Genomic DNA, 288358 nt, shown 5'->3' on the forward strand with positions numbered 1-288358 from the left:
TGGCTGCCATGCATTACCTTCTTTAAGGAGCTAGTTGTCGTCAACAATAGGGGAGGGTGGTGGTGCCAAGGTCCTCCAGGTTCTTCCTCAGCCTTTTCTGGCTACTCAGCACCATCCCCATCTCTGCCTCCAGCAAGATCAACCGATCCTCATGCTCCACACTGACTCCTCCACCTTTTGGATCACCAGGCCCTGAGCCTCCTCCCTCTGCTCCACCCGCTTAATTGCCACCCTAAGTGGCTCCACCACCAAAAGAGAAGAGTTCTGGAGTTTACTCCAGAAGAGTTCTGAGTAAATAAAGGATGGGGGGGTGGGTTGTGGGGATATTTTTATAACAATTGCAAAAATTTGTTCAACCATTTTGTGTGTTAGAACTGAAAATTTTCTGAATAAAAATATTTTTAAAAAAGATACAGATCAACTATGACATAATTGAACTTCTGGTAGCAGCCAGGGAGTGAACGGTCACACATTTGATGGCTCCCGCTCGAGGTGGATTTTTTCAGTCCTTCCCCACCTGAATTGTGTGGTGTTTGAGGGCAAAAGGTGCATGAGTGCCCCAGGAATGTAATACTCCTCTGATCGGGCTGGTGTATGGCTATTCGGACGAGGAATGCCACGAGGAAGAGAAAGCAGCTGGAGCAAGAAGGTTTTTGTGGTGCGACACAGAAGATGGCACAGAGCAAGGGGGCAGCACTGCTCTCCCAGTGATCGACAGAGCAGCTGGTGGAATTCCTCAATGGAAAATTTCATCAGTAGAGGAAAGCCTCTGAGGATTTGGCGGTGGAGCCACTTAGGGCGGCAATTAAGCGGGTGGAGCAGAGGGAGGAGGCTCAGGGCCTGGTGATCCAAAAGGTGGAGGAGTCAGTGTGGAGCATGAGGATCGGTTGATCTTGCTGGAGGCAAAGATGGGGATAGTGCTAAGTAGCCTAAAAAGGCTGAGGAAGAACCTGGAGGACCTTGGCAGCCGCTTTAGGAGGCAGAATCTGCAGATTGTGGGGATGCCCAAAGGCTTGGAAGGTGCGCAGGCCGCCAAGTATGTGGCGAGCATGTTGGAGAAGCTGATGGGGGAGGGGATCTTTGACCGACCCCTCCAGGTGGACCGAGTGCACATGGCACTGAGGAGGAAGACGCAAGTGGGGGAGCTGCATCGGTTCTTGGACAAGCAGGAGATCCTGAGGTGGATGAGGCAGACCAAGAAGATTACCTGGGAGGGGAGTGAACGTCAGATTTACCAGAACCTGGGTGCCAACCTGGCCAAGCGGAGGACCGGGTATAATCGGATAAAGGCCGCCCTCTGGGGCAGCACGGTAGCACAAGTGGACAGCACTGTGGCTTCACAATGCCAGGGTCCCAGGTTTGATTTCCTGTTGGGTCACTGTCTTTGCGGAGTCGGCAAGTTCTCCCCCTGTCTGCGTGGGTTTCCTCCGGGTGCTCCGGTTTCCTCCCACAGTTAGGTGGATTGGCCATGATAAATTGCCCTTAGTATCCAAAAAGGTTAGGAGGGATTATTGGGTTACGGGGATAGGGTGAAAGTGAGGGCTTAAGTGGGTTGGTGCAGACTCAATGGGCTGAATGGCCTCCTTCTGCACTGTGTATTCTATGTCCCTACAAAAAGGGGGTGAAGTTTGGGGTTTTGTACCCTGCCCGCTTATGGGTGATACATCAAAAGCAAGAATTTTATTTTGACTTGCTAGAGGGGGCGATGGACTTTATGAGAGACCATGGACTGGGAGGAGTGCGAGGACATTAAACTTTGGAGAGGAGTTCTATGTAAAGTGTGGGCCACATTGGATTGGGGCAGGGTACGACGGGGGAGCGGTGATGGTGAGTGTAGCTTTTGTTTTTCTTTAGAGGTGTGGGCCGGGATGCGGAAAGAGGCTCTGCAGAGGGTGAGCGGGTCCTTGTCGCGTGTGAGGTTAAACCTCATCTAGTTTTAGGTGGTGCATAGGGTCCACATGACGATTGCGAGGATGAGCCGGTTCTTTGCAAGGGTGGAGGACAGGTGTGGGCAGTGTGTGGGGGTGGGGGAAGGGGTGCACGATTCATGTCCACATGTTCTGGGCGTGTCTGAGGTTGAGTGGGTACTGGCGGGGGTTCTTGGACGTGATGTCCTGAGTTCGGAGGTGGTGATATTCAGTGTGTTGAAAGATCCGGGAGTCCAGGAGGGGAGAGAGGCCGATGTATTTGGCCTTTGTTTGCCTGATAGCCCGGAGATGGATCTTGTTGTGCTGGCGGGACTCGGAGCCGCTGAAGGCAGGGAGATGGGTGAGTGACCTGGTAGAATTTCTGCATTTAGAGAAGGTTGTTTGCCTTACGGGGGGTCGGAGGAGGGGTTCACCTGGAGGTGGAAACCATTCATTGATTTCTTCAAGGGGAATTGAGCAGTCAGCGGAGTGTGGGGGGGGGGGGGGGGGAATAAAGAGGAAAAATTAGGAAGGCGGGGTGTGTTGGTAGTGGGGGATGTTGGGGGCCTGTGGTTTCTGTTCATGATGATGTTTGGTCTTCTGATATTTTTATGTATTTATGTAAAATGTCTTTAATAAAAATATTTTAAAAACCTATGACCTAATTGAATAGGGGAATAGGCTCAAGTAGCTGAATAATCAACGTCTGTTTCTTATCAGTCTGGTCTAGAGTAGCTTTAGAGTTGGTAGTAGGATGCAATTGACCTGCAGAGAAACAAATCCCAAAAAGCTGGAGACCGGGCAGCATGCAAAATTCAGCATTGAGTCTGGGCACATTAGCAGACAGCCAAAGAAGTGACCTGCTGAAACAGGGCAATATCAAAAGTAGTTAATAAATTGTATATGACACAAAGAACATTATTAGGGGAGCCCACCATGGAGAAAGGACACACTGGCAAGGAAGGGGAGCAGCACGTCCCAAACAATCAATTTCTTAAACTAATTTACTTAATGAAAAGTTAAAATATTTATTTTTAAAACCAAAATTTAAATTAAAACATTGAAATCAAGCCTTTTGGAACTATGTATACAAAAAGCTGGAGCCCAAGGAATACTTCTTAAAACATCCTTCAGTGCTATCCAATTTTGGAAATCGACATATTCAAGGGGCAGCACGGTAGCATTGTGGATAGCACAATTACTTCACAGCTCCAGGGTCCCAGGTTCGATTCCGGCTTGGGTTACTGTCTGTGCGGAGTCTGCACATCCTCCCCGTGTGTGCGTGGGTTTCCTCCGGGTGCTCCGGTTTCCTCCCACAGTCCAAAGATGTGCAGGTTAGGTGGATTGGCCACGATAAATTGCCCTTAATGTCCAAAATTGCCCTTAGTGTTGGGTGGGGTTACTGAGTTATGGGGATAGGGTGGAGGTGTTGGGTAGGGTGCTCTTTCCAAGAGCCGGTGCAGACTCGATGGGCCGAATGGCCTCCTTCTGCACTGTAAATTCTATGATAGTCTATGATAGTCAAACTCCATTAGAAATATGGACACAGGAAATTATAGTTTCCCACATCCATATTTATAATTGGAAAAAGTTCATACCGATGAGAAACTAAAATATGAGACATTGGAGTCAAGTGACTTCAAAATCAAATACATCCATACATTTTTAAAGTATAATATACTATAGGTTTAGGGATTGCTCACATTTTGTAGTCAGTGGTGAAGCAATGGTGCTTCACAGATCAGGGATCTTGTAAAAAGTTGCCCACAAAAACCAAGTGATCTGTGTAGTGTGGATTTCCCCCTTCCTAGTCAGTTTGAATCTGGTGTCAAGTCAAAGGGCTCTTGACACACACTGTTGCTGGACACTTGATATTATCAAGCAGAATAAGCACATTAACGCATTCTAACAGCAAACCAGAAAGTTACATGCACTGAATTAGTCATTATTAAAAACTATGGGATTTCCTGAAATAAATGATTGGGACATACACCAGATTAATATAGTAGCTGAAATATAAAACTTAAAATGTTTACCATCATAAAGGATTTGACATTCAGCAAATTAATTCGTTTTTCAGGGAGAGAGAGGCTGCCCGACCATACCATGAACTTAGTATGCTATTAAAAACCCAGCTACAACTCGTGTAAAAGGACCAGTTATAATGATAATAATCTTTATTAGGGTCACAAGTAGGCTTACATTAACACTGCAATGAAGTTACTATGTAAATCCCCTAGTCGCCACACTCCAACGTCTGTTCGGGTATACGGAGGGAGAATTCAGAATGCCCAATTCAGCTAACAAGCAATCTTTCGGGACTTGTGTGAGGAACCAGAGCACCCGGAGGAAACCCACGCAGACACGGGGAGAACATGCAGACTCCGCAGACTGACTCAAGCCAAGAATCGAACCAGGGTCCATGGCGCTCTCATCAGTTCAGTGGTTTGTACTTGATTTCAGTCTGAGGGGTGGACTTCAACAGTGCAGTTTGTGGGAAGGGTATGTATAATTGTTGGAATTTCCGGATTTTTGCATTACTGCTCATGCGCAGATCCCAGAAGTTCCTGTCAGTTTCAGGGCAGTAAGACAGTCAATGCCGACAGTTTGCATGTCAATACCACAACAAAATCTGGGCCATTACCTTAGGTCACTGTCATCAATCATTCAATAGTACATTTTCTGTTTTTTGAATGCAAGAAAATTTGTGTCTATACTCGCATACATCTATGTGTGGGGCATTGTCTTGTTTACATTGCCAATTAGTCTGCATTTTGCTTAATACACCCTCTGGTTGATAGCTCGACATATTTTCTGCATAAAGTTTGCATGCTGAAAATACCCAACACAAAGAATAAATGCCATGCTGGTCAATATAATTTGTCAGAATGACAGTACAGGTAACATTTACAAGCTGCCCAACTTCAGAATCACCATTGTCGCAAGTCAAAGTGATTTCATCTTTCTTTAGCAAGTTCTCCTATATTAACCATATAGAGTTTAATGTTTAACTAGTAAGATAGCGATTAAATAAAACATTTTCTTCTGTCAGTTTTCACATGTTTATTTTAAATAAAACTTCACAGATGCAAGTTTTTTCGCACACTAGTGTCATGGGCACAGTATCAGAGAGGTGGTGCAATATTTGATGTCATAGGCATATTTTAGTGGTTTCTGATGAAAAGCAGCTGGAACCAAGTTAATTTGATCTTAGTCACATCATAAAAGCATCATTTATTCCTCATGTTTATAGCAAACTATAATAAATAAAACCCCTTAAAAGCACTATTAAACTTCACACTCCAGACTTCTTCAATCCACCAAATATGTTTTTCTGTGTTTAAAAGCCAGCAATTTGCATAAAACTGTAGACACCATCTTCTGTGTCACGTCACGATCTACTAAAATCTCCAGGTTCTTTCAGATGTTAGAAAATGACCTAAGTATATCCAAGCTGTTTCAATTTAAAAAGAAACCCAAACTACATGCTGCATATAACACAAAGGCAATTAACTTGCATCATCGTGGATTTCCGATTACTTTCAAACCAAAGTGCAAGTTATTCATTTAAGAAAAATATACAAATTAAATATATTTTATAATACAATCTGCCAGCAATAGTGATGAAGATGACAGCTTTAGCAATCTGTGATACAGAATGCACAGAATTATTGTGATTGTGCAGTGGCTGTACAAACTCAATTCAAAATAATGTTAGTAAACAGCCCGGTGGAGTTCTCAATCACAGAGTGAAGACAGATAGGGAGAGAATGTGTAACAATTACATAGGCTCAGTATTCATCCTGGTCATCTTCTGGATGATTTATAATGTCATCATCTTCTGGAGGAGCAAACCCTTCCTGTAAAATGAAAACACAAACAGAGTGTATTGAATCAGTAGCACTGGATCGACTCAACAACATACATTTATATCGCATTTTTAACATGATAAAATGCACCAAGCTGCTTCAAAGCATTATCAAACAAAATGTGACTCAGCAATAACAGTGAAGAAATTCAATAAAATTGAGACTGCTGCCAATGGGATTCAGTAACTCTTTTAGTGTCCCGACATCTGAATTGCATGCTTTGTGAATAGTTAATCATAAGATATCACAGCTGAAGCTATCAGGCTTAAGAAATATTCATTAACCAGGCGCCCCGCAAGGCTGCGTACTTAGCCCCCTACTCTACTCCCTGTACACACACGACTGCGTGGCAAAACTTGGTTCCAACTCTATCTACAAGTTTGCTGACGATATCACCATAGTGGGCCGGATCTCGAATAACGATGAGTCCGAATACAGGAGGGAGATAGAGAACCTAGTGGAGTGGTGCAGCGATAACAATCTCTCCCTCAATGCCAGCAAAACTAAAGAGCTGGTAATTGACTTCAGGAAGCAAAGTACTGTACACACCCCTGTCAGCATCAACGGGGCCGAGGTGGAGATGGGTTAGCAGTTTCAAATTCCTAGGGGTGCACATCTCCAAAAATCTGTCCTGGTCCACCCACGTCGACGCTACCACCAAGAAAGCACAACAGCGCCTATACTTCCTCAGGAAACTAAGGAAATTCGGCATGTCCACATTGACCCTTACCAACTTTTACAGATGCACCATAGAAAGCATCACAGCCTGGTATGGCAACTGCTCGGCCCAGGACCGCAAGAAACTTCAGAGAGTCGTGAACACCGCCCAGTCCATCACACGAACCTGCCTCCCATCCATTGACTCCATCTACACCTCCTGCTGCCTGGGGAAAGCGGGCAGTATAATCAAAGATCCCCCCCACCCGGCTTACTCACTCTTCCAACTTCTTCCATCGGGCAGGAGATACAGAAGTCTGAAAACACGCACGAACAGACTCAAAAACAGTTTCTTCCCACTGTCACCAGACTCCTAAATGACCCTCTTATGGACTGACCTCATTAACACTACACCCTGTATGCTTCATCCGATGCCAGTGCTTGTGTAGCTACATTGTATATGTTGTGTTGCCCTATTATGTATTTTCTTTTATTCCCTTTTCTTCTCATGTACTTAATGATCTGTTGAGCTGCTCGCAGAAAAATACTTTTCACTGTACCTCGGTACACGTGACAATAAACAAATCCAATCCAATCCAAAGTAAACTAATCTCCAAAGCAATAATTATCAATACAAAATGCTAATTTGGCTTGCCTGGGCCCCAATTAATGCAATGCATGAACTACCGTACCACATCAGATATTCTGGGTGATATGCCCTCTAACTTTCCTCCAATTTGTTCCTGCATGTTTTTGACAAATGACAAAACTTTGTACTTGGATTAAAAGTATTTTTCATGGTATTGTTGAAATGTGTAGCATGGACTTCCGGTTGCGGCGATGCACTGCTAAGTCGCACGTTTCGGCAGCTCCCGTTCTAACGGCCTTTTGGGCTCTTTTCGGGAGCCCCAACAGAAATGTTTTCAGACCAAAAAGTGTGGGGTGACGAAGGAAGGTGTCCCCCCGGGTGTGTATGGGAAGGACCAGTGGCAGTGGCCAGATTGCGAAGGATCCTCTGGAGCAGCGGCAGAGAAGAGAAGGAAGAAGCAAGATGGCGGCGGATGGAGCCCAGACGACATGGGGCCCGGACCAGCAGGAATTCCTCCGACGGTGTGTGGAGGAACTAAAGAAGGAGGTGCTGGCGCCGATGTTATTGGCAATCGATGGGCTGAAAGAAACTCAAAAGGCCCAGGCGATAGAGCTCCGTGAGGTGAAGGCAAAGGCAGCCGAAAACGAGGATGAGATACAGGGCCTTGTGGTAAAAATGGAGACGCATGAGGCGCTACATAAGAGGTGTAGCGAAAGGCTCGAAGCCCTGGAGAACAGCTCGAGGAGGAAAAACCTCCGGATTCTAGGTCTCCCCGAAGGAATGGAGGGAGCTGACATTGGGGCTTATGTGAGCACGATGCTCCATACGCTAATGGGAGCTGAGGCCCCCTCGGGCCCCCTGGAGGTGGAAGGGGCTCACCGGGTCCTTGTGAGAAGACCAAAGGCTGGAGAACTACCAAGGGCGATAGTGGTGAGATTTCACCGCTTCACGGACAGAGAGGCTGTCTTGAGCTGGGCCAAGAAGGTACGGAGTAGCAGATGGGAGAATGCGGTGATACGAGTGTATCAGGACTGGAGTGCGGAGGTGGCGAGAGCTTTAATCGGGCCAAGGCGGTGCTTCACAGGAAGAAAATAAAATTTGGGATGCTGCAGCCGGCGTGATTGTGGGTCTCGCACCAGGGCAAGCACTACTACTTCGAAACGGCGGATGAGACATGGACCTTCATCCAAGAAGAGAAACTGGACTAGAACTGAGGGACTGATGTTGGGGGGAGACAACGAGGTTGATGCACAGAAGTGTAATTTGGGGAAGGGGAGGGTTATAGTATCGAAACGATAGATGGGGAATTTTTCTCCTCTTGATGGGGGGACACGGAGAAATGTGGGCGCCGGTGGAAAAAGGGACTGAGAGGGGGGATGGGGAATGGGGGAGCTGTGCCATAGGGGGCGGGGCCGATAGGAAAGCGCGGGGTTTTTCCCGCGCTATGGAGATGAGGGCGGGAAGATAGGCGCAGGAAGGGAGTTACACGCACGGGGGGTCAAGGAGAGAACGGCGGAAGCCGGGGTCAGTTAGAATTAGCTGACTGACGGAAGCATCATGGGGGGAGTAACCATGCTAGATGGGGATCTAGCGGGTGGGGGGGGGATCGATCAACTGGGTTGCTGCTGCTGAGAGCAAGGGGGAGCTGGCAAGAGAAGAGGTGGTCGGGACGGGAAGGCGCCGCCTGGGGGATGGGTAGGTGCGCGGGACCCGGACGGGGGGCTGGCCTAGAACAGGGGATGGCTAGTCGGCGGGGTGGGTGGCCCCCCCCAATCCGGCTGATCACGTGGAATGTGAGAGGCCTGAATGGGCCGATTAAGAGGGCCCGAGTGTTCGCGCACTTAAAAAGACTGAAGGCGGATGTAGTCATGCTTCAGGAGACGCATCTGAAGGTGGCGGATCAGGTTAGGTTCAGGAAAGGATGGGTGGGACAGGTGTTTCACTCAGGGTTGGACGTGAAAAATAGGGGGGGTGGCGATATTGGTGGGGAAGCGGGTGTCGTTCGAGGCTAGGAATATAGCGGTGGATAACGGGGGTAGATACGTGATGGTGAGTGGTAGATTGCAGGGAAAGGAGGTCGTGCTGGTAAATGTATATGCCCCGAACTGGGATGACGCGGGATTTATGAAGCAGATGCTGGGACGTATCCCGGACCTGGAGGTGGGAAGCCTGGTAATGGGGGGGGGGGGGGGATTTCAACACTGTGCTGGATTCAGGGCTAGACCGGTCTAGATCCTGGACCGGAAGAAGGCCGGCAGCGGCCAAGGTGCCTAGGGGGTTTATGGGCAAATGGGGGGAGTGGATCCGTGGAGATTTGCTAGGCTGTTGGCCAAAGAGTTCTCCTTTTTCTCCCATGTCCACAAGGTATACTCCCGAATAGATTTATTTGTTTTGAGCAGGGCACTAATCTCGAAGGTGGCAGGAACGGAGTACTCGGCCATAGCCGTTTCAGACCATGCCCCGTACTGGGTGGATCTGGAATTAGGAGAGGAGGGGGAGCAGCGCCCACTCTGGCGACTGGATGTGGGACTATTGGCGGAGGTGGGGGTCTGTGGAAGGGTGCGGGGATGTATTGAGAGGTACCTGGAGGCCAATGATGATGGTGAGGTCCAGGTGGGGGTAGTATGGGAAGCGCTGAAGGCGGTGGTTAGGGGAGAGTTGATCTCCATTAGAGCTTACAAGGAGAAACAAGAGGGCAAAGAAAGGGAGAGATTAGTGGGGGGGATTTTGAGGGTGGATAAAAGATATGCGGAGGCCCCGGACGAAGGACTATATAGAGAGAGGCAAAGACTTCAGACGGAGTTTGACCTGCTGACCACAGGAAAGGCAGAGGCACAGTGGAGGAAGGCACAGGGGATGAGATACGAGTATGGGGAAAAGGCGAGCCAGCTGCTGGCCCACCAACTTCACAAGAGGATAGCGGCGAGTGAGATTGGGGGAGTCAGGGATGAAACGGGAACTACGGAGCGGAGGGCAGGGAAGGTAAATGAGGTGTTTAAGACCTTTTATGAGAGGCTATATAAGTCCCAACCCCTGGAGGGAAAAGAGGGAATGCAACGGTTTCTGGACCAACTAAGGTTCCCGAGGGTGGAGGAGCAGGAGGTGGCAGGTCTGGGGGCGCCAATTGAGGTGGATGAGGTGACTAAAGGGCTGGGGAATATGCAGGCAGGGAAGGCCCCGGGACCAGACGGGTTCCCGGTGGAATTTTACAGGAAATATGTGGACTTGTTGGCCCTGCTGCTGGCGAGAACCTTTAACGAGGCCAGAGAAGGGGGGACTCTACCCCCGACAATGTCGGAGGCGACGATATCACTGATCCTGAAGCGGGATAAAGATCCGCTGCAATGCGGGTCATATAGGCCTATCTCACTCCTAAATGTAGACTCCAAGCTGCTGGCAAAAGAGCTGGCGACGAGGATTGTATCCCGGGGGTGGTGCATGAAGACCAGACAGGGTTTGTAAAGGGGAGACAACTGAATGTCAACGTGCGATGGCTGTTGGGGGTGATAATGATGACCCCAGCAGAGGGGGAGGCAGAGATAATGGTGGCGATGGATGCAGAGAAGGCATTCGATAGGGTAGAGTGGGAGTATCTATGGGAGGTGTTGAGGAGGTTTGGGTTCGGGGAGGGGTTTGTCAGTTGGGTCAGACTCCTATATTGGGCCCCAGTGGCAAGTGTAGTCACAAACCGGCAAAGATCGGAGTATTTTCGGTTATATAGGGGAACAAGGCAGGGATGCCCCCTGTCCCCATTACTGTTCACGTTGGCAATTGAATCACTGGCCATAGCGTTGAGAGACTCTAAGAAATGGAAGGGGGTGGTTAGAGGGGGAGAGGAACATCGAGTGTCACTCTACGCAGATGACCTACTTCTATATGTGGCGGATCCTGTAGAGGGGATGACAGAGGTTATGCAGATATTGAGGGAGTTTGGAGATTTTTCGGGATACAGGCTAAATATGGGGAAGAGTGAGCTTTTCGTAATACACCTTGGGGACCAGGGAAGAGGAATAGACACCCTGCCGTTAAGGAGCGTGGAAAGGAGCTTCCGATATTTGGTGATTCAGGTAGCTAGGAGCCGGGGAACTCGACACAAACTTAATCTGACGCGGCTGGTGGAGCAGATGGAGGAGGATTTCAAGAGGTGGGATATGCTGCCGCTCTCACTGGCGGGCAGAGTGCAGGCGGTAAAAATGATGGTTCTCCCAAGGTTTCTTTTCGTGTTTCAATGTCTCCCCATTCTGATCACGAAGGCCTCTTTCAAGAAAATAGAAAGGAGCGTTATGAGTTTTGTGTGGGCAGGGAAGACCCCGAGGGTAAGGAGGGGGTTCCTGCAGCGTAGCAGGGACAGAGGGGGACTGGCGTTGCCGAACCTGGACGACTACTACTGGGCCGCCAATGTGGCGATGGTTTGTAAGTGGATGAGGGAGGGAGAGGGGGGCGGCGTGGAAGAGGCTGGAGATGGCGTCCTGTAAGTGAACGAGCCTAAAGGCGCTGGTGACGGCGCCGCTGCCGTTCTCCCCGAAAAGGTGTACCACAAACCCAGTGGTGGTGGCAACCTTAAGGATCTGGGGCCAGTGGAGGCGACACAGGGGGGTGACGGGTGCCTCGGTGTGGTCCCCGATCAGGAACAACCAGAGGTTTGTCCCAGGAAAGATGGACGGAGGGTTCCAGAGCTGGCAACGGGCAGGAATTTGGAGATTGAGAGATTTGTTTATCGATGGGACGTTTGCGAGCCTGGGAGCACTGGAGGAAAAGTATAAGTTGCCCCCGGGGAATAAATTTAGATACATGCAAGTGAGGGCGTTTACGAGGCAACAGGTGAGGGAATTTCCGCTGCTCCCGACACAGGGGATCCAAGATAGAGTGATTTCCGGGGTATGGGTCGGGGAGGGCAAAGTGTCCGAAATATATCAGGAGATGAGAGACGAGGGGGAGGCGCTGGTAGAGGAGCTGAAGGGAAAATGGGAAGAAGAGCTGGGGGAGGAGATTGAGGAGGGGCTGTGGGCTGATGCCCTAAGTAGGGTAAATTCCTCGTCTTCGTGTGCCAGGCTTAGCCTGATACAATTCAAGGTTCTACACAGAGCACACATGACGGGAGCAAGACTGAGCAGGTTCTTCGGAGTGGAGGACAGGTGTGGGAGGTGCTTGGGAAGGCCGGCGAACCACACACACACATGTTCTGGTCGTGTCTGGCACTGGATGAGTACTGGAGGGGGGTGGCAAAGGTGATCTCAAAGTGGTGAAGGTCCGGGTCAAGCCAGGCTGGGGGTTAGCTATATTTGGGGTAGCGGAAGAGCCGGGAGTGTAGGAGGTGAAAGAGGCCGATATTCTGGCCTTTGCGTCCCTGATAGCCCGGCGAAGGATCTTACTCATGTGGAAGGAAGCGAAACCCCCAGGCGTGGAGGCCTGGATAAACGATATGGCAGGGTTCATAAAACTAGAACAAATGAAGTTTGCGCTGAGAGGATCGGCTCAGGGGTTCTCCAGGCGGTGGCAACCGTTCATTGACTATCTCGCGGAACGTTAAAGGAAAATAGATCGTCAGCAGCCCGGGGGGGGGGGGGGGGCGGGGGGGGGGGGGCAGGGAAGCACTATTTTTTGTTACTTTGTTAGTTCCCTATTTAATTTAAATAATGTTATTTATCAGTTATTGTGCTATTTTTATGTTGATTTGAAAGTGGAAAAATTCTGTTTGAAAACTTTAATAAAATATATTTTAAAAAAAAGAAATGTGCAGCATGGGAGGGGACTATTCAGACAGTCTGTCTGTGCTGGCTCTTTGAAAGATCAGTGTTGCTTCGTCCCACATCCCTGCCGTTTTGTACACAATCCTGTAAGTTCTCCATCCTCAAGCACCAACATCCTTTCAAACTAGTTAATGGAATCAGCCTCCATCTTTTCAGGTGGGACGTTCCAGCTCCCAACAACTCTGAGTGAAAACATTATTTATCGCCCCTCTCGATCGTTTTCCAATTATTTTAAATCTATAAATCTGGTTACTCATCAACTTGCCAGGCGAATTAGGTTTTAATCATCTTGAAAAGCTCTATTAAATCTCTGTTCAAAGGAGAACAGTCCTAACGCTCCCAATCTCTCTTTATTAATGAAGCTCCTCAACTGGGTTGCTGCTGCATTGGCCAAAGGGGAGCTGGAGCCTGAAGAGAGAGTCGGGGCGGGGGTCTGCCACTGGGGGGAATGGAGTGTGTTCGCGCACCTGGACTGAAGGCAGAGGTGGTCATGCTCCAGGAGACGCATTTGAGGGTGGCAGAACAGGTTAGGCTGGGAAAGGGATGGGTGGGGCAGGTTTTCCATTCGGAGTTGGACGCAAAGTATCGAGGGGTGGCGATTTTGGTGGGGAAGCGGGTGTCGTTTGAGGCGCTGAGCATCGTGGCAGACAATGGAGGTAGGTACGTGATGGTGAGTGGTAAGCTGCAGGGGGTGCGGGTGGTCTTGGTGAATGTGTATGCCCCGAATTGGGACGAGGCCAGATTTATGCGGCGCATGTTGGGCCGTATTCCGGACCTGGAGAGAGGGAGCTTGATGATGGGGGGGGGGGGGTGCTTTAATAGGGTATTGGATCCAGCATTGGACCGCTCTAGGTCCAGGACGGGTAAGAGGCTGGCGGCGGCCAAGGTGTTGAGGGGTTCATAGACCAGATGGGAGGAGTGGACTCATGGAGGTTTGTTAGGCCGGGGGCCAGGGCATTCTCTTTCTTTTCCCACATCCATAAAGCCTACTCCCGGATTGACTTCTTCGTTTTGAGCAGGGCGCTGATCCTGAGGGTATTCGGCCATAGCCATCTCAGACCATGCCCCGCACTGGATGGAGCTCGAGCTAGGGGAGGAGAGGGACCAGCACCCGCTGTGGCACCTGGAGGTGGGTTTGCTGGCGGATGAGGTGGTGAGCGGGCGGATCCGGGGGTGCATTGAAAGATACCTAGAGGTTAACGATAATGGGAAGGTGCAGGTAGGAGTGATCTGGGAGGCGCTGATTAGGGGAGAGCTAATCTCCACTAGGGCCCACAAGGAGGGGAAGGAGAGGAGAGAGAGGGAGAGGTTGGTGGGGGAGATTTTAAGGGTAGATAGGAGGTATGCAGAGGTCCCCGAGGAGGGACAAATCAAGGAGCGATGAAGCCTCCAGGCCGAGTTCGACCTGTTGACTACCAAGAAGGCGGAGGTGCAGTGGAGCAAGGCGCAAGGGGCGGTGTATGAATACGGGGAGAAGGCTAGCCGGATGCTGGCACACAAGCTTCGGAAGCGGGAGGCAGCGAGGGAGATTGGGGGAGTTAGCGATAAAGGGGGGAACACGGTGCGGAGTGCGGTGGGAATAAATGGGCTATTTAGAGACTTCTATGAGGGGCTGTATAGGTCTGAGCCCGCGACGGAGGAGAAGGGAATGGGTCGTTTTTTGGACCGGCTGAGGTTCCCAAGGGTAGAGGAGAGGCAGGTGGCGGGGCTTGGGGCACCGGTAGGGCTGAAGGAGCTGAATAAGGGGCTGGGGAGTATGCAGGCGGGGAAGGCACCGGGGCCAGATGGGTTCCCGGTGGAATTTGACAGGAAGTATATGGACCTGTTGGGCCCACTACTAGTGAGGACTTTCAGTGAGGCAAGGGAGGGGGTGGGTTCCTACCTCCGATGATGTCCAGGGCGCTGATCTCGCTGATCTTGAAGTGGGACAAGGACCCTTTACAGTGTGGGTCGTATAGGCCAATCTCGCTCCTCAACGTGGATGCGAAGCTGTTAGCAAAGGTGTTGGCTACCAGAATTGAGGACTGTGTCCCGGGGCTGATTCACGATGACCAGACGGGTTTCATGAAGGGAAGGAAGCTAAACACCAATGTGCAGAGGCTCCTAAATGTAATCATGATGCCTGCAGTGGAGGGGGAAGCGGAGATAGTGGCGGCTATGGATGCAGAGAAGGCCTTCGATAGGGTGGAGTGGGGGTACCTGTGGGAAGTGTTGAGGAGGTTCGGGTTCGGGGAGGGGTTCATTAGTTGGGTTAGATTACTGTACGAAGCCCCGGTGGCGAGTGTGGCCACAAATCGGAGGAGGTCGGAATACTTTCGGCTGTACCGGGGGACAAGGCAGGGGTGCCACTATCCCCCCTGCTATTTGCGTTGGCAATTGAGCCTTTGGCGATGGCTCTGAGAGAGTCCGGGAAATGGAGGGGGCTGGTGCGAGGGGGAGGAACACCGGGTATCGTTGTATGCCGATGAACTGTTACTGTATGTGGCAGACCCAGTGGGGGGGATGCCGGAGGTGATGCGGATCCTCAGGGAGTTTGGGGACTTTTCGGGGTATAAGCTCAACATTGGGAAGAGTGAGCTATTCGTGATACACCCAGGGGACCAGGGAAGGGGGATAGACGAGCTTCCACTGAAGAGGGCGGAAGGGAGTTTTCGGTACCTAGGGATCCAGGTGGCCAGGAGCTGGGGGGGCCCTGCACAAGCTCAACTTGACGAGGCTGGTGGAGCAGGTGGAGGAGTTTAAAAGGTGGGATTATGCTGCCACTCTCCCTGGCGGGTAGGGTACAGTCGGTGAAGATGACGGTGCTCCCGAGGTTCCTTTTTGTATTCCAGTGCCTCCCCATCCTGATCCCTAAGGCCTTTTTTAAGCAGGTCAGCAGGAGCATCATGGGGTTTGTATGGGCGAAAAAGACCCCGAAGGTGAGAAGGGTGTTTCTGGAACGGAGCAGCGACAGAGGAGGGCCAGCGTTGCATAATCTGTGTGGGTACTACTGGGCTGCCAATGTGGCGATGATATGCAGGTGGGTAATGGAGGGGGAGGGTTGGCGTGGAAGAGGCTGGAGATGGCGTCCTGTGTGGGCACGAGCCTGAGAGCGCTGGTGACAGCACCGCTGCCACCGACAAGGTACACCACGAGTCCAGTGGTGGCGGCGACCCTCAAAATTTGGGGGCAGTGGAGACGCCACAGGGGGGAGGCAGAGGCTTCGGTTTCGTCCCGATCTGAGAGAACCATCGGTTTGTCCCGGGAGAATGGATGGGGGTTCCTGAGCTGGCACAGGGCAGGTATTAGAAGGATGGGGAACCTGTTTATAGGTGGGACATTTGCGAGCCTTGGGGCGTTGGAGGAAAAATCCGGGCTCCCCCCTGGAAATGCCTTCAGGTACATGCAGGTAAGGGCGTTTGTAAGACGGCAGGTGAGGGAATTCCCGCTGCTGCCAGCATGTAGGATCCAGGATAGGGTGCTCTCGGAGCTGTGGGTTGGAGAAGGCAAGGTCTCGGCGATCTACCAGGAGATGCAGGAGGAAGAGGAGGCCTCGGTGGAGGAGCTGAAAGGTAAATGGGAGGAGCTGGGGGAGGAAACAGACGAGGTTAAATGGGCGGAAACCCTGGGTAGGGTAAATTCTTCCTCCTCTTGCGCCAGGCTTAGCCTGATACAATTTAAGGTTCTGCACAGGGCGCACATGACTGGGGCAAGGCTGAGTCATTTTTTTGGAGTAGAGGACAGGTGTGTGAGGTGTTCGGGGAGCCCAGCAAATCACGCCCACATGTTCTGGGCGTGCCCAGCGCTGGATGGGTTCTGGAGGGGCGTTGCAAGGACGGTGTCTAAGGTGGTAAACACCCGGGTTAAGCCGAGTTGGGGGTTGGCACTATTTGGGGTAACGGACGAGCCGGGAATGCAGGAGGCGAAAGAGGCCAGTATTCTGGCCTTTGCGTCCCTGGTAGCCCGGCGGAGGATTCTGCTACAGTGGAAGGAGGTGAGGCCCCCAAGCTTGGAAGCCTGGATCAGCGACATGGCAGGGTTCAATAAACTGGAGAGGGTAAAATTTGCCTTAAGAGGATCTGTGCAAGGGTTCTTCAGGCGGTGGCAACCGTTCCTAGACTTTCTAGAGGAGCGTTAGGAGGCGGGACGAAACCGAAGCCTCTGCCTCCCCCCTGTGGCGTCTCCACTGCCCCCAAATTTTGAGGGTCGCCGCCATCACCGGACTCGTGGTGTACCTTGTCGGCGGGAGCGACAGCGGTGCCGTCACCAGCATTCTCAGGCTCGTGCCCACACAGGACGCCATCTCCAACCTCTTCCACGCCACCCCTCTCCCTCCATTACCCACCTGCGTATCATCGCCACATTGGCAGCAACCCGGGGGGGTGGGGTTGTACTTTGTGTTTGCTACTGTGTTTATTATCGTTCAATGTATATTGGGGGAATACGTGACATAGCTATTAGATGTTTATTTATGTGTTCTTTGTTTCTCTTTTTTCTGTAAGTGGGGGGGGGGTTTGTTGAAAAAATGTAAAAATTTGAATTAAAATATTTTTACAAAAATAAAAAATAAATGAAGCTCCTCAGCCCCAGACAACATACTGTTAAACACCCTCTTATATGTTTTCCAAGGCCGTTACATTTTTCCTGAAGTGTGATGCCCAGGATTATCCACAAAACTCCAGTTGAGACATGACTAGTAATTTATAATGTTTTAGCACAGTCTCTTTGCTTTTATATTCCCTGTCTCTTTATAAACAGAACTATCACTTTTTAAAAAAAATTTAGAGTACCCAATTCATTTTTTACAATTAAGGGTCAATTTAGCGTGGTCAATCCCACCTACCCTTCACATCTTTGGGTTGCGGGGACGAAACCCATGCAAACACGGGGAGAATGTGCAAACTCCACACGGATAGTGACCCAAAGCCGGGATCGATCCTGGGACCGCGACGCCGTGAGGCAGAACTATTCCTTTTTGACAACATGAACATCCCCTGCCATCTTTAAAGATATGTGCATTGTTACATCAAGATCTCTGCTCATCCAGACATGTAACAATAGGTTCATTTGTCATGTACTGTCTTTCCACATTAATCCTCAAGTGCATCACTACACACTTTTCCACATTGAACTCCCTCTGCCATGTTTCTGCCCTTTTAACCATTCTGTCTATAAAAATAGTAATGTAGTAGTACAGAACTTGAGAATTGCTGAAAAAAAAGAGACATGCTGTCAAAACTTTATTTTGTTCTGACTTCCGGTTGTGGCTATGCCTAGGTAGGTCGCACGTTCGGCAGCCCCCACCGGGAATGGACTTTTGGGCTCTCTAGATGGGCCCCTACTGCAATTGTTCGATGGCTTCCAGTGTGGGAAGGTGACAGCAAGGTCCCCCCGACATTATATGGATTGGACCAGGAGTGGAGCGGTGAAAAAAGTGATCTTGGTGCAGCGAAAAGTGAGAGGGAGAAATAACAAGATGGTGGCGGGTGGAGACCAAGCAGCGTGGGTGCAGTGGTCACAGGAGCAGCAGGGGTTTCTTAAACATTGCTTTGAGGAGCTGAAAACCGAAATGCTGGCGCCAATGAAGGCGGCGATTGAGAAGCTAGTGGAGACCCAGAAGGCCCAAGGATCCGGGAGGTGCGGCAAAAAGCCTCAGAGAACGAGGACGAGATCTTGGGCCTGGCAGTGAAGGTGGAGGCGCACGAGGCGCTGCACAAGAGGTGGGCGGAAAGATTTGAGGACCTGGAGAATAGGTCGAGGAGGAAGAATCTTTGGATTCTGGGTCTCCCCGAAGGAGTGGAGGGGCCCGTGCTGGGGCAGATGTGAGCACGATGTTCAATTCGCTGATGGGCGCGGGAGCCTTCCCGAGGCCTCTGGAGCTAGATGGGGCTCACCGGGTCCTAGCAAGGAGAACCAAGGCCAACGAGCCGCCAAGGGATGTAGTGGTGAGGTTTTACCGCTTTACCTCTCAGTGTCCTGAGATGGGCCAAGAAAGAGCGGAGCAGCAGGTGGGAGAACACGGAGATCCGAATCTACCAGGACTGGAGTGCAGAGGTGGCTAAGAAGAGAGCTGGTTTCAATCGGGCTAAGGCAGTGCTCCATCGAAAGGGGGTGAAGTTCGGTATGCTGCAGCCAGCGCGATTGTGGGTCACGTTCCAGGATCGGCACCACTATTTCGAAACGCCGGATGAGGCATGGAGCTTTATACGGACTGAAAATTTGGACTCAAATTGAGGGTTTGTTGTGGGGGGATGTTTACTGTGTATATGGTGTTTATTACGTTTAGGGAATGTTCCTTTGGTTTGGGTGCTGGATGAGGATGGGTGAAGGGATTTGATGGGGAGACTGTGGGAGAGTGTGGGCGTCGGTGTTGGAGGGGCAGACCCCACGAAGGAAGAGGGGGAGTGGAGGAATTGGGGTAAGGCCGCAAAAGGAGCTGCGCCAGAGGGTGTGGGGCCGGTTCAGAAAAGCGTGGGCTTTTTCCCGCGCTAGGGAAGGACAGGGGTGGAGGCCGGGGGGATGGGCGGTGCTGGAGAGGAGTGCACACTGACTGCCAGGGAGGGGGAAGGGGGATTCTCACACTGGGGAGGGGGGGTCGATGGAATGGCGGGAGAGGCCGGGGTCAGCAGGAGTCAGCTGACCTACGGGAGTGTTATGGGGGGAGCAAAAGGGCTAGATGTGGATCTAGCAGGGGGAGGGGGTGGGGGATATAGGGTTGCTGCTGCATTGGCCAAAGGGGAGCTGGAAGTAGGAGAGATGGTCGGGGGGGGGGTCCGCCGTCTGGGGGACTGGAGGGTGCGGGAGGCGCGGGCACGTGGCTGGCCTAGAAAAGGAGATGGCTAGTCGGCAGGGGTGGGATGGGGGGGTGGTGAGCAGCCCCACAAACTAGCTGATAACGTGGAATGTGAGGGGCCTGAACGGGCCGGTCAAGAGGGCCCGGGCGCACTTAAAAGGGACTGAAGGCAGACGTGGTTATGCTCCAGGAGACACATTTGAAGGTGGCAGATCAGGTTAGGCTGAGAAAGGGATGGGTAGGACAGGTATTCCATTCAGGGCTGGATGCGAAGAACAGAGGGGTTGCAATACTGGTGGGGAAGTGGGTGTCGTTTGAGGCAATGAATATTGTAGTGGATAACGGAGGTCGATATGTGATGGTGAGCGGTAGGTTGCAGGGGGTGCGGGTGGTACTGGTAAACGTATATGCCCCGAACTGGGATGATGCCGGATTTATGAAACGCATGCTGGGACGGATTCCAGACCTGGAGGTAGGAAGCTTGATAATGGGGGGGGGGAGAATTTCAACACGGTGCTGGACCCAGCACTGGATCGCTCTAGGTCCAGGACAGGTAAGAGGCCGGCTGCGGCCAAGGTGCTGAGGGGGTTTATGGACCAGAGGGGGGGGGAGTGGATCCATGGAGGTTTGTCAGGCCCCTGGCCAGGGAATTTTCATTCTTTTCCCACGTCCATAGAGCCTACTCCCGGATAGATTTTGTTATTTCGAGTAGGGCGCTAATCCCGAAAGTGGAGGGAACGGAGTATTCGGCCATAGCCATCTCAGACCACGCCCCGCACTGGGTGGAGCTGGAGTTAGGAGAGGAGAGGGACCAGCGCCCGCTGTGGCGTCTTGATGTGGGATTATTGGCGGATGAGGAGGTGTGCGGGCAGGTGCGGGGGTGCATTGAAAGATATTTGGAGGCCAATGACAACGGGGAGGTGCAGGTGGGGGTAGTCTGGGAGGCGCTGAAGGCGGTGGTCAGGGGAGAGTTAATCTCCATCAGGGCCCACAGGGAGAAGAGAGAGGGCAGGGAGAGGGAGAGGTTGGTGGGGGAGATCTTAAGGGTGGACAGGAGATATGTAGAGGCCCCCGAGGAGGGACTACTCAGGGAGCGGCGGAAACTCCAGACAGAGTTCGACTTGTTGACCACAGAGAAAGCAGAGGCACAGTGGAGGAAAGCGCAGGGGGCGACGTATGAGTATGGGGAGAAGGCGGGTTGGATGCTGGCACACCAGCTTCGTAAGAGTGAGGCAGCGAGGGAGATAGGTGGAGTTAAGGATTGCGGGGAGAATTCGGTGCGGAGTGCGGTGAGAATATACGAGGTATTGAGGGATTTTTATGGGGATCTGTACAGATCTGAGCCCCCAGCGGGGGAAGAGGGGATGCGACGATTTTTGGATCAGCTGAGGTTCCTGAGGGTGGAGGAGCAGGTGGTGGCTGGTTTAGGGGCGCCAATTGGGCTGGAGGAGCTGGTTAAAGGATTGGGGAGCATGCAGGCGGGGAAGGCCCCGGGGCCAGATGGGTTCCCGGTCGAGTTTTACAGGAAATACGTGGACCTGCTAGGCCCGTTGCTAGTGAGGACTTTCAATAAAGCAAGGGAGGGGGGACCTTGCCCCCGACAATGTCCGGGGCGCTGATCTCTCTGATCCTGAAGCGGGACAAGGACCCACTCAATGTGGATGCTAAGTTGCTGGCAAAAGTGCTGGCTACGAGAATTGAGGACTGTGTCCCGGGGGTGATTCATGAAGACCAGACGGGATTTGTAAAGGGCAGGCAGCTAAACACTAATGTGCGGAGGCTCCTCAATGTGATCCTGATGCCCTCGGTGGAGGGAGAAGCGGAGGTAGTGGCAGCTATGGACGCGGAGAAGGCCTTCGACTGGGTGGAGTGGGAGTATCTTTGGGAAGTGCTGCGGAGGTTTGGGTTCGGGGAGGGGTTCATCAGCTGGGTCAGGTTGCTATATAGAGCCCCGGTGGCGAGTGTGGCTACGAATCGGCGGAGGTAATGGTACTTTCGGCTATACCGAGGGACGAGGCAGGGGTGCCCCCTGTCCCCCTTGTTGTTTGCATTGGCAATTGAGCCTCTGGCCATGGCACTATGGGAGTCCAGGAAATGGAGGGGACTGGTCCGAGGAACATCGGGTGTCGCTGTATGCGGACGACCTATTGCTGGATGTGGCAGATCCAGTGGAGGGGATGGCGGAGGTCATGCGGATCCTAAGGGAGTTTGGGGGCTTCTCAGGGTATAAGGTCAATGTAGGGAAAAGTGAGCTCTTTGTGGTGCATCCAGGGGACCAGGGAAAGGGGATAGACGACCTGCCGTTGAAGAGGGCGGAAAGGAGCTTTCGGTACTTAGGGATCCAGGTGGCTGGGAGTTGGAGGGGCCCTGCACAAGCTCAATTTGACGCGGTTGGTGGAGCAGATGGAGGAGGATTTCAAAAGATGGGATGTGCTGCCACTCTCGCGAGCGGGCAGGGTGCAGTCGGTTAAAATGATGGTCCTCCCGAGGTTTCTCTTTGTGTTCCAGTGCCTTCCCATTATGATTCCCAAGGCCTTTTTCAAACGGGTAGGTAGGAGTATCATGGGTTTCGTGTGGGCAAATAAGACCCTGAGGGTATTTCTGGAGCGTAGTAGAGACGGGGAGGGCTGGCTCTGCCGAATTTGTGCGGCTATTATTGGGCTGCCAATGTGGCGATGATCCGTAAGTGGGTAATGGAGGGAGAGGGGGCGGCGTGGAAGAGATTGGAGATGGCGCCCTGTGTGGGCACGAGCGACGGCACCGCTGCCGCTCTCGCCGACAAGGTACACCACGAGTCCGGTGGTGGCGGCGACGTTGAAGATCTGCGGGCAGTGGAGACGACACAGGGGCGAGGTGGGAGACTCGGTTTGGTCTCCGATTCGGGAGAATCATCGGTTTGTCCCGGGAAGGATGGATGGGGAGTTTCGGAGCTGGCATCGGGCAGGGATTAGAAGAATGGGGGACCTGTTTATAGATGGGACGTTTGCGAGCCTAGGGGCGCTGGAGAAGTTTGGGTTGCCCCGGGAAATGCTTTCAGGTATATGCAAGTGAGGGCGTTTGTGAGGCGGCAGGTGTGGGAATTCCTGCTGCTCCCGGCAAAGGGGACTCAGGACAGGGTGATGGGTTGCAGAAGGCAGGGTTTTGGCGATCTACCAGGAGCTGAAAGAAGAGGAGACCTCGGTAGAGGAGTTAAAGGGTAAGTGGGAGGAGGAGCTTGGGGAGGAGATAGATGAGGGTCTGTGGGCTGATGCCCTGAGTAGGGTTAATTCTTCCTCCTCTTGCACCAGGCTCAGCCTAATGCAATTCAAGGTTACTCACAGAGCGCATATGACAGGGGCGAGATTGAGTAGGTTCTTTGGGGTGGAGGACAGATGTGGGAGGTGCTCGGGAAGCCCGGCGAATCACGTCCACATGTTCTGGTCGTCCCCGGCACTGGAGGGGTTTTGGAGGGGTTTCGCGAGGACTATGTCCAAGGTGCTGAAAGTCCAGGTCAAGCCGAGTTGGGGGTTGGCACTATTTGGGGTAACGGACGAGCCGGGAGTGCAGGAGGCGAAAGAGGCCGGTATCCTGGCCTTTGCGTCCCTGGTAGCCCGGCGAAGGATCTTGCTATTATGGAAGGACGCGATGCCCCCCAGTGTGGAAGCCTGGATAAATGACATAGCAGGGTTCATTAAGCTGGAGAGGATAAAATCTGCCTTACGAGGGTCTGTGCAGGGGTTCTTCAGGCGGTGGCAACCGTTCCTTGACTATCTCGTGGAGTGTTAGGAGGAGGTCAGCATCAGCAGCAACCCAAGGGTGGGGGGGGGGGTCTCTTTTGTGGGGGGGGGAGAATTCGGGTGGGTAGGGGGGGGCTTCCCTACGGGTACCTTTGAATGTCATATGGGGGGGTTACTGTATATGGGGAAACCCAATGTATAAGTTTTGTATAATCTTTGACTGTTGTGTTTGTGTTTTTTTCTTTCTGTTGTTGGGAGGGGGGGTTGGTTAAAAATTTTGTTGGAAAATTTGAATAAACATATTTTTTTAAAAAACAAAAAAAAACTTTATTTTGTTTTGTTTGTTTATTGTCACGTATACCAAGGTACAGTGAAAAGTATGTTTCTGCGAGCAGCTCAACAGATCATTAAGTACATGAAAAGAAAAGGAAATAAAAGAAAATACATAATAGGGCAACACAAGGTGCACAACGTAACTAGATAACATCGGCATCGGGTGAAGCATACAGGGGTGTAGTGTTAATGAGGCCAGTCCATAAGAGGGTCATTTAAGAGTTTGGTAACAGTGGGGAAGAAGCTGTTTTTAAGTCTGTTCGTGCGTGTTCTCAGACTTTTGTATCTCCTGCCCAACAGAAGAAGTTGGAAGAGTGAATAAGCCAGGTGAGAGGGGTCTTTGATTCTGCTGCCCGCTTTCCCCAGGCAGCGGGAGGTGCAGATGGAGTCAATGGATGGGAGGCAGGTTTGTGTGATGGACTGGGCGGTGTTCACGACTCTCTGAAGTTTCTTGCGGTCCTGGGCCGTGCAGTTGCCATGCCAGGCTGTGATGCAGCCAGATAGGATGCTTTCTATGATGCGTCTGTAAAAGTTGGTAAGAGTTAACGTGGACATGCCGAATTTCCTTAGTTTCCTGAGGAAGTATAGGCGTTGTTGTACTTTCTTGGTGGTAGCGTCGACGTGGATGGACTAGGACATATTTTTGGAGATGTGTACACCATGGAATTTGAAACTGCTAACCATCTCCACCTCGGCCCCGTTGATGCTGACAGGGGGGTGTACAGTGCTTTGCTTTCTGAAGTCTTTTCATCTTGTGCACATCAGAACAGATTTGTAGGACTTCCGGTTGCGGCGATGCGGAGCTAAGCCGCACATTTCGGCAGCTCCCACTAGAACGGACTTTTGGGCTCTCCGGAGGAGTCCCAACGGAACTTTTTTAATCGAATCCCGTGTGGGAAGGTGAAGTAAGGACCCCCTTCCATCGTGTATGGGGCGGACTAGAAGTGGAGGGACAAAAAAAGCTTTGGAGCAGCGGCAGAAACGAGGGGGAGAAAACAAGATGGCGGAGGGCGGAGATCGAGCAGCATGGGGGCCGGAGCAGCAGGGGTTTCTCAGGCGCTGCGTGGAGGAGCTTAAAAAGGTGTTGGCGCCAATGCTGTTGGCGATCGAGGGGCTGAAGGCGACCCAGAAGGCCCAGGCGGTAGAGCTCCGAGAGGTGAAGGAAAAAAACAATGAGAAGAGGACGAGATCTTGGGCCTGGCGGTGAAGATGGAGGCGCACGAGGCGCTGCACAAGCAGTGGGCCGAGAGATTCGAAGTCCTGGAGAACAGGTCGCGGAGGAAGAACCTCTGGATTCTAGGTCTCCCCGAAGGAGTGGAGGGGGCTGATGCTGGGGCGTATGTGAGCACGATGCTCCATTCGCTGATGGGTGCGGAGGCCTCTCCGAGCCCCCTGGAGCTGGAAGGGGCTCACCGGGCCCTGGCGAGGAGACCAAAGGCTGGTGAGCCGACAAGGGCGATAGTGGCGAGGTTCCATCGTTTCGCGGAAGAGAGAGTGTCCTGAGATGGGCCAAGAAAGAGCGGAGCAGTAGATGGGAGAATGCGGTGATCCGAGTTTATCAGGACTGGAGCGCGGAGGTGGCAAAAAGGAGAGCTGGCTTCAATCTGGCCAAGGCAGTGCTGCATACAAAAAGGGTGAGATCCGGAATGCTGCAGCCTGCGCAACTGTGGGTCACGTACCAGGACCGACACCACTATTTCGAAACGGCAGAAGAGGCTTGGGGGGGGTGGGGGGGTAGCCCCCCAATCCGGCTGATCACGTGGAGTGTGAGGCGCCCAAATGGGCCGATTAAGAGGGCCCGAGTGTTCGCGCACTTAAACGGACTGAAGGCAGGCGTGGTCATGCTTCAGGAGACACATCCGAAGGTGGCAGATCAGGTCAGGTTAAGAAAGGGATGGGTAGGACAGGTGTTCCATTCAGGGCTGGATGCGAAGACTAGAGGGGTGGCAATACTGGTGGGGAAGCGGGTGTCGTTTGAGGCCAAGAACATAGTGGTGGATAACGGAGGCCGGTACGTGATGGTGAGTGGTAGGTTGCAGGGGACGGGGGGTGGTATTGGCGAATGTGTATGCCCCGAACTGGGACGACGCTGGATTCATGTTGTATTCCAATGCCTCCCAATTGTGATTACCAAGGCCTTCTTTAAGAGGGTAAGCAGGAGCATTATGGGATTTGTGTGGGCGAGTAAGACCCCGAGGGTAAGGAGGGGGTTCCTGGAGCGTAGCAGAGATAGAGGAGGGCTGGCGTTGCCGAATCTGAGTGGCTACTATTGGGCAGCCAATGTGGCGATGATCCGTAAGTGGGTGATGGAGGGAGAGGGGACGGCATGGAAGAGACTGGAGATGGCGTCCTGCAAAGGAACGAGCCTGGGGGCGCTGGTGACGGCACCGCTGCCGCTCTCGCCGACAAGGTACACCACGAGTCCGGTGGTGGCGGCAACGCTAAAGATCTGGGGGCAGTGGAGACGACACAGGGGTGCGATGGGAGCCTCGGTGTGGTCCCCGATCAGAGATAACCACCGGTTTGTCCCAGGAAGGATGGACGGGGGGTTTCAGAGCTGGCATCGGGCAGGGATTAGAAGAATGGGGGACTTGTTCATCGATGGGGCGTTTGCGAGCTTAGGGGCGCTGGAGGAGAAATTTAGACTACCCCCGGGAATTGCCTTCAAGTACATGCAAGTGAGGGAGTTTGTGAGGCGGCAGGTGAGGGAATTCCCGCTGCTCCCGGCACAGGGGATTCAAGACAGGGTGATTTTGGGCGTATGGGTCGGAGAGGGCAAGGTGTCGGCGGTATACCAGGAGATGAAAGAAGAGGGGGAGGCTCTGGTAGAGGAGCTGAAGGGTCAATGGGAAGAGGAGCTGGGGGAGGAGATTGAGGAGGGTCTATGGGCTGATGCCCTAAGTAGGGTTAATTCCTCTTCCTCGTGTGCCAGGCTTAACCTGATACAATTTAAGGTTGCTCACAGAGCGCATATGACGGGGGCGAGGCTGAGTAGATTCTTTGGGGTGGAGGACAGATGTGGGAGGTGCTCAGGAAGCCCGGCGAACCATGTCCATATGTTTTGGTCATGCCCGGCACTGGATGGGTTCTGGAGGGGAGTGGCGAGAACAGTATCTAAGGTAGTGAAAGTCCAGGTTAAGCCAAGTTGGGGGCTAGAACTATTTGGAGTAGCGGACGAGCCGGGTGTGCAGGAGGCGAAAGAGGCCGGCATTCTGGCCTTTGCGCCACTGTTAGCCCGGCGAAGGATCTTGTTAGTGTGGAAGGATGCGAAGCCTCCCAGTGTGGAAGCCTGGATAAATGGTATGGCAGGGTTTCTTAAGTTGGAAAGGATAAAGTTTGCCTTGAGAGGGTCTGTGCAGGGGTTCTCCAGGCGGTGGCAACCGTTCCTAGACCATCTCGCGGAGCGTTAGACGGAGTTCGGTCGACAGCAGCAGCAACCCGGGGGTGGGGGAGGGAGGTTCTTTCTGAGCAAGAAAATACACAGACGATCCGGAAAAATGATGTGTATGGGAGGAATCCAATGTACAAAGTTCTGTATCATATTGATTTGCCATGTTTATGTCTTGCTATGCGAGTTTTTTCTTATTTTTTGTTACGGGGGGAGGGTTTGTTTATATGGTTGAAAATTCTGTTAAAAATTTTTAATAAACATATTTAAAAAAAAACAGATTTGTAAGAATAACAGATCTCAAAGGGAACAACAATTGATACTGTATGAGAAGATGATGCTGATGGTTGGCAAGTGGACTCTGACTGGTAGAGATACTGCCATGGAGAATGCACCAGGGAAAAGTTAGCTGCCAAGGTTTTGTTTCAATTTAAACCAGGCAGGTCAACTTTGACTGGTCAAGGCATTACCATGGGGAATGTACCAGGGAATGGCTATCCCCCAAGTTTTAATTTAGTCGAAAAAGACATAATGCGATGAAATGTTAATTCTGTTTGCAAAGGACAAGGCCCTGTGTGTGAATATATGTAGCTTCTAGTATGCATAAGGGAGCCAAACTGTGAGCCCAATTTATAATCTTAAATTGGTTGTCAGTGTAATTCTTAGCACAATCAGGTTTGTTTAGCAAATGTTGTCAAATTGCAGAATCACATTTAATTTTGGATGTTCTGAGTTTTGCAAGCACAGGCTGCTCGAGTCATTAAGGTATCTATTTGTCAGAAATATGCAAGGGGTAGGCACTTTAGGGTTATTTCATTGAAGATGCGTTTCTTGTGGAAACTGACAAATATGTTTGCAAGAGCTGGGCTGAAAGCATCCCATAGCAACACCATCTATTTGCTCATACATGGTGTCATTAAAACTAAACTCAACTGCGGGCACGAGTTGCTGAGTTCATAAGTTCAATGAATACAGATTTGCAAGTCCTGTATGGTCCTCACAAAAGAACAAATCTTTCACCATACATGTGGGAAAATTTGCTCAGAAGCTGGTTGTAGAAAACCGCTCAATCATTTGACCAGTTTATGCTTAGTATAAGATAGGGCACAAAGGGAGATGACTTTTGTATGTCTTGGGGAGCCCCAAACATACGTGGATGCAGTGAGCTCTGAGGGCGAACCCCATCATATATACCACCCAGCAGCTCATTGCTCTTAAGCTCAGCACATATTTTTGAAACTTGCTCTCGAGCAGGGTTATGTGCTCATGCTTAGCAACAGGTCTAAAGGATACAAATTTGGGCCGGCCATTAAGAAAGGCATGCGTTTTATTGATAGAGTCACACTTTTTAAAGCTTCTGGTCCCTTTGTTGGGATTATTGATATGTATGTCTGCATGGGCCTTGAGGTCTCGCAATGCTACCAGACATTCACATTGCAAATGAAAATCAGCCAAGATGTTGAGTATCTTGCAATATTTGTGTGCTCGATCAGCTAGGTGTGTTTTCAAGGACTCAGCATCTTCTTTTCTAAAAAAAATAATTTTTATTAAAGGGTTTTCATAAAATATCAATAACAAAATGAAAAAGAAAACCCAACAGGGTTAAGTACAAAACACAGTCCAGAAAAACCCTCCATACCCCCCTCCCCCCCCTGTACATAAATAATAAATTACCATTAACATCCCAACTTAATACAACAAGTATATACAACCCCTCAGACCCTCCAGTATAAATAACAAAAACAAAAAAGTAAAGTGACCCCCCCCCCCCCCCCCGCCCCGCGAGTTGCTGCTGCCATTGACCAATGTCTACCGCTTTGCCAGGAAGTCTAAGAACGGTTGCCACCGCCTAAAGAACCCTTGTACCGACCCCCTCAAGGCAAACTTCACCCTCTCCAATTTAATGAACCCGGCCATATCGCTGATCCAGGATTCCACGCTTAGGGGCCTTGCATATTTCCACTGAAGGAGAATCCTTCGCCGGGCTACCAGGAACGCAAAGGCCAGATTTCCGGCCTCTTTCGTCTCCTGCACTCCCGGCTCCTCTGCCACCCCAAATATTGTGAACCCCCAGCCCGGTCTGACCCTGGATCCTACCATCCTCGACACGGTCCTCGCTACGCCCTTCCAAAATTCCTCCAGCGCTGGGCATGCCCAGAACATATGGGTTTGATTTGCTGGGCTCCCTGAGCACCTAACACACCTGTCCTCACCCCCAAAGAACCGGCTCATCCTTGTCCCGGTCATGTGTGCCTTGTGCAGCACCTTAAACTGTATGAGGCTGAGCCTCGCGCACGAAGAGGAAGAATTCACCCTCCCTAGGGCATCTGCCCACGTCCCCTCTTCGATCTCCTCTCCCAACTCCTCCTCCCACTTACCTTTCAACTCCACCACCGAGGCCTCCTCCTCCTCCTGCATCACCTGGTAAGTTTCCGAGATCTTCCCCACTCCCACCCACCCCCCCCCCCCCCCGAGAGCACCCTGTCCTGTACTGTGTGTGGCCGTAGCCGCGGGAATTCCGCCACCTGCCGTCTGGCAAACGCCCTTACCTATAAGTACCTGAAGGTATTCCCCGGGGGGAGCCCGTACTTCTCTTACAGCTCACCCAGGCTCGTGAACTTCCCGTCCACAAACAGGTCCCCCAACTTTCGTATTCCTGCCCTGTGCCACCCCGCAAACCCTCCACCTGTTCTTCCTGGGGCGAACTGGTGGTTCCCCCGTAGTGGGGTCACCGCCGAGGCCCCCGCTTTCCCCCTGTGCCGCCTCCACTGCCCCCAAATTTTGAGGGCAGCCACCACCACCGGGCTCGTGGTTTACCTCCTTGGAGGGAGCGGCAGCGGCGCCGTTGCCAGCGCCCCCAGACTTGTACCCACACAAGATGCCATCTCCAGCCTCTTCCATGCGGCCCCCTCCCCCTCCATCACCCACTTGTGCACCATCGTCGCATTGGCGGCCCAGTAGTACCCACAGAGGTTGGGCAGCGCCAGTCCCCCCCTATCTCTACTCCGCTCCAGGAACACCCTTCTCACCCTCGGAGTCCCTCGCGCCCACACAAACCCCATTATACTCCTGTTAACCCGCCTGAAAAAAGCCTTCGAGATAAACACGGGGAGGCACTGGGACAGGAACAAAAACCTTGGGAGCACCGTCATTTTGATTGACTGCACTCTACCCGCCAAGGGCAGCGGCAACGCGTCCCACCTCTTGAACTCCTCCTCCATTTGCTCCACCAGCCTTGTAAAATTAAGCCTATGCAGGGCCCCCCAGCTCCTGGCCACCTGGACTCCCAGAAAACTGAAGCTCCTCTCCGCCTTTTTTAGTGGGAGCTCGCCAATCCCCCTCTCCTGGTCCCCTGGATGAACTACGAACAGCTCGCTCTTCCCGATGTTGAGATTGTACTCCGAAAAGTCCCCGAACTCCCTGAGGATTCTCATTATCTCCAGCATTCCTCCCACCGTGTCCACCACATCCAGCAGCAGGTCGTCCGCATAAAGTGACACCCTATGCTCCTCCCCACCACGCACCAACCCCCTCCAGTTCCTTGACTCCCTCAGTGCCAAAGCCAGGGGTTCAATCGCCAGTGCGAAGAGCAGGGGGGGATAAGGGACACCCCTGTCTCGTCCCTCGGTGCAACCAAACGTACTCGGACCTCCTTCTGTTTGTGGCCACACTCGCCGTCGGGACCTCATACAACAGCCTAACCCACCTCACAAAACCCTCCCCAAACCCGAACCTCTTCAGCACTTCCCACAGGTACCCCCACTCTACCCTATCAAAAGGCTTTCTCAGCGTCCATCGCCACCACTATCTCTGCCTCCTCCTCCCTCGCCGGCATCATTATAACGTTCAAAAGCCTCCGCACATTCATGTTCAACTGCCTCCCCTTCACAAACCCGTCTGGTCTTCATGGATGATCTGCGGCACACAATCCTCAAGGCTAAGACCTTCACCAGCACCTTGGCATCTACATTTAGCAAGGAAATCGGTCTGTTAGACCCACACTGCAGGGGATCCATGTCCTGCTTCAGGATCAAGGAGATCAGTGCCGGGGCATCGTCATTGAAGGTCCTAACTAACAGCAGATCCAACAGGTCCATATATTTTTTATAGAATTGGACCGGGAAACCGTCGGCCCCGGTGCCTTCCCCGCCTGCATACTTCCTATCCCTTTGATCAGCTCCTCCAGCCCAATCGGGGCCCCCAATCCCGCCACCAGTCCCTCTTCCACCTTTGGAAACCTCAATTGGTCCAGGAAGCGGCCCACCCCTCCCTCCTCCCGTGGGGGCTCGGATCGGTACAATTCCTCGTAGAAGTCCCTGAAGACCCTATTGATGCCAGCTCCACTCCGCACCACGCTCCCTCCCCTGTCCTTAACTCCCCCGATCTCCCTAGCTGCGTCCCGCTTCTGAAGCTGATGCACCAGCATCTGGCTTGCCTTTTCCCCATACTCGTAAATCGCCCCCTGGGCCTTCCTCCACTGCACCTCCGCCTTCCTGGTGGTTACCAGGTCGAATTCGGCCTGGAGGCTACGCCTCTTCCTCAACAATCCTTCCTCGGGCTCCTCCGCATACCTCCTGTCTACCCTCACCATCTCCCCCACCAGCCTCTCCCTTTCCCCCCGCTCCCTGTGGGCCCTAATGGAGATCAGCTCTCCCCTCACCACCGCCTTCAGTGCCTCCCATGCCATCCCCACTCGGACCTCCCCGTTGTCGTTGGTCTCCAGGTACCTCTCTATACTTCCTCGGACCCGCTCGCTCACCTCCTCGTCCGCCAACAGCCCCACCTCCAAGCGCCACAACAGGCGCTGGTCCCTCTCCTCCCCCAGGTCTAAGTCCACCCAATGCGGGGCGTGGTCCGAAATGGCTATTGCCGAATACTCAGTATCCTCTACTCTCGCTATCAACGCCCTACTCAAGATGAAAAAGTAGATTCGGGAATAAGCCTTATGGACATGTGAGAAGAATGAAAATTCCCTAGCCCTCGGCCTTGCAAATTTCCAAGGGTCCACCCTTCCCAACTGGTCCATAAACCCCCTCAGCACTCTAGCCGCTGCCGGCTTCCTACCCGTCCTAGATCTGGAGCGATCCAGTGCCGGATCCAACACCGTGTTAAAGTCTCCCCCATTATCAGGCCCCCCACTTCCAAGGCTGGGATCCGACCCAACATACGCCGCATAAAACCCGCATCTTTCCAGTTCGGGGCATACACATTGACCAGTACCACCCTCTCTCCCTGCAACTTACCATTATGTACCTGCCGCCATTATCTGCCACAATGCTCGCCGCCTCAAACGACACCTTCTTTCCCACCAAAATCGCCACCCCTCGATTTTTGGCATCCAGCCCCGAGTGAAACACCTAACCTACCCACCCTTTCCTCAATCTTACCTGGTCTGCCACCTTCAGGTGTGTCTCCTGAAGCATAACCACATCCGCCTTGAGCCCCTTCAGGCGTGCGAACACGCGGGCCCGCTTAACCGGCCCATTCAGTCCCCTTACATTCCAGGTTATCAGCCGGATCAGGGGGCTACCCGCCCCCCTCCCCCGCTGACTAGCCATGACCCCTCCTCGGCCAGCCACGCGCCCGCACCCGGCCCGTTCCCCACAGCGGCATACCCCCGTCTCGGCGCCCCCCACTCGCTCCAGTTCCTTCTTTTTAAAAAAAATATATTTTATTAAAGTTTTCAAACTGAATTTTCCACTTTACAAATCAGCATAAAAATAGTACAATAACTGATAAATAACATTATTTCAATAAAATAGTGAACTAACAATGTAACAAAAAAATAGTGCCACCCCCCCCGGGCTGCTGCTGACGATCTATTTTCCCTTAACGTTCCGCGAGATAGTCAAGGAACGGCTGCCACCGCCTGGAGAACCCCTGAGCCGATCCTCTCAGCGCAAATTTCATTCGTTCTAGTTTTATGAACCCTGCCATATCGTTTATCCAGGCCTCCACGCCGGGGGGGTTTCGCTTCCTTCCACATAAGTAGGATCCTTCGCCGGGCTATCAGGGACGCAAAGGCCAGAATATCGGCCTCTTTCGCCTCCTGCACTCCCGGCTCTTCCGCTGCCCCAAATATAGCTAACCCCCAGCCTGGCTTGACCCGGACCTTCACCACCTTTGAAATCACCTTTGCCACCCCCCTCCAGTACTCATCCAGTGCCGGACACGACCAGAACATGTGTGTGTGGTTCGCCGGGCTTCCCAAGCACCTCCCACACCTGTCCTCCACTCCGAAGAACCTGCTCAGCCTTGCTCCCGTCATATGTGCTCTGTGTAGAACCTTAAATTGTATCAGGCTAAGCCTGGCACACGAAGACGAGGAATTTACCCTACTTAGGGCATCAGCCCACAGACCCTCCTCAATCTCCTCTCCCGGCTCTTCTTCCCATTTTCCCTTCAGCCTCCCCCTCGTCTCTCATCTCCTGATATATTTCGGACACTTTGCCCTCCCCGACCCATACCCCGGAAATCACTCTATCTTGGATCCCCTGTGTCGGGAGCAGCGGAAATTCCCTCACCTGTTGCCTCGTAAACACCCTCACTTGCATGTATCTATGGTTGTTCCTGATCGGGGACCACACCGAGGCCCCCGTCACCCCCCTGTGTCGCCTCCACTGTTCCCAGATCCTTAAGGTTGCCACCACCACTGGGTTTGTGGTATACCTTTTCGGGGAGAGCGGCAGTGGCGCCGTCACCAGCGCCTTTAGGCTCATTCCCTTACAGGACGCCATCTCCAGCCTCTTCCACGCCGCCCCCTCTCCCTCCCTCATCCACTTACAAACCATCGCCACATTGGTGGCCCAGTAGTAGTCATCCAGGTTCGGCAACGCCAGTCCCCCTCTGTCCCTGCTACGCTGCAGGAACCCCCTCCTTACCCTCGGGGTCTTCCCTGCCCACACAAAACTCATAACGCTCCTGTCTATTTTCTTGAAAAAGGCCTTCGTGATCAGAATGGGGAGACATTGAAACATGAAAAGAAACCTTGGGAGAACCATCATTTTTACCGCCTGCACTCTGCCCGCCAGTGAGAGCGGCAGCATATCTCACCTCTTGAACTCCTCCTCCATCTGCTCCACCAGCCGCGTCAGATTAAGTTTGTGTAGAGTTCCCCAGCTCCTAGCTACCTGGATCCCCAAATATCGGAAGCTCCTTTCCACTCTCCTTAACAGTAAGGCGTCTATTCCTCTTCCCTGGTCCCCAGGGTGTATTACAAAAAGCTCACTCTTCCCCATATTTAGCCTGTATCCCGAAAAATCTCCAAACTCCCTCAATATCTGCATAACCTCTGTCATCCCCTCTACAGGATCCGCCACATATAGCAGTAGGTCATCTGCGTAGAGTGACACTTGGTGTTCCTCTCCCCCTCTAACCACCCCCCTCCATTTCTTAGAGTCTCTCAACGCTATGGCCAGTGGTTCAATTGCCAACGTGAACAGTAATGGGGACAGGGGGCATCCCTGCCTTGTTCCCCTATATAACCGAAAATACTCCGATCTTTGCCGGTTTGTGACTACACTTGCCACTGGGGCCCCATATAGGAGTCTGGCCCAACTGACAAACTCCTCCCCGAACCCAAATCTCCTCAACACCTCCCATAAATACTCCCACTCTACCCTATCGAATGCCTTCTCCGCATCCATTGCCACCACTATCTCTGCCTCCCCCTCCGCTGGGGGCATCATTATCACCCCCAACAGCCGTCGAACGTTGACATTCAGTTGTCTCCCCTTTACAAACCCTGTCTGGTCTTCATGCCCCACCCCCGGGACACAATCCTCAATCCTCGTCGCCAGCACTTTTGCCAGCAGCTTGGCGTCTACATTTAGGAGTGAGATAGGCCTATATGACCCGCATTGCAGCGGATCTTTATCCCGCTTCAGGATCAGTGATATCGTCACCTCCGACATTGTTGGGGGTAGAGTCCCCCCTTCTCTGGCCTCGTTAAAGGTTCTCGCCAGCAGCGGGGCCAACAAGTCCACATATTTCCTGTATAATTCCACCGGGAACCCGTCTGGCCCCGGGGCCTTCCCTGCCTGCATATTCCCAGCCCTTTAGTCACCTCATCCACCTCAATTGGCGCCCCCAGACCTGCCACCTCCTGCTCCTCCACCCTCAGGAACCTTAGTTGGTCCAGAAACCGTTGCATTCCCTCTTTTCCCTCCGGGGGTTGGGACTTATATAGCCTCTCATAAAAGGTCTTAAACACCTCATTTACCTTCCCTGCTCTCTGCCCGCCAGTGAGAGCGGCAGCATATCTCACCTCTTGAACTCCTCCTCCATCTGCTCCACCAGCCGCGTCAGATTAAGTTTGTGTAGAGTTCCCCAGCTCCTAGCTACCTGGATCCCCAAATATCGGAAGCTCCTTTCCACTCTCCTTAACAGTAAGGCGTCTATTCCTCTTCCCTGGTCCCCAGGGTGTATTACAAAAAGCTCACTCTTCCCCATATTTAGCCTGTATCCCGAAAAATCTCCAAACTCCCTCAATATCTGCATAACCTCTGTCATCCCCTCTACAGGATCCGCCACATATAGCAGTAGGTCATCTGCGTAGAGTGACACTTGGTGTTCCTCTCCCCCTCTAACCACCCCCCTCCATTTCTTAGAGTCTCTCAACGCTATGGCCAGTGGTTCAATTGCCAACGTGAACAGTAATGGGGACAGGGGGCATCCCTGCCTTGTTCCCCTATATAACCGAAAATACTCCGATCTTTGCCGGTTTGTGACTACACTTGCCACTGGGGCCCCATATAGGAGTCTGGCCCAACTGACAAACTCCTCCCCGAACCCAAATCTCCTCAACACCTCCCATAAATACTCCCACTCTACCCTATCGAATGCCTTCTCCGCATCCATTGCCACCACTATCTCTGCCTCCCCCTCCGCTGGGGGCATCATTATCACCCCCAACAGCCGTCGAACGTTGACATTCAGTTGTCTCCCCTTTACAAACCCTGTCTGGTCTTCATGCCCCACCCCCGGGACACAATCCTCAATCCTCGTCGCCAGCACTTTTGCCAGCAGCTTGGCGTCTACATTTAGGAGTGAGATAGGCCTATATGACCCGCATTGCAGCGGATCTTTATCCCGCTTCAGGATCAGTGATATCGTCACCTCCGACATTGTTGGGGGTAGAGTCCCCCCTTCTCTGGCCTCGTTAAAGGTTCTCGCCAGCAGCGGGGCCAACAAGTCCACATATTTCCTGTAAAATTCCACCGGGAACCCGTCTGGCCCCGGGGCCTTCCCTGCCTGCATATTCCCAGCCCTTTAGTCACCTCATCCACCTCAATTGGCGCCCCCAGACCTGCCACCTCCTGCTCCTCCACCCTCAGGAACCTTAGTTGGTCCAGAAACCGTTGCATTCCCTCTTTTCCCTCCGGGGGTTGGGACTTATATAGCCTCTCATAAAAGGTCTTAAACACCTCATTTACCTTCCCTGCTCTCTGCTCCGTAGTTCCCGTTTCATCCCTAACTCCCCCAATCTCCCTCGTCGCTATCCTCTTGCGCAGTTGGTGGGCCAGCAGCCGGCTCGCCTTTTCCCCATACTCATATCTCATCCCCTGTGCCTTCCTCCACTGTGCCTCTGCCTTTCCTGTGGTCAGCAGATCAAACTCCGTCTGAAGTCTTTGCCTCTCTCTATATAGTCCTTCGTCCGGGGCCTCCGCATATCTTTTATCCACCCTCAAAATCTCCCCCACTAATCTCTCCCTTTCTTTGCCCTCTTGTTTCTCCTTCTGAGCTCTAATGGAGATCAACTCTCCCCTAACCACCGCCTTCATCGCTTCCCATACTACCGCCACCTGGGCCTCAGCATCGTCATTGGCCTCTAGGTACCTCTCAATACATCCCCGCACCCTTCCACAGACACCCTCATCCGCCAATAGTCCCACATCCAGTCGCCAGAGTGGGCGCTGCTCCCTCTCCTCTCCTAATTCCAGATCCACCCGGTGCGGGGCATGGTCTGAAACGGCTATGGCTGAGTACTCCGTTCCTGCCACCTTCGAGATCAGTGCCCTACTCAAAACAAAGAAATCTATCCGGGAGTATACCTTGTGAACATGGGAGAAAAAGGAGAACTCTTTAGCCAACGGCCTAGCAAATCTCCACGGATCCACTCCCCCCATTTGCTCCATGAACCCCCTAAGCACCTTGGCATCTGCCAGCCTTCTTCCGGTCCTGGATCTAGACCGGTCTAGCCCTGGATCCAGCGCAGTATTGAAATCCCCCCCCCCATTACCAGGCTTCCCACCTCCAGGTCCGGGAGGATACGTCCCAGCATTCGCTTCATAAATCCCGCGCCATCCCAGTTCGGGGCATATACATTTACCAGCACGACCTCCTTTCCCTGCAATCTACCACTCACCATCACGTATCTACCCGTTATCCACCACTATATTCCTAGCCTCGAACGACACCCGTTTCCCCACCAATATCGCCACCCCCCTATATTTTGCGTCCAACCCTGAGTGAAACACCTGTCCCACCCATCCTTTCCTTAACCTAACCTGATCCGCCACCTTCAGATGTGTCTCCTGAAGCATAACTACATCCGCCTTCAGTCTTTTTAAGTGCGCGAACACTCGGGCCCTCTTAATCGGCCCATTCAGGCCTCTCACATTCCACGTGATCAGCCGGATTGGGGGGCCACCCCCCCCCCCCAACTAGCCATCCCCTATTCTAGGCCAGCCCTCCGTCCGGGTCCCGCGCACCCACGCATCCCCCAGGCGGCGCCTTCCCGTCCCGACCACCTCTTCTCTTGCCAGCTCCCCCTTGCTCTCAGCAGCAGCAACCCAGTTGGTCGATCCCCCACCCCCCGCTAGATCCCCATCTAGCATAGTTACTCCCCCCATGATGCTTCCGAAAGTCAGCTAACTCTAACTGACCCCGGCTACCCCCGTTCTCTCCTTGACCCCACTGTGCGTGGAACTCTCTTCCTTCCTGCGCCTATCTTCCCACCATCATCTCCATAGCACGGGAAGAAAGCCCGCGCTTTCCGATCAGCCCCGCCCCCTATGGTGCAGCTCCCTCATTCCCCATCCCCCCTCTCCGTCCCTTTTTCCACCGGCGCCCACATTTCTCCGTGTCCCCCCATCAAGAGGAGAAAAATTCCCCGTCTATCGTTTCAATACTATAAACCTCCCATCCCCCAATTTACATGTCTGTACAACAACCTCGTTGTCTCCCCCCAATATCAGTCTCTCAGTTCTAGTCCAGTTTCACTTCTTGGATGAAGGTCCATGCCTCATCCACCGTTTCGAAGTAACTCCCTGGTGCGTGACCCACAATCGCGCCGGCTGCAGCATCCCAAATTTTATTTTCTTCCTGTGAAGCACCGCCTTGGCCCGATTGAAGATCGCTCTCCTTCTTGCCACCTCCGCGCTCCAGTCCTGATCCACTCGTATCACCGCATTCTCCCACCTGCTACTCCGTACCTTCTTGGCCCAGCTCAAGACAGCCTCTCTGTCCGTGAAGCGGTGAAATCTCACCACTATCGCCCTTGGTAGTTCTCCAGCCTTTGGTCTTCTCACAAGGACCCGGTGAGCCCCTTCCACCTCCAGGGGACCCGAGGGTGCCTCAGCTCCCATTAGCATATGGAGCATCGTGCTCACATAAGCCCCAACGTCAGCTCCCTCCATACCTTCGGGGAGACCTAGAATCCCGATCTTGTTCCTCCTCGAGCTGTTCTCCAGGGCTTCGAGCCTTTCGCTACACCTCTTATGTAGCGCCTCATGCGTCTCCGTTTTTACCACAAGGCCCTGCATCTCATCCTCGTTTTCGGCTGCCTTTGCCTTCACCCCACGGAGCTCTATCGCCTGGGTCTTTTGTGTTTCTTTCAGCCCATCGATTGCCAATAACATCGGCGCCAGCACCTCCTTCTTTAGTTCCTCCACACACCGTCGGAGGAATTCCTGCTGGTCCGGGCCCCATGTCGTCTGGGCTCCATCCGCCGCCATCTTGCTTCTTCCTTCTCTTCTCTGCCGCTGCTCCAGAGGATCCTTCGCAATCTGGCCACTGCCACTGGTCTTTTCCATACACACCCGGGGGGACACCTTCCTTCGTCACCCCACACAGGGTTTGGTCTGAAAAAATTTCCGTTGGGGCTCCCGAAAAGAGCCCAAAAGTCCGTTAGAACGGGAGCTACCGAAACGTGCGGCTTAGCAGTGCATCACCGCAACCGGAAGTCCCTCCAGTTCCTCCTTGACCACAGCAGCAGCTACTCGATTCCCCCCCACACAACCTCCCACCGGCTAGGACCCGTCCTAGCTGATTTATTCCCCCCATTGCACTTCCCGCAAGTCAGCTGACTCCTGCTGACCCCGGTCACTCCTGCCTCTCCTTCGACTCCTCCCATTGTGGGGCACACCCTCCTCTCCCGTCCCCATCCATAGGCTCTCCCCCTCCCCTTTCTGTTCTCAGCGCAGGAAACAACCCTCGCTTCCCCGCCCCGCCCCCTCCAGTCTTCAGCGCGGGAAAAAGCCCGCGCTTTCCACCTACCAGGCCCCGCCACCTCTGACGCGGCTCCTTTTACAGGCCCGGTCCCCTCACCCCTGACTCGGGCCTCCCCCTCCCCCGCGGGACCCCATCTCACCTCCAAGAGCCCCCCCCCCGACCAACCCAACCAAAACAGTGCCCAACCCGCCCAGCCACCCTCACCGACCCAAAAGAGAAAAAACACAAAGAAAAAGAAACCCGGAGCAATACAAAGGCCCCCCCCCCCCACCCTCGAAACAAAAATAACCATAGCATATCAACCGCAGTCCCCAATCGCCCGTCCCGACCCTCAATCTGTGTCCAACTTCTCGGCCTGAACAAAAGCCCACGCCTCCTCCGGAGACTCAAAATAATGGTGCCGGTCCTTGTAGTTAACCCACAGTCGCGCCGGCTGCAACATGCCAAACTTCCTGTGCAGCACTGCCTTCGCTCGATTGTACCCGGCCCTCCTCTTCGCACCTCCGCACTCCAGTCTTGATATATCCGAACCTCCGCGTTCTCCCACCTGCTGCTCCTCTCCTTCTTGGCCCACCTGAGCACACACACCCGATTGACGAACCGGTGGAACCTCACCAGCACCGCCCGCGGAGGCTCGTTAGCCTTGGGCCTCCGCGCCAGCACTCTATGGGCCCCCTCCAGCTCCAGGGGCCCCTGGAAGGCTCCCATCAGCGGGTTCAACATGGTGACCACATAGGCCCCCACGTCCGGCCCCTCCAGGAGGCCCAGAATCCGCAGATTCTTCCTCGACCGATTCTCCATCTCCTCGAACCGCTCCTGCCATTTCTTGTGGAGCGCCTCGTGCGCCTCCACCTTTACCGCCAGGCCTAAGATCTCGTCCTCATTGTCAGAGATCTTTTGTCGAGCCTCGCGGATTGCCACTCCCTGGGCCGTCTGTGTCTCCAGCAGCTTATCAATAGATGCCTTCATCAGCTCTAGCAGGTCCGTTTTAATCTCTCTGAAGCAGCGCTGGATACCCTCCTGCTGCTCTTCCGCCCACTGCATCCACGCTGCTTGGTCTCCGCCCGCTGCCATTTTGTCCTTCTTCCCTCGCACCTTCTTCGGGTCCACCAGCACCTTTTTTGTCGCCCCGCTCCTGGTTGAAGCCATATACTGACGGGGAGCTGTTGTAGACGCCTTCCCACACCGGGAAACGTCGAAAAAGTGCCGTTGGGGGCCCTGAAAAGAGCCCAAAAGTCCGTTTTTGCGGGAGCTGCTGAATGTGCGACTTAGCTCCGCATAGCCGCAAGCGGAAGTCCCAGGACTCAGCATCTTCATTGGACGTTGGTTTATGGTGGAATAGCTGGAAATAGTGGAGTTTGCATTCAGCAAAACTATTCCTGTTTGCTGTGTGACGAAGGCACATCAAAATTGAAGCCATGTGTGAGAACAAACTTCTCGCTTTCAGAGAATTGATGGTCAGAGAGATTTCCAATGTGGTTGGCGGGGTCATTAATCATGTTGCCAAACCGCTTCCAATTAAGTGAGTTTACAGTGCAGGCGTGTTGCAAGTGGGTACTGTTATTGGTGTGGTCAAAGTTCACATCAATCAATCAGCACCCTCTTCTAAGACAAAAAGCTTTGACAGCATGTCTCTTTTTTTAGCAATACATCCTATCTATGTCATCCTGAAGTCTACAAGTATCCATTCATTGACATTTGCAGACTTTATAATGTTGCTCCCTACACCATAAGTCTAGGTTTTTATAAAATTAGAATGGTTGAATGGCTACAGCACATATAAAACACGTCATGTCTCTGCTGGGTTTCTGAAGGAGAAATTCACTGAGAGTCACTCCCCTACATGGTACATGCTTCCTTTTCAGATGATAATCCAAATCCCTCCTCTTAGTTTAGGTCTCTACTGAATCTGCTTTTACCACACTTTCATGCTGTGCATTGCAGATCCTAACCACTGTCCATGAAAAATATTTTCCTCATGTTGCCATTAATTCTTTTGTTATTCACTTTAAACCAGTGCCTTCTGGTTGTCGATCCTGCCACCTGTGGGATCAGTTTTTCCCTACCTACTCTGTCCAGACCCTCGTGATTTTGAATCAAATTTCCTCTGAACCTTCTCTTCTCCAAGGAGAACCGATCCAATTTCTCTAATTTATTGACAGAACTGAAGTTCCTCATTCCTGAAGCCATTCTGACAGATCTTTTCTGCACCCTCTCTAATGACTTCAAATCCTTCCTAAATTGTGGAACTGGACGCAATACTGGCTGAACCAGTATTGGTTTAATATAACTTTCTTGCTTTTGTACTCTATGCCACTATTGATAAAGCTCAGGATACCATATGCTTCACTGACTGCTCGCTCAGCCTGTCCTGCTACCTTCACTGATTTATGCACATATATGCACAAGTTACTTTGCTCCGTCACCCCTTTTAGAATTGTACGTTTTATTTAATATTGCCTCTTCACGTTCTTCCTAGCAAAATTAATTCACTTGGAATAGGTGTCAATTTCACCAATCTGTTAATGTCCTTTTGAAGTTTACTATCCTCCTCACTGTTCATAATACTTATAGGTTTTGTATCATCTGTAAATTTAGAAATTGTGCCCTTTACATCAAGGCCTAGGTCATTAATATACATCAGGAAGAGCAGGAGTCCTAATATCAACCCGTGTGGAACCCCAATCTGAAAAACAATAGTTAATCCCTACTCTGTTTGCTGTCACTCAGCCAATTTCATATTCATGTTGATCGCTGGCTTTTAAAGCAGACCAAGGCAGGCCAGCAGCACGGTTCAATTCCCGTACCAGCCTGCCCGAACAGGCGCCGGAATGTGGCGACTAGGGGCTTTTCACAGGAACTTCATTTGAAGCCTACTTGTGACAATAAGCGATTTTCATTTTTTTCCCTTTTATTCTATGTGTTCTATTATGTGAAAACCACCCACCCCTTTACTTCCTATCATTGAGCCATTCTCATATCCATTATTTTCTTTTAACTCTATTCCATCTTGACAAACTGCCTGCGTGTTACAATTGATAATGCCAGGTGGTGAAGGCTAGAACAAGTATTTAATAGTAACACACTTACGCTTTTAATTAAGAGATGCATATTGCAAACTTGTACCTCTAATCCTAACCAATCATTTCAGTTTTCTACTATATGTAGGAGCACAAGTGACTCCCCAGTTAATACCCCCCATCTGAATTTGCTCCCCACCTTTGAGCCCTTGCTGCTTCGCACACCTTTATGGCTGCCCTGTTCCCTGAACAAAGCAGCAAGCAGGGCAGTGAAGTGAGCAGCAAGTGGAAGGGTTCCTGTTCCAGTACAGTGGCAGGTGATACAATGTTAACATAAAGGGTAGAATGTCGTGGAAGTAAATTAGCTGGCTGCCAAATTAAGCAAATTGAGATGAGTTATGCTACATCACAATTACTGTGAAATGAACTCTAACTGACCGTAATTTCAATTGAATGGCCACTGAGAGTTGGACATAATGCAAAAAAACTGTTCACATTAAATAAGGGTGTCTAAGATCAGAACTAGATGTTTCTAAAGATAATTCCAAAGTTAGTTAGTCTGTCAGTGAAGGCTGGCAAACTACAACAAATTGATGTAACTTTGTTGCAGAGGTTGCCTCACTCCATGTATTTTCAAATTGATGCCAGTGTTTGTGCTCCAATCAAGCCTCTTACCATCTTTCCTTTTCTAAATCTATTATTGTAACCTTCCATTCTCTTCTCCCCATATATTTGCAGAGCTTCCCTTAAATGCATCTATACCATTAGCTTAAATGATTCCTTGTGATAGCGAGTTCACATTCTCACCAATCTTTGGGTGAAGAAGTTTCATCCAAAATCCTTATTTAATTTTTTGGTGACTATTTTATTTTGGTTGCCTCTATTTATGCTCCTCCCCACAAGGAGAAACATCCTGTGTGGCTGCCATTCGTAACTGGATGAGCGAAACAGGGTTTCAGACAATGTTTGCAGCTTACCTGAAATAATTTATGACAAAGTAGATGTATTAGCTGGTGTTAGTGAGATCAATTGAGACCTTACAGATCCTAAAGTCAAAAGCAGGTATCACTCTTCCAACAACAGTTGAGGTTGAGTACCTTATCTTTGGAGCTATTGTCTGACACTGGACAACTTTGATTAGGTCAAAGATGATTTTAAGTTAATACTTTCAATAAAATGGAAAAGACCAAGTAACAATTTACTTATAAAGAACAATAATGAGTTTTACTCTCGACCAGGAGAGAAAAATAGGGAAAACACAATTCAACAAAATTCAAGACTGAGGAAGAACACTTGGCTCTCAAACCAAGTTAAACATTTCTTCAGGGATAGTATACTATTATTGTTTTTTACATTTGTGCTCGACATGGTATTTATCTAAAAAATATTGTAATGAGAAAACACACCTCGGTTGCATACAGAATCTCCACAATCCTCTGAATAGCAGAGTTGTTTTCACTTTCGTGTTCTTGGCAGATGAGTTCAATATCCCTTAGTTTACTGAAGTAAAAGTCTCTCTCCTTCTCAAGTCCATCCACTGTTAATTTCAATTCCATTAACTGTTAGAAATTAAAAGGGGGTAAAAGTTAATATGAACATTTTCATAGATTTATCAACGTTTACAGTACAGGAGGCCATTCGGTCCATCATGTCCACAGCAGTCAACAAAGGTCTGACTACATTAATCCCATTTACCAGCACTTGGCTCATAACCCTGGAACTTATGGCAGCCCAAGTGAATATCTGAATGCTTATTTAATGTTATGAGTGTTTCTGACTCAACCATCCTTTCAGTCAGTGACTTCCAAACTCCCATCACCATCTGGGTGAAAAGGTTTCTCCACAACTCCTCTATTAGTCTTCTACCTCTTATCTTCAATCTATGTTCCCTGTTTATTGACCCCACTACTAATGGAAAAAATGCCTTCCTATCCACCTGATCTATGCCCCTCATAATCTTATACACCTATCAGGACCCCTCCCAACCTCACTGCTCCAGGGGAAACAGCTCCAGCCGATCCAATCTTTCATCAAAGGTCAGACCTTTCAGCCCAGGCAGCATCCTGGTAAATTTCCTCTGCACCCTCTCATATTTATTGACTACAGCTCCGCCTTCAACACCATAATCCCAGCCAAGCTCATATCAAAGCTCCAAAACCTAGAACTTGGCTCCTCCCTCTGCAACTGGATCCTCGACTTTCTGACCCATAGACCACAATCAGTAAGAATAAACAACAACATCTCCTCCACGATAGTCCTTAATACCAATGCCCCGCAAGGCATCGTACTAATTCCCTACTATACTCCCTATACACACACAACTGCATGGCAAAATTTGGTTCCAACTCCATCTACAAGTTTGCTGACGATACGATCACAGTGGATCGGATCTCGAAAAACAACGAGTCAGAATACAGGAGGGAGATAGAGAACCTAGTGGAGTGGTGTAGCGACAACAATCTATCCCTCAATGCCAGCAAAACTAAAGAGCTGGTTATTGACTTCAAGAAGCAAAGTACTGCACGCACCCCTGTCTGCATCAACGGTGCTGAGGTGGAGATGGTTGACACCTTCAAATTCCTAGGTTTGCAGATCACCAAAAATCTGTCCTAGTCCACCCACATCGACGCTACCACCAAGAAAGCACAACAGCACCTATACTTCCTCAGGAAACTAAGGAAATTTGGCATGTCCACACTGACTCTTACCAACTTTTACAGATGCACCATAGAAAGCATCCAATCTGGCTACATCACAGCCTGGTATGGCAATTGCTCGGCCCAAGACTGCAAGAAACTTCAGAGAGTCATGAATACAGCCCAGTCCATCACATGAACTTGCCTCCCATCCATTGAGTCTATCTACACCTCCCGCTGCCTTGGGAAAGCAGACAGCATAATCAAAGACCCCTCCCATCCGGCTTACTCACTCTTCCAATATCTTCCATCGGGCAGGAGAAACAAAAGTCTGAGAACACGCACAGATTCAAAAACAGCTTCTTCCCCACTGATACCAGACTCCTAAACTACCCTCTAATGGACTGACCTGATTAATACTACATTCCTGTATGCCTAACCTGATGCCCGTGTCTAAGTATTTACATTGTGTACCTTGTGTTGCCCTAAATTGTATTTCCTTTTATTTTATTTTCATGTACTAAATGATCTGTTTGAGCTGCTCGCAGAAAAATACTTTTCACTGTACCTCGATACAAGTGACACTAAACAAATCCAAGCCTATCTCCAGAAATCACATCATTCCTATCATGAACGCAGTACTCCAGTTGTGGCCTAACCAGCATATTTTAAAAAAATATTACTTTATCAGAGTTACAAAGCCAGAGCTCAGAATGTGGACAGGGGCAAACCCCTAACCCAGCTCCATGCCTGCTCCAAAAACCAATTCAAGTTAAATCCAATTCTTGATCCCTACAGGAGAGACATACCAGATTCAGGCATTACACCTGACCTCACGCTCATGTTAGCTGAAAGGCCGAGAAGCGATAACAGATGCTACACTTGATCTTAGCCAAAAGGCCGAGAAGCGATAAGAACAGATGCTACACTTGATCTTAGCCAAAAGGCCGAGAAGCAATAAGAACAGATGCTACACTTGATCTTAGCCAAAAGGCCGAGAAGCGATAAGAACAGATGCTACACTTGATCTTAGCCAAAAGGCCGAGAAGCGATAAGAACAGATGCTACACTTGATCTTAGCCAAAAGGCCGAGAAGCGATGCCTAACCAGCATTTCTTTGTAGGTCTCTATATCTTGATAAGAACATTCGTGCAACACATGTTACTGTGATAATTTACGTAAAAATGTATTTAGAAAAATCTCACAGTCTATGAGTATGTTTGCAAGCAAATGGATACAAATGCTCTCATGGTGAGTAGAAGACTTTGCCATTTTAGAGGCCAATTGAGATGCTTAAGCAAGGTTGTCCAATTTTTCAATAGCATGAAAATACTGGAGCTATTTGGGTTTAATCTGTAATCACACTCATTTTCTGGAAGCTCTTGATTATCGTCTCTATTTATTTATATGCTAAATTTGGTATGAAAATTCTTTGTGGAAAATGCTGGAGATACAGGAAGTTGGCAGGAAAGATATCCAGACAGCAGAAAGGCTGGGGGCCAGTTTAGCTCAGTGGGCTGGACAGCTGGTTTGTGATGCATAACAAGGCTAACAGTATGGGCTCAATTCCTGTACAAGCTGAGGTTAATTAATAAAAATTGTTATAAAAATAACATAGACAATGACATCAACATGGTATAATATAAATTCTCCCCCCCACCCCCCATCTCAATCTCCACACACCCCAACCATACAACAACAATCTGCCCCCCCCCCCCCCTGGAATACTGCATCTGCTGACATTTTAATTTTCCCCGAGAAAGTTGACGAACGGCTGCCAGCTCCGGGTGAACCAGGCCATTGTCCCTCTTAAGGCGAACTTTATTTTCTCGAGACTGAGAAACCCAGCCATGTCACTAACCCAGGTCTCCACACTCGGGGGCTTCGAGTCCCTCCACATTAACAAGATCCGTCACGGGCTACCAGGGAGGCAAAGGCCAAGACGTCAGCCTCTTTCGCCCCCATAACCCCCGGCTCTTCCGACGCTCCAAAGATCGCTAGCTCCGGACTTGGCACCACCCGTGTTTTTAGCACCGTGGACATTGCCTTAGCAAAACCCTGCCAAAACCCTCTAAGCTTCGGGCATGCCCAAAACATGTGGACATGATTTGCTGGGCTTCCCGCGCACCTCGCACACCTATCTTCTACCCCGAAAAACCTGCTCATCCTAGCTGCTGTCATGTGTGCCGGGTGGACTACCTTAAATTGCATCAGACTGAGCCTGGCACATGATGAGGTATTAACCCTGCTTAGGGCATCCACCCATAGACCCGCCTCTATCTCTCCTCCTAGCTCGTCCTCCCACTTGCACTTAAGCTCCTCCGAAAGCTCCTGGTAAATATCTGAAACCTTCCCCTCTCCCACCCAGGTACTGGAGACTACTCTATCCTGTATCCCCCGTGGCGACAGCAGCGGAAAGGCCGGCACCTGTTTTCTCAGGAAGTCTCGCACCTGCAAATACCTAAACCCGTTCCCTGCTGGCAATTCAAATTTATCCTCCAAGGCTTTCAAGCTGGGAAAGCTCCCATCTATAAATAGATCCCCCATCCTTCTAATTCCTGCCCTTTGCCAACTCCGAAACCCACCCTCTAGCTTACCCGGTACAAACCGATGATTATTATAAATCGGGATCCAAACTGATGCTCCCTCCACTCTCTTACATCTCCTCCATTGCCCCCAGATTCTCAGAGCCGCCACCACCACCGGACTTGTGGAGTATCGGGCCGGTGAGAACAGAAGACGTGCTGTTATCAGTGCTCCCAAACTGGTGTCTTTGCATGACGCCACCTCCATCCGCTCCCATGCCGACCCCTCCCCTACTACCCACTTCCTAATCATGGCTATATTAGCCACCCAGTAGTAATTGCAGAAGATTGGCAGCGTCATCCCCCCGACTGCGCTCCAGCAACACTTTCTTCACTCGCGGGTTTTAACCGCCCACACAAAGCCCGAAATAACCTTATTCACCCGCTTGAAAAAGGCCTTTGGGATGAAGATGGGGAGGCACTGAAAGACAAACAGAAATCTGGGGAGGACCGTCATTTTCACGGTCTGTACCCTCCCTGCCAGTGATAGCGGGAGCATGTCCCATCTCTTAAAGTCCCCTGCCATTTGTTCTACCAACCGGGATAGGTTTAACTTGTACAGTACCTCCCATTCCCGGGCCACCTGGATTCCCAGATATCGAAAGCTCTTCCCTACCATTCTAAGCGGCAGCTCTCCCAGTCTCTTCTCCTGTCCTCTTGCCTGGATCGCGAACATCTCGCTTTTCCCCATGTTCAATTTATACCCCGAAAATTGCCAAATTCCCCCAAGATTCGCATTACTTCCCCCATCCCCTCCAACGGATCTGAAATATACACGAGCAGGTCATCTGCGTAAAGCGAGACCCGTTGCTCCCCCCCCCCCCCCCCCCCCCCGCCCCCCGAACCAGCCCTTTCCAGTTCCTAGAGACTCTTAGCGCCATGGCCAGAACAAACAGTAACGGGGAGAGGGGGCATCCTTGCCTCGCCCGTCGGTGTAGTTTAAAATACCCCGGCCGGTTCATACGCACACTCGCTACTGGTGCCTGATAGAGCAACCGTACCCAGTCAATAAAGCCCTCACCAAACCCAAACCTTCCCAGCGCCTCCCACAGGTAATTCCACTCCACTCGATCAAAAGCCTTCTCCACATCCATCGCTACCATCACCTCCACCTCCTCTCCTTCTGTGGGCATCATAATAACATTTAAAAGCCTTCGAACATTGGCCTCGAGATGCCTGCCCTTTACAAATCCCGTCTGGTCTTCCCCTATCAACCCCGGGACACAGTCCTCTATCCTGTGGCCAGTATCTTAGCCAGCAGTTTGGCGTCCACATTCAGTAGAGAAATCGGCCTGAATGACTCGCATTGATCCGGATCCTTCTCCCGTTTCAGGATCAATGAAATCGAGATGCGGCATTGTTGGGAGGGGGAGGACTCTCTTCTCCCTTGCTTCGTTAAAATGTCCTCACCAGCAGTGGGCTCAATATCTCTGAAAACATCTTCTAGAATTTGACCGGGTAGCCACCAGGCCCCGGGGCCTTGCCCGACTGCATGCTCTCCAGCCCCTTGATTATTGCCTCAATCTCAATTGGGGCTCCCAGCCCTTCCACCAGATCCTCATCTACCTTCGAGAACCTCAATTGATCCAAAAACTGCCTCATCCCCTCCAGCCCAGCCGGGGGTTCCGACTCATATAATTTACTATAGACAGTAGTGGACTCGCCAACAGTAAGGGTATTCAAATGATCATTGGATAGGCATATGGACGATAAGGGAATAGTGGAAAATGGGCTTTAGAGTAGTTTCACAGGTCGGCGCAACATCGAGGGCTGAAGGGCCTGTACTGCACTGTAATGTTCTATGTTCTAAGTCCTTAAACACCTCATTTACCCCCGCTGGGTCCAGGACAGTATTCCCGCCTCGACTCTTTACTTTACCTATCTCTCTAGCCGCCTCTCTTTTCATGAGCTGGTGCGCCAACATTCTGCTTGCCTTTTCCCCGTACTCATCGATCGTCCCCCTTGCCGTCCTCAACTGTTGCACTGATTTGCCTGTGGTCAACAGCCCAAACTCTGCCTGTAACCTCCGCCGCTCCCTCAGTAGCCCCGTGTCTGGGGCCTCCGAGTATCTACTCCACTAATCTATCCTTCTCAGCCCGTTCCGCCTTTTCTCTGTGGGCCCGTATCGAGATTAATTCCCCCCTGACCACTGCTCTGAGCTTCCCAAACCGTCGCTGCGGAGACGTCCCCCGTATCATTTGTTTCCAGGTAGTTCTGGATGGACTTGTTAACCGCCCACAGATCGCTTCGTCCGCTAGCAACCCCACATCCAGTCTCCACAGCGGGCGTTGCCCTCTCTCCACACTAACCCGTAGGTCCACCCGAAGCGGGACATGATCTGACACTGCGATTGCCGAGTACTCAGTATCCACCACCTCCGGTATTAGCGCCCTGCTCAGAACAAAAAAGTCGATGCGAGAGTATACCTTGTGGACATGTGAGAAAAAGGAAAACTCTTTCGCCCGTGGCCATGCAAACCTCCATGTGTCTACTCCCCCCGTCTGTTCCATAAACCCCTTCAATTCCTTTGCCGCAGCCGGCCTCCTCCCTGTCCTGGATTTTGACTGGTCCAATTCCGGATCAATGACTGTGTTAAAGTCTCCTCCCATGATCAGGTTATGTGACTCTAAGTCTGGGATCTTACAAAAACCTGCCTCATGAATTCCACATCGTCCCAATTCGGAGCATATATGTTCATGAGTACCATCTGCACCCCCTCCAGCTTCCCACTCACCATTATGTACCTACCCCCCTTGTCTGACACGATTCTCCCTGCCTCGAATGCCACTCGTTTGCTGATCAAGATCGCTACTTTCCTGGTCTTTGAGTCCAGCCCTGAGTGGAACACTTGGCTGATCCACCCCTTTCTCTTCTGGTCTGTAACCTTTAGATGTGTCTCTTGTAGCATTGCCATGTCCGCCTTCAGCCCCCTCAAATGCGCAAACACACGACCCCTCTTGACCGGCCCATTCAGCCCTCTGACGCGACTAGCCATCACACTTTTTCGGCCAACCTCTAGCTCGCGCCCTCCGCCTCCTCGAGCCCACCCCCCCTCGGGCAGTCGCCGTTCCAGACCTCCCATTTGTCCCAAGTAACAGTTCCCCTCCCCTGTCAGCAAAGCAGCTGCCCCCCCCCTCCCCCCTAGCAACCCTAGAAGCCGAACCCCCCAGGTCAAGCTCCAGCTTAACATCTGCTCATCCCCCACTGCGCTTCCAAGAGTCAGCTGACCCATGCTTGATAGTGCCCGCCCCTGGCACCAAGCAGCCTGTCTCCCTATTGTTTTCTCTCCTCTCCCCCCACATGGATAAACATTTTAAAAGCATCACATTCCCCAGTAAACAAACATCAGAAACCAAACAGTGAAGAAACAGCCACTTTAGAAAAATAATCACCCAAAAAGCAGAACCAACCCCAAAGCCCATCCCCCCTCTAACCAGCTCCCTGCAAGAAAAAGTTACCATGAGCCATTCGAACAGCCCCTTATTACACATAGCACACTTATATACAACCCAGGACAACAAATCGGTGGCACAGTACTTCCCAAGGCTTCAGTATCTTTTAATTTGCCTTCAGCCTCTTTAATAAAAGTCCATACTTTGTCTGGTGTTTCAAAGTAGAAGTCCCGTTCCTCATGTGTGACCCACAGACGGGCTGGGTACAGCATCCCAAACTTCACCCTCTTCTTAAAGAGGGCCGTTTTTGCCCGATTAAACCCAGCTCACCTCTTGGCCAGATCCGCGCCCAGGTCCTGATAAATGCACAGCTCACAGTTCTCCCATTTGCTGCTCCGTTCCTTCTTGGCCCACCGCAGAATGTGTTCCTTGTCCAGGAAACTGGGAAAGCGTACCACCATGGCCCTCGGCAGCTCGTTCGCTCGGGGCTTCTTTGCGAGGGCTCTGTGCGCTCTATCCACTTCCAGGGGCCGAGGGAACGCCTCAGCCCCCATCAACGTCTCCAGCATGTCCGTCACATAAGTCCTCGCATCCGATCCCTCACCGCCTTTAGGGAGGCTGACAATTCTAAGATTCTGCCTCCTGGACCTGTTCTCCAGGTCCTCCAGCTTCGCCTGCATTTTTTTCTGGCGGTCGTTCATCATCTCCACCTTGGTCTCCAGCACTGTTATGTACTCCTCGTGCTCGGACACCTTTTCTCCACCTCCTGGATCGCTCTCCTGTGGGTCTCTTGATTCTGCACAACTTGATCAACCAAAGCCTTAATCGGGTCCAGCGTGTCCTTCTTCAGCTTGGCGAAGCAATCTTCGAAAAACTTCACCAACTGCTCCGTCGACCACTGTGCCATCTCCCCGCGGCCCTGCTTCTCCGCCATGCTTTCCCGCGTTACCGGCTCTGCTCGCGTCTTCTTTATAGGACTTTGTCTTCTCACACAGCCACATCTGGTCCAATTCTCCATACACCGGAGGAGGATTTCTCCTTACTGTCTCACTCTTCACGAATTTATCCCATAAGATCCGGAAGAAAACAGGGGAAAAAGGTCCAAAAGTCCGTCACAGGCGGGAGCAATCAAATGTGCGACCTACTCCTCCATGGCCGCCACCGGAAGCAAGCTGAGGTTAATCATGAACCGCAGGTTAAATCACCACCAGTCAGCTCTCCCTTTCAAAGAGGAAAGCATCTGAGATTACGGTGACTTTACTTTTACGTGTAACAATACTTGAATGGAAAGACTTATTTTAGGATTCCATTCGGATGCAATCTCTCTCTCCCTCTATTCTATATCCCTCCAATACTTTAGCTTTTCCTCTGCATTTTGTTCTCTTTGTGCCCCCCAGCCACCTTAAGTAGGTGATTGAGTGGTGTTCATGCTGCCACACAATTGTAGTGAATACATAGGCTAGAATTTCAGCCATTAAGCACCAACAATTTTATTAAACATGCACATACATTTTTTTAAGCGGTTCATGCCAAACTCAGGAAACAAAGGTCCTGATTTTCATCCTTTACCACCATATTTTAAAGATGGCCAGCACAGTAGCCAGCTGAAAAGACAAAAACAACAAAGATACAGCCGAATTCTCAACTGAGGTCCAGCTATTGTGATTTAGGTGACAGTGTCATTACACGGTGGCACAGTGGTTAGTAATGTTGCTTCACAATGCTACGGTTCCAGGTTCGATTCCCGGCTTGGGTCACTGTCAGTGCGGAGTCTGCATGTTCGCCCCGTGTCTGCGTGGGTTTCCCCTGGGTGCTCTGGTTTCCTCCCACAATTCCCGAAAGACGTGAGGCGGGATTCTCTGATCGTTGAAATCGCGTTCAGCGATTTCTCGGGGAGTACGTCGCATGCCATATGGACGGCCTCAGGACGTCACCTGAGGCCCTGCCCCGATGTGCCGAGCCCCCGGCAGCATCGCTCGGGTGTGCTCTCATTATTCACGGGACTTGCATGGCGGCTGCGGACTGAGTCCAGGGCCACCCACATAGAGGGGGAGCTGTTCCACTGGCAGGGTGGCTTTCGGGGGTGGCAAAGCTGGTTACAGGGGGGGGGGCAGTTTTTGGCATGCTGGGACCGCACGCGGCCGGCGCCATATTGCATGGCACGGCTGCTGCAGGCCGCCACTGGGTGCATGCATGGCCATGGACGCCAGGTGGCTTTACGCTGCGCAGCTGCTAGCCCCAAACGGGATGGAGGATCGGTGCGGGGGCGGCACTGACTTTCTGGCCATAAGACCAGGCCTATCCTGCAGACATAGCCGCAGGATCGGAGAATCCAGCCCGTGCTGTTAGGTGATTTGGACATTCTAAATTCTCGCTCTGTGTACCTGAACAGGCGCCGGGATGTGGCGACTAGGGGCTTTTCACAGTAACTTCATTCCAGTGTTAATGTAAGCCTACTTGCGACAATAAAGATTACCAGAAACAGATAATCTATGCAAATTGGGGTCTGTAGTTTCATGGTAGCACAGTGGTTAGCTCTGTTGCTTCACTGCGCCAGGGACCCGGGTTCAATTCCCGGCTTTGGTCACTTTTTGGCAGTCAAACTTAAAGGAATTGATGGAAGGGTACCACCAGGAGTGGAGCCTGCGGCTTAATATGACTCAACACGGGAAACCTCACCCAGCCCGGACACGGAAAGGATTGACATATTGATAGCTCTTAAGAGGCTGTGAATGATGTGTGGAGTCTGCACGTTCTCCCCGTGTCTGCGTGGGTTTCCTCCGGGCACTCCGGATTCCTCCCACAATCCAAAGATGTGCGGGTTAAGTGGATTAGTCATGCTAAATTGTCCTGTAGTGTCCAAAAGTTAGGTGGGGTTGCTGGGTTACGGGGATAGGGTGGAGGTATGGGCTTAGATAGGGTGCTCTTTCAGGGGCCGGTGTAGACTCGATGGGTTAAATGGCCTCCTTCTGCACTGTAAATCCTATGTAGTTAAGATCCAATGGCATTTTGGTTATCAGCAGAAATAGCCATAATTACCTTCACTCTCATGGATCACTGGATGAGATTTGACAATATTAAACATTAATGATGTGCAAGTTTTCAGCTTTCAGGATGCTCTTAATTGTTCTTCCTGCTTCCTTTGCAATGTTCTCAGCTTCAACTGCTGCAGGCTGATGGTCTGTGACTGCTGTGATTTTTGTGCTGGAAAAGCACCAGTGGAGTGTAAATGAGGCCCAATCATTAAAATGGTTTGGGTTCCTTACCATCAAGCTGGTGTTATGACTACATCAAAGAGTGACTAGGAGAAAAATGACAGACTTGGGGGTGGTTCATCATACAGGACACATTAAAAAAATTTGCAGATGACTCAAAACTTGGAAGTACAGCAAACACTGAGGAAGTTAAGTACAGACTTCATGAAAACAAATTCAGATTAGCAGAAGGGTGGACACATTGCAAATGAAAGTCAATGTAGCAAAGAGGCAATACATTTTTGTACAAAGAATGGGGAAATATATGCAAATGATACAATTTTAAAAGGGAATGCAAAAACAGAGAGACCGCCAATTCTGAAGATAAAGCTGAAACATTTACAAAGATTTTCAACCAGTAGTGCCGAGTGAATGATCCATCTGAGCCTCCTCTGGAGATCCCCAACATCACAGATGCAGTCTTCAGTCAATTCAATTCACTCCACATGATATCAAGAAAAAGCTGAAGGCATTGGATACTGCAAAGTCTATGGGCCCTGACAATATTCCAGTAATAGTACTGAAGTCTTGACCTCCAGAACATGCCATGCTCTTAGCTGAGCAGATCCAGCACAGCTACAACACTTCCATTGTGGGAAATTGTTAGGTATATCCTGTGCACAAAATTCAGGACAAGTCCAACCAAACCAATTATCGTCCCATTAGTCTACTCTCGATCATCATTAAAGTGATGGAGGGGTTCATCAACAATGCTATCAGTGCAACAGTGCTTAGTTACTTAGCCTGCTCACTGACACTCAGTTTGGGTTCTGCCAGGGCCACTCTTTGTTGCTGACCACAATATAGCATTGGTTCAACAAGGACAAAAGAGATGAATTCCAGAGGTGAGGTGAGAATGACTGCCCTTGACATCAAGGCAGCAATTCACCGAATGTGGCATCAAGAAGCCCTAGCTAAACTGGAGTCAATGGGAATCAGGAGGAAAACCCTCCGCTGGGTGGAGTCATTCCTGGCACAAAGGAAGGTTGTTGTGGTGGTGGTTGGAGGTCAATCATCTCAGTTCCAGGACATCACTGCAGAAGTTCCTCAGGGTAGTGTCCTCGGCCCAACCTTCGATCAGAAGTGGGAATGTTTACTGAAGGTTGAATAATGTTCAGCATCGTTCACATCTCCTCAGATACAGAAGCAGTCCATCAACAAATGCAGAAAGACCTGGACATTATCTAGGCTTGGGCTGACAAATGACAAGTAACATTCATGTCACACAAGTGTCAAGGCAATGACCATCTCCAACGAGGGATAATCTAACCATCACCCATTGACATTCAATGGCATATCACTACTGAATCCTCCACGACCAACATTTTGAGGATTACCATTGACCAGAAACTGAACTGGACTAGCCATATAAATACTGTGGCTACAAGATGAGGTAAGAGGCTAGAAACCTGCAGCAAACAACTCATCTCTTGACTCCCTAAAATCTGTCCATTATCTAGGTACAAGTCAGGTGTGTAATGGAACATAGTGGGCAGCACGGTGGCTCAGTGGTCAGCACTGCTGCCTCACAGTTCCAGGGTCCCGGGTTCAATTCCGGCCTCTGGCGACTGTCTGTGTGGAGTTTGCACTTAAAAAAAATAAATTTAGAGTACCCAATTCATTTTTTCCAATTAAGGGGCAATTTAGCGTGGCCAATCCACCTACCCTGCACATCTTTGGATTGTGTGGGCAAAACCCACGCAAACACGGGGAGAATGTGCAAACTCCATACGGACAGTGACCCAGAGCCGGGATCGAACCTGTGACCTCGGCACCGTGAGGCCGCTGTACTGACCACTGCGCCACCGTGCTGCCCCCCGAGTTTGCACTTTCTCCCTACGTCTGCGTGGGTTTCCTCCGGGTGCTCTGGTTTCCTCCCACAGTCCAAAGATGTACAGGTTAGGTGGATTAGCCAGGCTAAATTGCCCCATAGCGTCCACAAGGTTAGGTGGGGTTAGGGGGATAGAGTGGAAGCATGGGCTTAAGTAGGGTGCTCTTTCCAAGTGCTGGTGCAGATTCGATGGGCCGAATGTCCTCCTTCTGCACTGTAAATTCTATGATTCTAACTCTCCACTTGACTGGATGAGTGCAGTTCCAATAACACTCAAGAAGCTCGACACCATCCAGGAAAAAGCAGCCTGCATGATTGGGTGGCTTCCACAAACATTCACTCCCTCCACCACCGACGCACTGTCGCAGCCGTGTGTACCATCTACAAGGTGCACTGCAGGAACTCACCAAAGCTCCTTTGGTAGCACCTTCCAAACCCACAAGCATGACCATCTAGAAAGTTACGGGCAGCAGACACATGTGAACGCCACCGCCTAGAAGTTTCCCTCCATCCTGACTAGAAAATACATCGTTGATTCTTTACTGTCATTCGGTTAAAATCCTGGAACTCCCTAATAGCACAGTGGGTGTACCTGCACTAATTGGACTGCAGTGGCTCAAGAAGGCAACTCATGAGCACCTTCTGGGATGGGCAATAAATGCTGGCCTCACCATATCCCATGAATGAATAAAAGAAAACAATCGGAACCAATGTTTGCAAAAGCTGTCAGGAGAGAATTTAAATTAACTTGGCAGGTGGATGGGAACTAGTATGTAGCATGAGAAAGGAGAAACAAAGTGAAAAAGTATTGGGAGAGACAGATGGCACTTTGAAGTATGAGGTTGGGTCAAACTATGAGAGAATTCAACAAAGTGTAAATTAGGCTTATAGCGCATTCAAGTAAAGGTACAAAGCATGATAATAGGGTTTGTGCAGTGAAGACACAAATATACATATTTGAATATGATGTCGCAATAACAGAGACCTGGCTCAAAGGGTAGGACTGGATACTAAATATTCCTGGATACAAAGTGTTCAGGAAAGAGAGAAAAGGAAGGAGGAGGAGTGGCAGCATTGATTAAGGAGAATATTACAGTGCTGGAGATAAAAAATCCTGGAAGGTTACGGTCATTTTGGATAAAGAAAATAAACATTAGAGGCATTTACTGTTTTAACAAATAGCTGTATGATTATATGTTATATTGGAGGTTACGTCAAAGAAAGATTTCCACATTTGCATGGACAATAAAGTTTTAATCCATTATTCTATTCTATTATTAGGCTACAGGGTGTATTCAAAAGGCCAACAACTAGTAGAAATGATATGGAGGACAGCATTTGCAAAAATGTGACAAAATGGCAAGAACTATACAGTAATTATAAGCAGGAATTCAATTATCGTAATGATCAAATCGACTACTAAGTGTCAGGGGAACATTTCGGGGACAATGATCATTGTGTCTCAAGGTTTAGGTTCTTTGTGAAAAATTACAAGAAATAATCCAGAGTAGGAGTAATTAGCGAGGTGAAAGCCAACCTCAATGCGGTTAGAATGGCCCAGATCACCTGGAATCAAAGGTTGTCAGGTAAAACGGTATCTGAAGAGTGGGTTGACTTTATAGAAGAGATGGTTTAGACACAAAGATATATTCCCAACAAATGGACAGATTAGACAACTGGAGGTCCCAGATTGCGATTAAGGTGAAGAAGAAAAAGAGTGCTTATGGCATGTGTCAGGTGGGCAATAAAACCGAGAACCAGCAACATAGAAGGTTCAGAGGGGAGGTGAAAAAGCAAAGAGGAAGTATAAAAAAGACGAGCATAAAAGGGAATCAAAAGTTTTCTGTCGCCATATAAATAGTAAAAGAGTGGCAAAAGGAGGATTTGAGCCAATTAAGGACCAAAAAGGGGATTTACACAATGAGGCAGGGTGAGTAGCTGACGTTTAAAATAAATAATGTGCAAGTATCTTTATCAAGTAAGAAGAGGTTACCCAGATCACAGAGAAACAGGAGATAATAATACACGAGAACGATTTAAAATTGATATGGAGGAGGTATTAGAAAGAATGTCTGCACTTAAAATTGACAAAGCACCAGGAATGGATGGGATGCATCCAAGGATACTGAGGCATGTGAGTGTGGAAATTGCGGAGGCGCCTACCATAATTTTCCAGTCTTCTTTAGTCTCAGGGGTGGCAGTGTCAGAGGACTGGAGAACTGCAAGTGTCACACCCTTGTTCAGAGAAGTATGTAACACTGGTTTGGCTTCAAATGGAGTATTGTATCCAGTTCTGGGCATAACACGACAGGGAAGATGTGAAAGCATGAGAGAGGCAGAAAAGATTCATGAGAATGGTCCAGGGCTGAGGAACCCGAGTTGCATAGACAGATTGGAGAAGTTGAAACAGTTTTCCTTGGAGAAGAGTAATTTGAAAGGAGATTTGACAGTGGTATTCAAAATATTGAGGGATTTGGACAGAATAGATAGGGAGAAACTGTTTTCATTGATGAAAGGATTGGGAATAAGAAGGCACAGATGTAACATAATTGGCAAATGTAGCAATGGCGATGAGGTAAAGATTTTTCACCCAGCAGGTGGTTAGGATTTGAATGCATTGCTTGAGAATGTGGTGAGACAAGTTAAATCGAGGCGTTCAAGAGGACATTGGATTATTATCTGAAAAGGGAAAATGTCTAGGGCTGTGTGTAGGAGGCAGCGGAATGCCACTTGGTAAATTGTTCACACAGGGAACCAGTGCAGACACAACGGGCTGAATTGCCAACTTTTAAAGCATAAACTGTAATCAGTTTGGAATCTTCTGGATTTCTGGTACAGAAATGATTTGTAAGCATGGCTCCAGGAATGAGGAACTTTAGTTACATGAATAGATGGAGAGGCTCAGATCATTCTCCTTGGAGACAAGGTTGAGACAAGATTTGATAGCATTTATTTTATTAATTCCAGGGACGTGGCCTTCACAGACTAGGCCAGCATTTATCAATCTTCCCTAATTGCCCTTGTGGAGCAAATAGAGAAAAACTGAACCTATTGTCGGGAATGGTCGAGAACTAGAAGACACATTTATAATCATTGTCATAAGACCCAAAAGTGGCACGTATGAATGTGTGGTTATAAGCTGAAATGTACAGAGTTACATAACTTTTGAAAGAGAAACAAATGCAGGGGTATTGGATAGGGTGTGAGGTTGGGACTAGCTAAATTGTTCTTCCAGAGAACCAGCACAGATTTGACAGGTTGAACAGTCACCTTCTGTTCAGTAACGCGTCTCTGATTCTACAATTTTACAAAAGTCAGAAAGTTATACTAACTTCCATCAAACAATGGTTTAATCTCTACTATCTCCAATTCTGGGCAACGCGGTTTAAGAAAGAAGCGACGGTTTTGGAGAGGATAGAGAGATTTACTCAAATGGCTCCAAGGATGAGAGATTACAATTATGTGGGTAGACCGGAGAAGCTGGGATTGTTTTCATTAGAACACAAATGGCCAAGAGAAGATTGATAGAAGGGTTAAAATCGTGACGGGCTTGGATATAATAAATTAAGAAAAATTTGCCAATGGCTGGAGAGCTAATAATCAGGGCGCACAGATTTAAAATTATTGGCAAAAGGACCAGAGGTGACAAGAGGAATTTTGACTGCACAGTGTGATAGGGTGCTGGATTCAGGCTCAATAGTAGTCAATCAAAATGAAAGAAAAAAAACTAAGGAAATGGGGAGGGGGTGGGACTAAATGGGTTTCTCTTCGAAATGGCCTCCTTCTGTACTGAATTATTCCATGATTCTAAGAAGCTGTGGGATAGTGGAAGTTGAAATGCGCATAATGCACCTGGCATCCTTTGTCTTCATCATTGTGTGACTTACACAATTCACAGTTAACTGTTGATGTTGGGCAAGTTAAATCATTCATGACAGCTGTTTGCTTGCATCACGTTATCAACACAAATAAAAGTGCTGAGAAAATGCCCGAATTGTAGCATTATTTAGGAAAGATTAAGCTAATTTTGATAATTAAATGTTTGAACATTTAATCTTATATTAGGATTGCAGTAAAAAGACTGCATAAAACTGCTATTTATCATTAGCCAATTCCTCATCCAGAATCCACAGCTACTTTCAACAAAAAATAAGGAAGTCTTAAATGTATCTTTTTATTCCGATCTATTTGAATTACTACAGAAGTTTGAATGAAAGCATGTTAATTTTTAAAGTTTCTCTTAAAATAACATCCAAAGAGTCAATCGTCATATTAAAGCTACATTAAATGCTCACATTATGAAGCTAACTCTTGCAAAATTTCATCATGAACTATTGGTAACATTGCGACAGCAGCAATTTGATGGAAATATGTACTATTTTTGCATTGATGAGTAGGGGCCAAGAAAATATAAAAATAATTTATTCTCTTGATTTGTTAGTGCATTCAATTCTTTCATACAGATTTATTATTTACTACAATAGTATTGAATCTTGTTAGTATTAGCAGATAGAGTAGAAAATATGCAGGAGAATTTACAGGGACAATGTTAACTGAATGGCTACTCTTTCTATAGCCAGTTTTAATTGGGATTTGGAACCTTGAGAATTTTTTTCAAATTACAATAATTTTCAAATTGCCAATAATTTTGATTACTTTAGTTAATACAACTAAAATAACAAAAAGGAAACTGACGGTAAAACAATAGAAATGATGAACAACTTGCAAATGACTCAGTTCAACTTCTATATGCTCTGATAAACACAAAGAAACTCAGTTGTGTATGTTACTTTCAGCCTTAAAAGATTAAACATCTTCAGAACATGATCTGCATTATTTGAAAACTATAATTTAATCTTGTGAAACACACATTGATATTCTAAGTTACAATTTTATAGTTACAAGTTAGAGTTTTAATTTCATAAACCATCAAATTGAAATTTAAGTTTAATAATGCTAAGTTAAGATGATCAGAACTCATTATCAGCATGATTTCTTCATTTGCTGCACTTATGATTCAATCTATTTCTACCAGTCATTCTTAGAATTGTATCATAGATTACATAGAACATACAGTGCAGAAGGAGGCCTTTCGGCCCATTGAGTCTCCACCAACCCACTTAAGCCTTCACTTAAGCCGTAACCCAGTAACCCCTCCTAACCTTTTTGGACACTAATGGCAATTTAGCATGTCCAATCCACCTAACCTGCACGCCTTTGGAGAGTGTGAGGAAACCGGAGCATCCGGAGGAAACCCACGCAGACACGGAGAGAACGTGCAGACTCCGCACAGACAGTGACCCAGTTGAGAATCGAACCTGGGACCCTGGCGCTGTGAAGCCAAAGTGCTAACCACTGTGCTACCGTGCTGACCCATCTTTGATGGCAGAACCGTATGGCTCCAAGTACATTGACAAAATTGACAAGCATACAGTCTTATGTATGGTTTATGTAATTAAAATAGCTATACAAAATATACAATGAAGTTCATCAGGTCCTTGGCAACATCTAAGTGAGTTGAATGTGAAGATTAACGATCCAGTGCTCAATTATACTTACGTTAACTGATGGCTGTGACAGTTGCTTTATGTGAGTCAATATGTGGGAACGACTCTGGGCCACTTTAGACATCACAATATAACCCTAGACAAAACCTAGTCTGAATCAATTTCTCCTACAACAGCACTTTAAAATCTGTTGCCCAATATTGGACAAGTTTCAACAGTGATGTGCTTTTATACTGCTCACTTCAAGTTTTACTTCATTTCATATGAAAAAAACAATGACTAGAATTTGGAAATAAAAATAATAGTGAGTCCATCAGCAGAACCTTTGCTACAACAGTGCCTCACCTTAGACTCAACATTGAAATACATGGAAGTGCGTGAATTTGTAATACATACATAAGAGATACCCACTAAACTTGACAAAGATAGGGGGTGGGATTCTCCCTTCTGGGGACTATGTCCCCACACCCACCGGAAAACGGGCGAGAATCACTCTGGACTTTTTCCTCGAAGGTCCGGGGTGATTCTCCGTTATCCAGGGGGCTAGCAGAGCCCCGGTGTGCGTCCCACAGCTTTGGCTGCCGGCGGGGCCCAGCTAGCCAGACCGCGCGTGCGCAAGTGGCTCCGCGCATGCGCGTGGTGGCCCATCTCGGCGCGGGCGTAGCAGACATGGCAGAGCCACACAGCGGGCCCGCGCGGAGGAAGGTAGGTCCTCCCAGATCGCGATGGCCCGCTGATTGGTGGCCCCCATCGCGGGCCTGGCTACCGCTGAGGCCCCCTCCCCGGAGTCAGATAACCCCGCCCCCCACCAGGACTGCCACCGCGGCTGCCGGTCCCAGCTCCCGCTGGGTGGTACCACACGGAAACCATGGCAGCAGGAGTTCGGCCGGTCAACCGCGGAGAATTGCCGCGGGGGCCTGTTCCAACGGCCCCCGACCGACGCTGCGTCGACCGTGCACGAGACTGGCGGGTCCGCGGAAGCGCCATCGCGCCGGATTTCTGGCGTGAACGGCTATTATCCGCCCCCGCGCCGGGATCGGAGAATCCCACTCAGGGTTTGTTCACTCCAGTATAAGTATTTTTTTCAAGATGTAATAAGTCATAATTCCTCCCTAACAAGCTGGTACTAGAAACTAACTTTTACAAATGGGGGTCTCATTCCATTAGATTTGAATTATCAGTGGACATTTTTTAAAGTTATTATTTTTTAAATTAACACTTACTTTTTCTATCTTAACCCCATTTTCCTCTTTATTTTGCTTTCTGTTCATGATTTGGAATTGAATCAAATATTCTAATTTACAAATAACAATATAGCACAGGAACAGGCCCTTTGGCCCTCCAAGCCTGCAATGATAATGATGCTTGTCGAAACTAAAACGTTCTGCACTTCCAGGGTCCGTATCCCTCTATTGCCATCCTATACAAGTATTTGTCAGGATGCCTCTTAAACATCGCTATCACACCTGCTTCCATCACCTCCCTTTTAGCGAATTCCAGGCACCCACCACCCTCTGTGTAAAAAAACTTGTCTTGCACATCTCCTCGAAACGTTGCCACTTGCAATTTAAACCTATTAATTACCCCTAGTAATTGACTTTTACACCCTGGGAAAAAGCTTCCTACTATCTACATTTCTGGTCAGACTCCATGTTGATCAGTAAAGTTTCTTCAGTCTGATTAGGTAAGGTATTACTGCATAGCCTGCTCACACAAGCCTGGAGATGTGTCAATTGAGAATGAGAGTCTAATCATAGAATTTACAGTGCAGAAGGAGGACATTCATAGTAATTTCCAGCCTAAGAGCCCACAGTAAGTATAATGATTCACTGCAGAGTGCAAAATCCAGGCTAATAAAAATTCTGTGAAATAATTTTGTCTGTTTACTCAAAAAAACATGCAAAGTTAGAAACATGCTGATATTGCTGATTTCTTGTTAGTGAGAAGGAGCATTCTGTAAGACATTGGAATTAGTGGCACATGGTTTTAAGATCGAACATTTTTCAAAAATTCATGCACGGGATGTGGGCTTCACTCGCTAGGCCAGCATTCATTGCCCATTCCTAATTTCCATTGAGAAGATGGAGCTGCCTTCTAGAAGAGCTGTAGTCCATGTGGTGTAGATACACCCACAGTGCTGTTCGGGAGAGAGTTACAGGATTTTGGCCCAACGATGGTGAAGGAACGGCGAGATATTTCCAAGCCAGTATGGTGAGTGGCTTGGATGGGAAGTTCTAGGTGGTGGTATTCCCATGTGTCAGCTGCTCTTTTCCTTCAAGATGCTAGCAGCCATGGGTTTGGAAGACTCTATCCATGGAGCCTTGGTGAGTTCCTGCAGTGCATCGTGTGGAATGATACATACTGCTGTTGCTAACTTTTTGGTTGGTTCAATTGCTCTGTTTTATTACCTTTGCTCTCGAGTCGCCAGGTATCTTTGTGATACCACCACGAGGTTCAAGTCCAAGTAATGATCAATAACTCAATACACCAATTAGTAAGATTCAAATCAAAGCACATTTATTATACACAGTAATCGCTACTCATACACAAATTCTACGTCTAAGCTACTTCTTCAACTAACAGGCCTATACTTAACTTCGGACTGGCCCACCAGGTCAGGGGAACAAATGGCCTTTCGTTCGGGTTCTGAGTCTGCGGGATTCGAAGTTGGTACGGATTGGTAGCTCGGAGCGCCTATCTCGTAGCGAGCGTTGAATTAAGACTTATGGTCTTTCGGCGGTCACTGCACCGGTCACGGTCAAGGTTGGTTCACGTTGCTGGGTGACCCGGGCAGGAAGAAGAGAGCGATTTGAACTTGGGGCTTAACATTATAGTCCCCAGGGGCTTCCCGCCTTTCGGGGCGGACCCTGTACCTGGTTCTAGGTGATTGGACTTTGTTCCAATCGTTTGGTTCGATTTCTCCAATACTGGAGCGGTTTCCTGATCGATGGGTGGTCTTGAGGTGTCCGTTAACCTCTTTTGTGTTGGCTCCTGCTGGCGCCGGTGAGTCTGGCTTTGCTTTGTTTATCCCAAATGTTTCAATTGCACCCGGGGATTGTGCATTAGTATGTAGATGGCTGCTACATTATTATGCTGATGGTCGCTGGTATCGATGCTGTCTGGGCCTTTGCAGAGTTTTAATACACAGCATACCTGCACCTGCTGGTTTCTGCCTGTGTTGGCTGAATTTCCCTTCAGCCTTTGCCGTTCGCCATTTGAAATCAAGAGTTGGCCAACTTAGATGGCTACACTGCCGCGGATGCCAATCAAGAGGGCTGCTTTTTCCTGGATAGTGTCAACCTTCTCGAGTGTTGTTGGGAGCTCCACTCATTACATTACACTCCTGACTTGCACCTTGTAGATGGTGGGCTACTTTGGGGAGTTAGGAGGTGAATGACCCATTCTTGTAGCCATAGAATTTATTTGACTTCTTCAGTTCAATTTCTGATCAATGGTAACCCCCCACGATGTTGATAGTAGAACTTCAGTGATGTCAATGAGCGATGGTTAGACTCTCCCTTATAGAGGTGGTCATTGCCTGGCACTTAAATGGCACAAATGTTACTTGCTACCTTTCAATCCAAGCTTGGATATTGTCATGGTCTTGTTGTATTTGGACATGGACTCCTTCAGTATATGAGGAATCGTGAATAGTACTGAACACTGTGCAATCATCAGCCCCACCTCTGACGTTATGATGGAAGGATGGTATTGGATGAAGCAGTTGAAAATGGTTGGGCCTAGGACACTCCAGTGAGGAACCCCTGCAGTGATGCTCTGGGGCTGAGTTGACTAATCTCCAACAACCACACTCATCTTCCTTTGTGCTAGGTATGACTCCTTTGTGCTAGAGTCGTCGTCCCCCCCGCCCCCCCGACTCCCAATTACTCCAATTTTACTAGGGCACCTTGATGCCACACTCAATCAAATATGGCCTTGATATCAAGGGCAGTCACTCTCATCTCACCTCTGGAGCTCAGCTCTTTTGTCCATGTTTGAACCAAGGCTGTAATGAGGTCAGGAGCCTGGCGGAAACCAAACTAGGCATCAGTGAGCAGGTTATGCTAAGCAAATGCCTCTTGATTGCATTGTTTATTTAAAAAAATGTTCATTTAAGAAATTTTTCATAATTATCAGAACAATCCGAAACAATCAAACATTTTTTTAAAAGCAAAAACACCGAAACAACTTAAGTACAAAAACTAACCTAAACCCCTCCCAACAGCTAATGGTGACTTTCATAAGACATAGGAGCAGAATAAGGCCACTCGGCCCATCGAGTCTGCTCCGCCATTCAATCATGGCTGATATTTTCTCATCCCCATTCTCCTGCCTTCTCCCCATAACCCCTGATCCTCCAACGGGCGCCAGAGTGTGGTAACTACCTCCTTAAAAAATAAATAAATGGTTGTCATCTTAGGTAGAACCTCTCCACCGACCCCCTAGTGGTGAACTTGACCTTCTCCAAATACAGAAATGACAGTAGGGCACCCAGCCAAGCAGAAGCACCAGGCGGAGTGGGACAGCTCCACCCAAGCAAAATTTGCCTCTGGGCTATCAATGAAGCAAAGGTGAGGACATCCGCCTTCACCCCAGACTGTATCACTGGCAAATCTGGCACCCTAAATAAGGCCACCAGCAGACACGAATCCAAATCTACACGGAGTCTCTCCGCCATGGTGTTAAAGAAAGAAGCCCAGAAGCCTGTCAATTTGGGAAAGGACCAGAACATATGCGTATGATTAGCCAGAGCCCATTGAACAACCCGCTCATCCTAGTCCTGGTCAAGTGTGTCCAATGCAAAACCTTAATCTGAATCATGAAGACGTAGAGGGTGGCGCGGTAGCACAGTGGCCAACACTGTTGCTTCACAGCGCCAAGGGCCCCGTGTTCGATTCCCGCTTGGGCCACTGTCTGTGCGAAGTATGCACATTCTCCCCGTGTCTGTTTGGGTTTCCTCCGGGTGCTCTGGTTTCCTCCCACAAGTCCCAAAAGACGTGCTTATTAGGTGAAATGGACATTCTGAATTCTCCCTCTGTGTACCCGAACAGGCGCCGGAGTGTGGCAATTAGGGGCTTTTCACAGTAACTTAATTGCAATGTTAATGTATGCCTTCTTGTGACAATAATAAAGAATATTATTAGTTGACCCTGTGAAGGGCCTCACTTCACACCTTACCACTAATATTCACCCTCCGATTTTGCCCTCACACCATTCAACAGAGCAGAATCTGTTGAAAAGATGTGACAATATAAATAGACCTCCCATCAGGGCTGGCCAGAGACAAAATCTTCTTCGTCAGGGAAGAGAGTGTCTCCAAAGGAAAGGAGGGAAAAGCTTTACAAGAAAAATCGTGAATTTGGAAATACCTAAAAGTACTGGAAGTAGGCAGCTGGAATTTCTCAGCGAACTCCTTAAAACTAGCAAAACTCGGTTTCACCCCCACAACCCAAAGATGTGCAGGTTAGGTGGATTGAGCACGCTAAATTGCCCCTTAATTGGAAAAAAAAATAATTGGGTACTCTAAATTTATTTTAAAAAAACTAGCAAAACTCTCCTCCATGAACAGGTCACCAAACCACTCCAAACCCTTCCATTCCCCAAATTTAAACGTTGCGCTAAACCTGCTGGTAAGAAACGGTGATTACTACATATGGGGGCTAGCGAAGACAAGAAAAGGAGCTCGAAATGCTGCCTAAACTGCTTCCAAATTCAGAGGGAGGCGACCACCACTGGATTTAATGAAAATCCAACAAGGGAAAAGCAACGGTGCAGTAACTATTGCATGAAGACTCAAGGTAGCGTGCTTCCATTTGTCCCCATATGGAACTGGGATTGCTAAACCACACAATATTTCCTGAATATTGGCTGTCCAATAATAAAACAAATAAATTGGAATGGGCCAGGCACACCGAATATCTGTGCATTTGGAGCTGACCCCCACGGATTCTGGAAGTCCTCCTACCTGCCCAAATATAAAAAGACATCAATTTGTTGACCTTAATAAAAAAAGGATTTGGGGAGAAATTGCGGAGGCACTGAAACAGAAATAAAAATCTCGGGAGTACGTTCATTTTTACAGTTTGAATTCTACCTGCCCAGGATAGGGGGAGGATTCCTCCTCTGCAAATCTACCTCAATACCGCTAACCAGACTGAAGTAATTTAATTTATGAAGTTAGGCCCAACTGTGGGCCACCCGGACCCCCAGATAACAAAAGCTTGTCTTGGCAAGGCTAAAAGGTAACAGCCCCAGTTGGGCTCACCTGCCAGGGAGGTTGATCAGGAAACATTCACTCTTCCCCAAGATCAACTTGCACTCAGAGAAGGAGCCAAAAGTGCTAAGCAACTTCAGTATGTCATCCATGGATGGTTCTGGGTCCGTAATGTACAGAAATAGGTTGTCCACACAAAGGGACACACATACTCCAGCTTTCCCTGATTCATCCTCCTCCACTTAACAAAGGACCTCAAAGCTATACCAAGCAGCTCTATTGCCAGAGCAAACACGTATAGGGACAGCGGACAGCCCTGCCTCATGCCTCTGTTCAAAGGGAAATAATCAGAGTTCAGGCCATTCGTACGAACACTGACAATAAACAAATCCAAAAAATAAATTTGTGGCCATACCACACAAAGATCTCAAATAAATATGCCCACTCCACTCTATCAAACATTTTAGTACCCAGTGATACAATCACAGGCACTGAGGAGAGGAAAAGATAACATTTAACAGGCGACGTATTTCGGCCAACAATTGTCGACCCTTCACGAAGCTCGTCTGATCCTCCAAGATTATATTTGGGAGACAAGGCTCCAGCTGAAGCACCAGCACCTTGGCAAGGAGCTTGACGTCCGCGTTCAAAAGTGAAATACATCAGTACGAACCACATTCTGTCAAGTTTTGGTCCCTCTTAAGAAGCATAGGGGTAGAGGCCCGAGGGTAGAGGGCAGCGATCCCTGGAATAGGGGATCATCGAAATTAAAGGCACAAGCTCTGAGAACTTCTTATAGAATTAAGTCGGAAAGCCATCCAGGCACTTTGACAGATTGCATCAATCCAATATATTTTAAAATTTCATCGGGGTGTAACGGGGATTCCAACTCCATCCGCAGGAGGCTCTGATCTTTATAGACCGCAATAAAAAGATTCAAAAGCCTCACTAACCTGAAGAGGGGCAAAACGAGATTACCACTCGAATTGCGTATCTGTGAGATCTCTCAGGGGGCCGCCTGCCGTTTCAGCTGGTGAGCCAAATGGTGACTGGCCTTCTCCCCAAATTCATCAAACATACCCCTTGAAGGTTGCAATTGGATTACCGCACTGTTAGTAGAAAATAGTTTGAACTGTGTTTGCCGTTTTTTTCTACTCGCCAACAACTTCGGGGTAGGATCAAGCGAGTACTGGTGGTCCACCTCAAGAATGCAATCCACCAGTTCTGCTGCTCCACCTTCGCTGTCCTCACCAAATGCGCTCTTCATGGAGATAATATCCCCCTAAGCTTCCCACAGCATGGAAGGTGAGACTGACTCAGTTTTGTTACATTTCATATAGTCTTCTATGGCACGTGCGCTCACAAAACTGTGTTGTGTCTAACCTCCATGGTGGACGTTGGGTGGGGCCAAACTCTAGTGGCAAATAATGAAGAACGTGGCAAGGTCCGAAATAACAATCCCTGAATACTCAGTCACTGCCACTGAAAGGTGAGGCAGGGAGGCCTATCTAGAACAACAAAATCAATCTACGAATATACTTGATGAAAATGTGAAAAAAATGAAAAATCTTTATCACTTTGGTGCAAGATCTATCCCCTCCACCTGCATCATGAAAGACGACAAAGCCCGAGCCACCCCCAATGGAGCAAAAGATTTAGGCTTGGAGCGATCCAAGACAAGGGGCAAAATTCCCCCCCAATGGCGCGATGTCTGCCGACTGGCGCCCAAAACGGCGCCAATCAGACGGGCATCGCCCCGCCCCAAAGGTGCAGAATGCTCCGCATCTTTGGGGGCCGAGCCCCGACATTGAGGGGCTAGGCCGGTGGTGGACGAATTTCCGCCCCGCCAGCTGGCGGAAACAGTGTTTGTTGCCCCGCCAGCTGGCGCGGAAATGCCATCCCTGGGCGGCGCATGCGCGGGAGTGTCAGCGGCTGCTGACAGTTTCCCGCGCATGCGCAGTGGGGAGAGTCTCTTCCGCCTCCGCCATGGTGTAGACCGTGGCGGAGACGGAAGGGAAAGAGTGCCCCCACGGCACAGGCCCGCCCGCGGATCGGTGGGCCCCGATCGCGGGCCAGGCCACCGTGGGGGCACCCCCCGGGGTCAGATCGCCCCGCGCCCCCCCCCCCCCCCCCCCCAGGACCCCAGAGCCCGCCCGCGCCGCCTTGTCCCGCCGGTAAATACCTACTTTAATTTACGCCGGTGGGACAGGCAATTTCTCGGCGGGACTTCGGTCCATCCGGGCCGGAGAATTGAGCGGGGGGGCCCGCCAACTGGCGCGGCCCGATTCCCGCCCCCGCCGAATATCCGGTACCGGAGACTTCGGCAGGGGGCGGGATTCACGGCGGCCAACGGCCATTCTCCGACCCGCTGGGGGGTCGGAGAATGACGCCCATGATTCAGGTTCCCACAAAAAATAAGCTGATGTGTGTAAATGTTAATCACCGAGGTGCTCACCAGGAAGCCACAGACAAATAAGGTATCGACCATTGGGATGAGCTATAATCAGAATGGCACGGTAGCACAGCGGTTAGCACTGTTGTTTCACAGCACCAGAGTCCCAGGTTCGATTCCTGGCTTGGGTCACTGTCTGTGCTGAGTTTGCACGTCCTCCCCGTGTCTGCGTGGGTTTCCTCCGGGTGTTCCGGTTTCCTCCAAAGATGTGCAGGTTAGGTGGATTGGTCATGCCAAATTGTCCTTTGTGCTCAAAAAGGTTAGGTGGGGTTACTGGTTTAGGGTGGAGATGTGGGCTTAAGTAGGATGCTCTTTCCAAGTGCTGGTGCAGACTCAATGGGCCGAATGACCTCCTACTGCGCTGTATATTCTATGAGACCAAAAACGGAACCCTAAATCGCCACACCCCTGGCCCTACCATCGAAATCCAAATGAAAGACCTGCCCCACCCACCCCTTGCACAGCCATCTTGATTGCAATGTTGATAACCACTTCCATAAATTTAATGATGATCAAGAGTAGGCTGATGTGGCAGTATTTGGCCGGACTGGGCTTGTCCAATTTTTTGTGGACAGGACTCTTGTATCTTGTGTCCGACGGAAGAAGTTGAAAGAGAGAATAACTCGGTGGGAGGGGTCTTTGATTATGTTGCCCACTTTCCCAAGGCAGCAGGAAGTAGACAGAGTCAATGGATGGGAGGCGGGTTCGCATGATGGACTGGGCTGAGTTCACAACTTTCTGTAGTTTCTTAAGGTCTAGGGCTGAGCAGTTGCCATACGAGGCTCTGTTGCAGCCAGATAGGATGCTTTCTATGGTGCATCTTTAAAAATTGTTAAGAGTCAACGTGGACATGCCGAATTTCCTTAGTTTCCTGAGGAGGTCTCGGTGCTGTTCTGCTTTCTTGGTTGTAACGTCGATGTGGCTGGACGAGGACAGATTGTTGCTGATGTGAACACCTAGGAATTTGAAGTTGTCAATCATCTCCACCTTGGCACCATTGATGCAGTCAGGGGTGAGTATGACACTTCGCTTCCTGCAGTTAATGACCAGCTCCTTAGTTTTGCTGGCATTGAGGGAGAGATTGTTGTAGTGACACCATGCCACCATGTTCTCTATCTCCCTATTGTACTCTGCCTCATCGTTGTTTGAAATCTGATCCACTACAATTGGGTCGTCAGTAAACTTGTAGATGGAGTTGGAGCTGAATTTTGTCACACAGACATGTGTGTATAAGAAGTATGATGTGGAGATGCCGGCGTTGGACTGGGGTGAGCACAGTAAGAAATCTTACAACACCAGGTTAAAATCCAACAGGTATGTTTCAAATCACTAGCTTTCGGAGCACTGCTCCATCCTCAGGTGAAACCGAAAGCTAGTGATTTGAAACAAACCTGTTGGACTTTAACGTGGTGTTGTAAGACTCCTTACTAAAATAAGTTTAGTAGGGGGCTACGTACTCAGCCTTGCAGGGCCCCGGTATTGAGGAGTATTGTGGAGGAGGTGTTGTTGTTTATCCTTACAGCTTGCAGTCTGTGGGTGAGGAAGTCGAGGATCCAGTTGCAGAGGGAGGAGCCAAGTCCTAGGTTTTGGAGTTTTGATATGAGTTTATGGGATTCTGGTGTTGAAGGCGGAGCTATAGTCAAAGTCCGACGTAGGAGTCCTTGTTGTTGAGATGCTCTCGGGATGAGTGTAGGGCCAGGGAGATAATGTCTGCTGTGGACCGGTTGTGTTGGTATGCGAATTGCAGTGGATCAAGGTATTCTGGGAGTATGGAGTTGAAGTGTCTCATGACCATGTTTAGAAGGCGAAGTTGCTTCAGTAGGTTTTGTATAATTTTGGTGTAATAGACCCAGTGGGAGAAATTTTGAGCTCATGCTAGCCGTCAGTAAGAAGAGCGAAGCAAGCGCAAAATCTGGAGAGAATCGTAAAACGCGATTCTCTCTGGCGAGATCGTGATTTTAAACCCTCTGGCCAGTGGAGTGATGCGAAACATGTCACGGGAGCCCAAGAACCTCATTTTAACACATTAGCATGTCATTAGTGAGCACTCATTCTGGGATTTCCCCCCTCATAGAACATTCAACGGGTCCCAGCGTGACAACATTTACAACAGGTTTATATAAACGTGAACCTGGCGAACCTCACCACCGACGGGGACTTTGGAGGTGAGCTCTCAGTCAGCCATCACCCTCCAGGATGTTAAATGCCAGGGTGTACTCGAGAGAACACGAGAAACACTGATAAGTTGAACTCGGGGTGAGGGAAGGGGTTCAGACTCTCAATCTCAGGGGAGGGGTCGTTCGCAAACGTTACCTTCTCTTCATGTCGGGGTGCCCCTTGTTATAAGGGGGTCTGAAGGCTAGCATGCAGGCGTCGCTTCTCTTATCCTCCTTGCTGGACATGTGCCAGTCCATAGTGGGAGCTGGAAAGTGGGTGGGAGGAGGTGAATATAGAGCGTCAGCACTGGGGGTGACTGTGAGATAACTGGGTAGAGTTCCATTTGAGGACAGGTTGTAAGGGCAGAATTAGGGACTCAAGATGGGTTCTATCCCTTCCTCATGTGACATGAAGACCGGCTCACTGGAGGGAGGTCGACTGCATTGTGAGTTGAACCCCACATTCAGGCAGCACTGTGAGGACAAAGGCGTTAAGGTGCATGGAAGTTCAAATCCATTTGTCAGGGAAGTTTGATTGTCAGCCATTGGTGTTGTGGTGGATTGCTGTGGTTGATGGAAGGCTGGTCAAGTCTGCAGCTTGAGACCTGGGAGAAAGATGGTGCCCTCTCGGGATGTACTTGTCATGCTCGCTGCAGGCTTCACTTTAACCAGCTATGCTTCGTCTGCCACAAGAGGCAGTCATTATCCTGAAATGTAACCTCACCCTTCCTTGACTAGTCAATTGTGCCAATGCAATCTGCAGAGCTAAAAATCAGTGCCACTGATTGGAGCTAAGTTCTTAACCCTTTGGAAGCATTGGCCTCAAACATGGATCTTCAAGCATTAACATTACACAGATAACACTGTGCAAGATGTGATGTGATGGTGATCACTCACTCCGTTCAAGGTTATGACGGGGGTGGGCATCTTTGAGGTCCTCCGTGAGGATGCAGATGCTGGTCCCATGCAACAACTGCCCTTTCACCTAATGCCAGGGTTGGAGGCATGTGTCACTGACTCCCGAGGGTCCACGCGCCTCATCCAGGTAGCGTTGAGAAGGACAACTGGGGAAGTGACTATTGTGTGACGGGGAGAGTGAGACTCAGTGGAAAAGCACTCACATTGGGTGATGCGCATGGGTGGGAGTCCCAGATCCTGAGAGGGCCGAGGGTCAGAGCATTGTCAGGATTTCTCATTCCTCACTTTGGTGCTCTCCATTTCAGCACATGATTCTGGAGAATCATGGAGCCAGTTGAGTTGTTTTTTCTACTCATAGCGATCAAGCAGCAGCAGAGACAGCGACATGCCACTGCACATAACCAGGAGCTGTGCTCTGTAGAGGAAGGGGAAACTGGGCCCCTAGCTGCTCTGGGAGCAGCATCACAGATGGTGGAGCCTTGTAGGAGACACTACCGGCATAGGGTCTTCCGGCTTCGGCCATCCTACCTGCCGATGTTGGAGTTTCAGTGCCAGAGAAGACTGTGTTTGTCCTGGGGGCCGGGGCCCATCTTTGCCAGGTCCTGCAAGAGCTGGCACTACATGGAATGGGAGGACACCCACGGCCCATGCCCGTTAAAGTTTTTTTTTAACAAACGTTTTATTGAGGAATTTTCTTTGGCATTTTAACAGCAATAAAATCAATAATATAAATAACAAGATAAATATATACATAGTGCAAATTCTGCCACCCTCTCCCGCAGGTCTTGCCATTACTTACTCCCCTAACCTACGCTAACCTAACCCCCCCATCCCCTTTTATGCTAACGATTAGTTCTCTGCGAGGAAGTCGACGAATGGTTGCCACCTCCGGGCGAACCCTAACAGAGACCCTCTCATGGCGAACTTAATTTTCTCCAGGCAGAGGAAGCCTGCCATGTCTGAAAGCCAGGTCTCCGATTTCGGGGGCTTTGAGTCCCTCCACGCCAGCAATATATGCCTCCGGGCTACCAGGGAAGCAAAGGCCAGAACATCTGCCTCTTTCTCCTCCTGGATTCCCGGGTCCTGCGATACCCCCAAAATCGCCACCTTCATATTTAATACCGTGGACATGGTATCGGCAAACCTCTGCCAAAATCCCCTCAGTTTTGGACATGCCCAGAACGTGTGGACATGGTTCACTGGCACCCCCGCACACTTCGCACACCTGTCCTTCACCCCAAAGAATCTGCTAATCCGGGCCACTGTCATGTGAGCCCGGTGAACAACCTTAAATTGGATCAGGCTGAGCCTGGCGCATGTTGCGGTCGCATTGAACCTTCCTAACGCGTCCGCCCAAAGGCCCTCCTCCATCTCTCCTCCAACTTTCGTTTCAGCTCCTCGGTCTGTGTCTTCCCCGAACCCATAAGCTCTTTATATATCTCCGAGACGCTCCCCTCCCCTATCCATCCTCTAGAGACCACCCTATCCTGAATCCCCCTTAGCGGCAGAAGTGGGAAGGTTGGTACCTGCCTCCGCAAAAAGTCCCGTATCTGTAAATATCGGAGATCATTCCCTCCAGCCAGTGCAAACTTCATCTCCAGCGCCCTCATACTCGGTAAGCTGGGGGAAATTATGGGAATCTTAGGGGAATTCGGACGATATTCGGGTTACAAGCTAAATATGGGGAAGAGCGAGTTGTTTGTGGTTCAGGTGAGAGGTCAGGAGAAGCGACATGGGGAACTGCCGTTCAGAGTGGTAGGGGACAGTTTTAGGTACATGGGTATTCAGGTGGCGAGGGATTGGGACAGGCTACACAAATTGAACCTGGCCCGGTTGGTGGACCAGATGAAGGAGGATTTACGGAGATGGGACGCACTCCCATTGTCACTGGCAGGTAGGGTGCAGTCGGTAAAAATGATGGCCCTCCCGAGGATTCTCTTAGTTTTCCAGTGCCTCCCCGTCTTCATCCCGCGGTCCTTTTTAAAGCGGATGAATAAGATTATAGTGGGCTTTGTGTGTGGGGGCGGGTGAAGAGGGCAATGCTCGAGCGAATCGTGGAGATGGTGGACTGGCCCTGCCGAATTTCAGTAATTATTACTCAGTGGCTAACATAGCCATGGTGAGGAGGCTGGGGGGGGGGGGGGGGGGGGGGGGGGGGGGGGGGGGGGGGAGGAGACCGGCGTGGGTGCGCATGGAGGCGGCTTCGTGTAAGGGCACAAGTTTAGGGGCAGTGGTGGCGGCGCCCCTGCCGTTCCCGCCGGCGTGGTACTCCAACAGTCCAGTGGTGGTGGCGGCCCTGAGAGTCTGGGGGCAGTGGAGGAGGCATGTGGGAGCAGAAGGGGCATCGGTGTGGTCCCCAATCTGTGACAATCATAGGTTTCCCCCGGGGATGATGGATGTGGGGGTCCGTATTTGGCGGAGAGCGGGGATAGAGAGGATGGGGACTTGTTCTTGGAACCCGCGTGTTGATCAAAATCGCAGCCCCCCTTGTCTTTGATTCCAGCCCCGAGTGGAAAACCTGACTAACCCAGCCTTTCCTCAACCTGACCTGATCCACTACTTTAAGATGTGTCTCCTGGGAGACTTCCGGGTGCGGCGATGACCAGCTGAGTCGCACGTTTCAGCACCTTCCGTTGGAACGGACTTTTGGGCTCTTATTAGGAGCCGCAACGGCACTTTTTGACGGCTAAAACCATTGTGCGGTGAAATAGAAGGGAATCCCCCCGGATATATATGGAGAAAGAAGAGAGTAGTGGCTGGATTGCAGAGGATCCTCAGGAGCAGCGGCAAGGAAGGGAAGCACGAAGCAAGATGGCGGCGGAAGGAGGCCGTTCGGTGTGGGGCCCGGAACAGCAAGAGTTCCTGCGGCGTTGTGTGGAGGAGCTGAAGAAGGAGGTGTTGGCCCCGATGCTACAGGCGATTGAAGGGCTAAAGGAGGCACAGAAGACCCAGGAGTTGGAGCTTCGTGATGTGAAGGCAAAGGCTGCTGAGAATGAGGATGAAATACAGGGCCTGGTGGTGAAGACAGAGACGCACGAGGCACTGCATAAAAGGTGTGTAGAGAAGCTGGAAGCCCTGGAGAATAACTCGAGGAGGAAGAACTTAAGAGTTTTGGGTCTTCCCGAAGGTGCAGAAGGGGCGGACGTCGGGGCATATGTGAGCACATTGCTTCACTCGTTAATGGGACCGGAGGCCCCGACGGACCCCTTGGAAGTGGAGGGAGCATACCGAGTCCTTGCGCGAAGACCAAAGGCAGGAGAAATACCTCGAGCCATAGTTGTGAGGTTTCACCGCTATAAGGACAGGGAGATGGTCCTGAGATGGGCGAAAAAGACACGGAGCTGCAGGTGGGAGAATGCGGTGATCCGCGTGTACCAGGATTGGAGTGCGGAGGTGGCGAGAAGGAGGGCGAGTTTCAATCGGGCCAAGGCGGTGCTACATAGAAAGAAAGTTAAATTTGGAATGCTGCAGCCAGCGAGACTGTGGGTTACACACCAAGGGAAACATCACTACTTCGAGACGGCAGAACAGGCGTGGACATTTATTGTAGAGGAGAAGTTGGACTAGACTGGAGAGAGAAAGAGTTTCTGTAATAAAGTAGTGGGGGGATTGTACGGGACGGGGAAGGGGGAAGGGAAATTTTCTCTATCCCCCTCATTGGGGGGGGGGTATGGTGAACTGTGGGCGCCGGTGGGGAAGGAGAGGGGGAAGGAGAGAGGGAGCTGTGCCATTAGGGGCGGGGCCGAGTGGGAAACGCGGGCTTTGTTCCCGCGCTATGGTAATTGCGGCGGGAAAGAGAGTGCAGGAAGGAGGGGGCCTTACACAATGGGGGGCCAAGGATAAACGGGGGAAGCCAAGGTCAGCCAGAGTTTGCTGACTTCTGGGAGTAACATGGGGGGAGCAATTACGCTAGAAAGGGATCGAGCGGAGGGGGGGGGGGGGGGGGGGGGGGGGGGGGGGGGGAGTTAACTGGGTTGCTGCTGCTAAAGGAAAGGGGGAGCTGTTATGGGGTGGGGTGGTCGGGACGGGAGCACACCGTCGGGGGGACAAACGGGAGCGTGGGAACCGGGTGAGGAGCTGGTCTAAAAAAGGGGATGGCTAGTCGACATGGGGGGGGGTAAAGAGCCCCCCAACCCGGTTGATCACGTGGAATGTGAGAGGGCTGAATGGGCCGATTAAGAGGGCAAGGGTACTCGCGCACCTAAAGAAATTAAAGGGAGATGTGGTCATGCTACAGGAGACACATCTGAAACTGGCGGATCAGGTCAGATTACGTAAAGGATGGGTGGGACAGATATTTCATTCGGGCTTGGATGCGAAAAATAGAGGGGTGGCTATATTAGTGGGGAAACGGGTAGTGTTTGAGGCAAGGACCATAGTAGCGGACAGTGGGGGTAGATACGTGATGGTGAGTGGCAGATTACAAGGGGAAGCGGTGGATCTGGTGAACGTATATGCCCCGAACTGGGATGATGCAAACTTCATGAAGCGTATGCTGGGGCGTATCCCGGACCTGGAGGCGTGAAAGTTGGTAATGGGGGGAGATTTCAACACTGTGCAGGATCCAGGGCTGGACCGGTCCAGGTCTAGGACCGGGAGGAGGCCGGCAGCGGCCAAGGTGCTTAAGGACTTCATGGAGCAGATGGGAGGAGTAGACCCCTGGAGATTCACTAGGCCCAGGAGTAGGGAGTTTTCCTTCTTCTCCCATGTCCACAAGGTGTATTCTCGGATAGACTTCTTTGTCCTGGGAAGGGCACTGATCCCGAAGGTGACAGGGACGGAGTATTCGGCCATAGCCATCTCGGACCATGCCCCACATTGGGTAGATCTGGTAGTAGGAGAGGAAAAGGAACGGCACCCACTCTGGAGATTAGATATGGGACTGTTGGCGGATGAGGGTGTGTGTGTAAGGGTGAGGGGATGTATCGAAAGGTACCTGGAGATTAACGATGATGGAGAGGTTCAGGTGGGAGTGGTCTGGGAGGCATTGAAGGCGGTGGTCAGAGGGGAACTGATTTCCACAAAGGCCCATAAGGGGAAACAAGAGAGTAAAGAGAGGGAGCGATTGTTGAGAGAAATTTTGAGGGTGGATAGGCAATATGCAGAGGCTCCGGATGAGGGACTGTACAGGGAAAGACAAAGGTTGCATACGGAATTTGACTTGCTGGCCACGGGCAGAGCAGAGGCACAATGGAGGAAGGCACAGGGAGTACAGTATGAGTACGGAGAGAAGGCGAGCCGGTTACTGGCCCAACAATTGAGGAAGAGAGGGGCGGCGAGGGAGATAGGTGGGGTGAGGGATGAGGAGGGTGAGATGGAACGGGGAGCAGAGAGGGTGAACGGGGTGTTTAAGGCATTTTATGAGAGGCTGTATAAGGCTCAACCCCCGGAAGGGAAGGAGGGAATGATGCACTTCCTGGATCAGCTGGAATTCCCGAAGGTTGAGGAGCAGGAGAGGACAGGATTGGGAGCACAGATTGAGGTGGAGGAGGTGGTAAAAGGGATTGGGAGCATGCAGGCAGGGAAGGCCCCGGGACCAGATGGGTTCCCGGTGGAATTTTATAGGAAATACATGGACCTACTAGCCCCGCTTCTGACGCAAACCTTTAACGAGGCCAGGGAAGGGGGGACGTTGCCCCCGACGATGTCGGAGGCAACGATATCGTTGCTCCTGAAGAGGGACAAAGACCCGCTGCAGTGCGGGTCTTACAGGCCTATCTCCCTTCTGAATGTAGATGCCAAGCTCTTGGCCAAGGTGATGGCGACGAGGATCGAGGATTATGTTCCAGGGGTGGTTCACGAGGATCAAACTGGGTTTGTTAAGGCGAGACAGTTGAACACTAATATACGGAGGCTGCTAGGTGTGATGATGATGTCCCCGCCGGAGGGAGAGGCGGAGATAGTGGTGGCGATGGATGCTGAGAAAGCATTTGATAGAGTGGAGTGGGATTACCTGTGGGAAGTGTTGAGGAGATTTGGATTTGGAGAGGGGATTATTGGGTGGGTTCAGCTCTTATATAGGGTCCTGGTGGCAAGTGTGATCACAAACAGGCAGAGATCTGACTACTTCCGTCTATATAGAGGGACAAGACAGGGGTGTCCCCTGTCCCCGATGCTGGTTGCGTTGGCAATTGAGCAACTGGCCATAGCGCTGAGGAGCTCTAGGAAGTGGAGGGGAGTACTTAGGGGAGGAGAAGAGCACCGGGTGTCATTATACGCGGATGATTTGTTGTTGTATGTCGCGGACCCAGTGGAGGGGATGCCCGAGATAATGCAGACACTCAGGGAGTTTGGGGAATTTTCGGGATATAAACTGAATATGGGGAAGAGTGAGCTGTTTGTGATGCACCCTGGGGAACAGAGCAGGGGAATAGATGATTTGCCGCTGAGGAGAGTAACAAGGGATTTTCGGTACCTAGGGATCCAGATAGCCAGGAACTGGGGAACCTTGCATAAGCTTAATTTAGGAAGATTGGTGGAGCAGATGGAAGAGGATTTTAGGAGATGGGACATGGTGCCCCTGTCACTGGCAGGCAGGGTGCAGGCGGTCAAAATGGTGGTCCTTCCACGATTTCTTTTTGTGTTCCAGTGCCTCCCTGTGATGATTACCAAGGCTTTTTTCAAAAAAGTGGATAAGAGCGTTATGAGCTTTGTGTGGGATGGGAAGACCCCAAGAGTGAAGAGGGGGTTTCTGCAGCGTAGCAGGGATAGGGGGGGACTGGCACTGCCGAGCTTAAGTGACTATTATTGGGCAGCCAATATATCAATGGTATGCAAGTGGATGGGGGAAGGGGAGGGAGCGGCGTGGAAAAGACTAGAGATGGCGTCCTGTAGGGGAACCTGCCTGCAAGCATTAGTGACGGCGCCTTTACCGTTCTCCCCGAAAAAGTACACCACAAGTCCAGTGGTGCTGGTAACACTAAAAATTTGGGGGCAGTGGAGACGACATAAGGGAGTGACGGGTGCCTCGGTGTGCTCCCCGATAAGGAACAACCATAGGTTCGTCCCGGGAAGGATAGATGGGGGATTTAAATCTTGGCAGCGAGCAGGAATTGCGAAATTGAAGGACTTGTCCTTAGACGGGACGTTCGCGAGCCTGGGAGCACTGACAGAAAAATATGGGTTGCCACCTGGGAATGCATTTCGCTAGATGCAAGTGAGGGCATTTGTGAGGCAACAGGTGAGGGAATTTCCGCAGCTCCTGGCGCAAGAGATCCAGGACAGAGTGATTTCGGGGGCATGGGTGGGTGATGGTAGGGTGTCAGATATATATAGGGAAATGAGAGATGAGGGGGATACGATGGTAGAGGAGCTGAAGGGAAAATGGGAGGAGGAGCTGGGGGAAGAGATTGAGGAGGGGCTGTGGGCAGATGCCCTAAGTAGGGTAAACTCTTCGTCCTCGTGTGCCAGGCTCAGCCTGATACAATTCAAGGTTCTACACAGGGCGCATATGACGGGAGCAAGGCTGAGTAGATTTTTTGGAGTGGAGGATAGGTGCGGGAGATGCGCGGGAAGCCCGGCGAACCACACCCACATGTTTTGGTCATGTCCGGTATTGCATGGGTTCTGGGTGGGTGTGGCAAAAGTGATTTCAAAGGTGGTGGGGGTCCGGGTCGAACCAGGCTGGGGGTTGGCTATATTTGGGGTTGCAGATGAGCCGGGAGTGCAGGAGGCGAGAGTGGCCGATGTTTTGGCCTTTGCGTCCCTAGTAGCCCGGCGAAGGATTCTACTTGTGTGGAAAGAAGCTAAACCCCCGGGCGTGGAGGCCTGGATAAACGACATGGCAGGGTTCATAAAATTGGAGCGGATAAAGTACGCACTAAGAGGTTCAGCTCAAGGGTTCACCAGGCAGTGGCGGCCGTTCCTTGACTACCTCGCAGAACGATAAGGGAAATGGAGAAGGTAGCAGCAGCAACCCGGGGGGGAGGGGGAGGGGGGAGAGGGGAGGGCCCATGCGGGCCCTCAGGGGTTTCCTATAGTTGTTTGTATATTAGTTATTTATACTGGCGTGTGGGACTTTATTGTCTTGGAGAGTTATTATTTTGTTGTTGGCAGTTGCCATTTAGTTAATATATTATTTATTTGTTAAAAAAAAAAACGGTCATTATTATTTATATTGTTTTAAAGTTGTAAAAAGGGGAAAACCCTGTACTGTTCTTGTTTGACCGAAAAAATTTGAATAAAATATATATATTTTTAAAAATGTGTCTCCTGCAGCATCACCACGTCTGCCTTCATTCTCCTCAGGTGTGCAAACACACAAGCCCTCTTCACCGGCCCATTTAGCCCCTGGACATTCCAGGTGGCCAGCCTAGTTGGGGGGCAAAGTGCCCCCCTCCCCCCGCCGGTCAGCCATCACCTTTCTTGGGCCTGCTTCTAGCCCATGCTCCGCACCTCCTCCAGTCCGCCCCGGGGCAGCCCCCACCCCCGACCCCCTCAGTGACCTTCCATCGGTCCCTCCCATGTCAGCAGAACCCCCCCCCCCCCCTCACCCCCCAACAACACTACTCTAAATCCCAACCCAGCTAATAAACTAAGCATATAAACCCCCCCCCCCCCACTGTGCTTCCGTGAGCTAGCTCACCCAGCTAGCTTGGTGATCCCCACCTCTGGCACCAAAAAGTCTCCAACCCATTGTTCCCTTGCTCCCCTCCCCCCGCTCCTGTAAACAAGTTCCCTCATCCAACAATCCGCAAACAAACACCCAGCAGCAAGAAAACACAAAGATCAAAAGTACCACCCACCAAAACCCAGACAGGCACGTCTCCATCCCACCAAATGCACAACAGTATAATCACCCAAAATAAAACACAAAAGTAATATTACCAACATCTACCCCACCCCAAAAAGAAAGAACCAAAAACAAAACGGAAAATCGATTCTCCCCCCCCCCTCTTCCCTCTCCCCTAAACAGAGCTCCAAAAAGACTGATACAAAGCAATACGAAAAAACATAGCCAACTTTAACAACAGAAAGAGAGAAAAAAAAAACAACCGAAGCCTCACCAACATTCCAAGGGGAGAGAAGAAAAACAAATAAACAAAAAACTCCCCAGAGAAAAACAAAGAAAAAGGGCCCATTATAGACCAACATATTGTCACTGAGTCCAAAAGTTCTCAAGCTCCCACCAGTCCTTTTCTTTTTGCATAGTCCAACGCCTCATCAGGCGACATCAAAATAATGATGTTGGTCTTCATGCGTAACCCACAGGCGCGCCGGGTATTGCAGGCCAAACTTCACCTGCTTCTTAAAGAAAATCGCCTTGACTTGATTGAAGCCTGCCCTCTTCCTCGCCACCTCCACGCTCAGGTTCTGGTACACCCGCAGGATGTTATTCTCCCACCTGCAACTCCTCGTCCGCTTGGCCTACCGCAGAATACATTCCTTGTCCAGGAACCTGTGGAATCTCACCACCATCGCCCTCGGAGGGTATCCCGCCGGTGGCTTCCTGGCAAGCGCCCGAAATGCCCAGTCCATCTCCAGTGGTCGGGGGAATACCCCCTCCCCCAGCAGCGTTTCGAACATACCTGCCACGTATGCTCCAGCATCTGCTCCCTGAGCTCCCTCTGGAAGCCCGACAATTCATAGATTCTGCCGGTGGGACCGATTCTCAAGGTCTTCCACCTTCTCCAATAGCCTTTTCTGCTCTTCTCGCAGCATCCCCACCTCCAGCCCCACAGCTGTTTGGTGCTCTTCTTGTTACAGCAGTGCCTTCTCCAAATTCTGAATCGCACGGTCCTGGGCGTCCAGTCTGCTTTCCAGGCGATCAATTGACTCCTTGATCGGGTCCAGGCATTCTCGCTTCTGTCTGGCGAAGCCATCCTGAATGGCCTGCATCACTGGGTCCGTTACACGCTGCGCTGCCGCTCCAGGGGTCCGTCTCTCAGCCATACTGTCTCCCGTTACAACTTCAACACCGCTCGCTACTGGCTTCTTGTTTCTGCCCTTTCGCACACTTCTGATCCTTTTTTCCATAAACCAATGCGAGGAAACAGGGCCCAGCTGCCTCAGCCAACGAATCTTCCGATTAAAACCAAAGAAAAGTCCGGGGGAAAGGTCCAAAAGTCCAACCAGAGCGGGAGCCACCAAATGTGCGACTTACTCCTCCACAGCCACCACCGGAAGTCCCCGTGCCCGTTAAAGTTAGCGACAGTCTGAACGTCTATGTGAGCCGCTCATTTCAGGGCAGCACCGGTGCTGTGTGGCATTTCCCAGTCAGGCGCACGCAAATGTATATAGGTGGTAACAAGTGCCCCTTTTACAAGGCCCACATATGTATAAACTTGGACCAGGAGAGCCAGGACAACAGTACCATGGGCTATGACCGCTTGGCAGGCATGCCCCAGGTGCAGGGCGCAAAAAGACTAAACCCACGTGGCCTCGCGGTTTCCATGGTATCATGCAGCTTCATTCATGCACTTCAAGGGATTTCACTCCCTCAAAATGTCCAAATCGTTTGTGACCACAAGATGCGCATAATGCAGGTGTGTGCCTGTTTTCCTCACCCTCCCACTATGTCTAGTTGTATCCCCTGGATCCACAGTTGAGGTTGAGGTGGCTTGCTGGCTTCTACGCCCTGTTGCCGAAGATGACCTTAGCAGGTGTCCCCTGGGGAGCCTAGACCTTGAGGGTCTGGACCTACTTTCAGACAGCATAGGTGTTGCAGTGTTACCCTCCTCGGTATCCTGGGCTGGAGGAGTGTGGCTCACAGGGAACAGGGTGTCAGATGAGCTGGACATCCCTTGGTCACCTGGGTGGAGGTCCCCTGGCTGCGCTCCTGCCGATCATCGTCCCTCTGGGTGCCAGGGGGCCCCTGGGCTCCCCTTTGGGGTAGAGGGGCAGCTGGAGTGAGATCCAGAAACCCCGCTGTTCTCTGGCGATTACACTTCTGGATTCCCACCAGTGCCTGCACCATGTCCTCAGTCATGGAGGTCATGAGCTGAGCCATGGAGCAGACATCTCCTGCACCAAAGTCTCCACTGGGCACCCCACCCTTGCAGTGTTGGCTTCCTTGTGTAGGAGTGACGGCACCATCTCCACAGCCAGAAGGTGCTGGGACTCGTCCAATTGGCCTTGCACTCCAAGGAGAAATACAGTCATCCATTCCTGATGCCTTTATAGATCCAGCAGCTCTGGGACGACTGGACCCAGGGGCACATCATCGGCCAGGGGCCAGCAGAGTCCTGGGCTCCCGCATCCCTCCAAGAGTTGGTTCCCTGGGATATCCCTGCCTCCGCCTGCAGTGGATCTTCAATTATAAGGTGCTCACCAGCGAGTGAACCAGCAGCCTGCCTATTACTTAATCTTGAGGTGTGAGTATCTGCGCTGGTGGAGGATGTGGGTGACAGACGTGACACCTCTTAAATGGTGGCGTCCGGGAAGTTTCCATTGGAGCTGCTCGTGTATGTGGTATCCAGAGGGTGCGAGGATGGTCCGGGCTCGTCAACTGATTGCTCTGCAAGGGAAGGGTGATGGCATTAGTGCATCACGGGGGATAAATGATGGGACAATGTTTACTCACATGAGGCTTGAAGAATGACTATGTGTTCTGCAGCTTCTCACTTTTGTCTGCAGACCTCACTTTGCCCTCTGCACAAGGGTGGTCTTGCTCCTCCCCAGCCAACTCAAGGGCTCTTTCCTCAAAGGGGAGAGGCTTCTGAGCTTGCGTGTAGCTCTGAGTGGCTGCGCTTGCTTACACCTGTTATGCTCGAGGTTGTCCTCTAATGAGACAGATGGCAAGAATGTAGGCGGGAGTCCTGTTAGTTCAGATGGTGATGAGGTGTGGCATGGGACTTGAGTGGGAGCGGGCATCTGAGGAGCAGAATGCAGGAGATCATGGAGATTGGGGTTGGGGGTCTCTTGAAAGGTGTTGGCAACCACGAGGTGGCTGGGTAAGAGGTCACCTTGGAGGTGCCAGCGGTGTGTGACAGGATGCAGTGAGAAACTGTAGGAGGCAGTCTTACCCTGGCCCCGTGAAGAAGTTCATTCATCTTTCTGCAGCACTGTTGTCCTGTCCTCTTCTGTAGTAAGTTGGCACTGACTAAGGCTGCCATTGCCTTCCATTCGTGGATGGTGACCTTGCTGGATAGATGTCTGCGTGACTGTGGATAGAGGACACCGCACCTCTGCTGCACAACATCCAAGAGCTTGGTCAGGGCTCCCACTTTGAACCGTGGTTTTGACTCGCTGGCAGCCATCCCCTCTAATGGACTTGGAAGAAGTGCTAGGGGAATGTTTATATGGAGCTCCCCACTGATTACAGAGATAAGTTGCCCCAGAGCAAGCGAATCAGCAGGAGGCCGCCACAAGTGGTTAAAAAAAATTTCAAAGAGGCTCAATATTCTGTGAGATTTCTTGCCGCTGGCAGGATTCGCATTGGTTTTCATACTGGATCTGACACTTTGCCAAAGTTTGGTTAGATGCTGCCCAGTATTTTGGAAATTTGGAAATAAGTATTTTCGTAACTTATACCTCATGCAAGTAGTTCAGAAACCTGTCATAAGAACATAAGAAATTGAAGGAGTAGGGCCTTTGGTCCCTCAAGGGCCGTCTACCATTCGATGGGATCACGGCTGATCTGCTTAAGGCCTTATCTCCAGTTTCTTGCCTCTTCTCTATAACCCTCGACTCCTTTGTAGATCAAACATCTTATTCAGTTTTAAATACATTCGGGCAGCACGGTGGCAGTCGTTAGCATTGATGCCTCAAGCACCGTGGAGCCGGGTTCAATCCTGACCCCGGGTCACTGTCCATATGGAGTTTGCACCTTCTCCCCGTGCCTTGCGTGGATCTCACCCCCACAACCCAAAAAGATGAGCATGGTAGGTGAATTGGCCACGCTGAATTGCCCCTTAATTGGAAAAAAGAATTGGGTACTCTAAATTTATTGAAAAAAAGCTTTGAATACATTCAATTACCAGAATCCACTGCTCTCTGGGTAGATAATTCCAACAATTAATGGCCCACTGAGAGAATAAATTCTTAATTTCTATCTTAAATGGGAGGAGACTCCTTATTTTGAAGATGTGCCCTCTAGTTCTGGATTCCCTGATGAGGGAAAATAATCCTTTCAGCATCTACCTTGACATGGCTTTGTTAAAGGTATTCAATGTGTTTTTTAAACATAATGGATGTTGAGGAGAAATATTCAGATTTCTCAGAAATGTAATTTTTAATCATTTGTCCTATTTAAAAAGTTAAAAGTTCCCGTACCAGCCTCCCCGAACAGGCGCCGGAATGTGGCGACTAGGGGCTTTTCACAGGAACTTCATTGAAGCCTACTTGTGACAATAAGCGATTTTCATTTCATTCAAATAAATTAAGAAAATTTCCTGTCAGTATTTGTGCATTTTCTTTCTTTAAAATAAAAATCTTTTCATTGGCTTTTCTCATATTTATAAACAGTTGTTACTTCTATACATTACATTTTTCTTGCCCGCGCTAATTTGCTTTATTTTACAGAGAGGTTTGTTTTGTCCTTCATTTGACTAACTGTACGTACATTTCGCTGCCCTCTGGATCGGTCTATGATATCCCCCCTCCCCCCCCCCCCCATTGGTTTCAGCACCCTTCCTCTTCTCCAGTGATTTCCCCATTTTTCTCCCCAACCCCCACCCCCAGGTTGCGTAGTCCTTTGGTTCTTCATCTTTTTTTAAAATCCCGAGCTTACTCCTCGTTGCTGGCCTCGAACAGGTTTTGGAACAGGCCGATGAACTGCCCCCAAGTATCCAGGAAGCTTTCCTTTGACCCTCGGATGGCGTACTTAATCTTCCCCAGGTGGAGAAATTCTGAGAGGTCAGCGAGCCAGTCTGCAGCTTTGGTGGTGCTGCCGATCGCCAGCCGAGCAGGATTCTCCGGCGTGCGATTAGGATTTGTGCATTTTCAATTGGAAGAACTGGACTGGATGGGTCGAATGGAATTCTTCATTCCAAGCACATTCATGTCTTGTAAACTTGGTGTTACAACTTCTTGTTCTTAGAAGTTTACCCCCCGCAAAAAAAAATCGAAATACTTATTTTGTGAGGAGAACAATAATTCACAACGTATTTATAAAAGAGCTAATTGGACCTTTATTCCCTAAACTGAACATTGTATGAAGATTCCACCAAAATAAGAACAGTGAGGAAACTATAACATGAAGCAGAACAAACAGTCCATTATTCCGCTAATATTTTTACTCCTATTTACTTTTTCAATATGTCCTTTATTTGTGAGGATATTATATATGGAGTTTTTGTTCGATTACTCAATTCTCCCTATTTGCAGACACTTAATAGCAAAAGCTGAATATTCATATTTTTACTGATTCTGCAGTTCATGTGCAATTGGTTGGTTACCCTTGAAGCACTAAAATTATTATGCTTACCTGCTGATTCAGTTCAATTATCTGGGCATCTGCATCACTGGCTCCATTTCTGGCAAAGTGTTGGGTTTTCCTTATACCCATTGAGGATGGTACATTTGGTGTTCTTGTGATCTTAGGCGCTGGTGGAGATGTTCTCTGCGGCACTTAAACCAGAATTGAAAATAGATAATTTCAGAACAATTTAAGTATTTTAGAACTGATTCCTGACAAATATTCTGAAAAGTAAAACATTTTCCTGCTGATGAGTCTAATCATTTATTCTCTATATTGGGTGTGGGGTGGGAGGTGGAATTGGGCTCATTCCTTTTACAAGAACTGACAGGAAGGAGTAAGCATTCCATAAAGTTAACAAGACATGTTATGCAGTATTTATGTCAGCCCTCTAATCTTTCAACTAACATTCACATCACACATGTGCCAGGCAATGACAATTTCCAATAAGAGTCCAACCACTTTCCCTTGATATCAATTGCATTACCATTGCTGGATCCCACAATCAACATTCTGGACCCCATCACTGACCAGAAACTTAACTGGACCAGCTACTTAAATACAATGGCCAAGAGCAGGTTAGAGGCTGAATATGCTGTGGAATATAATTAATCTTCTGACTCCCCTAAACATTTTCACCATCTATGAAATGTATAAATGTACAAAAATAATTTATCCAGGAGTAGCTTTTATAAAACAATTCCTGGAATTTTGATCAACTCTTTAGGTACACCGGCCACTAATGGAATATTCTCAATTTTCCTGATGAATGGACCTCCAACAACACGAAAGCAGCTCAACATCATCCAGGAAAAAGCAGCCTGCTTGACCACCTTAAAAGCAGTCCATTCACCACCTTAAACATTCTTTTCCATATGCAAGATGCAGCAACTCGCCAACATCACCTTCCAAGCACATGATCTCTACCACCTAGAAGGGAAAAGGCAGCAGACGAATGGAAACACCACTATTTGCAAATTCCCCTTGAAATCACACACTATCCTGACTTTGACCCATATTGCTGTTCCTTCATTGTCGCTGGGTCAAATTCCTGGAACACCTTTGTAAACAGCACTGCAGATCATAGAAAGGTTACAGCACAGAAGGAGGCCATTTGGCCTATCTTGTCCATGCCAGCTTGAGGACATCCAGGTGCCCTTTGTAATCCCATCTTCCTGCACCCAGTCCATAACCCTGTACCTTAGAGCAAATAAGGTGCAGATCCAGTTACTTTATAAAAAGAGTTTAGGGTCTCTGCCTCCACTACAAACTTGGGCAGCGGATTCCAGACTCCCACTGCCCTCTGCATAAAAACATTTTCCCTCGTGTTCCCTCTACACCTGCCATTGCTACTTATCTTGAATCTATGTCCCCTGGTTCTAGAAACCTCCATCAAGGGAAACAATTTTATCCTGCCCACCCTATTTCTTCCCCTTCTAATTTTGTACACCTCAATTAAGTCACCCCTCAGCCTTCTTTGTTCCAAGGAAAATAACCCCAACCTATCCAATCTCTCCTTGTAGCCACACTTGTCTAGCCCTGGCAACATTTTTGCAAACCTTCTCTGAACTCTCTCCAGAGCAATAACATTATATTCTAACATTATTCTATGCCTCTGCCAATGAAGAAGAGCATTCCATATGCTTTCTTAACAACCTTGTCTACTTGAACTGCTGCCTTTAGGGACCTCAGTATCTGTACGCCAACTCTCACTTCATCTACCCTCTTATTATACTCCATTTATTGTGTACTCCCTACAAATATTTGACCTCCCTAAATGCATGACCTCACACTTCTCGGTGTCAAATTCCATCTGCCACTTAATCGCCCACTCCACCAATCCATCTATATTGTTTTGAAGATTACAGCTATCCTCTACACTGTCCACCACTCGGTCAATCTTTGTGTCACCTGCAAATTTCCCACTCATTCTCCTAACGTTCATGTCGAAATCGTTGATATGTAACAGAAACAGTAAGGGACCCAACACCGATCCCTGTGGAACACCACTTGAAACAATTTTCCAATTGCAAGGGCAGCCATCGACCATTACCCTTTGTTTCCTGCTACTAAGCCAACTTTTTATCCAGTTTGCCACATTGCCTTGTATCCCATGGGCTTTCACTTTCTTGATCAATCTGCCATGTGGGACTTTTGTCAAATGCTTTGCTAAAGTCCAAGTACACAACATCTACTGCACTACCTTAATCAACCCTTCTCGTCACTTCTTCAAATAATTCGATCAAATTTGTGATGCAATACCGTCCTTTAACAAATCGATGCTGACTATCCCTGACTAGACCTAGCCTTTCTATGTGACAGTCAATCCTGTCTCTCAGGATTGATTCTACTAATTTGCCCACGACTGACGTAAGACTAACTGGCCTATAATTATTTGGCATTTTCTTTGATCCCTTTTTAAACAAGGGTACTGCGTTTGCATTTCTCCAGTCCACCGGTCCCTCCCCCTTGTCTAGTGAGGATTGGAAAACCATCCTCAGAGCATCTGCTTTCTCCTCCTTGGCCTCCTTCAGTAGTCTCCTCCACCTGGCCCTGGTGACTTATCAACTTTCAAGGATTTCAATCCTTTGAATACTTCCTCTCGCTATATGATTATTCCATCCAGTATCTCACAGTGTTCCTCCTGGACAACTGTATCTGCATCATCCATTTCCTTTGTAAACAAGGGGACAAAATAATCATTTAAAACTCTTCCCACAGCCTCTGCATCTACACACAATTTCCCCTCTTCGTCTCTGATAGGTCCCACTTTTCCTGAACTAACCTTTTACCATTAATATATTGGTAAAACATCTCTGGGTTTTCTTTAACTTTACTTGTTCATCTTTTTTCATGCCCTCTCTTTGATTTCCTTTGGACATCGTCCCTGCACTTTCTATACTAGTCTAGACTATCTGCAGTGCTTAGTTCTTTTTGCCTATCGTATGCTTTCTTTTTCTGTTTGATCTTCCCCTGTATTACTACCCAATACCTAATTCTGCCCAACAACTCTTCCAATGACCTGCACCCACTCTGATCCCAACTTCTCTATCAAGGCCAGACTTGATGACTTGCAAACTCCAAACTTTACAAAGTCCTGAGATGACCTTTAAATTCCATATTCAAGTCATTTCTCAAAAGGTTGTTCACTTCTGGAACATATCACTCTCAAATTACTGATATCTTTACCAACACTTTCATTGCCACGTGTAAACAGAGTTGAGATGTTTGCTCATAACAGCAGCACTATATATAGTTTAAGCTGTTGGGTAACTGGGTATAGTTCACTCGGTCACGTAAATAGTTCCACCACAACAGTGGGGGAAGAGTACCTGCTGCAGAATAATGCAACTCTCATTATACTGAAAGTGGGAATAGACAATTTTACCAACTAGAACATGAACTGCTAATTCTGTCTTTAACTGGAAAAAGTACAGGTCAATCTGCTGTACTGAATGGAAGGCTATCAATGGGAAGGGGCAACACAGCAAAGACAGTCCAAACTCTGGAATCCCAGAGCATGTCAGGCTCTGGGATGGCTGTCAAATCCCACCTAACCATAACAGCTCCCCAGAATCAATCGCTTTATCACATCATGTCATTTCTACTTCATTTAACTGCTCTACTAATGTTATCTCATCACCAAACATCAATACATAGTGTTATTCAAGTATATATAATTGTGAGCAGATGGATTTCATGAGATATATTTTTAAGTATTGTCCAAACAAAATTCAGGATGACCTTTCAATCCATTACGAACAAAAGTCTCAACAGTCCGTTTCAAAATACATGGAAATTCCCAACATCAACCTTCTCCATGGGATTTTCTCATTTTCAGAATGTGCCCATTTACCTGTAATGCTCATTAGACCTGTAGGTGGCACATTAGGCCTTTAGGGGAGGCATTGGTGTAGTGGTATTGTCACTGGATTAATAATTCAGAGACCCAGGATAATGCCCTGGGGACCCGGATTTGAATTCAATTAAAATCTGTAATTTAAAGTCTAATGATGACCATGAAACGATTGTCGATTGTTGTTAAAAACCCATCTGGTTCATTAATGTCCTTCAGGGAAGGAAATCTGCCATCACACATCTACATGTGACTCCAAACCCACAGCAATGTGGTTGACCCTTAAATGCCCTCAGGAATGGGCAACAAATGCTGGCCCACATCCACATCCCATGAACGAATAACGAAAAAAAAACAGTGGTAGGTTTAATGGCACTAAATTAACATGTATTCTATATCCTGGTGTTTTGAATCAGTTTGCAGTTCTACTACTGGTCACTGCATTGCTGTGCAAAGATTATTTTGCTTATTATGTTTTATGAAAGCATGTTCATTGGGCATTATTTAAATAATTTATTTTTCTCTGCTGCTTCCTTTACTCTGGCGGCTCCAGCCAAAGTTAAGGTACCCCTCCCTTCCAAATGTCTTGCTTCCTTTAAAAAAAATCTTTATTAAAAATGTTTTCATTCTAAACATAATAATATAAAACTACTAATCCAAGTTACAATATCAAATAACAAGACAAACAAGCCAAAGCACAAATTAACTTAACCCCACAGAACTAATCTAAACCCCATGACAACTGACGGTGATTAGCTCTTTTAAAAAGGAAATGAATGGCTGCCATCTTTTGTAGAACCCTTCTACTGACCCCCTAATGGTGTACTTAACTTTCGCCAAATGTAAGAAAGACATGAGATCACCCAACCAAGCCAAAACACTGGGCTTACTAACCTGGGACACCTGGGGACAAGACCAGAACTATGAGCGTGATTAGCCGGACCCCCGAGGACAACCTTCATACCTGTACTCCACCAGAGAAGAATCTGCTCATCCTCGCTTTAGTCCAATGAGCCCTGTGCACCACCTTGAATTGGATCAGATTAAGCCAAGCTCTAGGACGTGGAATTGACACTGTGAAGAGCCTCACGCCATGCCTCATCGTCCAGAATAGGGCCGCATTGACCCTCTCATTTCACCTTCACCTCATCCAACGGGCCGACTCCGCTGATAGGATCTGGTCATATATGCATGAAATAGTCCCCCACCAGACCCAGTCAAAGACGAAATCCTCTTCAATAGGGAGCAAGGTGGTGCCAAGGAGAATGAGGGAAAAGCCTTGTTCAAAAAATCGTGGATCTGAAAGTATCTGAAAAAACTGGAACCAGGAAGTTGAAATTTCGCTGACACCTCCTTAAAGCTGGCAAACTTCCTCCATGAACAGGTCCCCAAACCACTCCAAACCCTACCCATGACCCAAAGCCAAATTCAAACCCACTGGTAAAAATAGGTGATTATTGCAGATAGGTACCAGGAAAGACATTGAACTGAGTTTAAAATACTGTCTGAACTGCTTCCAGATTCTCAGGGTGGAAACCATTACTGGGAATGTCTTACCGGAGAGAACGGCAGCGATATGACACCTATTGCACAAAGGCTAGAACCCTTACAGGAACTCGCCTCCATTTGCCCCCAAATGGAACCTAGATCACTGAACCACAACAGTATCTTCTGAATATTGGCTGCCTAATGGCAAACTAATAAACTGTTAAACCTCCTGATTGCCTACCTCTCTGAAGGATTGCCCTACGGATCCTTGGGCTCCCACCCAAATAAATGAGGACACTAATTTATTAACTTTGACAAAGAAGGACTTGGGGAGAAAAGTGGGAGACATTGAAAAATAAATAAAAATCTCAGGAGAACATTCATTTTAATAGTCTGAACCATGCCCGCCAAGGGCAAGGGGAGGTTGTCCCACTTCTGTAAGTCAGACTTGACACCACTAACTCGACTATTATAATTTAATTTATGAAGCGAGGCCAAGCGTGGGCCACCCATATTCCCAGATAACAAAAGTTAGATCTGACAAGGTGGAAAGGTAACATCCCCAGATAGGCTCCCTCGCCAGGGGGGTTAACTGGGAAGTATTCAATCTTATCCAAATTCAACTTATACCCAGTGAAGGAACCAAATCTCGCAAGCAGCTTCATTATCGCATTTATAGTGGATACTGGATCCGTAATCTAAAAGAGCAGGTCATCCATGTACAAGGACACCCTCTGCTCCACCCCTCCCCGATTTATTCCCCCTCCACTTACAAGAAGATCTCAGCGCTATGGCAAGTGGTTCTATTGCCAAAACAAACACTGGACACCCCTGCCTCGTGCTCCAATCAGCAGAAGGTAGCCAGAAGTCAAAGCATTCGTGCGAACACTACCAGTAGGGGCCCTATACAATAAACACATCCAGGATAAATTGTCCAAATCCAAACCTCCCAAGAATCTCATAGAGATAATCCCACTCCACTCTATCAAACGCCTTTTCAGCATCTAGGGGAACAATCACCTCTGGTTCAGGAACGGAGAAGGGGAGAGGATAACATTTAACAAACAACGTACAGTGGCCGACAATTGCTGACCCTTGATGAAGCCTGCTTGGTCTTCCGAGATCACCTCTGGGAGGCAGGGCTCCAATCACAGTGTCAGCACTTTAGCGAGTAACTTAATGTCCACATTTAAAAGTAAAATAGGTCGGTACGCCCACACTCTGTTGAGTCCTTGTCTTTCTGAAGGATCAAGGAAATAGAGGCCTACACAAGTGTAAAGAGCAACGAACACCCGGGTGCAATAAATGCCACAAATCTGCCCCCCCCTCAGGAGTCATTGAACATATTTAAAATTAGAGGCACCAATTGCTCTGCAAACCTCTTATTAAACTCAATGGGGAGGCCATCAGGGCCAGGAGCTTTACCTGTCTGCATAAACCAAATGCATTTTATAATTTCCTCTGGGCCCAACCGGTATTCTAACTCTTCACCCCTCTCCCTCTCCACAGCTGGGATAGATAATTCATCCAAAAAATCAGTCATGACCGATCTCTTCGCCAGAGGATCAGACCTATCAGACCTATAGAGATCGTGATAAAACATTTCAAACACCACATTGACCTGAGGTGGGGCAGAAACCAGGCTGCCACTTGAGTCACGTACAATCTCCCAAGAAGCTGCCTGCCGTCTCAACTGATGAGCTAAGAGGCGACTGGCCTTCTCCCAGTGTTCATAAAATATATCCTTCAAACATTACAGTTGGCCCACCACCTTATCCGTTGATAATAATTCAGATGGTGTCTGTAGCTTTTTCCTATTTACCAACTCTGGGGTTGGGGCAAGTGAGTACTGAAGGCCCACCTCAAGAATGGAGTCCAGCAGCTTCTGCTGCTACGCCCTTGCTGCCTTTACCATGTGCACTTTGGAGGAAATTATCTCCCCCATGATGACCACTTAAGGGCTTCCTACAGCATAAAAGGTGAGATAGATTAATTTTTATTAAATTTAATTATTCCCAAATAGCAGAGGACATTTGTTCACAAAATCCCTTGTCCGCTAATAATGCCGCATCCAATCTCCATGCCGAATACTGGGAGGGATCTGATTCTCGTGCCAAATCAATGAAGTGTGGGGCATGGTCTGAAATCACAATTGCCAAGTAACCTGCCGCCTCCAGAAAAGGGAGGAGAGACCCATCCATTACAAAAAAGACGATACGCGAGTATAGCTGGTGCACATGAGAGAAGAAAAGGAAAATTTTTATCACCTGGGTGCAATAAATGCCACAGATCTGCACCCCCCCCCTCCTTTAATCTGTTCCATGAAAAACGACAACGCCCTGGCCACCACCCCTGATGGAGTCAGAGATGTGGGTATGGACTGATCCAAACTGGGGTCCAGAACACAGTTTCAGTCACCACCCAAAATAAGCTGAGGTGAATCCAAATCAGGGATGGAGACCAGCAGCTTATTAATATAATTTGTACTGTCCCAGTTTGGAGTATAGATATTAACCAGAACCACCGAGGTGCCCACCAAAGATCCACAGACAATAACATGTCTACCATTGGGGTCAACCAAGATCTTAGTGGAAGATAACTGAATCCTTTTATAGATTAATATTGCTTCAACCGGGCCCTACTATCAAAGCCCGAATTAAAAATTTGCCCCACCCACCATCCCTTGTCTGGTATCTGATCCACAATTGAGTCTCTTGCAGAAACGCCACGTCGGCATTTAAACTCTTAAGGTGAGAAAATACCCTTGACCTCTTTCACTGGGCATTCAATCCCATGACATTCCAGGTGACCAAACAAATTGGGGGTCTCCTACTCTTCCCCCCACCTCGATCCAGAGTCAGCCATTTCCACCAAGAGGGATTATCTAATAGTTAAATAGAAAGTACATCATCAAGCCCAGGCACACCCAAGATGGCCGTCAAACCCGCTACCAAGATTAAACAAAAATCTGCAGTCACGGTCAGTAAACTACCCCTACCCCCCACTTCCATCCCCCCTCAGACATTACTACACCCAAATACGCATACAGAATACAGCAAGACGAATATAAACAACTAAAACCTACTTCTAATAAACCTAACTCCAAACAGAACAAAAACACTCAGCTCATTATCTAAAACAGAACTACTAATATATTTTCACAACAGTTAGAACAAAAACCTACATAAAACCCAACAAGAACAGAAAAATGTAAACATGAACAAGGAACAGCAACATTTCCACATATCAACATGTTCATCTCCAATATCCAAAAACCTCAATCGCCCTGCGTCCAGTCCATGCTTCTTCACAGCATGGTAGCATGGTGGTTAGCACATGGCTTCACAGTGCCAGGGATGTTTTACCTAGAGGAATGATTCTGCAAATAATTTACTTTGGCTTTCAGTGCTTTATTCGCATAGGCCATCAGAGACATCTTCGCTTCCAAAGAGGCAATCTGGTCATTGTGCCTCAAAATGGCCACCTCCGTGCCTTGTATTGTGGCTCCATATGCCTTTACTGTTTTGTTGGTCCTCTCCAATGCCAAACGGATGGGAGCCAAGACCTCTTCCGTCGCTTTGTGGAGATCCCCCTACACAACCTGCCTGTGTTTGTCAAATTCTATCGCCAAGGTGCTCGTAGGCATCTCAGCCGTTAGTGGAGTAGCCGGAGTCCAAGATGGAGTGCACCATTTTTTTCCACCGACGAGCCACTGAGGCGCCTACGACTCTGTCGACCAACTTCTGCTTTCAACCTTTTTACCCCTGGGTTTTCTGGCCATTTCTCCTATGTAGGTTCCTTATCCCATTAAATATGTGGGTTTTTAAACAAAAATACCCCCTGAAACTAAGCAAAAAGGGCTAAACTTTTAGTACCCTAGTGGGAGCCAAGGCCTCGTCCATCAATTTACAGAGGTCCCTTGACACAATCTGCCCCTGTCAAATTCTATCGCCAAGGTGCTCGTAGGCATCTCGGCCACTAGTGGAGTAGCCGGAGTCTTAGACGGAGTCCCGCCGTCTTTTTTCCACCGATGAGCCACCGAGACGCCTAAGACAAACTTCTGCAAGCAACCACTTTTTCCCCGGGTACGTCTTTTCCTAATAGTTTTTAAAAAGTATTTTTATTCCAATTTTCAACATTTTACATTTTCTAACAAAAATGATACCCAACATATTAAACCCCGAAAACAAGAACGCCCCCCCCCCCCCCCCCAAACGATCGACAGTACCCAGCTCTCCAAATTGGAAAATAAATAACCCTAATGTTTGTAGAACCCATCATTCGCCTCACACATAAGGTTGAGGCATTCACCCTCCGCAGCACCTCACACCACAATCCCTCCTCTAATACTGTCCCCAACTCCTCTTTCCACTTGATCGTAATCCCCTCCATGGACACATTATCCCCCTCCAGAATCTCCCATAAATCGCCGAGATGACCGTTCTTCCAGTTCACCCACTGACAACACCTCCTCCGACAACGAAGAGGCGGACGCTGTCGGAAAGACCTTCTTCGCAAAGTTCCGCTCCTGCATGTACCGAAAGCTCTCCTCCAGGCCAGTCCAAACTTCTCATTCAACTCCTCTAAGCTCACAAACCGCCCTCCCAGAAACACCTCCCTGACCCTGAACCTCGCATCTATCCTCCTCGGCTCGAATTTGTGATTCCCCCTGATCGGCATCAACCTCAACCCCGCTCCCAACCTGACGATCTGCCGGAATTGTTTCCAAATTTTCAACATAGCGACTACCACAGGACTTCCCGAATACTTCCCTGGAGCTAACGGGAGCAACGCCATTGCCAGCATCCGCAACCCAACCCCTTAAAAGAGCCCGCCTTCATCCTTACCCACAAAGCCTCCACCTCCCTATTCCAACTCCGTATCTTCTCCACATTCCCCGCCCAGTAATAATACATCAGATTCGGGAGGCCTAATCCACCCAACTGCCGTCCCCTCTGAAGTACCACCTTCCCCGCCCAAATTAACGAAGAAACCAGCCTATCCATCTCCTTGAAAAACGCCTTGGTCAAAAAGGTCAGCAGGCACTGAAATAAAAACAAAAACTGTGGCAAAATGCTCATCTTACCTGCCTGCACCCGACCTGCCAACGATAGCGGAAAATTATCCCACCGCAACTAATCTGCTTTCACCCTCTCCACCAAGCTCGAAAAATAAATTTCCGAAGACCTGCCCAATCCCGGGCCACCTAAATGAGAAGGACACTAAGGAAATTCGGCATGTCCACAGTGATGCTTACCAATTTTTGCAGGTGCACCATAGAACGCATCCTATTTGGCTGCAACATAGCCTGGTATGGAAACTGCTCGGCCCAAGACCGTAAGAAACTACAGATAGTCGTGAACTCAGCCCAGTCCATCACACGAACCCGCCTCCATCCATTGTCTCTATCTACACCTCCCGCTGCCTTGGGAAATCAGGCAGATTCTTCAAAGACCCCTCGCACCCGGCTTATTCTCTCTCCCAACTTCTTCTATTGGGCAGGAGATACGAAGTCTGAGAACACGCACAAACAGATTCAAAAACAGTTTCTTCCCTGCTGTTACCAGACTCCTAAACGACCCTCTTATGTACTGATCTGATCTCTTCACATATCTTCTCTACTGAGTAGTATTACACTCCTGTATGCTTTACCCAAAGCCTGTGTCTATGTATTTACATTATGTATTTATGTATGTCCTATGTTTTTTCATGTATGGAATGATCTGTCTGGACTGTAAGCAGAACAATACTTTTCACTGTACCTCGGTACACATGACAATAAAACAAATACAAATACAATCAACTCATGGGTATCAAGATTCAGAATGGCAGCCAGTGTTTCATAAACCCCACGTCATCCCAATTGGGGACATATATGCTAACCAACACCACCAACTCCCCTCCAACGCACCTGTTACAATCATGTACCTACCCCCGAGATCCGCCAAAACCGTCTCAATCTGGAACCTCACTCGCTTGCCCACCAGAATGACCGCCCCCTGGGCCCTATCAAAACCCCCCAAGTGAAACACCTGGTTCGCCCACCCCTTCCTGAGCCTCATCTGGTCCTTCACCTTCAGATGGGTCTCCTGGAGAATCACCACATGATCTTTCAAACTCTTCAAACTGCGAGAAAACTCGTGCTCTCTTCACTGGTCCCCCCAACCCTCACACGTTCCACATCACTATTCTGACCAGGGCCTCTCAGCATCCCCCCAGCACCATCCCTTCTATCCACATATTTTACTACCCCAGGTGCCGCCCCATCCGGCGGGACCCACCCTATCCTCTAGTCACCGTCAACCCCAACCCCCCTTCTCAAAATCCCACCAACTGCTTCTTCTTGCAAACACCTCAATCCCATCCCCCCACCAATCACACCTCCAAGCCCATCGAAACCTGCCCAGGCAGGCTTCAATGACCGCAGCCCCACCCTCACAACACTCCAGTTCACTAGCCCACCTTTGTTTGCTAGCGAGGTGACCCCTACCAGAGCTCCCTCCTCCTCCCTGAAACACAAGCAGCAATCCGATCCCCCATGTCCAAAATCCTACAAACCCCAATTCAGGGGCAATTTAGCCTGGCCAATTCACCTACCCTGCACATTTTTTTGGGTTGTGGGGGTGAGATCCACGCAGACACAAGGAGAATGTGTAAACTCCACATGGACAGTGACCCGGGGCCGGGATCAAACCAGAGTCCTCAGCGCCGTAAGGCAGCAGCGATAACCACTGCGCCACCATGCTGCCAACCAGTGAAAAAAACAAAGAAAAAAGATCCCCATTCACACCATTAAAGTCCATATCTAAACTCATCTTAGTCCCAGTCCTTCAGCCTTCACGAACCCCTCCACCTCCTCCACCACCTCAAAATAAAAGTCCTTCAAATTGTGCGTCACTCTCAGCTTTGCTGGGTAGATCACTCCAAATCTCATGTTACTGCTGTACAGTCCTGCCGTAACCCGACCAAAGGCCTTCTCATCAACTCCTCCGTAAGATCCTGGTAGATATGTATGCCAACACCTTCCCACTTCACCTCTCGTTTCTGCTTCACCCAACTCAAAACATTCTCCTTCACCTGGTAGCCATGGAAGCAGACTATTACAGCCCTCAGTGGCTCATTCGTTTTAGACTTCAGTTGGAGAGACCGATTGGCCCTGCTCAACTCGTAGAGGGAGAGCTCTTCCCCCTCCCCCCATGAACTTGGTGAACATATCCACAATGTAATCGGTCGGCCTCCAGACCCTCGGGCAAGCCAATGATCCTGAAATTCTGTCTCCGCGACCTGTTTTCCAGATCCTCCAATTTGGCTCTTAGCCTTTTATTGAACTCCACCACCCTCGTAGCTCCTCACCCGAGGTGAACTGGTTGCTATGCTACGACAATGCCTCCTGCACCCACTTCATCCTCTCTCCTTGCTCCTGCATCTCCATCAACGTCTTCTTCAAAGCCACCTTTATGGGGCAAGCATCTCCTCCATCCACTTCTTGAGCGAGTTCATCATCTCTTTCCAATGCAACTCTAGATGTTTGGCTAACAGCTTTTCAAACTCCCCCGTTATCACTTCAGTCAGAGCCTCAATCATAATTGGTGCGGTCCCACCTGACGAACCAGTACCTGACATCTTCCTCCTGCTGGACTCACAGCAGCACTCGCCGGCTGGATTCACAGCAGCACTCGCTCTTCCCCTTCCTTCCCTGGCCTTCCTTCTGGAACTTTGACATTCCACCAATTCCTTAGAACTTCCCACAACAGATCTTCCAACAAGTATCCCTGAGACCAGGCATAAAGATCCAAAAATTGAAGACTCTGGCAGGAGTCATTCAACCTTCACCTACATGCCGCCACCGGATGTTCTCTTTCCCTTACTTAACACCACAGGATATCTATGTCTTGCTTCCTTGACAGCAATTTGTCATTTGTCTCCTGGGGTAGCCTCAATTCCCATTCTTTTCCAGATTCGCTGTTTAAATACCTTCCTCCTTTTCTCTCTGTAGAACATAAATGTTAATTAATTAATCTTACTTGCACCAAATTTAGGGCCCCATTTTCTTCCATATCCTATAACAGTTTTATTAAAAACTTTTTTTCCCAGGACCCACTTTTACCAACTGGCTGACCTTCGCGACCCACACAGGCCAACCTTCGCAACATACCATTTTTCCCTCCCTTTAATATGACAGATAGAGACTTCCGGGTGCGGCGATGACCAGCTGAGTCGCACGTTTCGGCAGCTCCCGGTGGAACGGACTTTTGGGCTCTTGATAGGAGCCCCAACGGCAATTTTAACGGCTAAAAACACCGTGCGGTAAACCAGAAGGGTGTTCCCCCTGGACACGGATGGAAAAAGGAGAGGAAAGTGGCCGGATTGCAGCGGATCCTTTGGAACAACGGCAAGGAAGGCAAGCAGAAACCAAGATGGCGTCGGAAGGTGGCAGTTTCATATGGGGCCCTGAACAACAAGAGTTCTTGAAACGCTGCGTGGAGGAGATAAAAAAGGAAATGAAGAAAGAGTTGTTGGCCCCGATATTACAGGCGATTGAAGGGCTGAAAGAGGAACAAAAGACCCAGGAGCAGGAGCTTCGGGTCGTGAAGGCGAAAGCAGCAGAGAATGAGAACGATATACAGGGCCTGGTGGTGAAGTCGGAGATACAGGAGGCACACCAGAAACGATCTGTGGAGAGGTTGGAGGCACTGGAAAACAACGCAAGGAGGAACAACTTGAGGATTCTTGGCCTTCCTGAAGGTGTGGAGGGGGCGGACGTCGGGGCATATGTGAGCACGATGCTGCACTCGTTAATGGGAGCGGAGGCCCCGACGGGTCCGTTGGAGGTGGAGGGAGCATACCGAGTTATGGTGCGAGGATCGAGAGCAGGAGAAACTCCCAGAGCCATAGTGGTGAGATTCCTCCGTTTTAAGGATAGAGAAATGGTCCTTAGATGGGCGAAGAAAACTCGGTGTAGTAAATGGGAGAACGCGGTGATCCGCGTTTATCAAGATTGGAGTGCGGAGGTGGCGAGAAGGAGGGCGAGCTTTAATCGGGCCAAAGCGGTACTTCACAAAAAGAAGATAAAATTTGGAATGCTGCAACCGGCAAGACTGTGGGTCACATATCAAGGGAGGCACCACTACTTTGAAACGGCGGATGAAGCGTGGACTTTTATTGTAGAAGAAAAATTGGAATGATTGGATTATGAAAATGAACGTTTGGACAAAGTGGTGGGGCGAATGGGGGGGGGGGCGAAGAGGGGTTTTATGTTTTAATCCTGCTGTATGGTAACTTTTCTTTCTCCCACAGGTGGTGATGGGGGGAGGTGGGGAGGGAGAGGAGATGGGGCGTTGGCCATGGGAGGCGGGGCCGAGGGAGAGGCGCGGGCTTGGTTCCCGCGCTATGATAATTATGGCGGGAATAGAGAAGCAGGAAGGAGGGGGCGTCGCACGGTGCGAGCCGTGATCACGGGGGGAAGCCGAGGTCAGCCAGAGTTTGCTGACTTCTGGGAGCAACATGGGGGGAGTAATTACGCTAGCGGGGGGTCTAGCAGGGGGGGGGGGGAGGGGGGAATTACTGGGTTGCTGCTGCTGGGGAAAGGGGGGAGTGGGTACAGGAAAGGATGGGCGGGGGGGCACCGTCTGGGAGAGATACAGCTGCGTGGGAACTGGGTGAGAAGCTGGAAAAAGATGATGGCTAACCGGCAAGGGGGGGGGGTGGGAAGCCCCCCAACTCAGCTGATCACGTGGAACGTGAGGGGGCTTAACGGGCCGATAAAGAGGGCACGAGTACTCGCACACCTTAAGAAACTTAAAGCAGATGTGGTTATGCTACAGGAAACGCACCTGAAACTGATAGACCAGGTTAGGTTGCGCAAAGGATGGGTGGGGCAGGTGTTCCATTCGGGGCTGGATGCGAAAAACAGGGGGGTGGCTATATTAGTGGGGAAGCGGGTAATGTTCGAGGCGAAGACTATAGTGGCGGATAACGGGGGCAGATACGTGATGGTGAGTGGCAAATTACAGGGAGAGATGGTGGTTTTGGTAAACGTGTATGCCCCGAACTGGGACGATGCCAACTTTATGAGGCGAATGCTAGGACGCATCCCAGACCTAGAGACCGGAAAGCTGATAATGGGGGGAGACTTTAACACGGTGTTGGAACCAAGGCTGGATAGGTCGAAGTCCAGGACTGGTAGGAGGCCGGCAGCAGCCAAGGTGCTTAAGGATTTTATGGAGCAGATGGGAGGGGTGGACCCGTGGAGATTCAGTAGACCTAGGAGTAAGGAGTTCTCGTTTTTCTCCTATGTCCATAAAGTCTATTCACGCATAGACTTTTTTGTGTTGGGTAGGGCATTGATCCCGAGGGTGAGGGGAACGGAATATACGGCTATAGCCATTTCGGATCATGCCCCACACTGGGTAGACTTGGAGATAGGGGAGGAAACAAGAGGGCGCCCACCCTGGAGAATGGACATGGGACTAATGGCGGATGAGGGGGTGTGCCTAAGGGTGAGGGGATGCATTGAAAAGTACTTGGAACTCAATGACAATGGGGAGGTTCAGGTGGGAGTGGTCTGGGAGGCGTTGAAGGCGGTGGTTAGGGGGGAGCTGATATCAATAAGGACACATAAAGGGAAGCAGGAGAGTAAGGAACGGGAGCGGTTGCTGCAAGAACTTTTGAGGGTGGATAGACAATATGCGGAAGCACCGGAGGAGGGACTGTACAGGGAAAGGCAAAGGCTGCATGTGGAATTTGACTTGCTGACTACAGGCACTGCAGAGGCACAATGGAGGAAGGCGCAGGGTGTACAGTATGAATATGGAGAGAAGGCGAGCAGATTGCTGGCACACCAATTGAGGAAAAGGGGAGCAGCGAGGGAAATAGGGGGGGTGAGGGACGAGGAAGGAGAGACGGAGCGGGGAGCGGAGAGAGTGAACGAAGTGTTCAAGACATTTTATAAAAAATTGTATGAAGCTCAACCCCCGGATGGGAGGGAGAGAATGATGGATTTTTTGGATCGGCTGGAAATTCCCAAGGTGGAAGAGCAGGAAAGGGTGGGACTGGGAGCACAGATCACGGTAGAAGAAGTGGTGAAAGGAATTAGGAACATGCAGACGGGAAAGGCCCCGGGACCGGACGGATTCCCAGTTGAATTTTACAGAAAATATTTGGACTTGCTCGCCCCGGTACTGACGAGGACCTTTAACGAGGCAAAGGAAAGGGGACAACTGCCCCCGACTATGTCAGAAGCAACGATATCGCTTCTCTTAAAGAAGGAAAAGGATCCGCTACAATGCGGGTCCTACAGACCAATTTCCCTCCTCAATGTGGATGCCAAGGTCCTGGCCAAGGTAATGGCAATGAGAATAGAGGAATGTGTCCCGGGGGTGGTTCATGAGGACCAAACTGGGTTTGTGAAGGGGAGACAGCTGAACACGAATATACGGAGGCTGTTAGGGGTAATGATGATGGCCCCACCAGAGGGTGAAACGGAGATAGTAGTGGCGATGGATGCCGAGAAAGCATTTGATAGAGTGGAATGGGATTATCTGTGGGAGGTGTTGAGGAGATTTGGTTTTGGAGAGGGGTATGTTAGATGGGTGCAGCTGTTGCATAGGGCCCCAGTGGCGAGTGTGGTCACGAATGGACGGGGATCGGCATATTTTCGGCTCCATAGAGGGACAAGGCAGGGATGTCCTCTGTCCCCATTACTGTTTGCACTGGCGATTGAGCCCCTGGCGATAGCGCTGAGAGGTTCCAAGAGATGGAGGGGAATACTTAGGGGAGGAGAAGAACACCGGGTATCTTTATATGCGGATGATCTGCTACTATATGTGGCGGATCCAGCGGAGGGGATGCCAGAAATAATGCGGATACTTGGGGAGTTTGGGGATTTTTCAGGGCATAAATTGAACATGGGGAAGAGTGAGCTGTTTGTGGTGCATCCAGGGGAGCAGAGTAGAGAAATAGAAGACCTACCGTTGAGGAAGATAACAAGAGACTTTCGTTACCTGGGGATCCAGATAGCTAAGAATTGGGGCACATTGCACAGGCTAAATTTGACGCGGTTGGTGGAACAGATGGAGGAAGATTTCAAGAGATGGGATATGGTAGCATTGTCAATGGCAGGGAGGGTGCAGGCGGTTAAGATGGTGGTCCTCCCGAGATTCCTCTTTGTGTTTCAGTGCCTCCCGGTGGTGATCACGAAGGCTTTTTTCAAAAGGATAGAAAAGAGTATCATGGGTTTTGTTTGGGCCGGGAAGACTCCGAGAGTGAGGAAGGGATTCTTACAGCGTAGTAGGGATAGGGGGGGGCTGGCACTACCGAGCCTAAGTGAGTATTATTGGGCCGCTAATATTTCAATGGTGAGTAAGTGGATGGGAGAGGAGGAAGGAGCGGCGCGGAAGAGATTAGAGAGGGCGTCCTGTAGGGGGACCAGCCTGCAGGCTATGGTGACAGCCCCATTGCCGTTCTCACCAAGGAACTATACCACGAGTCCGGTGGTGGTAGCTACACTGAAGATTTGGGGACAGTGGAGACGACATAGGGGAAAGACCGGAGCATTGGGGGGGTCCCCGATAAGAAACAACCATAGGTTTGCCCCGGGGGGAATGGATGGGGGATATGGAATGTGGCAAAGAGCAGGTATAACGCAATTGAAAGATCTATTTGTGGATGGGAAGTTCGCGAGTCTGGGAGCGCTGACTGAGAAATATGGGTTGCCCCAAGGGAATGCATTCAGGTACATGCAATTGAGGGCTTTTGCAAGGCAACAGGTGAGGGAATTCCCGCAGCTCCCGACACAAGAGGTGCAGGACAGAGTCATCTCGAAGAAATGGGTGGGGGACGGTAAGGTGTCGGATATATATAGGGAAATGAGGGATGAAGGGGAGACTATGGTGGACGAACTAAAAGGGAAATGGGAAGAAGAGCTAGGGGAGGAGATCGAGGAGGGGCTGTGGGCAGATGCCCTAAACAGGGTAAACTCGTCGTCCTCGTGCGCCAGGCTAAGCCTGATTCAGTTTAAGGTATTACACAGGGCACATATGACTGGAACACGGCTCAGTAAATTTTTCGGGGTGGAGGATAGGTGTGCGAGGTGCTCGAGAAGCCCAGCAAATCATACCCATATGTTTTGGTCATGCCCGGCACTACAGGGGTTTTGGATGGGGGTGACAAAGGTGCTTTCGAAAGTAGTAGGAGTCCGGGTCGAACCAAGCTGGGGGTTGGCTATATTTGGGGTTGCACAAGAGCCGGGAGTGCAGGAGGCGAGAGAGGCCGATGTTTTGGCCTTTGCGTCCCTAGTAGCCCGGCGCAGGATATTGCTAATGTGGAAAGAAGCCAAGCCCCCGGGGGTGGAGACCTGGATAAATGATATGGCGGGGTTCATAAAGTTAGAGCGGATTAAGTTCGTCCTAAGGGGGTCGGCTCAAGGGTTTACCAGGCGGTGGCAACCGTTCGTCGAATATCTTGCGGAAAGATAGATGGGGGAAAAAAGAAGGCAGCAGCAGCAGCCCAGGACTTGGGGGGTGGGGGGGTGTGTGTGGCCTGAGACAAGGCAGTTGCCAATTAGGGCTCGTTTTTATTTTTGTTATTTAATATTTATTTATTTGTTATTGTTTTCTTTTGTTCTTGTTTAAATAAAAAAGGTCATTATTATCTGTATTGTTATAATGTTGTGTAAAGGATGCACAATGTACTGTGTTGGTTGACCAAAAATTTTCAATAAAATATTATTTTAAAAAAAATAAAAAAAATATGACAGATAAGCCTGCTTGGTCCTCACAATCTCACTCCAACCAGGTTCACAGGAGGAGAGGGCAATATGCATATCAGGTGCAGTACTCAGCCGATTCCTTTGTGCTGTCTTCATCTTCGTGAGGACGGAAAATTCAACCTTGCAATGTAGGCTGTTGTGAAGGGCAATAGCAAGAAAATGCTATTTTTACTTAGCACTGGATACTCCTCGGAGATGCTACTACAGAATGCTGACAGCCTCATGGACTTGTGGCGTGTTTTTAATTGCTGAAACAGGGGAGGCTCAGAAGTTTAATCTCTTTATTTGGAGTCGGCTGTAAGTTAATAATTGACTCTGGGGCCAACGCAAAACACATCTCTTCTCTTTCAAAATCTGAAACTTCTCTGGAAAGTAGCAACAAAAACTGTTGATCAGCGCAGCCAGATGCGACTGAATAAGGCTTGCCAGTCTATGGACACTGTGTTGTAGCAGTGTGGGGAACAGATAGTAGTTTGGCCTTGTACTCACATTTGCCAAACTTTTAATGACTTTTGGAAAGCAACTACTTCTTCACAGTGCCGAAAGCAATCATCATCCTTCCCTGGCAATTTAAGGTTCAGTTTGTTTAGAATTGAAAAGATGCCTGCAAGGTAAGACATTGTTAGCATCCAATTCTCATTTGTCAGTTCTTCCCCGCATATAACATGCACGGGCTTTCATCCGGATTTGCATTGGCACAATTATAAAATAAATCAATTTTATACTATTTTGGTCCCGATTTCAGTTTCTTCTCAGTAGGTTGTTCACCAGAGACCCTGGAGCTCTGTATATAGCTCACACGAGCACTACTTTGTCCTGCCGTGGACTCTCCTGAGAAGCTCACACTAGCACTACTTTGTCCTGCCGTGGACTCTCCTGAGAAGCTCACACTAGCACTACTTTGTCCTGCTGTGGACTCTCCTGTGCAGCTCTCTTCAGCAGATTCAGCTGCGATATCCTGGTCCTCTCTCCCTTATAACAAAATAATCCATTTTCAGTTCTTCACAGTCCTGTTGCTTGCTTGCTTGCAGCTAAAAAATGGAGAAATCCCTCTTCTGTGATTTCACACCAAAAGCACGATGTACAGGGCGCATGACTTCAGTGTACGTGCTGGACACAAGACCTGCTCTCTGCCACCGCCTCTGGTGGAAAGACTGCATCGTTCACATTTAAAACCCGATTGCGGACGACATTCTCAACTTAAAAGCCAGTCGTGGTTGGCATTCTTAAAAGGTGGTCGCGGCCATTGGGCACTTTTCCCGTGATCAGGAACGCCGCGACTGATCACCCCGTGACCCTATCCGACATATCTCGTCCGCAGGTCACAATCCGTAGTTTGAAAAATCCTGCTCTATAATATTCCCCCTCTTTAGGTCATTAGACAGTACATATTTGTACGGTGTAAACAATTTAACACTGATTAACACTTGCTGCAATGCATTCCAAATGCTGATAACTTAGGGTGACAGAGCTTCTTCCAATCTTCCTTTTGTGTATCTTGCATTTATCTTCAGAACATACCCTCTGCATGTAAACTCAGCATGGAAGTAAGGGCATTAGTTATCATTTAAGAGTGTGTTCAAACAGGACAAATTTCCAGAATGTAACAGGTAAGCAGAAATTTACCTGCAGTGCCCACGGGTCTTCTTGGTTTGTTGAATATTTGGTCACCTGGGTTGTGTGGCGTAAATACATCCTGTCCTTGTCTTGCCAAAACTGGGTCATATTCCTTTCCATCATAGTTTGCATCAAATAATTTCTTAAACCACTGAACAAATTCAAAATTGTCTTGGAACTTTCCTTTCACTAATCTTTCGACCGGAATAATCTGAAAACAAAAACAAGAACTACATTTCTTGTCCAATCTTGTGAGTTCTTATTCTTCAAATTAAACTATCCTCCATATACCTGTGAGATAGAAGAAATCTATTACATTTTTCAATGAAAAATATTACCTAGGATTTGATTGTCTGTTTTTACTAAGATGTATAACTATTCAATTATTTTATTTCAACAAATAATAATTGAGTCAAACTTACCAATTATAACATTTTACCTTGTATTGATGTTTTGCTTACACAGTTCAAGCTATGCTTGTTAAAAGACACAGAAACTAGCCCCCCAACATAAAAAAAGAGCAGTGGCAAATTGCATAAAGCATGTGTAAAGCAAAGAGTAAGATGAGAAATTGAACATAGAGAAATGAGAAGAATTTCAAAGAATAGTCCTCATCAAAAAGGTGTGAAACGTGAAGTTTAGACTTTAAAAAGAGGTAAATACATTTGGGGATGAAGACTCATCAGTGAGTATAAATAATTTACTGGAATTTTGAAATGAAATGTATAATGTCCTCCATACGAGGTTCTAAAATTAGACTGGTGGTTTGAAAACCTGTTTGCCATAAAAGGGAGATGGCGACTAATGAGAAGTATTGTTTGGGAAACAAAGATGTGTAGAGTCCCACGGGGACATGTTCTACGACTTAAATGATAAATGGATACCTCTGGCAATATTACAAACATTTCAATGTATGTGACCATATGAGTACTTTATTGCACACGGATTACATTCCAAGGATTCGAGCAAACTAATACTTTATTTTCTTCGCCTACAATTTTCTGAGTTTCTCTACTAGGTCGTCCTGGCCTGAAAGTAATGACAGGCTGGAGTACCAGTGGCCTGGAGGAGTTTCTTCATTTGTGAGTCTAAATGGTGAGTGGCAGTGCACCGGTCAACTGGGTAAGTGGGAGTAAAAAGGTCAAAGGAGGACAAAAGCAGCCTCTTCTTGATTTTTATATGGGCTAATTCCAAAAGCCCACTTGGGCTGAAAATCAAATCTCAAGCTGAACAACGAGAATATTTTTCCTTTAACAAATAGTGGATGCTACCAAATGCGAAGCTAATTCCTTTTAAGGAAAAAAACAACAGCGAGTTAAGCATCTGGTTAAAATATGGGATTTTTAAAAAAAAATTTAGAGTACCCAATTCATTTTTTCCAATTAAGGGGCAATTTAGTGTGGCCAATCCACCTAGCCGGCACATCTTTGGGTTGTGGGGGCGAAACCCACGCAAACACGGGGAGAATGTGCAAACTCCACACGGACATCGAACCTGGGACCTCAGCGCAACAGGGCTAACCCACTGCGCCTCGTGCTGCCCTAAATATGGGATTGATAATAAGGGCTTAGAGCAGAGATTTACACATGTACCAAACAAGCTGCTCTTCTAGTGGGTCAAAATGACTGGCTTATTAAACAAAATTGTATGCCTTCGTCATACTTGGAATAATATTCTGAAACTTTATTCTGCCCACAATTTGATTTTATTCCATACTTTGTTACTGTTCTTATATCAATGTAATCCCCAGGATGGTAGGAGATATATTCAAATACTGATCAATTTTGTATTATGGATTTGCTCTTTCGTTTGACTGGTATATGTGCATGGTGTAGGGATTAATAATTTAAACAAATGCTTCAAATGTAGCAGCACCACATCATTCATCCGGTTTACTTCAAAAGTACAGGAGCAGGAAAGGAAGAACGATGAGATAGTGACGCAATCTGAAGCTCAACTGCATGAGACAAATATAGAGTAAGATTTATCTTTCAATTTTTTCCTCACTTCCATTTCCTGATCACCAGAGATTGTGTCGTCAACAATATAGGACCCAATCCCACCCTTAATCTAAATAAAATTTAAAGTGCACAATTCTTTTTTCCCCCAATTAAGGGACAATTTAGCGTCGCCAATCCATCTACCTGTACATCTTTGGGTTGTGGGGGTGAAACCCACACAGACATGGGGAGAATGTGCAAACTCCACATGCATAGTGACTCGCGGCTGGGACGAACCCGGATCTCGGCGGCGTGATGCAGCAGTGCTAACCGCTGCATCACCGTGCAGCCTATTTGTGCCAGACTTAAGTCACATTTTTGCCAAACAGGGTAAGGATGATAGGTGTCCTATCTTTAAGGGCATTACTGAACCAGTTAGATTTTAATGGCTCTCTGGCAGCTTCCTGGCCACTTTTACTGACACCAGTTTCAATTTCCAGCTTTTTATTTATTTAAAAAATGAGTCTAAATTCACAAACTTCAATATATGCACAAACATGCTCTGAATGACTCATCCAGCAACATAACCACTATGATATTGTACCCGTGTGATCCACACCTAACAAAACAATTCCTTACCGTAATTACTGAATAAAGAACTTCAATTTATGACCATCAACATTCTCCTTGCCGAGCACAAAATAGTTATCAGTAATACACTAACGCTACATTGGAGTGTTATGTTAAATTGCAATTGAATCAGGTATTCATTCAAAGGTTACTACCTATTGTAAAAATCCTTTGTATTTATTTCAACATGTGTCGAGACAAACAGATCACCCATCATATTTAACTCAGGTAGTCCCAGTCTGGTGTGATTACGGTAATTTTGCCAGTGATTCTAAAAAAAAAATCCAATTTGGCAAATCCAAATAATTAAAGCTGCTTCTAACCTCTGAAAACAATTGTAACTAATTCTACATTTCAATCATATAACAGCTACCTTTAAGATACACATTAGGATAGAAGAACACAAGTAGGTCATTCAGTCCCTTGAGAATGTTTTGCCAGTCTATTAGATCATGGTGGATGCAAGGCGGGTGGCACAGTAGCACAGTGGTTAGCACTGTTGCTTCACAGCATCAGGGTCCCGGGTTCGATTTCCACTTGGGTCACTGTCTGTGGAGTCTGCCCATTTTTCCCGTATCTGCGTGGGTTTCCACCGGGTGCTCCGGTTTCCTCCCAGAAGTCCCAAAAAGACGTGCTCGTTAGGTGAATTGGACATTCTGAATTCTCCCTCAGTGTATCCGAACAGGCGCCGGAGTGTGGCGACTAGGGGCTTTTCACAGTAACTTCATTGCAATGTTAATGTAACCCTACTTGTGACACTAATAAAGATTATTAGACTGCATATATGTAATCTATACTATGCATACATATGCATATGTAAATGTCGCCACAGGAACATAAACTGCTCGCCCCTTTGAGAGAGCTGACTGGTGGTGATTTAACCTGAGGGTCACCATGCTTCAGGCAAGGGGCAGGCTGAGCCTTCCTGAATAACCTCAGTCTGTATGAGTATTGAACCCGAGCTGTTTCCGTTGTTCCGGATCACAAATCAGCCATCCAACCAGCTGAGCTAACCGTACCCCGTCAGCTCTCAAAGAGGTGAACCTATGGTCCTCTGGGACTGCGGTGCCATATGTATATGCTGTGTGTGTGTGTGTGTGTGTGTGTGTGTGTATATATATACCACATACACATATATAGATAAATAAATGGGCAATATTTCAGCTAATTGCAAGACAGTAATCCATTTGAGCAATTTAAGTGCATTGAAAAGATAAAGACTGACATCACTGAATGGCATTTCCCAATTTTTGAAACAGCGCACTTTTCCATTGCTATTGGATTGTGTGAAGTAAGATGACGTACCTTGGCATTGTCTTCCTCATGATTTCAATGGAGTTTATCCATCACATACAGATGAATCAGGTCTGTCATCCAATGGGGGAAATCACAGGACTCTGTCCTTTTAAAAATGTTCTTCGCAACAGCCATGTGATCTCCCTCACTCCCACACTGTATACAAGTCAGCGATCCCGATTCCCTCCTTAGGTATTTGTGATGGGGGTGGCTGAAAGAAGACCGAGGTGATACAACGAAGGAGAAATTAAACAAAATTAACAACCAACCTCCAAGCACTCCAAATCAGTACGAAGACAGTGGGGAAGGAAGACTGAAGCTCTTTATGTGGAGGATAAATGCACTTAAAGAATGAGGAAGAACCAATACCAAAGGTAGGTCATCATATTTGCTTCCTCATTTTTATCCTCCAGGTACAAGCAATTATATCATGGTAGTAGCAAAAACGGAGATGGGCAATTCTGTGATTTGACTTAGACCAGCTGAGAGAACAGATGTGGCAAAGGTTGTATTTTCCTTAGCAGATATATCCAAACAGCAATGTTTAGGAATATCTTGAAGCTCTTCAAAGTAGCTGCCTTAAAGCTAATCCCTCTCAAAATCAATCCAGTAAGTAGTCATAGACTCAGCAAAATAATCTTTAATTCTGCTTGTAAGTTGCCAAACCAACCAATGAAATATGACAGAGAAATACATTCCATTACCCACTCACAATATACAGCTTGGAGGCTAATGCACTTGAGTTACATCAAAGAAGAAAGTAATTATCTAGGACGACAACTCCTTGATCCAATCCATTTTAATTGCAACCCGTGTTAAAATATTAACAGTGAAAGCTGCGATCAACTTCTAAGGAACACAATGGGGCAGAAATTCTGTCAGCAGAATGAGAGAAATAAATTTCTGAAACAAGTTTTCATAAAAAATATGAAGGAGATCCAAGAATGGCTGCACTTGAATGCCAAAGTACAATGGTTGCAGCACCAAAACACGTTATTCAGACACTTGTCTTACGTAAATGAGCGCCATGAGACCAACTGTTTCTGCCGCAAGGAATTTGATCTCAAGAGTAAAGAAATGCGCAAAGTTTAAGTAAGTAAGGGCAGCATGGTGGCGCAGTGGTTAGCATTGCTGCCTCATGGTGCCAAGATTCCAGGTTCAATTCTGGCTCTGGGTCACTGTCCCAAAGATGTGCAGGGTAGGTGGTTTGGCCACGCTAAATTACCCCTTAATTGGAAAAAATGAATTGGGTACTCTAAGTTTATAAAAAAAAGTTTAAGGAAATAAAAGGATTATCACAAGCTGATTATAAAACTCTCTACGTTGAGGATAAAATACATTTAAAGAATGAAGAACCACCGATACCAGTGGTATAAAAACCTCATATTCACATGATCTGAAAACACCATTGACTGCTTTCAGATAGTGAATCAACTTGGGAAATGGGCCTAGCCCCGCTCATTAATACTGCAGGAATTTTCTAAATACATGAGAGGTGCCACGCAGAATGGCCAGTAACACAAATACCAAACATGTAGAATGTCTCTAAACAGAATGAGACTGACACCTAATTTGTTAAATAGTTCATAACTTGTCTCCTCAGATTCTCAAACAGCTGTGCGCAAGTTGAATCCTCAAAAAACGTATATCACTTGTAGATGGACAAATTTCACTCAATACTTTTGAGTGGTCATCTGTATTTGTAAGCTGCAGAGTATTCATATTTTGGCAGGGTTTCCATTCTTTATCTACTTGAAGAACATTAGAGATGACTCTGCATTAGATTTTCTGGGCTTACACAGTTAGTCTCTTCGACTGAGGAAAGGAATCCAAATCTTTCCATGCCAAGTTATTGAATCCACAAAAGGATAGATGAAAAAAATCTTCTGTTTTCCATATATAGAAATGGCACATCAATAGGTCATAGCTCACTGTACAGTTCAGAATAGATAAGATGGTAATATGATTAAGCTCAAACAATATTTACCCTATGCACCAAGGATCTAAAAATCATTTGACCAAATTCAAAAAATTAAAATTGGATCACAGAACCGTGAGCTTTGAGATACACAAGCATTCCAGCTAAAATATGACAGAGCAGTGTTAGCTACTACTATATAAGATTACATGTGGGCACCAATGAAGTACCACTGACTTTTCAGCTTCTCAAGCCATGTCTGGGATAAAACAAACTAGGCCAATACTAACGCCTGATACTAACTTGTTAAAACCTGCTCACATTGTGGAAGATACTTATCAAAGTCTTAACAGGGGAGAGGTTCTCATTCAAAGAGGGTACAACTCCCTCAACATTGGTCTCAGAAAACCAATCAACTCGACAATCCCCATCTCAGATCCAACCTAAAGTGGGTTACTCAGGACTAAATATAATGTTCTTCCACATCTTAGGAAGCACCAGAAGTAATTTGTACTTCTAGTTAGGTTGGAATCTCAACTTCAAAATTTCAGTTAAGTAGAAGCCATTCTTTGGTCCAGAAATCTTTTCCAATGAGTCAGATTTTCTCAACAAATGCTTCTTGAAAACTAATTGTCATACTTCTTTTAGGGTGCTACACAGATGAAAGACAGGGAGCTGGATTCTCCATTATTGGGACTATGTCCCCACACCGGCGTCAAAACGGTGGAGTTTCATGCCAGAAAAACTGGCATGAAAGGACCACTAATTCCCAGCCCTGCATGGGGCTAGCAGGGACCCGGAGTAAATTTTGCAGCTTTTGTTACAGATACGGGCCCCCGCACTTCAGGGTCGGAGGCCGCACGTGCGCATGGTGGCGGCCGCGCCGTTCTCCATGGTGGACTCGGAGCGCGGAGCCAGACCCAAGAAAGAGACCCCCGATCCGCCGCGTGCCCAACCCTCAACCTCTGCATGACATTCCCCGGCTGCCAATAAGGCCCCCCTGGCCTCTGAAAATCCCTAACCTGGGCGGCCGCGGACTGAGTCCGCAGCTGCCACGTGTGTATCCCAAGCAGCTGGAGCACATTAGTTCCACGCCGCCCGGACTTCGGCTGTTCGGGGGCAGAGGATTGCTGAGCGGGCCTCTGGCAATGGTCCCAGGCGGCGCGGCGTACTCCCCGAGTACGCTGCTTTTCGGGGCACGCAGAATCGGTGAACCGCCGCCGGTCCCGATTTCTTGCGGAAACATCGATTCTCCGTCCGCGAATTCACTGCGAGAGTGCGGCGTTCCAGCCCAGTGAATCTGTTGCTTGAAATAGTTAATGATAAAATATATTACATTTAAATGAAGCAGTAAATGACATAACTGAAACTCAAATGTTTATCAGATTGAAGACGTTTAATAACTTGTTGCTGAGGGAAGGACAATAGTACGATACTGTTACTGCTGGTAAACAGAATGAGTAATAGGAGGGAACCTGGATCGAAGTTTTAGATATGCCAAAGGAATAAGTGAGATCTTCCAGCCGCTTGAGGAAGACACGAGGGAATCCTGTGATTTCTGTTGCAAGGTGACAGACCTGATACATCTGAATATAAAGTACATATGATGTAAGAAAAATGAACAGTATCTTTATTTTCCAACGGTGTAATGCCTTGATGAGCCATATGAAGCAAGAATTCACAAAATATTAGTTTTCTGCTGTTGCAAAGTTCCTAATTTTACATTATTTGGATAATTTTCTCAGTACTTCAACATATTTTGTCGATTATATACATTTAGAATCAGTCTATCACAAACCACAAAACCATGAAAGCTCCCAGGACTATACGAAAGAAAGACACTGTGGTGAATTCTCCGCCAGCGGGATTCTCCGTTCCAACGGCAGCGCACCACCGCCCCCAGGTTTCCCAGTGGCATGGAGCAGCTACAATGAGAAATCCCATTGGCCAGCGGCAGGAACGGAGAATACCACTGCCAGTGTCAGCTGTCAGCACAACCATTATGACAATTGGGGCTAAAGAATCTTCCTCTACGAAAGAATTAAACTCTTTCATCAATTTCAGGTAATATATTTTGTTAACAACTACATGAATGATTTATTTTTAAATATTTTTATTTGTTTTTTAACATTTTATATACAAAGCAAAACAACCCCCAACAAAAAGAATAGCAAAATAACCCCCACATCTACCTACCAACCCCCATATAACTCGAAGAATAACCCCCCCAGCAGCAGTTGACGATAACAAGCTCTTTAAAGTGAAGAATAAGTAGACCCCATCTCTTGTGGAACCTCTCAGTCGCCCCCTCAAGGGGAACTTCACCTTCTTTTTAAAAAAAATTTTTTTTTATTCTCCTCCTTTTTCACATTTTCTCCCACATTTACACCCATCAACAATAAACAATAATCAACAAGATATGTCAATCCCCATAATAACAACAATCCCATCCGCCCACCAACCCCCAAACCTCAACCCGCCTGTTTACATAAACAAATGACAAAAAGGAATCAGGGATTACCCGTAGTCACCCTTAATCTACACGGCTCTCCACCTTCCCCCCCCGCTCCAACCAACGCCACCCAGCCTCTAAGAGAGTACTGTACATGTTACCCCAAAGTTGTACCCCCCCCCCCCCCCCCAAAGTCTCCAGCTCCTCCCGTCCAATGCCTCTTGTAAAACTCCTCCTCCCAACCTCGGTTTCCCCCCCGCCCCCCCCAAACTTTCCACCCCGGCTAGACCACTCGGACCCTGTTCTGTCAGGCTCCGATGGCCGCAGCCCCTCCCCCCACCTCACTCCCGTTCACTGGCCGGCTTAAACCGGCCAGCGTGGAGGCCCCCGCCCGGATCCCTTTCCCCCTTGCCCGGCCCTAGGAAAGCCCAAAGATCCCCTTTTAGCACACAAACCCCGCATATCCACCCACACCCCAAAGAGCCCGCCTTTCGAGTGAAAGTCCCGTCCCTTCCCTTGTCCAAATATATGCAACATTGGCTCCTTTAGCCTCTACACCCGCGCGCAGTGATACAAAAAAAAAGAAAATACAGTCAGGAGGACACATCGGCACATGACCATTCCTCAATTTGTCAGTTCTTCTGCCTTCGCAAACTCCTCCGCTGCTTCCGCCGTTCCAAAATAAAAGTCCCTGAGCTTGTACGTCACCCTCAGCTTCGCTGGATATACAATGCCGCACTGCACCTTGCCAATGTACAGTGCCCTCGTCACCCGGTTGAAGGCAGCCCACCTCCTCGCCAGCTCCACCGTAAAGTCCTGGTATACACGTATACCAGCTCCAGCCCACTGCACCACCCACTTCTGCTTGGCCCAGCTCAGGACCTTCTCCTTCACACTGTACCTACAGAAGCACCGAGTCACTGCCCTTGGCGGCTCACTCGCCTTTGGTACAGGCCTCCATGACCGATGAGCCCGATCCAGTTCATATCGGGAGGGGTCCTCCCCTTCCCCCAGTAGTTTTGCCAGCATCGCGGCAAAATACTCAGTCGGCTTCGGTCCTTCAACTCCTTCGGGCAGCCCCACGACCCTCAAATTCTGTCGCCTGGATCTGTTTTCCAGATCTTCCATTTTTCCTCGCAGATTCTTGTTCGTGTCCATCACCTTCCGCATCTCCTTCCCCATCGAGGCAAGTTGATCACCGTGCTGCAATACCGTCTCCTCCACTTTCTTCAGCGCCTCCCCTTGCTCTCGCACCTCCGCCACTGCGCTCGCCACCGCCGTCTTCACCGGGGAAACCGCCTCCTCCACCAGCACATTCAAAACCTCCCTCATCTCCTTCCTCACCATCTCCATACATTTCTCAATCTGCGCCAACTGCTTTTGGAATTCCGCAGCCATCACCTTAGTTAGTTCTTCAGCCGTAAGCACTGCGGCCTCCACTGGTGCTCCAGCCTCCATTTTCCTTGTTGACCCCGCGGTGACCTTTCCCCTCTCCAACGGACTTTCAGCCGCTTTTTTCCCGGCCGTTCTTTTGGTGATTTTCGACATCCTTCTTCTCCTTGCGCTATCCCCCGACTTTTACTGCCGTCGCTGACCCTAGGTCCGGGCGTTACTCCGCGAAAATGCCGTTCCCGAACGGGAGCCCTCCAATGTGCGGCTGCCTCCCGCCGCCATCACCGGTAGTCAACTTCACCTTCTCTTTTTTAAAAAAAATATATTTTATTAAAGTTTTCAAACACAATTTTTTCCCTTACAAATCAAAGAAATAAAAATAAAAATAACATGATAACTGCAATATAACATTGTGTAACTAACATGATAAACTAACCAAATAACACGAAGTAATACTCCCCCCCGCCCCCTCACCCCCTCCAAAAACCCAAACAATTTACTCCCCCCCCCCCCCCTCTCCCTGGGTTGCTGCTGCTGGCCATCTATCTTCCCTCTCACGTTCCGCTAGGTAGTCGAGGAACGGTTACCACCGTCTGGTGAACCCTTGAGCCGATCCTCTCAGCGCAAACTTCATCTGCTCTAGTTTTATGAACCCCGCCATATCGTTTATCCAGGCCTCCAGTCCGAGGGGTTTCGCTTCCTTCCACGAGTAAAATCCTACGCCGGGCTACTAGGGACGCAAAGGCCACGACATCGGCCTCTTTCGCCTCATGCACTCCCGGCTCATCCGCTACTCCAAATATAGATAACCCCCCAGCCTGGCTTGACCCGGACCTTCACCAGCTTCGAGATCACTCCCGTCACTCCCCTCCAATACCCCTCCAGTGCCGGACACAACCAAAACATATGTGTGTGGTTCGCCGGGCTTCCCCCGCACCTCCCACACTTGTCCTCCATTCCGAAGAACCTGCTCAACCTTGCTCCCGTTATGTGTGCTCTATGCAGCACCTTAAATTGGATCAGGCTAAGCCTGGCACATGAGGAAGAGGAATTTACCTTGCTTAGGGCATCAGCCCACAAACCCTCCTCAATCTCCTCCCCGAGCTCTTCTTCCCATTTTCCCTTCAGTTCGCCCACCAACTCCTCCCCCTCTTCTCTCATCTCCCGGTATATCTCTGACACTTTGCCCTCCCCGACCCACACCCCCGAAAGCACCCTGTCCTGGATCCCTTGTGTCGGGAGCAGCGGAAATTCCCTCACCAGTTGTTTCGGGAACGCTCTCACCTGCATATATCTAAAGAGATTTCCCCGGGGCAGCTCATACTTTTCCTCAAGTGCTCCCAAGCTCGCAAACGTCCCGTCTATAAATAAATCTCCCACTCTCCTGATTCCTACCCGGTGCCTGCTCTGGAATCCTCCATCCAGCCTCCCTGGGGCAAACCTATGGTTGTTCCTGATCGGGGACCACACCGAGGCTCCCAGCACACCCCTCTGTCGCCTCCATTGCCCCCAGATACTTAATGTTGCCGCCACCACTGGGTTCGTGGTAAATTTTTTTGGGGAGAGCGGTAGTGACGCCGTCACCAGCGCTTTTAAACTCGTCCCTTTGCAGGACTTCATCTCCAACCTTCTCCACGCCGCTCCCTCTCCCTCTATCATCCATTTACGAATCATCGCCACATTGGCGGCCCAGTAGTAGTCGCCCAAATTCGGCAACGCCAGTCCCCCTCTGTCTTTGCTACGTTGTAGGAAACCCCTCCTTACCCTTGGGGCCTTCCCTGCCCACACGAAGCTCGTGATGCTCCCATCTATTTTTTTAAAGAAGGCCTTAGTGATCAGTATAGGGAGGCATTGGAACACAAATAGGAACCTCGGGAGGACCATCATCTTAATTGCCTGCACTCTGCCCGCCAGTGACAGCGGCTGCATGTCCCACCTTTTGAAATCCTCTTCCATTTGTTCCACCAGTCGTGTCAGATTGAGTCTGTGTAAGGTTCCCCAGCTCCTGGCTATCTGAATCCCCAGGTATCGGAAGTTTCTTTCCACTCTCCTTAGCGGTAGGCCATCTATCCCTCTACTCTGGTCCCCAGGGTGTATCACAAAAAGCTCACTCTTTCCCATATTAAGCCTATATCCCGAGAAATCTCCAAACTCCCTCAATATCTGCATGACCTCTGTCATCCCCCCCCACTGGGTCCGTCACATACAGCAGTAGGTCATCCGCGTAGAGTGACACTCGGTGTTCCTCTCCCCCTCTAATCACCCCTCTCCATTTTCTGGAGTCTCTCAGCGCTATGGCCAGTGGTTCAATTGCCAACGCGAACAGTAATGGGGACAACGGGCATCCCTGTCTTGTTCCCCTGTGTAGTCGAAAATACTCCGACCTTTGCCGACCTGTGACCACACTTGCCGTTGGGGCCCCATAGAGGAGTTTAACCCAGCTGACAAACCCGTCCCCGAACCCGAACCTCCTCAGCACCTCCCATAGATACTCCCACTCCACCCTATCAAATGCCTTCTCTGCATCCATTGCCGCCACTATCTCTGCCTCCCCCTCTGCTGGGGGCATCATTATCACCCCTAATAGCCGTCGCACATTGACATTTAGTTATCTCCCCTTTACGAACTCCGTCTGGTCTTCGTGCACCACCCCAGGGACACAATCCTCTATCCTCGTTGCCAGCACCTTTGCTAGCAATTTGGCGTCCACATTTAGCAGTGAGATAGGCCTATAGGACCCGCACTGCAGCGGATCTTTATCCCGCTTCAAGATCAGCGATATCGTCGCCGCCGACATTGTCGGGGGTAGGGTCCCCCCTTCTCTGGCCTCGTTAAAGGTCCTTACCAGCAGCGGGGCCAACAAGTCCACATATTTTCTATAGAATTCCACCGGGAACCCATCTGGTCCCGGGGCCTTCCCTGCCTGCATGTTCCCCAGCCCCTTGGTAACCTCGTCCACCCCAATCGGCGCCCCCAGGCCTTCCACCTCCTGCTCCTCCACCCTCGGGAACCTTAATTGGTCCAAAAACTGCCGCATCTCCTCTTTTCCCTCCGGGGGTTGGGACCTATATAGTCTCTCGTAAAAGGTCTTAAACACCTCGTTTATCTTCCTTGCTCTCCGCACCGTAGCTCCCTTTTCATCCCTAATTCCCCCTATCTCCCTCGCCGCTGTCCTCTTTCGCAGCTGATGGGCCAACAGGCGACTCGCCTTTTCCCCATATTCATATCTCATCCCCTGTGCCTTCCTCCACTGTGCCTCCGCCCTCCTTGTGATCAACAGGACGAACTCCATCTGGAGTCGTCGCCTCTCCCTGTATAGTCCTTCCTCCGGGGCCTCCGCATATTCTTTATCTACCCTCAAAATCTCCCCCAGTAGTCTTTCCCTTTCCTTGGCCTCTATTACCCCCTTGTGGGCCCTGATGGAGATCAGCTCTCCTCTGACCACCGCCTTTAGTGCTTCCCATACTACTCCCACTCGGACCTCCCCATCGTCATTGGCCTCCAGGTACCTTTCGATACATCCCCGCACCCTTCCGCAGACTCCCTCATCCGCCAGTAATCCCACATTCTGTCGCCAGAGTGAACGCTGCTCCCTTTCCTCTCCTAGTTCCAGGTCCACCCAGTGTGGGGCATGATCTGAAACAGCTATGGCTGAGTACTCAGTTCCTTCCACCCTCGAGATCAGTGACCTTCCCAAAACAAAGAAATCTATCCGGGAGTACACCTTGTGAACATGGGAGAAGAAGGAGAACTCTTTGGCCATCGGCCTAACAAATCGCCACGGATCCACTCCCCCCATTTGGTCCATAAACCCCCTAAGCACCTTGGCCGCTGCCGGCCTTCTTCCGGTCCTAGATCTAGATCTATCTAACCCTGGGTCCAACACGGTGTTGAAGTCCCCCCCCATTATCAGGTTTTATCGGGGCATATACGTTAACCAACACGACCTCCATTCCCTCCAGTCTGCCACTCACCATCACATATCTGCCTCCGCTGTCTGCTACAATGTTCCTAGCTTCGAATGACACCCGTTTCCCCACCAGTATGGCCAGCCCTCTGTTCTTTGCATCCAACCCTGAGTGGAACACCTGTCCCACCCATCCTTTCCTTAACCTAACTTGGTCCGCCACCTTCAGGTGCGTCTCCTGAAGCATGGCCACGTCTGCCCTCAGTCCTTTCAAGTGCGCGAACACTCGGGCCCTTTTAATCGGCCCATTTAGGCCTCTCACGTTCCACGTGATCAGCCGAACTGGGGGGCTGCCTGCCCCCCTCCCCTGTCGACTAGCCATCACCCTCTCTAGGCCAGTCCCACGTCCCGGTTCCGCGCACCCACCCGTTCCCCAGGCGGCGCATTCCCACCCCAACCACCTTTTCTTTTACCAGTTCCTCTTCGATCTCTGCAGCAGCAACCCAGATATCCCTCCCCCCCCCCCGCTAGATTCCCATCTAGCATGATTACTCCCCCCATATTACTTCCGAAGGTCAGCTGACTTCAACTGACCCCGGCTTCTCCCGCTCTCTCCTTGACCCCCCCGTGTGGGGAACTCCCATCTACCTTGCGCCTATCTTCCCGCCATCATCTTTCTGGCGCGGGAACAAGAACAATAAGCCCCGTGTTCTCTAGAGCCGTCCCGCCCCTTGTGGCGCAGCTCACTCTGCCGCCCCACTCCCATTCCCCATCCCCCGCCTATGTCTCTTTTCCCCCCCCACCGGCGCCCACATTTCTTAGTGTCCCCCCCATCCCCAATTTACATCTCTATATACATCAGCATTGTCGTTTCCCCTCCAACATCAGTCCCCCAGTTCTGATCCAGTTTCTCATTTTTAATGAAGGTCCATGCTTCTTCCGCCGTTTCGAAGTAGTGATGCCTCTCCTGGTGCGTGACCCACAGTCGCGCCGGCTGCAACATCCCGAACTTCACCTTCTTCTTGTGTAGCACCTCCTTGGCTCGATTAAAACTCGCCCTCCTTCTCACCACCTCCGCACTCCAATCCTGGTACACCCGTACCACCGCATTCTCCCATCTACTACTTCGTACCTTTTTGGCCCATCTCAGAACCACCTCTCTGATATTGAAGCGATGAAATCGCACGATCGTCGCCCTAGGTGGTTCTCCCGCCTTTGGTCTCCTCGCAGGGACCCGATGGGCCCCTTCCACTTCCAAGGGGCCCGAGGGGGCCTCGGCTCCCATTAGCGAGCGTAGCATCGTGCTCACGTAAGCCCCGCCGTTCGCTCCTTCCACTCCCTCGGGGAGACCCAGGATCCGAAGGTTCTTTCTCCGTGATCTGTTTTCTAGGACTTCAATCCTTTCAATGCACTTTTTGTGGAGCGCCTCGTGCGTCTGCGTTTTGGCCGCCAGACCCAGGGTCTCGTCCTCGTTGTCCGTCACCTTCTGCTCCACCACGCGGAGCTCCATCTCCTGGGTCTTTTGTGCCTCCTTAAGCCCCTCAATTGCTTGTAGCATCGGGGCCAGCACCTCCTTCTTAAGCAGCTCCACACACCATCTCAAAAAATTTGTCTTGGTCCGGCCCCCATGTCGCCTGGGCTCTCTCCACCGCCATCTTGCTCCTTTTTCCTTCTGCCCCTGTCCTCGAGGATTCTTCGCGATCTGGCCGCCGCCGCCGATATTTTTCTTTTTCGTTGGGGGGGACTCCCTGTTGTCTCACCCCACACCGGGTTTCGTCCCGAAAAAATTCCCCGTTGGGAATTTCCGTTCGAGCTGGAGCCGCCGAAACGTGCGGCTTAGCTGGTCATCGCCGCAACCGGAAGTCTGAACTTCACCTTCTCAAGATACATGAACTCCATCAGGTCCCCCAGCCACACTGAGGCACAGGGTGGAGAAGCTGACCTCTACCCCAACAGGACCTGCCTGCGAGCAATCAGCAAGGCGAAAGCTAAAACATCCGCCCACGCCCCTGCCCGCAGATGCGGCAGGTCCAGCACCCCAAATATGGAAACAGGGGACTGGCCTCTAACTACAAGATCGCTGACATGGTGCTGCAAAAAAGACTTCCAAAACGTCTCGAACTTCAAGTAGGGCCAGAACATGGTACATGGTTGTCCATGCCTATTCTACACCGCTCACAAGTATTCTCCAATCCCTCCATCAACCAGCTCATTCTTGACATCATCAGATGTGCCCTGTGAAGCACATTTAACTGTATTAATCCCAGTCTCACACACGAAGGCAAGGCATTCACCCTCCGCAACACCTCACACCACAACTCCTCCTCCAGCGCCACTCTCAACTTCTCCTCCCACTTGGGCTTGACCCTCTCCAACAACACCGTATCCTCTTCCAGATTTCTCCCATAAATCGCTGAGATGATGCCCCACTTCAAGTCCCATCACCCACAGCAACCCCTCCAATAACGAGGAGGGAGGTGTTGGGAAATGTTGGGAATGTTGGGAAAACCATCCTTGCAAAATCCTTCACCTGCATATACCTAAAAGCACCCCCGTGGAAATCCAAACTTCTCTGTTAAATCCTCCAAGCTCGCAAACCGCCCTTCCAAGATTAAGTCCTTCATTTCCACCACCCATCGCTCCTCCCATCCCCCAAATCTGCCATTCATTTTTGCCGGCTCAAACAAATGATTCTCACGGATCAACATCAGCCTTGACCCCACCACTAACTTAAAATGCTGCCAAAATTATTGCCTTCATATCTTTAGCATGGCTACCACCACTGGACGACCTGAATATTTCCCCAAGGCAAACGGAAGCGGCGCCATTGCCAGCGCCTGAAATCCGACCCCCTACAAGAGCATGAATAATAATAATAACAATCTTTATTAGTGTCACAAGTAGGCTTACATTAACATTGCAATGAAGTTACTGTGAAAATGCCTTAGTCGCCACACTCCGGCGCTTGTTCGGGTACACTGAGGGGGAATTCAGAATGTCAAAATTACCTAACAGCACACCTTTCGGGATTTGTGGGAGGAAATCGGAGCACCCAGAAGACACGGGGAGAAGGTGCAGACTCTGCACAGGCAGTGACCCAAGTGGGAATCGAACCTGGGACTCCGGTGTTGTGAAGCAACAGTGCTAACCACAGTGCTACCATGTCGCCCCCTCCCGCTCCCTACTTCAACCCTGCACCTTCTCGACATTCAATGCCCAATAATAACACAGCAGCTTAACCCCCCAGACTGCCGCCCTCTCTGAAGCACCGTGTTCCGAACCCTTGCAACTGTACATGCCTGGACAAACTAACTCACTTGAAAAGACAATTGAAAAGACAATTGATTGGAGGCGGGAGTGGCCGGGGGAGGCGGGAGTGGCCGGGGTCAGCAGGAGTCAGCTGACTTGCGGAAGTGCAATGGGGGGAGTAAACCAGCTAGGATGGGTCCTAGCCTGGGGGGGGGGGGGGGGGGGGGGGGGGGGGGGGGGGGGGGGGTCATGGCTAGTTGGGGGGGGGGGGTCATGGCTTGTTGGCGGGGGAGGGGGGCGGGTAGCTCCTTGATCCGACTGATAACCTGGAATGTAAGGGGACTGAATGGGCCGGTTAAGCGGGCCCGCGTGTTCGCGCAACTGAAGGGGCTCAAGGCGGATGTGGTTATGCTCCAGGAGACACACCTGAAGGTGACAGACCAGGTAAGACTGAGGAACGGGTGGGTAGGTCAGGTGTTTCACTCGGGGCTAGATGCCAAAAATCAAGGGGTGCCGATCTTGGTGGTAAAGAAGGTGTCGTTCGAGGCGTCGGGCATTGTGGCAGATAACGGCGGTAGGTACATAATGGTAAGTGGTAAGCTGCAGGGAGAGAGGGTGGTACTGGTCAATGTGTATGCTCCGAACTGGGACGATGCGGGTTTTATGCGCCGTATGTTGGGTCGGATCCCAGACTTGGAAGTGGGGGGCCTGATAATGGGGAGACTTTAACACGGTGTTGGATCCGGCACTGATCGCTCCAGGTCTAGGACGGGTAGGAAGCCGGCGGCGGCTAGAGTGTTGAGGGGATTTATGGACCAAATGGGAGGGGTGGACCCTTGGAGATTTGCAAGGCCGGGGGCTAGGGAATTTTCCTTCTTCTCACATGTCCAGAAGGCTTATTCTCAAAACAACTTTTTCATTTTGAGTAGGTGCTGATAGTGAGAGTAGAGGATACCGATTATTCGGCAATAGCCATTTCGGACCACGCCCCACATTGGGTGGACTTGGAGATGGGGAGGAGAGGGACCAGCGCCCTCTGTGGCGCTTGGAGGTGGGGCTGTTGGCGGACGAGGAGGTGAGCGAGCGGGTCCGAGGAAGTACAGAGAGGTACTTGGAGACCAACGACAACGGGGAGGTCCGAGTGGGGATGGTATGAGAGGCACTGAAGGCGGTGGTGAGGGGAGAGCTGATCTCCATTAGGGCCCACAAGGAGCGGAGGGAGCGGGGGGAGATGGAGAGGCTGGTGGGGGAGATGGTGAGGGTAGACAGGAGGTATGCGGAAGAGCCTGAGGAAGGATTGTTGAGGAAGAGGCGCAGCCTCCAGGCTGAATTCGACCTGGTGACCACCAGGAAGGCGGAGGTGCAGTGGAGGAAGGCCCAGGGGGCGGTCTACGAGTATGGGGAAAAGGCAAGCCGGATGCTAGCGCATCAGCTTCGGAAGCGGGATGCAGCTAGGGAGATCGGGGGAGTTAAGGACAGGGGAGGGAGCGTGGTGCGGAGTGGGGTTGGCATCAATGGGGTCTTCAGGGACTTCTACGAAGAATTGTACCGATCCGAGCCCCCACAGGAGGAGGGAGGGATGGGCCGTTTCCTGGACCAATTGAGGTTTCCAAAGGTGGAAGAGGGACTGGTGGTGGGACTGGGGGCCCCGATTGGGCTGGAGGAGCTGATCAAAGGGATAGGGAGCATGCAGGTGGGGAAGGCACCGGGGCCGGACGGTTTCCCGGTCGGGTTCTATAAAAAATATATGGACCTGTTGGGCCCGCTGTTAGTTAGGACCTTTAATGAGGCAAGGGAGGGGGGGCTTTACCCCCCCCCACCCCCGACGATGTCCCGGGCACTGATCTCCTTGATCCTGAAGCGGGACAAGGATCCCTGCAATGTGGGTCTTACAGACCGATTTCCTTGCTAAATGTAGATACCAAGGTGCTGGCGTAGGTCTTAGCCATGAGGATTGAGGATTGTGTGCCGCAGATCATCCATGAAGACCAGACGGGGTTTGTGAAGGGGAGACAGTTGAACGCGAATGTGCGGAGGCTTTTGAACGTTATCATGATGCCGGCGAGGGGGGGGGGGGGGAGGCGGAGATAGTGGTGGCGATGGACGCTGAGAAAGCCTTCGATAGGGTAGAGTGGGGGTACCTGTGGGAGGTGCTGAAGAGGTTCGGGTTTGGGGAGGGGTTTGTCAGGTGGGTTGGGCTGTTGTATAAGGTCCCGATGGCGAGTGTGGCCACAAATAGGAGGTGGTCCGAGTACTTTCGGTTGCACCGAGGGACGAGACAGCGGTGTCCCCTGTCCACCCTGCTCTTCGCACTGGCGATTGAACCCCTGGCTATGGCACTGAGAGAGTCGAGGAACTGGAGGGGGTTGGTGCGGGGTGGGGAAGAGCATAGGGTGTCACTTTATGCGGACGACCTGCTGCTGTATGTGGCGGACCCGGTGGGAGGAATACCAGAGGTAATGAGGATCCTTAGGGAATTCGGGGACTTTTCGGGGTACAAGCTCAATATGGGGAAGAGCGAGCTGTTCGTAGTTCAGCTAGGGGACCAGGAGAGGGGGATTGGCGAGCTCCCCCTAAAAAGGGCGGTGAGGAGCTTCAGATATTTGGGGGTCCAGGTGGCCAGGAGCTGGGGGGCCCTGCATAGGCTTAACTTTACAAGGCTGGTGGAGCAAATGGAGGAGGAGTTCAAGAGGTGGGACGCGTTGCCGCTGACCTTGGCGGGTAGAGTGCAGTCAATTAAAATGACGGTGCTCCCAAGGTTTTTGTTCCTGTTCCAGTGCTTTCCTGTGTTTATCCCGAAGGCTTTTTTCAGGCGGGTTAACAGGAGTATAATGGGGTTCGTGTGGGCGCGAGGGACTCCGAGGGTGAGAAGGGTGTTCCTGGAGTGGAGTAGAGATAGGGGGGGGCTGGCGCTGCCCAACCTCTGTGGGTACTACTGGGCCGCCAATGCGACGACGGTGCGCAAGTGGGTGATGGAGGGGGAGGGGGCTGCATGGAAGAGGCTGGAGACGGCGTCCTGTGTGGCACGAGTCTGGGGGCGCTGGCAACAGCGCCGCTGCCGCTCCATCCAGGGAGGTATACCACGAGCCCGATGGTGGTGGCTGCCCTCACAATTTGGGGGCAGTGGAGGTGGCATAGGGGGGAAGTTGGGGCCTCGGCGTGGACCCCATTATGGGAGAACCACCGGTTCGCCCCAGGAAGAACAGGTGGAGGGTTTTCGGGGTGGCACAGGGCAGGGATACGAAAGTTGGGGGACCTGTTTGTGGACGTGAGGTTCGCGAGCTTGGGTGAGCTGGAGGAGAAGTACGGGCTCCCCCTGGGGAACACCTTCAGGTACTTACAGGTAAGGGTGTTTGCCAGACGGCAGGTGGTGGAATTCTCGGGGGGTGGGTGGGAGTGGGGAAGATCTCGGAAACGTACCAGGTGATGCAGGAGGAGGAGGAGGCCTCGGTGGTGGAGTTGAAAGGTAAGTGGGAGGAGGAGTTGGGAGAGGAGATCGAAGAGGGGACGTGGGCAGATGCCCTAGGGAGGGTGAATTCTTCCTCTTCGTGCGCGAGGCTCAGCCTCATACAGTTTACGGTGCTGCACAGGGCACACATGACCGGGACAAGGATGAGCCGGTTCTTTGGGGGTGAGGACAGGTGTGTTAGGTGCTCAGGGAGCCCAGCAAATCACACCCATATGTTCTGGGCATGCCCAGCGCTGGAGGAATTTTGGAAGGGCATAGCGAGGACGGTGTCGAGGGTGGTAGGATCCAGGGTCAGACCAGACTGGGGGCTCGCAATATTTAGGGTGGCAGAGGAGCCGGGAGTGCAGGAGGCGAAAGAGGCCGGAATTCTGGCCTTTGCGTCCCTGGTAGCCCGGCGAAGGATTCTCCTTCAGTGGAAAGATGCGAGGCCCCCAAGCGTGGAATCCTGGATCAGCGATATGGCAGGGTTCATTAAATTGGAGAGGGTGAAATTCGCCTTGAGGGGGTTGGTACAAGGGTTCTTCAGGTGGTGGTAACCGTTCTTAGACTTTCTGGCAGAACGATAGACATTGGTCAATGGCAGCAGCAGCTCGGTGGGGGGGGGGGGTTTACTTTATTTTTGTTCCTGTTATTTACACTGGAGGGTCTGAGGGGGTGTATACACCTGTTGTGTTAAGTTGGGGTATTAATTTATTATTTATGTACAGGGGGGGAGGGGTTTGGGGGGTTGCTTTTTTAGATTGTGTTTTGTACTTAACCCTGTTGGGTTCCTTTTTCTTTCTCATTTTGTTATTGATATTTTATGAAATCCTTTAATAAAATTTTTTTTTTTTTTTTTTTAAAAGAAAAGACAATTGATTGCTTCGGCTTCAACTGTTTAACATTTTAAAAGGATAGAAATTCTCCAGAAACATTTGAGAAATAATTTGGGAAAAAATTGCTGTTGCAATGCTACTATTTTGTTTTAGTGCAACTTATCCAAAATACCAATTCTTTATACAGATATAAATAGCAATCGAGTCCATATGGAAATTGTCAGACAATGCATTCAGCCGTATAATATGCAATGGATTAGTTTCTACCGTTTCAATCTTCTAGTGAAAAACTTACTTTTCAGGATATGTTACTGTATATATTCTTCATCATTTCACATCTACTGTTCGTTAGAAACACATACATTTAAAGTGTTGGTTAAACAGGAGCATTTTTGCCATTAAAAGGTCTCAACTGTACAAATAATGAGCATTTAGCTTTAAGTTTCTTATTGATGCATTGATTAAAACATTAAACGTCTAACATGTTTGCCCAAACAGAACTGATTTGAGCTGGGAGCTATTGATTGTGTAGGGTTCTATTTTCTGCAGGAAGATAGAGGTTGTGAAAAAATTGAAATGTTATTTACACTAGGCAGTTCAGGTAGCATCCAAGGAGAGAACAAACAAATTGACATTTAATCTGTGGACATTTAATCAGAACTAGAATATATTTCAGATAAGCAACATTTAAAAGGAACAAAGGAAAGGGTGAGGGAACATATTAATCTGCAAGATAAAAGACCTGTAGATTTCTTGGATGGGAACAGGAGATGGTAAAATAATAGTGCTGATTTTAGCATGTGTCAATAAGATTCAAATCAAAGACAGTCACAGATACAGGGTGTGAAAGGAAAATAGGGATAAGGCAGACAGAGATTGAAGTACAAAAACTGGCAAGACGCCTTGGTATAGACAGCCTGCCACCATGGAATGTACCCACTTGAAGACCTGTTTATATACTTCTCCCAGGTGCTTGAGTCAGTTGAACCTGCTCTGCTTCACTTGATTTTTGTGTTTCCATCACTGACACCTATCTGCCTCCTCTTGAGCTATTTGCACATTCTAAGTGTCTCACAAATGTATTTGATTTCTACTATCCTGTCAGCCATTTTCACTCAAACACTTTACTGATCATATATGTTCCCATATATTTAGGTACACACTTCCCTCCATTCTCTTCGGCCTATTGCTTTTAACGGCTGATCACCTATAATGTCCCTCCAGTTCTGTGAAAGGTTCACACCTGAAATACCCATTTGTCTGATCTCTCCAAAGAGTCTGACCTGAATGCTTTGAACATTGTTTTTGCTTCAGATTTGCACCAACACTTTAATTTTGATTTTTTGAAAATGTTACACATGATCTTATGCTTAGAAAATGCGTTCTGTTGCTCATTATTGTTACATTGCCAAAACATCTTAAGATTCAATACAGAATCAACAGAAAATAATACCATGTTTGTTAACAGAAAACCTTAAAAATGATTTGAAAAAAAAAAAAAAATTTGGAGTACCCAATTCATTTTTTCCAATTAAGGGGCAATTTAGCGTGGCCAATCCACCTACCCTGCAGACCTTTGGGTTGTGGGGGAGAAACCCACGTGAAACATGGGGAGAATGTGCAAACTCCACACAGACAGTGATCAGAGCCGGGATCGAACCTGGGACCTCGGCGCGGTGAGGCAGCAATGCTAACCACTGCGCCACTCTGCAGCCCTTAAAAATGATTTTTGCTAACAAGAACCAATACCCTGCTACATAATAATAATAATAATATACTCTTTATTGTCACAAGTACGCGTACATTAACACTGCAATGAAGTTACTGTGAAAAGCCCCTAGTCACCACATTCCGGCGCCTGTTCGGGTACACATAGGGAGAATTCAGAATATCCAATCCACCAACAGCAGATCTTTCTGGACTTGTGGGAGGAAACCGGGGCACCCGTAGGAAACCCTTGCAAACATGGGGAGAATGTGCAAACTCCATACAGACAGTGACCAAGCCGGGAATCAAACCTGGGATCCTGGAACTGTGAAGGGTCCCCACTGTGCTACCGTGCCACCCAGTAGAGGTGACAGCCCAAGGGAAAATACATAGAGGTGACACATAGAGGTGTCAGCCCAAGGGGAAAATCCTTGCAATATGTGACACGAAGAAAGACTGAGCAACTCTTTAATTTAAAAAAAGTAGTCTTTTTCTAAATTTGAGCACATACTTTATCAACATTCATTTTCTTGAAGGCTGCTTGGAGGATTTTAAAATGTTGAATGTATTCATGCTCCAACTTTGCTTGGAATTTGACTTTCTTTAGAAGGACACAGCCTGGAAAGAGCATATCCATAAACTGACAGTATGCTGTTCCTGTTGAGAAAAAACAGCCATATTTAAAAGAGCAGAATTAGTTTTGAAAATTCTCAAGCATTCTACGATATAGGTATGGTTCTACAGATTATGATTGCACACATTTAGATTGAACACTATGAGTAATGAAATAACCAGAAGCCAATAGTTGCATTAAGTAAGGAAGCTGTTGTAAGTTATTTGCATCATCACATGATGTTTCAAATGAAATTATTGTCTTGGAAGAGTTCACATTAGAAAATAATCTGATAGATTGAGGTACAAGGAGAGTTAGTTGCTCTGTGAAAGGTGGAAGATCGATCATCCCTGCAGGCTTATTAAGTGATATTCCAAAAGTAAATTACTGAAAAGCAATATATAATACATTACATTACAAATGGTGATGGATATGATAATGCAGTGCTTATATTGCCAAGCTAGCAGTCCACAGGCCTGATCAAATAATCCAGATGAAATATATTCAAATATTACTCTCGCAATTTGAGAATTTGAGATGTCTCCAAAAATACTTTCCTGCTGGTTTAGAGTCACGTTCTGTGCAGTGACGTCAGCAGAGTGTTTGCGTAGGATTTGGGAAGATCACCATCTTTGATTGTATGAGCAACACCCTTAATAAACCTCTCATCACGTTTTACAAAAATCCAGTGTGGGCACCTCCATACCTTTGCTCTGTGCATTAACAAGAAATAAAATAGAGGAGAAAACTGGCGCCGAGGATTGAGGCAGGAAAAATCATTTAAAAAACTTTTTTATCAACTAAATATCGGGAGAAAGATACTATTCACGAGACCAGACTCTCACATACACGTCTCGTGAAGCCAAAAGTTTAAAAATACATTTTGACAATCGAGTTGCTGCTGCTATGGTCAAGGGGGAGCTGGAGCGAGTGGTTGGGGGGGGGGGTCGAGACGGGGGGGAACGGGCCGGGTGTGGGGTGCGTGGCTGGCCGAGATGGGGTTATGGCGAGTCGGCGAGGGAGGGGGGCGGGTAGCCCCCTGATCCGGCTGATAACCTGGAATGTAAGGGGACTGAACGGGCCGGTCAAGCGGGCCCGTGTGTTCGCGCACCTGAAGGGGCTGAAGGGGGTTGTGGTTATGCTTCAGGAGACACACCTGAAGGTGGCAGACCAGGTAAGCTTGAGGAAAGGGTGGGTAGGTCAGGTGTTTCATTCGGGTCTGGATGCCAAAAATCGAGGGGTGGCGATTTTGGTGGGAAAGAAGGTGTCATTCGAGGCGTCGAGCATTGTGGCAGACAATGGCGGTAGGTACGTAATGGTAAGTGGTAAGCTGCAGGGAGAGAGGGTGGTACTGGTCAATGTGTATGCCCCGAACTGGGACGATGCGAGTTTTATGCGGCGCATGTTGGGTTGGATCCCAGACTTGGAAGTGGGGGGCCTGATAATGGGGGGAGACTTTAACACGGTGTTGGATCCGGCACTGGATCGCTCCAGGTCTAGGACGGGTAGGAAGTCGGCGGCGGCTAAAGTGCTGAGGGGGTTTATGGACCAGATGGGAGGGGTGGACCCTTGGAGATTTGCAAGGCCGGGGCTAGGGAATTTTCATTCTTCTCACATGTCGATGAGGCTTATTCCCGGATCGACTTTTTTATTTTGAGCAGGGCGCTGATAGCAAGAGTAAAGGATACCGAGTACTCAGCGATAGTCATTTTGGATCACGGCCCGCATTGGGTGGACTTAGAGCTGGGGGAGGAGAGGGACCAGCACCCGTTGTGGCGCTTGGAGGTGGGGCTGTTGGCGGACGAGGTGGTGAGTGCGCAGGTCCGAGGAAGCATAGAGGTACCTGGAGGTCAACGATAACGGGGAGGTCCGAGTGGGGATGGTATGGGAGGCGCTGAAGGCGGTGGTTAGGGGAGAGCTGATCTCCATTAGGGCCCATAAGGAGAGGAGGGAGCAGAGGGAGAGGCTGGTGAGGGAGATGGTGAGGGTAGACAGGAGGTATGCGGAGGTGCCCGAGGAAGGACTGTTGAGGAAGAGGCGCAGCCTCCAGGCCGAATTCGACCTGGTGACCAACAGGAAGGCGGAAGTGCAGTGGAGGAAGGCCCAGGGGGCGATTTACAAATATGGGGAAAAGGCAAGCCGGATGTTGGCGCACCAGCTTCGGAAGCGGGACGCAGCTAGGGAGATCGGGGGAGTTAAGGACAGGGGAGGGAGTGTGGTGCGTAGTGGGGTTGGCATCAATGGGATCTTTCGGGACTTTTATGAGGAATTGTATCGGTCCGAGCCCCCACTGGAGGGAGGGAGGGATGGGCCGTTTTCTGGACCTACTGAGGTTTCCGAAGGTGGAAGAGGGACTGGTGGCGGGATTGGGGGCCCCGATTGGGCTGGAGGAGCTGACCAAAGGGATAGGGAGCATGCAGGTGGGGAAGGCACCGGGGCCGGACGGTTTCCCAGTCGAATTCTATAAAAAGTATATGGACCTGCTGGGCCCGTTGCTAGTTAGGACCTTCAATGAGGCAAGGGAGGGGGGGCTTTGTCCCCGACAATCTCCATGGCACCGATCAACTCGATCCTGAAGCAGGACAAGGATCCCCTGCAGTGTGGGTCTTACAGGCCGATTTCGCTACTAAACGTAGATACCAAGGTGCTGGCGAAAGTCTTAGCCACGAGCATTGAGGATTGTGTGCCGCAGGTCATCCACGAAGACCAGACGGGGTTTGTGAAGGGGAGGCAGTTGAACGCGAATGTGCGGAGGCTTTTGAACGGAATCATGATGCCAGCGAGGGAGGGGGAGGCGGAGATGGTGGTGGCGATGGACGCTGAGAAAGCCTTCGATATGGTAAAGTGGGGGTACCTGTGGGAGATGCTGAAGAGGTTTGGGTTTGGGGAGGGGTTTGTCAGGTGGGTTAGGCTGTTGTATGAGATCCCGGTGGCAAGTGTGGACACGAACAGGAGGAGGTCTGAGTACTTTCGGTTGCACCGAGGGACGAGGTAGGGGTGTTCATGTCCCCCCTGCTCTTCGCACTGGCGATTGAACCCCTGGCTATGGCACTGAGGGAGTCGAGGAACTGGAGGGGGTTGGTGCGGGGCGGGGAGGAGCATAGGGTGTCGCTCTATGCGGACGACTTGCTGCCATATGTGGCGGACCCGGTGGGGGGAACGCCGGAGGTAATGAGGATCCTCAGGGAATTTCTCGGGGTATAAACTCAACATGGGGAAGAGCGAGCTGTTCATGGTTCACCCAGGGGACCAGGAGAGGGGGATTGGCGAGCTCCCACTAAAAAAGGCGGAGAGAAGCTTCAGGTATTTGGGGGTCCAGGTGGCCAGGAGCTGGCTCAATTTCACAAGGCTGGTGGAGCAAATGGAGGAGGAGTTCAAGAGGTGGGACGTGTTGCCGCTGTCCTTGGCGGGTAGGGTGCAGTCAGTCAAAATGACGGTGCTCCCAAGATTTTTGTTCCTGTTCCTGTTAAGATAAAGATAGATAGTTTTTTGAAGAATAAAGGGATTAAGGGTTATGGTGTTCGGGCCGGAAAGTGGAGCTGAGTCCACAAAAGATCAGCCATGATCTCATTGAATGGTGGAGCAGGCTCGAGGGGCCAGATGGCCTACTCCTGCTCCTATTTCTTATGTTCTTATTTTCCAGTGCCTCCCCGTGTTTATCCTGAAGGCCTTTTTTAGGCGGGTCAACAGGAGTATAATGGGGTTTGTGTGGGCGCGAGGGACTTTGAGGGTGAGAAGGGTGTTCCTGGAGCGGAGTAGAGATAGGGGGGGCTGGCGCTGCCCAACCTCTGTGGGTACTACTGGGCCGCCAATGTGACGATGGTGCACAAGTGGGTGATGGAGGAGGATGGGGCTGCATGGAAGAGGCTGGAGACGGCGTCTTGTGTGGGTACGAGTCTGGGGGCGCGGGCAACGGCGCCGCTGCCGTTCCCTCCAAGGAAGTATACCACGAGCCCGGTGGTGGCGGCTGCCCTCAAAATCTGGGGGCAGTGGAGGCGGCACAGGGGGGAAGTTGGTGCCTCGGTGTGGACCCCAATACGGGGGAACCACCGGTTCGTCCCAGGGAGAACAGATGGAGGGTTATCGGGGTGGCACAGGGCAGGGATACGGAAGTTGGGGGACCCGTTTGTGGACGGGAAGTTCACGAGCCTGGGTGAGCTGGAGGAGAAGTACAGGCTCCCCCAAGGGGACACCTTCAGGTACTTACAGGTAAGGGCGTTTGCCAGGCGGCAGGTGGTGGAATTCCCGCGGCTGCTGCCGCACACAGTACAGGGCAGGGTGCTCTCGGGGGGTTGGGTGTGAGTGGGGAAGATCTCGGAAACGTACCAGCTGATGCAGGAGGAGGAGGAGGCCTCGGTGGTGGAGGTGAAAGGTAAGTGGGAGGAGGAGTTGGGAGAGGAGATCGAAGAGGGGATGTGGGCAGATGCCCTAGGGAGGGTGAACTCTTCCTCATCGCGCGTGAGGCTCTGCCTCATACAGTTTAAGGTGCTGCATAGGGCACACATGACCGGGACAAAGATGAGCCGGTTCTTTGGGGGCGAGGACAGGTGTGTTAGGTGCTTGGGGAGTCCAGCGAATCACACCCATATGTTCTGGGCATGCCCAGCGCTGGAGGAATTTTGGAGGGGTGTAGCGAGGACGGTGTCGAGGGTCGTAGGTTCCACGGTCAAGCCGGGCTGGGGGCTCGCAATCTTTGGGGTGGCAGAGGAGCCGAGAGTGCTTGAGGCGAAAGAGGCCGGTATTCTGGCCTTTGCGTCCCTGGTAGCCCGGCGTAGGATTCTTCTTCAGTGGAAGGATGCGAGGCCCCCAAGCGTGGAATCCTGGATCAACGATATGGCGGGGTTTATTAAGTTGGAGAGGGTGAAATTCACCTTTTTGTTTTTGTTATTTACACTGGAGGGTCTGAGGGGGTGTATATATTTGTTGTGTTAAGTCGGGGTGTTAACGTTAAATTCTTATTTATGTACAGGGAGGAGGGGGTATGGAGGGTTGCTCTTAACCCTGTTGGGTTCCTTTTTCATTTTGTTATTGATATTTTATGAAAACCTTAATAAAAATTATTTTACAAAAAAACATTTTGACTACACCTGTGAGTAAGAAGTTCTGGTGGCATCATTTAGTTGGAGGTCGCATGTTAGTTCACTCTTGCTAGAGTCACTGGTTTTTGGACTTTTATGCCCGGTTTCAGGGGTAGTTTGTGAATGAGTTGGTGTGGGGAGGTTGTAAGGAAGGCATGAAATGTTGAAGACCCAGAAGAAGGGTGCTGGAAAGAAGAGGTTGAGCAAAAGTCTGCGGTCAATGAGTCTGTGAGTTGTAGGAAGAAAGATGATGGGGGTTGGGTTGTCGGGTGGGGCTGCTCCCCTCACGGTGGAAACTCTGACCGAGGTGATGTCGGTAGAGGTCGCAAGGCTGTTTGCCAAGCATGTGGAGGTGCTTTGGAGGGAGATGATCACTGCAATGGAAGATTAGGTGGAGGAGGCAATTGCCCCGGTAAAGGCGGCAGTGATAAAGACGTTGGTTGAGGTGCGGGAGCAAGGAAAGAAGTTGAAAGGGGTGATGGAGGCATTGTCGCAACATAGCGCCCAGTTCACCTCGATGGGTGAGGAGCTGCGGAGGATGTTGGAGCCAACAAAGGACTCAGAGCTAAGGCGGAGGACCTGGAGAAATGAAATGAAAATCGCTTATTGTCACAAGTAGTCTTCAAATGAAGTTACTGTGAAAAGCCCCTAGTCGCCACATTCCGGCGCCTGCTCGGGGAGGCTGTTATGGGAATCGAACCGTGCTGCTGGCCTGCCTTGGTCTGCTTTCAAAGCCAGCGATTTAGCCCTGTGCTAAACAGCCGCTTATAGAAGAGGTCAAGGTGGCAAATCTGAGAATCGTGGGCTTGCTTGAGGAGGTGGAGGGCCCGAGGCCGTCCGAGTACTTTGCAAAGATGTTTACGGAGCTGATGAGAGAGGGGGAAGAACCCTCCCACTACGAGTTGGACAGGGCACATTGGTCGCTCAGGCCAAAGCCTAAAGCGAATGAGCCACCAAGGGCAATTATAGTCTGTTTCCACAGGTTCCACGTGAAGGAGAAGGTCATTGGTTGGGCAAAGCAGAGATGAGAGGTGAAGTGGTCAGGCGTTGGTGTACAAATATACCAAGACCTGACGGTGGAACTGGCGAGAAGACGGGCAATCTTTGGACGGGTGAACACGGTATTGTATAGCAGCGGTGTGAGATTTGGAGTGGTCTAACCTGCGAAGATGAGTGTGACGCAAACTCAAGGTATTTTTATTTCAAGATGGTGGAGGCGGCTGAGGCGATCATTAAGATTGAATGACTGAGACTGAGATGAGAATTGGTAGTTGGTCTTGGTTGGTGGGGACAGGGATGGTGTTTTTCCTTCCAGAGGGTTTTCTATTTGATTGGGGTTTTGTTTCTGTCTCGAATGGTGGTGGTGGGGGGGGTTATTCACATTTGTTCACGTGTTTGAGGTTGTTGGTTTGATTCCTTTTATTCTCTGGGTACGGTTTTGTATTGTTCTTTGATATGTAGGCGGTGGGGTTTGTTGGGGTATGTGGGGCCAGGTTACTGAGGAGGGGGGAGCTCTGGTAGGTGTCACTGCATTACCAAGCAAAGGTTGGCTAGTGAATAGGAGTGTGGTGGGAGAGACCATGGTCACTGGAGCCTGGTCGAGCAGGTTTCAATGTACCTGGAAGGTGTGAAAGGTGGGGTGAAGGATCAGGTGGCTTAGGAAGGGTTGGGTGAGCCAAGTGTTTCATTTGGGGTTTGATAGTAGGGCTGTGGGGATAGCGTTATTGCTGGGCAAGGTGAGGTTTCAGATGGAAAAGGTGGTGGCTGATCATTTGGGGGGGGGGGGGGGGGGGGGGGGGGTAGTGATGCATTATAGAGGAGGTTGGTGGCGTTGGCAAGCATATATGGTCCCAACTACGACTATGTAGGGTTTGTGAAGAGAGCGTCGGGTGCCATCCTGGATCTGGATACCCACGAGCTGATTGTGAGGCGTGGGACTGGAACATAGTGTTGAAACAAAGGCGGACAGATCCCAGCTGCGCTCGCTGACCCAGTCGGGGGGCGGGGGGGTGAAGGCATTGGCTGGGCATATGAGGGAGATGGGGCGAGTGGACCCATGGAGGTATTTGCACCCAAGGGAGTGAGAGTTCTTCTGCCAGATGCACAAGGTGTATTCGAGGTTTGACTTTTTTGTGGTGGGAACGGCACTGTTGGCTGGGGTTAAGAGGTCAGAGTACTCGGCAATAGTGATCTCAGATCATGCTCCACATCGGATGGATGTAGTTTTGGAGAAGGGTGCAGCCCAGAAGTCGGGTGGAGAATGGATGTGGGGTTATTGGCGGAGCGGAGCCTCTGTGATAAGACAGGGAAGGTGGTTGAGGAGTATGTGGGGTTGAAGTGCACAGGGAAGGTCTCACGGTCAGTGGTCTGGGAGGCTCTGAAGGCGGTGGTGAGGGGGGAGGTGATGTTCTTTAAGGTTAAGGTGGATAGGGAGGAGCGGGAGGAATGCCAACGACTGATAGAAGAGATTTTGGAGGTGGGTGAGAGGCACACAGGGGACCCAGACCCGAGTATCCGGGCAAAGAGGAAGGAGTTCCAGGCGAGGTTTGACCTAATGTCCACGGGGAAAGCAGTGCTTCAGCTGAGGAGGGTGAGGGGAGCTGTCTAAGAGCAAATTTGCGAAACTGCCCCTTAGTTTCCAAAAAGGGTAGGTGGGGTTACTGGGATAGGGTAGAGGCGTAGGGTGCGCTTTCCAAGTACCGGTGCAGACCCAATGGGCCAAATGGCCTCCTTCTGCACTGTACAATCTATGATTCTGAGTATGGGGAGAAAGCAGGGCATATGTTGGCAGGTCAGCTCCGAAGGGAGGCCACGGCGAGCGAGATATTTCAGGTGCGGGATATGGTGAGGGAGTTGGTTGTGGCTGGCTCCAGAACAGGTTAATAAGGTGTTCGAGGAGTTCTATACAGACCTGTATAGGTTGGAGCAACCAGAGGAGGAATGGGAGATGAGGGAGTTTCTGAATGGGCTGGAGTGTCTGAGGTTGGGGGTGGTGGAGAGGGTAGGGTTGGCGGAACTTTTGGGGGAAGAGGAGGTGAAGGTGGGCAAATGGGAGGTTGCAGGCAGAGAAAGCGGCTGGGCCCGATGGGTTTCTGGTCAAATTTTATAAAAGAGTTAAAGACAGGCTGGCGCCATAAATGGTGGGAATGTTTGAGGATGCGATGGGTAGGGATGTCTTGCCGCAACAATGGGGAAGGCTTCCATATCACTGTTGCGAAAGGACAATGATCCAGTGGAGTGTGGGTCATATAGGCCCATATCTCTGCTGAATGCAGATGTCAAGATATTGGCAAAGGTGTTGGCGTTAAAGTTGGAAGGGTGTCTCCCAAAGGCGATTGGGGAGGACCAGACGCGGTTCATGAAGGGAAGACAGCTGTCCTCGAATTTGAGGTTGTTCAACGCGGTGCTTTCTCCGGCAGAGGGGAGGGAGAGGAAGGTGGCGGTGGAGTTAGATGCAGAGAAGGTGTTTGACCGTGTGGAGTGGAGTTATTTGGTGGCGGTATTGGAAAAATTTTGCATTACATCGGGGTACGAGGCAGGGATGTCCCATGTCCCCCCTTCTATTTGCATTGGCTATATAGCACTTGGCCATTGCGCTGACGGGCTCAGGGTTGTGGAAGGCGATAGTGAGGGGGGAGTTGGAACATAGGGTGTCCTTATATGTAGATGATTTGTTGCTGTTTATTTCGGAGCCGAGCTCTTCGGTGGGGAGCATAATGGGGCTCCTCCAGAGATTTGGGACGTTTTCAGGATGTAAGTTAAATTTAGGGAAACGTGAGTATTTGGTGAGGGGCGGGCTGCCATTTCGCCTGGCAGCATCTCATTTTAGGTATCTGGGGGCACAGGTGACCCGGGATTGGGCAGGCCTCCGAAAGTGTAACTTCGCTAGCTTGGTGGGGAGGGTGAAGGCTGACTTGCTGAGGTGGGACAATCTCCCTCTGTTGTTGGTGGGCCGGGTGCAGGCAGTAAAGATTAATGTTTTGATGTGATTTCTGTTTTTATTTCAATGTCTGCCAGTCTTTTTGCCCAACGCATTTTTCAGGGGGTGGAGAGGCTGATCTCCTCATTTGTTTGGGCGGGGAAGATGGCCAGGGTTAGGAGGGTGATACTGCAGACGGGACAGCAGGCAGGAGGGTTAGGCCTCCCAATACTGTTGTATTATTCTTGGGCGGCAAATGCAGAAAAGGTGCAGGGCTGCAGCAGGGAGGGGAGGTGGGGGGGGGCTTTTGTGGGTGAGGATGGAGGTGGGCTCTTGCAGGGGGTTGGGGTTGCGGGTTCTGGCAATGGCTGGGTCGGTTTCAGGTGTATGCAGGTGCAGGACTTTGCGAGGAAGGCCCCGACATTCCTGATGGTGCCTGCCCCCTCGTTGCTGGAGGCATGCTGTCAGTGGGGTGGGGTATCATCTCGGCGATTTAAGGGAGGATTTTGGAGGAGGATGGGGTGTCCATGGTGGCAGTTAAGGCGAAGTGGGAGGAAGAGTTGGGGTGGTGCTGGAGGGGGTCTGTGGTGTGACGTGTTGTGGAGGGTAACGCCTCAACTTTGTGCACAAGGCTGGGGCTGATACTGCTGAAGGTAGTGTACAGGGTGCACCTCACAAAGTCTAGGATGAGTCGGCTATTCGAGGAGGTGGAGAATACCTGTGAGCGATGTGGGAGGGGTCCAGCGAATCATGTATATATGTTTTCTTCCTGCCTGAAGTTGGAGAGTTTTTGGAAGACGGTGTTCAGCACCATTTCTGGGGATCTACATGTGGATATGGAGCCCGGTCCCCTGGAAGCGAAATTCAGGGTGTTGGATCGGCCGGAGCTGCAGGCGGGTGCGAGGGCAAATGTTTTCGCCTTCGCCTCGCTGATTGCTCACAGGCGGGTTTTGTCGGGCTGGAGGTCAGCTCCACCCTGTGCCGCAGCGTGGTGGGGGGGGGCCTGGATTGTAGGGACTGCACACATGGCAAAGCTAAACAGGCTGCAAGGAATTTTCGGAGATTTCGAAGTCTGCAGACTCTGCACGGGGCACTACTCGAGGGAAAAGCCGAACTATAGCCAACTTACTTGTTTAAGGCAGGTTCTTGTTACTTGTTTTTCAAACCCAGGGTCGCTATCAGTGAGTGGGTCGCGGGCGGGTGTCAGGAAAGTGGCAGAGCGATCGGTCGTGGTGCCCTCGATCGCAGAAAAGCGCTCAACAGCCACGACCGGCTTTTAGGTTGAGAATGCCACCCGTCTGCCAGCAGCCACAACATTTTGCTTTGCTCCATCCGACTGGCACCCAATTATCCAATGGATGTTTAGCTTTCCTAACGTCACTTCTGACGTCTAATTGTTCCGCTGACCAATAGGAGGAGGCGGGGGCGGTACTTCTGGTGGTGGGGCTGTTGGAGATCAGGGCCTGAGAAGGACATGGAGAGCGGCCGAGTGAAGTTCGTGTGATGGTTGAGAATGACGAGTCACGATGCTGGCAGTCAGGTCTTCCCCATGTACTTCAATGCCTACACCATCACAGCTACATTTTCAGGGATTGCAGTAACTTGTTTGATCTTCAAACTGAGATCCACGAAGAAAGCACCAGCAGCAATCACAGAAAATAAATGGCAATGTGGTTCACCTCTGGAGCAGGGCAAGTGGAATTTAAGGACCAGCATGTGAAATCTGTGTGAATGTTTGAAACTTCTGCAGTCGTGTCATGAAAATGGTGTATTATAAGTTATCAGTCTTCACAAATGAAACTCATGAGACACCATGTGTTGTTTAAAAAAAAAGAGAATGCCGTCCACATGCACACTCCCTCAGCCAGTGCACAGGCCCAGTGTCCAGCAGGGCAGAATGCCACCTGCTGATGTCAGTGTGCTATCCCTGTACCGTCTCGTCCTAACGTCAGCGCGCTGTCCCATTACTGCCTCCTCCAAACATCAGCGTGCTGTCACAGGACCAAATTTAAATACTGTCTTCGCACCAGAAGTGGTGAGAGAGAGTAGGCCACGCACCTGGCCCGTGCACTGATGTCATGCGATCCATGCTTTGGCCAGAAAATCCTGGAGGAGAGATTCTTCCATTTTGTAGCTACCAGCAAGAAAGCAACAGGAGTGCGTGAAGAACTGAAGATGTAATAAGGAAGAGAGGGACAGAGACACAAACAGGCCAGGGTCTCACACCTGAATCTGCTGGAGGAAGAAGATTAAACCCTCAAAACTTAAAAAGCATTTGAAGACTAAGCCTGGCAAGTTCGAGGACAAACTGCTGAATTTGTTTTCAAAGGATGCAGCGGGAGCTTTAATCGCCACCACTACAAACGCTACCACTAGGTAGGTAGATTCTTGATGGGCAAGAGAATCAACTGTTCTCGGAGGTAGATGAGAATATGGAATTTGAAATACAAACAGATCAGCCATGATCTTGATTGGTGGAGCAAGCTCAAAGGGCCAAATGGCCTTCTTTTGCTCCTATTTTGTATGCTTGTATGACTTGCCAATCAATCAGCACCCTTTCCTCCTGTTGTTTGAATTGTGATCATTTGAAATTTTGTTTTCTTGCATTGACTACAAGTAAAGCTTCAGTGACATATTTCTCAAACCCTTAGTGGTCAAAAGGTTATGTGGGGTTATTGGGTTGCGGGGATAATAATAATAATCTTTATTAGTGTCACAAGTAGGCTTACATTAATACTTCAATGAAGTACTGTGAAAATCGGTGGGTTGTGGGCCTAGGTAGGGTGTTCTTCTTGAGGGTTGGTGCAGATTCGATGGGCCAAAAGGCCTCCTCTGCACTGCAGTGATTCTATGATCTACAATGCCAAATCAGCTCGGTGGGCCACGTCATGTATGGAGGATTTAAAAATGTTAAAAGCAGTGATTTATAGTGAACCATGCTCCAGGAAGCAAAAATGAGTTGCAACTTTCAAATGCTATAAAAAACATCTAAAAAGACAGCTCTATCTGGCTAACACTGATCAACAGGTGTGGCAGAAAGAGGCTGTCAACAGAGACAGTTGGTGACAACCAGGAAAGCAACCTACAATTTGAAACAAACAATCATGAGGCTGCTGAAGGAAAGCAAACAATGGAAGCAATCTGATTGTACCAGAGTCCCCCCCAAACCAGAAGTTCTGTGCTCCAACTGTTCAAGAGATTACAGAAAAAGAACTGGCCTTTATAGTCACCAACAATCATGCCAACCACCACACACAAGCCTTCCCATATCTTCAACTGCAAACAATCTGCCTTTATGATCAGCATATTACCAACAATGTATGTTCTGTAGTTTCCTGTCACTCTTGCTATACTTTTTAAAATTGGATTTGACTTAAATATATCCTACAAAATCTTTCTTTGCTTCATTGTTCTTACCTTTCTATTGTTCATTCCCCCATTTTACAGCCGGTTTTATTTTTGATTTAATTTCTCCAATCCTCACAATGGAAAATACCCTGTAGCTTCATCACCTCTGTACAGCTCCACATAATGTCTTGCTGAATCCCTTTGTGGCACAATCAATTACCCACGAGTCGAGAAGTGATGAAGTCAATTGAGGCTTTATTAAGCAAGACTTGTTCCCCAGCAGCTCAGTTACAGAATGTGGCTGCTGGGAGAACCCGGGCTCTTATACTCCGCCTTACTGGGTGGAGCCAGCAGGCGGCAGATCCAACCAGGACCCAGTGTCTGTCTACCAATAGCCTCTCGGCATCACAGGTACCGTACTACCCCTAATACATACCACCACATTCACCCCTTGTTAAAAAGGAACCCGGCGGGGTGGTGGGTCGCATGGTGGTAGGGGTTTACAAAGCTGGTCCTGGAATTATTTTCATACAGTGGCTATGCATTGATCTCAACAGTTAACTATTTACAGGTTTTGTCAGAATTATTTACAGATTTTTGTTTTGTCACACGGATTCCACGAGTCGAGCGGGTGCCCTGGTCATCCTCGTCGATCGTCTCATCCCCGGTGGTGGTGCAGGTGCTGGCTCGGGCACTGTCGTCTCTGGGAGCGTTGCGCTGTTTGTCCCTGTTTCCTTACTCCTGGGCGGGCACGGGAGGAGGACCTATCCACCCGGGAAGGGAGCGGCCATGGGGTGCGCCGGTGGGAGAGAGGGGGTGATTGGTGTTGGGGGGGGGGGGGGTGGTTCCGGCGGGCGCCAGGTCCCGCAGGGAGACCGTGTCCTGTCGGCCGTCGGGGTACGCCACGTAGGCGTACTGAGGGTTTGCGTGGAGGTGAACCCTCTCGACCAACGGGTCCGATTTGTGCGCCCGCACATGCTTTCGGAGCAAGATGGGTCATGGGGCTGCCAGCCAGGTCAGCAGCGCCGTTCCGGAGGAGGACTTCCCAGGGAAGACAAGGAGGCGCTCGTGAGGCGTTTGATTAGTGGTGGCACACAGCAGTGACCAGATGGAGTGGAGGGCATCCGGGAGGACTTCCTGCCAATGGGAAACTGGGAGATTTCTGGACCGTAGGGCCAGTAGGACGGTCTTTCAGACCGTACCGTTCTCACTCTCTACCTGACCGTTCCCCCGGGGGTTGTAACTGGTCGTCCTGCTCGAGGCAATGCCCTTGCTGAGCAGGAACTGACGCAGTTCGTCACTCATGAAGGAGGACCCCCTGTCGCTATGGATGTACGCGGGGAAACCGAACAGTGTAAAGATGGTGCAGAGAGCTTTAATGACTGTAGCCGTGGTCATGTCGGGGCAGGGGATGGCGAAAGGGAAACGGGAGTATTCGTCCACCACGTTTAGGAAGTACGCGTTGCGGTCGGTGGAGGGGAGGGGGCCTTTGAAATCCAAAGTGAGGCGTTCAAAAGGACGGGAAGCCTTTATCAGGTGCGCTCTATCTGGCCTGAAAAAATGCGGTTTGCACTCTGCGCAGATTTGGCAGTTCCTGGTGGCTGTACGGACCTCCTCAACAGAGATGGGGAGGTTGCGGGACTTCACAAAATAGTAGAATCGAGTGACCCCCGGGTGGCAGAGGTCCTTGTGGAGGGCTTGGAGGCGGTCTACTTGTGCATTGGCACATGTGCCGCGGGATAGGGCATCGGACGGCTCGTTCAGCTTTCCGGGACGATACAAGATCTCATAGTTATAGGTGGAGAGCTCAATCCTCCACCTCAAGATCTTGTCATTCTTGATTTTGCCCCGCTGTGCATTATCGAACATAAAGGCTACCGACCGTTGGTCAGTGAGGAGAGTGAATCTCCTGCCGGCCAGGTAATGCCTCCAATGTCGCACAGCTTCCACTATGGCTTGGGCTTCCTTTTCCACTGAGGAGTGGTGGATTTCTGAGGCGTGGAGGGTCCGGGAGAAAAAGGCCACGGGTCTGCCCGCTTGGTTGATAGTGGCCACCAGAGCAACATCGGATGCGTCGCTCTCGACTTGGAAGGGGAGGGACTCGTCGATGGCGCGCATCGTGGCCTTTGCGATATCCACTTTGATGCGGCTGAAGGCCTGGCGGGCCTCTGTCGACAGGGGGAAGGTAGTGGACTGGATTAACGGGCGGGCCTTGTCTGCGTATTGGGGAACCGACTGGGCGTAGTACGAGAAGAAGCCCAGGCAGCGTTTCAGGGCTTTGGAGCAGTGGGGGAGGGGAAATTCCATAAGGGGGCGCATGCGTTCCGGGTCGGGGCCTATCACTCCATTACGCACTACGTATCCCAGGATGGCCAGATGGTTGGTGCTAAACACGCATTTTTCCTCGTTATAGGTGAGGTTCAGGGCGTTAGCGGTCTGGAGGAATTTGCGGAGGTTGGTGTTGTGGTCCTGCTGGTCATGGTCGCAGACCGTGCTGGTCAACCATTCGGTCTATCTCCCATTGCAAGACCGAGACTCCGTTCGTGACGCCAAATGGGACCCTTAAAAAATGGAAGAGCCGCCCGTCTGCCTCAAAGGCTGTGTACTTGCGGTCACTCAGGCGGATGGGGAACTGGTGGTATGCGGACTTGAGGTCCACGGTGGAAAAGTCTTTGTACTGTGCAATCCGATTGTCAATGTCGGATATGCGGGGGAGAGGGTACGCATCTAGCTGCGTGTACCTATTGATGGTCTGACTATAGTCTACGACCATCCTCTGCTTCTCCCCGGTCTTCACAACTACCATCTGGGCTCTCCAGGGACTATTGCTGGCCTGGATTATGCCTTCCTTCAGCAGCCGCTGGACTTCAGACCGGATAAACGTTTGATCCTGGGCGCTGTATCGTCTGCTCCTAGTGGCGACGGGTTTACAATCCGAGGTGAGGTTCGCAAACAAGGAAGGCGGTTCAACCTTGAGGGTTGCGGGGCTGCAGATAGTAAGTGGGGGTATAGGGCCGCCGAATTGGAACATTAGGCTCTGGAGGTTACACTGGAAATCTAACCCTAGGAGAGTGGGAGCGCAGAGTTGGGGAAGGACATAAAGCCGATAATTCTTAAACTCCCTCCCTTGCACCGTTAGGTTCACGATGCAGAACCCTTTGATCTCTACGGAATGGGATCCCGCTGCCAGGAAAATCTTTTGGGTGCTCGGACGAATGGAAAGAAAACAGCGTCTTACCGTATCCGGGTGGATAAAACTTTCCGTGCTCCCAGAGTCGATCAGGCATGGCGTCTCGTACCCGTTGACCAGCACCGTTGTGGTTGCCGTTTGGACGTCCGGGGCCGCGACTGGTCCAGGGTCACCAAAGCCAGTCGTGGTTGTTGCATCGGGGCGTTTTCTTCAGACCCCGTGGAGCCGTCTATGCTGGGGTCCTTGGCTATCAGCCAAGATGGCGACGTCCATGGATTGCACACGGTCAGGGGCGGACAAAATGGCCGTGCCCATGGATCGCACGTGGCCCGGGGGGGGGGTCACAAGATGGCGGCGCCCATCCTCCCCGCGTGGTGTCCGGGATCCAAAATGCCGGCGGCCGCTGGCCGCACATGGATCGTTGGGGGGGGTTGAGTCTGCTGTCCCCGTTCTCCCCCGGAGATAGTGGCGACCCCCCGGGACTGGCACACCGCTGAGTAGTGCCCCTTTTTGCCGCAGCTTTTACAGATGGCCGAGCGGGCCGGGCAGCGCTGCCGGGGGTGTTTCGACTGCCCGCAAAAATAGCAGCAGGGCCCACCCGGATGGTCTGGTGCTCTGGCTGCACAGGCTTGCGGAGGGGTGGGGGTGCCGGGGAGTCGGTCGCAACGGGGGTTCACGGAGCCCAAGGGGCTGCCGCGCGTCGGGGCCGTAGGCACGGGCATTTTGTGAGGCCACGTCGAGGGAGGCCGTAAGGGCCCGTGCCTCTGTGAGTCAAAACGACTCTCTCTCTAGCAGCCGCTGGCGAATTTGAGAAGAAGTCATACCTGCCACAAAAGCATCCCTGATTTGGAGCTCCGTATGTTCGTTTGCGCTCACCGACGGGCAGTTGCAGTTCCTTCCCAATATCAACAGCGCGCTGTAGAACTCGTCCAGCGATTCTCCGGGGATTTGCCGTCTCATCACGAGTTGGTGGCGTGCGTAGACTTGGTTTATGGGCCGAATGTAGACCCCTTTCAGCATGGTGACCGCCGTCGGGAAAACCTCCGCGTCTTCGATCAGCGTGTAGATCTCTGGGCTCACCCTGGAATGCAGGACCTGCATTTTCTGGTCTTTCTTGGTCCGGCCGGGGGCCGTTCGGAGGTAACCTTCGAAGCACGCTAGCCAGTGTTTAAATACTGCCGCTGAGTTTGCTGCATGGGGGCTGATTCGCAGACACTCCGGGGCGATCCGGAGCTCCATAGTCTTTTTAAGCTTGCTTCATAAATTGTGGCACAATCAATTACTCACGAGTCGAGAAGTGATGAAGTCAATCGAGGCTTTATTAAGCAAGACTTGTTCCCCAGCAGCTCAGTTACAGAATGCGGCTGCTGGGAGAACCCGGGTTCTTATACTCCGCCTTACTGGGTGGAGCCAGCAGGCGGCAGATCCAACCAGGACCCAGTGTCTGACTACCAATAGCCTCTCGGCATCACAGGTACCGTACTACCCCTAATACATACCACCACACCCTTATTAGAAATATTCCTTCTGGGACATTCTGCTTTCAATTAGAAATACCATTTTGCCCTAAGTTGCTAAAACTCATTTATAGTAACTACTCTTTCCTTCACATGGAGTCTTCTCAAAATGCTGTTAAAGTTATTTGTAATATTATGTCTTGAGAATATACTTGCAGTGACTGAGAATAGCTTCTGGCTTTCTCTTAACCTTTTCACTATATTTTAGAATTGAATTATTTTAAGGCGTTTGAAACGCCGAAACTCTGCAAAGTGTTAATATCACGTACTACACTGAAATAGTACATAGAAATAATAATAATCTTTATTGTCACAAGTAGGCTTACATTAACACTGCAATGAAGTTACTGTGAAAAGCCCCTAGTCTTCACAATCCGGAGCCCCTGTTCCGGGACACAGAGGGAGAATTTAGAATGTCCAATTCACCTAACAGCACGTCTTTCGGGATTTGTGGGAGGAAACCGGAGCACCCGGAGGAAACTCACGCAGACACAGGGAGAACGTGCAGACTCCACACAGACAGTGATCCAAGCTGGGAATCGAACCTGGGACCCTGGCACTGTGAAGCAACAGTGCCAAGCACTGTGCTACCGTGCTGCCCAAATACTTAACATATTGAGCCTACTCCACCATTTAATCAGTTCATGGCTGATTTGTAACTTAGTTCCATTTATCTGTCCTCGACCCACATTGTTTGACATCTGTAGGGCAGCACGGTAGCATTGTGGATAGCAAATTGCTTCACAGCTCCAGGGTCCCAGGTTCGATTCCGGCTTGGGTCACTGTCTGTGCGGAGTCTGCACATCCTCCCCATGTGTGCGTGGGTTTCTTCCGGGTGCTCCAGTTTCCTCCCACAGTCCAAAGATGTGCAGGTTAGGTGGATTGGCCATGATAAATTGCCCTGTGTGTCCAAAATTGCCCTTAGTGTTGGGTGGGGTTACTGGATTATGGGGATAGGGTGGAGGTGTTGACCTTGGGTAGGGTGCTCTTTCCAAGAGCCGGTGCAGACTCGATGGGCCGAATGGCCTCCTTCTGCACTGTAAATTCTGATTTACCCAGTAAAATTACCGATCTCAGTCTTGAAACTTTAACTGAGCTCAATCAGAAGCCTAGAGTTCCAGATTTTCATTACCTTTTTTGAAAGTGATTCCTGATCTCCCTCCTGAATCTATTCGCTGTCACTTTAAGACTGGCTTTCGGAGCACTGCTCCTTCCTCAGGTGAATGAGGAGGTATGTTCCAGAAACACATATATAGACAGATTCAAAGATGCCAGACAATGCTTGGAATGCGAGCATTAGCAGGTGATTAAAACTTTACAGATCCAGAGATGGGGTAACCCCAGGTTAAAGAGGTGTGAATTGTGTCAAGCCAGGACAGTTGGTAGGATTTTGCAGGCCAGATGGTGGGGGATGAATGTAATGCGACATGAATCCCAGGTCCCGGTTGAGGCCGCACTCATGTGTGCGGAACCTGGCTATAAGCTTCTGCTTGGCGATTCTGCGTTGTCGCGCGTCCTGAAGGCCGACTTGGAGAACGCTTACCCGGAGATCAGAGGCTGAATGCCCTTGACTGCTGAAGTGTTCCCCGACTGGAAGGGAACATTCCTGCCTGGTGATTGTTGTGCGATGTCCGTTCATTCGTTGTCGCAGCGTCTGCATGGTCTCGCCAATGTACCACGCTTCGGGACATCCTTTCCTGCAGCGTATGAGGTAGACAACGTTGGCCGAGTCGCACGAGTATGTACCGCGTACCTGGTGGCCGAGACGTCCATTGTGACGAGGAATGTTCCTGGTTCAACTGGTCCATGGGTGCTGAGTTCCTGTAGGAAGTCCGTCGTGTCGCGACAGAAGCTGGGCGTACCTTGTACGATGGGTTTCAAGATGCCCTCGATGTAGCCAGAGAAGTTCTCACACAGGGTCCCATTGCCTGAAACGATAGGAGGGCCTGGTGTGTTGGCCTTGTGTATTTTCGGGAGGCAGTAGAGATCTCCAATGCGGGGAGTACGTGGGATGAGAGCACATAGGGTGCTCTGAAGATCTGGATCCAAGGTCTTGATCAAAGTCTGTTAAGTTGGCGGATGTGTTCCTTGGTCGGATCTGCGGGTAACTGTCTGTAGTGTTCTTGGTTGTTCAGTTGTCGGTATACTTCTTTGCAGTAGTCCGTTCTGTTCAGTATGACAGTGGCCCCTCCTTTGTCTGCTGGTTTGATGATGGTGCTGCGGTTGGTCTTGAGAGCGCGGATGGCATTGCGTTGTGCTTGGGTGACGTTCGGGGCTGTCTTGTGAATGCGACTGATGAATCTGGAATTGACGCGACTCCTGACGGCTTGAGCACACATGTCGAGTCTAGGGCAGCGGCCTTCCGGAGTGGTCCAATTCGACTCTTTCCTCTTCGGTTACCGCACCGCAGATCTCTCGGTCTGCTATTCCGGTTCATTGGTAGTCTGCTTGGGTTTGCTGTTGGCCTCTTGGGGTCTGTGGAAGAATTACTGGAGCCTCATTCGCCTGATGAATTCCTCCGTGTCTGCCGTGAGACTGATGGGGTCCATTTTGGTGGTGGTGCAGAAATTGAGCCCTCTGCTGAGGACTTCGATTTCGTCTGGTTGAAGGGTGTAGTCTGACAAGTTGACAATAGATTTCCCTGTATTGTTTTCTACTGTGGTACTGGGGTGGCTTGGTTGCTGCTGGTGGTGATGCTTCTCAAGCTTCCTGTTCTTGGTATGCATATAGGTGGCATAGTATTGTTGCTCATCTGTTTGGCGGTGTTCCGCAGCTGGTCTGCTGCGTCCTGAGCGCAAGTTGAGAATATGGCCTCTATCTTGGTTTCCAGGTTGCGTCGTCTGCTGTTGAGCTGGCGTACGAGGTGGTTGAGGAGTGTGAGAGAGGTGCGACGGCAGAGTCTTGCAGCGTAGTCTGTGTTGTAGGTCGACTTGAGTGGGTTTGTGATCTGTAGCCCTTTCGGGATCGTGTCTGCTTTCTTGCATCTTTGTAGAAACTTAATGTCAGTGTCTATATGCGCGATCTTCCTGGAGATCCTATCCACTTTGAGCCGGCAGTTTGCGGTGTCGATGGTAGCCATGATGTGGAGATGCCGGCGTTAGACTGGGGTGAGCACAGTAAGATGTACCACGCTTCGGGACATCATTTCCTGCAGCGTATGAGGTAAACAACGTTGGCCGAGTCGCACGAGTCTGTACTGTGTACCTGGTGGGTGGTGTTCTCACGTGTAATAGTGGTATCCATGTCAATGATCTGGCACGTCTTGCAGAGATTGCCATGGCAGTGGTGCCGTGGTCACTGTTCTGAAGGCTGGGTAGTTTGCTGCAAACAATGGTTTGTTTGAGGTTGCGCAGTTGTTTGAAAGCAAGTAGTGGGGGTGGGGGGTGTGGGGGTGACCTTGGCAAGATGTTCATCTTCATCGATGACGTGTTGAAGGCTGTGAAGTAGATGTCATAGTTTCTCCGCTCTGGGAAAGTACTGGACGACGAAGGGTATGTTGTCATTTAAATGACAACACACAGGCTACGCAAAAATATTTAAAGAAGCTGTGCATTTAAACAAGACACCTGCACACTCCAAGTAATTAGAGGGCACATTGTTCCTAAATTACAAACTTGGATATGCAACGTGCTACATGATCCCCTGTGCAGATTGATAACTTTTAGAAGAGATATGAATTTCCCAGTGTTATGTTCTTAGTAGAGACCAGTAACGTGCTTTTCTTCTTGAAATCCAAAAACCCAGGTATTTACTGAAAAATTGAAGCCACAACGTTCACAGCTTAAAACAAAATAATTTTACTCATCAAAAGAATATGATAAAGAAATTAAAAGTACAAAGAACATATGTTTCACTTTCCTTCTACATTCATTTTTTGGCGAAAATGTTAATCCTGTGCCATTTTCGCCAACTCCAGCATGATGCCACCACCAAACACATCTTCCCTTCACTCCCTCTGTCAGCATTCCGCAGAGACCATTCCCTCCGAGATAATCTAGTCCTCTCCTCCACCATACCCAGTACGTCTCCCATCACCCATGGCACCTTCCCATGCAATCGCAGAAGGTGTAACACCTGCCCCTTTACGTCTTCCATGCTTAACATCTCAGGCCCAAAACACTCATTCCAGGTTAAGTAGCGTTTCACTTGCAACTCTTCCAATTTGATCTATTGCATTCGCTGCTCCCAATGTGATCGTCTCTATATCGGAGAGACCAAACGCAGACTGGGTGATCGCTTTGCTGAGCATCTTCGTTCTGTGCGCATTCAGGACCCTGACCTTCCCGTTGCTTGCCATTTTAACAAAAGACCCTGCTCCCATGCCCACATGTCTGTTCTTGGTCTGCTGCAATGTTCCAGTGAAGCTCAACGCAAACTGGAGGAACAACATCTCATCTTCCTGTTAGGCACGCTCCAGCCTTCCGGCCTGAACATCAAATTCAATAACTTCAGATGATCAGCTCTACCCCACCTCGACCCATTTGTTTTCATCCCATTTCATTTTAACTGTCTTTTACCATTTCTTTCTTTCTTAATATATATTTAATTCCCCCCCCCCCAAATCTTATCCACCTTTCTCCTCTTTGCTTCCCCCTTCCCCTCCCCCCACATCTACAGTTCATCCTCTGATGTTAGTTTCCCTGCTGTTTGACCTTTCACATCTTTTGTTCTCTCTGGGGACTGCCATTAGCACTCTTTCCCCTTGGTTTCTGTGGCCATTAGCACCCAGTTTTCCTGGGTTTCTGTGGCTATGACTCATCTTTCATTCTCACTCCACAGTATAAATACTTCCCACTTTCTCTGTCTGTTAGCTTTGACAGAGTCATCGGACTCGAAAAGTTAGCTCTTTTCTCTCCCTACAGATGCTGCCAAACTTGCTGAGATTTTCCAGCATTTTCTCTTTCGTATCATCTTATAAAATCCAGCAATTGTAACAACATTCATTCAAGTGATTGGTATACAAGGTGAAAAGTTGCTCACTGAGCAACATTCTTTGAGATAACCCGCCATAGAGAATATTCCTTTTATCCCTCCTGTCTTTTACCTCTCAACCAATTACCCACTATGTCACCAGACTACCTCCAATTTTGTGCATTCTATTCTTGCTAATAATCTCATATGCAGAATCTTATCAAATACCTTCTGGAATTTCATATAAACAACATTTCTCTGTCCATCATGTTAGCAATCTCCACAATAGAATTCAACTAGATTACTCAGATGTGACCTACTTTTCACAAATCTGTGCTTACATTCTTTGATCAGTGTGGTGAATGGAACTACTGTTAATTCACCAGTGCACTGTGATATCATGTTACTGCTGTATCGTGTTACGTTATGTGTTTAACCCTGTGGGCTCCACCTATGGGCCATTGTACGGCTTCACCCACAGGGGGATATGTCGGGGCATGTACGGGCTCGCCCATGGCTCCACCCCTTACAGGAAGTAGAAAGGCAGCTGACCTGCGGGGCCGCATTCATTGTTGTACCGGTCACAGGCAGGCTCAGTTGTAAGCTGATTAAAACCACGGTTTACTTCTCCACGTGTCTTCGAGTGAATTGATGGTCGCATCAATTTAATCAGCTTAAAATACTACTATGGAATCAGCCCTCAAACCTGATAGACTGGAACTCGATCCACAGGCCGCGGAGGCGAGAGAAATTGTTTCGCACTGGCTTTGATGCTTCAAGGCCTATATCGCCGCGTCGTCTACGCCATCCGTCAAGGACGAACAGAAACTGAGTCTTCTCCACGCACGGGTGAGCCATCGTATTTCTGTCCAGCACGACGGCGCCGCGTCCTATACAGAGGCCCTCGCACTACTCGAACGCATATGTGTACGGCCCGTGAACGAGGTCTACGCGCGACACATCTCCTCCACTCGCCGCCAGCGCCCCGGGGAGTCGCTAGATGACTACCTACGCGATCTCAAAGCCCTGGCGCCCAACTGTGACTACCAGGCCGTTACGGCCCCTCAGCATATGGAGCTCGCTATCCGAGACGTTTCTGTGGCGGTAGTCCGATCGAACTATGTAAGACAGCGCCTGCTCGAAAAAGGGGCCCAAGACCAGGAGGACACGGTAACACTAGCTACCTCTCTGGAGGTCGCGTTTCAGAGCCTTACTGCATTCCCCGCCGACCACGCGACCCCCTCGTGGGCCCCCGACCAGAGACTACCCCAGGCTTGTGCCGCGCGTCCACCCGCCCATCATGGGGGGCTGCCCTGCTATTTTTGCGGCCAGTCCCAATACCCCCAACAGCACTGCCCGGCCCGCAACGCGAACTATAGCAACTGCGGGCTAAAAGGACACTTCGCCAAGGTCTGCCTCGCCAGGTCTAAAAACTCGAACTCACAGACCCACAGGCCCGCAGACCCCGCAAAGTGGCAGCGTGTCTGCCGACTCCGCCTCCGCACAACATGTGCGACGCATGGGGGCCGCAATCTTGGCCATCCTCCCCCACGCAGCCAGCCACGTGCGATCCATGGGGGCCGCCATCTTGGATGCCATCGTCCTCACCGCCCACCACGCTTGACCAACGGGGGCCGCCATCTGCTACACCGCCCGAGATGTACGAACGACATGGACAGCAGCCATCGCGGGGCCGCCCCAGCACCTCCGATCATGCCGCCGGCTACCCCCAGCTCAGGGCGGTCACCCTCAACCAGTCGCGACCGAAGCACCTCCGGAGCTCCATGATGGCTGTCCGGGTAAATGGGTACGAGACACCTTGCCTTTTCGACTCTGGGAGCACAGAGAGCTTCATTCACCTGGACATGGTAAGACGTTGTTCGCTCCCAATATTCCCGATGCGACAAACTATCTCCCTCGCCTCTGGGTCGCACTCGGTGCAAATCAAAGGGTGCACTACTGCAACCCTAGCGATCCAGGGCACTGAGTACCCTAATTTTAAACTATATGTGCTCCCAGACCTCTGCGCTCCTCTCCTCTTAGGACTCGATTTTCAGTGCAACCTCAGGAGCCTAACTCTTAAATTCGGGGGGCCCCTGCCCCCGCTCACCATATGCAGCCTCGTGACCCTAAAAATCGACCCTCCCCCCCTCTTTGCGAACCTCACCGCCGATTGTAAGCCAATAGCCACCAGAAGCAGGCGGTATAGTATGCAGGACAGGACGTTCATTAGGTCCGAGGTCCAGCGTCTCTTGTGGGAAGGGGTCATAGAAGCCAGCAATAGCCCCTGGAGAGCTCAGGTGGTGGTCGTCAAGACCGGGGAAAAGTTCTGGATGGTGGTTGATTACAGCCAGACCATTAACCGCTTTACGCAACTCGATGCGTACCCCCTTCCCCGGATTGCAGACATGGTAAGTCAGATTGCGCACTATCGCGTGTTCTCTACGGTAGATCTGAAGTCTGCATATCACCAGCTCCCAATCCGCCCGGAGGACCGCCAATACACGGCGTTTGAGGCAGATGGCCGCCTTTTCCATTTCCTCCGGGTCCCCTTTGGCGTCACAAACGGGGTTTCGGTGTTCCAACGAGCAATGGACCGAATGGTGGACCAGTACGGGCTGCGGGCCACGTTTCCGTACTTGGACAATGTAACCATCTGCGGCCATGATCAGCAGGACCAAAAGGCCAACCTCCACCGATTTCTCCAAACCGCCCAAAAACTCAACCTCACCGACAACAAGGAGAAATGCGTTTTCCGCACAACCAGGCTAGCCATCCTCGGCTACGTCGTGGAAAACGGGGTCCTAGGGCCCAACCCTGACCGTATGCAATTTCCTCTCCCTCACTGCCCCAAGGCCCTGAAGAGGTGCCTTGGAGTTTTCTCCTATTACGCCCAGTGGGTCCCCCAGTATGCGGACAAAGCCCGCCCACTATTTAAGGCCACCATTTTTCCACTGGCAGCCGAGGCTCGCCAGGCCTTCAACTGCATCAAGGCGGACATCGCCAAAGCTGCAATGCGCGCGGTGGACGAGTCCGCCCCCTTCCAGGTGGAGAGCGATGCCTCAGAGGTCGCTCTCGCCGCCACTCTCAACCAAGCAGGCAGACCGGTAGCGTTCTTTTCCCGCACCCTCACCACCTCTGAAATTCGACACTCCTCGGTCGAAAAAGAAGCCCAAGCCACCGTAGAAGCCGTACGGCACTGGAGGCACTACCTCGCTGGTAGGAGGTTTACCCTCATCACCGACCAACGATCGGTTGCCTTTCTGTTTGACAATACGCAGCGGGGCAAGATCAAGAATGACAAGATCTTGAGGTGGAGGATCGAACTCTCCACCTATAACTATGATATAGTATATCATCCTGGGAAACCCAACGAGCCCCCAGATGCCCTGTCACGCGGCACGTGCGCCAGTGCGCAAGATAACCAATTACGTGCTATCCACGATGACCTCTGCCACCCGAGAGTCACCCGGCTCGCCCACTACATCAAGGCCCGCAACCTGCCCTACTCCATCGAGGAGGTCAAAGCTGTAACCAGAGACTGCCAAATCTGTGCGGAGTGTAAACCGCACTTCTATCGACCAGATAAGGCCCACCTCGTAAAGGCGTCCCGGCCCTTTGAACGCCTTAGTATCGATTTCAAAGGGCCCCTCTCCTCCAATAATCGCAACACGTACTTCCTGAACATCATAGACGAGTTCTCCCGTTTTCCGTTCGCCATTCCCTGCCCCAATATGACCACTCCCACAGTCATCAAAGCCCTGCATAGTGTCTTCACCCTGTTCGGTTTCCCCAGCTATGTCCACAGCGACAGGGGCTCGTCGTTCATGAGCGACGAACTGCGTCAGTACCTGCTCAGTAAAGGCATCGCCTCAAGCAGGACTTCCAGCTATAACCCCAGGGGAAACGGGCAGGTGAAGAGGGAGAACGCGGCGGTCTGGAAGACCATCCTACTGACCCTACGGTCCAGGAATTTCCCGGTTTCTCACTGGCAGGAGGTCCTCCCCGATGCGCTCCACTCTATTAGGTCCCTCCTTTGCACGGCCACAAACCAGACCCCTCATGACCGCTTGTTTGTTTTCCCTAGGGGAGCTACCTCAGGGGCCTCGCTTCCGCCCTGGCTGATGATATCGGGTCCAGTCCTCCTCCGAAAACATGTTCGGAGCCATAAGACCGACCCTCTGGGAGAGAGGGTCCAGCTCCTGCACTCCAACCCACACTATGCGTATATCAGACACCCCGATGGCCGGCAGGATACCGTCTCCCTCCGGGACCTGGCGCCCGCAGGCTCCGACACCACGACCACTACTGCATCCCCCACACTAGGTCCCATCCAACCTCCCATGTTCAGCGCCCCTACCCCTATCCAACCTCCCATGTTCAGCGCCCCTACCCCGATATGGTTCTCGCACTCCCTCCCACCCGCCGCACCGGTCCACAGGAATGAAGCTCCGGAAGAGCCGCTCCAGGAGTCCACGCCTGTGCCTGCTCCGGTCCCAGCTCCACAGTCACCCAAAACGGCTGCAACACCAGTGCTTCGGTGGTCGCAACGTACGATCTGGGCGCCAGACCGACTGAATCTGTAAACCCGTCACCCCCGCCGGACTTCATTTTTTAAACAGGGGGTGAATGTGGTGAATGGAACTACTGTTAATTCACCAATGCACTGTGATATCATGTTACTGCTGTATCGTGTTACGTTATGTGTTTAACCCTGTGGGCTCCACCTATGGGCCATTGTACGGCTTCACCCATAGGGGGATATGTCGGGGCATGTACGGGCTCGCCCAGGCTCCACCCCTTACAGGAAGTATAAAGGCAGCTGACATGCGGGGCCGCATTCATTGTTGTATCGGTCACAGGCAGGCTCAGTTGTAAGCTGATTAAAACCACGGTTTACTTCTCCACGTGTCTTCGAGTGAATTTGATGGTCGCATCAATCAGCTCATCTTTGTCCTACTGCTCAGTCACTCTGCCTTTGATAATAAATTCTAACTACTTCCCCACAACTGATGCTAATTAACAAGTCCATAGTTTTCTGGTTTCTCCTTCCCTGTCGTCTCAAACAATGGAGTGACATTCTTAATATTCCAACTGGAGGACAAAAACGATATTGAACAAGTTCGAGTTGAGAGGATTAGCGGAGGGCTTTGAATCATGGTGGGATTGTTCATGACAATGTTTGAGGAAATTTTTGTCGCGGGGGAGGGAGGGAGGAAGTGAAAAGGGGGAGCAATTGAACAGACTGTGGTGTTGACAATGATACTGATTTGTGTTTTTGTACTTTTGAATATGATTGGAATAAAATACATTTTTTAAAAACGATAGTAAAATACTTTGCCTTATGCTACTGCCTCGCTAGATAAGGGCCACCTGGTGATATTCAAGTAAACTCCCAACCATTATTGCTTCCTTGTTAGTCAACAATTTGTATTTTTAAAAGCTCTTTGTTGATTATCAAGTTGTATGGTGGAACAGTATCCATTTTGTGGACATTGAGTGGGCACCAAGACCTTTAAAATCACGTATAACCGAATTAGATGATAAACAGAACACTACTGTACTCTGTTCCAGCCGCAAGCTCAGAAGAGAATAGTTCTTGCATTGCAAGAAATTTGAAATGAGGGGACTTTGTGGTGTGTTTCATGCTTTATCCATAGGATTAGCTCAAGTGGTAAAGCCAGTGAGAGGGTGAAGGATTGATGTCCACATCCTCCAATATGACTTTTCCAGCACATATTAGTTACGGTGAATTGTCTGTTTCTGTGCTGCATGTTGCTGTATGTTCAATATGAAGTGCATTCAAACTTACCAAATGCATATTAAATAGATATCCTGCAGCAAGCAAAGGCTAAAGATGGCACAGAGAAAAATTGAGTGGCTTTGTAACCATGGTGCATTTTCTTGCACTACATAGTCAATATGTCCCTCATCAATCTACCATCAGGCTGAAGATCAGGTGAACCCACCACTTCTCGATTTATTGCAGTACCTGAACAGTTGAGTGCTGAGTCTGCGCGTTGCCTAGGTTTAAAAAGGTTCCAGACAACTGGAGTGTCTTCCGGACTGGAGAGGATATAGTGTATCGAGAGGGAAAAATAAGATCCAGGTGCTATGCAGAAACGTCAAGGTCTATGACCGAGAGGATATAGTAAAAGCAAAGTGTATTTCGATGCACAGCTAAGATAATTCAATACAATAGAGAGTACTAGTGGTTTTTTACAAGATCTTGGTCAGAAACACATCTAGAATATTGTATACAATCCTTGTGTCCCCTCATATGGTGGTGGGAGATTCCGAGGCCCTGGACAAAGAAAGGTCTTCATTCTTCCCCAATAATGTTCTCAGAAAGATTAGTGTTCTATCTATTAGCAATTCATAACAAATTCAGATTTTTTTTTACTTGACTTCACATTGTTAGAGTTTATGTTTTTGTTTCGTTTGATTGGCATTTTTGTTCTTTCTTTTTTGTTGCAACGGTTATATATATTATTGAATTGTATGGGTTAGATTGTTTTTCTTTTTCTTCTGGGACTGGGTGGGAGGGGACAGTATGCTTTTGCGGAGGGAGGGCTAAAGTCGGCTAGTGAATGGAGGTGAGATGAGAGGAGGGCTGCGGACATTGGAGTCTGGTTAGCAGGTTTCGATGGGCCTAAGAGGCAAGCAGGGGGGGGGGGGGGGGGGAAGAGGGAGAGAGAGAGAGAGAGAGAGAGAAAGCGAGAGAGGATCGGTACTGGGTGAAATGTTTTGCAGGGGGTGATTCTGAGAAGGGGGAGGAGGTTTGATGTTAATAATGAATAGGGTGACATCTGGTTGCGGCTATGCAGAGCTAAGTCGCACATTCGGCGGCTCCCGCAAAAACGGACTTTTGGGCTCTTTTCAGGGCCCCCAACGCCACTTTCTTGACTTTTCCCGGTGTGGGAAGGAGTTTATAACAGCTTCCCATCAGTATATGGCTTCTACTAGGAGCGGGGCGACAGAAAAGGTGGTGGTGGACCCGAAGAAGGTGTGAGGGAAGAAGAACAAAATGGTGGCGGGCGGAGACCAGGCAGCGTGGATGCAGTGGGCGGAGGAGCAGCAGGAGGGTATCCAGCGCTGCTTCAGAGAGATTAAAGCAGACCTGCTAGAGCCGATGAAGGCTTCTATTGATAAGCTGCTGGAGACACAGACGGCCCAGGGGGTGGCGATCTGCGAGGCTCGACAAAAGATCTCTGACAATGAGGACGAGATCTTGGGCTTGGCGGTAAAGGTGGAGGCGCACGAGGCGCTCCACAAGAAATGGCAGGAGCAGTTCGAGGAGATGGAGAATCGGTCGAGGCGGAAGAATCTGCGGATTCTGGGCCTCCCGGAGGGGCTGGAGGGGCCGGACGTGGGGGCCTATGTGATCGCCATGTTGAACTCGCTGATGGGAGTGGGGTCCTTTCAGGTGCCCCTGGAGCTGGAGGGGGCCCATAGAGTGCTGGCGAGGAGGCCCAAGGCTAACGAGCCTCCGCGGGCGGTGCTGGTGAGGTTCCATCGGTTCGTCGATCGGGAGTGTGTGCTCAGGTGGGCCAAGAAGAAGAGGAGCAGCAGGTGGGAGAACGCGGAGATTCGAATATACCAGGACTGGAGTGCGGAGGTGGCGAAGAGGAGGGCTGGGTACAATCGAGCGAAGGCGGTGCTGCACAAGAAGGGGGTGAAGTTTGGCATGTTGCAGCCGGCACGACTGTGGGTTACCGACAAGGACCGGCACCATTATTTTGAGTCTCCGGAGGAGGCGTGGGCCTTTGTTCAGGCCGAGAAGTTGGACACAGATTGAGGGTCAGGATGGGGGATTGGGGACTGCGGTTGATATGTTATGTTTATTCTTTTTTCAAGGGGGGGCCCTTGCATTGCTCCGGGTTTCTTCTTTTTTTCTGTGTTTTTATCTTTCGGGTCGGTGAGGGAGGTTGGGGCGGGTTGGGCACTGTTTTGGTTGGGTTGGTCGGGGGGGCTCTTGGAGGGGGGTAGGTAAACGGAACAGGGTTGGTGGACGGCGGTGAGATGGGGCCCCGCGGGGGAGGGGGAGGCCCGAGTCAGGGGTGAGGAGACCGGACCTGTAAAAGGAGCTGCATCAGAGGTGGCGGGGCCTGGTAGGTGGAAAGCGCGGGCTTTTTCCCGCGCTGAAGACTGGAGGGGGCGGGGAAGCGAGGGGTGTTTCCCGCGCTTAGAATGGAAGGGAGAGACCCTATGGATGGGGAACGGGAGAGGAGGGTGTGTCACACAATGGGAGGAGTCGAAGGAGAGGCGGGAGTGGCCGGGGTCAGCAGGAGTCAGCTGACTTGCGGAAGTGCAATTGGGGGGGGGGGGGGGGGGAGTAAATCAGCTAGGATGGGTCCTAGTCGGGGGGGGGGGGGGGAGGATTGCTGCTGCTATGGTCAAGGAGGAGCTGGAGCGAGTGGGGGGGGGGTCGAGACGGGGGTATGCCACTGTGGGGAACGGGCTGGGTGTGGGGTGCGGGCGCGTGGCTGGCCGAGGAGGGGTCATGGCTCGTCGGCGGGGTAGGGGGGCGGGTAGCCCCCGATCCGGCTGATAACCTGGAATGTAAGGGGACTGAACGGGCCAGTCAAGCGGGCCCGTGTGTTCGAGCACCTGAAGGGGCTGAAGGCGGATGTGGTTATGCTCCAGGAAACACACCTGAAGGTGGCAGACCAGGTAAGATTGAGGAAAGGGTGGGTAGGTCAGGTGTTTCACTCGGGGCTGGATGCCAAAAATCGAGGGGTGGCGATCTTGGTGGGAAAGAAGGTGTCATTCGAGGCGTCGAGCATTGTGGCAGATAATGGCGGTAGGTACATAATGGTAAGTGGTAAGTTGCAGGGAGAGAGGGTGGCATTGATCAATGTGTATGCCCCGAACTGGGACGATGCGGGTTTTATGCGGCGTATGTTGGGTCGGATCCCAGACTTGGAAGTGGGGGGCCTGATAATGGGGGGAGACTTTAACACGGTGTTGGATCTGGCACTGGATCGCTCCAGGTCTAGGACGAGTAGGAAGCCGGTGGCGGCAAGAGTGCTGAGGGGGTTTATGGACCAGATGGGTGGACCCTTGGAGATTTGCAAGGCCGGGGGCTAGGGAATTTTCATTCTTCTCACATGTCCATAAGGTTTATTCCCGAATCGACTTTTTCATTTTGAGTAGGGTGCTGATAGCGAGAGTAGAGGATACTCAGTATTCGGCAATAGCCATTTGAGACCACGCCCCGCATTGGGTGGACTTGGAGATGGGGGAGGAGAGGGACCCGCTCCCGCTGTGGCGCTTGGAGGTGGGGCTGTTGGCGGATGAGGAGGTGTGCGAGCGGGTTCGAGGAAGTACAGAGAGGTACTTGGAAACCAACGACAACGGGGAGGTCCGAGTGGGGATGGTATGGGAGGCGCTGAAGGCGGTGGTGAGGGGAGAGCTGATCTCCATTAGGGCCCACAAGGAGCGGAGGGAGCGGGGGGGGGGGGGTGGGGGGGGAGAGGCTGGTGGGGAAGATGGTGAGGGTAGACAGGAGTTATGCGGAGGAGCCCGAGGAAGGATTGTTGAGGAAGAGGCGTAGCCTCCAGGCCGAATTTGACCTGGTGACCACCAGGAAGGCGGAGGTGCAGTGGAGGAAGGCCCAGGGGGCGGTCTACGAGTATGGGGAAAAGGAAAGCCGGATGCTGGCGCATCAGCTTCGGAAGCGGGACGCAGCTAGGGAGATCGGGGGAGTTAAGGACAGGGGAGGAAGTGTGGTGCGGAGTGGGGTTGGCATCAATAGGGTCTTCAGGGACTTTTACGAGGAATTGTATCGATCCGAGCCCCCACGGGAGGAGGGAGGGATGGGCCGTTTCCTGGACCAATTGAAGTTTCCAAAGGTGGAAGAGGGACTGGTGGCGGGATTGGGGGCCCCGATTGGGCTGGAGGAGCTTATCAAAGGGATAGGAAGTATGCAGGCGGGGAAGGCACTGGGGCCAGACGGTTTCCCGGTCGAATTCTATAAAAATATATGGACCTGTTGGGCCCGCTGTTAGTCAGGACCTTCAATGAGGCAAGTGAGGGGGGGCTTTGCCCCCGACGATGTCCCGGGCACTGATCTCCTTGATCCTGAAGCGGGACAAGGATCCCCTGCAATGTGGGTCTTACAGACCGATTTCCTTGCTAAATGTAGATGCCAAGGTGCTGGCGAAGGTCTTAGCCACGAGGATTGAGGATTGTGTGCCGCAGATCATCCATGAAGACCAGACGGGGTTTGTGAAGGGGAGGCAGTTGAACGCGAATGTGCGGAGGCTTTTGAACGTTATCATAATGCCGGCGAGGGAGGGGGAGGCGGAGATAGTGGTGGCGATGGACGCTGAGAAAGCCTTCGATAGGGTACAGTAGGGGTACCTGTGGGAGGTGCAGAAGAGGTTGGGGTTTGGGGAGGGGTTTGTCAGGTGGGTTAGGCTGTTGTATGAGGTCCCGATGACGAGTGTGGCCACAAACAGGAGGTCCGAGTACTTTCGGTTGCACCGAGGGACGAGACAGGGGTGTCCCCTGTCCCCCCTGTTCTTTGCACTGGCGATTGAACCCCTGGCTATGGCACTGAGGGAGTCAAGGAACTGGAGGGGGTGGTGCGGGGAGGGGAGGAGCATAGGGTGTCGCTTTATGCGGACGACCTGCTGCTGTATGTGGCGGACCCGGTGGGAGGAATGCCGGCGGTAATGAGGATTCTTAGGGAATTCAGGGACTTTTCGGTGTACAAGCTCAACATGGGGAAGAGCGAGCTGTTCGTAGTTCATCCAAGGGACCAGGAGAGGGGGATTGACGAGCTCCCACTAATAAGGGCGGAGAGGAGCTTTAGGTATTTGGGGGTCCAGATGGCCAGGAGCTGGGGGGGCCCTGCATAGGCTTAATTTTACAAGGCTGGTGGAGCAAATGGAGGAGGAGTTCAAGAGGTGGGACGCGTTGCTGCTGTCCTTGGCAGGTAGGGTGCAGTCAATCAAAATGACGGTGCTCCCAAGGCTTTTGTTCCTGTTCCAGTGCCCCCCGTGTTTATCATGAAGGCTTTTTTTTGGCGGGTTAACAAGAGTATAATGGGGGTTGTGTGGGCGCGAGGGATAGGGGGGGACTGGCGCTGCCCAACCTCTGTGGGTACTACTGGCCCGCCAATGCGACGATCGTGCACAAGTGGGTGATGGAGGGGGAGGGGGCTGCATGGAAGAGGCTGGAGACGGCGTCTTGTGTGGGTATGAGTCTGGGGGCGCTGGCAACGGCGCCGCTGCCGCTCCCTCCAACGAGGTATACCACGAGCCCGGTGGTGGTGGCTGCCCTCAAAATTTGGGGGCAGTGGAGGCGGCATAGGGGGGAAGTGGGGACCTCGGCATGGCTCCACTACGGGGGAACCACCGGTTCGCCCCAGGAAGAACAGGTGGGGGGTTTACGGGGTGGCACAAGGCAGGGATACGAAAGTTGGGGGACCTGTTTGTGGACGGGATGTTCGCGAGCCTGGGTGAGCTGTAGGAGAAGTACGGGCTCCCCCGGGGAACACCTTCAGGTACTTACAGGTAAGGGCGTTTGCCAGATGGCAGGTGGTGGAATTTCCGCAGCTACTGCCACACACAGTACAAGACAGGGTGCTCTCGGGGGGGGGGGTGGGTGGCAGTGGGGAAGATCTCGGAAACTTACCAGGTGATGTAGGAGGAGGAGGAGGCCTCGGTGGTGGAGGTAAAAGCTAAGTGGGAGGAGGAGTTGGGAGAGGAGATTGAGGAAGGGACGTGGGCAGATGCCCTAGGGAGGGTGAACTCTTCCTCATCGTGCGCGAGGCTCAGCCTCATACAGTTTAAGGTGCTGCACACGGCACACATGACCGGGACAAGGATGAGACGGTTTTTTGGGGAATGAGGACAGATGTGTTAGGTGCTCAGGGAGCCCAGCAAATCACACCCATATGTTCTGGGCATGCCCAGCGCTGGAGGAATTTTGGAAGGGCGTAGCGAGGACGCTGTCGAGGATGGTAGGATCCAGGGTCAAACCGGGCTGGGGGTTCGTAATATTTGGGGTGGCAGAGGAGCCGGGAGTGCAGGAGGCGAAAGAGGCCGGTATTCTGGCCTTTGCATCCCTAGTAGCCCGGCGAAGGATTCTTCTTGAGTGGAAGGATGCGAGGCCCCCAAGCGTGGAATCCTGGATCAGCGATATGGCGGGGTTCATTAAATTGGAGAGGGTGAAATTCGCCTTGTGAGGGTCGGTACAAGGGTTCTTTAGGCGGTGGCAACCGTTCTGAGACTTTCTGGCAGAACGATAGACATTGGTCAGTGGCAGCAGCAGCTCGGGGGTGGGGGGGGTTTACTTTATTATTGTTTTTGTTATTTACACTGAAGGGTCTGAGGGGGTGTATATACCTGTTGTGTTAAGTCGGGGTGTTAATGTTAATTTATTATTTATGTACAGGGGTGGAGGGGGGTATGGAGGGTTGCTTTTCTGGACTGTGTTCTGTACTTAACACTGCTGGGTTCTTTTTTTTCTTCTCATTTTGTTATTGATATTTTATGAAAACCTTTAATAAAAATTATTTTAAAAAAATAATGAATGGGGTGAGAGACCCCCAGTTAGGATAGTTACGTGGAAAGTAAGGGGGCTGGGAGGCCCAGTCAAAAGGTCAAGAGTGCTTGCGCATCTTAAAAGTTTGAAGGCTGATGTAGCAATGCTGCAGGAGATTCACTTGAGGGTGAAGGATCAAGTGAGACTAAAAAAGGGCTGGGTAAGTCAGGTGTTTCACTCTGACGGAAGGGCTCAAGTGGTAGCGGTAGTGGTCAGCAAAAGGGTATGGGTTCAGATGGAGACGGTGGTTGCAGATCAGGCGGGTAGGTACATGATTGTGACAGGGGAGCTGGAGGGGAGGCTAGTGGCGCTGGTAAGTGTATATGATCCCATTTGGGACGATGTGGGATTCACAAAGAAGGTGTTTGGGGCCATCCCCGACTTGGACACACACAAACTGATGGTGAGGGGGGACTGGAATTTGGTGCAGGACAGGTCACGGCCCAGCTCGCCACCCGGGCGGGGGGGTGGACCCTTGGAGGTTTCTGCACCCGAGGGAGCGGGACTACTCATTTTTCTCAGCGGTCCATAAGGTGTACTCACGGATCGATTTTTTCATGGTGGGGAAGGCGCTGCTGGCTGGAGTTAAGGGGTCGGAATACCCGGCAATTGCAATATCAGATCATGCTCCGCATTGGGTGGATATGGTACTGGAGAAGGGGTTGGTACAGGAAGTTAAATGTGAGACTGTTGGGGGACTGAGGGTTCTGTGACAAAATTGAAAAAGTAATCGAGGAATATATGGGTTTCAACTGCACGAGTGAGGTGTCGAAGGCGGTTGTCTAGGAGGCTCTAATGGCGGTGGTGAGGGGTGAGGTGATCTCGTTCAAGGCTAGGCTAGACAAAGAGGAGAGGTTGGAGCATCAGAGGGTAATAGTGAGATGCTGGAGGTAGTTAGGAGGTATGCAGAAGATGGAGACCCAGCGAAGTTGGAAAAGAGGAAGGAACTTCAGGCGAGCTTTGACCGACCATCCACCAGGAAGGCGGTACGCCAATTGAGGCGGGCAAGGGGTGCAGTTTACCAGCATGGAGAGAAGGCGGGGCAGCTCCAGAGGGAGGCTGCGGCAAGGAAAATTGTCCAGGTGCGGGACAGGGCAGGGAAGTTGGTAGTAGCTCCATATCAGATTAACAAGGTCTTTAAAGAATTCTATGAGAGGTTGTACAGGTCAGAGCCACCTGGGGGAGGCCGGGAGATGCAGGAATTTCTAGATGGGTTGGAGTACCCGAGGTTAGGGGAGGGAGGCAGGGCTACATTAGAAGGGATGATAGTGGAGCAGGAGATAAAAGATGCGATTGGGAGGATGCAGTCGGGGAAGATGGCAGGGCCGGATGGGTTTCTCGTGGAATATTATTAAAAATTCAAAGATAAGCTGGTACCGCTGATGGTGGGGATGTTTGAGGAGGCGATAGGGAAGGGGGTGTTACCACAAACTTTGGGGCAGGTATCAGTTTCCCTGACGCTTAAAAGAGGTAAGCATCCGACGGAGTGTGGGTCGTATCGGCCCATATTACTTTTAAATGTGGACGCAAAGATATTGGCGAAGGTTCTGGCAGGTAGGCTAGGGGACTGCCTGCCTCAAAGGTGATAGGGAAGATCAGACGGGGTTTGTGAGAGGAAGGCAGGTCTTTTCGAACATTAGGAGGGTAATGAACGTGGTTATGGCACCGGCGGAGAGAAAGGAAACAGAGGTGGTTGTGGCACTGGACGCCAAGAAAGCGTTTGACCAGGTGGAATGGGTGTACTTGATGGCAGTTCTGGAGCGGTTTGGGATTGGAACAAGATATGCGGACTGGGTAAAGCTACTGTATAAGGAGCCGAGGGCGAGTGTCCGCAGAAATAAGATCAGCTCGGAATACTTTTCTCTCCACAGATCTCCACATCTCCAAAAATCTGTCCTGGTCCACCCATGTCGACGCTACCACCAAGAAAGCACAACAGCGCCTATACTTCCTCAGGAAACTAAGGGCATTCGGCATGTCCACATTGACTCTTACCAACTTTTACAGATGCACCAGAGAAAGCATCCTATCAGGCTGCATCACAGCCTGGTATGGCAACTGCTCGGCCCAGGACCGCAAGAAACTTCAGAGTCGTGAACACCGCCCAGTCCATCACACGAACCTGCCTCCCATCCATTGACTCCATCTACACCTCCCGCTGCCTGGGGAAAGCAGGCAGTATAATCAAAGATCCCTCCCACCCGGCTTACTCACTCTTCCAACTTCTCCCATCGGGCAGGAGATACAGAAGTCTGAAAACACGCACGGACAGACTCACAAACAGCTTCTTCCCCACTGTCACCAGACTCCTAAATGACCCTCTTATGGACTGATTTCATTAACACTATACCCTGTATGCTTCATCCGATGCCAGTGCTTATGTAGCTACATTGTATATGTTGTGTTGCCCTATTATGTATTTTCTTTTATTCCCTTTTCTTCTCATGTACTTAATGATCTGTTGAGCTGATCGCAGAAAAATACTTTTCACTGTACCTCGGTACACGTGACAATAAACAAATCCAATCCAATCCAATCCAAACAGTTGGACTAGGCAGGGATGTCCTCTGCACCCCCTGCTGTTTACACTCGCGTTTGTGCCATTGGCCATCGCGTTCAGAGGTTCGGGTGTATGGAAAGGGGTAGTGCGGGGGGAGGCATAGAGCATCGGGGTGGGGGCATGGTCAAGGAAAATGGCGATTTGGGGGAACCATAGATTTGAGTCTGGGAAGTGGGTTGGAAATTTTCGGAGATGGGAGGAGAAAGGAATTAGGGCACTAAAAGATTTGTTTCTTGAGGGTCGGTTTGCAGGATTGAAGGAGCTGGGAGTGAAGTATGGGCTGGAACAGGGGGAAATATTTAGATACATGCAGGTTCGAGACTTTGCCAGATAGGAGGTACAGAACTTCCCGGTAGAGGCGGCTTCCACATTGCTGGAGGAGGTGCTGATGACAGGGGGACTGGAGAAGGAGGTAGTGTCGGCGGTTTACGGGGCTATTTTGGAAGAGGAGAAGGCGCCGCTGGAAGAGATCAAGGCAAAGTGGGAGAAAGAGTTGGGAAAGGTTTTGGAGGAGGGGTTCTGGTGTGAGGTGCTCAGGAGGGTGAACACCTCCAGCTCGTGCGCGAAGTTGGGGCTGATACAGGTGAAGGTGATATAAGGAGGTTTTTCGGGTAATCTCTAAATTAGTGCACGTGAAACTGGACCCGGGCACTCGGGAGGTCATATTCGGGGTGTCGGACCAAAGGGGTGCGGAGGCAGATGTTGTAGCCTTCGCATCGTTGATCGCCCGAAGGCGGATCCTGTTGGGATGGAGAGTAACCTCTCCACCCTGTGTCCTGGAGTGGCAGGGGGACCTGCTGGAATTCTTGACTCTTGAGACGGTCAAATTTGAAATGAGGGGAGGATGGGGGGATTCTACAATTCATGGGTGTTATTCATTATGCACTTTTGTGAATTGGATTACATCAAACATTGCGCGGGGCGGGGGGTCCTGATTCCTTTTTGTTATTTGTTTAAGGTAACATGTGGGCTAATGTTTGGGGGTTTGGTGGGAGGATGGGATTGTTTTGTTTTTTTAAAGCTTGTTTTTATTCAAAAGTTTACAGAATTTTTACAAAACCACTACTAAAAGGCGGCAACAAAAAACAAAAAAAAGAATTAACAACTTAACAAAACAAGGTGGGATAACTACCATTTACAAGAAAAATCTATCCACAACCCATACAGTTCCCCACCTCCCCCACCCCGCCTCCCCGGTTTGCTGCTGCTGACCTCCTCACTTAACGTTCCGCGAGAAAGTCAAGGAATGGTTGCCACCGCCTGGAGAACCCCAGCAAGGACCCTCTCAAGGCAAACTTTATCCTCTCCAAACCTAGAAACCCAATAATGTCACTGACCCAAGTCTCCACACTTGGGGGTTTCGCATCCCTCCACATTAACAAGAGCCGTCTCCGGGCTACCAAGGAGGCAAAGGCCAGGATCCCGGCCTCTTTCGGCTCCTGCACTCCCGGATCTTCTGACACCCCAAATATCGCTATTCCTAGACTCGGCTTTACCCGAGTGTCCAAGACTTTGGACATAGCCTTTGCAAAGCCTCGCCAGAATTCTTTAAGTGCCGGGCATGCCCAGAACATATGGACACGATTTGCTGGGCTCCCTGAACACCTCACACACCTGTCCTCTATCCCAAAGAACTTGCTCATTCTTGCCGCTATCATGAAATGAAAAATGAAAATCGCTTATTGTCACAAGTAGGCTTCAAATGAAGTTACCGTGAAAAGCCCCTAGTCGCCACATTCCGGCACCTGTTCGGGGAGGCTGGTACGGGAATTGAACCGTGCTGCTGGCCTCCCTTGGTCTGCTTTCAAAGCCAGCGATTTAGCCCTGTGCTAAACCAGCCCCTGGTGTGCGCCCAGTGTACCACCTTAAACTGAATCAAGCTAAGCGTGGCACAAGATGAGCAGGAATTGACCCTGCCCAGGGCGTCCGGCCACAGGCCCTCATCCAGCTCCTCCTCCCACTTGCCCTTCAGCTCTTCCGCCGAGGCCTCCTCCGCCTCCTGCAGCTCCTGGTATATGTCTGATACCTTTCTACCCGGGACAAACCTGTGGTTGTTTCGTATTGGGGTCCAGACTGAGGCCCCTACCTCCCCCCTGTGCCTTCTCCACTGACCCCAGATCCTCAGTGCCGCCATCACCACCGGGCTCATGCTGTACCGTGCCGGCGGGTGCGGCAGCAGTGCCGTTATCAGTGCCCCCAAGCTAGTATCCCTGCAAGACGCCGCCTCCAGCCACTTCCACGCCACCCCTCCCTCTACTACCCATTTCCGAATCATGGATATGTTCACTGCCCAGGATGGGATTGTTGTTATTGATATGGGGATTGACATTGCATTCGTTACTGATTATTGTTTATTGTTGGGTGTAAATTTGGGAGAAAATGTGAAAAAGGAGAATAAAAATATTTTTTAAAAACATCTGCATACAGACAAATATAATTCCAGGAGTTTTAAGGATTAATTTTACTTTTAAACCTTATAAATGACCAAACAAAGCATTACATTAACACTGAAAATCAGTGTTAGGTATGCTACTTATCCAAAAATATTACATGTCACTAGCTCATTACCTGAGCATAGTTGCTCAATCTTGGTGTAGCTGAGCTGGAGGGAGTCGTTGACCCATGACAGCATGTCATGTCGGCTCAGATTTTCACTTGTCACCGAGGTGGAATATACATTCACTGCCATGCCACAGCTGCAAAATAAACAGATGAATAAATTCAGAAGGTAGAAACAAAATCAACCAGACACCAGTGTGATCCAGGGCAACTACATCTACAATAGGGTGGCACGGTGGTACAGTGGTTAGCACTGGTTGCCAGGGACCCAAGTTTGATTCCGACCTCAGGCACTGCGTGGAGTTTTCACATTCTTCACATGTCTGTGTGGGTTTCCTCCGGGTACTCTAGTTTCCTCCCACAGTCCAAAGATGTACAGGTTAGGTGGATTGGATATGCTATATTGTCCCTAGGTGGGGTTACAAGGATAGGGTGGGGCATTGGGCCTAGGTTAGGGTGCTCTTTCAGAGGGTCGGGCCAGACTCAATGGGCCAAGTGATCTTTTTCTGCACTGTAGGGAATCTATGATTCTTCTATATGTGTCTAGTTCGAGGAGCTTCTGCGCAGAGTCAATAGGCTGAGCTATGGACACTGCAGTGCATCAAGGAAGGGGACTGATTTTGGACACTTTGTTCCTGAATGCAGTCACACATCTTAGGATAGGGTCATTTGATTTGATCGATAGTTAGGGTCAGGAGGGTGTGACTTCAAGTGAGGCAGGTAAGGGGATCAAACAGGTACTGCAGGCCTTGTAATTGTCATAGATTCAAGATTCTTGCAGCTTGTGTGGATGAGGGTGGAGGGAGGGTGGAGACTGCAAGGTGGAGGAGCAAAATGACCATCACCATGGTACAGGAAGCCATTCAAGTGTATTGGAGTAATTTTTTTTTCTCATAAATTTAGAGTACCCAATTCATTTTTTTTCAAATTAAAGGGCAATTTAGCGTGGCCAATCCACCTACCCTGCACATCTTTGGGTTGTGGGGGCGAAACGCACGCAAACACGGGGAGAATGTACAAACTCCACACGGACAGTGACCCAGAGCCGGGATCGAGCCTGGGACTTCGGCGCCATGAGGCAGCAGGGCTAACCCACTGCGTCACCGTGCTGCCCTGGGAGGTTGTAGTAATAAGCATTACAGTCAGGTGGATAGACATGGTTCTCTGCAGCTGAGAGAGTCCAGAAGGCCGTGATGCTTGCACACTGTCACACATCTCAGGGTGGAGAGAAACTTGCAGAGGGATGGGGAGAACCCAGTTATCGTGGACAACATGGATACCAAGGATACAGATAAAATGAGGGATGGAATGTTTAGGAATTTGAGCAGCTAGGAGCTAAATTAATATTAATAATAATCTTTATTATAATCTTTATTAAGTCGGCTTACATGTACACCGCAATGAAGGTACTGTAAAAATCCCCAGTTGCCACACTGTGGTGCTTGCTCGGGTACACTGAGGGTGAATTCAGAATGTCCAATTTACCTAAGAAGCACATCTTTCTGGACTTGAGGGGGAAACCGGAACACCCGGAGGAAACCCACGCAGACAGGGGAAGAACGTGCAGACTTTGCACAGTGATCCAAGCCGGGAATCGAACCGGGTCCCAGGTGCTGCAAAGCAACAGTGCTAACCACTGTCCTACCATGTCACCCGTACCCAAGCCACGCGCAAATTGACATAGGGTAAGTAACATTAGAGAGATGAATGCATGGCTCAAAGACTGATGTAGGAGAAATGGGTTTTCTATTCATGGGGCACTGGCATCACTACTGGGGAAAGTAGGAGGTGTACCATTGGGACGGTCTTCACTAGAACATGCTGGGACCAGAATTCTGGCGAGTCGTATAACTAGAGTGGTGGAGAGTTGTAAATTAATAGTGGAGGCAAGGGATAATACAAGAGGAGATGTGGTAAATAGAAATGAGGAGGTGACTTCCGGGTGCGGCGATGACCAGCTAAGTCGCACGTTTCGGCAGCTCCCGGTGGAACGGACTTTTGGGCTCTTAATAGGAGCCCCAACGGCAATTTTAACGGCTAAAAACACTGTGTGGTAAACCAGAAGGGAATTCCCCCTGGACACAGATGGAAAAAGGAGAGGAAAGTGGCCGGATTGCGGACGATCCTCTAGAGCAGCGGCAAGGAAAGCAAGCACAAAGCAAGATGGCGTCGGAAGGTGGCCGTCTAGTATGGGGCCCTGACCAACAAGAGTTCCTGCGGCGCTGTGTGGAAGAACTTAAAAAGGAGATGAAGAAGGAGCTGCTGGCCCCAATATTACAGACAATTGAAGGGCTAAAGGAGGAACAAAAGACCCAGGAGCAGGAGCTTCAGGTCGTGAAGGCAAAGGCCGCTGAAAATGAAGACGAAATACAGGGCCTGGTGGTGAAGACAGAGATGCACGAGGCACAACACAAAAGGTGTGTGGAAAGGCTGGAGGTGTTGGAGAATAATGCGAGGAGGAAGAATTTAAGGATTCTTGGTCTTCCCGAAGGTGCGGAGGGGGCGGACGTCGGGGCATATGTGAGCACGATGCTTCACTCGTTAATGGGATCGGAGGCCCCGACGGGCGCATTGGAGGTGGAGGGAGCTTATCGAGTTATGAGGCGAAGAGCGAGGGCTGGAGAAATACCTCGAGCCATAGTGGTGAGATTGCTCCGATATAATGACAGAGAGATGGTCCTCAGGTGGGCGAAGAAAACTCGGAACAGTAGGTGGGAGAACACGGTGATCCGCGTATATCAAGATTGGAGTGCGGAGGTGGCGAGAAGGAGGGCGAGTTTTAATCGGGCCAAGGCGGTGCTTCACAAAAGGTCAAATTTGGAATGCTGCAACCGGCAAGACTGTGGGTCACACACTAAGGGAAGCACCACTACTTTGAGACGGCAGAAGAGGCGTGGACATTTATTGTGGAGGAGCAGCTGGAATAGGCGGGCCAGAAAAAGAACGTTTGGGACAAAGTGGTGGTGTGATTACGTGGGGTGAAGGGGGGGAAAAAGGGGGAAGGGATGATCTCTCAAGTTGTTAATCTTGCGACCCTGTAACTTTTCTCTCTTCCCCATGTCGTGGGGGAGGAAGGATGAGGAATTGTGGGCGCCGGCCATTAGGGGTGGGGCCAAGTGGGAAACGCGGGCTTTGTTCCCGCGCTATGGTAATCATGGCGGGAACAGGGAAGCAGGAAGGAGGGGGCCTCGCACAGTGGGGGCCGAGGTCACGGGGGGAAGCCGAGGTCAGCCAGAGTTTGCTGACTTCTGGGAGCAACATGGGGGGTGCAATTACGTTAGAAGAGGATCTAGCTGGGGGGGGGGGGGGTTAACTGGGTTGCTGCTGCTGGGGAGAAGGGGGAGCTGGTACGGGGTGGGGTGGTCGAGGCGGGAGGGCGCCGTCGGGGGGAGATACGGCTACGTGGGAACCGGGTGAGGAGCTGGATTAAAAAAAGAGGATGGCTAGTCGACAAGGGTGTGGGGGGGGGGGGGGTAAAGAGCCCCCCAACCCGGCTGATCACGTGGAACGTGAGAGGGCTGAACGGGCCAATTAAAAGGGCACGGGTACTCGCACACCTAAAGAAATTAAAGGCAGATGTGGTATGTTGCAGGTGACGCATTTGAAACTGATAGACCAGGTCAGACTACGCAAAGGATGGGTGAGGCAGGTGTTTCATTCGGGGTTAGACGCAAAGAACAGGGGGGTGGCTATATTAGTGGGGAAACGGGCACTGTTTGAGGCAAAGACCATCGTGGCGGATAGCGGGGGTAGATACGTGATGGTGAGTGGCAGATTGCAAGGGGAGGCGGTGGTTCTAGTGAACGTATGTGCCCCGAACTGGGATGATGCCAATTTTATGAGGCGAATGTTGGGACATATCCCAGACCTAGAGGCGGGAAAGTTGGTAATGGGGGGAGACTTTAATACGGTGCTGGACCCAGGGCTGGACAGATCGAGGTCCAGGACCGGGAGGAGGCCGGCTGCAGCTAGGGGTGCTCAAGGACTTTATGGAGCAGATGGGAGGAGTAGACCCCTGGAGATTTAGCAGGCCTAGGAGTGAGGAGTTCTCGTTTTTCTCCTATGTCCATAAAGTATATTCACGGATAGACTTTTTTGTTTTGGGAAGGGTGCTGATCCCGAAGGTGACAGGGACGGAGTACACAGCTATAGCTATCTCGGACCACGCTCCACATTGGGTGGACCTGGAGATAGGGGAGGAAAAAGAACAGCACCCGCCCTGGAGAATGGACATGGGACTATTAGCGGATGAGGGGGTATGTTTAAGGTGTATTGAAAGGTACTTGGAGCTTAATGACAATGGGGAGGTTCAGGTGGAGTGGTCTGGGAGGCGTTGAAGGCAGTGGTTAGAGGGGAGCTGATATCTATTAGGGCACATAAAGGAAAGCAGGAGGGTAGGGAAAGGGAGCGGTTGCTGAAAGAACTTTTGAGGGTGGACAGACAATTTGCGGAGGCACCGGAGGAGGGACTGTACAGGGAAAGGCAAAGGCTACATGTAGAATTTGACTTGTTGACTACGGGTAATGCAGAGGCACAATGGAGGAAGGCACAAGGTGTACGGTATGAATATGGGGAGAAGGCGAGCCGGTTGCTGGCCCACCAACTGAGGAAGAGGGGAGCAGCGAGGGAGATAGGGGGGGTGAGAGACGAGGAGGGAGAGATGGAGCGGGGAGCGGAGAGAGTGAATGGGGTGTTCAAGGTATTCTACGAAAGATTATATAAAGCTCAGCCCCCGGAAGGGAAGGAGAGAATGATGTGCTTTCTGGATCAGCTGGAATTCCCTAAGGTGGAGGAGCAGGAGAGGGCGGGACTGGGAGCACAGATTGAGATGGAGGAGGTAGTGAAAGGGATTGGGAGCATGCAGGCGGGGAAGGCCCCGGGACCGGACGGATTCCCGGTGGAATTTTATAGGAAGTATATGGACTTGCTGGCCCCGCTTCTGACGAGAACCTTTAATGAGGCTAGGAAAAGGGGGCAGTTGCCCCCGACTATGTCAGAGGCAAAGATATCGCTCCTCCTAAAGAAGGAAAAAGACCCGCTGCAATGCGGGTCCTATAGGCCCATTTCTCTTTTAAATGTGGATGCTAAGATTCTGGCCAAGGTAATGGCGACGAGGATAGAGGACTGTGTCCCGGAGGTGGTACATGAGGACCAAACTGGGTTTGTGAAGGGGAGACAGCTGAACACGAACATACGGAGGTTGCTAGGGGTAATGATGATGCCCCCGCCAGAGGGGGAAGCGGAGATAGTGGTGGCGATGGATGCCGAGAAAGCATTTGATAGAGTGGAGTGGGATTATCTGTGGGAGGTGCTGAGGAGATTTGGCTTCGGAGATGGATATATCGGATGGGTACAGTTGCTGTATAGGGCACCGATGGCGAGTGTGGTTACGAATGGACGGGGGTCTGATTATTTCCGGCTTTACAGAGGGACGAGACAGGGGTGCCCCCTGTCTCCGTTATTGTTTGCACTGGCGATTGAGCCCCTGGCCATGGCACTGAGGGGTTCCAGGAAGTGGAGGGGAGTGTTTAGGGGAGGAGAAGAACACCGGGTATCTCTGTATGTGGATGATTTGTTGTTGTATGTGGCGGATACTTGGGGAGTTTGGGGATTTTTCGGGGTATAAATTGAACATGGGGAAAAGTGAGTTGTTTGTGGTGCATCCGGGGGAGCAGAGCAGGGAAATAGAGGATTTACCGCTGAGGAAGGTAACAAGAGACTTCCGATACTTGGGGATTCAGATAGCCAAGAATTGGGGAACCTTGCACCGGCTTAATTTAACACGATTGGTGGAACAGATGGAGGAGGACTTCAAGAGATGGGACATGGTGTCCCTGTCACTGGCGGGTAGGGTGCAGGCGGTTAAAATGGTGGTTCTCCCGAGATTCCTCTTTGTGTTTCAGTGCCTCCCGGTGATGTTCACAAAGGCTTTTTTTAAGAGGATTGAGATAAGCATTATGAGTTTTGTGTGGGCCGGGAAGACCCCGAGAGTGAGGAGGGGGTTCTTGCAGCGTAGTAGGGATAGGGGGGGGTTGGCACTACCGAGCCTAAATGATTCTTACTGGGCCGCCAATATTTCAATGGTGTGTAAGTGGATGGGAGAAGGGGAGGGAGCGGCGTGGAAGAGATTGGAGAGCGCGTCCTGCAAGGGGACCAGCTTACAAGCAATGGTGACGGCACCGTTGCCGTTCTCACCGAAAAAATACACTACAAGCCCGGTGGTGGTGGCAACATTAAAAATTTGGGGGCAGTGGAGACGGCATGGGGGAAGGACGGGAGCCTCGGTGCGGTCCCCGATAAGAAATAACCATAGGTTTGTTCCGGGGAGAATGGATGGGGGATTTGGAGCATGGCAAAGAGCTGGGGTAGTACAATTGAGAGATCTGTTCATAGATGGGACGTTTGCGAGTCTGGGAGCGCTGACGGAAAAATATGGGTTGCCCCAAGGGAATGCATTTCGGTATATGCAACTGAGGGCTTTTGCGAGGCAACAGGTGAGGGAATTCCCGCAGCTCCCGACGCAGGAGGTGCAGGATAGAGTGATCTCAGAGACATGGGTGGGGGATGGTAGGGTGTCGGACATATACAGGGAAATGAGGGACGAGGGGGAGATCATGGTAGATGAGCTGAAAGGGAAATGGGAAGAAGAGCTGGGGGAGGAAATTGAGGAGGGGCTGTGGGCTGATGTCCTACGTAGGGTAAACTCGTCGTCCTTGTGTGCAAGGCTAAGCCTGATACAATTCAAGGTTCTACACAGGGCGCATATGACTGGAGCACGGCTCAGTAAATTTTTTGGGGTAGAGGATAGGTGTGGGAGATGCTCGAGAAGCCCTGCGAATCACACCCACATGTTCTGGTCATGTCCGGCATTACAGGGGTTCTGGGTGGGGGTGGCGAAGGTGCTTTCGAAGGTGGTGGGGGTCCGGGTCGAGCCAAGCTGGGGGTTGGCTATATTCGAGGTTGCAGAAGAGCCGGGAGTGCAGGAGGCGAGAGGCGCTGATGTTTTGGCCTTTGCGTCCCTAACGCAGGATATTGCTTATGTGGAAGGAAGCCAAACCCCCGGGCGTGGAGACCTGGATAAACGACATGGCAGGGTTTATAAAGTTAGAACGGATCAAGTTCGTATTAAGGGGTTTGGCTCAAGGGTTCACCAGGCGGTGGCAACCGTTCGTCAACTACCTCACAGAACGATAGAGGGAATGAAAAAGAAAGAAAGACAACAGCAGCAACCCAGGGGGGAGGGGGGGGGGGGGGGGGGGGATCCGGGCAGGCTCTTAGGGATGTCATTGTATAGGTATAGACATTTGTTATAGGTAATGTATATTGGACTGTTGGATTGTATCTTTGGAGAGTAACTATTTTTGACAAGGCAGTTGCCATTTAGTTTTGTTTTTGTTTCTGTTTATATATTATTTATTTACTTGTTTAAAACTGGCCACTGTTATTTATATTGCTTTATTGTTGTTTAAAAGAAAAACTATGTACTGTTATGTTTGGCCAAAAAATCTTGAATAAAATATATTTTTAAAAAAAGAAATGAGGTGGTAATAGAGCAGATTAGTGATTTGGGTAATGACAACCAGAAAGTGTCAGGAAGGGACAGAGCATACAAAGTTGAGAGTTCACCAGCAAATAAGGTCAGAAATTGCAAAAATGGTAAAAAGAGAGGTAAAAGTGCTGTATCTAAATGTGCACAAAATTCACAACAAAAAAGATGAATTGTTAGCACAGATAGAAATAAATATATATACCCTAATAGAGATTTTAGAGACATGGCTGCAAAGTGAACAAGGCCAGGATCTGAACATCAATGGGTATTTGACATTTTGAAAAGATTGAAAGTTGGGAAAAGGTAGTGCAGCAACCACTGGATGTGGTGAGAGATGACAGCTTGAAAAAGCACGATGTAGAATCAGTTTGGGTAGAGATAAGAAAAAGAAACGGTAAAGAGATCACTTGCAGGAGTAATTTATTGGCCCCCTAACAGTAGATTACACTGTAGGTCAGAGTATGCAGGAAAATATAAATATGGTACATGAGAAAGGTACCACAATCATGGGTGACTCGCACGTCCCACCGGCGGAGAATCCAGCCCAGGGTTTGTGCATAATTAATGCAATAAATCTCAACTGCTGCCAAAAAGAACTTAACTGAAAAGTATGAGCTTTCACTCCTTCAGGTTTCAATTACTGTCGGAGTTTAATAAGACATAAAATATACTTGTAATTATTTTGTCTCTTACCTCGCTTAATCTCTTCTTTTTTTCTCTTACTTTATCATGCTTTCTTTTTTTAAAAAATATATTTTATTAAAGTTTTTCGATCAATCAAAAATTTCCCATTTTACAACTTTGTAATAATATATACATTGATCGTTTTTATAAATAAATAATATACTAACGGCAACTGCTAACGACAAAATAAGAAACAACAGAAATAGTAACTAAAATAGTAACTTCGTAACATCTAATATAAATAACTAATATATATATAAACACACACATAAAACCCCTGAGGACCCAAATGAGCCCTCCCCCTCCCCCCGGGTTGCTGCTGCTACCTTTCCTATTTTCCCTTATCGCTCTGCGAGATAGTCGAGGAACGGTTGCCACCGCCTGGTGAACCCTTGAGCCGAACCTCTTAGTGCGTACTTTATCCGCTCCAATTTTATGAACCCTGCCATGTCGTTTATCCAGGCCTCCACGCCCGGGGGTTTAGCTTCTTTCCACATAAGTAGAATCCTTCGCCGGGCTACTAGGGACGCAAAGGCCAAAACATCGGCCTCTCTCGCCTCCTGCACTCCCGGCTCATCTGCAACCCCAAATATAGCCAACCCCCAGCCTGGTTCGACCCGGACCCCCACCACCTTTGAAATCACTTTTGCCACACCCACCCAGAACCCATGCAATACCGGACATGACCAAAACATGTGGGTTCGCCGGGCTTCCCGCGCATCTCCTCCACTCCAGAAAATCTACTCAGCCTTGCTCCAGTCATATGCGCCCTGTGTAGAACCTTGAATTGTATCAGGCTGAGCCTGGCACACGAGGACGAAGAGTTTACCCTACTTAGGGCATCTGCCCACAGCCCCTCCTCAATCTCTTCCCCCAGCTCCTCCTCCCATTTTCCCTTCAGCTCCTCTACCATCGTCTCCCCCTCGTCTCTCATTTCCCTATATATATCTGACACCCTACCATCACCCACCCATGCCCCCGAAATCACTCTGTCCTGGATCTCTTGCGCCAGGAGCTGCGGAATTCCCTCACCTGTTGCCTCACAAATGCCCTCACTTGCATATAGCGAAATGCATTCCCAGGTGGCAACCCATATTTTTCTGTCAGCGCTCCCAGACTCGCGAACGTCCCGTCTAAGAACAAGTCCTTCAATTTTGCAATTCCTGCTCGCTGCCAAGATTTAAATCCCCCATCCATCCTTCCCGGGACGAACCTATGGTTGTTCCTTATCGGGGACCACACTGAGGCACCCGTCACTCCCTTATGTCGTCTCCACTGCCCCCAAATTTTCAGAGTTGCCACCACCACTGGGTTTGTGGTGTATTTTTTCGGGGAGAACGGTAACGGCGCCGTCGCCAGTGCTTTTAGGCTAGGTCCCCTACAGGATGCCATCTCCAGTCTTTTCCCCGCCGCTCCTTCCCCTTCCCTCATCCACTTACATATCATTGACACGTTGGCGGCCCAATAATAATCACTTAGACTCGGCAGTGCCAGTCCCCCTCTGTCCCTACTGCGCTGCAGGAACCCCCTCTTTACTCTTGGGGTCTTTCCAGCCCACACAAATCTCATAATACTCTTGTCCACCTTCTTAAAAAAGGCCTTTGTAATCAGTACAGGGAGGCACTGGAACACAAAAAGAAACCTCGGAAGGACCACCATTTTAACCGCCTGCACCCTGCCCGCCAATGACAGGGGCGCCATGTCCCACCTCCTAAAGTCCTCTTCCATCTGCTCTACCAGTCGTGCCAAGTTAAGCTTATGCAAGGTTCCCCAGTTCCTGGCCACCTGGATCCCTAAATACCGGAAATCCCTTGTTACCCTCCTCAACGGTAAATCGTCTATTCCCCTGCCCTGTTCCCCGGGGTGCATCACAAACAGTTCACTCTTCCCCATATTCAATTTATATCCTGAAAATTCTCCAAACTCCCTGAGAGTCTGCATTATCTCAGGCATCCCCTCCACTGGGTCCGCGACATACAACAACAAATCATCCGCATATAATGACACCCGATGCTCTTCTCCTCCTCTAAGTACCCCCTTCCACTTCCTAGAGCCCCTCAGCGCTACGGCCAGTGGCTCAATTGCCAACGCAAACAGTAACGGGGACAGGGGACATCCCTGTCTTGTACCCCTATATAGTCGGAAGTGGTCAGATCGTTGCCTATTTGTAATCACACTTGCCATCGGGGCCCTGTACGTGAGCTGAACCCATCTAATGAACTCCTCTCCAAATCCAAATCTCCTCAGTACTTCCCACAGGTAGTCCCACTCCACTCTATCAAATGCTTTCTCTGCATCCATCGCCACCACTATCTCCGCCTCCCCCTCCGGTGGGGGCATCATCATCACCCCAGCAGCCTCCGTATATTAGCATTCAATTGCCTCCCTTTAACAAACCTCGTTTGATCATCATGCACCACCCCAGGGACACAGTCCTCTATCCTCGTCGCCATCGCCTTGGCCAAAAGCTTGGCATCTACGTTCAAGAGGGAAATAGGCCTGTATAACCCACACTGCAGCGGGTCTTTGACTCTTTTCAGGATCAGCGATATCGTCCCCTCCGACATCGTCGGGGGTAGTGTCCCCCTTTCCCTAGCCTCATTGAAGGTTCTCGTCAGAAGTGGGGCCAGCAGGTCCATGTATTTCCTATAGAACTCCACCGGGAACCCATCCGGTCCCGGGGCCTTCCCTGCCTGCATGTTCCCAATTCCTTTTACCACCTCCTCCACCTCAATTTGCGCTCCCAGTCCTGTCATCTCCTGTTCCTCAACCTTCGGGAACTCCAGCTGGTCTAGGAAACGCATCATTCCCTCTTTCCCTTCCGGGGGTTGAGCCTCATATAGCCTCTCGTAAAATACCTTAAACACCCCGTTCACCCTCTCCGCTCCCCGTTCCATCTTTCCCTCCTCGTCTCTAACCTCTCCGATCTCTCTCGCCGCCCCCTCTTCCTAAGTTGTTGGGCCAGCAGCCGGCTCGCCTTCTCTCCATATTCATACTGCACTCCCTGTGCCTTCCTCCATTGTGCCTCCGCCTTACCCGTGGTCAACAAGTCAAAGTCCGTGTGCAATCTCCGTCTTTCCCTGTATAGCCCTTCATCTGGAGCCTCCGCATATTGCCTATCCACCCTCAAAATCTCCCTCAACAATCTCTCCATTTCTTTACCCTCTTGTTTCCCCTTATGGGCCCTTATGGAGATCAGCTCCCCTCTAACCACCGCCTTCAGCGCCTCCTTTATCATGCTTTCTATACATGATTTTACAATGAATTAAATATTTTGATTTATACTTCCTGGTTTAGACTCTATGGCCAGGATGTTACACCACCATTACCCCAGGAACTGGCTGGCAGGCAGGGTAAAATCATGTGGCATGGCAGAGGGCACTGTTTCAGTCACCGAACCACCTCCACTGAAATTTTATCAGGGGTAGCCCATCTGCACTTCGGTCAATTGAGACCCTTATCACTTAAGAGCCTCCTCCTGATGTTATTACCAGCAGTGGACGGTCCCCATGGCACATGGCAAGTGGCTGCAGGCTCCTCCTGCTTGGATACCCTATGCCGAATGCCCAATGGAGGCCTTTCCCAACAGTGAAAGCTGCCCTCACGTCTCCTCACTAGCCTCCGCCCCCCCGCCCCCTCCTGGCCGGCCTCAAGAGCAGCCTCACCAACATTGTCAACTGCAGCATGACCTGGACAATATTCAGACTTGGACTGATAAGGGGAAAGTACCATTTTTGCCACACAAGTGCCAGACAATGACCATCTCCAACAAGAGATAATCTAACCATTGACATTTAAAGGCACTACCTTCGCTGAATCCTCACCTATCAACATCCCGGAGGTTACCATTGACCAGAAATTGAACTGGACCAACTGTATAAATATTGTGGCTACAAAAGCACATCAGAGGCCAGGAATCCTGAGACAAGCAACTCATCTTCTGAATCCCCAAAGCCTGCCCACTATCTGCAAGGCACAAGCCAGGAATGTGATGAAATACTCACCACTTGCCTGATGAGTGCAGCTCTAACAACACTCAAGAAGATCGACACCATTCAGGACAAAGCAGCGACTTAACTGGTACCTGTTCCACAAACATTCACTCCCTCCACATCGAACAGAGGCAGCAGTGTGTACCGTTTCCAAGATGCACAACAGGAACTCACCAAGGCTCCTTAGGCAGCACCGTCCAAACCCACGACCATTGCTATCCAGAGGGACAAAGGCAGTAGATACATGGAAACACCACCACCTGGGAGTTACCTTCCAAGTTCTATGATTCTAAGTCACCCACTATCCTGACTTGAAAACATAAAGCACTGTGGGTGGGTCTATACCACAGGTTATCACAGTAACTTGGTTACAATGTTAACGTAAGCCTACTTGTGACAATAAAAAGGTTATTTCAGTGGTTCAGGAAGGCAGCTCAACACCATCTTCTCAAGGAAAATTAGGGATGGCCTAGCCATCGCGTCCACATCCTGTAAATGAATTTTTTTAAACTCCCAAAAGGTTTGTCAAACATTGGCCGCGATTTAACGGGCAAAAGAGTCCCGTTTTGGATGCGCTTAGCGGGGTGTTGTTTGGTGGGACTTTGGCCTGGGCAAGGAATGCCCCGCCAAGGCCACACTTACCTTACATCAGCGCATGAAGTAATCACTGCAGCCTCTGTCCCCAACCCCCCATGCCCCAACTTACCTATTAGGGGGTCCTCAAGATCCCCTCCCCCTCATAAGGGCAGGGCACCCTCAGGCACGATCCCTGGCATGGTAAACATGGCACAAGAGCACCATGGCATTGTCAGCCTGGCAGAGCCCCTGCCTGGCAATGCCACCTGTGCAGTGCCAGGGTGGCAGTGCCAAGATGCCTGTGGCAGTGCCAGGGTGCCAAGCTGGCACTGCCAACATGCCCAGGTGGCAGCGGGAGTGCCAGGGTACCACCCTTCCTAGTGCCCTACCACTCGGGGGCCTCTGATGGCCTGGAGAACCTCGCCAGGTGCTGTTATGCCTGGTCCATGTTTGTGTGGACCAGTGCTAAACAATGCTATAACGAGGTCTCTCAGGCGCAGGTGTTCGTTCCCGGGCCTTGGGAGCCGACATATTTAAGTGAGCCAAATTGCTCACTTAAGTATGTAAATCTAGATTTCATTCAGCGAGGGCGAGATCCATACTGCAATGTCTCACAGGATCTTGATAGATCTCGCGAGGTGTTCTGAGCGATGAGGCCATTCGATCGCACCCATTACAAATCATTTTGTGGGGGAAGAGGATGGTGTGGACAGTGTGCAGGGGGTGCAAATCCTGTCCAAATATTCTGGGTATGTCCAAGACCGAGGACGTTCCAGCAGAGGTTCTCGGACGTGCTGAGTGTGGAGGTGGATTCAAGTGCTGAGTGTGGAGGTGGATTCAAGTCCAGAGGTGGTGATATTTGGGGTGTTGGAAGACCTGGGAGTCCCAAGGGGTGAGAGAGGCCGATGTTTTGGACCTTGCCTCCTAATAGCCTGGGGGCGGGTTTTGCTTGGATGGCGGGACTTGGAACCGCCGAAAGCGGGAGTGTGGGTGAGCATCCTGGCGCAATTCCTGAGGCTGGAGAAGATCAAGTTCGCTTTGAGGGTGTCAGCAGAGGGGTTCACCCAGAGGTGAAGCCGTTTATTGATGCTTTTATGGAGGTTTGTTAAAATGGGGAGGGCGCGATGTGAGGTGGGGTTGGCGCCAGGGGAGCGGGGGGGGGGGGGGGGGTGTTGTTGGTCGTTTATTGAATTGCTTGGTTGTTCATCAGAATCTTTTTGTATACATGAAAATGCCTTGAATAAAAAATTTTTCAAAAAAACAAAATCGTGCCTCTGCCCAATTTTACCATTATTTTTGAGGTGACCTGGTATCACATCCTCTATTATAGATTCTGGCATTTTCCCTGCTCCTGATATCAGTCTAACAGGTCTGTAGTTCCCTGTTTTATTTCTCCCTTTCTGAAATAATGGGGTTACATTTGCCACTTTCCAATCTACAGGAACCATTCAAGGGTCTACAAAATTTTGAATGATAGACACCAATACATTCGCTTTCTCTACAGCCACTCTGGGATGTAGATCATCAAATCCAGAGGATTTATTTGTTTAAAGTCCCATTAATTTCCCAACAATTTTTTCACTAATATTAATATTTTGCAGTTCATCATTTACATACATTATTTCTGGGAAGTTTTTAGTATTATCCTCCGTGAGGACTGGGAACAATTGACTTCCCTGTGAACATTGCAGAATACGAACTCCCCCATTAAGGGGATCTCCAAACAATGTATCATTGTATGGTATCTAAAGCCGACCAGTTTGGCACCTGCAAGGCAGACCCAGTTGGGATCTACCGTGTGATGTATATAATAGTTATTGTAAATAAACTAAATTTCTTCGAACTAACTCGGTGTGGACTCCTTCAAGGCTGTATAAAACTGGTGATGAGTGTCAAACTGGATAACTATCAACGCTGCTACACCATTGGATAAGCCACCTTCCGGTCCCTGTTGGATAAAGGTCGGAATTTTCTCTTAATTAGGCCTCTGTTCAGACGTTAGATGTATTTGACAGCAGCTTGGAAGATTGGAATCAGTATGCGAAGCGAATGCGCTACCTTTTCAGGGCAAACAATATCATGGAGAATAATCGCCAGACAGTCACCTTGCTGACTGCCTGTGACGCGCATACATTCAAAGTTATACTGCCTTACGTACCCAGCAGTGCCTGACATGCAAACCACTGACCAACTAGTTCTAGTGGCACCGCACTTTAAACCAACTCCGTCCATTATCGTACAGCAATATCATCTTAATACCATGGAAAGGACCCCAGGTGAATTCATCACTGAGTATTTGTCAAGGTTGCAGAAGATTGCTGAGTTCTGCGAATAGAACACTACCCTGCACGAAATGCTGCAAGATTGTGTAGTTTGTGACGTTAACTGTACAGCCACCGAAAAGAAATTATGACCAGACATTCCCTGAATCTACAGCAAGCCATCCAAATTTTGCTGTCCCGGGAAAGCGCAGAGCGAGGGGTGCAGGAAATACAGCGTATGGAAGTAAACACCTTCAGGTGTGCCCTTCCTGGCATGGGATCCCTCCTCGGACCATTACCCTGCCCTGGACAGAACGTTGTAAAGGCCTGAACCATTGGTCGAAAGCTGAGTTATCCCGATGGAAGACTTCTCCAGAATCCGCTGATGGTGAGCCTGGTCGTTGCGGGGTGTAGTGTCACCGGTTCAGGCATGAGCACAGACCACAAGCCAACCAGAGATCCAGACACCCTGGCAGAGGTAGGCATCATCCTAGAGCCTTTACCTTCCATCTGGATGCGTCTGAAGATGATGACTGCATGTAGTTAAATTGCAGGGTGGCAACCCGGGTGGTCCCTATAAGTATTACGGTGCAGGTGAACGTGCATTTGCTGGGCATGGAGCTGGAAACTGGTGCAGCGTTTCCATTGTGAGACAGAGTACATTTGACCGCATTAAACAGGGTATACAGGATTTCGATTTGACAGAGACCAAGGCTAGGTTAGACACCTGTACCGTTGAGCCATTAAACATTGCAGAAACCACCATGATTCCAGTGATATATGGACACCAATCGGTGTGCCTCCCGTTTGTTGTGATCAGGGGGCAAGGCCCCGACTTGTTGGGCCGAGGTTCGTTGAGTCATCTACAGCTAAACTGGCAATGCATTCTCCAGATGAGGTCCAGAGGTAAGCGAAGTAAGCAAAGCGAGGTCTACAAAATTATGAGGGGCATAGACAGAGCGGATAGTCCGAGGCTTTTCCCCAGGGTAGAGGGGTCAATACGAGGGGGCATAGGTTTAAGGTGCGAGGGGCAAGGTTTAGAGTAGATGTACGAGGCAAGTTTTTTACGCAAAGGGTAGTGGGTGCCTGGAACTCGCTACCGGAGGAGGTGGTGGAAGCAGGGACGATAGTGACATTTAAGGGGCATCTTGACAAATACATGAATAGGATGGGAATAGAGGGATACGGACCCAGGAAGTGTAGAAGATTGTAGTTTAGTCGGGCAGCATGGTCGGCACAGGCTTGGAGGGCCAAAGGTCCTGTTCCTGTGCTGTACTTTTCTTTGTTCTTTGTACTGGGCAAGTTACACCGAAGGTTTACGGGCTGAGAAAGATAAAAGGGGGCTGTTTCGCATTCATGTCGACTCGGGAGCCCAACCACGATATTTCTGATACACGGATATACGGAGTGAGAATTAAGAATGCCCAATTTACCTAATAAGCAAGTCTTTCGGGACATGTGGGAGGAAACCGGAGCACCCGGAAGAAACCCACGCAGACAGAGGGAGAAGATGCAGACTCCGCACAGACAGTGACCCAAGCCAGGAATCGAACCTGGGACCCTGGAGCTGTGAAGCAACAATGCTAACCACTGTGCTACCATGCTGCCCTATTCAACAGGCAATGGAGAATATCCTGAGAGGGTTGCCACGTATGACGGTCTATTTAGCTGACGTGTGGGCTTCCGGTTGCGGCTATGCAGAGCTAAGTCGCACGTTCGGCAGCTCCCGCTTGGAACGGACTTTTGGGCTCTTTTCAGGGCCCCCAACGGCATTTTATTGACATTTCCCGGTGTGGGAAGAAGACTGCAACATTCCCCTGACAGTGTATGGCTTGGACCAGGAGCGGGGCGACTAAAAAAGTGGTGGTGAACCCAAAGAAAATGCGAGGGAAGAAGAGCAAGATGGCAGTGGGCGGGGACCAGGCAGCGTGGATGCAGTGGGCGCAGGAGCAGCAGGAGGTTATCCAGCGCTGCTTCAGGGAGCTCAAAGCGGACCTACTGGAGCCGATGAAGGCTTCTATTGATAAGCTGCTGGAGACCCAGGCAGCCCAGGGGGTGGCGATCCACGAGGTCCGACAAAAGATCACAGATAACGAGGACGAGATCTTGGGCCTAGCGGTAAAGGTGGAGGCGCACGAGGCGCTCCACAAGAAATGTCAGTAACGGTTCGAGGCGATGGAGAATCGGTCGAGGCGGAAGAATCTGCGGATCCTGGGCCTCCCGGAGGGGTCGGATGGCATCAATGGGGTCGTCAGGGACTTTTATGAGGAACTGTATCGGTCCGAGCTCCCACTGGAGGAGGGAGGGATGGGCCGCTTTCTGGACCAATTGAGGTTCCCGAAGGTGGAGGAGGGACTGGTGGTGGGATTAGGGGCACCGATTGGGCTGGAGGAGCTGGCCAAAGGGATAGGGAGCATGCAGGCGGGGAAGGCACCGGCAGCGGACGGTTTCCCAGTCGAATTCTACAAAAAATGTGGACCTGTTGGGCCCTTTGCTGGTTAGGACCTTCAATGAGGCAAGTGGGGGGGGGGGGGGGGGCTTTGCGCCCGACGATGTCCCGGGCACTGATCTCCTTGATCCTGAAGCAGGACAAGGATCCCCTGCAGTGTGGGTCTTACAGGCCGATTTTGTTGTTAAATGTACATGCCAAGGTGCTGACGAAGGCTTAGCCATGAGAATTGAGGATTGGGTGCTGCAGGTTATCCACAAAGACCAGACTGGGTTCATGAAGGGGAGGCAGTTGAACGCGAGTCTGCGGAGGCTCCTGAACGTTATTATGACGCCGGCGAGGGAGGGGGAGGCGGAGATAGTGGCGGCGATGGACGCGGAGAAGGCCTTCGATAGGGGAGAGTGGGGGTACTTGTGGGAGGTGCTGAAGAGGTTCGGGTTTGGGGAGGGGTTCGTCAGGTGGGTTAGCCTGTTGTACGAGGTCCCGATGGCAAGTGTGGCCACGAACAAGGAGGTCTGAGTACTTTCTCTTGCATCGAGGGACGAGGCAGGGGTGTCCCCTGTCCCCCCTGCTCTTCGCACTGGCAATTGAATCCCTGGCTATGGCACTGAGGGAGTCGAGGAACTGGAGGGGGTTGGTGCAGGGTGGGGAGGAGCATAGGGTGTCGCTCTATGCGGACGACTTGCTGCAATATGTGGTGAACCCGGTGGGGGGAATGCCGGAGGTAATGAGGATCCTCAGGGAGGTCGGGGATTTCTCAGGGTACAAGCTCAACATGGGGAAGAGCGAGTTGTTCGTGGTTCACCCAGGGGACCAGGAGAGGGGGATTGGCGAGCTCCCACTAAAAAGGGCGGAGAGGAGCTTCAGGTATTTTTGGGTCCAGGTGGCCAGGAGCTGGGGGGCCCTGCATAGACTTAATTTCAGAGGCTGGTGGAGCAAATGGAGGAGGAGTTTAGGAGGTGGGACGCGTTGCCGCTGTCCCTGGCGGGTAGGGTGCAGTCAGTCAAGATGACGGTGCTCCCAAGGTTTTTGTTCCTGTTCCAGTGCCTCCCCATTCCTATCCCGAAGGCCTTCTTTAGGCAGGTCAACGGGAGCATAACGGGATTTGTGTGGACGCGAGGGACTCCGAGGGTTAGAAGGGTGTTCCTGGAGCGGAGTAGAGATGGGGGGGCTGACGCAGCCCAACCTCTGTGTGTACTACTGGGCCGCCAATGCGGTGATGGTGCGCAAGTGGGTGATGGAGGGGAGGGGGCTGCATGGAAGAGGCTGGAGACGGCGTCTTGTGTGGGTACAGGTCTGGAGGCGCTGGCAACGGCGCCGCTGCCGCTCTCTCCAATGAGGTATACCACGAGCCCGGTGGTGGCGGCTACCCTCAAAATCTGGGGACAATGGAGGCGGCACAGGGGGGAAGTGGGGGCCTCTGTGTGGACCCCGATACGGGGGAACCACTGGTTTGTCCCAGGGGAATAGATGGGAGGGTTTTCGGGGTGGCACAGGGCAGGGCTAAGAAGGTTGGGGGACCTGTTTGTGGATGGGAAGTTCGCGAGCCTGGGTGAGCTGGAGGAGAAGTATGGGCACCCCCGGGGAACACCTTTAGGTATCTACAGATAAGGGCGTTTGCCAGTCGGCAAGTGGTGGAATTCCCGCTGCTGCTGCCACACACGGTACAGGACAGGGTGCTCTCGGGGGTGTGGGTTGGAGAGGGGAAGATCTCAGCAACATACCAGGTGATGCAGGAGGAGGAGGAGGCCTCGGTGAAGGAGCTAAAAGCTACGTGGGAGGAGGAGTTGGGGGATGAGATCGAGGAAGGGACGTGGGCAGACGCCCTTGGGAGGGTGAACTCTTCCTCTTCGTGCGCGAGGCTCAGCCTCATACAGTTTAAGGTGCTGCACAGGGCACACATAACCGGGTCAAGGATGAGCCGGTTTTTGGGGGCTGAGGACAGGTGTGTTAGGTGCTCAGGGAGCCCAGCAAACCCACACATATGTTCTGGGCATGCCCAGCGCTGGAGGAATTTTGGAAGGGCGTAGCAAGGCCGGTGTCGAGGGTGGTAAGATCCAGAGTCAAACCGGGCTGGGGGCTCGCAATATTTGGGGTTGCAGGGGAGCTGGGAGTGCAGGAGGCGAAAGAGGCCGGCATTCTGGCATTTGCGTCCCTGGTAGCCTGGCGAAGGATTCTTCTTCAGTGGAAGGATGCGAGGCCCCCAAGCGTGGAATCCTGGATCAACGCTATGGCAGGGTTTATTAAATTGGAGAGGGTGAAATTTGCCTTAAGGGGATCGGTGCAAGGGTTTTTCATGCGGTGGCAACCGTTCTTGGACTTCCTGACAGAACGGTAGACAATGGTCAGTAGCAGCAGCAACCCGGGGGGGGGGGGTTCTATTTTACTTTTGTTTGTCTATACTGGGGGATCCGAGGGGGTGTATGTATTTGCTATGTTTGCTACGTGTTAATTCGGGGTGTTAATTTATTATTTATGTATGGGGGGGAGGGGGGCACGGGGTTGTTTTGTTTTGTATTTAATTCTATTGGGTTCCTTTTACATTTTGTTGTTGATATTTTGTGAAAACTTTAATAAAAATTATTTTTTAAAAAAATACTTAGCTGATGTGTTGGTCATGGGAGCGATGAACAAAAGCATCTGGACAACCTCAAGACAGTGCTGAAATGGTCTGTTATTCGCTTGAGGTGAGCAAAATGTGTCTTCCATGCAAGGAAGGTGGTCTACCTCGGTTACCGGGTGGACCATGAAGGCTTACACCCCGTCGCAGAAAAGATGCGCGCCATTCAGCAGGCGCACACCGAGTTTAGGGTGGAGGATGGTATCCTGGTGTTCCTGATAGACAGAGCATTGCTGGGGTACATGCGCCGTCATTCCGGAAAAAGGGCAGCAGTCGAGTTTGAAGGGCCTCCACAATGAACACCTAGGGGTGTACAAAACAAAAATGTTGTCACGCAGGTTCGTCTGGTGGCCGGGTCTGGATGCGGACACTGAAATAATAATAATCTTTAGTGAGCAAATGGGCTTACATTAACACTGCAATGAAGTTAAATTTTACAGGTGGACAGGAGGTATGCGGAGTCTCCGGATGACGGGCTTCTGAAGGAGCGTCGGGAAGTCTGCGGCTGTTATTTGGGCTCCTGTCCACAGGTAAGGCGAAGGGACAACTTAGGAGGGTAAAGGGGGCGGTCGATTAATATGGGAAAAAAGCCAGCAGGATGCTGGCGCATCAGCTGAGGAAACAGGAGGCGGCGAGAGAGATTGGGAAAGTAAGAGATACAAGGGGAAAGGTGGTTCCATTTATTGATGGAAGCATTTGCATGAACAAACAATTCTGTAAATCTTGACCAGCAGAAACATAATTTAGCTTCCATAAATATTGATGTCTGATATTACTATTCTCGGTATTTTTGTAACAAAAATTAATCAGGATATTTTAAAACCCCAACTTGCTTTCTTTGGTGTACATAAAAACAAGCTGAAATAAGGTTGAATGAATGGTTAAAATGCAGAATTTATGCTCATAAACTGCACACAAGAACATAATTTACAATTTATTTCTCCATATTTAGACAATTCTTTTCAAAATAAGCAAACTGGAATTGTTCTCCATTAGCATTTCAAAATAAATACAAATAGGCACAAAGATAACTTCTTGAAGAATGACTGCAATAAACGGCAATCTGTGTCTCTGGCTAGTAAATGGGTCCCAAGATTTAATGGAGCTCAATTTTTTAAAAGGTTGAAGTTTTATACAGAGTAGGTTAGCATCCTGTAACCTGTTCCACTGCAGATAATATGCTGCAATGTTGGAACAGAGCTCCACTACACTAAAATGAATAGATTCCCAGCATCTGACAAGCCAAAATGAGGATGCTATTCTTACAGCAAAATTGTCTTGATACACGACGTGAAGAGAATTATACATTTTATGAGTTTTTCTAAACTGTGTAACGGTGGTACTAAATAGAACAGATTGACCAGTTACGTCAAATCCAAAGTAAATGTTATCCCAAAATCACCTTTAACCTACAGAATGTACAGAACTGTGTGTCATCTGTGGATTTTAAACATTTCAATAAGGTAACTGAAAATTATATCTTCACATGAAACAGGTCCCAGCAAAAAGTATATCTTCATAAAGCCTCAGTCTAATGCACCTTACACCAGCTACAGGTTTCACGAAATACCTATTGAAAGGTGACAGATTACCTTTTTTAAAAATGTATTTTATTCCAAATGTATATATTTTTTTTTAAACAAATTTTGAGTACCCAATTTGTTTTTCCAATTAAGGGGCAATTTAGCATGGCCAATCCACATATCCGGCACATCTTTAGGTTGTGGGGGTGAAACCCACGTAGATACGGGGAGAATGTGCAAACTCCACACAGACAGTGACCTGGGGCCGGGATCAAACCTGGGTCCTCAGCGCCATAGGCAGCAGTGCTAACCACTGTGCCACCGTGCCGCTCTATTCCAAACGTATATAAAAGGTTGGAAAACATAAAAAATTCAGGGAACAAACTCCCCAACACACAACTATACAGTTTGTACAAATTTCCCCTTTTTTACCCCCTCCCCACTCACCACCCTGTGACGAACAGCTCCTCAAACATGGCCACGAACATCCACCTTGCCTCAAAGCCCTCCACTGAACCCCTTAATTCGTACTTAATCTTTTCCAACCAAAGAAAGTCATAGAAGTCCCCCAGCCAAGCCGCCACCCCTGGTGGTGTTGCTGACCGCCACGCCAGCAGAATTCTTTGTCAGGCAAACATTGGTCCTCCTCCCCTCCATCAGCTCCGATATCCCAAAAATTGCCACCAATGGGTCCGGCTCAATCTCCTCCCCCACTATCCTTGTTAGCTCCGCGAACACTCCCGCGCAGAATCTCTCTGACTTTTCGCAGCCCCAGAACATATGAACATGATTTGCTGGTCTTCGCCTACACTTCTCACACTCGTCTGTTACTCCCTGGAATAATCCACTCATTCTTGCCCGAGTCATGTGTACCACCTTGAACTGTATCAGACTCATCCTTACACACGAGGAGGTTGCATTTACCCTTCATAGCGCCTCACTCCACACTCACCATTTTATCTCCCCTTCCAGCTCCCCCTCCCACTTTTCCTTAATCTTAATCACCTGCTCACCTTCCTGCTCTCCAAGCCACCCATATATGTCTCCGATCCTGCCCTCCCCTTCTACATCTGGAACCAGCAGTCCTTCCAACAGGGTGTACCTCGGCAACCTGGGGAACTCTTTCCAAACCTTCCGCTCGAAGTCCCTTACCTGCAAGGTACCCAAACTCACTTCCTCTTGGGAGCTCTACCCTCTCTTTCAGTTCCTCTATCCTGGTAAACCCTTTTTCCAGGTACAAATCCCTCACATTAACCAGCCTCATTTCTCTCCACTTTCCGCCCAGCTCAAAACCGTGTTTGTCGCACAACAGCATTAACACCGACATCCCATCCTGAAGTTTCTCCTCAGATCGTTCCAGACCTTCACCATGGACTGCACTACAGGACTCTCCGAGTGTTTCCTTGGCGCCATTGGCAATGTCGCTGTCACCAAAGACCTCAAGCTGGACCCACTACAGAGTTCTTGCTCCATCCTGACCCATTTACCCCTTCTTCTTCCCACCACCTCCTCACATTCTCCACATTCGCTGTCCAGGAATAATGTAGCAGGTTCGGCAATGCCAACCATCCCTTCTGCCTCTATCTCTGTAACAGGGTCCTCTTAACCCGTGGCACCTTCCCTGCCCAAACAAAGTCTGAAATAATCATTTCCAGTTTTTGAAAGAAGGCCTTGGGTACAAAGATTGGGAGTGTCTGGAATATGAACAGAAACCTTGGCAGAATGTTCATCTTCACAACTTGGACTCTCCCTGCCCAAGTCAAGCGCAGCGTGTCCCATCTCTTCAGATCCTCCCAACCTCTTCCACCAGTTTTGTTAAATTCCATTTGTGTATTCGCCCATTCCCTTGCTACCCGAATCCCCAGGTATCTAAACCTATCTCAAGCCATATTAAATGGCAAACCCCAGATTGGCTCGCCGACCCAACTCGTTCAGCGAGAACATTTTGCTTTTCCGTACATTTAACTTCTATCCCGAGAACGCCCCAAACTTCCCCAACAGACCATGATCTTCTCCATGCTCTACAGTGGGTCTGAAACATACAATAGTAGGTCACCCGTGTATAGCGACACCCGATGCTGACTTCGTCCACTCGTAATCCCTCGCCACTCTGCCGACCCCCTAAGAGCCTTTGCCAGAGGCTCTAAAGCCAGCGCAGCAGCGGCTGCGGCGACAGCGGGCACCCCTGCTTTGTTCCCCTGTGCAGTTCAAAGTTCCGTGAACCCATATCTTTGGTCTGCACACTTGCCACCGGTGCCACATTGAACAGGCGCACCCATGTCACAAACTTTGGCACAAACCCGACTTCCGGTGGCGGCCATGGAGTAGGAGGTCGCGCATTTGGTAGCTCCCACTTGTGACGGATCTTTTCTCCTGATTGTTTTGGAATTTTATGAGAAAAATCGGTGGAGAGTGAGACAGTGAGGAGAAATCCCCCACCAGGATATGGAGCCGTGGACCAGAAGTGGCCGTATAAGAAGAATTTGTTGAGTAACAAAGGCGACTGTAGAACCTGCAGTACGGGAAAGCATGGAAGAGGTGCAAGATCCCGGTTTGGTGGCACAGTGGTCAACGGTACAGCTGGTGGAGTTCATACAGGAGAGCTTCGCCAAGAAAAAGAAGGAAGGGTTAGACCCGATTAAGGCAACGATTGACCAAGTGGAACAGGGGCTGGAAGCCCACGGACTGGCGATTCAGAAGGTGGAGAAGAAGGTGTCCGAGCAAGAGGACCATTTAACCGTGTTGGAGGCGGAGGTGGGGCTGATGAGGGACCACCAGAAAAGGCTGCAGGAGAAAGTGGAGGATCTGGAGAACAGATCCCAGAGACAGAATCTGAGGATCGTCGGCCTCCCGGTGGACAGTGAGGGATCGGACGCAACGGCATATGTGGCAAGTATGCTGGAAAAGCTGATGGGAGATGGGGCGTTTACTCAATCCCTGGAAGTAGCAGAGCGCATAGAGCACTTCAGAGGAAGCCGCGAGTGAATGAACCGCCGAGGCCGATGGTGGCGCGAATTCCTGGACAAGGAACAGATTTTGCGTTGGGTAAAAACGGAGCTGCAATTGGGAGAACTATGAGCATCTACCAGGACCTAGGCGCGGAACTGGCCAAAAGACGAGCCGGATTCAATAGGGTAAAATCGACCCTCTTCAAGAAGGGAATGAAGTTTGGGATGTTATACCCAGCGCTTCTGTGGGTCACTTATGAGGGCCAGGAAGATTACTTTGAATCGCCGGACGAAGTGATGAACTTTATTAAAGACAAAAGGCTGGCAGGGGTTTGAGGGCATTGCGGTATCGATTCTGTTAAAGTTACTTTGTTTTCAAATTGTGTATGCAGTGCCCTTTGTCACAGGTTTCTGGGCCGCTGCTGAGATCTGTAAGTTAACTTTGTTTCAGTGGGTGGAGGGTGGAGGGATTTTTTCTACTGTTATTGGGGTCTGTGATGTTTTGAATATGTATGTTCAAACGGGGGGGGGGGGGGGGGGAAGAACAATAGGGGATAGGATATCTGGCGCCATGGGCAGGGATTACCAGGCTAGCTGGGCGGGCTAGCTCACGGAAGCGCAGTGGGGGGGCGAGCAGGTGGTAAGTTTGTTAAGGGGGGTTGGGATTGTGGTGCTGCTGATGGGGAGGGGAGCTGCTCTGCTGACAGGAGAGGAACTGTTGCTGGGAGACAAATGGGAGGTTGAGGACGGTGGATGCCCGAGGGCGGGTCCACGGAGGCGAGAGACGCGAGCTGGAATCTGACCCAAGAAGGGCGATGGCCGATCGGCAGGAGGGGGGAAGCCTCCCGACTAGGCTGATCACACGGAACGTTAGAGGGCTGAATGGGCCGGTTAAGAGGGCTCGCGTGTTCGCGCATCTGAGGGGATTGAAGGCGGACGTGGCAATGCTACAGGAGACACACCGGAGGGTAATATATCAGACCAGATTGAGGAAGGGGTGGGTCAGCCAAGTATTTCATTCAGGGTTGGATTCTAAGACTAGTGGGGTCGCGATCCTGATCAACAAATGGGTGGCATTTGAGGCAGGGAGAATAGTGGCGGACGTGTGGGGGGCAGGTACATCATGGTGTGGGAAGCTTGAGGGGATGTTGGTGGTGCTTGTGAATATATACCCACCAAACTGGGACGATATGGAATTTATGAGGCGGGAGTTAGGGAAGATCGTGGGTGAGGGAGTCCATCCAGAACTATCTGGAAATAAATGACACGGGGGAAGTCTCGGCAACAATGGTCTGGGAAGCGCTGACGGCAGTGGTTAGGTGGGAGCTAATCTCGATACGGGGGCACAGGGAGAAGGTGGAGCGAGCAGAGATGGATAGGTTGGTTGGGGAAATACTCCTGTTATGGGCCAGGGTTTCGAGAACCCCAAAGTATATCATGGAGTTCACCTGACCCACAACTTTTAATAGATTGTGGTATGGGGAGCACACGGCCCACTCTACAGGTGTGGTATGGCAGAAATGGAAAAGTATTTTTTAAAGCAAAACAATGTTTATTCTATGAACTCAAGTTAACCTTTTTAAAACATACAGTGAACATCTTAGCAACCATTAATTCAAACACAACCCCCAGCGAATACAACACTAAGTAATGCTCACGCTGTCCTTTTAACATCCAGAAGACTTACAAAAGAAACACCTTTTAACAGAAGCACATCAGGTTAAAGTCACTACTGAAAACATTTATAATTCTGAATTCACTAAATGATCAAGAGATAGTCTTTTCATGGCAGAGAGATCAACAGTACAGCTGCTCTGTCTGGCTTCAGCTCCCACACTGAAAACAAAACTAAAACACACCTTGCAGCAAACAGCCTAAAACGAAAGTAAAAAGCTGACAGACAGCCCAGGTCCACCCACACTGTGACATCACTGCAGTAGTAAACACCCATTTCTTAAAGGTACTCTCACTCCAGATATTTATATACACACCCATTTCTGAAAGTTACTCCCACATGACACCTCCCCCAAGAAAAAAAAATAAACCATCAACGTCAAGATGGTTTCATTTTTCACCTTTTCACCATTCTTTAAGAAATGCACACAGTAAATATACTTTTTCGTTTCAAAAAACAACACACGCGAACAGGTATAATAATATAGTCCATTCTTTTTCGTTCTTCTTCCTCCAACTGAAATCCGTATCGATTGACAGTCTCTTTGAACAAGAAGGTCTCTGCACGATCCATCTATTTCTCTATGCCTCGGCAGTTCTCTTTAAAGTCAGATACTTTAGTTCGATCTGATCACAGAATCCCTCGTAATTCTCCAGCTTTGGTTATCACAGCTTTCAGGCCGTCAAATGCCTGTTGAAAGTCCGCTGTCCACTGACATTTTTGACGTTTCTTCAGCAAGTCCATCAGTGGAGCAATCACGCTACAAACCTTTTGCACAAATGTTCGATCAAATGCACTCATGCCAAGAAATCTCATTGTTTCCCTTCGTCTTGAGGGTATTGAAAACTCCTCAATAACTGTTGTTTTCACATCCCGTGAGATTGTATGGCCAAGCAAAGTGACTTGGGCTTTCTAAATTCACTTTTGGCCAGGTTTATCACCAACCCGCCTCTTGAAGTCGTTCAAATAACTCCATCAGATGTTTTAAATGTTCTTTCCACGACTGGCTGAAGATTACCAGATGGTCGATATATACTGCAGAATTGGGTAATCCTGAAACAACTTTGTTCGTTAACCGTTGAAATGTGGCTGGGGAGTTTTTTATGCCAAATGGCATAACCTTGAATTGGTATATACCATCTGGAGTCATAAAAGCTGAAATCTCCTTCGCCCTTTCGGATAAAGGTACCTGCCAGTAACCTTTAAGTAAATCCAGTTTGGAAACAAAAGCTGATTGTCCCACTTTCTCAATACAATCCTCCAAACGTGGGATAGGATAAGAGTCTGTTCTTGTAACTGCATTGACCTTTCTATAGTCCACACACAACCGTTGGGTACCGTCTGGTTTTGGTACCATCACTATGGGCGAGCTCCATTGGCTGCAACCCACTTCAATTATGCCATTTTTAAGCATACTCTCTATCTCTTTGTTAACCTGTGCCAATTTTAAAGGATTAAGTCTATAATGATGTTGTTTGATTGGAACAGCATTTCCCACATCTACATCATGTATAGCCATTTTAGTACTTCCCAATTTATCTCTACAAACTTGCCCACGTGATATCAATAACTATTTCAGGTCAGTTTGTTTTTCCTCTGGAAGGTAACTCAACAATTTATCCCAATTTTTAAGAACATCCTTGTTTTCCAATTTAATTTGAGGTATGTCAAATTCCAAGTCATCTGGATTTGGTTTGTCACTTTGAGTTAGAATCATTAAAACCTCCTGCTTTTTCTCTCCTTCCGTTTCAAAGTACCTTTTAAGCATATTCACATGACACACTCAGTGAGTCTTCTTTCTATCTGGTGTTTTTACCACATAATTCACCTCACTTAATTTCCTTTCAATCTGATAAGGTCCACGAAACCTAGCTTTTAAAGGTTCACCTACCACTGGTAACAATACTAAAACTTTATTTCCACCGGCAAAACTACGAACTTTGGATTTCTTGTCCGCTACGCGTTTCATCACATTTTGTGCAACCTTTAAATGTTGTCTCGCCAATTCACCTGCTCTATTTAATCGTTCCCTAAAATTTGACACGTAATCCAATAATGTAAGTTCTGATTTCTCACTCACCAATTTTTCCTTAATCAATTTAAGTGGTCCTCTTACCTCATAACCAAAAATTAATTCAAAAGGACTGAATTTGGTTGACTCATTAGGTGCATCCCCAATTGCAAACAGTATGAATGGAATTCCTTTAGCCCAATCCTCTGGATAATCTTGATAATAAGCCCTCAACATTGTCTTTAAGGTCTGATGCCACCTTTCTAACGCTCCCTGCGATTCTGGAGGGTACGCAGTTGATTTACATTGTATTATTCCTAAGTTATCCATAACTTCTTTGAATAACCTCGAGGTAAAATTTGATTCTTGATCCGATTGTATTTCTGTGGGTAGTCCATATCTAGAAAAGAATTTAAGTAACTCCTCCACAATCTTTATAGCTGTTATATTATGTACTGGAATGGCCTCTGGAAACCTATTATCCATTATAGATACATCCATTATAGTCAAAAAATATTGATTCCCACTTTTTGTTTTATGAAGCGGTCCTAATCAATTAGGACCCTTGTAAAAGGTTCCTCAAATGCTGGAATGGGTATTAAAGGTGCTGGTTTTATCACTGCTTGAGGTTTCCCTATCACTTGACATGTGTGATATGATTGACAAAATGTAACTACATCTTTATGTAGTCCATGCCAATAAAAAATTTCCTTATTCCCAAATGACCTCCCACTGGTACCTCATGTGCAACTCGCAACACCTCCTTTCTATACCTGACCGGCAATACGACTTGATGAACTTCTACCCACTTTTCATCCGCCTGCATATGTAAAGGTCTCCATTTTCTCATCAAGACATCACTTTTACGGTAATAACACTCTGGTATACACGCAGATTCCTCTTCCGTGTATGCTTTCTGATACATCCGGTTTATTTCTACATCTTTCTGTTGTAGCTCCGCCAATTTTCCTGAACTAAAAATATCCGCCTCATCCTCCACCTGTTCTTGTTCTTTTTCAACCATCTGATCAAAAATCGTTTCTGATAATTGCACTTCAACTCCATCTTCACTCTTTGATTGCTCCTCGTCTTAACCTGTGACTTTGCGACCTTGTTACTACACAATCCGGAAAAATCCCAGGATATTCGTCCTTCAACACTTCAGTTGTCTGATTTTCCACTGGCTTATCAACCACAGTAGGCATCACTCCCACCTGCGATCCAGCTATATCATTACCCAAGATAAACTGTATTCCTGGACAAGATAGTTTTTCTATTACTCCTACTACCACCTCACCAGTCTTCACTGGACTTTCCAACCTTATCTTATATAATGGAACGCTACTCCTCTCACCCTGAATTCCACATATTACCACCTTTTCTGGCAACATTCTTCCCAAACTACATAACTCCTCATCTCTTACCATTAAAGATTGACTAGCTCCCGTATTTCTTAAAATTGTGACTTCTTTACCTACTCCTCGTGATACACATGAGTAAACTTTACCCACACAAGTAAATTCTTTAGAGAGATCTGGCACCTTCTTATCAATCACGTCTTGATCAGGCTGTAAAATCTTTTGCACCTCCTTCGCTTCACTTGGGCTTTCCTTTACCACTTTAACAAACCCCACTGGCTTATCCTGTTTTACCATATCAGCCTTCCCAGTGCTTTTCTTCAACCACCAACACTGTGACTTTACATGGCCTAGTTTATTACAGTGAAAACATTTGAAACTTTTCATTTCTTTTCCACCCTCCTGGATTTTTTAAAAATCTGAGGTACACTCTCCTTATTATCTCCCATCAGATCACCTTTACCTTTACAACTTGAGTATTTCTTATGTCCCCAGTTTCTACCCCTACAGGCTGAAACTGATGTCGGAACCAAACTTTGGTTTATGAACAAATTCATAATCATCTGCCATTTCTGCTGCTTATCTCGCAGTTTTAACCCTCTGCTCTTCCACATGAGTTCTCAGTACATCAGGAATTGAATTTTTAAACTCCTCCAAAAGTATAATTTCTCTGAGAGCTTCATACGTTTGGTCTATTTTCAAAGCCCTTATCCACCTATCAAAATTGCTCTGTTTGATCCTTACAAACTCCATGTATGTTTGACCAGGTTCTTTTCTTAAATTTCTAAACCTTTGTCTGTAGGCTTCAGGCACTAGCTCATATGCACCTGAGATGGATTTTTTTACCTCCTCATATGTCCCAGATAACTCCTCCGGTAATGATACAGACACTTCACTAGCCCTACCTACCAGCTTTGTTTGAATCAGTAATACCCACATGTCCTTTGGCCATTTCATTTGTTTAGCTACCTTCTCAAATGTAATGAAAAAGGCTTCTACCTCCTTCTCGTCAAACCTTGGCAATGCTTGGACATATTTAAATAGATCCCCACCAAGCCTTCGACTATGACGCTCTTTCTCACTATCCTCATCACTATCATCCAACTGTACGTTTCCCTTTATGCCTGCCAATTTTAACTGACTGTCATGTTTCATGGCCATTTTCTGAAGTTCAAACTCTCTCTCTTTATCTTTTTCCCTCATCTGTATCTCCCGTTCTCTTTCTTTTTCCTCTCTATCTCTTTCGTATTCAAGCTGCTTTAATTCTTTCTCATGTTCCATTTGTTTAATTTGCAACTGAATTTTTGCCATTTCCAATGAGTCAAACTGTATCTCAGGCAACTTTAAATGCTTAGCCACCACCATAATTACCTCATCTTTTCACATTTTGTCAGGTAATGTTAACTGCAATGTTTTTGCCAAATCTAACATTCTGCTTTTAGTCTCTGTCCATAAGGTACTGCGTGTGACCGTCTCCACCCCCAAAAACTTCAGATCCTCTGAAAGAACCATTGTCCACAACAAACTCCCCACTTAAACTAGAATACCACACCTGAAAAGCAACCACAATATGCTCACCCCTCACTGTCTTTAAGTTCACTAAGCCAATCCAATAGATAGACCTTTATCCCGGACAAGCCCCCAATTTGTTATGGGCCAGGGTTCAGAGAACCCCAAAGTGTAGCATGGAGTTCACCTGACCCACAACTTTTAATAGATTGTGGTATGGGGAGTACACGGCCCACTCTACAGGTGTGGTACAGCAGAAATGGAAAAGTATTTTTTAAAGCAAAACAATGTTTATTCTATGAACTCAAGTTAACCTTTTAAAAAAAAACAGTGAACATCTTAGCAACCATTAATTCAAATACAACCCCCAACGAATACAACACTAAGTAATGCTCACGCTAAAACTAAAACAAACCCTGCAGCAAACAGCCTAAAATATAAGTAAAAAGCTGACAGACAGCCCAGCTCCACCCACACTCTGACATCGCTACAGCAGTAAACACCATTTCTTAAAGGTACTCTCACTACAGATATTTATATACACACCCATTTATAAACACCCATTTCTTAAAGGTACTCCCACACTATACTCCTGGTGGACAGGAGATATTCGTTGACCCCAGAGGCGGGGTTGCTGAAGGGGCAGCAGAGGCTACAGATGAAGTTTGATCTGTTGTCTACGAGGAAGGCGGTGGAGCAGCTGAGGGGTGCGATATATGTGTATGGGGAAAAGGCCAGCAGGATCCTTGCACACCAGCTGAGGAAATGGGAGGCGGCCAAGGAGATAGGAAGAATCAAGGACAGAGGTGGGAACGCGGTCTTGGACCCAGCAGGGGTGATCGGGGTGTTTAAGGAGTTCCAAAGCAGGCTATATGAGTCGGAACCCCCAGCTGGGGTATAGGGGATGAGGTAGCTCCTGGGTGAGTTGAAGTTTCCGGGAGATGGAGGAAGGATCGGTGGAGGGGTTGGGAGCCGCAATTGGAATTGAAGAAATAGCAGAGGGGTTGGAGGCCATGCAGTCGGGTAAGGCACCGGGACCAGACGGCTATCCAGTGGAATTCTACAAGAAGTTCTCGGAGATGCTGGGGGCATTTAATGAGGCATGGGTGTGGGGTGTCCTTTCCCAAACACTGTCACAGACCACGATCTCACTGATCCTGAAGCAAGATCGGTGACAAGACAAGGGTGTCCTCTCTCCACGCTGTTGTTTGCTCTGGCCATAGAGCCATTGGCGATGGTGTTAAGAGCATCTAAGGACTGGAAGGGGTTGGTCAACAGGGGGGTGGAACACAGGGTCGCGCTTTACGCCGACGACCTGCTCCTGAATATTTCCGACCCGTTAGGGGGGATGGCGGAGATTATGCGGATCTTAGGGTAATTTGGCTGGTTTTTGGGGTATAAATTGAATATGGGGAAAAGTGAGATGTTCGCGATCCAGGCGAGGGGGCAGGAGAGGAGACTGGGAGAGCTGCCGTTTAGAGTGGTGGGAGGGAGCTTCCGCTATCTGGGAATCCAGGTGACACGGGAATGGGAGACACTACATAAGTTAAATCTGACCCGTCTAGTAGAACAAACGAAGGAGGACTTTAGAAATTGGGACATGCTCCCGCTGTCACTGGCAGGGCGGGTACAGACCGTGAAAATGATATCCTCCCCAGATTTCTGTTCGTTTTTCAATGCCTCCCCATCTTTATCCCAAGGGCCTTTTTTAAACGGTTAAACAAGTTGATTTCGGGCTTTGTATGGGCGGGTAAAATCCAGCGAGTGAAGAAAGTGTTGCTGGAGCGTAGTCGAGGGGAGGGTGAGTTGGAACTGCTAAACGTCAGCAACTATTACTGGGCAGCAAATATAGCCATGATTAGAAAGTGGGTAGTGGGGGGGGGGCGTCGGTGTGGGAGCGAGTGGAGGCGGCAAGGGCACAAGTATGGGGGCATTGATAACGGCACCTCTGCAGTTCTCGTCGGCCCGGTACTCCACAAGCCCGGTGGTAGTGGCGGCTCTGAGAGTCTGGGGGCACTGGAGCAAACATACGAGAGTGGAGGGAGCATCAGTCTGGGCTCCGATTTGCAATAACCATCCGTTTGTATGGGAAGGTTGGATGGGGGGTTTCGGAGATGGCAGAGAGCAGGGACTGAGAGGATGGGGGATCTATTCATAGACGGGAGTTTCCCTTGTTTGAAGGATTTAGAGGAGAAGTTTAAACTGCCAGCAGGAAATGGATTCAGGTATCTGCAGGTACGGGATTTTTTGCGAAGGCAGGTTGCGATCTTTCCACTCCTACCGCCACAGGGCTACAGGACAGGATAGATTCCAGAACGGGGGAGGGGGAGGGGAAGGTATCGGACATCTACAAAGAGCTTATGGAGTCAGAGGAAACTCAGATAGAGGAGCTAAAGGGCAAGTGGGAAGATGAGCTCAGGGGAGAGATGGAGGCGGGTCTGTGGGCGGATGCTTTGAGCAGAGTTAACACATCCTCATCATGTGCCAGACTTAGCCTGATAAATTTAAGGTAGTTCACCGGGCATGCATGACGGTGGCCCGGGTGAACATGTGTTTTTGGGGGTAGAGGACAGGTGTGGAGGTGTGCGGGAGGGCCAGCAAATCATTTCCATATGTTTTGGGCATGCCCGAAGCTTAGGGGATTCTGGCAGGGTTTTGCAGATGGTATGTCCACGGTACTGAAAACACGGGTGGTGACGAGTCCAGAGGCGGCGATCTTTGGAGTGTCGGAAGATCCGGGAGTCCAGGGGGCGAGAGAGGCAGGACCTTTTTCTGAGGTAATAGTACAATGGTTTGAAATCAATTTTATGGTCTGTGAGTGTGGATTGCAAGGCGTACAAATCTTTATTCTTTGATCGAGTAACAATGTCCTGCATATTTTCTATCGTATTGAGACAATTTCAGATTCAGAATCACCTAAATAGAAATCGATTTGTAAGAGTTTTATTTTATGGTATTTCTATCATAACATAAAATTAAGTTGTGATGTGGAGATGCCGGCCAATAAAATTAAGTGATAAAGAGCAGTACAATATTTAGCAACAAACTGAGTGTCTGTTCAAATACCCTTGTTTTAATACTTTTGGTCGATGTTGACTTCAGCAGAGATCATGAGGCTTCAGCAGAGATCATGACGTGGGACTGGCCCAGAGAGGGTGATGGCTAGTCGACAGGGAGGGGGGCAGGCAGCCCCCAGTTCGGCTGATCACGTGGAACGTGAGAGGCCTAAATGGGACAATTAAGAGGGCCCGAGTGTTCGCGCACTTGAAAGGACTGAGGGCAGACGTGGCCATGCTTCAGGAGACGCGCCTGAAGGTGGCGGACCAAGTTAGGTTAAGGAAAGGATGGGTGGGACAGGTGTTCCACTCAGGGCTGGATGCAAAGAACAGAGGAGTGGCCATACTGGTGGGGAAACGGGTGACATTCGAGGCTCGGAACATTGTAGCAGACAGCGGAGGCAGATATGTGATGGCGAGTGGCAGACTGGAGGGAATGGAGGTCGTGTTGGTTAACGTATATGCCCCGAATTGGGATGATGCAGGATTTATGAAGCGGTTGCTGGGACGTATCCCGGACCTGGAGGTAGGAAACCTGATAATGGGGGGGGGGGGACTTCAACACCGTGTTGGACCCAGGGTTAGATAGATCTAGATCTAAGACCGGAAAAAGGGCGGCAGCGGCCAAGGTGCTTAGGGGGTTTATGGACCAAATGGGGGGAGTGGATCCGTGGCGATTTGTTAGGCCGATGGCCAAGGAGTTCTCCTGCTTCTCCCATGTTCACAAGGTGTACTCCCGGATAGATTTCTTTGTTTTGGGAAGGTCACTGATCTCGAGGGTGGAAGGAACTGAGTACTCAGTTATAGCTGTTTCAGATCATGCCCCACACTGGGTGGACCTGGAATTAGGAGAGGAGAGGGAGCAGCGTTCACTCTAGCGACTGGATGTGGGATTACCGGCGGATGAGGGAGTCTGCGGAAGGGTGCAGGGATGTATCGAGAGGTACCTGGAGGCCAATGACGACGGGGAGGTCCGAGTGGGAGTAGTATGGGAAGCACTAAAGGCGATGGTCAGAGGAGAGCTGATCTCCATCAGGGCCCACAAGGGGAAAATAGAGGCCAAGGAAAGGGAAAGACTACCGGGGGAGATTTTGAGGGTAGATAAAAAATATGCGGAGGCCCCGGATGAAGGATTATACAGGGAAAGGCGACGACTCCAGACGGAGTTTGACCTGTTGACCACAAGGAGGGTGGAGGCACAGTGGAGGAAGGCACAGGGGATGAGATATGAATATGGGGAAAAGGCGAGTCGCCTGTTGGCCCATCAGCTGCGAAAGAGGACAGCGGCGAGGGAGATAGGGGGAATTAGGGATGAAATGGGAGCCACGGTGCGGAGAGCAGGGAAGATAAACGAGGTGTTTAAGACCTTCTACGAGAGACTATATAGGTCCCAACCCCCGGAGGGAAAAGAGGGGATGCGGCAGTTTTTGGACCAATTAAGGTTCCCGAGGGTGGAGGAGCAGGAGGTGGAAGGCCTGGGGGCGCCGATTGGGGTGAACGAGGTTACCAAGGGGCTGGGGAACATGCAGGCAGGGAAGGCCCCGGGACCAGATGGGTTCCCGGTGGAATTTTATAGAAAATATGTGGACTTGTTGGCCCCGCTGCTGGTAAAGAGCTTTAACGAGGCCAGCGAAGGTGGGACCCTACCCCCGACAATGTCGGAGGCAACGATATCGCTAATCTTGAAGCGGGATAAAGATCCGCTGCAATGCGGGTCCTATAGGCCTATCTCACTGCTAAATGTGGACGCCAAGTTGCTAGCAAAGGTGCTGGCAACGAGGATAGAGGATTGTGTCCCGGGGGTGGTGCACGAAGACCAGACAGGGTTCGTAAAGGGGAGACAACTAAATATCAACATACGACGGCTATTAGGGGTGATAATGATGCCCCCAGCAGAGGGGGAGGCAGAGATAGTGGCGGCAATGGATGCAGAGAAGGCATTTGATAGGGTGGAGTGGGAGTATCTATGGGAGGTGCTGAGGAGGTTCGGGTTCGGGGACAGGTTTGTCAGATGGGTTAAACTCCTCTATGGGGCCCCAACGGCAAGTGTGGTCACAGGTCGGCAAAGGTCGGAGTATTTTCGACTACACAGGGGAACAAGACAGGGATGCCCGTTGTCCCCATTACTGTTCGCGCTGGCAATTGAACCACTGGCCATAGCGCTGAGAGACTCCAGAAAATGGAGAGGGGTGATTAGAGGGGGAGAGGAACACCGAGTGTCACTCTACGCGGATGACCTACTGCTGTATGTGACGGACCCAGTGGGGGGGATGACAGAGGTCATGCAGATATTGAGGGAGTTTGGAGATTTCTCGGGATATAGGCTTAACATGGGAAAGAGTGAGCTTTTTGTGATACACCCTGGGGACCAGAGTAGAGGGATAGATGGCCTACCGCTAAGGAGAGTGGAAAGAAACTTCCGATACCTGGGGATTCAGATAGCCAGGAACTGGGGAACCTTACACAGACTCAATCTGACACGGTTGGTGGAACAAATGGAAAAGGATTTCAAAAGGTGGGACATGCAGCCGCTGTCACTGGCGGGCAGAGTGCAGGCAATTAAGATGATGGTCCTCCCGAGGTTCCAATCTGTGTTCCAATGTCTCCCTATACTGATCACTAAGGCCTTCTTTAAAAAAATAGATGGGAGCATCACGAGCTTCGTGTGGGCAGGAAAGGCCCCGAGGGTAAGGAGGGGGTTTCTACAACGTAGCAGAGACAGCGGGGGACTGGCGTTGCCGAATTTGGGCGACTACTACTGGGCCGCCAACGTGGCGATAATTCGTAAATGGATGATAGAGGGAGAGGGAGCGGCGTGGAAAAGGTTGGAGATGAAGTCCTGCAAAGGGACGAGTTTAAAAGCGCTGGTGACGGCGCCACTGCCGCTCTCCCCCAAATAATTACCACGAACCCAGTGGTGGCGGCAACATTAAGTATCTGGGGGCAATGGAGGCGACAGAGGGGTGTGCTGGGAGCCTCGGTGTGGTCCCCGATCAGGAACAACCATAGGTTTGCCCCAGGGAGGCTGGATGGAGGATTCCAGAGCAGGCATCGGGTAGGAATCAGGAGAGTGGGAGATTTATTTATAGATGGGACGTTTGCGAGCTTGGGAGCGCTGGAGGAAAAGTATGAGCTGCCCTGGGGAAATTTCTTTAGATATATGTAGGTGAGAGCATTCACGAAACAACTGGTGAGGGAATTTCCGCTGCCCCCGACACAAGGGATCCAGGACAGGGTGCTTTCGGGGGTGTGGGTCGGGGAGGGCAAAGTGTCAGAGATATACCGGGAGATGAGAGAAGAGGGGGAGGAGCTGGTGGGCAAACTGAAAGGAAAATGGGAAGAAGAGCTCGGGGAGGAGATTGAGGAGGGTTTGTGGGCTGATGCCCTAAGCAGGGTAAATTCCTCTTCCTCGTGTGCCAGGCTTAGCCTGATCCAATTCATGGAGCACACATAACGGGAGCAAGGTTGAGCAGGTTCTTCGGAGTGAAGGACAAGTGTGGGAGGTGCGGGGGAAGCCCGGCGAACCACACACATATGTTTTGGTTGTGTCCGGCACCGGAGGGGTATTGGAGGAGAGTGACGGGAGTGATCTCGAAGGTGGTGAAAGTCCGGGTCAAGCCAGGCTAGGGGTTAGCTATATTTGGAGTAGCTGATGAGTCAGGAGTGCAGGAGGCGAAAGAGGCCGATGTTGTGGCCTTTGCGTCCCTAGTAGTCCGGCGTAGGATTTTACTCATGTGGAAGGAAGCGAAATTCCCCAGACTGGAGGCCTGGATAAACGATATGGCGGGGTTCATAAAACTAGAGCAGATGAAGTTTGCGCTGAGAGGATCGGCTCAAGGGTCCACCAGACGGTGGCAACCGTTCCTCGACTACCTGGCGGAACGTTAGGGGGAAGATAGATGGCCAGCAGCAGCAACCGGGGGGGGGGGGGGGGGGGGGGGGGAGAAAAGGGAATAAAAGAAAATACATAATATGGAACAATTGTAAGTTAAGTAAAAAGTGGCTCTGTTGGGGTGAGCTCGCAGAGTCGCCTCGCTCCGGCGCCATCTTCTGCCATCTGCAGGTAGGGCAGTGGATGTTGTCTATATGAACTTCAGTAAGGCCTTTGACAAGGTCCCTCTTGGCAGTCTGGTACAAAAGGTGAAGTCACACGGGATGAGGGGTGAGCTGGCAAGATGGATACAGAACTGGCTAGGCCATAGAAGGCAGAGTGTAGCAATGGAAGGGTGCTTTCTGATTGGAGGGCTGTGACTAGTGGTGTTCCGCAGGGATCAGTGCTGGGACCTTTGCTGTTCGTAGTTTATATAAATGATTTGGAGGAAAATGTAACTGGTCTGATTAGTAAGTTTGCAGACAACACAAAGGTTTGTCGAATTTTGGATAGCGATGAGGACTGTCAGAGGATACAGCAGGATTTAGATCCTTTGGAGACTTGGGCGGAGAGATGGCAGATGGAGTTTAATCCGGACAAATGTGAGGTAATGCATTTTGGAAGGTCTAATGCAGGTAGGGAATATACAGTGAATGGTAGAACCCTCAAGAGTATTGACAGTCAGAGAGATCTAGGAGTACAGGTCCACAGGTCACTGAAAGGGGCAACACAGGTGGAGAAGGTAGTCAAGAAGGCATACAGCATGCTTGCCTTCATTGGCCGGGGCATTGAGTATAAGAATTGGCAAGTCATGTTGCAGCTGTATAGAACCTTAGTTAGGCCACACTTGGGAGTATAGTGTTCAATTCTGGTCACCACACTACCAGAAGGATGTGGAGGCTGTAGAGAGGGTGCGGAAGAGATTTACCAGGATGTTGCCTGGTATGCAGGGCATTACCAAGAGGAGCGGTTGAATAAACTCGGTTTGTTCTCACTGGAACGACGGAGGTTGAGGGGCGACCCGATAGGTCTACAAAATTATGAGGGGCATGGACAAAGTGGATAGTCAGAGGCTTTTTCCCAGGGTAGAGGGGTCAATTACTAGGGGGCATAAGTTTAAGGTGCGAGGGGCAAGGTTTAGAGGAGATGTACGAGGCAAGTTTTTACACAGAGGGTAGTGGGTGCCTGGAACTCGCTGCCGGAGGAGGTGGTGGATGCAGGGACGATAGTGACATTTAAGGGGCACCTTGACAAATACATGAATAGGATGGGAATAGAGGGATACGGACCCAGGAAGTATAGAAGATTTTAGTTTAGATGGGCAGCATGGTCGGCACAGGCTTGGAGGGCCGAAGGGCCTGTTCCTGTGCTGTACTTTTCTTTGTTCTTTGGACTGTTGCTTCCAGAATGAGAATGAAAGGATAAAGGCAGTGGGGTAGGAGTCATGATTGCTTGAACAAATCACTGCTGTGACACAGCACTTGGTTCATGGATATTGTTGCAGCTCCCCTGACCAAGATAATACAGCTGATCTCCCACAGGGTGATTAATCGCTGTAGCATTCTGACTCACAGTTATGAGAAAGGATAGGATGTGAGGAAAATGGGTGGGGTACGGTTTAACAGTCAAGCTATGTGATTTTTTACTGCTCTTGTGATTGACTGTCAGATTTTCAAGTTAGGATACAAACCAAATACAGGCATCTTTATTTATCCTTGAGTTTGTTGACATTATTAAACAGCACATCCAAATTCCCCACTCCAGCCTCCAAATGCCATTTTTGTTGTTTTCCACATGATCATCTCCATACCCATAGCCAGTGACGACTTAAATTGCTTTGTCCGGAGGGGGGGGGGGGGGAGACTGATGCTAATTATTGCAAAAGCTAATTATAATGATACAAGGATGATAATCAGCTGCAAATATGGATAAAGAATGAAATTGCAAACATTTCTGGTCTGTATCGCTCAGTTCACAAGAAAATGAAATGAATGAATGAATTAGAGTGTATTTACGCACTGAACCATTCGAGGATTCCCAGAAACTGTTTTTGTAGAAACCTAACCAAATATTACTGGCATGAAGCTATCTGGGGTTACAGTTGCTTACCCCTACAACCCGACATATATTTTGGTTGAAGGCAAAAGATGAGATTAGCCAGCGATTGACAGAACCAAATCTCTTCCAAGTCTGAGGTCCAGTCCCTCGGGACACTAAAGTTACTGTGTGTCTGAGGAGATTCCTCAAAACTCTGGAAGGTGCTTAATTCCACTGTAATTAACTCGTGTCATTGCTAGTCATAGAACAGTACAGCACAGAACAGGCCCTTCGGCCCTCGATGTTGTGCCGAGCCTTGTCCGAAACCAAGATCAAGCTATCCCACTCCTCCCTGTAACATTGCAGATTACACCAAAATATGAGGCAATACAGGCTCATTAATTGATATATTAAGGAATTTAACATTTCTGAAAGTGAAGAAATCCTCAGGCCTGGATGAAACATATTCTAGGCTGTTAGGGGAAGCAGGAGAAGAAATTGTGGAGGCTCTGGCCATCATTTTCCAATCCTCATTGGCTGCACGTATTTTGCCAAAGGACTGGACCACAGTTGTTTAAGAGGGAAGAAAGGGATAGACCAAGTCAACCAGGCCAACCTCAGAGCAAAGACAAAATACTGCAATACTGGAAATCTGAATAAGGACAAAGAATGCTGGGAAAACCCAGCCGATCAAGCAGCATCTGTGCAGAGAAACAGAATTAATGTTTCCGGTTGATGACCTTTCATCAGAACTGAAGAAAGAATTTAACGGACAAGTTTATAAGCCAGTGGAAGTGGGAAGGAGGCATGAAAAATAAAGGTGATCTGTGATAGGGTTGAGGGTAGAAGGGATTAACGAAAGTTTTCATGATACAACATCCAGGGAGAGCAGTAATGGATATAGTAAAGAAGCAAAGGTAGTGCCCAAATGACGCATGAATAGCTACATTAAAAACATCTGAATGCAACATGAAGGGATAAAGAAATATGACTAACCCAGCAAAATAAACAAAAAAAAAACATCCAACAAGATGGAGCAGAGTTTAAGGTCTAAAATTGTTTATCTCAAATTTGAGTCCCGAAGACAGTAGAGTGCTGAGTCGAAAGACAAGGTGCGGCTCCTTGAGCTTCCATTGGGTTTCACTGGAATATTGTATGGACATGGACAGAAAAGTCAGTATGGGAACAAGGTGGAGAGTTAAAATGAAAAGCAACCAGAATCTCAGGGTTGTGCTTTGAGACTGAACAAAGACTACTGCAAAGCAGTAACTCAATCTGTGTTTGGTGACCCCAATGTAGAGGACAGAACATTGTAAGCATTAAATACAGTATACTGAATTGAAAGGAGTACAAGTAAATCACTGTTTCACTTGGAAGGAGTGTTCTGGGCTCTGTCTCCATTTCTCTGATTTTTTTTTGTTGCAAGGTTAGTCTTGTTTCTTTCTTTATTCCTTCATGTTCCCTTTTAGCATTTTCTGTTTCTATTTTCGATTTCCAGCACCTGCAGTATTCTGTTTTTCATTTATTTCCATACTCGTTCCAGCTAATATTTAAATTTCTGACCCAACTAAAATAGTTATACAAACATAATACATAAGTAATTCTTCAAAACAAAGTTAGTAATAGTATAGTCTTCTGTTCTATTTCTTTAAAGAAAATGCTTCCTTTAAAATAACACCTTTCACGACTTCAGCACATGTCAATGCACTTTACAGCCAATGACGTGCTTTTGAAGTCAACGGGCCATGAGCTTCCCAGAGTCGGATTGGTGAGGGAGGGGACCCCAAAGATGCGCTGGAGGAACCCACACAAAACTTCAAAGGTAAGGGTCTGCACAGCATTAGCCCAATGCGCAAACTTCCTCTGAGCAATTGCCCAGCGCTGTGAACCATCTGAAAATGTGATTTAAATCAAAAACGTTGCATAGTTCCAAAAGGATTACACCAATAGTTACTCGGAAAAGGTTAGACCCGCCCCTCACGCCCCCCCCCCCCCCCCCCCGACAGTATTCCCCAAATTGCCCCCACCTGCACGGAACTCCTGCTTCCCCAAATACACCCATTCCCACTCCCCCATCCCACAGGCCAGATCCGATCTCCCCCACCACTCCCCACCCATCCACCCCCACCGAGGTCCAACCTCCTCCTCCCTCCCCCGCCTTCATCCCATCCCCATCTTCCCTCCAGGGTCTGACGCCCCCACCTCACCGATATGTCCCGAACCCCATCTCCCCAATCCTCTCCACTTACCTTCTCTCTGGACTATTCATTTCAATGGGCCTTTAACTTGCCTGGTTTACAGCAGCTTGTGCAGTGAAAAAGGGGCCTGACCACTTTCGTTGTGCAGGAGCTGGACACAGATGCTGGGCCTCGAGGGCAGCTGCGTTGCTTGGATCTCATCCAGCCTGAATCCGAAGGTCGGGCGTGACAGGCATAGAAGAAAATCCACAAAGATAATTTGCCATGGAGTCGCAATGTGACCCTTGACTCCAAGGAAGTTATGGTCCAATAATATTGGAAACACAGCAGCTAATTTGTGCACAGCAAGTACTTACAAATGTCAGTGTGTAAACAACCAATATTGATGTTGTTTAAGGGATAAATATTGACCTGGACACCAAGGATAACTTCTCAGCTCTGCTTTCAAATAGTGCCATGGAATCTCTACATCCATCCAAAAGAGCTGTCAGGCCCCCAGTTTAAAGTCTTATGCAAAAGATGATATATCTCTGTGTAGAACTCTCTTGAAGGTTGCCATAATCCAAGGACCATAGGCTGCTCTCCCTTTTGAGAGAGAGCTGACTGGTGGTGTTTTAACCTAAGTATCAAAACACTTCAGGCAAGGTACAAGGTTTAGAAGGTGGGGCCTTCAGTGATAGCTCTCTGAATATTACACTGAATGGCAGCCTAGATTTTTGTGCCCAAATCTTTGGAGGGAACACAAATCCTCTAAATCAGAGGCGAGAGTGCTATCAACTGAGCCACTGAGCAACTCTGCCCTATTTTGACACTGATTGAGCATACTCAGGTGTCTTAGTGTAATTGTTATGTTCAGCATGTTCCTATTCTGGGCTAAGGAGCAAAATACAATATAGAATTTTAAAATTAAAGTAAAAATAATTCTCAGAACGATATCTTTTCCTGAAGAACCATGAAGGCATTCCTGAGCAGAAGCCCACATAACTGCCTGACCAGTATCTGAGTACTATTTAACTGCCTAAAACCACAAACTCTTGCAGCATAGGAGTGCCAATTTAGGCCACTGTCTATATCAGTTCATTGCAAAAGCAATTCAAAACAAATTTCACTGCCCTGTTCAAATGCCCCAACTCTGTAACTTCCTCACCGTTTTAAAGACACAATCAACCTTACCTAAAATACTTCTGGTGACAAATCACTCAATACTCCAAATTCTCTGCATGATGAAGTGCCTTTTGAACTCTCTATGACATTTAAGTGAGGATTTGAAATAATTCGAGTTATTTTCATTAACACCCTGACCAGAACAAATAAATAGGAAATTACTATCCAATCTCTTCATAAATTTAAAAACCTCAAGTAAATGTGTTAAGCCTAATCTACTGCAATAGATAGCCCAGGTACAGAGAGAGACCGGTAAGTTGGAGACAACCAAGGAAATTGTAGGTCCTTGCAGGTGTCCTTATTTTGCAAATGGCCAAAACATGTAAAACAAATTGGATGAGCCAAATATTCCAGGATTTCAAATATCTCCACAGAATACATCCTTTTTAATAATAATCTTTATTATTGTCACGTAGGCTTACATTAACACAGCAATGAAGTTACTGTGAAAAGCCCCTAGTCCCCACATTCCGGCGCCTGTTCAGTTACACGGAGAGAGAATTCAGAATGTCCAAATTACCTAACAGCACATCTTTCGGAATTTGTGGGAGGAAACGGGAGCACCCAGAGGAAACCCACGCAAACACAGGGACAACGTGCATACTCCACACAGTGACCCAAGCCGGGAATCGAACCTGGGACCCTGGCGCTGTGAAGCAACAGTGCTAAACATTGTGCTACCATTTGACCAGGGATTGTGCCTAATTGCCAGCAGGATGAAATTTCAGTTCCATTTCAAGTTTATTGGATTTCTTAAATTATTGCCATCCAATATTTCATTAACATTTCTTAGATCATTACCATTCCTTCACCACTGAGGAAGAGGATGTTCTGGTCCTGGGAGCTGCAACAGAGGCAACTTGAGCGGGGCAAGATGGTTATCATAGGGCAACTCATGCCCAGCAGTCTCCTGGAAAACCCCTACTTGTGTGCTACAATTACTAATGTTTGGAACAACGGGAGTTGGGGATTAGGATTATTCTTTTTTGTCCACTTTGTACATCCCAAATGAGGGGGACGGGGATATTACACAGAGGTGACGGGGAGGATTACACAGAGTTGGACAGGGAGGATTACAGACAGAGGGGGACGGGGAGGATTACAGACAGAGGGGGACGGGGAGGATTACACAGAGGGGGATGGGGAGGATTACACAGAGGGGGATGGGGAGGATTACACAGAGGGGGACGGGGAGGATTTCAGAGTGGGCGGGGAGGATTACACAGAGGGGGACGGGGAGGATTACACAGAGGGGGACGGAGGGGATTACACAGAGGGGGACGGAGGGGATTACACAGAGGGGGACGGAGGGGGTTACACAGAGGGGGACGGGGAGGATTACACTGAGGGGGACAGAGGGGATTACACAGAGGGGATTACACAGAGGGGGATGAGGGGATTACACAGAGGGGGGCGGGTGGATTACACAGAGGGGGATGAGGGGATTACACAGAGGGTGACGGGGGGATTACACTGAGGGGGATGGGGAAGATTACACAGAGGGTGACGGGGAGGATTACACAGAGGGGGATGGGAAGGATTACACAGAGGGGGAGGATTACACAAAGGGGGACGGGGAGGATTACACAGAGGGGGATGCGGAGGATTACACAGAGGGGGACCCGGATTACAGAGAGGGAGACCCGGAGGATTACACAGAGGGGGACGCGGAGGATTACACAGAGGGGGATGGGGAGGATTACAGAGGGGGTAGGGGGGTTTACACAGATTGGGACGGGGGGGGGGGGGGTTACACAGAGGGGGACGGGGGGATTTCACAGAGGGGGACAGTGGGATTTCACAGAGGGGGACAGGGGGATTTAACAGAGGGGGACGGGGGGGGGGGATTACACAGAGGGGGGCGGGGGGGATTACACAGAGGGGGACGGGGGGGATTACACAGAGGGGGACGGGGAGGCTCACACAGAGGGTGACGGGGAGGATCACACAGAGGGGGACTGGGAGGATCACACAGAGGGGGACGGGGAGGATAACACAGAGGGGGACGGGGAGGATCACACAGAGGGGGACTGGGAGGATCACACAGAGGGGGACGGGGAGGATAACACAGAGGAGGACGGGGAGGATTACACAGAGGGGGGGACGGGGGGATTACACAGAGGGGGACGGGGAGGATCACACAGAGGGGGACGGGGAGGATCACACAGAGGGGAGGTCAGGGGACGGAGGTGGGGGGGGGGTTACACAGAGGGGGACGGGGAGAATTACACAGAGGGGGACGGGGGGATTACACAGAGGGGGACGTGGGGGGGTTACACAGAGGTGGAACGGGTGGATTACACAGAGGGGGACGGGGGGTTACACAGAGGGGGACGGGGAGGATTACACAGAGGGGGATGGGGAGGATTACACAGAGGGGGACGGGGGGGCTACACAGAGGGGGGACGGGGGTTTACACAAAGGGGGACGGGGGGGGTTTACACAGAGGGGAGGACGGGGAGGATCACACAGAGGGGGACGGGGAGGATCACACAGAGGGGGATGGGGAGGATTACACAGAGGGGGGACGGGGAGGATTACACAGAGGGGGACGGGGAGGATCACACAGAGGGGGACGGGGAGGATCACAGAGGGGAGGACGGGGAGGATTACACAGAGGGGTGACAGGGGGATTACAGAGGGGGGGACGGGGGGGTTACACAGAGGCGGGGGACAGGGGGGGTTACACAGAGGGGGTGGGGGATTTACACAGAGGGGGTGGGGGATTTACACAGAGGGGGTGGGGGGTTTACACAGAGGGGGTGGGGGGTTTACACAGAGGGGGTGGGGGGTTTACACAGAGGGGGTGGGGGGTTTACACAGAGGGGGTGGGGTTTACACAGAGGGGGTGGGGGGTTTACACAGAGGGGACGGGGATTACACAGAGGGGGTGGGGGGTTTACACAGAGGGGGACAGGGAGGATTACACAGAGGGGGTGAAGGGTTTACACAGAGGGGGACGGGGGGGGTTACACAGAGGGGGGGGACGGGGGGGGGGACGGGGGGGGTTACACAGAGGGGGGGATTTACACAGAGGTGGACGGGGAGGATCACACAGAGGGGGACGGGAAGGATTACACAGAGGGGAGACAGGGGGGTTACACAGAGGGGGGTACGGGGGGGTTACACAGAGGGGACGGGGGGGTTACACAGAGGGGGGGCGGGGGGTTACACAGAGGGGCAGACGGGGGGGTTACACAGAGGGGGGGACGGTGGAGTTACACAGAGGGGGGACAGGGGTTACACAGAGGGGGGACGGGGGGGTTACACAGAGGGGGGATACACAGAGGGGGTGGGGGGTTTACACAGGGGGGGGACGGGGGGTTACACAGAGGGGGGAACGGGAGTTTTACACAGAGGGGGGAGGGGGGTTTACACAGAGGGGGACAGGGGGGTTTACACAGAGGAGGTGGGGGGTTTACACAGAGGGGAGGACGGGGGGGTTACACAGAGGGGGGACGGGGGTTTTACACAGAGGGGGGGAGGGGGGTTTACACAGAGGGGGACAGGGGGGTTTACACAGAGGGGGACAGGGGGGTTTACACAGAGGGGGACAGGGGGGTTTACACAGAGGGGGACAGGGGGGTTTACACAGAGGGGGACAGGGGGGTTTACAGAGGGGGACGGGGGGTTTACACAGAGGGAGTGGAGGGTTTACACAGAGGAGGGACGGGGGGATTACACAGAGGGGGGGACTACACAGAGGGGGGGACGGGGGGGTTACACAGAGGGGGACGGGGGTTACACAGAGGGGGACGGGGGGTACACAGGGGGGCACGGGGGGGTTACACAGAGGGGGGGACGGTGGAGTTACACAGAGGGGGGACGGGGGTTACACAGAGGGGGGACGGGGGGGATACACAGAGGGGGTGGGGGGTTTACACAGGGGGGGGACGGGGGGTTACACAGAGGGGGGAACGGGAGTTTTACACAGAGGGGGGAGGGGGGTTTACACAGAGGGGGACAGGGGGGTTTACACAGAGGGGGTGGGGGGTTTACACAGAGGGGGTGGGGGGTTTACACAGAGGGGAGGTCGGGGGGGTTACACAGAGGGGGGACGGGGGTTTTACACAGAGGGGGGGAGGGGGGTTTACACAGAGGGGGACAGGGGGGTTTACACAGAGGGGGACAGGGGGGTTTACACAGAGGGGGACAGGGGGGTTTACACAGAGGGGGACAGGGGGGTTTACAGAGGGGGACGGGGGGTTTACACAGAGGAGGGACGGTGGGATTACACAGAGGGGGTGACTACACAGAGGGGGTGACGGGGGGGTTACACAGAGGGGGACGGGGGTTACACAGAGGGGGACGGGGGGTACACAGAGGGGGGCACGGGGGGGTTACACAGAGGGGGGGCACGGGGGGGTTACACAGAGGGGGGGACGGGGGGGTTACACAGAGGGGGGGGTTACACAGAGGGGGGGGTTACACAGAGGGGGGGGTTACACAGAGGGGGGGACGGGGGGGGGGTTACACAGAGGGGGGGACGGGGGGGTTACATAGAGGGGGGGACGGGGGGGTTACACAGAGGGGGGGACGGGGGGGGTTACACAGAGGGGGGGACGGGGGGGTTACACAGAGGGGGGGACGGGGGGGTTACACAGAGGGGGGGTTACACAGAGGGGGGGTTGGGGGGTTTACACAGAGGGGGACGGGGGGTTGACACAGAGGGGGACGGGGGGGTTACACAGAGGGGGGGGGGGGGGTTACACAGAGGGGGGGACGGGGGGGTTACACAGAGGGGGGGACGGGGGGGGGTTACACAGAGGGGGGGACGGGGGGGTTACATAGAGGGGGGGACGGGGGGGTTACACAGAGGGGGGGACGGGGGGGGTTACACAGAGGGGGGGACGGGGGGGTTACACAGAGGGGGGGACGGGGGGGTTACACAGAGGGGGGGTTACACAGAGGGGGGGTTGGGGGGTTTACACAGAGGGGGACGGGGGGTTGACACAGAGGGGGACGGGGGGGTTACACAGAGGGGGGGACGGGGGGGGTTACACAGAGGGGGGGACGGGGGGGTTACACAGAGGGGGGGACGGGGGGGGTTACACAGAGGGGGGGACGGGGGGGGGTTACACAGAGGGGGGGGCGGGGGGGTTACACAGAGGGGGGACGGGGGGGTTACACAGAGGGGGGACGGGGGGGTTACACAGAGGGGGGACGGGGGGGTTACACAGAGGGGGGACGGGGGGGGGTTACACAGAGGGGGGGATGGGGGGGTTACACAGAGGGGGGGACGGGGGGGGTTACACAGAGGGGGGGACGGGGGGGGGTTACACAGAGGGGGGGACGGGGGAGGTTACACAGAGGGGGGAGGGGGGGTTACACAGAGGGGGGGACGGGGTGGTTACACAGAGGGGGGGACGGGGGGGTTACACAGAGGGGGGACGGGGGGGTTACACAGAGGGGGGACGGGGGGTTACACAGAGGGGGGGAGGGGGGTTTACACAGAGGGGGACAGGGGGGTTTACACAGAGGGGGACAGGGGGGTTTACACAGAGGGGGACAGGGGGGTTTACACAGAGGGGGTGGGGGGTTTACACAGAGGAGGTGGGGGGTTTACACAGAGGGGAGGACGGGGGGGTTACACAGAGGGGGGACGGGGGTTTTACACAGAGGGGGGGAGGGGGGTTTACACAGAGGGGGACAGGGGGGTTTACACAGAGGGGGACAGGGGGGTTTACACAGAGGGGGACAGGGGGGTTTACACAGAGGGGGACAGGGGGGTTTACACAGAGGGGGACAGGGGGGTTTACAGAGGGGGACGGGGGGTTTACACAGAGGGAGTGGAGGGTTTACACAGAGGAGGGACGGGGGGATTACACAGAGGGGGGGACTACACTGAGGGGGGGACGGGGGGGTTACACAGAGGGGGACGGGGGTTACACAGAGGGGGACGGGGGGTACACAGAGGGGGGCACGGGGGGGTTACACAGAGGGGGGGACGGTGGAGTTACATAGAGGGGGGACGGGGGTTACACAGAGGGGGGACGGGGGGGTTACACAGAGGGGGGATACACAGAGGGGGTGGGGGGTTTACACAGGGGGGGGACGGGGGGTTACACAGAGGGGGGAACGGGAGTTTTACACAGAGGGGGGAGGGGGGTTTACACAGAGGGGGACAGGGGGGTTTACACAGAGGGGGTGGGGGGTTTACACAGAGGGGGTGGGGGGTTTACACAGAGGGGAGGTCGGGGGGGTTACACAGAGGGGGGACGGGGGTTTTACACAGAGGGGGGGAGGGGGGTTTACACAGAGGGGGACAGGGGGGTTTACACAGAGGGGGACAGGGGGGTTTACACAGAGGGGGACAGGGGGGTTTACACAGAGGGGGACAGGGGGGTTTACACAGAGGGGGACAGGGGGGTTTCCAGAGGGGGACGGGGGGTTTACACAGAGGAGGGACGGTGGGATTACACAGAGGGGGGGACTACACAGAGGGGGTGACGGGGGGGTTACACAGAGGGGGACGGGGGTTACACAGAGGGGGACGGGGGGTACACAGAGGGGGGCACGGGGGGGTTACACAGAGGGGGGGCACGGGGGGGTTACACAGAGGGGGGGCACGGGGGGGGTTACACAGAGGGGGGGACGGGGGGGTTACACAGAGGGGGGGACGGGGGGGGTTACACAGAGGGGGGGTTACACAGAGGGGGGGTTGGGGGGTTTACACAGAGGGGGACGGGGGGTTGACACAGAGGGGGACGGGGGGGTTACACAGAGGGGGGGACGGGGGGGGGTTACACAGAGGGGGGGACGGGGGGGGGTTACACAGAGGGGGGGACGGGGGGGTTACATAGAGGGGGGGACGGGGGGGTTACACAGAGGGGGGGACGGGGGGGGTTACACAGAGGGGGGGACGGGGGGGTTACACAGAGGGGGGGACGGGGGGGTTACACAGAGGGGGGGTTACACAGAGGGGGGGTTGGGGGGTTTACACAGAGGGGGACGGGGGGTTGACACAGAGGGGGACGGGGGGGTTACACAGAGGGGGGGGGGGGGGGGGTTACACAGAGGGGGGGACGGGGGGGTTACACAGAGGGGGGGACGGGGGGGGGTTACACAGAGGGGGGGACGGGGGGGTTACATAGAGGGGGGGACGGGGGGGTTACACAGAGGGGGGGACGGGGGGGGTTACACAGAGGGGGGGACGGGGGGGTTACACAGAGGGGGGGACGGGGGGGGTTACACAGAGGGGGGGTTACACAGAGGGGGGGTTGGGGGGTTTACACAGAGGGGGACGGGGGGTTGACACAGAGGGGGACGGGGGGGTTACACAGAGGGGGGGACGGGGGGGGGTTACACAGAGGAGGGGACGGGGGGGTTACACAGAGGGGGGGACGGGGGGGGTTACACAGAGGGGGGGACGGGGGGGGTTACACAGAGGGGGGGGCGGGGGGGTTACACAGAGGGGGGACGGGGGGGTTACACAGAGGGGGGACGGGGGGGTTACACAGAGGGGGGACGGGGGGGTTACACAGAGGGGGGACGGGGGGGTTACACAGAGGGGGGACGGGGGGGGTTACACAGAGGGGGGGATGGGGGGGTTACACAGAGGGGGGGACGGGGGGGTTACACAGAGGGGGGGACGGGGGGGGTTACACAGAGGGGGGGACGGGGGAGGTTACACAGAGGGGGGGAGGGGGGGTTACACAGAGGGGGGGACGGGGTGGTTACACAGAGGGGGGGACGGGGGGGTTACACAGAGGGGGGACGGGGGGGTTACACAGAGGGGGGACGGGGGGTTACACAGAGGGGGGGAGGGGGGTTTACACAGAGGGGGACAGGGGGGTTTACACAGAGGGGGACAGGGGGGTTTACACAGAGGGGGACAGGGGGGTTTACACAGAGGGGGACAGGGGGGTTTACACAGAGGGGGACAGGGGGGTTTACAGAGGGGGACGGGGGGTTTACACAGAGGAGGGACGGTGGGATTACACAGAGGGGGGGACTACACAGAGGGGGTGACGGGGGGGTTACACAGAGGGGGACGGGGGTTACACAGAGGGGGACGGGGGGTACACAGAGGGGGGCACGGGGGGGTTACACAGAGGGGGGGCACGGGGGGGTTACACAGAGGGGGGGACGGGGGGGTTACACAGAGGGGGGGGGTTACACAGAGGGGGGGACGGGTTACACAGAGGGGGGGACGGGGGGGGGTTACACAGAGGGGGGGACGGGGGGGTTACATAGAGGGGGGGACGGGGGGGTTACACAGAGGGGGGGACGGGGGGGTTACACAGAGGGGGGGACGGGGGGGGTTACACAGAGGGGGGGTTACACAGAGGAGGGGTTGGGGGGTTTACACAGAGGGGGACGGGGGGTTGACACAGAGGGGGACGGGGGGGTTACACAGAGGGGGGGACGGGGGGGGGTTACACAGAGGGGGGGACGGGGGGGTTACACAGAGGGGGGGACTGGGGGGGGTTACACAGAGGGGGGACGGGGGGGGTTACACAGAGGGGGGGGCGGGGGGGTTACACAGAGGGGGGGACGGGGGGGTGTTACACAGAGGGGGGGACGGGGGGGTTACACAGAGGGGGGGACGGGGGGGTTACACAGAGGGGGGGACGGGGGGGGTTACACAGAGGGGGGACGGGGGGGTTACACAGAGGGGGGGACGGGGGGGTTACACAGAGGGGGGGACGGGGGGGTTACACAGAGGGGGGGACGGGGGGGTTACACAGAGGGGGGGACGGGGGGGGTTACACAGAGGGGGGACGGGGGGGTTACACAGAGGGGGGACGGGGGGGTTACACAGAGGGGGGACGGGGGGGTTACACAGAGGGGGGACGGGGGGGGTTACACAGAGGGGGGGATGGGGGCGTTACACAGAGGGGGGGACGGGGGGGTTACACAGAGGGGGGGACGGGGGGGGTTACACAGAGGGGGGGACGGGGGAGGTTACACAGTGGGGGGGAGGGGGGGTTACACAGAGGGGGGGACGGGGTGGTTACACAGAGGGGGGGACGGGGGGGGTTACACAGAGGGGGGGACGGGGGGGTTACACAGAGGGGGGACGGGGGGTTACACAGAGGGGGGGACGGGGGGGGTTACACAGAGGGGGGGACGGGGGGGTTACACAGAGGGGGGACGGGGGGTTACACAGAGGGGGGACGGGGGGTTACACAGAGGGGGGACGGGGGGTTACACAGAGGGGGGGACGGGGGAGGTTACACAGAGGGGGGGACGGGGAGGTTACACAGAGGGGGGGACGGGGGGGTTACACAGAGGGGGGGACGGGGGGGTTACACAGAGGGGGGACGGGGGGGTTACACAGAGGGGGGACGGGGGGTTACAGAGGGGGGACGGGGGGTTACACAGAGGGGGGGACGGGGGGGTTACACAGAGGGGGGGACGGGGGGGGTTACACAGAGGGGGGGACGGGGGGGTTACACAGAGGGGGGGACGGGGGGGGTTACACAGAGGGGGGGACGGGGGGGTTAAACAGAGGGGGGACGGGGGGTTACACAGAGGGGGGGGACGGGGGAGGTTACACAGAGGGGGGGACGGGGGAGGTTACACAGAGGGGGGGACGGGGGGGTTACACAGAGGGGGGGACGGGGGGGTTACACAGAGGGGGGGACGGGGGGGTTACACAGAGGGGGGGACGGGGGGGTTACACAGAGGGGGGGACGGGGGGGTTACACAGAGGGGGGGACGGGGGGGTTACACAGAGGGGGGGACGGGGGGGTTACACAGAGGGGGGGACGGGGGGGTTACACAGAGGGGGGGACGGGGGGGTTACACAGAGGGGGGGACGGGGGGGTTACACAGTGGGGGGGACGGGGGGGTTACACAGAGGGGGGACGGGGGGGTTACACAGAGGGGGGACGGGGGGGTTACACAGAGGGGGGACGGGGGGTTACACAGAGGGGGGACGGGGGTTACACAGAGGGGGGACGGGGGTTACACAGAGGGGGGACGGGGGTTACACGGAGGGGGGGACGGGGGGGTTACACAGAGGGGGGACGGGGGGGTTACACAGAGGGGGGACGGGGGGTTACACAGAGGGGGGACGGGGGGTTACACAGAGGGGGGGACGGGGGGGTTACACAGAGGGGGGGACGGGGGGGTTACACAGAGGGGGGACGGGGGGTTACACAGAGGGGGGACGGGGGGTTACACAGAGGGGGGGACGGGGGGGTTACACAGAGGGGGGACGGGGGGGTTACACAGAGGGGGGACGGGGGGGGTTACACAGAGGGGGGACGGGGGGGTTACACAGAGGGGGGACGGGGGGGTTACACAGAGGGGGGACGGGGGGTTACACAGAGGGGGGGGCCGGGGGGGGGGGTTTACACAGAGGGGGGGGGGGGGTTTACACAGAGGGGGGGGGGGGGGTTTACACAGAGGGGGGGACGGGGGGGTTACACAGAGGGGGACGGGGGGGGTTTACACAGAGGGGGGGACGGGGGGGGTTTACACAGAGGGGGGGACGGGGGGGTTACACAGAGGGGGGGACGGGGGGGGGTTTACACAGAGGGGGGGGGGGGGGTTTACACAGAGGGGGGGACGGGGGGGTTACACAGAGGGGGGGACGGGGGGGGTTACACAGAGGGGGGGACGGGGGGTTTACACAGAGGGGGGGACGGGGGGGGGGGTTTACACAGAGGGGCGGACGGGGGGGTTTACACAGAGGGGGGGACGGGGGGGGGGTTTACACAGAGGGGGGGACGGGGGGTTTACACAGAGGGGGGGACGGGGGGGGGTTTACACAGAGGGGGGTTTACACAGAGGGGGGGACGGGGGGGGTTACACAGAGGGGGGGATGGGGGGGGTTACACAGAGGGGGGGACGGGGGGGGTTACACAGAGGGGGGGACGGGGGGGGTTACACAGAGGGGGGGATGGGGGGGGTTACACAGAGGGGGGGACGGGGGGGGTTACACAGAGGGGGGGACGGGGGGGGGGGGTTTACACAGAGGGGGGACGTGAGGGTAGAATTAGTTGTCAGAGCTGTGGGGAGAGGACAGGGCGAATGTTGCCTGTTTTAACCCGGTGTTTGCTGGTTGGCGGATGGACTGAGCTGGACGCGGAAAGCTGCCGTTTGGTTCGAAACAGAATTTTAATTTGAACCGAAACCCGAGCCGCGGCTCCGCTCCCCCAGCGCGAGGGAGTCCGGCTACATAACACCCGTTACCACTGGGGAGAAGGCACAGCGGCCTCCTGCTGCTCGTGTTTTTGGGAGAGATGGGGACGGTTTAGGACCGGAAGACCCGCTACTCACCCTGTGCCGCGGGTCTGGAGCCGCTATCAGGCCGCTCGCTCCAATCAACGCAACGCACCGAAGCCGTACTGCGCGTGCGCACAGCGATCCAGAGGGGGCGTGGCTCCGACCACTGCATCCTGCGCCTGCGCACACTGGGCCGGAGGGGGCGCGGCCCCGTGCGCTGCCACACTGCGCCTGCGCACATTGGGCCGGAGGGGCGGGGCCTCGAATGCTGCAGTGTTGCTCCAGGGCCGTGGGGGCGGGGCGCAGACTCTGCAGCGTCCACAGGGCAGCGCATTAATAATGGTGTGTGCAATGAAAACTAAATTGATCGAATAAAATCCACGCTCAGCGTCTGTCAGCATACCACGCTGCTTAAATGGTTGTTGTAATCTGCACTTGTCCATCTGACAGCGGTGTACGGCATATGCCAAGGCGATCGGATCGCCCAGTCCTCCCCAGTCATTTCAACAACTTGTATATGGTACTTTTAACGAAAGAAATGGCCCAAGGCCCTTCGCCGCTATATTATCAAACAAGATACAACGCTGAGCTACAAAAGTGTTATTTGAGCAGATGACCAAATGCCTTGTCAGATCGGCAGCAGAGTGGTTAGCACTGTTACTTCACAGCTCCAGGTTCGATTCCCGGCTTGGATCGCTGTCTGTGTGGAGTCTACACGTTCTCCCTGTGTCTGCGGGTTTCCTCCGGGTGCTCCGGTTTCCTCCCACAAGTCCCAAAAGACTGTTAGGTGAATTCCCCCTCTGTACCTGAACAGGTGTGGCCACTAGGGGACTTTCACAGTAACTTCATTGCAGTATTAATGTAAGCCGACTTGTGATGCCAATAAAGATTATTATTACGAGGAAAGGGAGGGGGAAGAGGTTGAAGGAGGTTAAACAATTACAGAGCTTATCCATTTTGGTAGGAATAACAGCAAAAGGGATTATTTAAATGATAGAATATTAAAACATGCTGCTGTGCAGAGTGACCTGGGTGTGCTAGTGCATGAGTCGCAAAAAGTTGGTTTACAGGTGCAACAGGTGATTAAAGAACAAAGAACAAAGAAATGTACAGCACAGGAACAGGCCCTTCGGCCCTCCAAGCCCGTGCCGACCATGCTGCCCGACTAAACTACAATCTTCTACACTTCCTGGGACCGTATCCCTCTATTCCCATCCTATTCATGTATTTGTCAAGATGCCCTTTAAATGTCACTATCGTCCCTGCTTCCACCACCTCCTCCGGTAGCGAGTTCCAGGCACCCACTACCCTCTGCGTAAAAAACTTGCCTCGTACATCTACTCTAAACCTTGCCCCTCTCACCTTAAACCTATGCCCCCTAGTAATTGACCCCTCTAGAAGGCAAATGGAATTTTCCGTGCTAAATGCAGATGCCAAGGTGCTGGCGAAGGTCTTAGCCACGAGGATTGAGGATTGTGTGCCGCAGATCATCCATGAAGACCAGATGGGGTTTGTGAAGGGGAGGCAGTTGAACGCAAATGTGCGGAGGCTTTTGAACGTTATCATGATGCCGGCGAGGGAGGGGGAGGTGGAGATAGTGGTGGCGATGGACGCTGAGAAAGCCTGTGATAGGGTAGAGTGGGGGTACCTGTGGGAGGTGCTGAAGGGGTTTGGGGCGGAGTTCGTGAGGTGGGTTCGGCTGTTGCATGAGGTCCCGATGGCGAGTGTGGCCACAAATAGGAGGAGGTCCGAGTACTTTCGGCTGCACCGAGGGATGAGACGGGGTGTCGCTTATCCCCCCTGCTCTTCGCGCTGGCGATTGAACCCCTGGCTATGGCACTGAGGGAGTCAAAGAACTGGAGGGGGTTGGTGCGGGGTGGTGAGGAGCATAGGGTGTCACTTTATGCGGACGCCCTGCTGCTGCATGTGGCGGACCCGGTGGGAGGAATGCCGGAGGTAATGAGGATTCTTAGGGAATTCGGGGACTTTTCGGGGTACAAGCTCAACATGGGGAAGAGGGAGCTGTTCGTAGTTCATCCAGGGGACCAGGAGAGGGGGATTGGCGAGCTACCACTAAAAAAGGCGGAGAGGAGCTTCGGGATCTGGGAGTCCAGGTGGCCAGGAGCTGGGGGGACCCTGCATAGGCTTAATTTTACAAGGCTGGTGGAGCAAATTAAGGAGGAGTTCGAGGTGGGACGCGTTGCGCTGTCCTTGGCGGGTAGGGTGCAGTCAATCAAAATGACGGTGCTCCCAAGGTTTTTGTTCCTGTTCCAGTGCCTCCCCGTGTTTATCCCGAAGGCTTTTTTCAGGCGGGTTAACAGGAGTATAATGGAGTTTGTGTGGGCGCGAGGGACTCCGAGGGTGAGAAGGGTGTTCCTGGAGCGGAGTAGAGATAGGGGGGGACTGGCGCTACCCAACCTCAGTGGATACTACTGGGCCGCCAATGCGACGATGGTGCGCAAGTGGGTGATGGAGGGGGAGGGGGCTGCATGAAGAGGCTGGAGATGGTGTCTTGTGTGGGTACGAGTCTGGGAGCACTGGCAATGGCGCCGCTGCTACTCCCTCCAAGGAGGTATAGCACGAGACCGGTGGTGGTGGCTGCCCTCAAAATTTGGGGGCAGTGGAGGCGGCACAGGGGGGAAGTGGGGGCCTCAGCGTGGACCCCATTACGGGGGAACCATCGGTTCGCCCCAGGAAGATCAAGTGGAGGGTTTGCGGGGTGGCTCAGGGTAGGGATACGAAAGTTGGGGGACCTGTTTGTGGACGGGAAGTTCCCGAGCCTGGGTGAGCTGGAGGAGAAGTACGGGCTCCCCCGGGGAACACCTTCAGGTACTTACAGGTAAATGCGTTTGCCAGACAGCAGGTGGTGGAATTCCCGCGGCTACGGCCACACACAGTACAGGACAGGGTGCTCTCGGGGGGGTGGGTGGGAGTGAGGAAGATCTCGGAAACTTACCAGGTGATGCAGGAGGAGGAGGAGGCCTCGGTGGTGGAGGTAAAAGGTAAGTGGGAGGAGGAGTTGGGAGAGGAAATTGAGGAAGGGACGTGGGCAGATGCCCTCGGGAGGGTGAACTCTTCCTCATCGTGCGCGAGGCTCAGCCTCATACAGTTTAAGGTGCTGCACAGGGCACACATGACCGGGTTAAGGATGAGTTGGTTTTTTGGGGGTGTGGACAGGTGTGTTAGGTGTTCAGGGAGCCCAGCAAATCACATCCATATTTTCTGGGCATGCCCAGCGCTGGAGGAATTTTGGAAGGGTGTAGCGAGGATGGTGTCGAGGGTGGTAGGATCCAGGGTCAAGCCAGGCTGGGGACTAGCAATATTTGGGGTGGCAGAGGAGCCGGGAGTGCAGGAGGCGAAAGAGGCCCGAATTCTGGCCTTTGCGTCCCTGGTAGCCTGGCGAAGGATTCTTCTTCAGTGGAAGGATGTGAGGCCCCAAAGCGTGGAATCCTGGATCAACGATATGGCGGGGTTTATTAAGTTGGAAAGGGTGAAATTCGCCTTGAGAGGGTCGGTACAAGGGTTCTTTAGGTGGTGGCAACCGTTCTTAGACTTCCTGGCAGAGCGGTAGACATTGGTCAATGGCAGCAGCAACTTGGGGGGGGGGGGGGGGGGGGGGGGGTGGTCACTTTATTTTTTGTTTTTGTTATTTACACTGGAGGGTCTGAGGGGGTGTATCTACTTGTTGTATTATGTTAGGGTGTTAATGTTAATTTATTAATTATGTACAGGGGGTGGGGGGTATGGAGGGTTGTTTTTCTGGACTGTGTTTTGTACTTAACCCTGTTGGGTTCCTTTTTCATTTTGTTATTGATATTTTATGAAAACCTTTAATAAAAAATTTTTTTTTTAAATAAGAAGGCAAATGGAGTTTTGTCCTTCATTGCTAGCGGGATGGAGTTTAAGACTAGGGCGGTTATGCTGCAATTGTATAAGGGTGTTAGTGAGGCCACACCTGGAGTATTGTGTTCAGTTTTGGTCTCCTTACCTGAGAAAGGACGTACTGGCGCTGGTGCAGAGGAGATTCACTAGGTTAATCCTCGAGTTGAGGGGGTTGGATTACGAGGAGAGGTTGAGTAGACTGGGACTGTACTCGTTGGAATTTAGAAGGATGCGGGGGGATCTTATAGAAACATATAAGATTATGAAGGGAATAGATAGGATAGATGCGGGCAGGTTGTTTCCACTGGTGGGTGAAAGCAGAACTAGGGGGCATAGCCTCAAAATAAGGGGAAGTAGATTTTGAGGAGCTTAGGAGGAACATCTTCACCCAAAGGGTTGTGAATTTATGGAATTCCTTGCCCAGTGAAGCAGTTGAGGCTCCTTCATTCAATGTTTTTAAGATAAGGATAGATAGTTTTTTGAAGAATAAAGGGATTAAGGGTTATGGTGTTCGGGCGGGAAAGTGGAGCTGAGTCCACAAAAGATCAGTCATGATCTCATTGAATGGCGGGGCAGGCTCGAGGGGCCAGATGGCCTACTCCTGCTCCTAGTTCTTATGTTCTTATTGCAGTTACAGGAAAGGTTGCCAATGGTGGAGCAATTAAAACCAGGGATACCTAAGTAACCAAAATTGGAGGTGTGCAGATATCTTGGATGGCTTGGGCTAAATGAGAATACAGAAGAAGGAAAGGACAAGACCATGGCGGAATTTAAAAATAAGGATAAATTTGAAAATGTAGATGTCACTGAACTGGTCGCCAATAAACAGCAAGCACAGGTGATGGATGAATAAGTTAGGGCATGGGTAGCAGTGTTTTGGATGATCAAAATTCAGTCATATTTGAAATCAAACATTTTTGAATGTTGTAACTTATTTCAAGGAAAATAGAATATAAAAGTAGGAGTGTTTACAACAGCTATATGGATGCTGCCAGTCCTGCGATTTTCCAGCATTTTCTCTTTGGTTTCAGATTCCAGCATCCGCAGTCATTTGCTTTTATCCAGGATGGCAAGGGGTTTAGGAGGTAGGAAGGAATGTGGAGTTGAGACCGCTACCTGATCAGCCATGATCTTATTGAATGGCAGAGCAGGCTCAAGGGGCCAAATGGTCGATTCCTGCTCCCAATTCATCTGTTCGTATTTTACCGGAGATAGAATGCAGGAGGCAAACCAGGAATCATAGAACCCATCATAGAACCCCTACAATGCAGAAGGAGGTCAGAAGGAATGGTCAAGTCTGGATATAACAGGGCAGCACGGTGGCACAGTGGTTAGCATTGCTGCCTCACGGCGCCGAGGTCCCAGGTTCGATCCCGGCTCTGGGTCACTGTCCGTGTGGAGTTCGCACATCCTCCCCGTGTTTGCGTGGGTTTCGCCCCCACAACCCAAATATGTGCAGGGTAGGTGGATTGGCCACACTAATTTGCCCCTTAATTGGAAAAATGAATTGGGTACTCTAAATTTATTTTTTTTAAATCTGGATATAACACACCAATGGAAAAGGGTTTCAGTAGCAGATGAGCTGAGGCAGGGGCAAAGCTGGGAAATTTAAAAAAGGTGGAATGGTGATTTTAGTGATGGTCCACATATCTGGTTGGAAGTTTATCTCAAGGTCAAATATGACACAAAGGGTGCAAACAGTCTAATCCAGCCCTAGACAGTTGCCAGAGAGGGATGGAGTTAGTGATGGCAGCTCGGGTAGCAGCGTGGTTAGCATAGTTGTTTCACAGCTCCAGGTGTCCAGGTTTGATTCCCGGCTTGGGTCACTGTCTGTGCGGAGTCTGCATGTTCTCCCCGTGTCTGCGTGGGTTTCCTCCGGGTGCTCCGGTTTCCTCCCCCAGTCCAAAGATGTGCAGGTTAGGTGGATTGGCCATGCTAAATTGCCCTTAGTGTCCAGAAAGGTTGGGTGGGGTTACTGGGTTACGGGAATAGGATGGAGGTGTGGGCTTGGGTAGGGTGCTCTTTGTAAGGGCCGGTGCAGACTCGATGGGTCGAATGGCCTCCTTCTGCATTGTAAACTCTATGATTTTATGAAGGAATTGGGTTTATTGTCGAGGACTGAAAACATAACTTTGTCTCCTAAATATTTGCATGGAATAAATTTCTATTCATCCAGTACTGGATGTTGGACAAGCAGACTGACAATTTAGAGTGAGTGAAAGCATCAACCTAGGTGGTGGTGAGGTGGAGCTGGGTATCATCAGAGTACATGGGAAATTGACAGTGATCTTGTGGATTTAGTCCCTGCAGAATGTCTCACCCTTCAGTCAAAGGAAAGATTTCTAATTGAGGGAACCATGGTATGGTTTACAGGAGCTCACTAATACTTGAAGGGGCATGGGGCTGCGGAAGAGATAGGTAATGCTACTGCTCTAGTTCCTCCTGGTGTTTATGGTGGTGTGGCACCTGCTGTTGCTTTTCATCAGGGGTGTTAGGTGCAACTGTATAAGCTGCTCCTACACCATATTGAAAATTGGCAGTCAGGAAGTGCAGCTGACCGTGAAGTGTAAGGGAAATGAAATGTCTTCCATGAAGTTGTCAATCATCCATCAAGCTGTGATAGCTCTCAGAAGAAGTGCTTCAAACAGCTGTCTCTTTATTACCATGGCTCTCACTCTTCAGAGTAACTGAGCAAAGCCCTCACAGCCTGCCAATTTCACTGAAGAAGCTGTTCGCACTGTTGTACTTGCCTTGGTGGTCTTGGTGATTTGCTGACAGATTCAGGTCCCCTGGCTGGGAAATCCAGAAGTGAGAATGAAAACGATCTTAATTGGCTTCTTAACTACTTCTTGACAATTCAGCTGACAGATCTAAGGGAGCTCCCCACTCCTCTTTAATCCCACCATGCAGAAATGTGGAATAGGATAAGATGACATTCGGATTCTGAGCCACTGGCAATTTCAGGGAATGTAAGTGCCTGCATGCATGCAAACCTGCCTCCCCTTGCCTGGGGAATTTTTGCCTTGTGTTTTGAATGATGTGACCAAGGAGCAGCAAGTAGATGAGAAATCAAAAAGGTCAAAGGATAGATCCTCAGGGGACACGGGAGGTAATGGTGCAGGAGTAAGAAGCCATTTCAGGAAATTCTGTGGCTCTGAGTGGAGAAAAATGGAACTCGAAGAGTGCGAATGCAACCCAGCTGGATGACAGTGAAGAGGCATTCAATGAGGATTATATGGTCATCTATGCCAAACATTGCAGACAGGTCAAGAAGGATGAGGGGATATTGTTTACCACTGTCATAGTCAAATAGGATATTGTTGATGACCTTGATAAGAACCATTTCAGTACTGTGCAAGTAGCTCATTTGAGAGATTCAAACGTGAGGTTCTGGAAAAGATGGGCAAGGATGTGGAAGATGAAATAATGTTCAATGAGAAGAAAGTAAGTTATGAGATGCGACAATAGGATAGAAGGGGAAGTCAGGAGAGGAGTGATAACGGTCATATAAAGAGGGGGGCAGTGCCTGAACAGAGAACTACAAGCAATATCAATAAATATGCTTTGTTTGGCCCCTTGCTCCGCACTGTAACCAATCACTATTTGTCGATGTACCATTTGTCAATGTTCTCTGTTGATTATTCTCTTTGTCTACTATGTACGTTCTGTGTATGTTCAGCTGCAGAAAAATACTTTTCACTGTACGTCGGTACATGTGACAATAAATCAAATCAATCAATCAATATGGGAGCCGGGAAGTGAAGTATGGTGGGAATAGGGTCGAAGGAGCATAAGGTGGATGTAATATTAAAAAGGTTTGATTGAATTAAATTAGTGTCCAACACCATGCTATTCTAACAACTTTTTTCTGGTGCTAGATTGCTTTTGGCTATCTTCAAGAAAGTTACATTGTAGTCACGGGTGGTCTGGTAAGGATGCTTATGGGGCGACATGAGCAGTGAAGAAAGCAAGAGAGCGTAAACAGCTGGTAGAAGGAGGAGGATGCGCAGGAAACCATGGCCATTCATGGAGCTCTTCTATCTTAACTATATCGGATCAATGTATTAGCCTCATGGGTGTAGTGAAGGCACCCTTCACCGATCTAGTCACCTGCCGTAGCCATAACCGGGGTCTTGAACCGGGGCCTGAAAAGCACTACCAGCTGCTGTCAAGGCCATTGTGGCTCTTAACTTCCATAGAGTGGGTCCAGGCTGCAGCAAGTGACATCAGTGACTTTCCCATTTTGATATTCACCATTGTATCAGAGGTGACCAAAGCTTGTTACACCAGGAGCAACAACATTATTTCCAAAGGGCAAAGTGAAGCAGAGTGAGAAGATTATGTCTCATCTGCGGTGCAAGGTGCCATAAACCGCACGTATATTAGCTTCTGTGTTATGATGCCCATCCATCATCATCCAAGCATCTTTCTGACCAGAAAGGGGTTCCACTCTTTCAATGTCCAGATGTTTGTGATCATAGACAGCACACTGAGCAAATCTAAGCTGGGCTTCTCGGCAGCAATTGTATTTTACCTTTATTCCAACCAGGTTGCAGACTGGTTACTGGATGATAAAGGATACCCCTTCAGATAGGAGTCCTGCCAGGAATCTGGGTACAAGTGTAGAGCTCCCATTGGAGAATGTGTGTTGAATTGCATTTGTTCTGATTTGTCCTGTTACTTTCACCACCAATATACACACATATGCAGTAATAGCAATTGCAGAATCACAGAAAAATAGAGTGCAGAAAAGTCCCTATGGCCCACCGAGTCTGCACCACCACATGAAAGGCACATTATCTGCCAATCCTACTCCCATTTGCCAGCACTTGGCCTATAGCCTCAAATGTTAAGATGTGCCAAGTGCTCATCCAGTTACTTTTTAAAGGTTGTGAGGCAACCCACCTCTACCACCCTCCCAGGAAGTGCGTTCCAGACCGTCACCACTCTGGGTAAAAAGGTTTTTCCTCAAATTCCCCCTAAACCTCCCACCCCCCACCTTGAACCCCTCGTAACCGGCACTTCAACTAAAGGGAACAGCTGTTTCCTATCCAGCCTGTCGATGCCCCACATAATCTTGCACACCTCGATCAGGTCGCCCCTCAGTCTTCTCTGCTCCAACGAAAACAACCCTCTTCATAACTTAAATGTTCCATTCCAGGCAACATCCTGGTGAAAAGCCTCTGCACCCGCTCCAATGCAATCACATCCTTCCTATACTTTGGCGACCAAAATTGCACACAGTACTCCAGCTGAGGCCTCACCAAAGTTCGATACAACTCCCTGCTTTTGTAATCTATTTCACGAATGATAAACCATATGCCTTTTTCACCACCCTATTAACCTGCCCTTCTGCTTTCAGAGATCTATTTACAAACATGCCAAGGTCTCTTTGTTCCTCAGGACTTCCCAGTGTGGTGCCATTCATTGAATATTTCCTTGTCAAATCGTTCCTTCCAAAGTGTAATACCGCACAATTTTCAGGATTAAATTCCATCAGCCACTTTTCTGCCCATTTGACCGTCCTGTCTATATCTTCCTGTAACCCAAGACTCTCAGCCTCACTGTTACCCACCGGCCTATCTTTGTGTCATCCACAAACGTACTGATCCTACCCCCCACATAGTCATCAAAGTAATTCATATAAATGATGAATAATAGAGGAACCAACACAGATCCCTGTGGTACGCCTTTGGACACTGGCTTCCAGTCACTAAAGCAGCCGTCTGTCATCATCCTCTGTTTCCTGCAGCTCAGCCAGCTTTGAATCCATCCTATCAAGTTCCCCTGTATCCATCCTTTTTTATAAATCTCCCATGTGGGACCTTGTCAAATGCTTTGCTGAAATAAACTACATCAATTGCACTACCCTCATCTACACACAGTCACATGCTCAAAAAATTCAATCAAATTGGTTAGGCATGACCTGCCTCTGACAAATCCATGCTGACTATTCCTGATTAAACCTTGCCTCTCCTTCAGAATTTTCTCCATTAGGTTCCATTAGTTTGTGCTGCCCACAAACATTTGTGGGCTGCGCGGTAACACAGTGGTTAGCACTGTTGCTTCACAGCTCCAGGGTCCCAGGTTCGATTCCCGGTTTGGGTCACTGTCTGTGCGGAGTCTGCACGTTCTCCCTGTGTCTGCGTGGGTTTCCTCCGGGTGCTCCGGTTTCCTCCCACAGTCCAAAGATATGCAGGTTAGGCGGATTGGCTATGCTAAATTGCCCTTAGTGTCCAAAACAAAGAGGTTAGGTGGGGGTAAGGGGATAGGGTGGAGGTGTGGGGATAGGGTGGAAGTGTGCGCTTAGGTAGGGTGCTCTTTCCAAGGGCAGGTGCTGACTCGATGGGCCAAATGGCCTCCTTCTGCACTGTAAGTTCTATGATTCTATGATTCCCAACCATTGACGTGAGACTCACTGGCTTATATTTCCCTCGCTTATCCCTACAGCCTTGGGCGGCACGGTGGCGCAGTGGTTGGCACTGCTGCCTATGGCACTGAGGACCCGGATTCGATCCCAGCACCAGGTGACTGTCTGTGTGGAGTTTGCACATTCTCCCCATGTCTGCTTCATCTAAGCTCTTAACACAATGACTATCCTAGTTAATGTTGGGAAAGTTGTAATCACCCCACAACCCAAAGATGTGCAAGTTAGGTGGATTGGCCACATTAAATTGCCCCTGAATGGAAAAAAATAACTGATTGATTGATTGATTGATATTTATTGTCACATGTACCGAAGTACAGTGAAAAGTATTTTTCTGCAGCCAAGGGAACGTACTCAGTATGTATATAGTAGACAAAAGAATAATCAACAGAATACATTGACAATGGTACATCAACAAATAGTGATTGGGATGTCCGGTTGCGGCGATGACCAGCTAAGCCGCACGTTTCGGCGGCTCCAGCTCGAACGGACCTTCGGGCTCTTTTAAGAGCCCCAACGGGGAATTTTTTCAGGACGAAACCCGGTGTGGGGTGAGACAACAGGGAGTCCCCGCCAACGAAAAAGAAAAATATCGGCGGCGGCGGCCAGATCGCGAAGAATCCTCGAGGACAGGGGCAGAAGGAAAAAGGAGCAAGATGGCGGCGGAGAGAGCCCAGGCGACATGGGTGCCGGACCAAGACGAATTTTTGAGACGGTGTGTGGAGCTGCTTAAGAAGGAGGTGCTGGCCCCGATGCTACCAGCAATTGAGGGGCTTAAGGAGGCACAAAAGACCCAGGAGATGGAGCTTCGCGTGGTGGAGCAGAAGGTGACGGACAACGAGGACGAGATCCTGGGCCTGGCGGTCAAAACGCAGACGCACGAGGCGCTCCACAAAAAGTGCATTGAAAGGATTGAAGTCCTAGAAAACAGATCACAGAGAAAGAACCTTCGGATCCTGGGTCTTCCCGAGGGAGTGGAAGGAGCGGACGGTGGGGCTTACGCGAGCACGATGCTACGCTCGCTAATGGGAGCTGAGGCCCCCTCGGGCCCCTTGGAAGTGGAAGGGGCCCATCGGGTCCCTGCGAGGAGACCAAAGGCGGGAGAACCACCTAGGGCGACGATCGTGCGATTTCATCACTTCAATGACAGAGAGGTGGTTCTGAGATGGGCCAAAAAGGTACAAAGTAGTAGATGGGAGAATGCGGTGGTACGGGTGTACCAGGATTGGAGTGTGGAGGTGGCGAGAAGGAGGGCAAGTTTTAATCGAGCCAAGGAGGTGCTACACAAGAAGAAGGTGAAGTTCGGGATGTTGCAGCCGGCGCGACTGTGGGTCACGCACCGGGAGAGGCATCACTACTTCGAAACGGCGGAAGAAGCATGGACCTTCATTAAAAACGAGAAACTGAATCTTAACTGAGGGACTGATGTTGGAGGGGAAACGACAATGCTGATGTATATAGAGATGTAAATTGGGGAGCGGGGGACACTAAGAAATGTGGGCGCTGGTGGGGGGGAAGAAGAGACATAGGCGGGGGATGGGGAATGGGAGTGGGGCGGCAGAGGGAGCTGCGCCACAAGGGGCGGGGCGGCTCTAGAGAACACGGGGCTTATTGTTCTTCTTCCCGCGCCAGAAAGATGATGGCGGGAAGATAGGCGCAAGGTAGATGGGAGTTCCCCACACGGGGGGGTCAAGGAGAGAGCGGGAGAAGCCGGTGTCAGTTGAAGTCAGCTGACATTCGGAAGCAATATGGGGGGAGTAATCATGCTAGATGGGAATCTAGCGGGGGGGGGGGGGTGGGGGCGGAGTGGGGGAGGATAACTGGGTTGCTGCTGCAGAGATCGAAGAGGAACTGGTAAAAGAAAAGGTGGTCGGGGCGGGAATGCGCTGCCTGGGGAACGGGTGGGTGCGCGGAACCGGGACGTGGGACTGGCCTAGAGAGGGTGATGGCTAGTCGACAGGGGAGGGGGGCAGGCAGCCCCCCGGTTCGGCTGATCACGTGGAACGTGAGAGGCCTAAATGGGCCGATTAAAAGGGCCCGAGTGTTCGCGCACTTGAAAGGACTGAGGGCAGACGTGGCCATGCTTCAGGAGACGCACCTGAAGGTGGCGGACCAAGTTAGGTTAAGGAAAGGATGGGTGGGACAGGTGTTCCACTCAGGGTTGGATGCAAAGAACAGAGGGGTGGCCATACTGGTGGGGAAACAGGTGTCATTCGAGGCTAGGAACATTGTAGCAGACAGCAGAGGCAGATATGTGATGGTGAGTGGCAGACTGGAGGGAATGGAGGTCGTGTTGGTTAACGTATATGCCCCGAATTGGGATGACGTGGGATTTATGAAGCGGATGCTGGGACGTATCCCGGACCTGGAGGTAGGAAACCTGATAATGGGGGGGGACTTCAACACCGTGTTGGACCCAGGGTTAGATAGATCTAGATCTAGGACCGGAAGAAGGCCGGCAGCGGCCAAGGTGCTGAGGGGGTTTATGGACCAAATGGGGGGAGTGGATCCGTGGCGATTTGTTAGGCCGATGGCCAAAGAGTTCTCCTTCTTCTCCCATGTTCACAAGGTGTACTCCCGGATAGATTTCTTTGTTTTGGGAAGGTCACTGATCTCGAGGGTGGAAGGAACTGAGTACTCAGCTATAGCTGTTTCAGATCATGCCCCACACTTGGTGGACCTGGAACTAGGAGAGGAGAGGGAGCAGCGTTCACTCTGGCGACTGGATGTGGGATTACTGGCGGATGAGGGAGTCTGCGGAAGGGTGCGGGGATGTATCGAAAGGTACTTGGAGGCCAATGACGACGGGGAGGTCCGAGTGGGAGTAGTATGGGAAGCACTAAAGGCGGTGGTCAGAGGAGAGGTGATCTCCATCAGGGCCCACAAGGGGAAAATAGAGGCCAAGGAAAGGGAAAGACTACTGGGGGAGATTTTGAAGGTCGATAAAGAATACGCGGAGGCCCCGGAGGAAGGACTATACAGGGAGAGGCGACGACTCCAGACGGAGTTCGACCTGTTGACCACAAGGAGGGCGGAGGCACAGTGGAGGAAGGCACAGGGGATGAGATATGAATATGGGGAAAAGGCGAGTTGCCTGTTGGCCCATCAGCTGCGAAAGAGGACAGCGGCGAGGGAGATAGGGGGAATTAGGGATGAAAAGGGAGCTGCGGTGCGGAGAGCAGGGAAGATAAACGAGATGTTTAAGACCTTCTACGAGAGACTATATAGGTCCCAACCCCCGGAGGGAAAAGAGGAGATGCGGCAGTTTTTGGACCAATTAAGGTTCCCGAGGGTGGAGGAGCAGGAGGTGGAAGGCCTGGGGGCGCCGATTGGGGTGGACGACGTTACCAAGGGGCTGGGGAACATGCAGGCAGGGAAGGCCCCGGGACGTGATGGGTTCCCGGTGGAATTCTATAGAAAATATGTGGACTTGTTGACAACTAAATGTCAACATGCGACGGCTATTAGGGGTGATAATGATGCCCCCAGCAGAGGGGGAGGCAGAGATAGTGGCGGCAATGGATGCAGAGAAGGCATTTGATAGGGTGGAGTGGGAGTATCTATGGGAGGTGCTGAGGATGTTCGGGTTCGGGGACGGGTTTGTCAGCTGGGTTAAACTCCTCTATGGGGCCCCAACGGCAAGTGTGGTCACAGGTCGGCAGCGGTCGGAGTATTTTCGACTACTCAGGGGAACAAGACAGGGATGCCCGTTGTCCCCATTACTGTTCGCGTTGGCAATTGAACCACTGGCCATAGCGCTGAGAGACTCCAGAAAATGGAGAGGGGTGATTAGAGGGGGAGAGGAACACCGAGTGTCACTCTACGCGGATGACCTACTGCTGTATGTGACGGACCCAGTGGGGGGGATGACAGAGGTCTTGCAGATATTGAGGGAGTTTGGAGATTTCTTGGGATATAGGCTTAACATGGGAAAGAGTGAGCTTTTTGTGATACACCCTGGGGACCAGAGTAGAGGGATAGATGGGCTACCGCTAAGGAGAGTGGAAAGAAACTTCTGATACCTGGGGATTCAGATAGCCAGGAGCTGGGGAACCTTACTCAATCTGACACGACTGGTGGAACAAATGGAAGAGGATTTCAAAAGGTGGGACATGCAGCCGCTGTCACTGGCGGGCAGAGTGCAGGCAATTAAGATGATGGTCCTCCCGAGGTTCCTATTTGTGTTCCAATGTCTCCCTATACTGATCACTAAGGCCTTCTTTATAAAAATAGATAGGAGCATCATGAGCTTCGTGTGGGCAGGGAAGGCCCCGAGGGTAAGGAGGGGGTTCCTACAACGTAGCAGAGACAGAGGGGGTTTGGCGTTGCAGAATTTGGGCGACTACTACTGGGCCGCCAATGTGGCGATGATTCGTAAATGGATGATAGAGGGAGAGGGAGCGGCGTGGAAAAGGTTGGAGATGAAGTCCTGCAAAGGGACGAGTTTAAAAGCGCTGGTGACGGCGCCACTGCCGCTCTCCCCAAACAAATTTACCACAAACCCAGTGGTGGCGGCAACATTAAGTATCTGGGGGCAATGGAGGCGACAGAGGGGTGTGCTGGGAGCCTCGGTGTGGTCCCCGATCAGGAACAACCATAGGTTTGCCCCAAGGAGGCTGGACGGAGGATTCCAGAGCTGGCACTGGGTAGGAATCAGGAGAGTGGGAGATTTATTTATAGATGGGACGTTTGCGAGCTTGGGAGCGCTGGAGGAAAGGTATGAGCTGCCCTGGGGAAATTTCTTTAGATATATGCAGGTGAGAGCGTTCACGAAACTACTGGTGAGGGAATTTCCGCTGCTCCTGACACAAGGGATCCAGGACAGGGTGCTTTCGGGGGTGTGGGTCGGGGAGGGCAAAGTGTCAGAGATATACCGGGAGATGAGAGAAGAGGGTGAGGAGTTTGTGGGCGAACTGAAGGGAAAATGGGAAGAAGAGCTCGGGGAGGAGATTGAGGAGGGTTTGTGGGCTGATGCCCTAAGCAGGGTAAATTCCTCTTCCTCGTGTGCCAGGCTTAGCCTGATCCAATTTAAGGTGCTGCATAGAGCACACATAACGGGAGCAAGGTTGAGCAGGTTCTTCGGAGTGGAGGACAAGTGTGGGAGGTGTGGGGGAAGCCCGGCGAACCACACACATATGTTTTGGTTGTGTCCGGCACTGGAGGGGTATTGGAGGAGAGTGACGGGAGTGATCTCGAAGGTGGTGAATGTCCGGGTCAAGCCAGGCTGGGGGTTAGCTATATATGGAGTAGTGGATGAGCCGGGAGTGCAGGAGGCGAAAGAGGCCGATGTCGTGGCCTTTGCGTCCCTAGTAGCGCGGCGTAGGATTTTACTCATGTGGAAGGAAGCGAAACCCCCCGGACTGGAGGCCTGGATAAACGATATGGCGTGGTTCATAAAACTAGAGCAGATGAAGTTTGCGCTGAGAGGATCGGCTCAAGGGTTCACCAGACGGTGGCAACCGTTCCTCGACTACCTAGCGGAACGTTAGAGGGAAGATAGATGGCCAGCAGCAGCAACCCAGGGGGAGGGGGGGGGGGCTAAATTGTTTGGGCTTTTGGAGGGGGAGAGGGGGCAGGGGGGAGTATTACTTTGTGTTATTTGGTTAGTTTACTATGTTAGTTACACAATGTTATATTGCAGTTATCATGTTACTTTTATTTTTATTTGTAAGGGAAAAAATTTAATAAAAACTTTAATAAAATATATTTAAAAAAAAAATAGTGATTGGGACGCTGGGACGATTGGGTAGGGGTGTGCAATTTGTCCCGGGGGGGCTGGGTAGGGGGGGTGCAGTTTGTCCCGGGGGGGGGCTGGGTAGGGGGGTGCAGTTTGTCCCGGGGGGCTGGGTAGGGGGGTGCAGTTTGTCCCGGGAGGGGTGTTAGGGGGGTTCAGGTTGTCCCGGGGGGAGGGTAGGGGGGTGCAGTTTGTCCTGGGGGGGTAGGGGGGTGCAGTTTGTCCCAGGGGGGTAGGGGGTGAAGTTTGTCCGGGTGGGTAGGGGGGTGCAGTTTGTCCCAGGGGGGTAGGGGGGTGCAGTTTGTCCCAGGGGGGTAGGGGGGTGCAGTTTGTCCTGGGGGGGTAGGGGGGTGCAGTTTGTCACAGGGGGGTAGGGGGTTGCAGTTTGTCCCGGGGGGTAGGGGGTGCAGTTTGTCTGGGGGGGGTAAGGGGGTGCAGTTTGTCCCGGGGGGGGGGTAGGGGGGGCGCAGTTTGTCCCAGGGGGGGTAGGGGAACGCAGTTTGTCCCGGGGGGGGGGGGTTAGGGGTGTGCAGTTTGTCCCGGGGGTAGGGGGTGCAGTTTGTCCCGGGGGGGCAGGTAGGGGGTGCAGTTTGTCCCGGGGGTAGGAAGGTGCAGTTTGTCCCGGGGGTAAGGGGGTGCAGTTTGTCCCGGGGGGGGGGGGGTAGGGGGGGCGCAGTTTGTCCCAGGGGGGGTAGGGGAACGCAGTTTGTCCCGGGGGGGGGGGTTAGGGGTGTGCAGTTTGTCCCGGGGGTAGGGGGTGCAGTTTGTCCCGGGGGGGCAGGTAGGGGGTGCAGTTTGTCCCGGGGGTAGGAAGGTGCAGTTTGTCCCGGGGGTAGGGGGGTGCAGTTTGAAAAAAACCATAAAACAAATAGTGATTGGTTACAGTGCAGAACAAGGGTCAAACAAGAGCAGCACAGGGCGTCGTGAATAGCGTATTTACAGGGAACAGATCAGTCCAAGGGAGCGTTGTTGAGGAGTCTAGTAGCTGTGGGGAAGAAGCTGTTCCTCTGTCGGGATGTGCGGGTCTTCAGACTTCTGTATCTTCTACCTGATGGATGGGTCTGGAAGAGGACAAAGCCTGGGTGTGAGGGGTCTCTGTCAATGCTGTCTGCCTTCCTGGAGCAGCGGGAGGTGTAGACAGAATAAATGTGAGGGTGGCAAGCCTATGTGATGCATTAGGCTGAGTTCACCACACTCTGCAGTTTCTTGTGATCTTGGACCGAGCAGTTGCCATACCAAACTGTAATTCAGCCAGATAGGATGCTCTCTATGGCACATCTGTAGAAGTTTATGGGTACTATAAATTGAACAAAATATATATCCCTCAAGCCTTTCTTAAATAGTGGGACCACATTCGCGGTTCTCCAGTTCTCTGGAACCTCTCCCGTGGCCAGAGAAGAATTAAAAATTTGGATCAGGGCCCCTGCAATCTCCTCCCGTGCCTCCCACAGCAGCCTGGGACACAATTTGTCCGGATCTGGAGATTTCTCCACTTTTAAGCCAGCCAACACCTCCAATACCTTGTCCCACCCTATGACAACTTGCTCAATTAACTCACAGTCTCTCTCCCAGAGTTCCATATCTGCCTCCTCATTCTCTTGGGTGAAGACAGATGTGAAATATTCATTTAACACCCTACCAATGTGCTCCACCCACAGATTCCCCCCTTGGACCCTACTTTTTCCCTGGTGTTCCTCTTCCCATTGATATACTTATAGAATATCTTTTCCCTACTTTTACCAGCTACAGATTTCTCATATCCCCTCTTTGCTCTCCTAATTGCCTACTTAAGCTCCATCCTGCACTTACTGTACTCCGCTAATGCCTCTGTTGCTCCTCTTGTATATTAAAAGCCTCTCTCTTCCTTCTCATTGTATCCTGAAAATCTCTGGCCATCCATGGTTCTCTGGGCTTGTTACTCCTTCCTATTACCCTAGAGTGAACATGTTGGGCCTGTACCCTACCCATTTCCTCTTTGAACACCACCCACTGCTGTTCTGTAATCTCCCTACCAGTAACTTGTTCCAATCTACCTTAGCCAGATCCTGCCTTATTTTACTAAAGTCTGCTCTCCCCCAATCCAAGATATTTTTCTGCAATTTATCTATTTCCTTGTCCATAACAAACTTAAATTACACCATGCTGTGGTCGCTATCACTAAAATGCTCCCTCACCATTACAGCAACCATCTGTCTGGCTTCATTCCCCAGAATTAGGTCCAGCACTGCCCCATTTACAAACTCTACTCCATGTAAGCCCTTAACACAATGACTATCCTAGTTAATGTTGGGAAAGTTGAAATCACCCACTATAATTACCCTATTATTATTTTCACACACTTCTGCAAATTGCACATGTATTTGCTCCTCAATTTCCCACTGACTATCTGGGGGTCTATAATAAACACCTAGCAATGTGGCTGTCCCTTTTTTATTCCTAAACTCTACCCACAAAGCTTCATTAACATCACCCCCAAAATATTATCTCTTCTTACAACAGTAATTGACTCCTTAACTAATAGTGCAATGCCTACCCCTCTTTTGCCCCCTCCCCTGCCCCTCCTGAAGATTCTGTATCCCGGGATGTTGAGCTGCCAATCCTGCCGCTCCTTCAACCATGTCCCCGTGATGGCTACTATATCATAATTCCATGTGTCAACCCTCACCCTTAACTCATCGGTTTTACCTGTAATACTCCGGGCATTAAAGTACAGGCCATTCAGCCTTGTCTTACTCTTCTGAAACTTACTACCGCTGCATTCCTTCTGACTTGATTGTTTTTCTACATCCCCGTGCCCCCCCTGCCAAATTAGTTTAAACTCCTCCCAACAGCACTAGCAACCCCACTAGCAAGGGTGTTATTTTCACAGTAACTTCATTGCAGTGTTAATGTAAGCCTACCTGTGACACTAATAAAAGATTAAAAGATTAGTTCCACTCTGGTTCAGATGTAGACTGTCCCAAAGGTCCCACCTGCCCCAGAAATGGTCCCAGTGGTCCAGGAATCTAAAACACTCCCTCCTGCACCAACTCTTAAGCCATGCATTTATCTGTGCTATTCTTCTATTTCTATACTCAGTAGCACGTGGCACCGGGAGTAATCCAGAAATTACAACCCAAGAAGTCCTGTTTTTAGTCTACAGCCTAGTTCCCCAAATTCCTGATGCAAGACCTCATTCCTCTTTCTGCCTATGTCATTGGTACCAACATGTACCATGACCTCTGCCATATCATCCTGCCCCTTCAGGATGTCCTGCACCGTTCATTGACATCTCGGACCCTGGCACCAGGGAGGCAACACACCATCCTGGAGTCTTTCTCATGACCACAGAAGCGTCTATCTGGGCCCATGACTATGGAGTCCCCCATGACTATCGCTCTTCTGCACTTTGACACTTTGACAATGCATGGTCTGGCTTAATTGAGACATCATACATCATAATCCAGAATGAGTGCCTCACTACAGTGATTTGCTCATACTTAAATACTATGTTTATCCTTTAATCATTACTTGAAAATGAAAATGAAATGAAAATGAAATGAAATGAAATGAAATGAAATGAAAAAATGAAATGAAAATGAAATGAAAATTGCTTATTGTCACAAGTAGGCTTCAATGAAGTTACTGTGAAAAGCCCCTCGTCGCCAAATTCCGGCGCCTGTTTGGGGAGGCTGGTGTGGGAATTGAACTGTGCTGCTGGCCTGCCTTGGGCTGCTTTAAAAGCCATCTATTTAGCCCAGTGTGCTAAACCAGCCCCACATGTCCTGTACATTATCTATAAGTTACAGTGAAGCAAGGATATATGTGGGTGACAGCATAACCAAATAATGTAGTGCCACCAAGATGCATAGCATAACTAATTAATTGTAGTTAAATAACGATACATTCACTGAGCTAGAATTCATTTGTCCTTATCAATTCCTTCCAATTATTCCATTACCATGGTTACACTGCCTTATTTAACTCAGTTCCAATTCTCATAACCACCAGTGATCGAATAAACATATTTCAGATCATTGCTGAGTAATTGTCTGGTATTGCATCATCTACTTTATCTGTGGAGATGCCTTTCCTTGTGCTACTTACACAATCACAATGGCTTACAATCCCATGTTGAGCTTTACAATCCCATATTCAGCAAAAAACCATTTTAATTCATCAAGCACTAATCCTAATTTAATGCACACTGATCTACAGGCTGCCCAAGACATTGGGCAGGATTTTATGGCTGTTCCCGCTGGCAGGATCTTACAGTCCCGCCAATGGTGCACCCCATTGCAGATTTTGAGGTGACAAGTGGTGCGTTCAATGGCAAACCCTGTTGACAATGGCTGGACCAGAAGATCCCGCCGCCGGCCACGAGCGAGCCACCCTCCGCCACTGCAGAACACCCCTTGGAGGTGGAGGAAAATCCCGCCCAATGTCTGGACTGTGTCCGCATCAGAAATGTCATTGAGCAGACTGTCAGCATGCTCAAGCAATATTTGCACTTCCTGGGAGGCAAATTGGAATATAGATAGGTTCATTGAATGGGTAACACATTTGGCAGAAGGAGTACAATGTGAGAAAATGTGAAAATTCTTCCTTTGCCAGGAAGAATAGAAAAGTAATATGCTATTTAAATGGTGAGAGATTGCAGAACTCAGTGGTACATGGTACAGAGGGATCTGGGTGTGCTGTGCATAAATCACAAAATGATAGTATGCAGGCACAGCAAGTGATTAGGAAGGTGCAATGATGCACTTTCACAGACATTATTAGAAACACAAAAGGATTTAAGAAGAAGAATTGTACTGCAGCACATAGCTGCACCTAGTTCCCTACATGTCTCCTGTCTAAGAGAGGACTCCACCCCCTGGGGTGATTACCCACTCTCACTCCCAATTGGTCACACAAGCCATGTGACCCCTTTCTCGGCTGTCTTACCCTTAAAGGGACAATCACCACAAATTATAGAAGGCAAATGGAATGTTGCCATTTATTGCAAGGGGGATGGAACATAAAAGATGTTTTACTGCAGCTGTACAAAGCATTGGTGGGATCACGGGCTGGATTCACCGTTTGGGAAACTATGGGTGGGATTCTCCCAGCCCTGGGCCAGGCCGGAGAATCCCCGTGACCGGGCCACACCGCCCCGACACCAGCACGTGATTCTCCGCAGAGCCATTGGCGCCGGTGTGGTTGGCCCGACGCCGGTCGCGGGCCGCTCTACGCGGCCGGCCCGGATGGGCCCGGCGGCCGTAAGAATATAACCGAGTCCCGCCGGCGCCGTTCTAACCTGCTCTGAGCCTGCGGGACAGCGGCGTTGAAGGGTCAAGTGGCAGCCTGTGTGGGGGGGGGGTGGGTCCGACCCCGGGGGGGGGGGGGCCCTACCCCGGGGGGGGGGGGGTCGCCTCCGATGTGGCCTGGCCCATGATCGGGGCCCACCAATCGTCAGGCCAGCCTCTCTTGCTGGGGGCCTTCTTTCCTACACGCCGGCCCCTGTAGCCCTGCGCTATGTTGCATCGGGGCGGCGTGTTGAAGGAGGACACTGCACATGCGCGCATTGACGCTGGCGCTACTGCGCATGCGCGGATCCGCGGCGCACAGTTCGCTCTGGGATCGGCAGCTGGAGCGGCGTGAACCGCTCCAGCGCCATGCTGGCCCCCTGTGGGGGCCAAAATTACTCCTGGCAGTGGCCCGTTCACGCCGTCGTAAAACGCAACGGCATTTACAATGGCGTGGACACTCTGCCGCGGGAGAGTCCCACCCTCTGTTCTCCTGCCGGAGCTGAATCACTTCTGGTTTGCACTGAAGCTAGAAGCGGTGCCCATAAACTATTCCCTTTCCTTTGTCATGCAAAATTATGCACTTCCTGTTTTTCCCAGCAGAAAGCACTTAACTGCTTTTGATGTAGTCAGGAGCTGTCAACCATAGCTAGATGTTTATTAACATTGAGGTTCGGTTCAAAGCAGGGTACCTGAGATGCATTCAAGTATGAAGGGAAATGCAAATAAACAATCCGATACCTGGCTCTCTGGAAGTTATTACCCTGTCAAAGTTCAGCCTACTAAAACCTTTTTCTCTTTAAAAGTGATTAAAAGCCTTGCAGATAAAAGGATCTGTGGTGTTAAAACCTTATGATGTGGTTTATGCTTTCTATGAAGCTACAGCTGCTGCTTTCTACACCTCTGTCTGAGGCAGTAGATGTAAGGGACAGGTGAGTGATAAAACAGTGAATTTTCACTTTCTGCCTGGGCTGCTCTTTAGCTCCCACGCAGGGGTGACTGGTGGAAGGGGGAGGGACCTCTGATATGGGGACGTCTCTGATGGGGGTGTCTGATATGGGGTCTCTTATGGGGAGATCTCTGATATTGGGGTCTCTTATAAGGGTACTGATATGAGGGGGTCCCTGAAATGGGAGTGCCGCTGATGGAAAAGTCCTCTGATAGGGGCCCCTGATATGGGGGATCTCTTATGGGTGGGTCTCTGATATGGAGGAGCCTCTGATGGTAGGGTCTGATATGGCGGGGTCTCTGATTTGCGGGGTCTCTGGTTGGGGGAGGGTCTGGTGAGTGGTTGGTGAGGGGAGTGTCGGGTCATATGCATGTGTGCTGTGGGGGGGGGGAATCCAGAAATTCCCATGAGGGGGCAGAGAATGCCCCTACTTGTCAGTGAGGGGCGACAGGATTTATGAAGTAGGAGGAAGGAGCCAGCCATCAGACTTCAGGGGCGTCATTCTCCAACCCCCCGCCGGGTCGGAGAATGGCTGTTGGCCGCCGTGAATCCCGCCCCTGACCCCGGCGAAGTCTCCGGTACTGGAGATTCGGCGGGGGCGGGAATCGGGCCGCGCCGGTTGGCGGGACCCCCCGCTCAATTCTCCGGCCCGGATGGGCCGAAGTCCCGCCCAGAAATTGCCTGTCCCGCCGGTGTAAATCAAAGCTGGTATTTACTGGCGGGACCAGGCGGCGTGGGCGGGCTCCGGGGTCCTGGGGGGGGCGCGGGGCGATCTGACCCCGGGGGGTGCCCCCACGGCGGCCTGGCCCGTGATCGGGGCCCACCGATCCGCGGGCGGGCCTGTGCCGTGGGGGCACTCTTTCCCTTCCGCCTCCGCCACGGCCTCCACCATGGCGGAGGCGGAAGAGACTCTCCCCATTGCGCATGCACGGGAAACTGTCGGCGGTCGCTGACGCTCCCACGCATGCGCCGTATTTCCGCGCCAGCTGGCGGGGCACCAAACGCCATTTCCGCCAGCTGGCGGGGCAACAAACGCCGTTTCCGCCAGCTGGCGGGGCGGAAATCCCTCCGGCGCCGGCCTAGCCCCTCAATGTTGGGGCTTGGCCCCCAAAGATGCGGAGCATTCCGCACCTTTGGGCCGGCGCGATGCCCGTCTGATTGGCGCCGTTTTTGGCGCCAGTCGGCGGACATCACGCCGTTGGGGGAGAAGTTCGCCCCAGATTTGAGCTGCCTGTTCAAAATGGTGGACCGACAGTAGGATTTGGAACAGAATCCTTTGTGCTCCCTGCCGTGCATAAAATTGCATGGCAAGGGAGAGGGAACCACTCTGGGCTCCTAGCGCCAGCGCAAACCAGAATTGATTCAGTTCCAGTGGGAGAACTTTGAGTGGCATTCACCGTTCCCTGATGATGATTTTGTAATCGCCGACCAGATCGGAGAATCCCTTATGACGCCAAAATCGGGGGCAGCGCCTGTTTGACGCAGATTTTGTATCCTCCGCCCCTCCGAAATGGCATCATCACGTCACGCACCACACGCCGTTGGAACAGCGTTAGCATGTCACATGAAGGCCTTCCCCCGATGCTCCCCCCCCCCCCCCCCCGATGGGTCGGGCTCCCGACCGTGCAGTTGATGTGTAGTCTTAGAGGTTGGGAACCGAGCGTGGCGACTGTGGACTGTGTCCAGCGCCGCCACAGTCGGGGGGGAGCCATGGTGCTGGTCGGGGGGGGGGGTCTTCCGCAATGGCTGGTGGGACTGGTGGGGGGGGTGGCCGGGGGGGCACTATCTGGTAGATCGGGTCCGCACACAGCCGGCGCCTTGTTTTATGGCGCGGCCGCTGCATGCGCGGACATGAACCTGGCCATTCCCCGACCGTTTATATCGTAGGAGACTGGAGCTTTACTCAGCGCGTCTGCTAGCTCTTCACCCATCGCAGGATTGGTTAGGGGTCGGCGCCTATTTCTTTTTGACATAAAACGTTACAGTTCCTCCGCACTTCGTCTCAAAACCAGAGAATCCAGCCTATAGTCTCTCAAATGGAGAATCCAGCCGATGGTGTTGCTAATGGCTAATGCTAATGAATTCACCGTCCGTTTTTGTCGCTGGGATTCTCTGGTCCTGCTGCAGTGAATGGAGTTTAGACTGAGTGCCAAATTCTCCCTTCTCCCTGGCAGTGATGATGAGGCGAACTCTGATCGAAGAATCCTGCCCAAAGTGAATAGGAGTTCAGAATCAGGTAAAAAATGTAGTTTTCAAACTTGTCTCTGTTGAAACTCCTGTAGGTACTGGCAGACATCCAAGGACTCTTTATTCTAAGACTTCAAAAGCTAAAAGCAACAACCCAAAACTAGATGAAGAAAATGTATTGGCTACAGAAGCATCGTGCCAATTACGAAATTTAAGTTGCACTGACAGCAATTCAGATTTCACACAATTACCTTACTTTGCATTCTGGAAATCCCTCACAGATGCAGGTTTGAAAGCATTCATCTAGACAATAGCCTCAATAGCTCTCATATTCTGCTGCAGAACAGAACATTCTCTGTTCATCAGGAGCTATTCATAGCCTGGCACACAATATCCCAAATCTCTGTTGGATAGTTAGCACATCTTCATCAGATAGGAATGCCACATAATACTAATTTGCTTTCCTGCCCCCTGACAATATTCTTGATACCAAGAACATTGCTGGTGACAGCTGGTGGCAAGATTAAAAATAAACACTCAGATGTATGTATGATTCCCAATTTTGTTTTGAAAGTATACCCCCACAATAACCTACCCTTAACTCCACCCATAGAATTCACCACCATATGAAATTATCAAGGTGGATAAAAGAAACCATACAAAAGGATTATAAACCAAACAAGATATAATCTGTATGACCGTAGTAGATATAGCAACCCCAGTTAAACCTATTAACTGCTTGCGTCATGATCAAATCTCTTTGAATCTGTTACAATGAAAAAGCATTGAGGTTAAAACCTCAAGTTCTATGGACACCTTAGCCATGTCAGTTCATAAGATGATAACCTTTCTTCAAAGGCTTCTATTGCTAAATTTTGTTTTTCTAATTAAGATTTATAAGAGACAGCAGATTTAATATTGCAATCAGAACATAAGACACAAGAAATCAGTGAAATTTAGTCACAGCATGGTTTTAACACTGGAAGTGACAAAATGGGACAAGAGTTTTACCCCAATATGGATGTGGAAGTGCAATTTTGTGATGCCAGCATGCCAATTTTCTGGCACCATCCCATCACCCAAGCCATTTTCCTGCAGGCCAGACTGGTACCTGCCTGTCAGCAGTGGATAGCTGGCTAAGATAAATAAAATGTCAATTAAGGCCAGTATCAGAGGTCAACTGGAATTTTCAAAATTTACCCCTGCAGTGTCGGGCGCATGGCAACTGCTTGGAGACGGCCACCTAGAGGGAAACCAGAGGGCCAGGCTGACTTTGAGGCCCTGTTGGCCTTCTAGTTTCAAGAGCCTACCCACCATTTTTAATTAGACAGCAAGTGTGTGGCTACTAATCTGGCTATAATTGGGCAGGGAAAACCGATTTCAGGTTATGGCTCCTGAAACAGTGTGGGGTTGGAATCCTATTCGATGCCAGTGTCAGAGTCTCCATTTAGAAGTATGTGCTGGGGATCAAGGTTGTGAATATTTTTCAACATAGACGTATTTATGGCTGTACCTTTAATTTCTATGTTGGCATGGGGTGTCGACATGATTAACCGTATAGCAAGAAAAATATTATTTTATTTTGATGTTAACAAGATTAGGTGGGGACAGTTTTACAGGCAACAGCATTTCTTTTCAAGTAAAGTGAATGGGAGCAGTTTGGACTCTGGTGAGTAAGGAACCTATGGTAGATTAATCTGAATTGGTAAGATTTTTAAAAAATATTTTATTCAAGGCATTTTCATAAAAACAAACAAAAGCAGAAGAACAAATGTTATAACCTGCCTGCTTACCACTGGCTGGGGACTAATGTCAATCCCACAATCCTTTGGGACCCCAATGAGGGGTCGGAGAAATCATTAGCAGATTCACTGCATAAATAAAGCTGGCCAGTTTGGAACCAGCTAGAGAGGAGTGAGGAGCAAGGGAGTTGTTGCTGCTGTTGTATATATATATATATATGTTATTGTAAGTAAATTGTATTTCTTTCTATCCTTCAACTCGTGCTGGATTCTTTGTGGCCCTCACAAAACTGGCGACAAGGGTTAAAGTGGATAGCTGTCTACACTGCTGAAGCCACCTCCCTGGATTTTTGTTGGATACAGGTTGGAAGTTGTTTTTCTGTTACACCATGCCTCTGTATGGACGTTTGGATGTTTTTGATGCTGCGCTGGAAAGTTGGGACCAGTACACACAACCGATGCATTACTATTTCCGGGCAAACAACATCACCGAAAACGAGAGCCAGGTGGTCATTTTGCTCACTGCCTGCGGCCCACATACGTTTGGGGGTGATTAGGAGCCTTATGTACCCAGCTGCACTGGACACCAAGGTGTTTGATGAACTTATGAACTTAGTGGGGCAACATTTTAACCCAACCCCGTCCACGATAGTCCAGCGTTACCGATTTAATACCGCTGAGAGGACCCCAGGAGAATCTCTTGCAGTGTTTCTATCCAGGCTACGCAGGACTGTGGAGTACTGTGACTATGGTGACACTTTGTCAGAAATGTTGCTTGACCATTTGGTTTGCGGTATTAACAATGTGGCCACCCAGAGAAAGTTGTTAGCTGAGCCAACATTGACTTTTCAACAGGCCATTCAAATAGTATTGTCCCGAGAGAGCACAGAACGGGGAGTGCAAGAGCCACAGGGAATGTTGCGCGCTTGGGGCGCAATCCCTTCCATCCAAAAGCGTCTCCCCGCACCCCTGCGGTACCTTGGGCGAGGCGACATCCGGATCGACGCCAGTGGCCGTCAGACATTCCTCCCCGATCGGAGCCTTCTCCAGAACCAATGGATGAGGAGCCATGTCCATGTCGGACTTGTGGGCGCCGACTCCGTCGCGGACGCCGAGGCGCCGTCGTTCCGCCAGAAACTGGGGCCAGCCCAGGGGCCGTACCTTCCATTTGGATGAACCTGTGGCGACTACTCCCGAGGACGTGGAGACGGAGGACGACTGCCTGCAGCTGCATTGTATGGCAGCTCCCCGTGTGGCCCCCATTAAGGTGACAGTACGGGTTAATGGTCACCCACTTGAGATGGAGTTGGACACTGGCGCAGCGGTCTCCGTGATCGCCCAGAAGACATTCGACCGCATCAAGCAAGGTATACTGACCCTTACACTAACCGACACACAGGCCAGGTTGGCCACCTACATGGGGGAACTATTGGACATTGCAGGAACTACGATGACCCCTGTTGTTTATGGACGCCAGGAGGTGCGTTTCCCACTTATCGTGGTGCGAGGCCATGGGCCCAGCCTGTTGGGTCGGGACTGGTTGCGCCATTTGCGGCTGCAGTAGCAGCACATCCTCCAAACAGGTGCTGAAGGGTTGACTGAGGTGCTAGGACGGTACCCAGATGTATTCCAGCCCGGTTTGGGGAAAATAAAAGGGGCCGTAGTCCGTATCCAAGTCGAACCAAGAGCCACGCCACGCTATTTCTGGGCCCGCCCGGTGCCTTACGCCTTGCTCGAGAAGGTAGAAGGGGAGGTCACTCGTTTGGAGACCTTGGGTATTATCAGGCCTGTCCGTTTCGCTGACTGGGCAGCACCAATTGTACCTGTAATGAAGCCAGATGCCACAGTTCGCTTGTGCGGCGACTATAAACTTACAGTGAATACGGCTTCCCGACTCGACTGATATCCAATGCCTCGCAAAGAGGATCTCTATGCGAAGCTTGCAGGCAGAATCTCGTTCACGAAATTAGATATGAGTCACGCCTACCTACAGTTGGAGCTAGACCCTGCCTCCCGGCCATATGTAACTATTAATACACAACGGGGCCTCTTCATCCAGGTCCTCCAACTTCTCAAATTTGTCCCCTATGAACAGATTGCCAAATCGCTCAATCCCTGCCTGCCGCCACCCCAAAACATAATGCGTGGGATTCTCCCGCAACTGGCCGGATGGCCCGACGCCGGTGCCAAGAGCGGCGCGAACCACTCCAGCGTCGGGCGGCCCGGAAGTTGCGGAATCCTTCGCACTTCCGGGGACTCGGTCGGCGCTGGAGGGGTTGGCGCCGCGCCAACCAGAGCCAAAGGGCAGCCATGGGCCAGTGCGAGTTGGCGCATGCGCAGAACTGCCAGCGTGTTTCCTGCACATGCGCAGGTTTTTTTTCCCTGCACCGGCCATGGCGGAGCCACAGAGGCTGGCACAGAGGGAAAGAGTGCCCCCACGGCACAGGCCCACCCGCAGATCGGTGGGCCCCGATCGTGGGCCAGGCCACCGTGGGAACCCCCCCCCCCCGGGGCCGGATCCTCCCCCTGGATCCTCGCGCCCCCCCCCCCCGAGGACTCCGCTAGCTGCCCTCAAATCCATGTCCTGCCGGGATGGACCATGTCCATTTCACGCCGGCGGGACTGGTCGTAAACGGGTGGCCGCTCAGCCCATCGGGGCCAGGAGAATTGCCGGGGGGCCGCTGTCAATGACCCCCGACTGGCGCCGCTTGATCCCCTCCCGAAAACCAGCAGCGGAGAATTCGGTAGCTGCCGTCGGAGCGGCAGGGCGGGATTCACGCCGCCCCCCGCCAATTCTCCGACCCGCTGGAAGTTGCAGAATCCCGCCCATGGTCTTCTACACGATGCTGCCTTGATCCGACCCATCCCCCACAACCCATTTCCTAACCATAGCAATATTCGCCGCCCAGTAGTAATACATCATATTCAGCAGCTCCAGCACCCCCCTCAACCCTCAACCCCACTCTGGGAAGTCCTTTCTCACCCATGGGGTCTTCCCCGCCCACACAAATCCAGAGATCAACGCATTAACCTTCTTAAAAAATGACTTGGGGAAGAAAATTGGGAGTTTCTGGAACACAAACAGAAACCTTGGCAGCACTGTCATTGTTCTGTCTGCACCCGCCCTGCCAACGACAGCGGCAGCACACCCCACCTCTTGAAATCCACTTTCAAATGCTCGACCAGCTGAGCCAGGTTCAAGTTGTGCAGCTGCACCCAACCCCACGTCACCTGGATACCCAAGTATCTAAAGCTCGTCCCCACCACCCTAAACAGTAACTTCCCTAACCTCCTTTCTCGTCCTCTAGTCTTAATCGGGAGCACCTCGCTCTGCCCCATATTGAATTTGTCTCCCGTAAACTGGCAAAATTCCTCAAAATCCCCATGATGCCTCCGATCCTGCCCAATGGGTCTGAAATATCCAACAACAGGCAGTCCGCATACAATGAGACCCTGCGCTCGATGCCCCCTGCTCAATCTCTCTTCAGTCCCTCGAAGCCCTAAGTGACATAGCCAGTGGCTCTATCGCCAAACGGCTCTATCTCCAAAGAGAAGAGCAACTGGGAGAGCGGGCACCCCGCCTTGTCTCCCGATGCAGCCCGATGTACCCCAAACTCACTTGGTTCATTCGCAGACTCGCGGCCAGCACCTTATACAGCTGCTGGACCTAATCTATAAACCCCTGCCTGTACCCGAACCACCCCAACACCTCCAGCAGTTACTCCCATTCCACCCAATCAAACACCTTTTCCATGTCTATCGCCACCTCCACCTCCTGCGCCTCTGACGGCCTCATGATTACATTAAGCAGCCTCCTCATGTTCCCCATCAACTGCCTCCCCTTCACAAAATCCATTTGGTCTTTGCCTATCACCCTTGGGTCACAGTCCTCGATTTGCGAGGCCAGCATCTTTGCCAACAGCTTGGTGTCTTCATTCAGTAATGATATCGGGCGGTACGATCCACACTGCCCCGGACCCTTATCCTTCTTTAATATCAGGGATATGGAAGCCTGAAATAATGTAGGAGCGAGCTTCCCCTCTCCCTTGCTTCATTATACACCCTCACCAGCAGTGGCACCAGGTCCGCCCCAAACATTTATAAAACTCTACTGGGAACCCATCCGGACCCGAGGCTTTCCCTGCCTGCATCGTCTCTGTACTGTCCATCACCTCCCTCAACCCAAATGGGGCCCCCAGTCCCTGAACCAGTTCCTCCTCTCCTGTGGGAAACTCCAGCCTGTCCAAAAACTGCCACATCCCCTCCATCCTGGCCAGGGGCTCAGACACGTATAGCCTTCTATAAAACGCCTCAAACACGTCATTTACCCCCCTCCGGATCATCCCTCTTATTATCCCTCACTCTGCCAATCCACCTTACCGCCTCTTGCTTCCTCAACGGGCCAACATCCTGCTTGCCTTCTCCCCATACTCGTGTGTTGCCCCTCTAGTCCTCCGTAACTGCCCCACCGCCTTCTTCATAGTCACTAGCCCAAACTCCATCTGGTGCCTCTGCCACTCCTTTAACAGCCCTGCCTCCAGCACCTCCAAGTATCTCTTATCCACCCTCAAAATCTCGTCCACCAGTCTGGCCATCTCCACATGATCTGCCTTCTCCCTGTGTGCCCGAATTGAAATGAACTCCCCTCTAACCACTGCCTTGAGAGCCTCCCACAGCCTGGCTGCCGTGACCTACCCCGTATCGTTTCGTTCCATGTCGGCCCAAATGGCTGCCCTCACCCGTTTGCACATCTTCTTAACCGCCAGCAACCCCACGTCCAGTCTCCACTGCAGGCATTGCCCCCCCACCCCCGCAAATCCACCCAGTGTGGCGCATGGTCAGAAACCACAATTGCCGAATACTCCAAGTAGACCAACCCCGCTAACAACGTCTTACCTCGCACAACAAAATCAATTCAGCAGTACACCCGGTGCACATTGGAGAAGTATGAAAACTCCTTCGCCCTCGGCCTCCCAAATTTTCATGGGTTCATCCCCTTCATGTGTTCCATAAACCTCTCAGCACCTTCGCCACTGCTGACACCCTCGACGACTTAGATTTTGACTAGTCCAAGCTCAGCTCTATAACTTTATTAAAATCCCCCCCCCCCCATAATCAACCAATGCCATAAAATGAACATATGACTGTTCTGCTGGAAGAATAGTTCCATTATTTGTATCACTGCTGAGGCTGCTGCTTTATAGTCCATAGGATAGATAATTTAATCTAAAATTAAGCAAACCTACAGAAAACAACAGAGGCAGCATGAAAATTAGGAAAGTGGCCAGGAAGGAACTGATGTGCAAACAGGGACAATGGAGTGAAACTTTGTGATAATGTCTGACTTATGAAGTTGATACATAAGGGGCAGGATTCTCCGCAAACTGACGCGATGTGCGCTACCCGGCGCCAAAAATGGTGCGGATCACTCCGGCGTCGGGCCGCCCCAAAGGTGCGGAATTCTCCGAATCTTTAGGGGCCAAGCCCTCACCTTGAGGGGCTAGGCCCGCGCCGGAGTGGTTTCCGCTCTGCTGGCTGGCGGGAAAGGCCTTTGGCGCCACACCAGCCGGCACCGAAAGGACTTCGCCGGGCGACGCATGCGCGGGAGCATCAGCGGCTGCTGACGTCATCCCCGCGCAGGCGCAGGGCAGGGGGTCTCTTCCTCCTCCGCCATAGTGAAGTCCATGGCGAAGGCGGAAGAAAAAGAATGCCCACACGGCACAGGCCCACCCTCCGATCGGTTGGTCCCGATCGCGGGCCAGGCCACCGTGGGGGCACCCCCCGGGGCCAGATCGCCCCGCGCCCCCCCCCAGGACCCCGGAGCCCGCCCGCGCCACCTGCTCCTGCCGGTAAGGTAAGTTGTTTAATCCACGCCGGCGGGAGAGGGTTGACAGCGGCAGGACTTCGGCCCATCACGGGCCGGAGAATCACTGGGGGTGGGCCCGCCGACCGGCGCGATTCCCGCCGACCGGCGCGGCGCGATTCCCGCCCCCGCCGAATCTCTGGTGGCGGAGAATTCGGGACACGGCGGGGACGGGATTCACGCCAGCTCCCGGCGATTCTCCGACCCAGTGGGGGGTCGGAGAATCACGCCCATTGTTCTCCAAAGAACATGCCCACATTCTCTCTAACCAAACCGCCCTTTTTGGGCCAGTCCCGCCGGCGTGAAATGGCCATGGTCCAACACGGCAGGACCTGGCTGGTAGGCCGTCTACCGGAGTCCTCGAGGGGGTCGCGGGACGATCCAGTCCCGGAGGGGCCCCCACGGTGGCCTGGCTCGCGATCGGGGCCCACCGATCTGTGGGCGGGCCTGTGCCGTGGGGGCACTCTTTCTCTCTGCGCCGGCCTCTGTAGGGCTCCACCATGGCCGGCGTGGTGAAGAAACCCCCTGCGCATGCGCAGGAAACACACTGGCGGTTCTGCGCATGCGCTAACTCGCGCCGGCCCTTCGCCGCCGGTTGGCACGGCGCCAACCCCTCCGGCACCGGCCTAGCCCCCGGAAGTGCGGAGGATTCCCCAACTTCCGAGCGGCCCGACGCCGGAGTGGCTCGCACCGCTCATGGCGTCGGCATCGGGCCATCCGGCCAGTTGTGGGAGAATCCCACGCATTATTTCCTCTTAAAGGGCAATTTTAAAAATGATTTCACATTGCTGGCTAGACCCATTCCTAATTGCCCTTGAGAAGGCAGTGGTGAGTTACCTTCTTAAACAGCTAAAGTACATATGGTGTAGGTACACCCGCAGTGCTGTTAGGATTAGAAAGGGAGTTCCAGGATTTTGACTCAGTGACAGTGAAATAACAGCGATGTATTTGCAAGTCAGGATATGAATGGGCAATAAATGCTAGCCTTGTCAGTGATGTTCATGTCTCACAAACAAATAAAAACGACTGCCAGAGAAGAGTTGAGAACATTAAAAGATGTAAATCAGTTTAAAACTGGTGATCATTGCAAGACTGTAAATATTCTGAATAGTTCATTCCTCAAAGTATTCGCAAGCGAAAACATTAATATTATGTCCTCCTCAAAAGAAAGAATATTCAGGCATAATTCAATCCTTAGATCTAAATTGAATGGAAATCTTAAACCAGCTGATAGGGCTTAAAAAAAAACTAATCAGCAGGGATTTAGAACATTTGTCCCAATGTTATGAGAGAGACTAACAAAGAGATTTGAAAGACACTGACAATGATTATGAGGATATCAGTAGATGCCAATGGATTGGAAAAAGGCTAATGGAATTCCCATACTAAACAAGAATAGTAAAAATACCCACAGGCTATGAAAAGCTTTTATTTCAGTGCCATGTAAAATTTTGGAATTTGATTTTTGGCGTATGATGCAACCATCAATTCACTCGAGACAAGAGTAAAAGTAAACCGTGGCTTTAATCAACTTAGAACAGTGCCTGCCTGCGACTGATACAATACTGTGCGCCACTGACAGGTCGACTGCTCTTTGTACCCCCCCTCAAGGGGAGGAGCCATAGGCGGAGCCCATACATGTCCCAACATGTTCCCCTATGGATGATGCCATACAATGGCCCATAGGTGGAGCCCTCAAGGGCAACAACATCGCATAGATCCAAATACAAAGGCAAAGCATGGTACAGATACAGTGGTGGATTATTGGTATAATACATTCACCACAGAGTACACTTGAGTATAATCTATACAATACTGTTTTAGATGGGTTAGATCCTTCCTGACCACTCCCCCGCCCTATCTCATAGGCCCAGTCCTCTCCCTAGCTCCGTAAGCATGTGCACTGATCATGGCCAATCCACCTGACCTAATCTTTGGACTGTGGGACATCACTGTGCACTTTCAACAGTGAAGAAGCTAATATTCTGAATTTGATAGATATGGAAAATCACTAGTTTGGATTCATTCTCTCATCACTCTGCAATAGCCATTGGTGCTCTACCACAATATATTTATTGCAAGTTGCAATTTACTCAAATTTATTCAAATTAGATGAAAGTACACTTAGCAAAGTTAGCTTAATAACAGATGTATAAATATTCACCAAAATTAATAAAGAGAAGGCCTTTACATTTGAATTTCAGAGTTGTCTAATGTCATGGGAATGTCGCTTTAAGAAATGTTTGTCTTCTCAAGTGGCTGCAGTGATGTCATTGTGTGGGTGGAGCTGGGCTCTGGCTCTGCTTTTTACTTTCGTTTTGAGCTGGAAGCTTTGTGGATCTGAGTTTTACTTTTAGGGAGCTGCATCCAAACCAAGAAGGTGCATTTTGGTCTCTCTCTCGGCATGCTAAAGAATATCTCCAGACCACTTGATAATTTCAAAGTAATACCTGTTTCTGGAAGGAATGCAAACCTACTCTTTTTGTAGGAAAAAAGGGTGTTTGGTTTATGGATGTTGTTAGGAAAATGACTAAGGGTTACCTATAGAGTATTGCATCTTTGGGGGGGGGGGGGTAATCAGTGTTGGTAGTTGATAAGATGTTTACTGTGTGTTTACTGTGTGTTAACTGGATTCATAGAATAAACATTGTTTTGTTTAAAAATACTTAAGAACTCTGTTGCATAACACCTGGAAAGTCAGCCCTTGCGCTCCTCATAACCAAAATCTATTAAAAGTTGTAGGTCAGGTGAACTCCATGATATACTTTGGTGATCTCTAAACCCTGGCCCACAACACTAAGCTGAAGTTACTCTATTTGTAATATAATTATAACTGCTTTCTATATATATTAGAGTAATCAGGTGGTGTAAAACATAGACAATGTCTTTTTTATATGATCGACACTTTGACACTTATATTTCATATTATTCTGTCATTCAGATGAGATTTCTGTCGAAGTCTGAGCACGCGCTGTTTTTCTTTCTTCTTAGATTCTATCTAATTTTAGCTAAACTACTTCAGTAATTACCTGGTACCATGTAATGAATTTCCACTACTGGTAACATATAATGTTCCTTGTATTGTTCTCCAAGATAGCCAAAGTCGTAGTGTTTACAAAGAACATTGAGCTATATATTTAAACCGAAGCTAGTTTATTTTACACTACTTGAAATGGTTCGCACACTCTACTGAGTAACAGCTAACACAATAATAGCACTGAATCTATGTTACAGTAATTAATTATCTCTCTCTAATACAACCAACACTCTAACTCAACCTCACACTATCCTTCGCCATCAGCTTCTCCCAGAATGCTTAGAGACGCAACCTTTTATAAGACTACTCAGTGATGCCATCTAGTGTTGATATACATGAACATCACCTTGTTAACCCTTTACTCGCCTTAGATTATACACATCAATTCAGAGGTAACTTTAGATAAAATGCAGTGTTCAGTTATCAATTAAGTGTCATAGTGTATATTAGTCCTTTGTTGTGCATTTTTTTCTTTTGCTTTAATAAATAATTTTTATTAATTGTTTACACAACCACTGGACTGGTTCCTCACTGAGTTATACATTGTTCCTCACGTTATTCCAAATGAAAATAATCCACTAAGAACCAATGTTTTAAGTTATCCTTCAGGATTTTGAGACACTCTTGCTGGTAGCATCAGCAGGCACCTTAGCAGTATGCATCAATCCAACAAAGTTTTGACAAGATCTCAGTACCTCATGCCAACCATTGAAGAGGTTTTGCCACAACTTTCCAAGGCAAAGGTCTTTACAACCTTAGATGTGAAGAGTGAATACTGACACATGAAGTTCGATAAAGGAAGCAGTTTGCTGGCTATGTTTTGGGAACCTTTTGGGAGGTACAGATGGTTGCACATGCCGTTTGGTATTTCTACTGCTCCAGAAGGGTATCAATGTTAACAGCATGAGATAGTTGCTGATAGTCCAGGAGTGGAAGTGATCTACTCGTCAATAGATGTAGAGAGATGATGGAAGAAGCCATCGAAGACCATGATTAGAATCTAGAGATCAGCTAGAGAGAGACAGCCAGATGAATCTGAAGCCTAAGAAGAAAAAGCTACAATGAAGATGACTGAAATCAAATACTTGGTCATGTATTGATGGTGAAAGGAGTTTGCCCTGATAAGGTATGAACTGTCGCAAAGAGGTAGCAACCAACAGATGTGAAGGCAATTCAAAAATGTGTAGGATTTGTGAATGACCAAGCCAAGTTCTTGCACAATTTGTCATCAATGAACCCCTATGTATACTCAATGCAAAGGATGTTCAATAGTATTGGGAGCACAGAACAGGAAGTAGCTTTCACTCACATCAAACAAGTAGTGCTGAGGTATGACGATGCCAATGACAAAGTCACCCTGCAGTGTGATGCCAGCGAAACAGAAGCTACCCTCCTGCGGCAAGCATAACCATTTGCATTTGCATTCAATTTTTTTATTTAAAAAAAAAAATTTTTTTTTTTCCTTTTCTGAGTTACCAAGCCAGGGCTCAGAGTCTGGGTCAGGGGCGAACCCCTAATCCAGCTCCTCGCCTGCTCCAAAAAACTAATTCAAATTGAATCCAATTCATGGTCCCCACAAGTGAGACATACCAGATCTGAACCAAAGGCTCAATCTACAGACACTTGATCTTAGCCAAAAGGCTGAGAAGCGATTGCATTTGCATTCAAAGTGTTAATGCAAACTGAACGACACTATGTGCAGATTGAGAAAGAGTGCCTGTCTTTGCTTGTGAGCATTTAATCAGTACCGGTTTAGGAGAAAGAAAGCAATGGTAGAGACTAATCACAAGCCACTTCAAAGCACCTTTCTCAAACCAAAGCATCTGTAAAGAATGTTACTTTGTAGATATATCGGGCTGGATTCTCTGTTGGCCAATGTTGAAATCGCAAAATGCGATTGGGTGGAGAAAAGGTTCCATTTGCATATCATTAGCGGTATTCTCAGGGGCCTCTGCAACTCTCTTACTCCTTCCCAACAATGAGGTTCACTTGTGCTTTTAAAAATCGTGAAACCGGCAACGTAGCTGATGAAAGAGAGAAAGGAGGTAGGATACAGTGAGGCATGACTGGGCTGACGGGCCAGACACTGGTGGGGCTGGCTGGGGTGGGGGCCGGCCAGGACCGGGGGAGTGGGGGTGACGTGGGAACAGGCCGAGCGGTCAGGGTAACCCTCCCCCCCCCCCCCACACACACACACACAGGACTGGGGCAGTATCCAGGCATGGACTGCCATTACCGCCAGACCGGGCATGTCATTGAAGACTCCAGCTGAGGAGAGAGACAGTGCGACCGATCTACCAGATGATGGCACATCTGGCACCGCGGGGGTATGGGGGAGGACACCAAGGTTGGCCGCCAAGGTGTTGGTTGCCCTGAAATTTTACACAACTGGGTCCTTCCAGGCACTTAGTGGGGACCTGGCCTGAATCATCATAGAATTTACAGTGCAGAAGGAGGCCATTCGGCCCATCGAGTCCGCACCGGCTCTTGGAAAGAGCACCCTACCCAAGGTCAACACCTCCACCCTATCCCCATAACCCAGCAATCCCACCCAACACTAAGGGCAATTTTGGACACTATGGGCAATTTATCATAGCCAATCCACCTAACCTGCACATCTTTGGACTGTGGGAGGAAACCGGAGCACCAGGAGGAAACCCACACACACACGGGGAGGATGTGCAGACTCCGCACAGACAGTGACCCAAGCCGGAATCGAACCTGGGACCCTGGAGCTGTGAAGCAATTGTGCTAACCACCATGCTACCGTGCTGCCCCAACATCTCACAGACCTCGGTGCACAGGTGCACCTGCGCTGTCATGGAAGCCTGATATGCCCAGGTGGTACATCCACTTCAAAGTGGACTGAGCCAACCCGACTGCCCGGGCAGCGGGGTTCGCCACCATCACCGGGATGCCCCGGGCCCAGGGGGTGATCGACGGGATGCATGTCCCCCTACAAACATCTGCAGATAACAGGCCACTCTACACCAACCGAAAAGGTACCACTCAATGAACGTGCAGCTGTGCATCATACACGTCTGCGCCCGATACCCAGGCAGTGTGCATGACGCCTTGACACACTTGACAATTTGTGACATGTTTGAGACGTTCCCCCCCCCCGGCTGGGGGGTTGCCTCCTGGGTGACAGGGGTCATCCACTGTGATTGTGGCTGATGACACCTATCCGGTGGCCACAGGCCGATGCGGAGACCCACTACAAAGACACCCATACAGCAACCAGGTCCATGATTGAGCAGTGCTTCGGCTCCTGAAGATGTGATTCAGGTTCCTCAACCGCTGTGGAGGGTCCTCCAGTGTGATGCTGAGTGTATCGCCCGCATTGTGGCGGCATGCTGTGTTCTCCACAACATCGTGCAGCAGAAGGGCGTTGTGCTGGAGGAGGATGAACACCACGCCTCGTCCGACGATGCCCACCCACAATGCCTACCCATTTGCCCTCCTGCGCACCCTCTCCCTGGCCTGCCCTGACTTGCCCACCCCTCACACCCATCAGACAGAGCACTGAGGCAGGTTGTAACAGTAGAAACAGTGTTTCATGTGAACGACTATTTACAGGTTTGTGCCCTAGCTCCTATTACTAAACTGTACCCTTCACCCTTGCTAACTTTCTGACCTTAGGGGCCCTAACGCTACATCTAGGTAGTTCCTTAGACAGTACAACAGGAGTGGAGGTGGCCTGCTTTGATTCCTGCCCTGTGACCTGGGTCCCCATTGGCGGGTGTCATCTGGGGCGACTGGGCCTAAACGGGACCGGCTGCTGCTCGGGTGTCCTGGGTGACGTGATGCCACCCCGTACTGCTGCTACACATCAGATGCACCAGGGACAGGAAGTGGGGGGTGGGGTCTGAGGTGCTGCGGTGTTCTGGCACCTCTCCTGCTGGAGTCACCGGCATGGGGATGAGAAACATATCTGCCATGAACGAATCACAGAGTAGACTCAATGGGCCGAATGGCCTAATTCTTCTCCTATACCTTATGTTCTTCTGTTCACCTGAACTTCACATCTTTGGACTACGGGAGGGAACCGGAGCACCCGGAGGAAACCCACTCAGGAGGAGAAAGTGCAAACTCCACACAGTCACCCAGGTCTCCAGCTCCTCCCGTCCACTGCCTCTTGTAAAACTCCTCCCCCTACCCTCGGTTCCTTCCCCCCCAACTTTCCACGGCTAGTCCACTCGGACCCTGTTCTGCCAGGCTCCGATGGCCGCAGCCCCTCCCCCCACCTCACTCCTGTTCACTGGCCGGCACACACCGGCCAGCGTGGAGGCCCCCGCCTGGGTCCCTTTCCCACTTGCCCGGCTCCAGGAAAGCCCAAAGATCCTCTTTTAGCACACAAACCCCGCATATCCACCTACACCCCAAAGAGCCCTCATTTCGAGTGAATGTCCCGTCCCTTCCCTCGTCCAAATATATACCACCTTGGCTCCTTTAATCTCTACACCCACACGCAGTGATACAAAAAAGAAGAAAATACAGTCATGAGGTTACATCGGCACATGGCCAATCCTCAGTTTGTCAGTTCTGCCACAGTCCTTCTGCCTTCGCAAACTCCTCCGCTGCTTCCGCCGTTCCAAAATAAAAGTCCCTGAGCTTGTAAGTCACCCTCAGCTTCGCTGGATATCCAATGCCGCACCGCACCTTGCTAATGTACAGTGCCCTCTTCACCCGGTTGAAGGCAGCCCGCCTCCTTGCCAGCTCCACCGTAAAGTCCTGGTATACACGTATACCAGCTCCAGCCCACTGCACCAGCCGCTTCTGCTTGGCCCAGCTCAGGACCTTCTCCTTCACCCTGTACCTACGGAAGCACAGAGTCACTGCCCTTGGCAGCTCACTCGCCTTTGGTACAGGCCTCCACGACCGATGAGCCCGATCCAGTTCATATCGGGAGGGGTCCTCCCCCTCCCCCAGTAGTTTTGCCAGCATTGCGGCAAAATACTCAGTCGGCTTCGGTCCTTCAACTCCTTCGGGCAGCCCCACAATCCTCAAGTTCTGTCGCGTGGATCTATTTTCCAGGTCTTCCATTTTTCCTCGCAGATCCTTGTTAGTATCCATCACCTTCCGCATCTCTTTCCCCATCGAGGCAAGTTGATCACCGTGCTGCAATAACGTCTCCTTCACTTCCTTCCGCTCCTCCCCTTGCTCTCGCACCTCCGCCACTGCGATCGCCACCTCCGTCCTCACCGGGGAAACCGCCTCCTCCACCAGCACACTCAAAGCCTCTCTCATCTCCTTCCTCACCGTCTCCATGCATTTCACAATCTGCGCCAACTGCTTTTCAAATTCCGCAGCCATCACCTTGGTTATTTCTTCAGCCGTAAGCAGTGCGGCCTTCCCTAGTGCTCCAGCCTCCATTTTTCCTGGTGACCCCGCGGTGACCTTTCCACTCCCCGACGGACCTCCAGCTGGTTTTTTTTCGGCCGTTTTTCTGCTCACCCTCAACATTTTTCTTTGGGGTTTTTTTTCCCTCCTGTGTCTTCTCAGTGCCTCCTCCGTGCCTTCTCCCTTCTTCTGCCGCCTCCGCGGACCCTGGGACCAGGCTTAAAGCCCCGAAATTTCCGTTCCCGAGCGGGGGCGCTCCATTGTGCGGCCGCCTCCCGCCCACCGTCACCGGAAGCCGAAGGGCCTATATTCAGGGAGCATATATTTAAGAAAAGGGCAGGAAAGTTAGAAGAGATTTGAGGAAAACCATTTTCACCCAGAGGGTGGTGGGAACTCGCAGCCTGAAAGGGTGGCAGAGGCACGACATTTAAGAAGCATTTAGATGAACACTTGAATGGCTACCAACCAAGTGCTGGAAAATTAGATTGGAATAAATGGGTGCTTGATTACTGGCGCAGACACGAGAGGCTGAAGGGCCTCTTTCTGTGCTGTAAAACTCTCTGACTCTGAGATAAGCATCTTGCTCAGACCAAGCAAGCTACATAATGAGGTGCAACTCTCCAAATGCTGCAGGAAGTAATGATGAAAAGGTTCACTTGAAACCATAAACACTTATTGCAATAAGAGAGTATTGGGCACACTGGAGTGAAGTGAATTCCCATCTTGGCATTTTGTGCCATAAAAACTAGAATCATCATCCTAAAGAGATGAGAAAAGAGTTGCTGGAGTGCATCCAGGAAAGCAATCTAGGTTCAAGCCAAGCTGAAGAGGGCAAGAGAAGTGCTCTCCTGGCCAAACATGAGCAATGAGATTAAGGGCCCATTTGAAGTGCTGTAGAAGCCCATTTATTATGGGTGGAATTTGGTAAAGTGCCAGGCTCAGACTGAAAGCTGGTGTGTACCTCTCCAGTTGCACCGATGTTTTCTCGCCCGATCTTTTGCCTCTTTAAATAAAGAAATGAGTGGGCATGGTTTACGCCATTGCCATGGCAGGGTAGGGCCTGATAGAGCCGGCAATTGGCTCCAAAGAGCACTGAAACCTAACAGCCCTCAACCCCCAACATGGAGTTCTTGGGGGCTCTTCTCCCCCTCCCCCCCTCTTCCCCCCCCCCCCTCTTCCCCCCCCCCCCCCCCCATCTTCTCCCCCGCCCCCGACAATCATCTCCGGCAATCCTTCCAACACTCCCCACAGCAACCCCCGGCACACATTGACACTGCCAGGTTGGCACTACCCAGGCATGTCTATCTCCTCCCCCCCAGGGTCTATATTTATCTTTGCGTCCACGATTGATTCTTGTTTGGCCAAACCTGTTGCAAGCCTTGCCTTTGTTGGCCTGAACCTTGTGACATTGCCAGCAAGGGATGGGGAAAGTCGGGAAACTCAAACTCTCTGGAAAGAATCGTGTTCCAGATTCTCTCCGGATTTTGTGCCTGCGTCGCCAATCCCATGCAGAGCTGGTGCGGGCTCAAAATTGTCCCCATTGCTTGTAAAGAACATCAAGCTAAGTGAGCTAAAGAGCCGTTTTACAACTTATGGCATCCCAGATGAAAGTGAGAGACTAGAATGGACAGTTTTCTGTTTGTGTGTGTTGACTTTCTTTATAGACCATGACCGAACCTTTCTAGTCGTTCATACTGGCGGGATCTTCCATTCCCGCTGATGACGCACACACGCCATGGGTTTCATGGCAGCAAGGGGTGCATTCAATGGGAAACCCCATTGACAACGGCAGGACCAGAAGATCCTACCACCAGCCAATGGCGGCCCACCTCCACTGCCGCGAAACAAGAGGTTGTGTGGAAAGTCCCACCCAATGTATGTGGGTAAGTTGTAACTGTAAATGATGGTGCAAGCAATGTGTTTTATTCTTTTTATGAAAAGAGGATGCTGGAAGAAATGTAGTGCTGCCTCTTGTGTACTGTGGTTTGCCATATCATCCCCGAGATTACCTTGGGTAAAATAGAGTCTGACCATGCACCTGGCACCATCATAGCATGCCCCAGCCCACTTATATCCCGCCTGTTTCCATCCCCCTCCGTGATGAATGATGCACACGGCTCACAATGCCCTCTCTGCATCGCCGCAGGAGAAGATAGCCCACACCAGACGAGAGAGGGCCCATACAGGCAACAGGGTGCCAGACATCAAAGTCTTCACCCCCTGCGAGGAACGAGCCCTGGGGGTCATGGGGATGGCCGAGGACAGATCGGTTACCGATGTAGAGGTTGGCGTACAGCGCAGAGGATCCATCGACCGCCACACAGATGACCTATCACGTGAGAGTTGTTAATGCCATACAGAATGATCCTTCCTTTTCACTGACGACATATCCATTATCCCCCCCTCCCCCTCCCCCCCCCCCGCCGACACCGCCTCCCAAGCGAACACCTCGGAGAGCAGCTCTGAGGAGACCACCATAATAGCAACACAGCTGTCATCCCCACCCTCCACCAGCAAAGAGTCACACACCTCGGTGGCTGACAATGGTGGTCAGGCTCCTGGGGCACACTCTGGTGCCCATCAGGTGGAGGCAGGAATGCTCAGGCGGTACAGCAGTTCGAGGTCTGCTAGGTCACAGGACCCAGCTGGATCCTAGTCAGATGCTGACCCTCTGGACTAGGTTTAGCCAGAGCTGATGCAGACAGTAGGGTGCGGCTGTGATATTCAGAGGGAGATGTCAGCGGTGTAGCCATCTGGGATGGCCATGTCCCGATTACAAAATGGACACCTGCAAAGAATGCTGGGAAAATTGGACAATGCTAAGAAACAAGCAGATGCAAGCTCTGTCTGTTGATTAGAACCTTAAACGCTCAGACAGGACAGAAACTACCAAACGATTTACATACTAATGAGCCATCTCCGGGGACAAAAGGGAAACATTTAGATACACAATGTTAGGACAGACTCCCTGGCCCAGAAGAAGCTAAGACAAAGCAGACTGACAGTCACCAGGACACGCCCAGCGATCAGGGAACCACCCCTCTATTGGAGGAAAATCGATACCGATGATTGGGAAAGACGCAATTAGTTGAGGCCAAGTTCAAGGCCCGCCCAAAAGAGCGCGAAGCCCTTTGCAGTACAAGAGGTATCACCCAAGGGAGAATCTTCCTCCTTTGGCTTTGGCTCTCATCGAAGAGAGAGACCAGCCTAGCAGCTACAGCAGACCAAGTAAGTTCCAAGTCAACGCACGCTACGAGATAGACGCTCCTAGTTGCTACCCTGTAAACAGCTCAACCCAGCAGCCTCAGAACCGAGCAACGGCCATTGTTCCTCTGACTGAGTGAGCGCCCAAAGCTACGTATAGGCTTTAGTAATAGTGGTAGTTTAGTTTGTAGAGTTTATGCATGAGTAGATTTGACTGTGTGTAAATAAATGAGCATTGCTTTTGAACTTACTAACTGGTGTATCGAGTCATTGATCAGTATTTGGTTCTGAGCCTTGTGGCGGTGTCGAAAGATACCTGGCGACTCTTGAGCAAACAAGATTAAATAGAGCCAAATTAAGAACCAATCAAAAGTTAGCAACATTTACTGGCGACATCTGATGGGACTCGATTTAGAAGTGGCCTAACCACTCCGAGAGAACCCAAAATTTGAATTGAGAATCCAATTGGGAACAGAAAGAAAAACCACAAGCGTCGAAACAATACTGATCAAGCCTCTGAGATTCGGAAGTGTGTTAATGCATGCGTACTAACAGGGATATAAGGTAAACCTGAGAGATTTTGTTGCGTAAAAACTGTCAGGAAATTTGTAGGCCGGAAATTAGCGAAAACCGTATCTGTGTTTACATCACCGCTTTATCACCCCCTGTTCCAAATTTGGTAGAGATCCTAGTAGAGAGAATGGCAATGAAGGCAATGGAACGCCTTATGAACCCCCAGGAATTTGAGGTCGCAGCGACCAGCAGTAGAGTAGGACAGTGTCCCGTTTGAGAAGAAGAGATCAGGAAATATCGCAAAGGGAAAGGATGCCCCCTTTGGAGTGAATTCTGTGACAATAAGGAAACCGGACCCGGGAGTATAGGACATACTTGGTGGGAGAACTTGTCAGAGATCCCCAAGAAGAGCTTGGGAAAAGCTCGCAAGCTGATGGCAATCGTGTCCTGTTTGGTACAATTGCGAGGCACAGAGGAGGTCATTCGGACGCTCCGTAGAGAGATAGAGGAGAGAGACAGAACCAGTGAGGTAGACGTGAGTGAGGTACAGAAAGAGAATCGAGATCTGAAAGAGCAGTTAGCAGCAAGGGACAGAGAGGTGGATGATGCCAAGAGGGCACATCAGTCTTGTCTCGTGCATTTGAACAGCTTTCAGACACAATATGGTAAGGCCTACCAGGACACGCAACGTGCAGTCTTGGTAAGACAAGAAACAGAACAGCAAGTTGAGAAATTGCAGAAACAATGCAATGATTTAAAAGCAGCCCTACAAGCACTCTATACTTCCACAATGGAACAAAGGCAGAGCTCCGTAGACCATGCAAAGTGCCGGAAGCAAATTGCAGAATTGCAATCTCTGCTGTCCGTACAAAATGGATTTCAGAGTACATTCGGAGCCCAATTAGATCAAGAAAACGGCCCCGATTGGCAGGAATTGAATGAGACTGCCCATAGATATGTACATGGGACACGTACGCAGGAGAAACCCCAGAAAAGGAAAGCGCCCCAACCCCCCAACCGAACAGGCAGAACACCCCCCATGAATCCTGTGACCACACACCGCAGGGCCGCAGGAGAAGGAGAAGCAGATTTCCTTTACACAACCCTGTTAACCGTGACCCAATTACGGGACGCGTGTGGAAAAATTACACCGTTCCTTCCCATATCCGACCCCCACCAATTTTTCGCAAAAGTCAGACAACAGGCTACCATGTATGGCCTGGACAAAAAGGAGCAAGTGAAGCTCACAGTTTTAAGCCTCGACCCTTCAGTCGTAGCAGCCCTTCCCGACCCACAGAATGTAGGAGGAGGCACACTCCAAGAGATGCACACAGCGATCCTTGATGCGGTCGGCTTTAACAGAGGAGACCCCGTAGAAGGCCTAAATAAGTGTAGGCAAAAGAAGACAGTGCACCCCACAGCGTTTGCTGGACGTTTGTGGGTTCATTTACCGCATGTTTTGGAGAGTTAGCCCGTGTCCATTTGTCCCCAGATAATATGGCCAAAAGAACCTGAATTCTAGTCTCCCACACCACAGAAGCAGGATGAAAAGCTTGCGCAAATTCTGACCCCTCAGATGAGGCCAACAATTAAAAATGGGTTTGAAGAGATTGTCCCGCACTTGGGAGCAATCAGTCCAAAGCAAAACTGCAGGCAGAAATGAACCCAGTTAAAGCACACCAGAACCCCGCATGGGTAAATGAGGGCAGGAACAGCCAACCCCATCCCAAAGCTCAGGAATGTTATAATTGTGGACAGCTAGGACACTTTGCACGAGAGTGCAACGCGCCCCAGAAGCAGCAGAGAAACCAACAGACAGGCACCCTAAACAGGAATGAGGCAAAGCCGATCCATAGCGTTAGCGCCCGTTCAGAGAGTACAGACATGAACGGCACCGACTGACAGTGTTCAGGCTCCCCAACTTAGGTCTGCGACACCCTTTGGGACAAGTCCGGTAAACCAGGAGTAGCAGGCAAAGTTCGGGGACAACCCGTGGAATTTCTTTGGGACACAGGAGGGTTCCGCACCACACTCAATTCCTCCATGATGTTCCAGCGAGACACGTGGCCCACAACAGACACCATTATACTCAGCGGTTTTACAGGCCATTTACAACAGGTACACATCACAGCCCCTATAGCAATACAGATAGGGAACATCGTAACCAAGCACCCCGTAGTTTTAGTTGATCTGCCCCAGACAGCAGAACATATCCTTGGGAACGATTTCATGAGCTCCCATAACCTTTCTTTCGACCCAGTGAACAAGTGTGTATGGAAAATGGCAAAGGCAGCACGAGCCCCCGCCATGCTCACAGCAGGAGAGTACGTAAACAGGATTAGCTCAGTAGGGGACTTCTGGTTCGACCCTCGAGCCATCAGTGCAGACAAATAGGTTAGGGCAGTCCTGCAGGAACACAAAGCAGCATTTGCACAGCACAAGCACGACTGTGGCAGTTTGACTGGCTTTGTGAACGTTACAGGTCCCGACCCTAAACCCCAGAAGCAGTACGGGTTTCCCCAGGAAGCAGAGGGAGAAATCTCCAAAGTAATAGAGAGTTTGTTGGATCAAGGCGTACTCAGATCAGTAGCCTCCACAAACAACGCACCGATTTGGCCCCTCAGGAAACCGGATGGATCATGGCGACTGACCATTGATTACCGGGAACTGAACAAAGTAACCCCAGCAGCAGCCCCCACCATAGCCACGACTCCCGAGACCATGCTCAAACAGGGACTCCAGTCAAAATTTTTTTTGGTTTTGGACATTAGTAACGGCTTTTGGTCCATTCCATTGGCTAAAGCGGCCAGTACAAATTCGCCTTTACATTCCAAGGGCAACAATACACGTGGACGTGCCTTCCACACGGCTTCCACAGACAGCTGGCAAATGGATTAGCAAACTTTTCCTGCCCCGATTGTCTGGTCCAGTATGTAGACGACTTGTTACTACAGACACAAAGGGAGAGCACATTTTGCTTCTCGCCGAACTCCTAGCACTCTTAAAAGAAATTGGTTGTAAAGTCAACCCCAAGAAGGCCCAGATTCTGAAAGAAAAAGTGAGTTACTTGGGAACAGTGATCACTCATGGTAAATGCGAGATCGAGCACAAGAGAATTGACTCGATCGTCAAATTGCCCCTTCCCCACAATGTCTCAGCCCTCCGGTCATTTTTAGGACTAGTTGGTTACTGCCAAAACCATATTGATGGTTTCGCCACTAAAGCAGCGCCCCTATCCGACCTTCTCAAGAAGCAGGAAACTTGGGAATGGCTTCCACAGCATACAGATGCCGTGGATGCTTTAAAAAGAGCCCTCAGCACAGGTCCCGCACTACAGGTCCCAGATCCACATTCCCCGTACGCTATCGGGGTAGCAAGCACTGACCAAACCCTTTCGGCCGTGCTCCTCCAGGAACGCCACGACCAGTTACGCCCCGTAGCATACGCCTCACGCATGTTAGACCCCGTAGAGCAAGGATTTTTTGCCTGTGAAAGGCACCTGCTCAGTTTTTTGGGCAGTACAGTACTTCGCATACATTACAGGACTCAACCCCATCACCATCCTCACAGAACACACACCGACACAGCTATTGCTAGACGGCCACCGTAAAGATAGCACAGTCAGCCAAATCCGCGCAGCCCGTTGGACCCTTCTTTTACAGGGATGGGACATCACGGTAAAGACAACCAAAACCCACACATTCCTTGCCGATAATCTGCAGTATGCAGGCACCCCTCACGAATGTGAGATCATCACCACTAAACACAACACAGACCCATTTATTCCCCAAACACCCCCCAGGAAAACAGGTATTACACCCCAGAGACCCCAGCCCACAGACAAGTGCGCACCCCTAAGGATTTATGTGGATGGCTCCTCCACAGTGTTAAACGGAAAGAGAATTACCGGTTGCGGTATATATGTAGAGAATTCGCAGGGATGCGCTCTAGATGAAATTTCCTTGAAGTTGCCAGGACACTTCGGCTCACAGGCAGCAGAGCTGGCAGCAATTGCGTATATTGTAGACCACCCAGACTCGCTCCCGACCCCAGCAGACATCTAATCAGATAGCTTGTATGTCTGTAATAGTTTGACAGAGTTCCTACCACTCTGGGAAATAAGAGGATTTGTTTTCGCGGACGGTAAACCCCTACCCTCAGCCTCATTACTCCGCCATATCTTAGAGACAGCGAAGGATAGGAAATACAACATAATTAAGGTTCGCAGTCATCACCATTCTTCTCCCCCTGGAACCGTTAAAGCAGACGCCCTCGCGAAGGCAGGCTCCAGGCATGGTTATTTTTGGAACCCCCCGCCCGAAAGCACCACAGTACACGCAGTTCAGGTCTCACAGACCAACATTCAGGATTTAGCGAAGGCCCAGAAAGAGGACGAGAAACTCAAGGAAGTTTTAAAGGGAACCTTCCCAGCCCCGTACGACAAGTTTAAAAACGCAATCACAACACACGACAGTGTGATTTTAAAGGATGGCCTTTATATAGTTCCCAGCCAGGACAGGAACCAGATCATTTGTCAGTTCCATGACAATCATGGACACTAAGGAATTGAACCCACCCTAGCCCACCTCAGACCGATGTCACACAGTATGTAGAGAATTGTTTAATCTGTGCCCAGAACAATCCGGACAGATATGCGAAAAAGGCTCAACTTAGCCATACCCGCCCCGTTAATGGACCCTGGACAAATCTCCAGATAGATTATATAGGACCCCTACCCCCATGCAGAAATGGTTACAAGTATATGTTGGTAGTCATAGACACCTTCACAAAATGGGTGGAAGCATTTCCGTCACGAACTAATATGGCCAAGACGACGGCTAAAATATTAACACACCACATCTTTACAAGATGGGGCCTCCCACGCAGTATAGAGTCCGATCAAGGCTCCCATTTCACCGGACGTGTAATGAAGAACGTCCTCACGATTTTCGGAATTAGACAAAAGTTCCATATCGCATATCACCCGCAGTCAAGTGGTATTGTAGAACGAATGAATAGGACATTGAAAGCCACCCTCAGGAAAATGGTTCAGCAAAATAATAGCACCTGGGATTCAGTACTCCCATTTGCTTTGATGTTTTTAAGAAACACAGTATCTACATCCACAGGTTACACCCCCCACACCCTCATGACCGGACGTCCCATGAAAGGCACTGAGTATTTACTCGGACTGGATTTGGCCAGCCACGCAGTTACAGCCCTCATACATGAAAACGCGGTCACACAACTAGTACTGAACAGGGTGGCATGGCAAGGCATCTGCCGCCGGCAAGTGGTTGGGGGCCGTCCTGTCCCAGGGCCCCCAGAGGACGCCTGCCAGGGGCATCTACCTCTGATGTGCATGCTGGGGACACATCTAGATGCAGCGGTAGTGCATGGAAGGCGAAGCAGTTCGAGGAGATATTGAGAGGGAAGGGGGAGTAAGGTGGGGAGAAGGAAGTAAGGGGTGGGACTGGGAGGGGCGAGAAGGGAGGCTGGCACCATCAGGTGCTGGGGCAGTTGGGGATACATATGTACAGCAATTAAAAACGTTACACCCACGAAATATGACGCTTTTGGCACATTCATCCACAATGCGGGTTGACCCCCAATCCCTTGCCCCAACCCCCTGGGGGATAGTGGTCCTTGGTTCCCTGCCCTCCCAGGCACACTACGTGCCGGTGATGGGTGTGAGCGAGCACTCAGCAGACAGGCAGGAGTCAGTCTATGGCATAGATTGAGGAGCACCAGCGCTCAGCTCTCAGCAGGTTAACATCACCTCCCTGCCTTTGACACTGACCCGCTGACAGTGCCAACACTGTCCCATTAACCCGGACTGTTACACAGACCCTGGGAGGGTGGAACAGGGTGGTGGTGCTAGAGCACTGAGGAGAGGGGAAGGGGTGAGTGGGTTGGGGAAAGGGTGGGGTGGGGCTGCGATGATAGACGAAGCCGCATCTTATATGATGGGTGAGGATGAGGGCCTGCCTGGACCTCCAGGCTTGCCGGACACTCACCGCTGCTGCCTGTCCTCCATCGTCCAGCTGGTCCTGTGGGTGCTTCCCAGGCTTGGCCTCCAGCCCCTCCTGTCCAGCACCTCCTCATCCTCCCCCTCGGAGGGGGCCTCATGTTCCTCCCCCTCCAACTCCAGAACATCACCCCTGAGAAGGGTGTGGAGCGGTGCCCTGCACATGGGCCGCTGCCTCGAGCCTCTGCTGCCACTGCTGCCGCCGCCTCCTCCGGCATCTAGTCTCCTGGCCAGCCAGCAACACCAAGAGAGCAGCCTCTGCGGGGTCCAAGATATCAATCAACCCGAGTAACATCTGTAAGGAATTGGAGAGAGTGAGACTGACAACCAGTGGTGTAGACCACCCCAGGACCCTCCATTCCCCCATTGTTTTCCCCCTCCCCCCATATCCCCTGCCATCCAACATGCCTTGCCCAGGGACCCCCCGGCCGCAGCAGGGGCCCCTGGACACCGAACCTCAGATCCTGTACTGGTCCCACAAATGGTGACACCCCTGCGGCGGGCAGGATCCTGGTGGTAGGACAGGGAGTCGTATACATCAGTGGGACCAGAAGACCTCGTCAGCGAACAATGGCAAGCCACCTTTGCGATCAGAAAACATGCCACAGGGGGGCGGAATATCCTACCCATTGTACCTGTATCTGCATTTAGGGCAGTTAATTTCTTTTCCAAAGGGCGCCTCAAACAGGCATTAAATCTATTATTTGGAAAGGGCCCAATACCAGCATCAGGTCCAGGCTATGGATGCTTCTTTTTCTGCTTTTAACATTATAGTGAGCAGAACCAATTCTTTGCATTACTCTGCATAAGACACCACAATTATATTGGTCAAGTAGGTCTTCTGTTTGTTATTTACATCAGCAAAATGTTAAGCCTCAAATTGACAACTAAGTAAAGATGGACAAGTTGCCAGAGACTGGCATCATGACTGACAGCAGCAGAAAATCTACTGTCATCAATTTACAAAGACACCATCATGATCAACTGTTCACTGAATCCAATCCAGACAGACAGACAGGGAGGCATGAGGGAAATGCTGAGGAAGTAGAGGAGACACTTCTGCAATGGTTTCAGAATGTGGTGGGGAGAAATGCACTTATGTGTACTCTTCTGGCCTAAGGAGCCAAGCATATGAAGCAAGTGAAACACTTTGGTCTGGATTCACCAATTTTGTGGCTATGTCCGCAGGATCCATCTGGTCTTACGACCAAAACATCGGCGCCGCCCCTGCACAGATGCTGCACCCAGTGGGGGCTAGCAGCTGCGCCATGTGAGGCCCGGCTTTACCTGCCGATATGGATGCAGAATTGCTGGGTCCGTGGCCGCGCATGCGCACAGTGGTGGCTCGCGGTGGCTGCGCCGTACAACATGGCGCAGGCTGCGCGTGGACCTGGCCTGCCAGAAACCGCTCCCCTTTAACCACTCTTGCCACCCGGACCGCCCCCCACCAATCCCCCACAGTCCCCGCCGAAACTCCCCCTGCCAGCGGAACGGCTCCCCCTGGACTGAGACGGCGCTGGACATAGTCCGCAGCCGCCATGCGAGGTCCCTGAAAAGTGAGAGGACATGCTCCCCACGCCATCGGGGACTCGGCCTATCAGGGGCGAAGCACGGGGGTGGAGCATCGGGAGAGGCTCTCAGATGACGTTCTGAGGCTGTACCGATGGCGTGGGGCGTAACCCTGAAGTACTCTGTTTTTGAGGGGGTGGAGCATCGGAAAAACAGCGCCGCCCCCAATACTGCCGTAAAAATGGATTCTCCGGCCGATCGCCAAATGCGATTGCGACGATCGGTGAATCCCGCCCTGTATTTCTGATTTCAATCCCGTGGAAAAGGAGGATGTGCTCTGTCATGAAGTGAGGAACGACGGGTCGGAGAATTGCCGGGGGGGGCAGCATTCATGCGACAACGCCCGACGCCGGTCTGCTGATTCTCCGGTGACTGGAGAATCGATGCCATTGGCACCGGCACGGCGCCGGTCAGGGGCCACTCTTCGTGGCTCCCCCCTGCAATTCGCTGCGCATGATGGGCCGAGTGCCCGACGAGTTAGGCCAAGTCCCGCCAGCGGCGTTCACGTTGGTCCTACCCGGTGGGACCTCGGCGTTCATGTTGCGGGGCGCGGCCTGGTGAGGAGGAGGGGGGGATCCAACCCGGGTGGGGGTGGGGCCTCCAAGTTGGCCTGGCCCGCAATCGGGGCCTACCGATCGGCCGGCGGGCTTATGCTGGTGGGGGTCTATGTTCCTCCGCGCCGGGCCCCTGCAGCTCTCCGCCATGTTGCGTCGGGGCCGGAGCGGAGAAGGCAACTATCACGCATGCGCGAACTCGCGTCGGCCGTCCTGCGCATGCGCGGACCTCCGGCGCCCATTCTGACACCAGTGTCGGCAGCTGGAGCAGCATGAGGCTCTCCAATGCCATGCTGACCCCCTGTGCGGCGCAGGATCGCTGCCCCTAGGGACCTGTTGACGCCGTCGTAAAACGCAACGGCGTTTACACAGCCTCAGGATCCGAGACTCCCGCACGTTTTTACATATTTAATTATGGCCTAAAAAAAATTCTGAATCTATTCAGTGTATACTGCATTAACAACGACATGCCTGACACAATCAGTGGGGACTGCATCTGGTTGAAATCTTTCCAAAACATGCCATTTTTTTAGGTTTTATATAGCTGAAGTCCATTGGTTCAAAGGTAGCCATGATGAAATTCTAATGAGCTGAAATTCATTTTAAAATAAAAAGATTGAGAGATATGCCACTACAATCATTCTCTGTTTATCCATCAATGTAGTTCAAAATTTACATTTCATTTCTCACTATAAATGATCTAATATGATATGACAGAGTAGAAGACAAAAATGTAAAGATATGATTGATGCCCACTCGTGGTGCTGTGAATCACAGGACTGTATTCCTTATGAGATCAGCCCAATAAGTGCCAGCTGCCGCCCACAGCCTCTCATCGTGTACCGCTATATAATTACTTTTCTAATTTTATTTTGTTTACACAGAAAACCAGAAATTACACCCCTTATCTCCAGAGCTGCTTTATACATGCTGGATTTTAAAGGAGTCAGTCGATATTGAACATTCTGAAGACGCTGCATGCCAATGCAAAAAATGTCATTTTACCCCACCCTGCGAAGGAAGGTATTTAATTAAAGAGTGTACATGAGTGAAAGCATTATGTAATATAAACAAAGTAGGAGGTGATATGCCGTCCGTTTTCAGAGAGCAAAATCTTTCAAACAAGTTTGCCTGATGCTGAGCAAGTTTATTTTAAAAAATAAATTTAGAGTATCCAATTATATATTTTTCCAATTAAGGGGCAATTTAGCATGGCCAATCCACCTAACCAGCACATCTTTGGGTTGTGGGGGTGAAACCCACGCAGACACGGGGCGAATGTGCAAACTCCACACGGACAGTGACCTGGGGCCGGGATTCGAACCCGGGTCCTCAGCGCTGTCGGCAGCAGTGCTAACCACTGCGCCACATGTCGCCCCAGCTTATTTTTTTTTTAAGGTATATTATTCCAAACATGTTCAACATAATAACACAATTTTACCATCCAATGGAATATACAGTTTGTACATTTTCCCCATTTACTTCATCCCCCTCCCCCCACCCCAGGGCAAGCAGCTCCTCAAATATAACCATGAACGGCCTCCACCTCGAAGTCCTCCTCTGACCCCCTCAGGGTAAAATTGATTTTCTCCAACCTGAGAAACTCGTACAAATCTCGCAACCACACCGCGTCCCTCAGTGGCGAAGCTGACCTCCAATTCAAAAGTATCCATTGTCGGGTAATCTGTGAGGCATAGACCACGACATTCGCCCTCTTCCCCTCTAGCAGCTCCGGCACCTCTGATACCCTAAAGATCGACGCCATAGGGTCCGGCTTCACCTCAACCCCACTGCCCTCAATAGGTTCCTAAACACCACTTCCCAAAAGTTCTCCAACTCCACACAGTCCCTGAACAAGAGGGCATGGTTTACTGGCCCCCTCCCACACCTTTCGCACCCGTCCACTACCTCTGGGGAAAACCCACTCTTCTGGGCCCGAATCATGTGAACCATGTTGCACCATCTTAAACTGTATAAGACATCCCTGTTCACTCGGCGCATTACTTCGCACCAAAGTCCCCATCCTAACTCCCTCTCCATCTCCTCCTCCCACTTCCTCTTGATCCTTTTCACTGAGGGCCTGCTCTGTTCTCCCAACTACCCATATACATCCCCAAACTTACTATCCGCCTCTTCATCTGGGAACAGCATTTTCTCCAAAAGCATATATTCCGTTACCTGACGGAATGACGGTAGCTCCTTGCGCACAAAGTCCCACACATGCCAGTATTTAAACTCACTCCCCTATTGTCAAACTCCTCACATCCCCCCCATCCCCACATCCCAGTAAACCTATGATTCACACATAGTGACCCCTTAGCTGGTTCCAAATTCTTCCAAACTCCACCACAGGACTACTCATGTACTTCCTTGTGGTGAATGGCAGCAGGGCCGTCACAAGGGCCCTCAGGTTTGCATGCCTCCTCCAGTAACCTGACCCAATCTGCCCCCTTCCCCCCCCCCCCGACACCATTGTCCCACCTTTTCCACATTCGTTGCTCACAAATAATGCAGCAGATTCAGGAGCGCCAGTCCCCCTTCCTGCCTCTGCCTTCGCAAAAGAGCCCTACTGACCCTCAGCCCCTTCGCTGTCCATACAAACTCTGAGATTAACGCATCTACCTCTCGAGAAAAGGTGCTGGAGAGGAAAATCAGGAGGGACTGAAAAACAAACAGGAATCTTGCCAGTATGTTCCTCTTTACCACCTGTATGCTCCCCGCCAATATCAAATGCAGTGTATTCCATTGTTTAAGGTCCCCCTTAATCTCCTACACCAGCCGCATCAGATTCCACCTGTGCATCATCACCTACTCATGCGTTACCTGGATCCCCAAATACCGGAACCTCTCCCTTGCCACCTTAAATGGGAGAGCCCCCAGATTCGCCCCCTCCCTAAAGCGTTGCAGGGAAGACCTCGCTTTTCCCAATTTTCAATTTATGGCCCGGGAAGGCCCCAAATTTGTTCAGTAAGCCCATGATTCTGCTTTCTAACGGTTGCACCACGAACAGCAACAGGCCATCGGCATACAGCGACATCCAGTGCTCCCCTCTCAATTCCCCGCCACACAGTTGAGGCCTGAAGTGCCATCGCCAAGGGCGCAATCACCACCGTGAACAGCAGTGGTGACAACAGACACCTCTGCCTCGTTCCCCTATGCAGCCCAAAATAACTCGGGTTTGTCTCATTTGTTCGCACAATTGCCATGGGGGTCGCATACAACTGAGCCCATGCCACAAACCTCGGCCCAAACCTCTCCAGGATTTCTAACAAATACCTCCACTCTACCCCATCAAAGGCCTTCTCTGTGTCCATTGACACAATCACTTCCGGCAATCACCCCCGGCAGGGTCATCATTAAGTTTAGCAACCTCCTAATATTGCTAGAAATATTGGCTCCCCTTCAAAAAGTCTGTTTGGTCCTCCAAGACCACCTCCGGTACACACCCCTCTAACCTTCTCACCAATTCCTTTATCAGGACTTTAAAGTCGATGTTCATCATTGAGATTGGCCTATAGGACCACACTCCGTCCCTCCCCCCTTCCACCCAGAGGAAACCCATGCAGGCACGGAGAGAAAGTGCAAACACCACACAGTCACCCGAGGCCGGAATTGAACCCGGGTCCCTGACGCTGTGAGGTAGCAGTGCTAACCACTGCAAACATCTGACTCGTCTTCTCCCCATACTCATACTGCATCCCCCGCGCCCAACACAGTTGACCCACCGCCCTTTCTGTCATCAGCCAATCAAACTGCTCCTGCAGCCTCTTTCTTTCCATCAGCAACTGCTTCGTGGGGCCACAGAGTACCTCCCATCCACCCCACTATTTTGTTCAACAATTGCCGCTTCTCCTCCCTCGCCATCCCACTTTTATAGCCGTGGACGAGATAATTTCCCCTCGGACCGCCACTTTCAAAGCCTCCCAGAATGTGACTGCCGATATCTTCCCATTCTGATTGAGCTCAACACTATTCTTTTAAAAAAAAAATATTTCTTTATTCTCCTCCTTTTTCACATATTCTCCCAAATTTACACCCACCAACAATATACAATAATCAGTAACAAATATGTCAATCACCATATCAATAACAACGATCCCATCCTCCCACCAAACCTCAGACATTAGCCCGCATGTTCACACAAACAAATGACAGAAAGGAATCAGGAATCACCCATAGTCACCATCAACACACACAGCCCCCCTCCACCCACCCGCCCCAACTAATGTTCAATGTTTTCCAGTTCTTGAAAGTGCATAATAAATAATGCCCATGAATTGTAGAACCCTCCATCCTTCCCCTCAGTTCAAACTTAACCTAAGAGTCAAGAATTCCAACAGGTGCCCCTGCAACGCCAGGGCACAGGGTGGAGAGGCTGCTCTCCATCCCATCAGGATCCGCCTTCGGGCGATCAATGAAACGAAGGCTACAACATCTGCCTCCGCACCCGTTTCCAACCCTGGCTGGTCCGACACCCCGAATATGGCCTCCCGGGGGCCCGGGTCCAGTTTCACGTGCACCACTTTAGAAATTACCCTAAAAACCTCCTTCCAGTAATCCTCTAGCTTTGGACAGGACCAAAACATATGAACGTGATTAGCGCCCCCCCCCGCAACGTTTACACACATCTTCTACTCCTTCAAAGAATCGTCTCATCCTCGCCTTCGTGAGGTGCGCTCTATATACCACCTTCAGCTGTGTCAGCCCCAACCTCGCGCACGAGGTGGAGGCATTCACTCTCCGGAGCACCTCACACCAGAACCCCTCCTCCATATCCTCTCCCAACTCTTCCTCCCACTTTGCTTTGATCCCTTCCAGTGGTGCCTTCTCCTCTTCCAAAATAGCTCCGTAAACCGCTGACACTTTCCCCTTCTCCAGTCCCCCTGTCGTCAGCACCTCCTCCAGCAATGTGGAGGCCGGCTCCTCCGGGAAGTTCTGTAACTCCCTTCTGGCAAAATCTTGAACCTGCATGCATCTAAACATTTCCCCTTGCTCCAGCCCATACTTCGCTTCCAGCTCCTTCAATCCTGCAAACCGACCCCCAAGAAACAAATCTTTTATTGTCTTACTCCCCTTCTCCTCCCATTTCTGAAAGTTTCTGTCCCACTTCCCTGGCTCAAATCTGTGGTTCCCCCGAATCGGCATTTCCCTTGACCCTGCCCCAACCTGAAGTGTTGGTGAAAACGCCTCCAAATTCGCAAAGATTACCGGACTCCCTGAGTACTTCCCCGGGGCTATTGGGAGCGGCGTTGTTGCTAGTGCTTTCAATCCCGACCCCCTGCAGAAACTCTCCTCCATTCTGACCCACTGGGAATCAACCCCTCTGACCCAGCTCCGCACCTTGTCCACATTCACCCCCCAGTAGTAGTACATCAGGTTCGGAAGACCCATACCCTCTGACTGCCTTCCACTCTGTAGTAGCACCTTTCTAACTCTGGCCACCTTCCCTCCCCATATGAACGATGTAATCCTGCCCTCAATCTCTCTGAAAAAAGCCTTTGGCAGGAAAATCGAAGCTCAACATAATTTGTAATTGCCACCGCCACCTTTGTCTGCCTGAAGCCCTGAATCCAATTTCCCCCCCCTGCCTCTGCGTTTGACCCGAGCGAAGTCTCACATCTAAATAATGGGGAATGTGGTCCAAAATCACTGTCCCTGCACATTCTGCTCCTTCCACCCCCATCAGCACCACTTGGTTCAGCACAAAAAAGTCAATCCGGAAATATATCCTAAAGACATTCGAGAAGAAAGAGTACTCCCTCTCTCCCGGGTGCTCAAACCTCCATGGATCCACCACCCCTATTCTCTCCATGAAACCCCCCAGCTGCACCATTCTCAACCTCCCCATTGATTTAAGGTCAACCTATCCAACCTTGGCTACAGTACACAAAATTCCCCCATAATCAGCAGGTGGGACTCCAAATCCGGAATCGCTCCTAACAACCTCTTCATGAACCCAGCGTCATCTCAATTCGGCGCATATACATTCACCAATACCACTGGAGTCACCACTAGCACCCCACTAACTATTGCAAAACTCACCCCAGGTCCCGCACCTCCCTAGTCCTCGTAAACCCCATTTTCTTATTCAGCAGTATGGTGACCCTCCTCGACTTCGAGTCAAACCCTGAGTGGAACCACCCACCCCTTTCTCAGCCTCATCTGATCTTTCACCCGGAGATGCACCTCCTGCAGAAAAATCACCTCTACTCTCAGGCTTTTCAAGTGCGCGAACACCCTTAACCAGCCCATTTAGCCCACGGACATTTCATGTCACGACTCTCACTGGAGACTTCTGCCACCACTCCCCAGGCCCTAACCCAAAGACCATGGCCGCGATTCTCTGCTCCAGCGACAGAGTGCGGGCCCCGGCGGGAAAACGGGCCGGTGCACCCGAGGACCGGGGGATTGCCCATGCCGAGGTTGGGGGCGCGCCACCAAGTTAGATCTCCCCCCCTGCCTGGCCCCCTTGCCCTCAGCCCTTTCCCCTCGGCCCCCTCCCCTCGGCCCCCTCCCCTCGGCCCCCTCCCCTCGGCACTCTCCCCTCGGCCGTTTCCCGTGAACCACACCCCCCTGCACCCGCCTAACCATGCTGGTGTATTGTGGTCGCAGACAACCTGCACGTTCATTGAATGTGTACCCTTCCTGTTTAGGCACATGGTCCTTTCCTCCGAGCTGGGCCGCATGGCGATGTGCATTCCATCGATCGCCCCCTGCACCATGGGAACCTGGGCAACAGCGGCAAACCCCGCTGCACGGGCATCCTGGTGGGCGCGGTCCACAGGGAACTGTATGTACCGGTCCACGATGTCTTACTGGGCGACGGTGACGGCCCGGATGCACCTGTGCACCGATGGCTGGGAGATGCCAGACAGGTCCCCACTCGGCAGCTGGAACGACCCCGTCGCGAAGAAGTTGAGGGCAACCATCACCGTGACGGCTACCGGGATGGCATGTCCACCCCCAGTCCCGCATGGTGCCAGATGTGCCATCAGGTGGCAGATGTGGGCGACGGTCTCGCGGCTCATCCGCAGTCTCCTCCTCCACGCCCTGTCCGGGAGGTCCTCGAAGGACATGTGGGGCCGATACACACGGTGCCGCATCGGATGCCTCCGTGGCCATGGCACACCCTCCTCCTCCTCCACCCCCTAAGCATCCCCGTGCTGTGGCTCCCGCACGGCGTGGTGACCCTCCTGCGCCTCTCGGGCGTGCGGCACTGCGGCCTGCGCGCATTGCACATGCCCCACTGCGGCCCGCTGCTGTACTGCTGGCTCCAACACCTCCTCTCACGCCCATGCTCCAGCTCCCACTGGGCCTCATGCAGAGCAGCAGCCCCCGCCACGGCGGCCAACAACGCTGGAAGATGGCTGAACATTCTACGTTCTGTAGGGGGTGGGAGTAGACAGGGTTTCATCATTGATATACCCCCTCCACAACCAGGTGCCAGCACCCCTCGGTGCCCTGGCACCTGTCGGCCGTCACGCCTGCCAGGGCCACCGTCCGCTGGCACTGCCCTCACGGGGGGCTGTCGTGTGTGCCGCCCTGGAGCCACCCACCGATGGGTGCCGGCGGTCTGGTGGGGGGTGGGGGTGGGGGGGGGGCTGGCACACGTCAGGACGCCCGGGCTCCATGGCCCGCAACAGCAGACGGGCTGGGTGGATGACCGCGTGTCCCCATCATGGCGGGCTGTGGCCCCCCGCAGCCTTCCGCGCCACCCCTGCCCCCACCGCAACCCCCACCTCCCCCACCCCCACCCCCGGCAGCGGAGGTGTGGGGCCACCCCCACCTCCTTCTTCCCCCCCCGGGCCTCCCCCACACCCCCTGCAGACATGGCCGTCCCGCTCCCCGTCCCGGGGTCCCCACTCCCAATGCCGTTGTGCACCACCCGCCTGTTTTATAGCATGTTGGAACGGCGCAGGCGTGACATCCGGTCGCGCCGACAGGACTTCGGTCCATCCGGCCCGGAGAATCGCTGACCCACCGGGGAATCGCTGCTACGGCCGTTTGCGCACGGCTATTCGCGCGCGGCCGTTTTCACAGGGGTGGGAGAATCGCGCCCCGGTGTCGGGGCAGCGTGGCGCAATTTGCGTGGTGCCGCGGCGCTTCTCCCACCTGGCGGGGAGTCGGAGAATCCTGCCCCATTTTCACCACCCCTATATCCATCCCCCCCCCTCTCTCCTGCACCCACCTGTTACTCTTTCCAGCCCTCCTCTCTGGCCCCATCCCCTAGAGTGCAATACAATTAAACATTATACATCCATTACCCTGCAAAAAAAAACAATTTAACTTCAATACAAAAATACAAAAAAAAGAGGAGTGTAAACACCCCCATAACAATCTTTCCCAATTGCAAACAAAAATGTGACAAAATTTAAAAGACAGAATTTCCACCCACATTCGTCTTTCAGCCCTCCCCCAGTTTATGATCTTTAATAAAGTCATTTGCCTCTGCCGGCGTCCCAAAATAATATTCCAGGCCCTCAAAAGTGACCCAATGTTTCGACACCCCAAACTGAATCTGCCGCCAGTACAACACTGCCTTGGCCTCTTGAGTCCCGCCCACCTCTTAGCCAACTCAGCACCAAATGTCCTGATAAATCTGGATTTGGTTTTCTTCCCAATCGCAATCATGCTGCACACCTCAAGGTCCTTTCTTTTGTGTCGACGGCAAACTTACTAATCAGACCAGTTACATTTTCCTCCAAATCATTTATATATACTACGAACAGCAAAGGTCCCAGCACTGATCCCTGCGGAACACCACCAGTCACAGCCCTCCAATTAAAAAAGCACCCTTCCATTGCTACTCTCTGGCTTCCATGACCTAGTCAGTTCTGTATCCATCTTGCCAGCTCACCTCTGATCCCGTGTGACTTCACCTTTTGTACCAGTCTGATATGAGGGACCCTGTCAAAGGCCTTACTGAAGTCTATATAGACAACATCCACTGCCCTACCTGCATCAATCATCTTTGTGGCCTCCTCGAAAAACGTTTAGGTTGACACCACCTCCCCGTCACAAAACCGTGCTGCCTCTCGCTAATACGACCCCTTGCTTCCAAATGGGAGTAGATCCTGTCTCGAAGAATTCTTTCCAGTAATTTCCCTACCACTGACATAAGGCTTACTGGCCTGTAGTTCCCTGGATTATCCTTGCTACCCTTCTTAAACAAAGGAACAACATTGGCTATTCTCCAGTCCTCCGGGACATCACCTGAAGACAGTGAGGATCCAAAGATTTCTGTCAAGGTCTCAGCAATTTCCTCTCTTGCCTCCTTCAGCATTCAGGGGTAGATCCCATCAGGTCCTGGGGACCTATCCACCTTAATATTTTTCAAGACGCTCAACACCTCGTCTTTTTGGATCTCAATGTGACCCCGGCTATCTACACACCCTTCGCCAGACTCAACATCCACCAATTCCTTCTCTTTGGTGAATACTGATGCAAAGTATTCATTTAGTACCTCGCCCATTTCCTCTGGCTCCACACATAGATTCCCTTGCCTATCCTTCAGTGGGCCATCCCTTTCCCTGGCTACCCTCTTGCTTTTTATGTATGTGTAAAAAGCCTTGGGATTTTCCTTAACCCTATTTGCCAATGACTTTTTGTGACCCCTTTTAGCTCTCCTGACTCCTTGCTTAAGTTCCTTCCAACTTTCCTTATATTCCACACAGGCTTCGTCTGTTCCCAGCCTTCTAGCCCTGACAAATGCCTCTTTTTTCTTTTTGATGAGGCCTACAATATCTCTCGTTATCCAAGGATCGCGAAATTTGCCATATTTATCCTTCTTCCTCACAGGAACATGCCGGTCCTGAATTCCTTTCAACTGACATTTGAAAGCCTCCCACATGTCGGATGTTGATTTACCCTCAAACATCCGCCCCCAATCTA

General features: G+C 50.7%; 1 protein-coding gene and 2 pseudogenes across 2 annotated transcripts; all 3 read right to left on the reverse strand.

Annotated features, from left to right (window-relative positions):
- Positions 1–4066: 4066 nt before the first annotated feature.
- Positions 4067–226373, reverse strand: LOC140410622 (microtubule-associated protein RP/EB family member 3-like). Of its 2 annotated transcripts, none has more exons than XM_072498937.1 (7): positions 226223–226373; positions 171519–171646; positions 131771–131916; positions 108494–108695; positions 87765–87907; positions 43861–44013; positions 4067–5767 (listed from the first exon to the last, which is right to left on the reverse strand). In XM_072498937.1, the coding sequence occupies exons 2-7, from the start codon at positions 171637–171639 to the stop codon at positions 5699–5701; spliced, it is 834 nt and encodes a 277-aa protein (XP_072355038.1). In that variant the 5' UTR covers positions 171640–171646; positions 226223–226373; the 3' UTR covers positions 4067–5698. The 2 variants fall into 2 exon arrangements, with proteins under 2 accessions (XP_072355038.1, XP_072355039.1); XM_072498938.1 differs by lacking the exon at positions 4067–5767 and adding an exon at positions 28291–28509.
- On the reverse strand, positions 45765–46002 carry LOC140415694 (U2 spliceosomal RNA; annotated as a pseudogene).
- On the reverse strand, positions 46032–46190 carry LOC140415698 (U2 spliceosomal RNA; annotated as a pseudogene).
- Positions 226374–288358: the final 61985 nt, after the last annotated feature.

This window comes from Scyliorhinus torazame, chromosome 4 (genome assembly GCF_047496885.1).
Source record: "Scyliorhinus torazame isolate Kashiwa2021f chromosome 4, sScyTor2.1, whole genome shotgun sequence".
Classification (NCBI taxonomy): Eukaryota; Metazoa; Chordata; class Chondrichthyes; order Carcharhiniformes; family Scyliorhinidae; genus Scyliorhinus; species Scyliorhinus torazame.

What these genes read in the sequence shown, in the direction of transcription:
- LOC140410622 (XM_072498937.1), bottom strand. Translation starts at nt 171,639, where the DNA reads ATGGCAGTGAATGTATATTCCACCTCGGTGACAAGTGAAAATCTGAGC. An exon ending in TAATTGAACTGAATCAGCAG is followed by an intron (nt 44,014 to 87,764) that starts GTAAGCATAATA and finishes AATTTCTAACAG; the next exon opens with TTAATGGAATTGAAATTAAC. An exon ending in AGATTCTGTATGCAACCGAG is followed by an intron (nt 5,768 to 43,860) that starts GTGTGTTTTCTC and finishes TTCATTTTACAG; the next exon opens with GAAGGGTTTGCTCCTCCAGA.